This window comes from Oncorhynchus mykiss, chromosome 23 (genome assembly GCF_013265735.2).
Source record: "Oncorhynchus mykiss isolate Arlee chromosome 23, USDA_OmykA_1.1, whole genome shotgun sequence".
Lineage (NCBI taxonomy): Eukaryota > Metazoa > Chordata > Actinopteri > Salmoniformes > Salmonidae > Oncorhynchus > Oncorhynchus mykiss.
In genome coordinates, this window is record NC_048587.1 from 14240193 (window position 1) to 14496538 (window position 256346).

General features: G+C 42.0%; 2 protein-coding genes and 2 long non-coding RNA genes across 4 annotated transcripts; 3 read left to right on the plus strand and 1 right to left on the minus strand.

Moving 5' to 3' along the window:
• The first annotated feature begins 9945 nt into the window (after nt 1-9945).
• Nucleotides 9946-83342, plus strand: LOC110502311 (heparan sulfate glucosamine 3-O-sulfotransferase 1). The gene is made up of 2 exons (XM_021580245.2): nt 9946-10310; nt 81893-83342. The coding sequence occupies exon 2, from the start codon at nt 82087-82089 to the stop codon at nt 82990-82992; it is 906 nt and encodes a 301-aa protein (XP_021435920.1). The 5' UTR covers nt 9946-10310; nt 81893-82086; the 3' UTR covers nt 82993-83342.
• An 18808-nt stretch (nt 83343-102150) lies between these two features.
• Nucleotides 102151-102797, plus strand: LOC118943843. Its single transcript, XR_005039140.1, has 3 exons — nt 102151-102205; nt 102441-102548; nt 102767-102797. It is a non-coding gene; the product is annotated as an uncharacterized LOC118943843 (long non-coding RNA).
• Nucleotides 102798-108524: 5727 nt separating this feature from the next.
• On the plus strand, nt 108525-109668 carry LOC110503052. Its single transcript, XR_002470423.2, has 2 exons — nt 108525-108822; nt 109172-109668. It is a non-coding gene; the product is annotated as an uncharacterized LOC110503052 (long non-coding RNA).
• A 26375-nt stretch (nt 109669-136043) lies between these two features.
• Nucleotides 136044-226871, minus strand: LOC110502312 (kinase non-catalytic C-lobe domain-containing protein 1). Its single transcript, XM_021580246.2, has 30 exons — nt 226376-226871; nt 219657-219855; nt 197442-197500; nt 195667-195813; nt 194988-195105; nt 194111-194892; nt 191795-191909; nt 191453-191524; nt 191179-191240; nt 190918-191076; nt 190385-190462; nt 189362-189449; nt 189038-189230; nt 188124-188863; nt 187689-187827; nt 185842-186113; nt 179447-179799; nt 163287-163380; nt 163089-163186; nt 162331-162530; nt 161850-161966; nt 160368-160515; nt 159965-160135; nt 159404-159619; nt 153860-153942; nt 153515-153668; nt 150657-150779; nt 142221-142280; nt 139966-140123; nt 136044-137344 (listed from the first exon to the last, which is right to left on the minus strand). The coding sequence occupies exons 1-30, from the start codon at nt 226469-226471 to the stop codon at nt 137113-137115; spliced, it is 5526 nt and encodes a 1841-aa protein (XP_021435921.2). The 5' UTR covers nt 226472-226871; the 3' UTR covers nt 136044-137112.
• Between the last annotated feature and the right edge of the window lie 29475 nt (nt 226872-256346).

Here is a 256346-nt window from a genome sequence, read left to right on the forward strand (position 1 = left end):
CAAAAAGTATGTTTAGTTGGCACCATTGATTTGAGTAATCCACTTGTTCAACATGCAATCCGAAAATCTACCCCTAAACTTTGTTTCAACAAGTCAAAATACATTTCTATTTACTGCTCAGATACCCTAAAATGTAATCAAACTATAATATTTCTTATGGGAAGAAGTAAGTTCAATTGGAAACCGATTTTAGCAGGTGCGTCCTGTCTTCATCGTGTGCGAAAAAACGCATTTCCAAGACTGTGTCCCTGTACTAAAACTGATATATATACATATATATATATATATATATACACAGTGCCTTGCGAAAGTATTCGGCCCCCTTGAACTTTGCGACCTTTTGCCACATTTCAGGCTTCAAACATAAAGATATAAAACTGTATTTTTTTGTGAAGAATCAACAACAAGTGGGACACAATCATGAAGTGGAACGACATTTATTGGATATTTCAAACTTTTTTAACAAATCAAAAACTGAAAAATTGGGCATGCAAAATTATTATATATTTAAGTTACAAGCCTGAAACCTTGAACATAGACTGCTGACACCATGTGGAAGCCATGGGAATTGCATCCAGGGAGCTAATTATCAGTATGACCTTATTCTTGCCATTCTAAGAGGATGGTCTCTCTCTCAAAAAAAATCTGGTGGTTTTTCATTAGATTTTCTCCTACCATATCTATTGTGTTATACTCTCCTTCATTGTTTTAACATTTCTACAAACTTCAACGTGTTGTCTTTCCAATGGTACCAATTATATGCATATCCTTGCTTCAGGGCCTGAGCAACAGGCAGTTTACTTTGGGCACATCATTCAGACGGAAATTGAGAAAAAAGGGGCCTAGCCCTAAGAATTATTAAAATGAAGGCACTAACTGTAGGTCGATCTGGATAAGAGCGTCTGCTAAATTACTAAAATGTAAAGTATAAAATTATACTCATGGCCACCAACAGTGTAGGTTACAAAAACACAATAGATCAGACTACAGTCATGGCCAAAACTTTTGAGAATGACACAAATATACATTTTCACAAAGTCTGCTGCCTCTATTTCTATGATGGCAATTTGCATATACTCCAGAATGTTATGAAGATTGATCAGATGAATTGCAATTAATTGCAAAGTCCCTCTTTGCTATGCAAATGAACTGAATCCCCCAAAAACATTCCCACTGCATTTCAACCCTGCCACAAAAGGACCAGCTGACATCATGTCAGTGATTATCTCGTTAACACAGGCGTAAGTGTTGACGAGGACAAGGCTGGAGATCACTCTGTCATGCTGATTGAGTTTGAATAACAGACTGGAAGCTTCAAAAAGAGGGTGATGCTTGGAATCATTGTTCTTCCTCTGTCAACCATGGTTACCTGGAAAGAAACACGTGCCGTCATCATTGCTTTGCACAAAAAGGGCTTCACAGGAAAGGATATTGCTGCCAGTAAGATTGTACCTAAATCAACCACTTATCGGATCATCAAGAACTTCAAGGAGAGCGGTTCAATTGTTGTGAAGAAGGCTTCAGGGCGCCCAAGAAAGTCCAGAAAGCGCCAGGACCGTCTCCTAAAGTTGATTCAGCTGCGGGATTGGGGCACCACCAGTACAGAGCTTGCTCAGGAATGACAGCAGGCAGGTGTGAGTGCATCTGCACGCACAGTGAGGCGAAGACTTTTGGAGGATGGCCTGGTTTCAAGAAGGGCAGCAAAAAAGCCACTTCTCTCCAGGAAAAACATCAGGGACAGACTAATATTCTGCAAAAGGTACAGGGATTGGACTGCTAAGGACTGGGGTAAAGTAATTTTCTCTGATGAATCCCCTTTCCGATTGTTTGGGGCATCCAGAAAAAGCTTGTCCGGAAAAGACAAGGTGAGCACTACCACAGACCTGTGTCATGCCAACAGTAAAGCATCCTGAGACCATTCATGTGTGGGGTTGCTTCTCAGCCAAGGGAGTGGGCTCACTCACAATTTTGCCTAAGAACACAGCCATGAATAAAGAATGGTACCAACACATCCTCCGAGAGCAACTTCTCCCAACCATCCAGGAACAGTTTGGTAATGAACAATGCCTTTTCCAGCATGGTGGAGCACCTTGCCATAAGGCAAAAGTGATAACTAAGTAGCTCTGGGAACAAAACATTGATATTCTGGGTGGCCAGGAAACTCCCCAGACCTTAATCCCATTGAGAACTTGTGGTCAATCCTCAAGAGGCGGGTGGACAAACAAAACCCCACAAATTCTGACAAACTCCAAGCATTGATTATGAATGGGCTGCCATCAGTCAGGATGTGGCCCAGAAGTTAATTGACAGCATGCCAGGACGGATTGCAGATGATTTGAAAAAGAAGGGTCAAAACTGCAAATATTGACTCTTTGCATCAACTTCATGTAATTGTCAATAAAAGCCTTTGACACTTATGAAATGCTTGTAATTATACTTTAGAATTCCATAGTAACATCTGACAAACATATCCAAAGACATTTGTCTTTTTTCACAAAACTTTGTGAAAATGTATATTTGTGTCATTCTCAAAACTTTTGGCCACGACTGTATTTTATGTGGGAGGTCCACAACAAGCAGTTGGTAGTGAGATACTTCCTTGGTTCCAATTCGGATTGATAGCGCACACACCGCTATAGTGAGTGTCACCTGGGGAGTTGTTAACTGTGGCAATTTGAGCGTTTACGAAACAAGGAATGGCAGTTAGCCATTTTCGAAATTGAGTTGAACATTTCCAAACTGACTGCAGATTTTTCCGGCCAGGTTGCCAGTATGGCATCCTCAACCATAGTACCGTTTAGATACACACCACTTATCAGAGGAGGGCAGTATGTGTCGGCTGGTGAATCACCCAAGCCAAAGAGGACAACCTCATGTAAGGTTATGTTCTGAGTTGAACTTGTCACCTTGTCATTTGCCACCAATGGCGGACTCATAACGAAGTTCACCGGGTGACGTCAGTTGCTGACGTCGAACCCACGTCATTGCACAATGTATGGCATGTAGCCTTGGAAGAATGCAGTGAAGCCAACGGAGTTGGCATAGTTATTTGTGACCAGACTTGGTTGGTTTTCCAATCCATTAGTGGTACCAAACGGTCCATTAAATCTATCCCAATCGGCATCTGTTTGGTGTCACTGCTAGTCATGTACCGGGTGGATCAGTGATACGCTTTCGAAGGTTAGTTTAATTAGGAGACGCTTGGTTAGAGGCGAGGTAGCTTGAGTAAAACCTCAAAGTTTTGTGTCGCAACATTCCGTATTCAACCAACGTTTTTCTGGGTCCACTGCTCTTTTGAGTTCATTCAGCAAAGTTTCAGATATGAGGGAAATTGTCAACCCCGAATCTATCAGAGCATCACAGTCCTCCAAGACTGCTTTAAGGTATGGCCTGTTCAAGTTGTTTTTTCTCGTCATATCCCCAACAGAGTAGAGTGGGGTTGGAAGAACGGAGTGGTTAATTATCTGTGTTGATTTTCAAAACAGATAACCCACCTTCGTGGCCCAGTGTGTCCTCTATCGGAACGGGAGAGGAATATTCTGCTGCAACACTGCTTACCTTCTGCGTATCCACATCCGTATCAAAGTCTTTAGACAAAACCTGCGGGCTTCTGTCTAGAACGAGCGGTCCCTGGACAGGGATTTGAGTGAGGGCGGGGGTAATGGGAATGTTGATGATATTTAGATATTTGTAGAACACTTTGTTGCCCTTGGAACCACCCATCCCGTATCCGGGATAATTGTCATCAACTACGCTAAATAGCATAGCGCAACGGTCAAATAATCTTACTAGAAAATATTCATATTCATGAAATCACAAGTGAAATATAGCGAAACACAGCTTAGCCTTTTGTTAATCACCCTGTCATCTCAGATTTTGAAATAATGCTTTACAGCAAAAACAATACAAGCGTTTGTGTAAGTTTATCGATATTTTCTAGCAAAACATTATGTATACCAAGCGGCAGGTAACTTGGTCACGAAAATGAGAAAAGCAATCAAATTAATTGTTTACCTTTGATGAGATTCGGATGTTTTCACTCACGAGACTCCCAGTTAGACAGCGAATGTTCCTTTTGTTCCATAAAGATATTTTTTATATCCAAATACCTCCGTTAGTTTGATGTGTTATGGCTAGGAATCCACCGGAAATAGCGGTCACGACAACGCAGACAAAAATTCAAAATTATATCCATAATATCGACAGAAACATGGCAAACGTTTTTTATAATCAATGCTCAAGGTGTTTTTCAAATATCTATTCGATAATATATCAACCGGGACAGTTGGCTTTTCACTAGGACCGGGAGGAAAAATGGCTACCTCTCTGTTTTGCGCAAAAATCACACTGAGAGCCAACAACTGACCACTTACGCAATGTGGAAGTTTACGCTCATTCTTCAAAATAAAGGCCTGAAACTATGTCTAAAGGCTGTAGACACCTTAGCGAAGCCACAGAAAAAGGAATCTGGTTGATATTCCTTTCAATGGGCAATAGGGATGCATAGAAAGACAGGGGCTTCAAAATAAGAGTCACTTCCTGATTGGATTTTTCTCAGGCTTTTTCCTGCAATATCAGTTCTGTTATACTCACAGACAATATTTTTACAGTTTTGGAAACTTTTGAGTGTTTTCTATCCTAAGCTGTCAATTATATGCATATTCTAGCATCTGGTCCTGAGAAATAGGCAGTTTACTTTGGGAACGTTATTTTTCCAAAAATAAAAATAGTGCCCCTAGCTTCAAGAGGTTTGCTTGTTACCCTTGTGTCCTAACCCTTTGTATGGGTTAGGTGCAGGGACGTAGCGGCCAGGTTGATCTCTACGGGACCTGTTAGGTTGGAGACGTTCATCATAGCTATTGTTATTGCGATGGGTAGCCACCCCCTTTGTGCATCATCTTTTACTGCACCTTTCCCTGATGCCGCACCTTCCAATTGGAGTGATTGTTCCCTCCCAAGTTCGAAAACTGAGCTGTCTTTGCTAAGAGCCCAGCTTGCTTGCGATGCTTCAAAGGTTGTGCTCGCAAGCTCTCGGAGTGTCAAGATCGGCAAACCAACGTGGGCAGTAAGGCCCAAGTAGTTCATGAAGTTGGGAGAAATGTTTGACAGAATGGTTTCTGTTTCAGTGAGCATGCCAAAGTAAGCTGAACAAAGCCTATGATAGTGGACTTGTGGGTGTTCATTTCGAGCTTGTTTGATATTGTTAGCCAACGAGCTGTTGTGTTTGCGAGTTGCAGAACGACTGAATTCTATTTTCAAACCATTGCGGAAGTTTTTGACGATTTTGTCAAGTTGATCCCTGCCAAGTGCGTGGGGAGCATCTGCACCCTCCTGTGGGGACTTTTCGGCCGAAAGGCCAAGAGGAAGAGACTGAGGAAACCCTAAGAGATACAGATACAGGTACTCGACCGTAGCATGGATTGTTAAGAGGTTCCTTTGTCTTCTTCAACCTCGTGTTGCGTTTTGGGGTTGCGACTAATTGTAGACCTATGCTGCAGCACATGGTCATCTAGTCTGAATTGTAAATTCTTAACTCGCATGTTTTATACCCCAGGGTAGAAATGGGTGTTTCCATCTTCATGGCATAGTCTCTGGGGCGTATCTAGTAACGAGGCAAGGCGTCAAGAGTTTAGACAACTAAATTCACAGTTCACTTTAACAAAAACATTCTCTTTGATCTGGACTGTTACAATGTTTTCGTTATAATGTTGTCATTTAACTTTTAATAACATAACAAAAACATAAATTTTCATATTCCATCTATTGTTATTACCACCATTTTGGCTGATGAAATATATTGTCCCAAAGTCCATTTATTGCATGTTACTGATCTGAGGTAGATTCTCCATAGGCCCACACAAACATTCCAATCCTTCACAACTGAGAGGACTAAGGATTTTGTCTGCTGCCTTAAGATTTACAATGGGCGTGAGGTGTCATAAACCCCCCCCCCCCCCCTCCCCCCAATCAATCCTCTATACCTCTCCCTCTCTGGTGGGAGTAAGAGATGTCTCTGTAGGACAATGATCCACAGTAACCTGACCCAAACAGGCCAGTCATGACAGGGGTCAGTGGTCAAGTTGTTGTAGTGTGTCTGCAGACTGTCAATGGACCCAGATTAATTCACAGCCATTGCTATGAAACTGATAATCCTCATCACCATATACCCACTTGTTGACATTTACGGATGTGTGACAATGTAACGTTTGCCATGGTGTCAGTAGCGTTATGCAGCCATGTCACAACCAAAATCACTGTTCAGGGAGTCCACCTAAAAGCCTGAACACTGACCTAAAGAGGTTCCTTCAGCCGTAAGGACACCTTTTCATATTTTGATGGAACCGTATTAATACAAGCGGATGTATTCCTACAAGTATTCTGAAACTCTGGCTGACTTTGTCTGCTTAATGAAAAATGTATCAGCTGGTGTCTTCACCAGCCCAGGACAATGCTCCTGTTGTCGCCCTCCTAGGGAAGGAGATGACAGAAGCACCAGCACACAACAGAGACACTTACAGCCTCATCCAATCAGATAACACAATGATTAGACTACAGACAACTTTGATAAATTCCATGACTACAAGTGATTCCTCAAAATAATATATCATTATTCATATCAAGATATTATTGATGCAATTTTGGTAATCACTCAAAGATGACATATTTGGAAATCAATATTATTCCTTTGATGGTCACTTAGAAATATGTCACTATTGGACTGAGCAGGAATGAAAGATTGCAATAAATATTTTTCAAAGTGCCACCTCTTTAAATCATACACTTAGAACAAAAGGTGCTATCTAGAACCTTAAAGGGTTCTTTGGCTGTCCCCATAGGAGAACCCTTTGAAGAAATGTTTTTGGTTGCAGCGAGAACCCTTTTGGTTCCAGCTAGAACCCTTTTGGGTTCTATGTACAACCCTTTCTGCAGAGGGTTCTACATGGAACTCAAAATGGTTCTACCTGGAACCAAAAAGGGTTCTACTTGGAACTAAAAATTGTTATCCTATGGGTACAGCCAAATAACCCTTTTGGAAGCCATATTTTCAGCTGAATGAATCCCCTGGACCCAGAGAGGTGTCTGTGCAAATCAACACTGCTCAAAATAACATTTCACTTGATGTCTTTATCATAGTCTGCACATAGCTTTTACAGCTCTCACTATCAACCAGTGTCAGAGCTGAGAGAAGTCTGTCTGGCGCTCCTGTCTTTAGCATTACAAACATCATGCAATTTTAAAAAATCAAATACTTACGTGGATGTTTTTTCTGTCGGCACAGAGCTGCTGAAATATAGATGTGCCCCCTGTTTGCGCTCTCTTTGACTCTCAGAAGAGGCAGCAGGGCTAGCCAAGTATTATGACACATATGTTTTAGTAGGTTCAAGTTAGTAGGCCTATAGTGAAAGTAGATGTGCCCCCTGTTTGCCCTCTCTTTGTCTCTCAGAGGAGGCTGCAGGGCTAGCCAAGTATTGTGACACATTTTTTACTAGGTTCAAGTTAGTAGGCCGATATTGAATGTGAATGTAGTAGGCCGTGTCTGTGGTGAATGTGTCGTCAAGCTGGAAGTCGTTGTTACACTTGAGGAGAGGACAGCATAACCGCAGGCGATAGAGTCCAGGCGTGTTTGACTCCCTCTATTGAAATAGCTTACAGATGTTTTCAAAGGAGACACTTTCACTATCAACTGACAAGGGATAAATCATTCCTTACCATCTCAGCACTTCAATGTATGCTTGATGACTCGTTCAACATTTTTTCACAGAGTCACATTTTGCACAAACACTTGACTCGAACAACAAACACCCGAGATGAACGGGAAGACAGACCAAAACATCCGTCACTTCCGGATGTTTTAATAGACAGCACTATATGAAGTTAACAAAAAAAAAGCTACAATAATCATAGGCTACTCTGAATGAAACAGACGCATCACGTTAGAGTTGAAATAACTGACACCTTACATACATCTTGCCCGTAGTGTAAAATCTGTTTATCAGAGACGCAACTCGATCAATGAAGCTCCGGGCACAGGCCTACTAGCCTGCAATGTATACTGTAAAATATCCAATATGCATATTCACTTCATTAAATTGTAATGCCAATGACTTCTATCATGGCTTTGGCTAGCCCTTGATCATGACTGTCAGTTCCATTACGTTACACATAAGAGTCATTGGACGAAGGCGTCTTCTGTACGGGAGAGTTTATTTTAGAGCCCTGACGCTTGGTCTGAACATTGACATGCGTCACTTGCGGTAAGGTTTTACAAGCATAAGGACCTTATCTTTCGTATCAGCCAGAAACAATTAAAACAATTTCAAAACGTTAAATTGATACGCACCTTCATGGGGTTAGGTTTAGAGTTCCCACACGGCCATATCTACATGTTACAGCACATGTTTACGGGAGACAGGCGGAAAACAGGGACCACTTGTGCTAATTAGCACGCTCTGAACCCCTATGTGTAACGGAAGAAGACAGCCAGAAACGTGTAGTCACTGAAAAATACTGTCTGCTGCAACTGTGATAAATCCGGTTAAAATGATGTACAGTAAGTGTGTATTTTGCGTTTGAGAAATGATTTACACTGAACAAAAATATAAAAGCAACATGTAAAGTGTTGGTCTCATGTTTCATGAGCTAAAATAAACAATCACAGAAATGTTCCATACGCACAAAAAGCTTATTTCTCCAAGATAATCCATCCATCTGACAGATGTAGCATAGCAAGGAGCTGATTAAACAACATTATCATTACACAGGTGCACCTTGTGCTGCGGACAATAAAAGGCCACTCTAAAATGTGCAGTTTTGTCACACAGTACAATACCACAGATTTCAAAAGATTTGATGGAGCGTGTAATTCGCATATTGACTGCAGGAATGTCCACCAGAGCTATGAGACGCCTCCAGTGTCGTTTTAGAGAATTTGGCAGTACGTCCAACCGGCCTCACAACCGCAGACCACGTGTATGGCATCATATGGGCAAGCGGTTTGCTGATGTTAACGTTGTGAACAGAGCGTCCCTGGGGTTTTTGGTATGGGCAGGCATAAACTACGGACAACAAACACAATAGCATTTTATCGATGGCAATTTGAATGCAAAGAGGTATTGTGACGAGATCCTGAGACCCATTGTTGTGCCATTCATCCGCCGCCATCACCTCATGTTGCAGCATGATAATGCACGGCCCCATGTCGCAAGGATTTGTACACGATTTCTGGAAGCTGAAAATGTCCCAGTTCTTCCACCCACTGAGCATGTTTGGTATGCTCTGGATGGAAGTGTACGGCAGCGTGTTCCAGTTCCCGCCAATATCCAGCAACTTCGCACAACCATTGAAGAGGAGTGGGACAACATTACACAGGCCACAATCAACAGCATGATCAACTCTATGTGAAGGAGATGTGTCGTGCTTCACGAGGAAAATTGTGGTCACACCAGATACTGACTGGTTTTATGATCCACACCCCTACCTTTTTTAGTATTTGGCTGTTTTGGCTGCCAGCGCCAGTCTACCTCTGAAAATACCATACTGTATAAGGTCCTGAGTAATGGTAACATTAGGCTCCTTAAGAGTACATATTAGGCTACACTTTGGCTAGAGTGAAAAATGTAGCCTAAAATCTGTATATTCCCATTATTAAGTAGCCTACAATAATATATGAGTTCAACTTCAGAGCTCCTAATAGTAGACTAAATGGTTTACATTTATGAAGATAGAGGGATGGCTGTTGGAAGGAGCTATAGGAGGACCGGCTCATTGTAATGGCTGGAATGGAGTTAATGGAATGCATCAAACATATGGAAATGACACGTTTGACTCCATTCCAACATTACATTCCAGCCATTACAATGAGCCCGTCCTCCTATAGCTCACCATACCAGCCTCCTCTGAAAGATAGCAACTTTGAATTGGTAGGCTACAACAGCGATTCACCTGGTCACCTGACAAGACTCCTCCTTCCACAGTGCTACTCAAGGCAGCGCTAGGCACAAATCTTAGCACGTTCCGATAGAGTGGTGTGTTTGTGGCTGCTAAGCAGAGGGGCTGGAGTCAAACCAAGCTCTTTGAAAAATAAAATCAGGGCTCTGTTTGCACCATGTCTGGCTTCAAATCAATTAGTGATGAGAGTGGCTGATGCTCCGGGTGTGCGCTTCAATGAGAGCGAAAGGGTGACAGACAGTTATTTCTTCTAGATTCGACTGCTGGGCTTAAAAGTGCGATCCTTTGGTTCATCTGCGACTGAACTCAAGACAGACCGATGACTCCCGGAGATTCCAAAACTATCACCGACCTCATGCAAGGTAACCAGATTTTGTCTCCCAGGACGTAGTCTACTTCTCCGTACATTCTAGTCGAATATCTCTCTCTTTCTCTTCATTTGCGACGCAGGCTTATTGCTCTGTGATTGCATTCTGAAATAGTGTTCTTTCTGGTTTTTGGATCAGCCAGGAGAAGTTCCAGCTCAATGTATGTCCGAGTTTTTTGTTAAATATGTAAAATCATATTCTGGTAATCTACCATTGTTCCTCGTTGGACAATTCGAATGGCTTTCGATCCATTACCAATCTAACATTTATATGTTTTCAATATAACGTTATCTTCTATCATGTTCAAAGATAAGAACATGTTTGCACACTTAATATTCCATATTTACATATTAATAGGAAAGCTCTACATCATTTATGCACATCAACTATTTTAAATCCATGCCTAATTCTCTATTTATTTAATCCCAGCCATTCTGGAGTGCACATAGCCTATGACACAGTGTAACTTTAATCACAGACAGTGGATTTAATGATTTAATACATGTTGACGTAAACTGAGGCTTTTTGTCATTTGCGTCTTAAAAAACAATGGAGTTCAACTTTGAAGATCTGATTTTGCACTGCCGCTGATTTTTCACTTACATCGATAATGGGGCATTAAGTGATAAATAGTCGTGTCTGTGTCAGCGATTTGAGCCTTGAATCACAGAAATCCATCAGCAGTTTTTCTGGGGCAGTGGTATTTCTCTTTCCCCCTTTAGGGGGGCCTCTTGGGTTCTCAATTGCAACCTGGGCTCAGGGGTCAATGTAACATATTCAAATTGCATTCATATCCCTCCATTGTTTATGATATAGTTATGCTTCTTTTGATATGTATTTATTGTCCTGAAATTCGTGTGATACATTACACGGCCAAAAGTATGGGGACAACTGCTCGTCGAACATCTCATTACAAAAATCATGGGCATTAATATGGAGTTGGTCCCCTCACCCCCTTTGCTCCTATAACAGGAACCACTAGATAATGGAACATTGCTGCGGGGACTTGCTTCCATTCAGCCACAAGCATTAGTGAGGTCGGGCGCTGATGTTGGTCGATTAGACCTGGCTCGCAGTCTGCGTTCCAATTGATACCTAAAGTTTTAGATGGGGTGGAAGTCAGGGCTCTGTGCAGGCCAGTCAAGTTCTTCCACACCAATCTCAACAAACCATTTCTGTTTGGACCTCGCTTTGTGCAGGGGGGCATTGTCATGCTGAAACAGGAAAGGGCCTTCCCTAAAAGTTGGAAACACAGAATTGTCTAGAATTTCATTGTATGCTGTAGCATTATTTCTTGTCACTGGAACTAAGTGGCCTAGCCCAAACCATGAAAAACAGCCCCAGACCATTATTTATCCTCCACCAAACTTTACAGTTGGCACTATGCATTCGGGCAGGTAGCATTCTCCTGACATCTGTCAAACCCAGATTTGTCCAGACAGATTGTGGAGTGTGATTCATCACACCAGAGGACCAGTTTCCATTGCTCCGGAGTCCAATGACAGTGAGCTTTACACTTGGCATTGCGCGTGGTAATCTTAGGCTTATGTGCAGCCATGTAGTGCATGTTACGAATTCCAATTCATAAAATATGTTAAACATTTGCAATAATGTATGATATGTTACGAATTTGTTGTAGCTAACGTTAGCTAGGTGGCTATCATTAGCTAAGCTAGGGTTTAGGGTTAGTGGCAGTGTAAGCCGGTCTGTGAAAGTAAGCTGGTCCGGTACGGCATACTGACAAAATAAATAGTGGGGGTACAACATACTGGTTCAAACATGAGCCAACAATATATTAAACAAAATGCCAAGAAAACTGTATGCTATTACACTATTATTTGTCATTACTGCATGTCAGTTGCATGAAAAATGAGCGAATGGACTTGAAAACGGGTGGTTTAAACTCCAAAATTGTGTGTGGATCAATGAAAACATTGACGTTTTTTTACCAGAGATGAGTGGCTGAGACCGATGTGCGTAGACACAGGCTACACTTGCTGAATGTCATTAGACTTTTTGGTGTTTTGTAACCATTGGCAATTTTAGCATATAAAACTTGGTGGGGCAAACTCAAATGTTTTGGATGAATGCCACCGAAGCCACTACACAACACTAAACAATACATTAACTGCACTTATAATAGTGCCGGAGGAGATGGCTGCCGTTTTACAGTCTCGTAACCAATTGTGCTATTGTGTGGTTTTTTTCACGTTATTTGTAACTTACTTTCCACGTAATGTTTCTGCCACCATCTCTTATGACCCGAAAAGAGCTTCTAGATATCAGGACAGCGATTACTCACCCTGTACTGGAAAAATATTTTTGCTTTAATGAGTCGGATGCGAAGGATTTACTCCAGACACCTGACAAGGCCCACATTACCGTCAGTCGCAGGAGAAAGAGACAGAGAAATAGGGAACGTATGTCTGGGTGCCTTGTAAGGATCCGACGGCGAATGGGTAATCTGTCTTTACCATCGGTCCTATTAGCCAACGTAAAATCATTGGATAATAAAATAGACAAACTACCAGAACGTATATCCTACCATTGGGACATTAAACTGTAATATCTTATGTTTCACCAAGTAATGGCTGAACAATGAAACGAATAACATACAGTTTGCGGGTTTTACACTTTTTTTGCTTTTTCAAAAAGAACACCAGTCTCTGGTAAGACAGCTGGTGCACAACATTTAAGGAAGTCTTGAGGTTTTGCTCACCCGAGGTAGAGTATCTCATGATAAGCTGTAGACTACACTATTAACCAAGAGTCTTCATCTATATTCTTCGTAGCTGTCTCTTTACCACAACAAACCGATGCTGGCACTAAGACCAAACTCAACGAGCTCTATACGCCCATAAGAAAACAGTAAAACGCTCATCCAGAAGCAGGCGCTCCTAGTGGCCGGGAACTTTAATGCAGGGAAACTTAAATCCGTTTTACCTAATTTCTACCAGCATGTTAAATGTGCAATTAGCGGGGAAAAAAACTCTAGACCACCTTTACTCCACACACAGAGACGCTTACAAAGATCTCCCTCCATTTGGCAAATCTGATCATAACGCTATCTTCCTGCTTACAAGCAAAAACTAAAGCAGGAAGCACCAGTGTTTCGGGCAATAAAAAGTGGTCAGATGAAGCAGGTGCTAAGCTACAGGACTGTTTTGCTATCACAGACTGGAATATGGTCCGGAATTCTTCCGATTTCATTGAGTACACCACATCAGTCACAGGCTTCGTCAATAAATTCATCGATGATGTCGTCCCCACAGTGACTGTACGTACATACCCCAATCAGAAGCCCTGGATTACAAGCAGCATCCTCACTGAGCTAAAGGCTTGAGCTGCAGCTTTCAAGAAGTGGGACACTAAGCCGGAAGCTTATAAGGGCTTGCAAACCATTACAGACTCAAATCAAATCAAATGTATTTATATAGCCCTTCGTACATCAGTTGATATCTCAAAGTGCTGTACAGAAACCCAGCCTAAAACTCCAAACAGCAAGCGATGCAGGTGTAGAAGCACGGTGGCTAGGAAAAACTCTCTAGAAAGGCCAAAACCTAGGAAGAAACCTAGAGAGGAACCAGGCTATGTGGGGTGGCCAGTCCTCTCCTGGCTGTGCCGGGTGGAGGTTATAACAGAACATGGCCAAGATGTTCAAATGTTCATAAATGACCAGCATGGTCCAATAATAATAAGGCAGAACAGTTGAAACTGGAGCAGCAGCACGGCCATTTAGGCGCCAACCCAGACAGGATGACCACATCAGTGACTCAAACCACTCAGGTGACGCACCACTCCCAAGGACGGTATGAGAGAGCCCCAGTAAGCCAGTGACTCAGCCCCTGTAATAGGGTTAGAGGCAGAGAATCCCAGTGGAAAGAGGGGAACCGGCCAGGCAGAGAAAGCAAGGGCGGTTCGTTGCTCCAGAGCCTTTCCGTTCATCTTCCCACTCCTGGGCCAGACTACACTCGATCAGATCAGTCTTCAGTAAAGACTTAAAGGTTGAGACCGAGTTTGCGTCTCTGACATGGGTAGGCAGACCGTTCCATAAAAATTGAGCTCTATAGGAGAAAGCCCTGCCTCCAGCTGTTTGCTTAGAAATTCTAGGGACAATTAGGAGGTCTGCGTCTTGTGACCGTAGCGAACGTGTACGTATGTACGGCAGGACCAAATCAGAGAGATAGGTAGGAGCAAGCCCATGTAATGCTTTGTAGGTTAGCAGTAAAATCTTGAAATCAGCCCTTGCTTTGACAGGAAGCCAGTGTAGGGAGCACTGGAGTAATATGATCAATTTTTTGGGGTTCTAGTCAGGATTCTAGCAGCCGTATTTAGCACTAACTGAAGTTTATTTAGTGCTTTATCCGGGTAGCCGGAAAGTAGAGCATTGCAGTAGTCTAACCTAGAAGTGACAAAAGCATGGATTAATTTTTCTGCATAATTTTTGGACAAAGTTTCTGATTTTTGCAATTTTACGTAGATGGAAAAAAGCTGTCTTTGAAATGGTCTTGATATGTTCTTCAAAAGAGAGATCAGGGTCCAGAGTAACGCCGAGGTCCTTCAGTTTTATTTGAGACGACTGTACAACCATTAAGATTAATTGTCAGATTCAACAGAAGATCTCTTTTTTTCTTGGGACCTAGAACAAGCATCTCTGTTTTGTCCGAATTTAAAAGTAGAAAGTTTGCAGCCATCCACTTCCTTATGTCTGAAACACATGCTTCTAGCGAGGGCAATTTTGGGGCTTCACCATGTTTCATTGAAATGTACAGCTGTGTGTCATCCGCATAGCAGTGCAAGTTAACATTATGTTTTCAAATGACATCCCCAAGAGGTAAAATATATAGTGAAAACAATAGTGGTCCTAAAACGGAACCTTGAGGAACACCTAAATTTACAGTTGATTTGTCAGAGGACAAACCATTCACAGAGACAAACTGATATCTTTCCGACAGATAAGATCTAAACCAGGCCAGAACTTTGGAGAGGAATGGAAGATTCGATATAGGCCGATTTTAAAATTTGTAAAAAATAAAATAAATAAATACATTATTTAAAATTTTTTTTTTTTTATTTATGTGTGAGATCTTGCGTGGAGCCCCAGATCGAGGGAGATTTTCAGTGGTCTTGTATGTCTTCCATTTCCTAGTAATTCCTCCCACAGTTGATTTCTTCAAACCAAGCTGCTTACCTATTGCAGATTGTCTTCCCAGCCTGGTGCAGGTCTACAATTTTGTTTCTGGTTTCCTTTGACAGCTCTTTGGTCTTGGCCATAGTGGAGTTTGGAGTGTGACTGTTTGAGGTTGTGGACAGGTGTCTTTAATACTGATAACAAGTTCAAACAGGTGCCATTAATACAGGTAACGAGTGGAGGACAGAGGAGCCTCTTAAAGAAGAAGTTACAGGTCTGTGAGAGCCATAAATCTTGCTTGTTTGTAGGTGACCAAATACTTATTTTCCACCATAATTTGCAAATAAATTCATAAGAAATCCTACAATGTGATTTTTCTGGATTTTTTTCCCTCATTTTGTCTGTCATATTTGAAGTGTACCTATGATGAAAATTACATGCCTCTCTCATCTTTTTAAGTAGGAGAACTTGCACAATTGGTGGCTGACTGTACCAGCTGTACATAGCCTCGCTATTGTTATTTTATTTGTATTCCTATTGTTATTTTACTTCTGCTCTGTAATTATAATTTTATAAAGTGTTTAACTTAACCAACAATGCAGTTAAGAAAAATAAGTGTTAAGTGCTTGTAAGTAATCACCTGTTGTATTTGGTGCATGTGACAAATAAAATTTGATTTGACTATAACTTGGACACACGTTGCCCCAAACTGTTAGGGCCTACATAAAGCTGTCCCAATAGCAGAGCTTTCCTTTCAGCACCATGGAGGGTTTCCTTACCAATGCTGACTTGTGGCTTTGTTTACAGTAAGTCAATTAGAACCTCATTCTCTTGAAATAATAACGAATGCCAAAATATGAGAGAGAGTGACTCTGTTAGCCCACCATTTGAAGTATTTTATTAGGCCTATGTGGTCTAAAAAGGAAAATACAATCGTGAGGATCCACTTTTATATACACTACTGTTCAAAAGTTTGGGGTCACTTAAAAATGTCCTTGTTTTTGAAAGAAAAGCAAAAACATTTGTCCCTTTAAAATAACATGAAATGTATCAGAAATACAGTGTAGACATTGACTGTTGTAGCTGGAAACGGCAGATTTATGGAATACCTACATAATCGTAGAGGCCCAATCTCAGCAACCATCAACCTTCTATGTTCCTATGGCACATTGTGTTAGCTAATCCAAGTTTATTATTTTGAAAGGCTAATTTATCATTAGAAAACCCTTTTGCAATTATGTTAGCACAGCTGAAAAATGTTGTTCTGATTAAAGAAGCAATACAACTGGCCTTATTAGACTTATTAATTATCTGGAGCATCAGCATTTGTGGATTTGATTACAGGTTAAAACATGTCCAGAAACAAAACTGTCTTATGAAACTCATCAGTCTATTCTTGTTCAGAGAAATGAAGACTATTCTATGCGAGAAATTGCCAAGAAACTGAAGATCTCGTACAACGCTGTGTTCAACTCCCTTCACAGCACAGGGCAAACTGGCTCTAAGCAGAATAGAAAGAGGAGTGGGAGACCCCGGTGCACAACTGAGCAAGAGGACAAGTACATTAGATTGTTTCTCAAAATAGCCAGACGCCTCACAAGTCCTCAACTGGCAGCTTCATTAAATAGTACTTGCAAAATACGAGTCTCAACGTCAACAGTGAAGCAGCGACTCCGGGATGCTGGCCTTCTAGGCCGAGTTCCTCTGTCCAGTGTGTGTGTTCTTTTGAACATCTCAATCTTTTCTTCTTATTGGCCAGTCTGATATATGGATTTTCTTTTCAACTCTGCCTAGAAGGTCAGCATCCCGGAGTCGCCTCTTCACTGTTGACGTTGAGACTAGTGTATTGCGGGTACTATTTAATGATGCTGCCAGACAGCGCATTGCGCAAACAAAACAACCCTCGCTATATTAACCGGAATCACGTGGGTCTATTAATTGACTTTTTGTCGACAACAAATATTTGGGAAGAGACTTGTCTCTGGCAATCATGTTTACAAAACATAATATAGTATCTCCTCCTCTTAACAACAAAATCATTCCAAGATTGTGTCAGATGATGAATAAGATACTGAGATACCTACAGTAGTATATAAGCAATAGGCCTATAACAATTGATGTACAAACTATGGCATAAGGGAACGATTAGCGGATAAGAGGCAATCCGTAATTTCGATTAAGACATTAATGAGCGAGCTAAGATGGACTTAGTCAATATAACTATTAGTTCAGCACCTTTGAAATATACAGTGGCGGAATTCAGAACATGGGCCTTCTTACAGTATTATCCCTGTACACCAAGTCAGGACCATAGGATAAATAAAAGGAGTATAAGCAGACAGAGAGCTTTTACAATATTCAATGATGACATTTCTATAAAACAGGCTATAGGCTACATGTGCACCACCAAGTCAGAACAGTAGGCTAAGTTCTGAGGGAGAAAGGGACCAACTTTTTAGGGTGAGACACATTGGCTACTAACAGCTTACTACACAACATACACATAGTATTACTTTCTTAGCGACAGTATACATATCTCCCTGGTATATTACATAATTCATGCAGCAGCATACTAGACGTTTTTGGACTCACCTTGTTGTGCTGTGCTCAATTGAACAGGAATGTGGTGTGGCGGGGGGCCTCCCAAGTGGTGCAGTGGCCTAAGTCACTGTGCAACTAGAGATCCTGGTTCGAGTCTAGGCTCTGTCGCAGCCTGCCACGACTGTAAGACTCATGGGGCAGTGCACAATTGGCCCAGCGTCCTCAATGATTAGGGGTTTGGCCAGCAGGCATGTTCTTCTCCCATCGCGCACTCTTGTGGATGGGCCTGGCGCAATGCACACTGACACGGTCGCCAGGTGTAGGGTGTTTCCTCCGACACAATGGTGCAGCTGGCTTCCGGGTTAAGCGGGCATTGTGGCTGGGTACTGTTTCGGAGGACGAACGGCTCTCGACCTTCGCCTCTCCCGAGTCCGTACGGGGAGTTGCAGCGATGGGACAAGACTGCAACTACCAATTGGATACCACAGAAATCGTTGAGAAAAAGGGGTAAAAAAATACTATTTGGTTATCAGAATCTGGCATTCTCTGTATTTATGGTGCTTTCAAGACAACTGGGAACTTGGGAAAAACAAAGTCGAATCATGACGTCAGTGATCTTCAGGTCGGAGCTATAGAAAGAGGTCTGAGTTCCCAACTTGGAATTTCGAGTTGGATGACTGTTCAAAACGTATTTTCCAATTCTGAGCTTGTCCCCCCCCCCCCCCCCCCCCAGAGTTCCCAGTTGTCTTGAACTCACTGAAGTCTGAGATTCCCCAGTTTCCAGTTGTATTGAACACGGCAGAAATCATGCTGGATTGACAACATGGCCAGTATATTCAACCTTTTCTGGCCCAGGGTGACTGTGTGTGAGAGAGAATGTTTATCATTTTAAGCTTGGAAAAGAGACCTTTTCTGACCGATGTTTTAAATCCTTAAACCCAGACTTCACACCCTTTCCTCCGAATAGCAGGCAGGGGAAGCAAAATAGTGATTGCTTTGCAACGCTTGCAGTTCGCCACAGATTCCTTCCATACTACTCATCGTTGAATTTGCGATTTCCAACTTGCTGTGCAATGTTAATGTCCAATCGCCGATGAGCACCGATACTGTTTATCTATAATTTCTCTTAATATGACAAGGATTGAAAAGGATTTGCCAGTAGATTGTCGACTTGATTCACAATGATGACTGCTTGTCGAGCTTGATGGCTAAGATTTAAAAAATATGATGTTGACATGATCAGTCCAATCAAAGCTACGGTAGATATGTGATTTGACATAATTTATCTGTGGCCAATGACCTTGAACCTTCTTGGATGGGCACTTGTAATGTAAATCTATGACAGCACCCAAGGGAGCTTGAACTGCCTTGCTCTCCCTGGTGATTCTGTGGTGACGTAGTGTCCCCATGAGTGATGGAACCCTGTTTTTACATTGTTTGCAAACTGATATGTGACTGGAATTAATGCCAAAATAACATGCAAAACAGGCAACAACAAAATAATTACGCGTCGCCACCATTCATAACAGATGTATCTTTACATTAATCAAATGGCAGGTGCACAGTGCATTGTTTGGATAATGGAATTATTTTTGGTTGACGAATGTGCAAAAGTAGCCTTTTGATTGGCCTTGTCTGAAATCTTTCTTGCCTACTACTTACTAAAACTGTGTACTAATCGTACTACATACTACACACTAAGTCGGAAGTTTACATACACTTAGGTTGGAGTCATTTAAAAGTCTTTTTTTCAACCACTCCACAAAATTCTTGTTAACAAAATATAGTTTTGACAAGTCGGTTAGGACATCTACTTTGTGCATGACAAGTTATTTTTCCAGCAATTGTTTACAGACAGACTATTTCACATATAATTCACTGTATCACAATTCCAGTGGATCAGAAGTTTACATACACTAACTTGACTGTGCCTTTAAACAGCTTGGAAAATTCCAGAACATGATGTCTTGTCTTTAGAAGCTTCCGATAGGCTAATTGACATCATTTGAGTCAATTGGAGGTGTACCTGTGGATGTATTTCAAGTCCTACCTTCAAACTCAGTGCCTCTTTGCTTGACATCATGGGAAAATCACAATAAATCAGCCAAGACCTCAGAAAAACAATTATAGACCTTCACAAGTTTGGTTCATCCTTGGGAGCAATTTCCAAATGCCTGAAGGTACCACACATACTATTGTTTGTACAGATAAACAAGTATAAACTCCATGGGACGACTCAGCCGTCATACCGCTCAGGAAGGAGTCGCGTTCTGTCTGAAAAGTGCTAGTCAATCCCAGAACCACTGAAAAGCACCTTGTGAAGATGCTGGAGGAAACGGGTACAAAAGTGTCTATATCCACAGTAAAATGAGTCCTATATCGACACAACCTGAAAGGCCACCCAGAAAGGAAGAAGCCACTGCTCCAACACCGCCATAAAAAAATCCAGACTACAGTTTGCAACTGCACATGGGGGCACTTTTTGGAGAAATGTCCTCTGGTCTGATGACACTAAAATAGAACCGTTTGGCCATAATGACCATCGTTATGTTTGGCTGTAAAAGGGGGATGCTTGCAAGCCGAGGAACACCATCCCAAATGTGAAGCACGGGGGTGGCAGCATCATCTTGTGGGGGTGCTTTGCTGCAGGAGGGATTGGTGCACTTCACAAAATAGATGGCATCATGAGGGAGAAAAATTGTAGATATATTGAAGCAACATCTCAAGACATCAGTCAGGATGTTAAAGCTTGGTCGCAAATGGGTTTTCCAAATGGACAATGACCCCAAGCATACTTCCAAAGTTGTGGCAAAATGGCTTAAGGACAACAAAGACAATGTATTGGAATGGCCATCACAAAGCCCTGACCTCAATCCTATAGAATAGTTGTGGGCAGAACTGAAAAAGTGTGTGCGAGCAAGGAGGGCTACAAACCAGCTCTGTCAGGAGGAATGGGCCAAAATTCATCCAACTTACTGTGGGAAGCTGGTAGAAGGCTACCTGAAACGTTTGACCCAAGTTAAACAATATAAAGGCAATGCTACCAAATACTAATTGAGTGTATGTACACTTCTGACCCACTGGGAATGTGATGAAAGAAATCTTTCTCTCTACTATTATCCTGACATTTCACATTCTTAAAATAAAGTGGTGATTCTAACTGACGTAAAACAGAGAATTGTTATTAGGATTAAATGTCAGGAATTTTGAAACTGAGTTTAAATGTATTTGGCTATGTAAACTTCTGACTTCAACTGTATGTAGAAACCTGCTTCTCCAATAGGAATCGATGATCACGCTTGTAAACGATGTCATGCGCAGAAATAAAACATCAGTTCTAACCGTCTTGTGCCGAACTGAGCATGTGTAGGCCATCAAATCAAAGACAGTCCTTCAATATGAAGTTGTTTTTGACAAAAATGACTTTGTCACAAGGTTGGATTAAGTAACATGTTCAGCTACTTAACATTGGCTTGAATCTAGGTTGTACCTTTAGACTTAGGGAAAATTTAACAACTAATTTGTTTACTTCTCTCATTTACTTTTCATACCCCACTCCCTGGTCTGGTGTGCAGAGTCTGATTCATAGGCATTCCCGGAAGTCTCGTAATGTTGGGTCTCTGGGTTTAGAAACTCTCTCTGATGATTCTCTTCCTCAATAATGTGCAGCGAATTCTACTAAATTAAAAGTCGAAATGAGTATGACATCCTGGAATTTAAAGCCCACATGCAGTGTTTTCAATTGTATTTTTAAATCATCACTCTAAACACTTTATTTTTTATTTTTATGAAAAATAATTTATTTCCCTGAGCCTGCTTTTGTCATTGAAATGCTCAGTCTCATCGTGTGGGTATGTTGATGCAAATGTTTGTATTTGCATACACAGCCCTGATTGCTGGATATGATTGTCTAGACTCTAGAGCCTCTTCCATTTTTACTGGATCATGTACTGGTGGAGGAGAGGCAGGTTTGCTGAAAGACAAATTCCAGAAAAATAGGTTAACATTTATTCATTCGTATCCTATAGCTTGTTGTTGACTGTGTTCATGCAGCACAATTCAGATTAAAAGGTCATATATTTTAACTTAGATGACAAATCTTTACTACTACACCTCTAGAGATGTAAATTAATAGGAATTCTATATGTAATTCTATGATTAGGCCCATAAAATGTTTTCATGCAAGTATGTGCACACAAGGTCCCATACCCAGAAGAAATCTACTTTCACCCCTGGTTAGAGGTTAAAGTTAGGTTTCGGGAAACAGGTTAGGTTTAGGGTCAAGGCCGATTTATACCCTACCTAAGGGGACCCTACAGAGCATAGTGCGTGATGTAATATAGTTTTTAGTCACAAGTGGCGTGCGTCTCCTTGTAATACGTTCCAGCATTTGAATTAGATGTTCTTTTTCTACCTAGAAAGTGGGGCTTCTGTTGCAAAACTCACATCTATGTTTACATCACATTTTCCAGTATCTCTTCTGGTATAAACACGCAAACAATGTGGGACATGCTACTACTTGCAATATTTATTTCAAGATTTGCTATGAGCGCAATTGTCGATGTCCAGTTTTGAGGAGCGTCTGCGCGAGCTAGTAGGATTAAACAATACCTTAGATGTGGTTGTATTCGGCCAAGCACGCAAAAGACGACAGCTGGAGAGGATATGAAATTTGAACACCCATAGTGAGATCAAGGAAGTATGGAGAAAGATTCGGGACTGATATGTTCGCATTCTGAAAAGGGTGAAGGAGATGATACGGAATGCCGCTGGTGTTTGAGTCCCACAGATTTTTTTTTCGACAACTTGATTGGCTTCGTGTTTACCTGAAACATCGTCAGACACCAATATGCCAGATACGGTATGTACTCTTGTCATGCAGCCAAGTTCTTTTGTTGTGTGTGTGTGATAAGTAGACCTAATTAGAACATGTGAAATCAGTTGTTTTCTGGATGGAAGAAATTGTGAGTGGGAAATATTCAGTGCTTATATTATCATAATGATTAGCAGGGCTAGTTCAAACATTTGGAGGCTGCTGAGGGGAGGACGGCTCATAATAATAGCTGGAACGGAGCAAATGGAATGGCATTAAACCATGTGTTTGCTGTATTTGATACTATTCCGCTCCAGCCATTAACACAAGCCCAAATTAAGGTGACACCTGTGGTGTGTGCTAATTAGATTGTGATGTTTACGAAATCAGTTCTTTTGAGTAAGCATTTTAACTTAAAGGAGCCCATGCATATGGTGTAAGATTGCTCGCAATGTATTCGCCATCTGCAGGTGGGGGGGGGGGGGGGGGGGGGGGGGGTTGTGTTTTTGGACAGCCCAGAGACAGAGCTGAGCGGTGAGTGCCTGTCTACTGGTGGTTCATTATTTTCCCCGGCCTGGTTCATCACCTCCCCGGCCCCTCTCCCCAATGCCCAAGCCCTTCTCACCAACGCACCGTCCAGGCTTGCTCTCTGCCCTGCAACTTCATCAACCTCCGCCCCATCTCCCAGACCCAGCTCCAGTGGCTGAAGGAGGAAGACGGTTGAGAATCCTTTGGTGTGACTGTAATTATGGTAGTCTTGTGATTTTGTAAAGTGTGAATAAGAAAAACGGCAAAAGCAAGTGTGTAGCTCACATGACATATAAACAGTCATCAACCAGAGGAAGAGAACATATGTGCGCACATGCTTTACAAACCACACTCCAACATTTAAACATGTAGTGTGCCACACGTTATAGCAGCATCCTGAAAAGACACTCGACCAGCTGGTGTGAGGAAGTAGACCTTGAGGTTGTTGCGTATGTCTAGGGCAACCAGAGTTGCCGACATGTTTCTTGGGTCCAGGAAGCTGGTGTCCCCTTGTACCACCTGTCTCCACTGTCCTGGACGCAGGTCGCAAAATTGAGATGGTTTGGGATGAGTCGGACCAAAGCGTGAAAGAAAAGAAGCCAATAAGTGCTCTGCTTATTTGAGAACTCCTTTTAAGACTGATGGAAAAGCATTCCAGGTGAAGCTGGTTGAGAGAATGCCAAGAGTGTGCAAAGCTGTCATCAAGGCAAAAGGTGGCTATTTGAAATAGATATTATTTATATAACTTTTTTGGTTACTACATGATTCCCATATGTGTTATTTCATAGATTTAGATGTCTTCACTATTATTCTACGATGTAGAAAATAGTAAAAATAAAGAAACCCTTGATTGAGAAGGTGTTCTAAATCTTTTGACTGGTAATGTATATAAAAAATATTGATCCACGGGCATACAAAAGGGAGCTTATCAGTTGCTCATCCCTGGTGTAGACTTATTTTAATGCAGCTTTATTTTGGAAAGGTAAAATACACACTTCTGTTTTGATAAAAGCAAGTCTTCATTAAGATCCAACGCTTCAGCCAGATGATATAAAACTACAATCCAGTCCTGTATGACTTAAAAAGACAGTGTCCATTTCCATTGACAGTTTATTACACACAAGGTATTGTAATATAACTACTATGAGAGGATTGTTAGTAGCTCCCTGAAACTCTAGCAGGTCAGAGAAGATGAGGCATTACCACATGGACAATCACTCAGGATGGAGGGTCGACGGGGCCGTAGGGGGAGGGCTCAGATCATTATCTTCATACTTCACTGATTTACCACGAATGGTTCATTGTTGAATCATTGTTGTCACGTTTATTTGTTTGCTTTCTTTTTTCTATAGTAGCCAAGGACAGGGTAGGCAGAGGGAATGGTAAGTGGGGTGAATAGCTGGAGGGTGACTGATTCAGATGCTGAATTCCAAATCGGATGGGCTAGGGTCTATTTGGAATTCAGTTATTACCAACAGTATGTTACTGTGATCTGGCCTACAACACACAAGGGACAGCCTAAAGCCCACTGTGTCAGGATGTCACATTAACACATGGTTGGCCAAATGCAGTCTACAGAGACTTGGCTAATGCACAAGCAAGCAATGCCAAAATAGGTCATTGGAGAAAATACTCCTACCAAATAACCAGCAATGCAGAGAGGGGGATATTGAGAGTGAAGGCATCTCTGGTGTACTAAAAGTAATCTCAGGGTTTGAGTGTTTTCCATGTTACTGTATTTTGTTTCACTAGATCTAAAGTATGGTAATTTCCATGTAAAAGGACCCATGATCACCAAATTGTGAAGTTAATAGGAGCATGTCAAATTGGGTATCAAATGAAATCTGAGTCCATATTTTTTTTAAATATATATATATATATATATATTTATTTTTTTTTTCAACCATTTTCCATCCCAAAAATTTGGAATAAGCAAATGCTTTGATTTCTTGTCAAACAGATAGAAAAAGGGTCTTAGAAAATATCTGAATTTTTAAATGTGTTAAAAATACATAAACACAATAATGTTAAAGATCCCTGCCAACTGATCAACACTTAAATGTAGTTAGATACTTTTCTGCCTTCTAAGATTTTAATCAACCTTGCCTTGTGCCTTGCCTTGTGCCTTCAAATTATAAAAAAAACATGTACATTATATATACAAAAGTATGTGGACACCGCTTCAAATTAGTGGATTTGGCTATTTCAGCCTCACCTGTTCCTGAAAGGTGTCATGCAATCTCCATAGACAAACTTTGGCAGTAGAATGGCTTTACCGACGGGCTCTGTGACTTTCCACAAACAATAGCATGGTATTATTTCACTGTAATAGCTAATGTAATTTGGACAGTGCAGTTAGATTTAACAAGAATTTAAGCTTTCTACCCATATCAGATGAATGTGTGAATTTTTTTTTTTGTACTTACAACCTCATGCTAATCACATTAGCCTACGTTAGCTCAAACGTCCCGTGGGGGGGACACAGATCCTGTAGAGGTTTTAAATGGGTTTCCGTGGCCATGCAGCTGCACACAAGCCTAAGAATGCCATGTGCAATGCCAAGTGTCGGCAGGAGTGGTGTAAAGCTCGCCGCCATTGGACTCTGGAGCAGTGGAAATGCAATCCGACAGACACAACTGGGTTCGGTGGATGCCAGCAGAACGCTACCTGCCCAAATGCATAGTCCCACCTGTAAAGTTTGGTGGAAGAGGAATAATGGCCAAGGGCTGTTTTTCCATGGTTCGGTCTGTGTCCCTTTAATATTTCCCATCACTGGAACTAACGCTACAGCATACAATGACATTCTGTGCTTCCAACTTTGTGGCAACTGTTTTGGGAAGGCCCTTTCCTGTTTTCAACACGACAATGCCCCTGTGCACAAAGTGAGGTCCATACAGAAATGGTTTGTGGAGATCGGTGTGGAAGAACTTGACTGAAACTAGAGTTTTATACATGGGACGGCCAGGGGGTGGTCAAGACTGCTTCAGGGGGTCCATAGCCCTTGACAGAAAATTGGTGTGTAACCTTAACCTGGCATCTAAGGAGCATGAATGAATCCTATGATTGCTGATTAGAGGTAGAAGTGATAATTCACTTAACCCAGAGTTCTTCAATGTGGCAGATGGTGTGGTCCAAAAGGGTTACTTCACTAGAATTCTTTACCGTACTAGTTATAGTCAGTGTCTCTTCCTCGGAACTGCAGCTCAATTTCTCTCTCACTCTCACATACTGGAGAGACTTGGGTCACTCTGTTTTCATGAATATATAATCTGGGTCTTTTAGTGTTGAACATCCAAAACATTTTCAGAAAATAAAGCTCATGCACCAAGGAGATAAATTGCATAGTTTATTTACAAAAAAGTAAATTGACAATTTAACATGCCAGGTATCAAGCAAAAATAGACTTAAAAATAATTTTGGTGTCAATCAATATTACAAACGTGTGTGTTTGTGTGTGTGTGTGTGTGTGTGTGTGTGTGTGTGTGTGTGTTAGCTAATAGCAAAGAAAATATTTAGAATTGACCTAATCAAGACCAAATTAAATCTGTGTGACATGTTACCCTTTGGATTTATCATTTTAGAATGTCAGTGTACTAGCTAGTACACAGTGCAGGTTTTTGGCAGTCCCTCTGGTCATGATTAGGTGCCAAATTATCCTAGGTAGATTTAAAACAGCATAATTCTGCGGTTCTGGTGACAACTGGCAAAATGTTTCACAACCTCATCCATGTTGAGAGAGCGTTCCCTCCTCGACTCAACACTGAGAATTCCTAGGTGACCTAACCTAACCTCAGTTTTAAAGCTGAGAAGTGTCTCTCGCAAGAAGCACTGCTGACTGGTGTAACAACACCTCTTACAAAGTCGAAATAGCTCATGGAAGACCTCCTTTTATAAGGTTCTAGAAACACAACGGAGTCCAGGAAAGTAGACTGTCCCTTTCCACTTTTCTTTCTCCAATCAAGAAGCCGCTTGGTTTGATGAACCTCATGTTTGAGGTCCTCAATCTTACTCAAAGGTCTGAGTAAAGGCAAACGGAGGATTCTCATTCAAGAATGTTGTACGCCTTGGGTTGAGAGACTGGACCCCTTGCGTTCTCGCAGTTCTTCTTTGAAAAATGCCTCTGCAGCTCAGCTGAGACTGTCAAGCACCTGATGTTCACCATTTCTGTCCTACAGTGCTTATCAATGAGTCGTGAAATCTTGCGCTTTTTTTAGGTTATCTTTTACACACTGTTTGCAGAGCACTACAAAATAAGTGTACAATCTCTTCATCCTCTTTCCATAGTTATCCAAAATAACCCTCACTTCTGTAGTCCTGTAATGTCTGTAAGGGCACCTACTAGAGCCACAACCCTTGCTAGGTCAAGAGAGCTTGATTGGAGCATATCAGAAAGACATTTGCCATCACTAAGCACTTTACAAAAGGTAACCAAAAGCCCTAACATTTACATTTCGATCTGAGAAAGAACGCCCCTTGCCTCCACTGATCTATCACCAATATTTTCAAGTGTGATATCCTGTAGCACTCTCAGAACTGCTGGAAGCCTGTCCCTCAGATTACGGCATGCCATGTACAGTTGAAGTCAGACGTTTACATACACCTTAGCCAAATACATTTAAACTCAGTTTTTCACAATTCCTGACATTTAATCCTAGTAAAAATGCCCTGTTTTACGTCAGTTAGGATCACCACTTTATTGTGAAAGAATGTGAAATGTCAGAAAAATAGTAAAGATTTCAGATTTGATTTCTTTCATCACATTCCCAGTGGGTCAGAAATTTACATCCTACCAAATACTAATTGGGTGTATATCCTTTAAATTGTTTAACGTCAAACGTTTCAGGTAGCCTTCCACAAGCTTCCCACAATGAGTTGGGTGAATTTTGGCCTCCTGACAGAGCTGGTGTAACTGAGTCAGGTTTGTAGGCCTCCTTGCTCGCACACGCTTTTTCAGTTTTGCCCACACATTTTCCATAGGATTGAGGTCAGGGCTTTGTGATGGCCATTCCAATACCTTGACATTGTTGTCCTTAAGCCATTTTCCACAACTTCGGAAGTATGCTTGGGGTCATTGTCCATTTGGAAGACCCATATGTGACCAAGCTTTAACTTCCTGACTGATGTCTTGAGATGTTGCTTCAATATATCCACGTAATTTTTCTCCCGATGATGCCATCTATTTTGTGAAGTGCACCAGTCCCTCCTGCAGCAAAGCACCCCCACAACATGATGCTGCCACCCCCTTGCTTGACGGTTGGGATGGTGTTCTTTGGCTTGCAAGCCTCCCCCTTTTCAGCCAAACATAACGATGGTCATTATGGCAAAACGGTTCTATTTTAGTTTCATCAGACCAGAGGACATTTCTCCAAAAAGTACGATCTTTGTCCCCATGTGCAGTTGCAAACCGTAGTCTGGCTTTTTATGGTGGTTTTGGAGAAGTTCCTTCTTCCTTGCTGAGCGGCCTTTCAGGTTATGTCGATATAGGACTCGTTTTACTGTGGATACAGATACTTTTGTACCTGTGTCCTCCAGCATCTTCACAAGGTCATTTGCTGTTGTTCTAGGATTGTTTTGCACGTTTCGCACCAAAGTACGTTCATCTCTAGGAGACAGAACGCGTCTCCTTCCTGATCGGTATGACGGCTGCGTGTTCCCATGGTGTTTATACTTGCGTACTATTGTTTGTACAGATGAGCGTGGTACCTTTAGGCATTTGGAATTTGCTCCCAAGGATAAACTAGACTTGTGGAGGTCTACAAATTTTTTTTTTTTGAGGTCTTGGCTGATATCTGTTGATTTTTCCCATGATGTCAAGCCAGGAGGCACTGAGTTTGAAGGTAGGCCTTGAAATACATCCACAGATACACCTCCAATTGACTCAAATTATGTCAATTAGCCTCGGTAGCTTCGGTAGCTTCTAAAGCCATGACATTTTCGGAAAATTTCCAAGCTGTTTAAAGGCTCAGTCAACTTAATGTATGTAAACTTTTGACCCACTGGAATTGTGATACAGTGAAATAATCTCTGTAAACAATTGTTGGAAAAATTGCTTGTCATGCACAAAGTAGATGTCCTAACCGACTAGCCAAAACTATAGTTTGTTAACAAGAAATTTGTGGAGTTGTTGAAAAACGAGTGCCTTGCAAAAGTATTCATCCCCCTTGCCGTTTTTCCTATTTTGTTGCATTACAACCTGTAATTTATATAGAGTTTTATTTGGATTTAATGTAATGAACATACACAAAGTTGTTTAAATAAAAAGTGGTGGGTGCATATGTATTCACTATCTTTGCTATGAAGCTCCTAAATTAAGATCTGGTGCAACCAATTGCCTTCAGAAGTCACATAATTAGTTAGATTGCACACAGGTGGACTTTATTTAAGTGTGTGTGTTCTGAAAGGCCCCAGTGTCTGCAACACCACTAAGAAAGGGGTACCACCAAGCAAACGACACCATGAAGACCAAGGAGCTCTCAAACAGGTCAGGGAAAAAGTTGTGGAGAAGCACAGATCAGGGCTGGGTTATAAAAAAATATCTGAAACTTTGAACATCCCACGGAGCACCGCTAAATCCATTATTAAAAAAATGGAACGAATATGGCACCACAACAAACCTGCCAAGAGAGGGCTGCCCACCAAAACACACAGACCAGGCAAGGAGGGCATTAATCAGAGGCAACAAAGATACCAAAGATAACCCTGAAGGAGATGGACTGGGAAACTGGTCAGAATTGAAGGAATGATTGATGGCGCTATATACAGGGAAATTCTTGAAGGAAACCTGTTTCAGTCTTCCAGAGATTTGAGACTGGGATGGAGGTTCACCTTCCAGCAGGACAATAATCCTGAGCATTGTGGTGGCATATTTCTGTTTCTCCAAATGAGGAGAGTTACAAACTACACAACAGTCAGAGTTATACTTAAACTACATATTTTTAATAATAATAAGCTTTAGCATTTGACTTTCAACAATTCACTATTTCTAATGAACCGTTGAGAAGTACCAACAGGAAAGTACAAAGATATTTTATATTCAAGACAGATCTTAGGAACTGTTTACAAATAAATACTTTTTCTTGAGAAAGGAGTATCCCTTAGCCAGATAATTTATATAGTGAATGTTATCGTTCCGTTTGGTCCCTCAGACGAGGTTCTAATCTTGTTCCTGGTACTTCATAGTACAAAAACACCAACTCATCCAATGGCATATATCAATTATCAACTCTAGATGCTCCCATCTCAAGTAAACCAAATCTTGACCCCACTCCTGGACAAGCTCACTGAGGGTAGTGAGCCTCTAGGTCATACACTGTCCCAGCATAAGTGTAAGATCAAAGAGGACATACAATGTTTCCAGACACTGCCATACACCTCCCCCAATGGGAAAAGGAGGGAGTGACTGGTGCACAGACATTGTGGAGACAAGTAATTGGTTCCCCAATAATCACGCCATCCCTTCACATGGTTTAAGAATAGGTAAAGACACATTCACATATGAAGACAATGTTTAATTCTGTTCTCTTTCCTTTCTGATATTCTGCATAGCACCAGGGACATGTGAAAGACAAGCCTGACCTCTCCCCTCTCTGGGCCCCAAGTGACTGAGCCCCAGCTGAGGGAAAAGTGCAACTGCCAACACACTAGTCCAAAAGGATACATTCTTATGACAAGTATCTCACATAAGCATATTATGCAAATAAAACATCTTAATTATCTGTTACCAAACTAATTCTGATTCATCCGCCACAGCATACTGCTAAAGCAACACTCAAGTGGTTTTAAGGGGAAACATTTAAATGTCTTGGAATGGCCTAGTCAAAGCCCAGACCTCAATCCAATTTAGAATCTGTGGTATGACTTAAATATTGCTGTACAATGGAATGGAACTCATCCAACTTGAAGGAGCTGGAGCAGTTATGCCATGAAGAATGGGCAAAAATCCCAGTGACCAGATGTGCCACACCAAGAGACTACTTGCAGCTGTAATTTCTGCAATATGTGGCTCTACAAACTATTGACTTTGTGGGGATAAATAGTAATGCACGCTCAAGTTTATTGTTCTATCTTATTTCTTGTTTCACAATAAAAAATATTTTGCATCTTCATAGTGCTAGGCATGTTGTGTAAATCAAATGATGCAAGCCCCCCCCCCCAAAATATATTTTAATCCCAGGTTGTAAGGCAACAAAATAGAAAAAAGCCAAGGGGGGTGAATACTTTTGCAAGCCACTGTAGCATTGCCACATGCATTCATCCTTTTCTCTATAAGAGGGTCATGCTTTGCTATTTCTTCTAATATTGTCAAAAGATGACCCTCATGAGAGTCATCAGACTCTCGATGACCTCTGCGCCAAATGTTGAGTGACTGTTAATAGGAGCACATCTGCAATTGTTTTAATGTAAGTACAGTTTTCCTCCTTTTTCCGGTCCTCATTTATGACATCTAACATTGAGTTGCTGTCAATAGCCCTTTTATGGTGATTCCGAGCATATCTAGCATTGATGTGATGCTCTGCCTTCAAATGGAACTAAAACCCAGAATCTTTAAACGGCACCTTTTTCCAGTTACAAAAACCTGACTGTGATGTGAAGGCAGATTCAGGTGTATTGGGCAGAGAAATGCCTACAGGCGAAACAATACGTTGAATCTTGACTTACAGAATATTCAAGCCTTGAATTGTCATCATACATCATACAGGAGCTGTTGAAAGCCCATTTTAAAAAATAAATTATTATTTCACCTTTATTTAACCAGTTAGGCCAGTTGAGAACAAGTTCTCATTTTACAACTGCGACCTGGCCAAGATAAAGCAAAGCAGTGCGACAAAAACAACAGTTACACATGGGATAATCAAACGTACAGTCAATAACACAATAGAAAAATCTATGTACAGTGTGTGCAAATGTAGAAGAGTATGGAGGTAATAAATAGGCCATAGAGGCAAAATAATTACAATTTAGCATTTGATACTGGAGTGATAGATGATGATGTGCAAGTAGAGATACTGGGCTGCAAAAGAGAGAGGATAAATAACAATATGGGAATGAGGTAGCTGGGTGTGCTATTTCCAGATTGGCTGTGTACAGGTACAGTGATCGGTAAGCTGCTCTGACAGCTCATGTGTAAAGTTCGATAAGCCGATAAGAATGAGGTGATTGACAGAGTCGAAAGCCTTGGCCAGGTCGATGAAGGCTGCACAGTACTGTCTTTTATCGATGGTGGCTATGATATCGTTTAGGACCTGGGCGTGGCTGAGGTGCACCCATGACCAGCTCGGAAACCAGATTGTTTATGTGAAGAAGGTGCAGTGGGATTCGAAATGGTCGGATATCTGTTTGTTAACTTGGCTTTTGAAGATTTTAGAAAGGCAGGATGGATATAGGTCTATTACAGTTTGGGTCTAGAATGTCTCCCCTTTTGAAGCTGGGGATGACCGTGGCAGCTTTCCAATCTTTTGGGATCTCAGACAATACGAAAGAGGTTGAACAGGCTAGTAATAGTGATTGCAAAAAGTTTGGCGCATAATTTTAGAAAGAAAGGATGCAGATTGTCTAGCCCAGCTGATTTGTAGGGATCCAGATCTTGCAGCTCTTTCAGAATATCAGCTGTCTTTTTTTAAAATTTTCTGTCTGGGGCATAGGCAAGTTGCTGCAGGGGGTGCTGAGCTGTTGGCCGGGCGGGGTAGGGGTATCCAGGTGAAAAGCATGGCCTGCCGTAGAAAAATGCCTATTGAAATGATCGATTATCGTGGATTTTTGTCTCTGGGCTGTCCAACCCCCTGCACCAAAACTTTTTGGAATTAGTGATACAGGAATCCATTTCTGTTTAAAAAAGCTAGCCCTAGGAAAGCTAACTGACTGAGTATATTGGTTCCTGACTTCCGTGAAAAGTTGCATATCGCGGTGGCTATTCGATGCTAATGCAGAATGCCACAGGATGTTTTTGTGCTGGTCAAGGGCAGTCAAGTCGGGAGTGAACCAAGGGCTATATCTGTTCTTAGTTCTACATTTTTTTTAAAATTAAGCATGCTTATTTAAGATTGCAAGGAAAGCACTTTTAAAGAGCAAGCAAGCATCCTCTACTGACAGGATGCGGTCAATATCCTTCCAGGATACCCGGGCCAGGTCGATTTAGAAAGGCCTGCTCACTGAAGTGTTTTAGGGAGCTTTTGACAGTGATGAGGGGTGGTTGTTTGACCGCGGACCCATCACGCATGCAGGCAATGAGGCGGTGATAGCTTAGATCAAGGGTTGTAGACAGCAGAGGTGTATGTAGAGGGCAAGTTGATCAGGATGATATCTAAGAGGGTGCCCATGGTTACAGATTTAGGGTTGTACCTGGTTAGTTCCTTTTTAATATTTTTTGTGCGATTGCCTGCTTCTAGCTTAGATTGTAGGACAGCCGGGGTGTTAAGCATATCCCAGTTTTGGTCCCCTAACAGAATGAACGCTGAAGATAGATGGGGGGCAAACAATTCACATACAGTGGGGGCTGAAGGGGGTCTATAACAAGTGGCAACGGTGAGAGACTTGTTTCTGTAAAGGTGGATTTTTAATAGTAGAAGCTTGAATTGTTTGGGCACAGACCTGGATAGCCTGCAGAGTTCTGTCATACTATCTCTGCAGTAGATTGCAACTCCGCCCCCTTTGGCAGTTCTATCTTGTCAGAAGAAGATGCCATGAAAAAAATCCATGAATCAGACGTGGCTAGGACATCAGGGTTGGCGGAATGTGCTAAAGCAGTGAATACAACTTAGGGAGGAGCCTTCTAATGTTAACATCCATGAAACCAAGGCTTTTGCGGTTACAGAAGTCAAAAAATTAGAGTGCCTGGGTAATGGGAGCGGTGCTGGTGGCTGCAGGGCCTGGGTTAAACTCTACAGAGTAGGATAAGGGTATGGCTAAAGGCTATAAGAACTGGTGGTCTAGTGCGTTCGGAACAAAGAGTAAAAGGAGCAGATTTCTGGGCGTAGAAGAATAGATTCAAGGCATAATATACAGACAAGGGCAGAGTAGGATGTGAGTACATTGGCGGTAAACCTAGGCATTGAGTGACGATGAGAGGTTTTTGTCTCTAGGGGCACCAGTTAAGCCAGATGAGGTCACCGCATGTGTAGGGGGTGGAACAAAAGGGCTATCTAAGGCATATTGGGCAGGGCTAGGGGCTCTACAGTGAAATAAGACAATCACTAACCAAAACGGCAATAGACAAGGCATATTGACATTAGGGAGAGGCATGTGTAGCCGAGTGATCATAGGGTCCAACGAGTAGCACTAGATGAGTCAGGGAGCCAATTCCGTATTCGCTGCTATGCTAGGCGAGCTGGAGACACGGCGATTCAGACAGCTAGAGGGCTGGGGCTAGCAGATGGGCATCTGGCGACGTCGCATCGGTAGAGCCTGTTGAAACCACCTCGGACGGTTATGTCGGCAGACCAGTCGTGATGGATTGACGGGGCTCCATGTCAGCAGTAAAGGGTCCAGGCCAATTGGCAAAAGAGGTATTGTAGCCCAAGAATTGGATGGTGGACCTCTTTGGCTAGCTGGGAGATGGGCCTAGCTCCAGGCTAACTGGTGCTTGCTTCGGGACCGAGACGTTAGCCAGGAGTACGCACTCGGATAGCAGCTAGCTAGCTGCAATGATCCGATGTAAAGGTTCAGAGTTTGCGATAGGAATACGGAGATGTGGTAGAGAAAAAGCAGTCCTACATGCTCTGGGTTGATGTCTCGCTGTGCAGACTGGCAGGAATTGACCGGGTTGAGGTTGGCTGATGTCAGTGTTAACGGTGAGGACTGCTAGCAGTGACTAACTGACTAGTAACTAGTTAGCTGGCTAGCTCCTGATCGGGTTTCCGGTTCTAAAGTAAAAAAATGGCAGATCTGTACCACATTGGGTAAGGCGGGTTGCAGAAGAGTGTATTCCGTCCATAGATGGAAAGTGAGATTAAAATATTAACGGAGAAAACGATATATACACAGGATGGGACAAGACAAAGAAAACACACGTCCGACAGCTACGCCATCTTGGATCTGACTTTTCCTAGTACCATGCTGAGTTTTGGGAAATGTTTTCACACGGCTGTACAGGACCCTCTTCTCTGTATCTTGATATGTCTGAAATACACGTTAAATAATGTGTCATATCTCTATGGAAATATATCATTAAGGGATTCAGAAGATTAGATACTAACAGCTGCTAACTAAAATGTGTAGTTTAAAGTATAGGCCTGGCCTTCCATTGGGTCCGTTTAGAACAGAAGTCTATCTCTCCCTTTTCATGTTTAAACTGTCTTATTTTTGCATTTAAGCATCCAATTACCCACATTTTAGTCTAATCTCAATCTTAATTACAAATGCCCAATATTTATGTCCAACGTTTCGACAGACAAGCTGTCTACATCAGGCTCTCCTTTATTTTTGTGTATTCTACTCCGCTAGCCAGCACCTCGCCTACATAGGTGTGCATTTCTTTCGACACAAGTCATTTTTCCAACAATTGTTTTACTGACAGATAATTTAACTTAATTATTTAATATAATAACAATTCCAGTGGGTCAGAAGTTTACATACACTAAATTGACTGTGCTTTTTAAACAGCTTGGGAATATCCAGAAAAACTCATGGCTTTAGAAGCTTCTGATAGGCGAATTGACATCATTTGAGTCAATTGGAGGTGCACCTGTGGATGTATTTCAAGGCCTACATTCAAACTCAGTGCCTCTTTGCTTGACATCATGGGAAAATCTAAAGAAATCAGCCAAGACTTCAGAAACATACATTATAGACCTCCACAAGTCTGATTCATCCTTGGGAGCAATTTTCAAATGCCTGAAGGTACCACGTCCATCTGTACAAGCAATAGTACGCAAGTATAAACACCACAGGACCACGTAGCTGTCACACCACTCAGGAAGGAGACGCGTTCTGTCTCCTAGAGATTAACGTACTTTGGTGCGAAAAGTGAAAATCAATCCCAGAACAACAGCAAAGGACCTTGTGAAGACGCTGGTGGAAACAGGTACAAAAGTATCTATATCCACAGTAAAACAAGTCTTATACAGACATATCCTGAAAGGCCACTCAGCAAGGAAGAAGCCACTGCTCCAAAACCGCCATTAAAAAAGCCAGACTACGGTTTGCAACTGCACATGGGGATGAAGATCGTACTTTTTGGAGAAATGTCCTCTGGTCTAATGAAACTAAAATAGACTGTTTGGCCATAATGACCATCGTTATGTTTGGCTGAAAAAGGGGGAGGCTTGCAAGCCGAGGAACACTATCCCAACTGTGACGCACGGGGGTGGCAGCATCATGTTGTGGGGGTGCTTTGCTGCAGGAGGGACTGGTGCACTTCACAAAATAGATGGCATCATGAGGGAGAAAAATTGTGGATATATTGAAGCAACATCTCAAGACATCAGTCAGGAAGTTAAAGCTTGGTCACATATGGGTCTTCCAAATGGACAATGACCCCAAGCATACTTCCAAAGTTGTGGCAAAATGGCTTAAGGACAACAAAGTCAAGGTATTGGAGTGGCCATCACAAAGCCCTGACCTCAACCCTATAGAAAATGTGTGGGCAGAACTGAAAACGCGTGTGCGAGCAAGAAGGCCTACCAACCTGACTCATTTACAGCAGCTCTGTCAGGAGGAATGGGCCAAAATTCACCCAACATATTGTGGGAAGCTTGTGGAAGGCTACCCAAAATGTGTGACCTAAGTTAAACAATTTTAAATGCAATGCTACCAAATACTAATTGTGTGTATGTAAACTTCTGACCCACTGGGAATGTGATTAAAAAAAACTCACTCGTCTAATAAATGAAATCTGAAATAAGTCATTCTTTCTACTATAATTTCTACTATCATTCTGACATTTCACATTCTTAAAATAAAGTGGTGATCCTAACTAACCTAAAACTGAATTTCTAGTATTAAAATGTCAGGAATTGTGAGAAACTGATTTTAAATGTATTTGGCTAAGGTGTATGTAAACTTCTGACTTCAACTGTACCTGAATGTGTTCAATATAAACTTTTGGAGTAATGATTACACCCTAGACCAGCTAGATGCAGGCAAGAGTGTGTCACCTTTTTATTAAGCACATTTTTCTCTCACCTATGTTATAGTCTAATTCATTTGCTAGGTTGTAGCGACCTCATGAAGGGTATAGGGAAAATTTATGTAATAGCCTAAACTTCTCGATGTTACATTGGGCTGGGTGAATGGAATATGAATAACGGTCATTCAGTATGCTGTGATAGAAATAAGGCCATGCTCATAGCAAAAAGTGCCCCCACCGACTGCCCACAATAGAATTGAGGGCAAAGTGTACACTGCCCTAACCCGACTGTTTACGACATTTTCTCATTTCTCTTCATGAGTTTACAGAAGTAATAAGTAAAGGTAGATCAATTTAGTTTATGAATTAAGTGATTAAAACTCAAAAATATGTTTCCAAATCGTCCGGACCAAATCTGAACCAATCATAGACGTTTATGTTTAACAAGTTTGGACAGTACATTACGGTAGAGTCCAATACAGTGGAAGTAAGAAGCTATAGGCTATATAGGGTCAGTTCCAATACCATATTTACAATGTGCAGGGATACTGGCGTGCGAGGTAGATGTGTAATGGGGTAAGGTGACTAGGCATCAGGATATATGATCAACAGAGTAGCAGCAGTGTATATGATGATAATGTGTGTGCATTAGTGATGCGTGGGTTGACTCATAACCTGTGGTTATATCCACGGGGCTTAGGGTAAATAAATATTGTGTGGATGAAGGGCGGCTTGAATAAAGAGAAAACAATACCTTGCATTCATGGATTTATCATTTGTGTGCAATTTATAATTTCTATCTGTTGGCTACATTGAGGTTTTTCTTCCATTACTTGAGGTTTTTCTTCCATTATTTTAGGCTATCTGGCATTAGTGCATAAGCCTAAGCTTTAGGGCATAACTGTGCGCTTGCCAAATAGCCTACACGGCAATCGCCAAATGCTTTTGGGAACGGGCAGAAAGTTACCCTAGTCAAAAAAATCTAATATAAAAATCCTGTCAGATTTCGGAACTTATCCTATAAGATTTTTATCCTATAGGAGTCCAATAGGACTGGTTCCAAAATGTGATAGGATTTTATATTAACCATACTGCAAATTAGGTTGAAAACCTCAGGGAGTTTTCCTCAGTTTACTGGTCTTTACGTTTGAACATAAATGTTCAGGTTTCTGTGCCATATTTAGCTGTGAGATTTAGTGTCCATATTTATTTCGAATTCAAGGCACACGTAACCAGCATGGCTACCACAGCATTCTTCAGAGAGATATCATCCCATCTGGCTGGTGCTTAGTCCCACTATCAGTTGTTTTTCAACAGAACAATGACCCAACTCCCCTCCAGGCTGTGTAAGGGCTATTTGACATAGAAGGAGAGTGATGGAATGCTGCATGAGATGACATGGCCTCCACAATCACCCAACAACCCAATTGAGATGGTTTGGGTTGAGTTGGGCCGCAGAGTGAAAGAAAATAAGCCAATAAGTGCTCAGCATATGTGGGAACTCCTTCAAGACAGTTGGAAAAGCATTCCATGTGAGCTGGTTGAGAGAATTCCAAGAGTGTGCAAAGCTGTCAAGGCAAATATGTTTTGATTTGTGTAAAACTTTTTTTGGTTACTGCATGATTCCATATGTGTTTTTTCATAGTTTTGATGTCTTCACTATTATTGTACAATGTAGATAATAGTACAAATAAAGAAAAACCCTTGAATGAGTAGGTGTGTCCAAACTTTTGACTGGTACTGTATGTGTACTTTATCAGCCTAAATTGAAATGTTGATTTGATTTTTACTTATTAAATTTTATATTGCAGTAATTTCCTGTACGTCGACAGTATGTGTTACTACATTACACATCTTCATGATTTGACCACATCAAATTGAGGGTAATTGCACATGCTTTTTACCTCAGATTAGTGATGTTACTTTAAATGTTTTATAGTAATTACAAAATCGATTGCTTAAATCAGATCAATATCATTGGTGGTGTACTGTTGGTTTTGTCACACTTGCTGTCGGACTTAGAATTCTACTATCATTTTCAAACTCAAATGGCAGGGGTGTTCTCTGTATAGAAGTCGCTGACCTCACCTATAGTCGAACTATCACTCAAATAACAGCCATCCTTTGTCACTTGATATCCTATAGCAGGTTGTGATTTGTTGGCGTTAAATATCAAAGCAACTGATTTTGTTTCCTTTCCCGTTTCGGCAGCGCCTCAACTTCCATCCGACATTCTAGAACTTATATGAATGTCTTCAGCAAATTGTCTTTTTAACCATGGATGTAAAAAAATAGCAGATTCAGTGTTGCCTTTGATTAGCGTTAGTTTAAACAGTGCATACACCCCAAATGTTTGCCCCTGCTCAGATTTCAAATGTACATCTATGAGTAAATAACAAAAGTGTTGCGTTTTTAACTTTCCGCGACGGTGACCCACTTGAAGCACAATGCAACAATCCAAAGTGTACCTGGCTGTCTGCTACAAGTTGTCAACTAACCAGTGATATCCATTGAGTATTACCAAACATTAGGAACACCTTCCTAATATTCAGAAAATTTGCCCTCAACAGCCTCAATTTGTTGGGGCATGGACTCTAGGTGTCAAGCATTCCACATGGATGATGGCCCATGTTGACTCCAATGCTTCCCACCGTTGTCAAGTTGGCTGAATATCCTTTGGGTGGTGGACCATTCTTGATACTCAGGAAACTGTTGAACATGAAAAACCTGGCAGCATTGCAGTTCTTAACAAACTACCATGCCCCATTCAAAGGCACATACAGATTTTGTCTTGCCCATGGCACGCACAAACAATCCTTGTCTCAAGGCTTAACAATCATTCTTCAACTAGTGTTGAAGGGGAGGAGACAGGTTCAAGTGGATTTAACAAGTGACATCAATAAGGGAGAATAGCTTTCACCTGGTTAGTCTGTCATGGAAAGTGCAGGTTTTCTTAATGTTTTGGATACTCAGTGTATATTAAGCAATAACAAAGAATAAACACATATTTATAAACTGCTATAACAATACAGTGATTCAAAGGACATACAAAAGACTACAACTTAGTCAGCTGACAGGAAAAATGTGGCTAACAATAGTCATAAAAACGTAATGTAATGATGAAAATATTACTGAAACATTAACAATTTTGTCAGCAAACATAAGGAAACAAATACTGTTCTTGAGTTCACAAGCAGTGAAGGATAAAACAGTTTGAATAATAATGTTTGAAAACCGGAGATTCTCTGCACAGCCCCAGGTGGCGAGGTGAATAAAACAGAAATAAATATTGAATGGTTTCTGATCAAGTTAATTGTTTTATTGGACTGGAACTAATGACGATTAACTATCATTTAATGGATTCAAATTGGGGTGTCAAAATCCTACGAAACGGATTACAATCAAATTACTTTTGATTTCCAATAAGGGAAAAAAGTAGTCCAAAATGATTCTGATAAGTGACACAAAATCCTATAGAACTACGAGAATCCTATATGATTACTTTCGATTTCCAATAGGAAAAAAAGTATTCTAATAGGATTCTGTAGAGATTACACAAAATCCTATAGGATTGTGAGAATCCTATACAATTCTATTGGAAAAATTGCTAATCCTATAGGAGTTTTTGACTAGGGTAATGTCAATCCACGTAGGCAAAAAGGACAATGTTGGAGTTTAATACAATAAGAGAAAAGCAGTGAAAGGTCAGTTGAAAATAAAGAGAATGGAGGGCCAGAAATGTAATGTTTGGGAAAGATTTGGTGAAGTGATAAGAGGATGGTAGCAGGCTATATGCTATGAAGTGCGTGCTCTGAGAAGCACAGGGCAAAATTATATTTCTAAGATGGCTGCTGGGATGGTGTAAATAAAACTAGGCTGTACTACACACGGCAATGAATATTCCAACCCTGAGCCTCGGCCAGCTTTGCTCTTGCAGATCAAATCAGTTTTTGTTTGCTGCCAAACCAATGGCTGTGCTGTGTAGGCCTACTGTGGGAGTTCAGGTGGAGTTAGGCTTCTTCCCAAAATAATTGTTGATTACGCCTAGTACAAAAAATGCTGAAATCTTGCGCACAGACCAGTGGCGTGTATTCATGGATGCCGAGGGAAGACATGCTTCCCAAAAAAAACATAATTTTCCTTCAATTCGCAAGAGGCTGAATGTATCTCACAGGAGAAAGCATCCAAGCGAGCGAAACGGCGCCCCTTTCGCTGTGTAGGCCATCCTATCTGATGCTGTCTGGTCCAAACGAGTCTGACATTTTTGCCACCACTAACATTGAAGGCAACGGAAGCCATCTGGCCTGCCTTGACGACAAAAATAAGTATAGAACATTAGCCAATCAGCGTTGAGCTAAAGTGAGTGGTCCTTGCGCACCAAAAAAAAGTGTCAAGGGAAGCTGTCTTGGATTTGGCGTCGCTCCTATCAAATCCCATTGAGAGTATACGTCATTGACAGAAACTTGAATTGTTACATCTCGTTGTGTTGTCCGCCGGTGGTTAGCTAGCTAAAATTGTGTGTGTGTGTAGGAGGGGCTTGGCTTCCCCAGTAATTTTACCCACGCACCGCTACTGGCGCAGACTAACCTATGTTCAGTTTGAAAAGGGCCACACAAAGATGAGAAGGAGGACCGGAGGTCAACTTTCATAGCTTACTACTACTATTATTGATTATATTAAAAACAATGTGTTTCTTGCCCATGATGTATTTGAGTTATTGGTCTTACTTTAAGCCAGATTTTAGTAACTCACATTGTGCCGTAGGTGCTGCCTTAAGTTTCAGCAACACAATCAATTGGAAATGGACAGCTGATGGTGCTGATAGGCATAATTCATTTAAACCGTCTTCATTTTTATTAGACTTTATTAACAACTAGAGGGCTTTGTTGAAGCCTATTTCTTCCTATTTAAGAAATAAGAGAGGCCTTCCTGTTTGACAGACAAAATTAGGCTATTGGCTGCTATAGCCTTAGATTTGTTGGTCAATTCCTCTACCTACCACAGCCTACCTCTGTGTCAGTGAAGGGTTAAGTTGAAACCAAGACTCGAATTGAGCAACCTGGTCTCAGAACATTTCAAATTATTCTGTACTTAAATCTGAGACACTCTTTTTAGTATGATTCTATATGGTATTTATTAATGTCATCACCCATTTCATATATGTTACGAATTACAAATCGTATTAGTGTTACTTATATCAGCAAAACTTATATCTTCCTAATCTGCAAAACATATGTGTTACAAGTACTAGTTAATGTTAGTTAGGCTAGGGGTTAGGGTTTAGTTTAGGATATAGGTTAAAGGGTTAGTGTTAGGGGAAGGGTTAACTAACATGCTAAGTAGTTGTAAAGTTGCTAAAATGCTAAAGTTGTCCGTGATGAGATTCAAACTCACAACCTTTTGGGTTGCTAGATGTTCACGTTATCCGCCCATTCTCAGATTTTATTATTTGCAAATGGGGACAATTTCATTGCAATACACACTAATTTGGCATTGGATAAATATATAAGATGAAAACACAGGCCTGTAATTTGTATGGTCTAATTAAAATTTTTTAAGTGACATACAATTGCATGAAATGTTTATGAAAGGCAATTTTTTTTCTTGGACCTGCAAATATGATCGGTTCATGCAATGCTTTTACTATAAAGGAGATCTTTCCACCCCTACTCTTGTCCTGCGAACCTACAACCTTCTGGCCCGCAGCCCTATCAAAATTCCATGTATACCATGAATATCATGTAATGCTTACAGGACAAAGAACAGTTTCTAAAACTGCATATCAGAAGCGCTAGTCTGTCCAAGAAGTGCAGCTTAACAGTAGACATGTTCTCTGCTTTAAAAAATAAAGCTTTTATGGAGGAGTTAGGTAAAATATATATATTTTGCTGAAAGGAGGGTCAACCATTTGTATTTCAGAGGTCCTATTTTTCTTTTTATAATTTTTTTCTCTCCATGTAACCATTTATTATCAATAACGTTCACTCTCTAAGAGTGTAACATCGGGCCTCCCTGGGTTAAGTCCCTGGGCTCGCGCCCAGGCTCTGTCGTAACCGGCCGCGACCGGGAGGTCTGTGGGGCAACGCACAATTGGCCTAGCGTGGTCGGTAGGGATCTCCTTGTCTCATCGCGCACCAGCGACTCCTGTGGCGGGCCGGGCGCAGTGCGCGCTAGCCAAGGTTGCCAGGTGCACGGTGTAGCCTCCGACACATTGGTGCGGCTGGCTTCCGGGTTGGATGCGCGCTGTGTTAAGAAGCAGTACGGCTGGTTGGGTTGTGTATCGGAGGACGCATGACATTCAGCCTTCGTCTTTCCCGAGCCCGTACGGGAGTTGTAGCAATGAGACAAGATAGTAGCTACTACAACAATTGGATACCACGAAATTGGGGAGAAAAAGGGGTAAAAAATAAATAAATAAAAAATAAAAAAAGTGTAACATCAGACAATCATGGGCAGCTGAATAGCATGTCTCTAGGGAAATCCAGTCTCAGTGAGAACTCATGATGAGAAAAAACGGTAAATGGTCATCGGCAAAGCTAGTACAAACCTAGCTCTTACAAAGCTGGCCAGTTGGAATCAATACACATTGAAAGATCAGAGTATCAAACAGGAACAAAAACAATTTGCACACAACTTGACTATGGATTTAAGGAGTGTTGATTCTGCTCTCTCACTGGTAACTGAGTGGGTGGCCAAGCATTGATGTAGAGACCATGCATCAGGTCATTGACATGTTTCAGGAACTGTATAGACAGAGACGACTCATGATTAACCATTACCTAAGGTCTTCACTGAGTTGAACTTAGCCTAGCAAGTACATTTGACTATGTTGCCCCTCAGCAATCTGGCAGTCAGGCAGACATACGGAGAGGGATGGAGAGAGAGCCTATGTTTTGCTGTCTATTTACATTTCTTAGTCAGCAGGCTGGATAACTTGTGTACTCCTTCCCTTTGTTCCCTACTCCTTCCTTCCTTCCTTCCTTCCTTCCTTCCTTCCTTCCTTCCTTCCTTCCTTCCTTCCTTCCTTCCAAGGTGGAAGATTCCTGCAAAAAATAATTAAGATTTGAAAAAGGCAGCTGAGAGTTGTAACATTAGAATGATTGTTGAGGGATAGGCAACATGTATAGTCAAATACAAAATACAATTATCCCTGAGGACTCAAGGAACACTTCACATCCATATTGGGGTGTACACGTTTCAAGTATTAGGCTAGCTTAAGATGTCACACACACAGACACAGCATGACACAATGTTGACATGATGACAATCTTTTCTACAAATTATTGTGATTTATCATCTCTCACACAGAACACATGCACAGCTAGCATGACAGTGTTGAAATGACAGTGTTTTCACAAAGTTATTGCGATCATCTCTCGGTCTCTCTGTCTCAAACACACAGCATAGATTGGTGTCTATTAATTGAGTAGCATTTAGACAACCGGTAAGTAGATTTCAACCATAAACCAGATTTCAACCAAAATAAGAGGTATTTTTCATGATGTCAAAAAGACGTCTTAATCTGGTTGTATAACGTCCCGGCCAGACATCAACTGGGAAGCTGCAAATATATATACCTAATTATAGACATGTTGACAAACAAAAATGTTGGAAATTATAAGAAGAAACATATTTAAATCAGGCCCCCAAAAATAATGCACACCTGTCAAAGAATCTCCTGGTCATAGCCGTCTGCGACACAGCCTGGGATGGAACCTGGGTCTGTAGTGACGATGCACCACTCTGGAGGCCCTAGTTCCGCCATCTTTGACTGAAGACTATAGCGCATTTTCTGTGTTTGAAGGTTAGGGTCGGGGTGCGGGCCTTTCACTTTTTCACATATAGTCGTGAAGTTTCTGATGGGTTATTAGCAACTGCGGGTGCGTGTGAACAAACAGCTGACCCGCGCACCACTAGTGTGCATGTTGTGTGTGTCGGTGTGCATGAGTGTTGTGAGTGTGCAAAAATAAAGGGTCAACTCAGATAGTCCATATACAGTGCCTTGCGAAAGTATTCAGCCCCCTTGAACTTTGCGACCTTTTGCCACATTTCAGGCTTCAAACATAAAGATATAAAACTGTATTTTTTTGTGAAGAATCAACAACAAGTGGGACACAATCATGAAGTGGAACAACATTTATTGGATATTTCAAACTTTTTTAACAAATCAAAAACTGAAAAATTGGGCGTGCAAGATTATTCAGCCCCCTTAAGTTAATACTTTGTAGCGCCACCTTTTGCTGCGATTACAGCTGTAAGTCGCTTGGGGTATGTCTCTATCAGTTTTGCACATCGAGAGACTGACATTTTTTCCCATTCCTCCTTGCAAAACAGCTCGAGCTCAGTGAGGTTGGATGGAGAGCATTTGTGAACAGCAGTTTTCAGTTCTTTCCACAGATTCTCGATTGGATTCAGGTTTGGACTTTGACTTGGCCATTCTAACACCTGGATATGTTTATTTTTGAACCATTCCATTGTAGATTTTGCTTTATGTTTTGGATCATTGTCTTGTTGGAAGACAAATCTCCGTCCCAGTCTCAGGTCTTTTGCAGACTCCATCAGGTTTTCTTCCAGAATGGTCCTGTATTTGGCTCCATCCATCTTCCCATCAATTTTAACCATCTTCCCTGTCCCTGCTGAAGAAAAGCAGGCCCAAACCATGATGCTGCCACCACCATGTTTGACAGTGGGGATGGTGTGTTCAGCTGTGTTGCTTTTACGCCAAACATAACGTTTTGCATTGTTGCCAAAAAGTTCAATTTTGGTTTCATCTGACCAGAGCACCTTCTTCCACATGTTTGGTGTGTCTCCCAGGTGGCTTGTGGCAAACTTTAAACAACACTTTTTATGGATATCTTTAAGAAATGGCTTTCTTCTTGCCACTCTTCCATAAAGGCCAGATTTGTGCAATATACGACTGATTGTTGTCCTATGGACAGAGTCTCCCACCTCAGCTGTAGATCTCTGCAGTTCATCCAGAGTGATCATGGTCAACATTGGATCATTCAGAGATCCTCACTGAACTTCTGGAGAGAGTTTGCTGCACTGAAAGTAAAGGGGCTGAATAATTTTGCACGCCCAATTTTTCAGTTTTTGATTTGTTAAAAAAGTTTGAAATATCCAATAAATGTCGTTCCACTTCATGATTGTGTCCCACTTGTTGTTGATTTTTCACAAAAAAATACAGTTTTATATCTTTGTTTGAAGCCTGAAATGTGGCAAAAGATCGCAAAGTTCAAGGGGGCCGAATACTTTCGCAAGGCACTGTAGCTATTTAGCAGTTTATGGCTTGGGGATAGAAGCTGTTCTGGAGCCTGTTGATGTCTGACTTTATGCAGCGGTACCACTTGTCGTGTGGAAGCAGAGAAAACGGTATAGTTCTATGAGATATATATATATATTTTTTTTAAAGATTTGGTCCGGTCCAGACAACCAAATTTTGTCTTGTTCGGTGGCGGAGCTCATTAAAATAATAATCAGTGTGTAGAATGATACAGAAATTTGCAATGGAGGATATTGCATTTGTCTACCTTTTTGTGTACCCATTTAGAATACATCACCATGAAGAGAATGACATTCGTATCCATAATTAATAAACATGGTCACAAAATGTTACCAAAATTCGGTTACCAAACTTTGCATCTGCACTGTTCTTCCAGTAAATGTGTTTTAGTAAAATGTTCAGTGTAAACTGTTAAACGTAGTACTTGTGCATAGAGTTGTATGGTTTGTTAAACTTTGAAATCAATGTTGTTTTTTGGCATACATTTTAAGTACAAAATCGGCGTCATAACGTAATTCCGTTACCGTGGAATTGCCAGTATCTTTTTCAAGTTTTCTTCATCAACACCAATAAGACAGCACAAGAATGATATTAATATTAGATGAGGTTATGTTTGCTCAATTAAAAGAAGAAGCATACCAGCGGAGGGAACATTTTTAAACATGTAAATGTATTCCACATTTCTTTTATGGGAAAACATTTTTGGATTCTCCCTCAGGAGGTGGAGTAGCTATCATGAAAGCAGCAGCGTTTTCAGTAGTAATGTGTGCCAGATTCAATTTCCAAACCCTAATATCTTGAGTTAATTCATATTCTCCAGTTAGAAGCAGGCCTATTGTCCTAATTTGGCCATTTAGAGATAGCTGGAGTGGGGGCGTGGCCTGTTCTGTTGCCATGGCAAGAGGACAGGTATCCTATGTCAGGTTTCCTCTCAAATCTAAGCTGTCATATGTCTTCAACGATTTATTTTGATTGAAGCTAATGATTGTGTTGCTCATCACAGGGCCATGGTGACTCATTCATTGTGCTTTTGGCCTGTGCTGCATATGGCAGTAGCCGCATGTGGTCTGTGATTTCAACCTCTCGTAGACCAAGTAACATCCTGTACTACTGGTGGGACCTTGTTGTGCTGATTGTGGCTCTACATACAGTACATACTGTACCAATCATTATAGGACTATTAGTCAACAGGAAGCTTTGATCACCGGCCTACATTATGATGGTCTTATGCAGTACAGAGACCTATTTTCTGCATGCATATAGAATCTTAATTTCTGTCCCCCGTGGACTGATTACTGATCACACGAATACTTTATATTAGCCATTGGGGAGAATCAGGGGGTTAGCAACTACTTCATGCTCATTCCCGCTATCATATAGGCTTCCAAATCCTACCGATGCCATTGTTATTTTAAGTAGCTAGAGGTTTTGGGCTCCCGAGTGGCGCAGCGGTCTAAGGCACTGCATCTCAGTGCTAGAGGCGTCACTAGAGACCCTGGTTCGATTCCAGGCTCTATCACAACTGGCCATGATTTGGAGCCCTAAAGGGCGGTGCACAATTGGCCCAGCGTCATCCAGGTTAGGGTAGGCCGTTGAAAATAAGAATTTGTTCTAAACTGACTTGCCTAGTTACATTTTAAGGTTAAATAAATATATAAAATGTAAAGCTTGGCAATTGAGCATGGTGGTGGAACCCAATGCTAATTCCGCACGTCTTCAGCGATCTAGTGCGGTGTAACCCCCTTCCATGACGCGAGTTAGCTAGTGACTGTGTGGAGACTACTGTATGAAGTTAGCTGCCAGGCCTTCTTTCTTCCTATCGGGGGCTCATAAATAATAGATACGTTACAGTACAGGGGCATAACTAGGCTAATTTCATATTTGCATATTTGTAACATAATTCATTATTCATGAGTACGGCAGGGTTTTGTGGATCATAAAGCTACCTAGCCTACTGTAAATCTCACTGGCTGATCCCAATCTGCCTCCCTGCCTGCCTTTGCATCAGTAACCGGGAAACATCCATATGAAAAAGCAGTATTTAAGCTGCGATGCTATGGCATCGAAAGCGCAGAGTCTAAACTCTTGCCTGAGCAAAGCCTTATTAAAGGCACGGGAATTTGATGAGGTTTCCTAGATACATTCTACCATCCATGCTACCAGACAATGAGCTTTGTTCTGCTCAATTTGCTGTCATTTTAGAATAATGGGATAGAGGGAGTGGGTGGGAGCGCAGTAGACAGGAAGAGGCTCTGACACCTAATTCAGAATAGATTTTATGGGGCATTTTTTAATCGGGTTCAGAGGAGAGAGGCAGGCGCCATAATTTCCATGTGTTATGAAGTAGATTTATCCTTCCCCTTCTTGATGACTGGCATCTTTTTATTCATTACCTTTTGTTCCCTCCCTACCTTCCTCTGTCAGGTGAGTATGCACATGTTAACAGATCCCTCATTAATGGGTATTGTGTCGCATACATACCTATTTATGTTGCAGCCATATTGTGATTTCTGTCACATTAAATGGGAGGGATCCAGTTTTGAGCCATCTTAGCCCTGTTATGTGGAGAGGGGGGCTGTCTGGATGTCAGCAGGGTTCTGGTCTTCTGTTTCAATGTTATTTGTTAATGTGCATTTTTGTTGTGTGTTTGGAGTGGTGGTAGTTTGTGTGTGTGTCTCATATGGAAAAAGTATATATATTGGAATATATTTCAATTAAATATACAGTACCAGTCAATAGTTTGCTATGAGTTGGACCACAGAGTGAAGGAAAAGCAGCCAACAACTGCTCAACATATGTGGGAACTGCTTCAAAACTGTTGGAAAAGCATTCCAGTTGAAGCTGGTTGAGAGAATGCCAAGAGTGTGCAAAGCTGTCATCAAGCCAAAGGGTGGCTACTTTGAATAATCTTTTTTTATGTTCCTATATTTTTGTAGATATTTTTTAATATAAGTACATGTAAGGCTTAAACATACATTTTGTCATTTACATATGTGAATACATGATAAAATATACACTCACAGACCAGTTTATTAGGTACACCCATCTAGGTACTGGGTCGGACCCCCTTTCCCTCCAGGACAGCCTGAATTCTTCAGGGCATTCTGCAAGGTGTCAAAGGTTCCACAGGGATGTTGGTACCTGCTGATGCGATGGCATCACGCATCAGGTCTGGGGACTACGCAAGCCACTCAAGTAAACTGAACTCGCTGTCATTTTCAAGCAATGTTTTTCCAATCCTCAACTGTCAATTGTTGTTGATCGTGTGCCCTCTGGAGCTGCTTCATCTTGTTTTAATCCTTTAGGAGTGGAAGCCGGTGTGGTCGTCTGCTGCAATTACCCATCCGTGACAAGGATTGACGTGTTGTGCCTTCCGAGATGCCGTTCTGCACACCACAATTTTACTGCTCTGTTTGTGGCCAGCCTGTTAGCTTGCACAATTCTCCTTCGACCTCTTATCAACTAGCTGTTTTCGCCCACAGGACTGCCGCTGACTAGATGTTTTTTATTTTTTTGTCATGCCATTCTAAACACTGTCGTGCGTGAAAAGCCCAGGAGGGCGCCCATTTCTGAGATACCGGATCCGCCCCTGGCACCGACGATCATGTCACACAAAGTCACATAGGTCGCTAGTTTTGCTAGTTCCAACATTCAATCATCAAACAGTAGCTGAATGCCTTCGATGCCTGTCTCCCTGCTTTATATACAAGCCACGGCCACATGGCCTAATAAACTGTTTATATATATTTATATATATATATATATATATATATATATATATATATATATATATATATATATATATATATATATATATATATTATTTTTTTGAGCAGTATATATATATATATATATATATATATATATATATATATATATATATATATATATATATATATATATATATATATATATATATATATATATATATATATATATATATATATATATATATATATACTGCTCAAAAAAATAAAGGGAACACTTAAACAACACAATGTAACTCCAAGTCAATCACACTTCTGAGAACTGTCCACTTAGGAAGCAACATTGATTGACAATAAATGTCACATGCTGTTGTGCAAATGGAATAGACAACAGGTGGAAATTATAGGCAATTAGCAAGACACCCCCAATAAAGGAGTGGTTCTGCAGGTGGTGAACACAGACCACTTCTCAGTTCCTATGCTTCCTGGCTGATGTTTTGGTCATTTTTGAATGCTGGCGGTGCTTTCACTCTAGTGGTAGCATGAGACGGAGTCTACATACCACACAAGTGGCTCAGGTAGTGCAGCTCATCCAGGATGGCACATCAATGTGAGCTGTGGCAAGAAGGTTTGCTGTGTCTGTCAGCGTAGAGTCCAGAGCATGGAGGTGCTACCAGGAGACAGGCCAGTACATCAGGAGACATGGAGGAGGCCGTAGGAGGGCAACAACTCAGCAGCAGGACCGCTACCTCCGCCTTTGTGCAAGGAGGAGCAGGAGGAGCACTGCCAGAGCCCTGCAAAATGACCTCCAGCAGGCCACAAATGTGCATGTGTCTGCTCAAACGGTCAGAAACAGACTCCATGAGGGTGGTATGAGTGCCCGACGTCCATAGGTGGAGGTTGTGCTTACAGCCCGACACCGTGCAGGACTTTTGGCATTTGCCAGAGAACACCAAGATTGACAAATTCGCCACTGGGGTCCTGTGCTCTTCACAGATGAAAGCAGGTTCACACTGAGCGCAGAGTCTGGAGACGCCGTGGAGAACGTTCTGCTGCCTGCAACATCCTCCAGCATGACCGGTTTGGCGGTGGGTCAGTCATGGTGTGGGGTGGCATTTCTTTGGGGGGCCGCACAGCCCTCCATGTGCTCACCAGAGGTAGCCTGACTGCCATCAGGTACCGAGATGAGATCCTCAGACCCCTTGTGAGACCATATGCTGGTGCGGTTGGCCCTGGATTCCTCCTAATGCAAGACAATGCTAGACCTCATGTGGCTGGAGTGTGTCAGCAGTTCCTGCAAGAGGAAGGCATTGATGCTATGGACTGGCCCGCCCATTCCCCAGACCTGAATCCAATTGAGTACATCTGGGACATCATGTCTCTCTCCATCCACCAACGCCATGCTGCACCACAGACTGTCCAGGAGTTGGCGGATGCTTTAGTCCAGGTCTGGGAGGAAATCCCTCAGGAGACCATCCGCCACCTCATCAGGAGCATGCCCAGGCGTTGTAGGGAGGTCATACAGGCACGTGGCGGCCACACACACTACTGAGCCTCATTTTGACTTGTTTTAAGGACGTAATGTCCTTAAAACAGTTGGATCAGCCTGTAGTGTGGTTTTCCACTTTAATTTTGAGTATGACTCCAAATCCAGACCTCCATGGGTTGATACATTTGATTTCCATTGATCATTTTTGTTTGATTTTGTTGTCGGCACATTCAACTGTGTAAAGAAAAAAGTATTTAATAAGAATATTTCATTCATTCAGATCTAGGATGTGTTATTGTAGTGTTCCCTTTATTTTTTTGAGCAGTGTATATATCTTTTTCCATATGGAGTGTGTGTGTGTGTGTGTGTTAGTAGATTCTAGACATATACACTCTACCCTTGTACTGGAGGCTGTAAGATAATATTTTTTATTCAGTGATCTGACTGTTCTCGTGTTTATAAAATATGCCCCTATTTTGTGTCTCTGCCTCAGAGTAGAATATTTTAAGAAATAATTTAGCGAAGTTATTTTAATTTAAATATGTAAATGGGCTCGGCACAGAGGCGTTTTTTTTTTTTTTACTCTAAGGAGATTTTAAGATGAGTGCATTCATTTGTCTTGGCGCTTTGACAAGGGGACAAGGAGGGTCACTTTATGCACATATTATGCATTTTGTTAGACAGCGTCATAGCAACTGTTGGTTTAGTGCCTCAAGCTGTTGTCAATCATTTCTTCTGTTTCACACGAGCGCCATTTGACACTTGAATAAAATATTTGAGTTTGACTGAAAATGTCGATTTCTAGGCATTTATTGAGGTTGATGTAGGTGAAAAGGTCAGTCAACTAAAGGGCAATCAAGACCACATGCATGCAGTGCTCTTATGAATGGCTTGTAGTTGTGTGCGCCCTGTCATTGAAGTCCGAATTGTGGCACAGTAGTGACCGAGCAATTGGGATAGGGGCAGAAAAAAAATCAGGACAATGACATTGCTGAAGCCATATTGGGCAATCCTTCTGTATATAAAGGCCCCAAATTAAAATGAATGGATAATTGAAACTTGTATGGAGAGTGTGTTGGAAGAATCGCTTTTACACAGCTTACGAGAGATACCAGTTGATAGGGGTGCACAGGGTGAGAAAGTATCCTGTAAAGTATCTTACTGTAGGCTTTGTGGCTTCAAACTGTTTACCCTTTGCCAGAGTGACAGTCTAAAAATACTACTGACTTGGTGCTCTCCCTGGTCCTGAAAGATTTGTCACTTGCTGTGGTTCTGTATGGACAGCTCCATCTTAGCCTTAGGCTATGCCTTTCTCTCCCCACCACTTGTGCTCCCGACATCACTGCTATATTTGATCATTGCACATTCAATGCCAGGGCTGTGCCTTGTTGACGCAGACTTCAATATGTTGTGTCCTGTGGTTGAGAGAAGTGTATACAGCATGTAGTCCAGTACGTTGTATACAAGAGGCTGCAGATTGTAGCTGTGGCAGGCAAAGCAAACGCCACAGGGGGAGACTCATTGCCCAGCAAATGAAACCATCACCTTCCCAATCTGAGTTACAGTAAATACGGAGAAATGAGATGGGCGATGTTTAGTCACTGATGTAGCCGTATAAACAATGGCAGGCATTCATTCCCTGATGTTAATCATGCTCCTTGGTGAGACGAGGGGTGCAATTTTTGTCAGGGGATGTAGTAGAAGTTTTATTAAAAGATACACAATGCTAGACAAAAAAAAAAAAAAAAATTATGTTCTTAATTAATCATTATGAGAGGATCTCATAATCTCATCTCCATTCTGAAGATTCGTCTTCATTATCCATTGGAGCGGCATTTACAGATAACGCTGCTGCGTCATTTGCTTGCTGAGCCTCCATTTTCCCAGAACGATCATGCAGCTCCTTTAGTGAGGCTCTTGTAAACGACAAGTGGAGCTATTCTCCATGTGCCCACAGGATTACTAAAGGTTAATCATCAATGTAAAGCTAATCTTTGTTAAATACCGATATAGATTTGGTGCCTGCTTGTGATGGATATAATCAGGCGAACCAGGAAGAATCCCCCTGAGCCTAAAGTAACTGCAGAATGGCTCATTTGGGGGTTTATAAGAGAGTCTGTGAAGAAGAGAACCGCATTAAAAATCCTTTCCCCAGTTCCCACCAGGCTATTGTTGTCTTTCCTATTGTTTTTAGACCTGTGGCATCTGAACTTGTTTGAACGTTACGCAGTTCTATGGGGCATAGGCCTATTGATACTTTTTCTTGCCACTGTGTATGAGTAAATTATGTGAACCCTTTGGAATTCTGGATTTACGCAAAAATGTGTCACAACAACAGACAGTCTGCTTAAACTAAAACCACAAATGATTGTGTTTTTTCTTGTCTATATTGAATACATCATTTAAACATTCACAGTGTTGGTTGGACTGTGATTTTTTTCAAAAGCTAATTGGAGTCAGGAGTCAGCTAACCTGGAGTACAATCAATGAGACGAGATTGGAGATGTTGGTTAGAGCTGCCCTGCCCTATAAAAACACACACACACAAATTGAGTTTGCTATTCACAAGATGCGTTGCCTGATGTGAACCATGCCTCGAACAAAAGATCTCAGAAGACCCAAGATTAAGAATTGTTGACTTGCATAAAGCTGGAAAGGGTTATAAAAGTATCTCTAAAAGCCTTGTATATAAATGGAGAAAGTTCAGCACTGTTGCTACTCTCCCTAGGAGTGGCTGTCCTGAAAATATGACTGCAAGAGCACAGCACCGAATTGCTCAATGAGGTTAAGAAGAATCCTAGTGTTAGCTAAAGACTTACAAAAATCTCTGGAACATGCTAACATCTCTGACTAGTCTACGATACATAAAACACTAAACAAGAATGATGTTCATGGGAGGACACCACGGAAGAAACCACTGCTGTCAAAAGAAAACATTGCTGCACGTCTGAAGTTCGCAAAAGAGCATCTGGATGTTCCACAGCGCTACTGGCAAAATATTCTGTGGACAGATGAAACTACAGTTGAGTTGTTTGGAAGGAACTCAACACTGTGTTTAGAAACAAAGGCACAGCACACCAAACCTCATCCCAACTGTAAAGTATGGTGGAGGGAGCATCATGGTTTGGAGCTGCTTTGCTGCCTCAGAGCCTGGACAGCTTGCTATCATTGACGGAAAAATGAATTCCCAAGTTTATCAAGACATTTTGCAGGAGAATGTAAGGCTATCTATACGCCAATTGAAGTAAATCAGAACAGAATGGCTTCAACAGAAATAAATACGTCTTCTGGAGTGTCAGAGTCCTGACCTCAACCCGATTTGAGATGCTGTGGCATGACCTTGAGCAGTTCATACCAGACATCCCAAGAATACTGCTGAACTGGAACAGTTTTGTATTTCAATAAAGACACATGAAAATGTACCATTGTTTGTGTGTTTAAGTTTAAGCAGACTGTGTATGTCTTGTTGTGACCTAGATGAAGATCAGATCAAATTTTATGACCAATTATTGCAGAATTCCAGGTTATTCCAAAGAGTTCACATACTTTTTCTTGCCACTGTAGGTGTTCAAAAAGAACATTGGGATGGTTGTGATAATATCAAAGGCAATTAGTCCTTTATTACAGGTTTATTTTTTGTCATGAAGTCTTCTATAGATGATGATCATGCTTTGAACAGTCATAGGGACGAACACACACCATAAGTCCCCTTGACTACTACATATTCACTGTGGAGTGGAGATAATTATGGAGTTTGGTAAATTATGCAATCAAGGCCACAATCGCTCTTCCTCAGTCGGGTAGAGTAAGTAATTCATTCAATTTTTTTCGCCAGTGATTATTCAGACACCTGGCAATAGGAGCGCCAGTCATTATTTTAGTGGTGAAACTTGTGCTTTGCTAATTATAACTTTTAACTAACTCCTAGTCAGATATCTGAAAGGTAACATTTGTATGGAGTTGCAATAGAATGGCCTATGATTCCAACCATTTTTTTAAAATTCTGTCGAATATCATCAAACGTTGAGTATTATAGGATGTCAAGAGGGACGACTTGGTGCAGCGTGGCTAGAAGTCGAGGATGTTTGTGCCAGATGTTTTGGAGTCTGTCTGTCTGGTCATGTATGGTGGTGACATTTTTTTTATGGAATCCTAGGCTTGGCTGTTATGTTGGTGGTGATCCAAGGCTTGGTAAATGTTTTTTTTTGTTTGCATGAAATCTGAGTAGTTGTCATGGCATTTGTTGTCATCTCATCTGTGTCCTCAGTATGATCGTCATGACCAACAAGGCACATTCATGTCAAGAGTAACCTTAAAATATACAGTTCATGTTTTTTCCTCCATTCGTAAGCCTTTTCTGCTCTCTGGGTAGTGTTAGACATGCGGGAAATGAGAGCAGACTAAATGAATGCCATTGTCACTCATTTGACAGACATGTAGAATGACTTGAGCAGATAAAGAAAATTTGATTAACTGAACTCATTCCGATACGATTCTGAAGTCTAGACAATCATGACATTCAAGCGTTGCAGAAAAGCTTACCATGCTTCTCCCCAAAAAATATTTTTTACAGATATTGTTGTGAGGTTACAGAGCTCCTCTCTCTCCATTGAGGCTGGCTGACACAGCACAGCGCCAGACCAGGCCAACGAGATCCTTCAGATGCTGCCCTTTTCAATGGCTTTTTTTATTCGCCTGCTATGCCTCTTATGTTGGGTCCAGAAACTTCTCTAATTAAAGATTCATCTTCAGTGTGGGCTCTCAAGTAAAATGTCTCGCAGTAGAACGTGGGGTGATAAAAAGGTGTTATTGGGCGTGCGACCTTCATCGCCTCTTATCTCCCATAAACACTTCAGTTGGTTTTACAGGGCCACGGAGGCGGCGGAACGATGAGCAATAAGCCAAAGGCCCTGATGACTTATTCATGGGCAGAGCAGAACAAGAGGCACAGATGAAAGTGACAGAGAAGTTAGGACGATAAGTCATTACAGTTATGATAAGGCATCTCAAAAATACTTGTGTGCTGATTATTTAACTTTGACTCCGGGCCAACTATTGTGTCTTCACATGTACTTTATGGTAAAGTTTACCAATGATGAGCTTTTGCACTGTTCTTAAGCAATATTATTATGGACATGTTTGCAAATGTATTGCGTTGGGTTGCTCAAATAGCATAGAGAGGAAAGTGCGAGTTCTGGGGCTTGGATAACTATAACATGGACTTGTAGCTCTGGCATAATAGACAACCAGCAACAGAAGGCCGTTGATATTGTAAAAGATATCCTGCCCCAAGCAATTCCTGATTACACAGTTATAACGTGATTCTGTCAGACAGTATATTATACAAACAGAATCACTGTAATTTCCTCTACGACAGCCTTTTATGTTTTTAAATCACATCAGATAGCTAATTCCCTCTTGTGTATAAAGTTTACTTTGAGTCAGAAATAATTACCATGAGTTTTCACACCTTCAGATGTTTTCTGCTGTTCACCCTGCACTGATTTCAACTGATGACATGGCCACCTCTAGATAGATACCCTCTAAGTAAAGTGCTAGATTGTTTTTCACACTCCCAAAACCTCCCTTAAAACAGTGTCCCAACGGAGAACGAAAGAGGAAGTATTAGGAGCTGAGAAAGTGAGAGAACCAATAGATCTGCCATGCATCTTTGCCAATGTCTCGCTGAGGTTAAACGCTGGTCGAGCGCTCTGCTGAAGGCAGATTCTGGAGCAATGTTGCCATTCGGTGGAGATGGGCACTGGGGTGCAGCATAGTGGGCATCGCAGGGGGAGGACATGCTGGGAATAATCTAGCCCAGCTCACTACCAAGAATACTAAGCTCAGATGCTGTTTACATCTGCCCAATCAGATATATCTAGCACTCCTCTCCTCTCTGCTGTAGAGCCAGAGCTGTGATGTAGGGAAATGGAGCTAGAGATTGTCATTATAGATAAACATTTCCCCTCCGATCTATTCCGTTTACGAGTGGGGAAATTACAAGGATACTGCAGAAAGTTTAGCTTCCGAAGGGATACAAAGTGTGTTCAGACAGCAGCTGAACAAACGCATACACTACCAGTCAAAAGTTTGGACACACTGGCTCATCCAAGGCTTTTTATTTATTTTGACAATTTTCTACATTGTAGAATAATAGTGAACATCAAAACTATGAAATAACACATATGGAATCATATAGGAACCAAAAAAGTGTTAAACAAATCAAAATATAATTTACATTTTAAAGTAGCCAACCTTTGCCTTGATCCAGCTTTGCACACTTTTGGCAGCTTCACATGGAATGCTTTTCCAACTGTCTTAAAGGAGTTCCCACATACTCTGGGCACTTGTTGGCTGCTTTTCCTTCACTCTGTGGTTCAACTAATCCCAAACCATCTCAATTGGGTTGAGGTCAGGTGATTGTGGAGGCCAGGTTATCTGATTCAGCCCTGCATCACTCCTTCTTGGTCAAATAGCCCTTACACTGCCTGGAGGTGAGTTTGGTCATTGTCCTGTTGAAAAACAAATGATAGTCCCACTAAGCACAAATCAGATGGGATGGCGTATCGCTGTGGTAGCAATGCTGGTTAAGTGTGCCTTGAATTCTAAATAAATCCCTGGCAGTGTCACCAGCAAAGCACCAACACACCACCACCTCTCTGCTTCACGGTGGGAACAACACATGCGGAGATCATCCATAAACCTACTCTACGTCTCAGAGACACATCAGTTGGAACAAACAATCTCAAATTTAGACTAATCCGACCAAATGACCGATTTCCACCAGTCTAATGTCCATTGCTCGTATTTCCTGGCCCAAGCAAGTCGCTTCTTATTATTGATGTCCTTTAGTAGTGGTTTCTTTGCAGAAATTCGACCATGGCCTGATTCACGCAGTCTCCTCTGAACAGTTGATGTTGAGATGTGTCTGTTACTTGAACTCTGAAGCAATTTCTGAGGCTGGTAACTCTAATGAACTTGGGTCTTCCTTTCCTGAGGCGGTCCTCATGAGAGCCAGTTTCATCATAGCGCTTCATGTTTTTTTACCCTACCCTGTCAAAACACAACTGATTGGCTCAAACTCATCAAGAAGGACATAAATTCCACAAATTAACAAGGCACACCTGTTAATTGAAATGGATTCCAGGTGACTACCTCATGAAGCTGGTTGAGAGAATGCCAATGTGCAAAGCTGTCAAGGCAAAGGGTGGCTACTTTGAAGAATTTCAAATATAACATTTTGATTTTGTTTAACACTTTTTTTTGGTTACTCGGTGTTTCCATGTGTTATTTCATAGTTTTGATGTCTTCACCATTATTCTACAGTGTAGAAAATAGAAAAATAAAGAAAAACCCTGCAGTGAGTTGGTGTCCAAACTTTTGACTGGTACTGTACATTCTGCACAGACTAGCCTCTGCCGTGTCCCCAACAACTGGATGTTCTGGTTTAAGGGAAATGGAAAGAGAGACGCTTTTAAACGTTAACAAGGTGACACTCCATCTTAACTCCTCCTCCACATTTCCTGTATGAACTGAACAGTGCTAAAAAGAACCTCCCCCGACCAGTTTTTCTCATTTTAAGACCAATAGCCGAGGATCTAGTTTCATGCATTTATTTTACGCCTGCTACGTTAGGTTATGCACAGACAGACTTGACCTTATCCACCTTGACCTACATAAGAGCTGAGTAATTAGGTTACAATCAATATTTTATTTATGTTTATTTAACCTTAACTGACTTACCAAGTTAAATTTAAGAACAAATTCTTACTTACAATGACGGCCTAGCCAAAGGCCTACTGCGGGGACGAGGGCCTGGGATAAAATATATATAATACAATATAAATATAGGACAAAAGGCAGCATGCATGTAGTAGTGGGATCGTCTTGTGAACATTTTGTTTTTGCATGAGATCAAGGTCACGCGCTATGTGCAAATGAGCTTCCAGTGCCGATGTCCATACCAATCCATAGCACTTTTGATCTGCATATCTCACAGTCTAGGCTAGAATGGTTTACAGATAGGTATCTAGTGCAGTGTGTCCTAACACTCTGTGGAAAACTGGAAAATGCTTTGGATCCAATGGAGATCCCAGCTGCAGCAGCAGTCGAAGTGCTTTAGTGCTTGGCATTCGGCATCAGATCACAGAAGGGCCAACTCCAAACCCAAGAAATGTTTGTCTGCATTGCCTGCTATGTACATATTTGTCATGACGCAAACTCTGGCGGGGCTGCACTGTGCATGTTGTCCAATAGAACTCTATTGTGCCAGAGCAGGGAACGGAGTCTAATATGTGGAGAACACAGACGTATACCAGCTGTAAAGTTGTAGACGATCAGAAGTTATGGCTGTCTGTGGTTACTGGTTACCCCTCTAGAGAATTTGGTAGGCCTATTTTCCAGAATGGTACATGCAAGCTGTGTTGAGGAAGAAGCAACTCCAGAACATATACGGAGTTGGAGAGTCCAGGGCCTGTATTCATAAAGCTTGTCAGGAGTGCTGATCTAGGATCAGTAATTAATTTAAATCCTAATGAACAGTACAGTATATGGACAGGAGAGAAGGGCCCTTGTCACAGAGTAGGAGTGCTACATGTCCATATAATCTTAGGCATTATGATCCCCAAGGCAAAACATATTCTAGATCAGCACTCCTACTCGAAGAGCATTTATAGATACTGGCACAGATCCTACATCAGCACTCCTACTCTGAGATCGACACAGAATGGCTCCACATACTCCTGCTCTGTGCAGCTTATGAACAGAGTCCGTTGGATGGAGGATAAACAAAAAACTAAACGCATTCGCTAAATGATTCTTACTCTTTTTTTTTTTTTTCTGTGATTTCCTGCTGCTTTGAAATCTTTGTCAGCACTAAACGGGCCCTGCTATAGTCCTCTCATTAAACTATTCACCAAAGATGAAGAGTATCCCCGAAGTTCATCACAAGATGCCCTGCTTTTTATTTGATGAAGTAATTCATCCAGAATGAATGTGCGTATTGCAGCTTGTGGGAGGCCTGGAGCACAGGAGATTGGTGGCACCTTAATTGGGGAGGACGGGCTCGTGGTAATGGCTGGGGCGGAGTAAGTGGAATGGTATCAAATACAGCAAACGCATGGTTTGACGCCATTCCATTCGCTTCGTTCCAGCCATTATTATGAGGCGTCCTCCCCTCAGCAGCCTCCAGTGGTCTGGAGAGAAAGCCTGGCTCAGCCTTCCAGAGAATGAACAAGGGAAGGAGCGATTAAGCTGAAATGTGTGTTTTTAATTAAGTAAGTTTTAAATGAACTTTTAGAGAACTTTGGACCAATTTACGATATGAGAACCTCAAATTGGAGATCAGACTATTTCGAAAAGACCTAAAGATGCATGGTGCGATACTGTGTGTTTGTGTTTAAATGCTTGTGTCTTTGTCTCTGTCTGCCTTTTCTTGTATCTTTGTCTATGCTTGCGTCTTCGTCTTACCAGAATGTTTTATCAGAACTGTCTGGTAGAATGAAGCTCATCTGGCCACTCTTATTGGAGCCTTTCCTCAGCGTCACTATTATGTCTGACTGACTGTAGACAGATTCCATGAGTGCGTCTGCGTGGGTTCTGATAGCTGCATCTACCAATCCAGGGGTGTTGAGTAAATCGGCCTGTTTTGACTGCCAGAATGCCTCCAGGGAATTTAAACAATAGCTAGGTTTCCATCCAATAGGCAACATATTTTTCATGCAAATATGCTAATTCTAAATGTACTTTTTCACTTACACATTTGCAATTGTACCCAATAAAAGTCTAAAGTTCAAAGTATTTTCAACTCAACCAATAGTTTTGTCACAAACCGCTGTGTTCAATTGCAAATGTGCCGACTCTGGTCTTGGCATGGATGCTCTAGCCAACAGCTCACAGATACAAGTGGGGGTAGGCTAATCTACATAATGAGATTATTATGGATAAAGTGAGATTTAAAAAAAATAATAATAATAATTCCTCAAACTGCAGTCAAGCATCGATCATCATGTCACCAGAATAAGATCCTCATCACCAGAATGACGTTCACCACCCTGTGAAGTTCATCATAATTTATTTAATCTGTAGCCTAATAAACTGCATGGTTTCAAGACTTGTAGTGGGAGGACCACACACCATATCATAGCATGACTCCAAGTTGTCTTTGATATGATGATTATTATATCATTATTTACGCATAAAGATTTTTCCACTGCCATGTCTCGCATAATTAATTTTACCGATCCAACAAGATCCCATCGTGTAGAACGAACAAATTGAGTCGCATTTTATAAAATTGTACTGAAACTTCCTGTTTCCATCACAGCGGTCGGGATTTGTTTTTTTTTTATATGGTATGACGTGACTCGCATAAAATCTGTGGATGGAAATGTGGTTTGTCAGTTGATGTTAAATGTAAATCGTTTAGACATTTGACAAATGTCAAAGCAACTTTGGGAGTATATGGTACAGCATGCATATTCAATGTGATGCAGGGTAGACCGATCATCCATTTCCATGTCTGTCCATCCATTGTTTTAGAGTAAGGGACAGTGGTGGAAAGTACCCAATTTTCCTACTTGAGTAAAAGTAAAACGTTAATAGAAAATGACTCAAGTGAAAGTCACCCAGTAAAATACTTGAGTGAAGTTTAAAAGTATTTGGTTTTAAATATACTTCAGTATCAAAACTAGAAGTATAAATCATTTCAGATTTATTTATTTATTTATTTATTTATTTATTTTACCTTTATTTAACCAGGTAGGCAAGTTGAGAACAAGTTCTCATTTACAATTGCGACCTGGCCAAGATAAAGCAAAGCAGTTCGACAGATACAACAACACAGAGTTACACATGGAGTAAAACAAACATACAGTCAATAATAAAGTATAAACAAGTCTATATACAATGTGAGCAAATGAGGTGAGAAGGGAGGTAAAGGCAAAAAAAGGCCTTGGTGGCAAGGTAAATACAATATAGCAAGTAAAACACTGGAATGGTAGTTTTGCAATGGAAGAATGTGCAAAGTAGAAATAAAAATAATGGGGTGCAAAGGAGCAAAATAAATAAATAAATTAAATACAGTTGGGAAAGAGGTAGTTGATAGGGCTAAATTATAGGTGGGCTATGTACAGGTGCAGTAATCTGTGAGCTGCAGCATACCGGTGGTACGGTTTTCTTGTTTTTTAAATTTACAGATAGCCAGGGGTTTACTCCAACACTCAGACATCATTTACAAACAAAGCATTTGTGTTTAGTGAGTCCGCCAAATCAGATTCAGTAGGGATGACCATGTTTTTTTTCTCTTGATAAGTGCGTGAATTGGGCCAGTTTCTTGTCCTGCTAAGCATTCAAAATGTAACAAGTACATTAGGGTGTCAGGGAAAATGTATGGAGTAGAAATTACATTTATTTTCTTTAGGAATGTAATAGAGTAAAAGTTGTAAAAAATATAAATAGTAAAATACCCCCAAAAATCTACTAATTTATAGTACTACTTATGTACTTTACACCACTAGTAAGGGATGATTCGATGGCATAGATATGTTGGGTCATATTGGCTGCCAGGGTATCTAGTCAGTTTCCAAACCCACAAAAGGTTAGTGCTCGCTGGGGGCATGCTCATTGGGAATACTGTGCACCTTAATGTGCTGTAGACTATCCCTACAACTGCCTTCTGGCATTTAGATGGATCATCATGGATCTATATTGTGGGCAAACGCATGTACACACACACACACACACACACACACACACACACACACACACACACACACATTGAGAACCAGCCAAGTGCTGCTATCTACAGATGGTGGTGGGTAGACAGGTGTCTAATTGTGAGATGTTGCTCTCAACAGTAAAGTCCATTGCAGTGAACCGAACAAAGAGCAGAGCAAAAGATTAGAGTTAAAACGCCACAATTAATGTCTGCGCTGAGGACGTGTATCTGAGTGTACCAGTTAATGGCAGATTACCCACTCTCGGCATCCCATAATGAATGCCTCGGCTGACAAGTGGGTTTGGATTAGGTCATTGCCTTACTCACACGCTCCAGAAATAGCCAAATCGTTTTTTCCAAGCTAGCGCTGCCAACAGCTCGCCAATTTCAGCCCAAACCAGATTTTCTACCATCGCCATTATCATTCACAATTCAGCATATGGTGTGGGAAGTCTGATGTATGTGGTGCCATAGAAATATAATCTATTCATTCTATTTGTGTGTGTTCTGTGTTCATCAAGAGAAGGACATCTTAAGATACCGGTTGCTTCAGAGGGGTGAAACTTGAAGACTGGGATCAAGTTAGTTGTTTGTGGGTTTGAGTTGTTGGGTCTTTCTGAATTAGTGCTAGTCTGATAAGCCAGGTTTCACATAATGGTGAATGACAGGGGTGGGTATAAATGACCAAAGGTTTATTTGTTGACCACCGGGGGGCCCTGTAGGTATATATTGTCCAACTCCAATGTGATGATGTTGATGAGAGAGCAGCAGTCTCCTACCTACCTCCCTCCCTTATCTCTTAAGCGCCTTGTGTGACCTTTTGAATATATGCTGCTTGCAAAAAAAAATATTCAAGGAATGTCTCAAGTACCTGGCCTGTTGAACAGGTCTGTACTTCCTATGAAAATGTACTCTTTCTCTGACGCTTAATAATTTTCTTAAAAATAGAGCGCTATTATGGGAGGAATGGTGGAGTGACACAAAGCCTTTTTAAACATTTGAAATGAATGTGGCCTTGTTTACACAGAACTCCTGTTAATTGGGTTTTACTGTATTCTTAAACATGCATCATTACTGGCAAATGTCAATGTGGCAATATCAAGTAAACAGAGTTGTGGACTCGAGTCTGACTCAAGTCACACGTTTAATGACCTGGGACTCGACTTGACAGAATATAAATTCACTTGACTTGGAGACTCGGGACTTGACTTTGACTTGAGACGGATGACTTGAAATTATCTGGCCAGGTTTTGTAATGTTTTGTCACTAATTTTGTGGCACTGAGTCTACTTGGATTACCTTACATGCCTGCCGCCAGAGACCGTAGCCACAGCATCACCCAAACCTGCAATAGATTGCCTAGTGAAACACACACTGCACTCTGATTGGACAAGCAAACTGTCAATCAACACAGGTCAGGTGAGCTAGCGAACAGATTGCTGATTTGCTGTACAGCTATAGGATGGTGTGCCGCGCAAACATCACATTTTAGAGGGAGAGGATTGCCATGCTAAATAAATGTGCGTCTCCAAAATTGGTGCTCAAGAATATGAACTGTTTACTTTGCAAGCTCACCAGCAATGGGGTAACAGTTACTAGCATAGGCCTACTGGTCTTTTGGTATGTAACAATTTCTTGAAATGAATAATTTACTTTAATTTGTTAAAATTAATTATTACTGTGGTGAAGACGCACCATAGGGGCGGAGAGTACATTTTTTTTTTCTCTTGTTGAAATGTTTGCTGTTGCTTTCACACATCTAAATGCATAGGCCATACTCGGTAAATCTATATTCCATCTATTACTACAATAATTGTTAGCATTTTGTCATTCCATCCCGTACCGCTTATCGGAACACGTAGACATTTCCATTTTAGTGTTTGATAGGCCTACGATACATTTTAATTTTTATAGCAAACCATTTCTTAAATGCTGACTAGACCGGGTGTGCGCATGCGTCTGCATGCAATATCGCATGCATGTTGATTTTTGTCCTTCCAGACGTGATCAGGACACGCAGATTGAAATATCAAAACTAACTCTGAACCAACTATATTAATTTGGGGACAGGTCAAAAAGTATTAAATATTTAAGGCAATTTAGCTAGCTAGCTTGCTGTTGCTAGCTAATTTGTTCTGGGATATAAACATTGCGTTTTTATTTTACCTGAAATTTGCATGGTCCTCTACTTTGACAATTCATCCACAGATAAAAGGGTAAACCAAGTTAGTTTCTAGTCATCTCTCCTCCTTCAGTCTTACTTTGAACTTTTATATGGTGGTTTGCAACCAACTTTAAGGTGCATTACCACCACCAACTGGACTGGAGTGTGGTCCTCAGTTCATCTTTCATTCACCCATGTGGGTATATGCTCCTAAAAACCAATGAGGAGATGGGAGAGGCGGGACTTGCAACGCGTCAAATAGAACTAAGTTCTATTTTACCGCCTGGCTACGCAGACACTCATTGATGCAGTTTGGATTAAATTGTGGAATAACATCTGTGTACATTTTATTTTGCAGCGCACGTAATGCGAACGGTGTGGTCACTATGTTACCCTCTGAGTGGGCACGATATTTATAGTGCACATGAACGTTCACAAAGACTAATGAGGTAGAAGTTCTGTTTATTTAATTCAATGTATGGTTTCCTTCATATTTCCCTTTCCTGGGTTATGTCGTAGTTCACTGTCTGTTGCCGTGTTCAAAACATCTGAAAACAGGGAACTCAGAAATCTCTGACTTTAGTGTGTTCGTAACAACCGGGAACTTGGGAAAAATCGCTTTTGAAAGGTCATCCAACTCGAAATTCCAACTCAGGCCACTTTCTAATGCTACGACCTGAAGATCACTGACGTCATGATTTGACCTCGTGTTTTTCAGAGTTCCCAGTTGTTTTGAATGCTGCGTAATTCCTGTCTGTCATTTTTGTTGTGCATAATAGGAGCGTGCGCGCATCCAGCACACATAGAAATAGGCTACGTGGCCTACGCTCCATGCTTTGGAGTCAGAATGTTGAATAACAGAAAATGATAGTTCTACTTTAATATTTTGTATGATATGGCGCTTTCACCTTTTGGATCACCAAGACCTGTGAATAAATCCACTCTGAGTACATCAACCTGCCTTGCCTTCTGCTGATTTCATGGCATTTTAAACGCTACCATATTTTAGAATTACAAAGAATAACAAAGATACAGTGCATTCGGAAAGTATTGAGACCCCTCGTCTTTTTCCACATTTTGTTAAGTTACAGCCTTATTCTAAAAAAATCAATTCATCAATCTACACGAAATACCCCATAATGACAAAGCAAAAACAGGCTTTTGGAAATGTTTGCAAATGTTTTAAAAATAAACTGAAATATCACATTTACATAAGTATTCAGACCCTTTACTCAGTACTTTGTTGAAGCACCTTTGGCAGCGATTACATTCTCGAGTCTTCTTGGGTATGACGCTCCAAGCTTGGCACACCTGTATTTGGGGAGGTTCTCACATTCTTATCTGCAGATCCTCTCAAGCTCTGTCAGGTTGGATGGGATTTTCAGATCTCTCCAGAAATTTTGGGGTTCAAGTCCGGACTCTGGCTGGGCCACTCAAGGACATTCAGAGACTTGTCCCCGAAGCCACTCCTGCGTTTTCTTGGCTGTGTGCTTAGCGTCGTTGTCCTGTTGGAAGGGGAACCTTTGCCCCAGTCTGAGGTCCTGAGCTCTCTGGAGCAGGTTTTCATCAAGGATCTCTCTGTACTTCGCTCAGTTAATCTTTCCCTAAATCCTGACTAGTGTCCCAGTCGCTGCCACTGAAAAACATCCCCACAACATGATGCTGCAGCCACCACCATGCTTCACCACAGGGATGGTGCCAGGTTTCTTCCAGACATGACACTTGGCATTCAATCTTGTATTCATCAGACCAGCGAGTCCTTAAGGTGCCTTTTTGGCAAACTCCAAGCGGTCTCTCATGTGCATTTACTGAGGAGTAGCTTCCGTCTGGCCACTCTGCCATAAAGGTCTGATTGGTGGAGTGCTGCAGAGATGGTTGCCGTTCTGGAAGGTTCTCCCATCTCCTCAGAGGAACTCTGGAGCTCTGTCAGAATGACCATCAGGTTCTTGGTCACCTCCCTGACCAAGGCCCTTCTCCCCCAATTTCTCAGTTTGGCCGGGTGGCCAAATTTGGGAAGAGTCTTGGTGGTTCCAAACTTCTTCCATTTAAGAATTATGGAGACCACTGTGTTCATGGGGACCTTCAATGCTGCAGAAATGTTTTGGTACCCTTCCCCAGATCTGTGCCTCGATACAATCCTGTCTCAGAGCTCTACAGACAATTCCTTCGACCTCATGGCTTGGTTTTTGCACTGACATGCACTGTAAACTGTGGGACCTTGTAGACAGGCCTGTGCCTTTCCAAATCATGTCCCATCAATTGAATTTACCAGAGGTGGACTCCAAGTTGTAGAAACATCTTAGTATGATCAATGGAAACGGGATGCACCGGAGCTCAATTTCGAGTTTCATAGCAAAGGGTCTGAATACTTATGCAAGTAAGTTATTTCTGTTTTATTTTTATTACATTTGCAAAAATGTAAAAAAAAATATGTTTTCTCATGGAGTACTGTGTGTAGGTTGAGGATTTTTTAAAAAAACATTTAATTCATTTTAGAATGATGTAACGTAACAAAATGTGGGAAAAGGTAAGGGGTCTGAATACTTTCCGAATGCACTGCACTGTTCATTAGGAACCAAACGGAAGAAAACAGAGCTGTTTACATTCTTCTACTCTTAGGGGGGTAGATCTGGAGGTAGGCTATTCTCGTACGCTACCTACGCACAGTAGGTGCTATGAGAAAGTGGTACGAGACGTGTGAAATTTGCAGCTTAACACTTTGGTAATATCCCATTTGGGCACACACTGGTTGAATCAATATTGTCATTTCAATAAAATTGCGTTGAACCAATGTTGAATTGATGTCTGTGCTCAGTGAGATTTGTATCCGCATGTATTTTTTTGATAACTCTCCTTAAATGTTTTGTAGTGTTAACTCTTAGTGTGGAGACGAGGGACCTACATAGGAGTAAGTCCTATGTTTCATGAAGTGCTTTTTAAGTCCTTCCTTACAATACCATATCCAAATGAAAATGTGTCATAAACCTGGAAAATAAAACAACTGAATTATTCATTGTGCTTTGAATAATGTTTTGTACCCAGTTTAGGAGGAATTTGTTACATCACTGGCAGAACAAAGTAGATTTGCCTGCCAATGTAAGTGTTTTTTTTTATATATATATTTTAAGATATGATTCATATAATGGAACACATTCTGTGTGTGTGAGAAATAATATATGATTTGTTCTACATCATACAATTTAAGCTAGGGAAGTCATAGAGAATTTGTTTATTATACCCAGTGATCGCTCTGGAAATAATGTATCCATTATTTAAAAGCCATACTGTTGATATGGTCTCACAGAGTTTGTGAAAGAGTGTGGGGAGGATAACTGGAGTGGAGTCAAATTTGTTCCACCCTGTTTATGCAGTTAAAGTATGGGATAGACGGACCGAAGAGGGGAGACAGAGGGAGCGACAGCAATTGAAAATAGACAGTTGGGGTCAAGGACTGCATTTTATCGCTCAGATAAAGGCATTGTGTGTGTGGGATGTGTTTGAACCCGGCCATCAGGCATTTGAGAGGGAGGAAAAGAGGGTGTTTGAAATATAGAGAAAGCTGAGGATGTCTTTCTTCTTTTACTCTACGTAAAGGGGCAGTGGGTTTGAGGTCTAATACTCCCGAATACAAATACTCCCTATGCAGGTGACAGAGTGACGACAAAATAAACGAGATAAAGAGGGGGAGAAAGATGGAGTTATGAAGAAGGATAGCTCCATGGCCTTACCTCACTGTGGTGCGCTTGATTGGACTTCAGTCCCACCTATCTATAATCAGCTGGGGTCCACTCCGCTAGGCCACTGCTCAACACTGTAACAAGCCCCCGTGGAACCAGGCCGAGGGCTAGTAAAGTAAAATGTACTGTGTAAGTCAGTCTAGCAGTGTGTTACAGAGCGTTTCCCCATATCACTCTCTGTTCAGCCACTGTATGTCCAACACAGGATGCTCTGCCCTAATAAGACTTTGCTTTGCTGCGGACTTAACAATAAAGTCCACAAACTTTACTATTCAGGGAAGCTATCCATATCTCTGCTCCAAGATGGCTCCGGAACCACAACAATGAGACCCTTGATCCCATTCCAGTCAGATTCCACTGTTCGATTAGTCTTTGCATTGAAAAGGGTATATCTGCATACCTACATATGAATAGTAATACCCCAGAGATACTTCGGGGATTTTGATGGAGGTTTCTAACTAGCGTTAGTGCAATTGCTAACTAGCATTAGCACAATGACGAAGTCTATGGGTATTTGCTAGCATGCTAGTAGATACCTATAGACTTCCAGTCATTGCGCTAGTTAGCATTGGCTCACGAAACTACCTCTAACATCCATCATACTGGACACAGACATACAAATTGTATCCACTAGTTAATCTGACTCTAGAGAAGTAGATAAAGGTTCTCTGCCAAAATCTCAAAGTATCCCTTTAAAGGTGCAATATGCAGAAATCGCTCCATTTCCTGGTTGCTAAAATTCTAATTTATATTGCCTAATTTATATTGACATTGTGTCTAGCTAGCTAAGCAGACTAGTATCATAGATTTCTGGCTAGCCTGTATCTAGTGGTTCTTATGTTGTGTTACAGCGCAATAGGTCCAGCTATGTACATGTAATTTGGTTGAGACAAATGAGTTTAGAAAATAATTGTTTGCTCTGTGTATATGTGGTGTGTAGTTGGTTGACTTCGCTATTTAGCAAGCTGAGATCTGCGCTCAAGATGGCTAATGTTAGCTATGTTGCTAATAATGTTTTTGAGGAGAACAGGCTAGCTCCCTGTAGCATCAAGACAAGAGGGGATGGGGAAGAACATTAAATGTGCAGTTGCTTCATCTGGCTGACGCAGTGCCCAGACGAGATGAGCTACCTGCTACAGAGAGAATCTGAGAGATCTCACTATTTTATTTTTTATTTTTTTATCTTGATTAACCTCCGAGATGTCAATGTCGAACCAATGCAATGCTATTCATTTTATTGGCTTGCTATATGAGCTGCTTTTGAAAATGTCTGTCTGATATAGCTAGCTAGTTGTTTTTCTTGTGTATGTTAAATGCTACAGCCACAACATCATGATCATGTAGTCATGCATCTGCAGACCAGCAAGGAGGAGAATGGCCTGCATTGGGTGAGCTAGCTAGAACAACATCAACCAACTAGCTAGCTATAATATAGAAACATTTTTAGGTAAAGCGTGGATAGAGCTACAGTGGTTATTCCTCTAAAAGTTACGAGCTTATGCCGCAACCATTTGTGGTAGATGGTGGCATTCTTCTGTTATTGCACCACACTATCACAAGGGACAGTTAGAATGCTGATCTATCGGTAGTCTAAACTGTGGCAATTATTGGAGGAGTTTTCAGTCTGAGTCTCTCCTCTGGCGCTAGAGTCCTGCATCAGGCAACAACAACAAAAACTGTTGGTTAGTTCTGAAGTTAACGAGAGAACTTGGGTAAATACAAAGTACTGACAAATATGATTATTTTTATTATATATAGGCACAGAGGGCTTTTGGTTTCTCTCCCTCTAAAAACATTAATTATAAATAACCAACTGGCTCTATTTACAAATTAGTAAGAATGTCTCACTCCATTTTCAAGAATGGCCTTTTTCCCTTTATTCAGATTACATTCGCTCACTTTCGGTTATTTGAAACTATCTTCTCCGAAATATAGTTATTTTTTATCACGTTAATCTGCTCATGTTGTGTGTTCAATTATTTGTGATATTGTGGCATTTAAAGCATATTGAAGAGTTCCCGAGGGCCAATCTGTTATCCAGCGATTAGTTTAATAGCCCGGCTCCTGTAGGTGTGAAAATCCCCCCCCAACTTGCAATGTATTCGATGCTTAAATATCTGTTCATCAACTTCTTTATGCTTTAGTTAATAAAATAACGATAAATACTTTCAAAATGCAGATGTTTATTTCAACTACTGTACAGCACATCTCAGCTACATTTTAGTTGCACTTTCCCTCAGCTTGCTGAGATCAATGAATGTGTTGTTGTGTTGTATCGTCAGTTTCTCAAGGTACAGATGAATTTTTCAGAATAAAGTAGGCTAATGAAGGCAACAAATTGTTGCTTACTGGGAACACCCAAAGTCATCCAATTGTTATTATAGGATTTGAAGCAATAGCCTACCCTCGTGTGGTCAACTATTTCAGCACCGTTTCGAACTGGTCTTGATAAATCAATTACATTTTTATTTTCAATTCATCTCTGTTTGGGTATTGGTTAGCCTACAATTAGGGTGTGGAAATGTTAGTATTATTTTGCTCTTAGTAGCCTACTCCCGAACGGTCACGTTGTACAGCGCCTGACTGTTTACTTTTTTTTGGAATAGAAACACCAAATTAATTAAGCTACGTTTCTTAAAATCAATCCCATGTACTATGTTCTTACAATAAAGGTTTTAAATTCTCTAGTACAGCCAATATAATAAATTGTCAAATGGTTCTCAAAGATGCCCTCTGGTGGTCAAACTAGCATTAATGGCAACAATGGCTGACACTTAAATAACGTGAAGCAACTTTTAAAGTAAGAACCACTGTAACTATCTGTAATAATTGTATTATTTTAAACCACCTAATGCACATCTGTATCTGTGTTACATTGCAAAGTATGTTTTAATGTATTTGTACTGCATTGTTTTCTCTCTCAAATTTTACAAATCATCAGCATGAAGGATACTGAATTATGTTTGAATTGTCATTCAAATAATGCTGTGTCTCTCTCAGATCTGCTAAGCACATGTTTGGCTCTGCTTGCCGCACAGCCACTGCCTCAGTGGTTGAGTAAGCTCCTTCATGGCTGGCCCTGTCCAGGGGTGACATTGGACAGGGCCACAGTGTCTCCCAACTCCCCTGTTTCAGTCCCCAGTAATTATTCTGCAATAGCTTGTGCCAGGGGTCTAGGGTCAACTTGTCTCATCTGGACCAGTATTCAAAAAGTGTTCACAGAGTGCTAAACTAGGATCAGTTTTTAATTTTAGATCCTAAAATAATTTTGCCTGGTGCAACCTGACCCTAGATCAGCACTTCTACTTATGTGGCCTATTTCCATATATGATTTACCTCAGTGTGTTACCTAAAAGGCTCAGACTTTTCTCTTTCCATCTACGTGGTCTGGCACCCGTGTCTCACTAAACCATGGTGTCTCACTAAACCATGGCTCTAGCGGACCTGCTCTCACTTGCAGTCAAAGTCAGGCCGCTGGTACTTTTCAGCCTGCATTTACCTAACAATGGCTAACTGTGAACTTGAACACCTTCCCACAAAGCAGCTGTTTTGATTTATGCAGAGTTTGATGATTCTGCTCTTCACAAGTCCTCACTGCCAGCACTAGCTATGGAAACAATTTCCCTAGTATAACACAAGGGTGTATACGCTGGTGTAACACTGTTAGTCAAAAAGCTGCATTGGATGCTTTGTGAATATTGGCCCTGGTGTAATGTGATATCTTAGGCATGCTCCCATTGACATGGAGGGGGGCATCCTGCCCTTCGGTTACATCGTCATCCAGTTCTTCTTAATTCTCAACAGCATCTGGTAAGAACAAGGGTCCAGTGCTGCTTTTCGACTCATACACTAGTGTAACACTGATGTTTAGACCCATATGTTATACTAGGGAAATAGTTTCCGTAGCCAAGGCTGGCACCGAGGACTTGTGAAGAGCAGAATCAACAACCTCGGCATAATCAAGATTGATTTAAGCAGCTGTTTTGTGAGAAGGTATTAAAGTTCACTTTTAGCCATTGTTATGTAAACGCCAGCTGAAAAGTACCACTGGCTTGACTTTGGCCCAAGTGACAGCAGGTCTGCTGGAGCCATAGCCCAGTGACACAGGGGTGCCAGCCTGCGTAGATGGAAACAAAAGTCTGAGCCTCTTGGGTAGAACTCGAGTTAAATCCTGGATGGAAATGTGCCACGAGTAGGAGTGCTGATCTAGGGTCAGGTTCCACCAGTCAATATGATCTACAATTAAACACTGATCCTAGATCAGCACTCCTACTCTAAGACACTTTGTGAATACGGGTCTGGATAAGAGAAGTTGACCCTATTTCCCCCCCCCCCCCCCCCCCCGGCACAAACTATTGCAGAATAATTACTGGGAATTGAGACAGAGGGGTTGGGAGACAGCATGGCCCTGTCCAATGTCACCTCTGGACACAGCCAGCCAGGAAGGAGCTTACCCAACCACTCTGAGGCAGTGGCTGTATGGCTAGCAGAGGTGTGCTTAGCAGATATGAAACAGAGGCACAACATTATTTGAGTGACAATTCAGTCCACATGACAGAATTCAGTGTTCTTCATGCTGATGATTTGAGACAGATAGTAATGTAGTACAAATATATTTAAACATACTATGGAATGAAACACGGATACAGATGATGTGCATGAGTTTGTCAAACGGGTAGGCCTACCACGTTTTTGAATAGGAAGAATTAGGCTCTGATTCTATGATTAGGCCCATACAAGATGTTCATGCGTGTATGCACATAGAGTACCCGTCAAAAGTTTGTACACACCTACTCATTCAAGGGTTTTTCTTAAGTTTTACTATTTGCTACATTGTGGATTGATAGTGAAGACATCAAAACTATGAAATAACACATATGGAATAATGTAGTAACCAATGTTAAACAAATCAAAATATATTTAAGATTCTTCAAAGTAGCCACCCTTTTCCTTGATGACTGCTTTGCACACTCTTGGAGTTCTCTCAACCAGCTTCGTGAGGAATGCATTTCAATTAACAAGTGTGCCTTGTGAAGTTGTGGAATTTATATCGTTCTTAATGCGTTTGAGCCAATCAGTTGTGTTGTGACAAGGTAGTGGTGGTATACAGAAGATAACCCTATTTGGTAAAAGACCACGTCCATAGTATGGCAAAAGCAGATAAGCAGAGAAACGTCAGTCCATCATTACTTTAAGACATGAAAGTCAGTCAATGTGGAAAATTTCAAGGACTTGAAAGTTTCTTCAAGTGCAGTCGCAAAAACCGTGAAGCCACAGCTCTCATGAGGACCGCCATAGGAAATGAAGACTCAGTTGCGTCTGCTGCAGAGGATAAGTCCATTAGAGTTACCAGCCTCAGAAATTGCAGCCAAAATAAATGCTTCAGAGTTCAAGTAACAGATGCATCGACTGTTCAGAGGAGACTGTGTGAATCAGGCCTTCATGGTTGAATTGCTGCAAAGAAACCACCACTAAAGGACACCAATAAAAATACTAAACACTATCAGTGGACATTAAACTGGTGGAAATCTGTCCTTTGGTCTGATTAGTCCAAATTTGAGATTTTTGGTTCCAACCTCCTGGTCTTTGTGAAACACAGAGTAGGTGAATGGATGATCTCCGCATGTGTGGTTCCTACTGTGAAGCATGGAGGAGGTGTGATTGTGTGGGGGTGCTTTGCTGGTGACATTGTCTGTGATTTATTTAGAATTCAAGGCACACTTAACCAGCATGGCTACCACAGCATTCTGCAGCGACACACAGTCCCACTAAGCACAAACCAGATGGGATGATCATTTGTTTTTCAACGGGACAATGACACAACACACCTCCAGGCTGTGTAAGGGCTGTTTGACCAAGGAGAGTGATGGAGTGCTTTAAGAGTCATCTTAAAAATTACTCTGATAGAATTAATGCGAATTGACTTGCCTGGCCTTCCTGGCAGCAAAAGCATGCACTGCTTCTTGGAAGTTGATTTTGTAATGCACGGCTCTCCCATCTTGTGGTGCTAAAGGATTTCACTGTGAAATTGTTTCATGCTATCTTTCACGTTCCCTTTCAGCACATCCCAGCGGTGTGTAGGTCTGGATAAAAAATGTGGTAACTCAGCCACCGCCAAGGTGTTTAAGGTGTTCAAGCAACACGATGCTGCATCAGAGAGAACCAGGTTCAGCGAGTGCGCGCTGCATTGGCTGAAAAAAGGCCCTCGGATTGATATCCTGCAGCAGCAGCACCAATGTCATCGGGACGTGGAGCGACAAATCTGAGTCTGAGTCCCAGATAGTAGGTTTTCTGCTGGCATTGTTTGGATGTGTGGCTTGGCCTGGTGCGACCAACTGTTCTTGTCCACCCAGAGAGCTGTCATCATCAGTGGAAGTGGATGGCTAGGACTCCTCCGGTTTGCTGCGAGAACCATTGAACGGTGGCTCGTCCGTCTTGGAGATTGAACGGCCTGTCCTCGGAGTCATGTTGTTCTCCACACTGGCTGAGGAACATTACTGCATGCAGCGAATCACTTTGGTTTAAAGAGTGTGCCTCTTTTCTCATTAGTTAAAAAGTATATATATTCGCTTCCTGATTTAGTTTTTGTCTCTTAGACATGGTAGCTAATTTGGTTGCAAATCTCTATAGCTTACTATTAACAGATATTATTTCCACTAGTAGCTAGCTAACGTTAACAGGCTATGCTAGGCTACTGCCTTAATCAATAATCATCTTCCTCACACACAAACATTAAAAGACAATACAATACAATAGTTTAATTGGTAGATTTATTTTTATTAATGTTTCATAATAGGATAATCTCATTAAAACACACAACCATAGCTACCAAGGATAATGGGAAGGAACATCGAGGGAAGCGGGAATGGGGTGATGGCGAGAACTGCAGCAACGGCTATGAGCAGGCGGTGTAGTAGCCAATCAGAAGCGCCGGAGGGCGGCAGCCAATTTCCAAAATGCCGCCCCAAATTCAAATGCCGCCATAAGCAATTGCCTAGTCTTGCCTAATGGGAGGGCCGGCCCTGAGATGGACATTTTCAGAAAAAGCAGTTCACATAGCAAGCCGATATTAATGAATATCATTGCATTGGTTCGACATTGAAATCTCACTAGCTAATCAAGATAGAATCTGAGAGATCTCACCTTTTTATCTCTGTAGCAGGTAACTCTGTCTCATCTCGTCTGGGCACTGCCTCAGCCAGATGAAGCAACTGCACATCTCACGTTCTTGCCATCCCCTCTTGTCTTGATTCTACAGGGAGCTAGCCTGTTCTCCTCAGAACATTATTAGCAAGCTAGCTAACATTGATCTCAGCTTGCTAACTAGACACTTTTCTAAATTAATGTTAGACTCAACCAAATGACAAGTACATAGCTAGACCTATTGCTCTGTTCCACAACATAAGAACCAATAGATAGACTAACCTGAAAGCTCTAATGCTAGCCAGCCGTGTAACGGTCATGCTATGTGGAAACGCTCACTTTAATTCTTCCCTTCGTCTTCCTCACTAATGCCTTGTTGTAGCTTTCAAATTCTGTCAATATCATTGAGCTAGCTAGTCATTTTTACAAATTCTATCCATATTTAGCACAGCGTGCTTCCAGACTGGAACCCTATGAAACGTAAAAACACCTCACTTGATTGGTCAGAAGAAAATGCCCTGTCCACTAGAGCTCGCATATTTCTCTGCTCCTTTCTTGCAGAATTTTTTTTTTTAAATGTGGACTCGCGTGTATTGTGTTGGGAAGAAAATTACAATCATCACTTTGAAATGAAAATTAGGGGCTAAATTCAATCCATACCACATTGCTGTATTGACGCAGTAGCTATTTTTCCACTGGTCAAATTAACTCAGATTGGTTTTGGGAACTGTATAAAAACCTCCAACTACTACCACTGTAACCCCTCTCACAGGTATGCTTTCACTTTTAAGAATCAGAAGTGTGTGGGCACGGGATGAATATTGTGAATAAAGGGTTAAAAAAAATCCCCTTGTGGGATTAGAACTCACAACCAACTATAACCCAATTTGTTTAGTGGATTGGGCCACCATCAGTCATAGCAGTGAAGGGGGGGGGGGAGAATAAGGCCTGTTGCAATGATCACCATTGTCATCTATTTATTGTTATGTTGCAACGAATATAAATGTATATAATCAACATATCCTGCATGTTTTTTGTTGTTGTTGCGTAAAACACAAACAGTAAGCAAAAATGTTGAACTTGGTGATGTGGAAATGTGCCTTAATGCCTTTTTAAATTGTATGTAACGTCAGTAAGGCGTTAAGGCGCGCTGTCACCTGCTTTCATAGTAAGTCTTGAGGCGGTACCACCCAGCACATCTAGAAGTGTATTACCAAACCCCTCCCTTGAAATAACGTAGAGGCGCCTCTTACATCCCAATTTCAATGGTAGAGTTGAACCACTATGGGCAAAAAGAGCAAGATTTACTACTAACGCGGAGCGTTGGTAAAATCACTGGGGAAGCCAAGCCAGAAAAAAAGCCATAGTACAAGCTATGTGTTCATATGCCTTGACACTGTGATATACAGGCCTAAGGTGGAGACAATAAGAAGACACAGTGGCAGAATAAATTCAACCACACATTTGTTTCATTACAAAACTGGAGAGAAACATCTGTCTGGTGAAGCCCACAAAACATTTTGCATGTAACAAACAGTTGCTTGACCATGCTGGAGGTCAAGTAAGGTAATGTTTCCAACACTTTTGGACTACTAAACAACTATTGCTTAGTCTAATACAGTGACAACTAAAAGATACCCAAAACAATTTAGTCCAATCAACATAAGTTCAAGTACGGAGAATTATGCTAGAACCACAAGTCCAAATCCGTATCTCCATCCATGGCTAATTTAGGAAAGGGACAATTTTTTTCTAGCTAGCCACCGGTAGACAAAGACACAACGAGATGCAACAATTCACGTTTTTTTCTGTTAATGACTTTTGACTTCTGATATGATGTCATTGGTTTGAATCCAAACTGGCTTCCCTTGACAGTTTCTTTTTTTTGTGCGCCAGGACCATTCACAGCTGAATTCACACTCCGTTTGCCCCAACGCTGATTGGCTGTTATTTTCTTTATTTTTTTATCAAGGGAGGTCAAATGCTCGCTGGCTTCCCTTGAATTCAATGCTATGGATGGCAACAATGTCATACTCTTTTTGGCCCGACAGCATCAGATAGATATGCTACACATACTGAGCCAGAGGGGTGCTGTTTCGTTAGCCTGGATGCTTTCTCCAGTGGGGTACATTCAGCCTCTTGCAAATTGAAAGAAATGTATGAAACACAGATAGACGAAATACATTATTTTGTATGTTTCTTTTGTTTTTCTTGGTCAATTTTTTTTGGAGAAGCCTGGCTTCCCTTGGCATTCATGAATACACGCCACTGTGTTTACATGACCTTTGGCTGTTTTGAAAACTGTAGGAGATCTACTCAAGGCAAATGCTGACACCTGTTATGAACGCCATGTTACTGCATTTCCATGCTTATGCTTATTTGTGAGCAGTGTAGATTTACTTTGAGACAAAGTTTAATTCATTCAGCCAACCAACCCTTGTGGTGATTTAGCACAAATACTTTTGGATACTTCTTATACACTACCACAGAAAGACATCTTTAAGTTGTACCTAAGAAGGTGCACTAAACTTTTACTGTCATTTATAGAGGATGTAGTTTATTTTGGGTGTATATACTGTAAACCACAAATGTTCTTAAATAATGATATTATTGAAATCATCATTTAGAGTACACTATACTGTATATGCAAAAGTATGTGGACACGCCTTCAAATTAGTGACATTCTAGACGGTTCTGTGCTTCCAACTTTGTGGCAGCTGTTTGGGGAAGGCCCTTTCCTGTTTCAGCTTGGGAGTGCCCCTGTGCACGGAGGTCCATACAGAAATGTTTTGTAGAGATCGGTGTGTAAGAACTTGACTGGCTTGCAGAGCCCTGACCTCAACACCTTTGGGATGAACTGGAATGCTGACTGTGAGCCAGGCCTAATCATGTATATGTATTTTAATCCTTTGGAGCTCAATTTATGTAAAAATAGAGGTGACTTTTGACTCCCTAAAATTGGTATTGAACCCAAAAATCACATATCGGTCGGGATCTATTCTAGACCATGCATTAGATATAGCTGGCTGGCTGGTTTGAGTAATTAGTGGGAGTTGGGTTCCTGTGGAACAGGAAACCTGTGGCTTCTCCCTCTGTGCCACCTAGGATGATGAATAATAGGATCGAACCATGAGCTACACTGGCTCAGGCTCTCCGTGATAATGCTATGAGGTAATAAGCCACAGTCTCTGCAGCCACTGACAAACTGTAAAATGAGATCACAGAAGATCAGAGCAACGCCACGTGTGTGATAGTCGTAGGTAGGCATAGCTAAATGATTGCAGATGTAAAGCATGCAGGTGTTAATGGGCATTCTGATTTCATGTCTTTGTCAAAATAAAAAATAAATGGTAAGTGTATTCAATATCTTGTTTTATTCAGCCAACTGCAATGTGACCTCTTACTTAGTTCTGGACTAAATATATTGCCAGTCTCTTGTCTGTAATCTGTCGGTATTCCGTTTCTATCTCCAATAGTCCAATATTTTTAGTTAAAGGCTCTGCCAGATGCTGAGATACTGTGCCGGGCTGGCTGTGTGATGAATGAAAACCTGAAGATATGCATCAAGCCTTGAATAAAGCAATGCGGCTCAGCGGGATGTGAAACAATGGCTCATTCCAGGTGGCGGTGTGCTGAGGGAAGTGAGGGGAATTGGATAAGACAGGAAGGTCGCCTGGCTGCCTGGCTGTTAGCATTGGACTTGGCAGCTCTCTGCCATGGAAGCGCTGACAGGCAGGCGTGCCTGTCACAGCGCGTAAGTGGCTCCCTGCGCAGACATTCACAGTAGAGCACCTTTTCTTTATCCACAGTGCTTCTGGGATGGTCCAGCCCCCAGGGCTGCATCCCCTATAGCCCTAGCCCCCATACCTAGTCCATGCCCCAGCCCTCATACTTGACCCCGGCCCCAGACCTTATACCAAGCCCTCAACTTCACATCTTGGCCGAGCCCCCAGCCTTATTCCCATACCCACAGCTACCTAGCCCCTGCTCTATCCCCATCCTTAGCCCCATACCCAGCCCCATACTTAACATCCACAGCCCCCTGGACCCCCTGGCCAGAGATTAGAGCTTTATGGCGGTCCAGGTATCACTCCCTTCAGTCTGCAATGGGAAGACCTGATTAGAGAGCGGGGGAGGCTGGTAGTGGCACCGTGGGAACAGACAACCCTCTGGGAAGTGGGGAACAGATTTGTCCTCTGCTGTTTAGGGAGTGGGAGGCTTCATCCAGAGTGAGCTGTGACTACTGTTGTTCCTTAGCAATAGATTTATGTTTATTCAATCATGGTAGTGGTTGATTTAATATTGGGAAACAGCAAAGTGGAAATAATAAAGTAATATTTATAGAGCCTTACCATGACCTTTTTGTTTTTTGTTGGATGTTTATGCAGCAGAGCAGTTATTTTGACTGTCATGGAGAAATGTTTTCCTCGTAACTATTTGAGATGACTTTTAAGGTCAGAAGGATTCAACTGTTCAGTATATCCAGTATTTTAAATCCTAGTCCTACCTTTAGTTGTATCTTGACTCTTCAGATTAACTTTAGACTCATGCGGGGATGGAGAAATCGTTTTAGATTCAACGAGGGTATGTACTGGAGTTGTGCATCTTACATTACTTCAGGAAGTCTACTCTCAACAACCCACTTCAATGCCCAGGGTACTTAGCGTTAGAACTAAGGCTACGGAAACCCACTAGAACATAAATACTTTGTCCCAATACATAACGTCCTTCACTTGGCCTTGCTTTTGATCTTGCTTCACGTGTATGGAAAATCTAAGTTATCCAGAACTGAAAACTCCTCTTATTTCTACAGCCACACTGTCCTTAAAACCTACCTCTGCTGTTTGGATTGAAATGTTCCAGGGCGGATATTAACTGTATTGATTTGAGTGAGGATTATGACCCGGTAAAACAAGATGAAGTAGTGTGACCTCTGTTTTGTCCCCGAGTCACGCTCTCACATATCTGGCACACATTTTGTAATGAGCAAAAAAAGTATATTCCTGTGAAATGACAGCATAGAATTAAACGTAAGTGATTCTTAATATGGGAAGGAGAGATCTGAGAGGGAGATAGAAGGACAAAATGAGAGACGAATAATGATAACCGAAGGAGACGAAACACTTGAGTCAGACATACATTCTATGAATTACTAGAAAGCTTTGTCAGGTAAAATAAGAAAGTGCTTTGGGCCTATGCTAGCTATTCAGATGGGAAAATCTAAGTCCATTTCTTTTCTTTTCTTGTCTTCTGTCTCTCCAGATGTGCTTCGGACTGGCTGTGGTTTCTCCTCCTCATCCTCCTTCTGATGTTCAATGGCAGATGAAAACCGCTCCCTTCTCCTTTGCTGTCATCTTTTGATCTCCGAGAGATGGCTCTGATCCACAGCTAAACAACAGGACATCTCTCTCTGATCTCCTCCCTCTCTGACCATCTTCTCATCACCCTCCCTCACCATGGCCTGCTTGCTGGTAGCAGTGTTCCTCCTGGTTCTCCAGGCATATGCTGCCCCACCAGATTTTGTTCAGAGTTTGGATCTAGGCCCTGGACTCACAGCTAATGACACTCTGTCTCCACCCCTGGGGACTAGTAAATGTGCCCCCCACAGCATCATCATTGGGGTGCGTAAAGGCGGCACACGAGCCCTGCTGGAAATGCTAGACATCCACCCTGAGGTCGCTGCCGCTGCCACAGAGGTGCACTTTTTCGACTGGGACGAGAACTACGCTAAGGGATTTGACTGGTACCGTGAGCTGATGCCATATTCCTACCCACACCAGATCACAGTGGAGAAGACACCAGGCTACTTCACCTCTGCCTTGGCGCCAAAACGCATCCGTGCCATGAACTCCTCCATCAAGCTGCTGCTGATCTTGCGGGACCCAACTGAACGTGTCATCTCAGACTACACCCAGGTCTACTTCAACCGCCTGGAGAACCACAAGCCAGTGCAGGCCATTGAGAACCTGCTGGTGCGCAGCGGAGCCCTCAATACCCGCTATAAGGCCATCCAGCGGAGCCTCTACGACATGCACATGAGCAACTGGTTGCGCTATTTCCCCCTAGAGCAGATCCACATCGTGGATGGGGATACTTTGATCCGGGACCCGTTGCCTGAGCTACAGAAGGTGGAGCGTTTTCTCAACCTGCCCCCCAGGATAATGTCCTCCAACTTCTACTTCAACCAGACCAAGGGGTTCTACTGCATCCGGAGTGAAGGGCGAGAGCGCTGCCTGCACGAGTCCAAAGGGCGTCCCCACCCTGCCGTCAACGGTACCGTGCTGCAGCAGCTACGCTCCTACCTCCGGGAGCACAACCATAACTTCTACCGGCTGGTGAAGCGCTCCTTTGACTGGCAGTAAGGCAGTTCACCCCTCTACCTATGAGGACTAGTTCCCCCTGGCCCACATATGACTGTTCAATGACTGACTGACCAGTGTTATAGGGGGAGAAGCACTTTACGAACTCTGACACCCAAACACCCCTGTCGCCTTTTACTCTGCTCTGGTGTCAGCAGAGCAGTTCCACATTTACGAAGCAAGAACTTACAAACTAACATGGAAAAATCCCCAAGATTGAAGTCATTCTCTGTACTGTACCTGCCAAAAGTGAAGTGATGCGGATTGTGGAAAAACTCATTTGTGAACCTGATTTTAACTTTTGTTTGATATTACTGTACTTGATAATAAATAGTTTTGCTTTAAAAATGTAACGCTGGAATGGAATCTTTTTCTCCCTTGGTTCTTTGTGCTGCTCTCCAGCTCCTAACCTGAGTTATTTAGAGAGCATGCTAAGGTAGACTGAGGCATTAGGCTAAGAGTTTGATTCGCTGCGGTGGAAGAAGGACATTAATGCAGGGAAATGGTTTCCCTCGAGCGACGCTTTAGTAGTACAGAAATCACTAATGGATTTTGACGTTGAAGGTAGTGCCTGCAGCAAAAGGGGCCGAATCACAAGAGTCAGCAAGCTGAAGTCAAAGAGCTCTTCCTGTATTTTACCACTGTTCAGTGTTCAACGGTTTGATTAGGCTGTAGAAGCAGCCAGTAAATCATATGCTTATTGTAGCAGTTCTCACAGGAGTTGTGCTGTATGTAAGATGCCGTTTCACCAGTGTGATTATTCAACATAAACAGCAGAGAAACACATTACTATTTTCATCATGATTATCTCTGGTTATTATGGATGGATACTTTGTGTTTTCTTAGAACCTTTCTGTCAGATCACTTGCCATTCCATGCCACAGAGAATCGGCACATTTCAGATTGCCACAGGTCATGTTTCCTCATTGATTAGGCTTTAAACAGCAGCCAAGGCTGCCTGTCTGGAGAGACGACTGGTGCTTATGTGATCTCCCTTCTGTCTGGTGGCTCTGTCAGATGCTAAAAGAGTGCTCCCGTTCTCCAGGGGGGGACAGACATCAATGCTGCCGGCTTTATCCCTTGCCAGCAGTAGGGGTGTGTTGGTCTGTCCATACTAAAATATGAAGTTCGATACAAGCAATGTTTTTCACACTCTGTCTTACCGTATCCTATTTACTGATACTGTATTATGTTTTATTGATGTCTCATAGTAGTTTATTCAACCATACTTTTGTTCTACGGCTCCATCCAGCACAGGCTATCAGAATACTCTATACACTCAGAGGTAGCACTTTACTTTAATTATAGTGTCATAACATCTAATAAGGTCATAACCATGTCATAAGAGCTGACATAACTTGTCATAACACTGTCATACCACGTACATTTAGACCTGTTACATGTATTGAGTTATTTTATGGCTAGTTACATACACCTACATAAGGGTGTCAAAACCCACCACTCAAGGCAAACCATTAGCCATATTATTACCATTGCAGTTGCACACACATTGGTGTCAGAATTGTACCTACCCAATGCTCTGTTGCTGATGATTGGGATGAATGCAGGAGAAGTATTTGGGAGCAGGAAGACACCTTCTTTGTGACTGACAATGACTGACACAATAGTCCAAGGGCCACCTACCAAAACTGTGTTTTTCCATGACCCAAAAAACGGAACTGCAAAATTTTAACCACATTATGTAGATAATGTTATGAACAGTAACACTGTCTGATTCCAAACTTGTAAAAGTTGCACTTTTTTTTTATTTTTTTTATCAAAGTCATGATATTAAGCATCGAAATAACAGCGCATTTTAGGTAGTTTCACCTTGGTTACTTCTGTTGTACGATTTGTGCGTTTTGATTTTCGAAACTACCTAAAAATGCGCTGTAATTTCGATGGTTAATATAAACGTTCCAACGTTGCATGTCGGTTACTTTTTGTTGTACACTGACGTACAGAACACAAAACGATTTGTGCGTTTTGATTTTCGTCCTTGCCTTTTTATCGGTCCTTCATTGATCCAGATGAGCCCCTAAACGAGGAAATATATTTGAACCATTTGCAGTGGTTTTCTCAGTTAATGAATAGAAGATGTTTTGGCAGATGTAATTAGCCTATGCCGTTTCACCAGTGTGATTATTCAACATAAACAGCAGAGAAACACATTACTATTTTCATCATGATTATCTCTGGTATCATCCTTGCTTTTGCCTGCCTGCCAAACTAAAGACAGCACAACGTTGCTAGCTAACACAGCGCTCAAAACATTCCCGACAGCTACAGAAAGCGCTGTTCTGGCATCTGAGAAAAAAACTATTTAGCACGTTTCAATAGCTTCTTATCGTGTATTATTTCAGGATTGGTCCGGTACATACAGTGGGCTCCAAGTATTTGGACAGTGAAAATGTTTTGTTGTTTTGGCGCTGTACTACGTCACTTTGGATTTGAAATCACACAATGATTATGAGGTTAATCTACACGTGAATTTTCACGTCTGTTGGATGCATTTGCTCTTTTGGTTGTTTCAGATTATTTTGTGCCTCATAGAAACTCATGGTAAATAATGTAGTGTGTCATTTGAGTCACTTTTTTTTCTAAAGAAGAATCCAGTATGTTTCTAAAAACCTCTATATTACTGTGGATGCGATCATGATTACGTATAGTCCTGAATGAATCGTGAATAATGATGAGAAAGTTAGACGCACAAATATCATACCCCCAAGACATGTTAACTTCTCACCACTACAATGACAGGGGAGGTTAGCATTTTTGGGGTGTATGATATTTGTGCGTCTAACTTCCTCTCATCATTATTCACAGTTTATTCAGGAGTATCCGTAGTCATGGTAAAATCCACATTAAACGTAGAAGTATTTAGAAACATATTCTACTCTTATTTACAATAAGAATAGAATGGATTTGAAATGACAAAGTGCTGGTGTACAGAGCCAAAACAACAAATATATTTTTGTCACTGCCACTCACTATATGTTGCTTTCTGCACGCATAGAGAATGGAATCTGTGTAAAAATTGTAACCAAGATGTAACCTAGCAACCTCAATGTTGCTAGGGGAATTACCCAAAATGCGGTATGATTTAGAAATGTTACCTTTGATTTATAATATTTAATTAATGTGCAAATTTGACAAGTTTTAAATCAGTGTTCATAAAATGATCTACATAATGATGAAACTTTGTGGATCGGTTTCCTGAAACATCGTTTCGGAAGCCTTTTTTAGTGGGTGGTGTTCATGTGGGTTTTGACCATAGAGATCCTATGAATTTTTTTTATTTATTTAACCTTTACTTAACTAGGCAAGTAAGTTAAGAACAAATTATTAATTAGCCTAGGAACAGTGGGTTAACAACCTTGTTCAGGGGCAGAACGACAGATTTTTAACTTGTCAGCTCAGGGATTCGATCTAGCAACCTTTCGGTTACTGGCCCAACGCACCAACCACTAGGCTACCTCCCAAACTATGTCATCAACAAACCCTCAAAGTTCCAGAATGAAGTGAAAAATGTCAGCCACATTGATCGAAGAGAAATCCAAACAAGTCGAATTGGAATGAATGGCAGTAGAGGCAGAATCCTGATTTGACTTATGCATGAAAATAAAAGGCATGTGATGTATCAGAAATGGTGTAATATAATTATTGTCAACCTAAAATATTGTCATATAATTATAAATACAGTTTATACAGGTTCTATACACGTTCTGTATAAATGGCCTCTAAAATATGTGTAAACAGACCATAAATATCAAAGTGTTTTCTTGTAAAGCTGTAAGTGCTATTATATGATACAATATCAGAACTTGTTGCATTTACAACTTGTTTTAAGTCCTATCAATCATCAACTGATTTCAGCCAGTGTATGGCTGTGGATTGACTGCATTGTTTGAGTGGAATGTTGGCATATTGGCAGTTCACTTGAAAAATGTATGGAGCTGGCTGGCTTGCTAGCTGGCTGGCTAACCAACATACAGTGCAGATAAATTCTTCAAATTCATTACTTTACACAATCTTATCACAGCACGGGCAAACCATGGTTGACCAACTCCCTGACAAAAATGGTTGATCTTTATCCCATAAGAAGGTTCATGTCCATTCTAGAATTCAAATTCCTAATTATATGGTTGTACACTCTTATGTAGGTGCCATAACAGTCAGTAAAATAATGCAATAATGTCACAATTCTAAATATGTGTAATGATAGTGTTATGACGATATTGACAAGTTATGTCAGCTGTTATGACTGTGTTATAAGGTGTTATGACGCATGCTCTTTTGTCTTAGAGGAGATGGTAGTGTTACTAAAGTAATTTATTACAGTAATGAGCCTTAGCTATTTAACTCAACTGATTTTCTACAAAAACAAATAACACAATACGAAATAGATCGTAGCTCGTTAGCGAGCTAAATAAAGAGATTTGGAAAAGTGGTCTTACCTCGCAGTAGTTTGCAGCATGCTCATACTACCTATATCAAGGTTGAGGTAAGACCACTTTTCCAAACATCAATAACCACGCATGGATCATGTTTAGTACTTCATCCAACAGTAATCGGTAAGATTGAAAGCTAAAACAACTCGTAAATAACCTGTAACTTTGATCACATGCATTTTACCGTTGTCTTTTGACTGCATGCGCCTCTCTCTCCATGCACCTCAGAACATGGCAACGAATTTGCCAAATTCTAGCAACGGACGCTAATCTAATCCCATTGTGATGCAGGGGGTGGACACATTTTGGCAAGTGGACACTATTTAGCGTGACAGGCCCAGGGCTGTTAATACCCTTTGTTTTGTATTCACTAGGGGGCATATAGGTCCTTCAATAATAACATGAGGCGACATGCTCTTTCGAGGGTTCTACCTTTATAAGTATGTGCAGGTTAAGAGGCTGTGACAGGGATGTGACCATTGCCAAGTCCTGCCCCATCCTGTGTGTGTCATGTGTCTGGTCACCTGCCAGAAAATCCCCATCCTTCCTTACAGGGATGTGCTGTCCAGGTCACAGAGCCATCTCAGCCGTGTGCACATGCTTCCAGACCATCCAGCACCCGCGCAGCACCCCCATTTCTGACTGTAGACACACACTCACTGTGTCACACTTAGGGAACATACACCGGTTCCAGAGTGTGAAGATCACTTTTAACAGACCATTTTTTTGTGATATCTCTGATGTGGACACCAAGGAACTTAACTCTCGACCCGCTCCACTACAGCCCCGTCGATGTTACTAAACTCAGCAAAAAAAGAAACGTCCCGTCCTCTCACTGTCAACTGCGTTTATTTTCAGCAAACTTAACATGTGGAAATATTTATGAACATACGATTCAACAACAAACATAAACTGAACAAGTTCCACAGATGTGACTAAAATAAATGGAATAATGTGTCCCTGAACAAGGGAGGGGGGGGGGGGGTCAAAATCAAAAGTAACAGTCAGTATCTGGTGTGGCCACCAGCTGCGTTAAGTACTGCAGTGCATCTCCTACTCATGGACTGCACCAAATTTGCAGGTTCTTTCTGTGAGATGTTACCCCACTCTTCCACCAAGGCACCTGCAAGTTCCTGGACATTTCTGGGGGGAATGGCCCTGGCCCTAGCCTTCACCCTCCGATCCAACAGGTCCCAGACGTGCTCAATGGGATTGAGTTCCGGGCTCTTCGCTGGCCATAGCAGAACATAAAATGTTTTGTCTTGCAGGAAATAATGCACAGAACGAGCAGTATGGCAGAACGAGCCAGTCTGGACTACACCAAAAAAAACTGCTGGTCCTGACAGTACCAAAACAATATGTCCAAAATACGTCGGCGTCATTCAGTGCATGCTTACTGGGGTGTTGCCTACCATGTCTGCCTACATACCATGTCTGCCTGAATTCCCATCCATGTTAGGCCCACTGTTTGTAAAACAAGCTGTTGCATTGGCTTTATTAGTCCTGATTCCTGTGACTAATCAATTTGGCTATTTAAGCTCTGAATAACAGCAACCCAACTTTATCAGGAGTTGTCCTGAGCCTATTTGCGACGTTTTTACACAGCGGGAAATGCATAAGTATTTTATTTTTAGCTCGTCAAACACTTATGGATTCAAACTTGAAACTATTCATGTCAGTTTAGCCCATGGGGTGAAACTCCTGGACAGCAGTTGTGAGTAGCCTGATTATCCATTCCATATTGTCCATTTTGCCCTGTCCTGCTTTTTGGATATGTTGTTGTTTAACATGTCAGCATATTTTTTATTTGATTATGCGCCATTTATGTTTGGCCATTTGATCGGAGAAACCTGCGTGATGTAAAGTGTCTCATTACATTGTCATGCATTTTATCTCCAGCCTGTAGGCTACAGAAAAGGCCACAGTCTTTCTACCATATACTATATCTGCTACATGATTTCTGTTAGATGATTCTTTGACGGAACTTTGGAGCGTGGCAGCAATGTCTCTCCAACAGCACCCTTGTAAGGCACGCTGGGAATGGACAAGTGAAATACACTACATGAGCATTCGTGAAGTCGGGCACTGATCTGGGCTATTAGGCCTGGCTCAAAGTCAGCGTTCCAATTCATCCCAAAGCTGTTCGATGGGGTTGAGGTCAGTGCAGGCCAGTCAAGTTCTTCCACACCGATCTGGACAAACCATTTCTGTATGGACCTTGCTTTGTCCACGTGGGCATTGTCATGCTGAAATAGGAAAGGGCCTTCCCCAAACTGTTGCCACAAAGTTGGAAGCCCAGAATCATCTAGAATGTCATTGTATGCTGTAGCGTTATTTCCCTTCACTGGAACTAACGGGCCTAGCCCAAACCATGAAAAACAGCCACAGAATCATTATTCTTCTTCCTTACAGTTGGCACTATGAATTCAGCAAGGTAGCGTTTTCCTGGCATCCGCCAAAACCCGATTTGTCAGTTGGACTGCCAGATAGTGAAACATGATTCATCACTCCAGAGAATGCGTTTCCACTACTCCAGCGTCCAATGGTGGTGAGCTTTACACCACTCCAGCCAACGCTTGGCATTGTGCATGGTGATCTTACTACTTGGCCATGGAAACCCATTTAATTGAAGCTCCCGACGAACAGTTATTGTGCTCAAGTTGCTTCTAGAGGCAGTATGGAACTCGGGAGTGAGCTTTGTAACCAAGGACAGATGATTTTAATGCGCTACGCACTTCAGCACACACCGGTCCAATTCTGTGAGGTTGTGTGGCCTACCACTTTATGGCTAAGCTTCTTGGCCATGGAAACCCATTTAATTGAAGCTCCTGACGAACAGTTATTGTGCTGAAGTTGCTTCCAGAGGCAGTATGGAACTCGGGAGTGAGCTTTGTAACCAAGGACAGATGATTTTAATGCGCTACGCACTTCAGCACACACCGGTCCAATTCTGTGAGGTTGTGAGGCCTACCACTTTATGGCTAAGCTGTTGTTGCTCCTAGAAGTTTCCACTTCACAATAACAGCACTCACAGTTCACCGGGGCAGCTCTAGCAGGGCAGAAATTTGACAAACAGACTTACTGGAAAGGTGACATCCTATGACCGTGCCACGTTGAAAGTCACTCAGCTCTTCACTAAGGCCATTCTACTGCCAATGTTTGTCTATGGAGATTTCATGGCTGTGTGCCTCTAATTGTATACACCTGTCAGCAGCGGGTGTGGCTGAAATAGATGAATCCACTAATTTGAAAGGGTGTCCACATACCTTTTGTGTGTGTATATATACTGTATTTTTTGCGGCCGTGCCTTTGACGAGTTGGGCACTGCTTATCACAGGACGGCATCAGCGCTCACCTTAAGCCCATATGTCACTGGTTGAGAGAAATTCTCATTGTTTTTGGGGTAGAATTATGAGGTTTTTTATGTTGTTGGAGGTGCATCTTTGTCATTTTAGCTAAGAAAATGCCACCATCTTCAATGTTGCCCAACATGAGCTCATGGGCTCTTGCTCAGTTGTGCACCAGGGCCTCCCACTCTTCCTATTCTGGTTATAGCCAGTTTGCGCTGTTGTGTGAAGGGAGTAGTACACAGCGTTGTACGAGATCTTCAGTTTCTTGGGAGTTTCTTCATTTCTCAGAACAAGAATAGACTGACGAGTTTCAGAAGAAAGTTATTTGTTTCTGGCCATTTTGAGCCTGCAATCGAATTCAAAGGCTTATACTCCAGATACTCAACTAGTCTAAATAAGGCCAGTTTTATTGCTTCTTTAATCAGGACAACAGTTTTCAGCTGTGCTAACAACCTTTTTGCAATGTTCTAATGATAAATTAGCCTCTAAAAGTGATAAACTTGGATTGGTTAACACATTGTGCCATTGGAACACAGGAGTGATGGTTGCTGATGATGGGCCTCTGTACGCCAATGTAGATATTCCAGCTACAACAGTCATTTACAACATTAACAATGTCTACACTGTATTTTTTATCAATTTGATGTTATTTTAATGGACAAAAAATTTGCTTTTCTTTAAAAAACAAGGATATTTCAGTGACCCCAAACTTTTGACTGGTAGTGTATGTAAGTAAAGCGCACACCGGATACAGGCCATGCAACCTCAGTTGTAAAGGAAATGGAGGTGTGAAAGGGGAACAGCTCAGAAGCCAGGGACCTGTAAGACAGGCATAAACTTTGGGAGCAACATCTGCATTAGGACATAACCGGAGCGAACTCCAAACAGGAAGGGTGTACTGATAGCGTGTGGAGATCTGGTTGAGAGAATGCCAAGAGTGTGCATATGTGTTATTTCATAGTTGTTGATGTCTTCACTATTATTCTACAATGTAGAAAATAGTAAAAATAAAGAAAAACCTTTGAGTATGTCAACTTTTGACTGGTACTGTAAGTCCAATTTTAAAGTATGTGAAATGGAGGGCACTTCTCGAATGTGTACTCGTTTTGTTCATATTTTGAAGCATGCATCGATGCAAGCTTCAACGGAAAGTATGCAAACAAATATGATGCAACCACATTTAAAAAAATCATAGGCGCCCATTATTTTTCGCTGAAGAGAGAAAAAACACTGACTTCGAAATGTTTCCTATTCACATCTGTTGCCTGACTGCAATATTTTGTTCTGATACATTAATAAAAATATGCTGTTTATTTTGGCATATTTACCTGCCTACGTACCATAGATCGCAAGCCCATAAGTCAGTCAATAGGGCTAACTGGCTAGCTGCGGGTACTGTTAGCTAGCCAGATAGCCACAAAGATTTGTAAGAAGAACGAAGAATTGACATCTATCTTGCATAATATCAGTTTTAGGTCATTTTTGCATGTTAAATTGTCTGGTTAGCTACATTGTTACGATTCACATATAGCTAGCTGATAGTTATGAAGTAAAATGGTTGCTTTGTGTATATCTTGCTTTGTTGTCCTGGCTGGAAGACGGTTCAATGAATGGGTAAGTCCATAGTAAGTCAATAGGGCTAACTGGCTAGCTAGCCACGAATAATTGGTAGCTATCCCATGAAAATGTACATTTCATTTAAGGTGCTCCAAAGCTTTTTATTATCATTCTTTGTTTCATAGTGTAGTTTCTTCCTCTTTTTATTCAGTTTAGTCACATGATTTCTCAATTTGCAGTATGTTTGCCAATCGGTTGTGCAGCCAGACTTATTTGCTATTTATTTTGTCTCATCCCTATCAACCATAAAAATAAAAAAAATCCTCATCAATCCATGGGGATTTAACGTTTTTTATAGTCATATTCTTAATGGGTGCATGCTTATTAGTAACTGGGATAAGCAATTTTGTAAATGTGTCAAGAGCAGTGTCTGGTTGATCTCATGACACACCACGGACCAGCAAATTATTCTTTGCATCGACAACATAGGAATCATTCTCCACACTCGTCCTGACAAGAACGTGCTCAAGAGAATGTGGCTGGAGAATGCACTTGGAGCATGAGAGTGTGGAGCACGGTTGTGTGCATATTGAGAAACACCCTCTGTTTTTTGAGCTGGTAGGGGAAGTGAGTTCTAGGGGAATGATGGGTTTAGGGGTAGGGAAGAACAAGGGTCCTATGAATCAAGTATCTCAGAGTAGGAGTGCTGATTTAGAATCAGTTTTTCCTTTAAGATCACAATTAATAAGGTTACATGGACAAGGGGGACCTGATCCTATTTCAGCACTGAGACAGTTCTACCTCCCTTTCTGTCAATATATATATTTTCTATCTCTTTCTTACTCTCCTTTTTCTTTAGGTTCTTTGGCTGAAGCCTGTGAGGGTTAGGTTGTGATTTTCATCCTTATGACATTTAGTTAGTCACTGTCTGGATATTACACCGTCTTGGTGTAAACAGGGTCAGATGTGGTCGGCTTTCTATTTATATCTGATTCTGTATGGTTGTTTTTCCAATTACTAAGCTTTTCCAGAAACTTGGACCCCTGTATGTTCAAAAGGAAACATCAATGCTTTTTGGATGATTTGATAACATTTTTGGCTCCATGTAGTCTTATTTTATTTTTTTAAGTGAACTGTCAGTGTTTTTCCTAGGCTGGTCACTTATCCACTGGACTAGTTGGCATGGCGCTACGTTTTGAGACAGGAAATTGGCAAGTGAACAAAAGGTTATACTCTCACAGAAAGGGAGGGAAATAAAAGGTGTTACACAGGCATAAAGAACACTAATACTGACACCTGGCTGTAGACTCCATGGACGCTCCTGTTAGAAGCCATGGGAGTCTACAGCCATGTATCAGGGTTAAAATGACGAGGGTGTCCTAGCATTAACCTAGCAATGATCAGCGTAGAATAGTTCAGTACAGAAGACTACTGTATTACACAACCACTAAAGTACATGAGACCCTAAACATCTAGATATTCATGGCCTTACATCAGACAAACAAACCCCCACTAGTTTGGTCTCATACACATCAAACATACATGTTTTCTACCAACAATGAATCTCAGTGTGGGTTTCACTGTCAACACAACCCAGCATTGATTGACCTCATTGGTCATCTAAAAGATGAACATGTTGAACTTGATGGGAGGAAAGGAACTCAGTTTGCTTTTATAACTGGGCCAGTAGCCATCAAAGCCACCCATTGTTGTTCCTATGACAAAATAACAGTTTCAATGTTCAGTCATTTAGCAGACACTCTTATCCAGAGTGACTTACATTAGCGGGTTGAAAATCCTTGAGTTAGACCTACAAGTAAAAGGGATTCTGGGGATACTTTTTTACTTTGCTGGACTAAGTATCTATTCCTATGGAGTGAGGCATTAATTATGCAGTAGTAGATGCAATTACAGTCAGGACAGGAGGGCCCTCTAACTTTTTTTATTTTTATTTTTTATTTCACCTTTTATTAAACCAGGTAGGCCAGTTGACAACAAGTTCTCATTTACGCGACCTTTTGGTATTGGACTAGAAATCAAGGGAGTTCTGAGCTGGCTTCGTTATTAGAATGGAGTCACTTGATTAAGTTGAAACATTCTCATGCGAGAGGTATGATTTCCTTTTTTTCCACTGCATTTCAGATTACTACCCTGCTGCTCTCAGATCTCCACTCATGCATAGCTTTTTCATATACTATTTTGTACCGTTTCCCCGTGGGAATCAAAACCACAACCATAGCATTGCAAGCACCATGCTCCACCAACTGACCCACACAGGACCAAAATAAATTGCCCAAAATGTGTCCAGTGACATGAGTGTTGTCAAAGCAAACTGATTTGCCCTGTTGTTTTGTCAGACCATGGAGAAGGAGGCTGTCATTTTATGCTACTAAACGTAGTGTGCGCACACACACACACACACACACACACACACATACACATTTTGAGAATATTACAAAAGATAATTTTCTGCATTGGCTCATCAGAATGAAAAGTAACAGTTCGATGATGCTGTGACACACCGCCCCAGACCATGACAGACCCTCCACCTCCAAATCGATCCCGCTCCAGAGTACAGGCCTCGGTGTAACGCTCATTCCTTCGAAGATAAACGCGAATCCAACCATCACCCATGGTGAGACAAAAACGCAATTCGTCAGTAAAGACCACTTTTTGCCAGTCCTGTCTGGTCCAGCAATGGTAGGTTTCTTCACATAGGCAACGTTGTGGACAGTCTGAGCACTGATTGAGAGATTCTGCGTTCCTGGTTTAACTTGGGCAGTTGTTGTTACCATCGAGTACCTGTCCCGCAGGTGTGATGTTCGGATGTACCGATTCTGTGCAGGTGTTGTTACACGTGGTCTGCCACTACGAGTACGATCAGCTGTCCGCTGTGTCTCCCTGTAGCGCTGTCTTAGGCGTCTCACAGTACGGACATTGCAATTCGTTGCCCTGGCCACATCTGCAGTTCCCATGCCTCCTTGCAGCATGGCTAAGGCACATTCATGCAGATGAGCAGGGACCCTTGGCATCTTTCTTTTGGTGTTTTTCAGAGTCAGTAGAAAGGCCTCTTTAGTGTCCTAAATTTTCATAATTGTCACCTTAATTGCCTACAGTCTGTAAGCTGTTAGTGTCTTAATGACCGTTCCACAGGTACATACATGGCAAACAGTGTTTAAACCCTTTAGAATGAAGATCTGTGAAGTTATTTGGATTTTACGAATTCTTTGAAAGATAGTGTCCTGAAAAAGGGACGTTTTCTTTTTTTGCTGAGGTTATTTCCCTCATATTACACAGATCCACAAAGAATTTGAAAAAAACCCTCATTTTTATAAACTCCCATATCTATTGTGAAATTCCAGTGTGCTATCGCTTCAGCAATATTTGTGACCTGCTGCCACAAGAAAAGGGCAACCAGTGAAGCACTGTCCTTTATTTTACCTAAAAACTAAACTAACAACTCAAAGTTATCTATTCAAATGTACATATATTGATAAACCACTTCTCCAATCTTTTTGGCCCTATAACAAAGAATAAACAGCAAACACATATGCATGATCAAATACAATTCTTAGAATTAAATATTACATTGAATGAACTACATGACAAAATACTAACCCTCCAACCCAAGAAGGCCTGTGGTGTTGATGGTATCCTAAATTAAATGATAAAATATACAGACCATAAATTCCAATTGGCTATACTTAAACTCTTTAACATCGTCCTTAGCTCTGGCATTTCCCAATATTTGGAATCAATGGCTTCTTTGACCCCAATAACTAATATCTTTGACCCAATATGGGTCAACGGCATCCTTGGGAAGATCGCCTGTTTATCATTAAAAGCAGACTCATACATTTCCTCAGTGAAAACAATGTACTGAGCAAATGTCAATTGGGCTTTTTACCAAATTACTGTACGACAGACCACGTACTGTATTCACCCTGCACACCCTAATTGACAAAGGCAAAGTCTTCCCATGCTTACATACAACATTCTAAAATCCATGTACACAAACAAGTGTGCGGTTAAAATTGGCAAAAAAAAACAGTTATTTTCACTTGGCTGTGGTGAGACAGGAACAGAGTTTAAGCCCCACCCTCTTCAACATATACAGTACCAGTCAAAGAAAAACCCTGCAATGAGTAGGTGTGTCAAATTTTGACAGGTACAGTATATCAACGAATTGGCAAAGGCACTAGAACAGTCTACAGAGCCCGGGCCTCACCCTACTAGAATCTGAAGTCAAATGTCCACTGTTTCCTGCTGATCTGGTGCTTCTGTCCCCAGCCAAAGAGGGCCTACAGCAGCACCTAAATCTTCTGCACATATTCTGTCAGACCTAGGCCCTGATTAAGTCAATCTCAGTTAGACAAAAAATAATGGTGTTCCAAAAAAGGTCCAGTGGCCAGGACCACAAATACAAATTTAATCTAGACACTGTTGCCCTAGAGCACACACAAAATGATACATAAACAGCAGCACCTCAGGTTCCACAAAGCTGAACGATCTGAGAGACAAGCCAAGAAGGGCCTTTATATGCCATAGAAAGGAACATAACATTCAACATACCAATCAGGATCTGGCTAAAAGTACTTGAATCTGTTGTAGAACCCATGGCCCGATATGGTTGTGAGGTCTGGGGTTCGCTCACCAACCAGGAATACACAAAATGGGACAAACACCAAATTGAGACTTTGCAAGCCGATCTCTGCAAATGTATGTTCTGTGTACAACGTAAAACACCAAATGATGCATGCAGAGCAGAATTAGGCGATACCCGTTAATTATCCAAATCCAGAAAAGAGACGTTAATTTCTACAACCACCTAAAAGGAAGTGAGTCCCAATCCTTCCATAACAAAGCCATCACCTACAGAGAGATGAACTTGAAGACTAAACACACAGAGGCCCCAAAGAGCCCCAGGATAGCAACACAATTAGACCCAACCACATGAGGAAGCCAAAAGATCAGTGCCTTGCGAAAGTATTCGGCCCCCTTGAACATTGCGACCTTTTGCCACATTTCAGGCTTCAAACATAAAGATATAAAACTGTCTTTTTTTGTGAAGAATCAACAACAAGTGGGACACAATCATGAAGTGGAACGACATTTATTGGATATTTCAAACTTTTTTAACAAATCAAAAACTGAAAAATTGGGCGGGCAAAATTATTCATCCCCTTTAAGTTAATACTTTGTAGCGCCACCTTTTGCTGCGATTACAGCTGTAAGTCGCTTGGGGTATGTCTCTATCAGTTTTGCACATCGAGAGACTGACAATTTTCTCATTCCTCCTTGCAAAACACCGCAGTTTTCAGTTCTTTCCACAGATTCTCGATTGGATTCAGGTCTGGACTTTGACTTGGCCATTATAACACCTGGATATGTTTATTTTTGAACCATTCCATTGTAGATGTTGCTTTATGTTTTGGATCATTGTCTTGTTGGAAGACAAATCTCCGTCCCAGTCTCAGGTCTTTTGCAGACTCCATCAGGTTTTCTTCCAGAATGGTCCTGTATTTGGCTCCATCCATCTTCCCATCAATTTTAACCATCTTCCCTGTCCCTGCTGAAGAAAAGCAGGCCCAAACCATGATGCTGCCACCACCATGTTTGACAGTGGGGATGGTGTGTTCAGCTGTGTTGCTTTTACGCCAAACATAAAGTTTTGCATTGTTGCCAAAAAGTTCAATTTTGGTTTCATCTGACCAGAGCACCTTCTTCCACATGTTTGGTGTGTCTCCCAGGTGGCTTGTGGCAAACTTTAAACAACACTTTTTATGGATATCTTTAAGAAATGGCTTTCTTCTTGCCACTCTTCCATAAAGGCCAGATTTGTGCAATATACGACTGATTGTTGTCCTATGGACAGAGTCTCCCACCTCAGCTGTAGATCTCTGCAGTTCATCCAGAGTGATCATGGGCCTCTTGGCTGCATCTCTGATCAGTCTTCTCCTTGTATGAGCTGAAAGTTTAGAGGGACGGCCAGGTCTTGGTAGATTTGCAGTGGTCTGATACTCCTTCCATTTCAATATTATCGCTTGCACAGTGCTCCTTGGGATGTTTAAAGCTTGGGAAATCTTTTTGTATCCAAATCCGGCTTTAAACTTCTTCACAACAGTATCTCGGACCTGCCTGGTGTGTTCCTTGTTCTTCATGATGCTCTCTGCACTTTTAACGGACCTCTGAGACTATCACAGTGCAGGTGCATTTATACGGAGACTTGATTACACACATGTGGATTGTATTTATCATCATTAGTCATTTAGGTCAACATTGGATCATTCAGAGATCCTCACTGAACTTCTGGAGAGAGTTTGCTGCACTGAAAGTGAAGGGGCTGAATAATTTTGCACGCCCAATTTTTCAGTTTTTGATTTGTTAAAAAAGTTTTAAATATCCAATAAATGTTGTTCCACTTCATGATTGTGTCCTACTTGTTGTTGATTCTTCACAAAAAAATACAGTTTTATATCTTTGTTTGAAGCCTGAAATGTGGCAAAAGGTTGCAAAGTTCAAGGGGGCCGAATACTTTCGCAAGGCACTGTAATTACTGGACACATTGGAAGAAATTAACAAAAAAACTAAGCAAACTAGAATGATATTTGGCCCTAAACACTATGACTAACCGAAAATTAAGGAAAGATTTGACTATGTACAGACTCAGTGAGCATAGCCTTGCTATTGAGAAAGGCTGCTGTAGGCAGACCTGGCTCTTAAGAGAAGACAGACTGTGCACACTGCCCACAAAATGAGGTGGAAACTGAGCTGCATTTACTAACCTCCTGCCAAATGTATGACCATATTAGGGACACAATATTTCCCTCCGATTACACAGACCCACAAAGAATTCGGGAAAACAATTCCAATTTTGATAAACTCCCATATCATTTGGGTGAAATATCAGTGTGCAATCATAGCAGCAAGATTTGTGACCGGTTGCCACAAGAAAAGGGCAAACCATGAAGAACAAACACCATTGTAATTACAACCCATATTCATGTTTATTTATTTTCCCTTAACAAGAGAGAGCGAGAATACGATACCCGCTAATGATCAAAATCCAGAAAAGAGAGCTCAGACAGAAAAACAGCTCACTGCCTGACTTTACTGTTTATTGCTGAGCTGTGGTTAAACAGGCTGTTCCCCTTCTTTATGAGCTGAGAAGAGGAGAGAATTTTGCTTATCACACCACTGATCCAGGGCCCTATCCCATCTGACAGCCAGGGAGTTTGAAGTTAGCCTCTGTTTTACTCTCCTCTGATTAATAGATATGCTTGGCAGGCTGCTGACTTCTCAACCTGATCCAGCCAGGTTGAGAAGTTACACACGCTCACACATATGTGCACGTCTGCATGTACACATGCATGCACGCTCATGCACGCACGCACACACAGAAAAATAGTATTATCTGTGGTCCTATTTTAGGATGTGCTGGTTGAAGACTGCATTTTTTCCAACCAAGGGAACCGATGGAATAAGTAAGATATGGCAGCTGTCCTTACCAGCACCTCATACTATTACTGTGTGTGTGTGTGTGTGTGTGTGTGTGTGTGTGTGTGATGAGGGTACCTATGTTTGATGTGTCTCTGTGACAGCCCTAGTAACACCTGGCCTCCCCAGCAGGAGGCCTTGTATGTAATAATGAGAGGATGTGTCAGAGAGAGGAAGCCTCCAACGGAGGGTGTTAATTCCACCAAGCCTTCCACCTACACTGTGAATGCCCTCCCACCTACACTGTGAATGCCCTCCCACCTACAGTACACTGGATATGATATACGAGATCAACTAAACAGACAGGCACACATTTGTTGGTTTTCATGAACAAAGCAAGAAGTCATTCCAGTTGCAGGTTTTGGTAGACATATGTGACCGTATACAAATGTAAGCAAGGTTTGAAGTGATTATGTTTTAGTCAGATATTAAATCATTTTAGGGCTTCTTGGGGTGAATTTGCAGTCAACTAATTATTTGTAATTATGTTTCGCCCCCCTGACAATCCGCTCAAGACAAAATTAGCACGCGGCTCAATTTACTAGATTATCCCAGTAGTAGAGCAACAACACACACATGCCTGAAACTGTAGCCTGTGGATCAAACTTGGTAATTTGACAGCTCATTAACAACATTGGAAAGGGAGAAAGCATCTGAAATCAAAGTAATGTTTTTTGACAGGTTTTCAGATGCCTTACAGGTGGTGGACACAGTGAAGGACTAAACATTATCCCCATGTATACCTGCTTCTAACATGCATCGTGATTTAGTCCACAATCTAATTGTGCCCAAATATTTGGACAGGTGTAGACAATTAAATTCAAATATTTTTCCATCAATAGTTTTTTGACAAATCAGATCAGCTCTTTTGCCAATGATTGGGCAAAAAAACTGAATTGGGCTGCCTGTGTAAATGCAGCCGTTGTGTTGGGATATCTTACGTGTAGATGGATTTGGACAGTGAAACCATTTTATCCCGTCCTACAAAATCATTGACAGGTAGCATTACTGACTTATGGCATCAATATGTGTCTTAGAATATCTGTCAAATCATTTGCAAAATCACAATGTGGACAAGATCAAGACACAGTACATATGTTAGTGCCAGGTATAAACGAGGCTATTGAGAAAGACGAAAAGAGAACATCACACTGAGGCCGGCCTCGAGAGGTTGCTCTGTGCAGGGTCTTCCTGACCTATGCTTTGACTAGCCTTGATTGGTTATGTAAGTTCACAAGTTGCTGCCAGTTGTGTATTTTCAAGGATATGGGACTGAATTTCTCAATCCAAAAGCAGATTTGAAGGGCAATGTCAAGTCTGTGCAGCGCCGCAGAAAGCGGAGGGAATCATGTTATGAACTGAACTGCAAGAGTGATCTCTCTTATTTTGTGAAACAGCCCTGATAATGTTATGTACCCACACGCATAGACACAGACAGACACACAGACAGACACACAGACACACACACTTGGGAATGGTATCACCACCCATCCGGGCCTGCCTACCTCTATGCACCACCAGTATCAGAGTCCCAGGATGCCCTGTTCCCTGGAGACCACCCAGCCGCACCACCTTATCTCTGCCACCTCCAGGTTCCCACCAATGAAGGAAGCATTTTCATTTCTACAGTCCTCGCCATGTGTATTTGGACAATGAAGTTAACATTACAATTTGACTCTATGCTCCAGCATTTTCAGAGAGGCAGAGAGAGAAAAAAAAAGTCAAAACAGCCAGCGACCTTCACATCTCCCCTCTTCAACCCCAGCGCAGGAGGGAAGAGAGAGGGATACACTCCGAGAGATAAATATTTCCAACAACCACTTGATTGTTCTGTTGTCTTAATTCACATACATTTAGTGCACTGAACACATCTGAAACGGAACACATTTAAATAATGTACTATTAAAATGATGTTGGAGAGGGAAATGAGCGCCCAAAGGACAGGGGTGTTTGCAATATGATGTCGCTTAGTCAAAGGCTTACAGGCAGAAAGAGAAAGCTTAACTGTAGGATTTATGAACACTCTATTTCATTAATCAGTGTTTTAGCTTTAATTGTAGCATTACAGTGCTACTAGCAAAGATCAACCCCCATTTCGTCTAGTTGAACAGGAAGGAACACAGGCCGCACAGGTGTCATGGTGAATCTGATGTAATAGGATACCTTCACAAACTATCTATCGTTCAGTTAGATAGTACGCCAATGTAGCATGTTGAACCATGAGAGGTTTACCAGCGGTGGCACTGTTTCAGGTATTGGGCCAGCCTTTATAAGGGAAGTGGAAGTAAGCCTTTTCATATGGGAGCCTCCTGTGGTGCCATGTGCCGGAATTGTTTGTTGAATGAATGTGTCTTCTTGAAGGTAGGCTTACAATTTCCCACAGATGAATTTATATCATTGAGAGGGTAAAGAAAAGGCTTTTAATTAGTCCTTTCCTAGGTGTTAAGAAATATCTTGTGACTGGTGTAAACTGTAAAAAAAAATACACATTTTTTAAAACTATCTAATAGTTCTTACAAAACATGTGCATGCTTGAATGGTGTCAATGGTCAAATGTATTGATGTTTGTTTTGTTGTCATGTCATTCATTTCGTAGGCCTGTGTTGGGAACCTTATGGATTAGCATTAGCGTCAAGGCTGTATCACATCCGGCTGTGATTGGGAGTTCCATAGGGCGGTGCACAATTGGCCCAGCGTCGTACAGGTTTGGCCCGGGTAGACCGCCATTGTAAATAGGAAGTTGTTCTTAATTGACTTGCCTAGTTAAATAAAAATGTATAAGCATTTTGGAGTTTCCCTTTGCTCTTGTGTAAACCAAGGGATGGTGTAGACCGGCTACTGTCTATCATTTTACACCAAGTAGTCACATGTTCACACTTCACTACACTCATGACAAGGTTGTTCCCATCTCTCACCCTATAGCATAGGAGGCTCTTGTTCAATCGCAAAAAGGCATGTTGGATTTTATCTCCTCAAAAATACGTCTACTGTGTGAAGCAAAGACTGTCATGTAATTTAAAAAATATTCTTTCTCACTGCACAGGAAGGACGATGCTATTGAGTTCTTCCAGAACTCTGGTTACAAGTTTTGATTGAATAATACATTAGATAAGAGACTAAAACCTCACATGTACTTCATGGTCAACATGTGACTTTTATACAGCAATCACCGCTATCAATCCCATAATAAAGATGTTGACTATTCAAATTGTCTCCACATTTTATTTATTGCTGTAAAACGTCAGAAATGTTCCATGCGGAACAGTACAATTGAGATGTTATTCAAGTCATACAGAACAATTCGGTGTGCTCCTGTTTCCATCTGAGAGTCTTTTGTTTTGGATGGGGACCGATTGATGTGCCACAGGGGTGCCAAGGCACTCCTCAGCATTGTTGAACAGTGGGAGGAGATAGACAGTGTACCGAGCCTTGTGCTCCAGGTGAAACCTGGGGACCCACTGCCTTTTGAAGAATTAATTTGCCCGGGAGGGAGGTGGCTAAATTTAAATGTCTGACTGGTGACTGACAAGTGTTGTCTGTCTGAACCACCTTTGGGCAGGAAGTATGAGAAAGGCAAGCCACCGAGCTGCTTTCACAACATCCTCCACCAAATTGAACACAGTTGGACCGGTAGGCTACAGACAGGGAATTGGTTTAGTCTGGTAGTGGTGGTGAGGACCAAGGTCAAGTGAATGAGCCAGAAACCAAACTTGACCATGACATATCTAAATGAGGGCCTGCAAATATTTTGCCTTCAGGCAAGGCCTTTGGTTAAATTAATATTACATGTAATGTGTCTTACAGCCTTGGGTAACAATGTTTTGTTAACTAAAGAAAGAGAGGAACGGAGGAGGAGGAGAAGGAAAAAGGAATAGGGGTATTGTGGGCGAGAAGTAGTAACATTAACTCAGCCAGGGAGAAAGAATGTCTTGTCTGCAATGTTAGCAAGGGGAGTATACAGTATCACAGTGTTGCTGATATCATGAACACAGCCAGGGGTTAGACATTGCCTTATTTTGACTTCATGAAGTGAACTAATGTGGCTCTGTTGGTAAGAGCATGGCCTAGTAAGGTTGTCGGTTCAATTCCCACAGGGATCACATAACAAAATTAAAAATGTACTTTCCTGGAAGTAGCTTTGGATAAAAGCTTCTGCTAACGGCATAAATTCTATGAACTACAATGAGGCCAACAGAGAAGGGACATGAAAAAGGACAATTATTTATAAGAAAGCAGCTACATTATTAATATATTAAGTCAGTGACCCATTCATCAGACTCTATAATGAGTTTAAGAACGGTTCACTCGAAAGGCCGAGCTATGAGAACACTGTGCTATAACCCATTACCACCCCTAATTTACTTAATTTCATGAGGTCATGAGTTTCAGCTTAATCACAGAAGCTTAGCCTAAAGTTAGAGGTTGAAATGTTCTCCTGTTGATCTTTCACCTGAGTACAATTTCTCTCTCTCTGAACAAGACTTCAAGAAGAACAATGTTTGACTCTAAACGTTACTGCAGGTGCCTCCTTGCCCCCTACCCCACCGGGGGGCCTACCTTGTGGCTCACTCCCCAGAGCAGGCAGGGTAAGGTGTGTACCTCTTCTCCTGCCCCCCACCACATTCTGGCCATCATCAGCTGTCAGACAGGGAAGGAAGCAGAGGGAGAAGTTAAAACACACACAACCTGGTGAAGAGAGGAAGGAAGAGGGGAAGAAACTCTGACAGGGATACAGGAGATAAGAGGTGTGCTATAGAAGAGAGCTGCAACACTCTGAGATTATAAACCAATAAACTCTTACAAACACTGTGGTATATCTCCAATATCACAGATGAATTGTATTCTTCAGTCGAGATGGCCTTGGGCTTGCCTGAGTCATTGTTTGCGATATAATTTGCTGTTAGGAATTAAAGGAGAAATAGTTCACATTGGAATTGGAAAAGGTAAACTGTAAAAACTCAATGCAACCAAGAAAACATATACAGTGAACGTGTCAAAGTGTCAGCCATAAACCAAATTATTTGTAAAGCCCAAAGTCAACATAAATTGAAGAAATGGCAGATATATTGTCTGTGGTCCAGTCAAAAGATGTGTACCAGGCAGAAAAACACTTTTCTAATCATCGTTCATTTGAGCACAGCAAACACTTTGAAAGGGCTATTCAAATGCAGAGAAACTTGTTTACGCTGTGTAGCAAGTAAGGTAATGTCTCCAACCTAATGATCTCAAACTGTTACTTCCTTCAAAATATGCCTCTGAATTGCCGCAAATAGTTCATGATATATGGCAGGTCTATTTCGATGAACAAGCAGCTTTTGTTGCACGCTTCTGAGACGGGAGACCGTTTCTATTACAGTTTTTTACAACCGCTAGGACCCATTTCTCAAAACTTAGGTCACTTTTTCAAAACTCTTCAAACTATTCTCCTAACCAACTTTCAGCTTGGCACAGGAATTAATTTCACATCCAAAATGCACTAAAACTACCAAAACACTTCATACATGTCTCAAATCAACACACTCTTCCATAACACTAGCAGAGGTTGTCACCCAACAGGCACACTTTGTCACTCATAAAACAATGACCTAAAAAACACTAACAAGTAGCAATACACAATATTTTCTTTTGTCAAATTTCTTTACAAAACAAGAATGAAACTCTCTACTGTTTAGAATTCACTGCAGTATATGTTACAGGAATGAATCAGACATGATGCAATATGCTTCAATATGTTTTATGTCTTTTTTTGGCATTGAGGGATTCCAAAATACAATAATTTGTATATACACCATCTACCGATACAGATACAGTAGCAATGCTAGTCAACCCTGTCTTCTGCATATGGCCACAAGTTCTCATCCACATCACGTCATCTTGGGCAATACACCTAGGAAATAATATTTTGGCATGCCTGGTCCTTCCCTGGCAATCTTTTGCAGATATGTCCATGCATCCAGCATTCATTGTGCCCAGGAGTACATTTGATCATGTGGATGGTGGCCATAAACCTTTCACCTCCATGAGGAAAAGTGACACCATCCTGGGATGGGCTGCATACCATTCTGTGACTGCACGGGAGTGGTGAAATGCCACATTGTCCCATACAATTACAAACATTGGCCGATTTCGCCTCACAGCAACCCTTTCCTCACCTGGCACAACCCTTCCATAGAGGTCAACCAGGAATGAAATGAGACACTCGGTGGCCCAATTAGCGGTTTGTGTAACAGCAATCCATCAGAGAATATTACTGCACACATTGTGATGTTGGCACCCTTCTGGCCCGGGACATCCACTGTGGCTCTTTTCCCAGTCACATTCATTCCTCGCCACCATGTTTTGGCCAAGTTGAAACCAGCCTCATCCACAATGATGAATATGTGGGGTGTTTGCCTGGCTTCAATCTCCATGACTCTCTAAAATAAATCCACATGGCATCATAAGAGTTAGGCTATTATAGTAGTTTACATTATACCTCAATTCATGCCATTGTGTGTCTCTGCCCTGTTTGGTTTTGTTCAAAACCAGTTCTGTATTTTATAGTCATCTTACCTGGACATATTGGTTCCTGAGTTGCTTGACTCGTTCAGAGTTCCTGTCAAAGGGGACAGTGTACAACTGCTTCATCCTGACCTGATTTTGTTTCAGGACTTTAGAAATAGTTATGCTTACATTGTGAATATTTCCAAATGTAATGTTGTCTGCCATCACTCTGTCCCGAATCTCTGTGAGTTTTATGCCACTGTTTCTGATGACCATATCAACGATTGCAGTTTCCTGCACAGCAGTGAAGATCCTACCTCTCCCACCTATGGGAGGTAACCGTTGGGTCCTAAGCCTAAATGTAAAAACAATTACACACAAGTGTGTTTGGAGGCTTTGCTCAATTTACTTCTGTACTGTGCAGTTCAGTCAGATGCCCTTGCAAAATCTTACCTGTTGTTTTGCTGGAATATTCTCACAAGATGCCACTGTTGAGCTTTACAGATTTGGATTGCATTCTCAGACCAGCCTCTCTCATTGATAGACCATGATTTATTACATGATCAATTATAGTAGCCCTAATATCACCTGAGACTACAGCTCTTGATCTTCCTCTCTGTCTTCTTCCACCACGGATACATACTCCTCTCCCTCTCCCACTCCCAGTCACTCTTCTTCCTCTGTCAGCCACTTCTCTATCTCTGGCTGGGTCCATGTTTACATTACAGTACAGCATTATTCCTAAGATATCCCCTTTTGTATAGATGGTAACGAAATTGAAAGACTAACACCTGGGTAGGTTTTCAGCTACAATGGGAATCAGCCGTGGTTAGTCTAATTGTTTTGGTAGTATTTCATTTTTTAGATTTGGATATATTTCAATACGGGTTTACTGTAGAAATGTAGCAGATTGCTGTCTTATTCAATGTTGTGTTACGTTAGGTTCTGAACTTAAGTTTAACAGTTTTGAAAATAGAATGTAAACATGTACAAATTAGCATGTAGGTACATAGAGTTTTGGTGGTGGTTGTGTCTGAGTGAGAGAAGAATTCATGAAATTTGAAAGATGTAGTCATGAATGCATTTTGTGCAAAGCAATGAAAAAGGATCCACAGTTTAGCTCAGATAGACTGCTGTTGTGCTCGCTGTGTGAAGAGTTTTGAAAAAGTGACATAAGTATTGAGAAATGGGTCCTAGCGATTAAAAAAAAAAAAAAAAAAATGGAATGCTGCAGTTTTTCCAGAGAATTTAACACTCGGCATAAGAGCAATGCTGTTATCCAGGGCTTGAAACTGCTGCCCCCCAGTGGTGATTGTGGAAAGCTGTGTCAAAGGTTGAACATTGCGGATGGTGGAGATTGAGTTCAGCCAAGTGGTTTTCACAACATGGTATATGTGTCTTTTCATGGGTCTTATTAAGTAGACTGACACATTCATATCTGACACATTCAGATACAATGTAGGTGTATTATTCTATATGGGGATATTTTCCCAGCTTGTCATGATACACACAAATGTCCACCGTGAAATCAAATAAATCACTACAATAGGCCTTAATATATTGACTTCAAGTCATGATATGCCCATAACTGTTTAAACCCTGTTCTTAGTCTGACAGAGTTCATTCTAAAGAGTTCCCCACACTGCGATTCAGAAGCTAAACTTGGACATACTTTACTGGACTGGTTAGGCCAGGTCATGTAAGGATATGGTCATGTATGACAGGACTTCCTTTACTTACTCCTATGATACGTGACCACCTCCCTTAGTGGAAAATCAGAAGAGGAGTGTGGTTTCATTACAGTTTAATTTCTAGCTGGTAAGAGGGTTTGTACTGGCCTCTGGCCTTGGCGTGCCAGAACATCCCACTTTTACAGTGTGTGCGTGAGAGCCTCAGTGCATGTGCAATGCATGTGTGTCTGTGTATGCTGGAGTGTACATTTGTCTGTGTGTGTCTGTGTACGCTTGTGTGTACTAAGTTGGTGCATGAATGTCTCACTTCAGCACACCCTGAGAGTCCTTGTCTGAAGACCTTGAGGAGGCTAAAGCATGGGGCCCCTCCTGGGAGAGAAAGAGACCCTGAACCGATAAGAAACTTTTCCGTGGTAGGAACTAGGTGTTCTAACTTTTTCCCTCTTTCCACGCTGTGCTGTTGACATCTGAGAAGAAGATGGCAGCTTATTATGTAGCAAGTTCACCCTACGCTACAATAGTGAGCAACGACAGCCAATCAACCTTAGCCAAGACACTGAGGCTTTGTCATGCTTGTTGCTGGTTACTTTAATGTTTTTTGGGGGTTTTTTTTTAGAGGGTTGCGCCGGACCCTGCAAGTGCATGTTATGCCATGGCCTGAAACCAAGGAGGTGGGCTGAGTGCTGACAGAGAACGAAAAAACAGATACTCTGTCTTTCTCAAACATCTTCAAGGTCTCTGGGGAGGAATAAATGCCCCTGAGTAGGTGATGGCTTTAGGGAGACAACTCTGGAGCTGTACAGGGTAAGTCCGTTTTTTTTTATAGGATCTTCACCTGATACATTTTATAGAACTAAAACCTCAAACAGGCTCACGCAGAATATAAAGTCTCTTTAATGTTTTTCACAGTTTCTGTTTAGCAAATCATTTTTTAAGTAAGAATTTGTCAATTGCAGTTATTGTCTTAGCCAAATGATTGAAGTCCTGAAAATATTGTTTTGTGTATTCTAAAGTATAAGTTACTTGTGCAAAATCAGCTATACATGATAAAATAGGAATCACTTGTTTTTATGTTTTTCTTTAAATACCATTGTGTAAGGTTTAATATTCAAAGTGTTCATTCTGTGAGGTTGTCTGTGTCTCTCCCTTCCAGGTCCACAGAGCAGTGCACTCGAGAGGGGTATCTGCACTCGCTGTTCCTTTTTCCTATGCATATACCGCTTTGAGATCTAGCTTTAAAGAGGCATAGGGCATGGGAAAATGGGGCTGCAGAGGTATTTCACCGACCAAACTACCCCTGGTTGTTCAACTACCACAGCCCTGAGTTCTCCCTGTTTCCCCATTTTGGACCTCGATCGACCTCAACAAGACCACACCCTGAACTCAGTGGAGAGACCATACCTCGTAAGGAGAGACTGGATTTTACAATGTCCTGATGGCTCCTTATTTTATTTATGATAATGCATAATGCATGATGATAATGTACATTTTGTAGCTGTCCAAGCTGTTGCTGTATTGCTGACTTTTGATATTGATTCATGTTTTGCAGTGTTTGTTGTCCACCTAGTGGGTGGAATTGTCTGTCTGTTGTTGTTCAGTAACAAAGTGTGTAAAACATTTTTTTTTAAATAAACATTAATGATCTTCAAATGTTTGTCTTATTTTCTATTATAGGACAAATGTATCCCTTAAACTGAATGACAGTGAATAGTTGGTGATAATAACATCTTTAAAAGATTTACATTGAAGTTATTCTATGACTTAAAATTAAATACCACCATACGACCTTGTATTTAAAGCATACAGGAATTACGATATGAGGTTTTTAAGAGAACATTTCACCGAACAAGATTTCAAAGAATGGCAACCCTTTTAAGGTCAAGGGCTTGGCAAAAGATGGTTTAGATCCCAGTAAAGTCCCCCATTAGCTTAGCTATGGAAAGGTTACACTTGACAAATTAAAACATTTTCCTCAATCCTATGAGATTTTAGGAAGCATATCCACATAAAGAGGTAATGGTAAAGAGACACGTTTGAAATAGTGTGGTTCTGATCTTATCAGTCACATTTCCCACAAATCAGGAATTTCAGTGATTTGCCAAAATGATGTGAAGTTCTAAAAACTATGCGAGGCCCTAAGAACTATGCATGGGTTCTAAAAATCTTGCCTTTTGATTCTGATCATTCCGATGGAACTAGTTGATTGTACTTGAAGAATGTCTCCTGTATCAGAGCATCTGTAGCCTAGGATAAGATGGAAGAGTGAATGATGGGAAAAGGACAAAAGTGCACATTATGCAGCAAATAGCCATTGGGCCTTTTATTTTGCCCCTCCTCAGTCTTGTCCGCTCCACTCTGTCTGCAGCCACTCAGCCACAGAGCTCTTAGCAGGGCAGTTAGCACATCCTCACCTGATTGCCACTCACATGCCGTTCACTGAAGAAAAAAAAGGCACAGTAATCCTTATTTCCCGTCCACATGTATGAAGGCATGCATTAGGCATGTTTGAATAACAACTGGGGGACTTTACTGGGCTCTAAACCATATTTTGCCAAGCCCTTGACCTTAAAAGGCTTGCCATTCCTCGAAATCCCAAATAAAATGTCAATGTTAAAAACCTTAAGGTCATTTCTGCATGCTTTAAGTATGCTTTAGGTAGTTTAACTACAATGTATTGTCTGATTACTCCCTAACTATGGATCCCTGAAATAGTTGTTATTCGAACATGCCCAATGCACGCCTTCATACATGTGGATGGGAAGTACGGACTACCATATATTTTATTCAGTGTATGGCTGTGCGCTAATCTGTCAATGAGTTATGTAAAATGGTGGTCAACATGTCCCTGCTTGGGGGGGTGGAGGGCAGTTTGTAGTATCTGTCATTTACTTCACTATATTGTAACGTGTGTGCAGGGTTTGGGAGTAATGGAGGATGTTTAAGGGATTATTTATTCTGCAATAGTTTGTGTCGGGGGGGGGGGGCTAGAGTCAGTCTGTTATATCTGGAGTATTTCTCCAGTCTTATCCGGTGTCGTGTGTGAATTTAAGTATGCTTCCTCTACTTTTCTCTCTCTTTCTCTTTCTGATTCTTTCTCTTGGAGGACCTGAGCCCTAGGACCATGCCTCGGGAGTACCTGGCCTGATGACTCTTTGCCGTCCCCAGTCCACCTGGTCATGCTGCTGCTCCAGTTTCAACTGTTCTGCCTGCGGCTATGGAACCCTGACCTGTTCACTGGACGTGCTACCTTGTCCCGGAACTGCTGTTTTGGATTCTCTCTCTACTACAGCTGCTGTCTCTAGCTCTGAATGATCGGCTATGAAAAGCCAACTGACATTTACTCCTGACGTGCTGACATGTTGCACCCTCTACATCCACTGTGATTATTATTATTTGACCCTGCTGGCATCTATTTTGAACGTTTGAACATCTTGGCCATGTTCTGTTATAATCTCTACCTGGCACAGCCAGAAGAGGACTGGCCACCCCTCAGAGCCTAGTTCCTCTCTAGGTTTCTTCCTAGGTTCCGGACTTTCTAGGGAGTTATTCCTAGCCAACGTGCTTCTACATCTGCACTGCTTGCGGTTTTAGGCTGGGTTTCTGTACAGCACTTCTGTACAGTGACTTTGTGACATCGGCTGATGTAAAAGGGCTTTATAAATAAATTTGATTGATTGATTGATAGAAAAATACGGTAACTGTATCCATTACGTTACCAGCATAATGTTGTAATCAGATTACAGATACTTTAGAAAAACTAGATTATTTCGAGGATTACTTTTAACTTCAGAAAGGATGTTTGGGGGAAAAAATCTTTGACACTTCTCTGTTTTCTCAGTGACATTCAAATCAGCATTGAAAAAAATCCAGAAGTTTAGATTAGTTTCACCTGAGCGAGTCTTACCACAAGGCAGAGACCACTATGATGACACACCAAATGTGTTTGATGGATCACGGGAAAAGAGCAGGAATAGACTTTTGTAAGGTACAGTCCAAGCTATGTCTTCCAATGGTGCGACTGCTGTCGGCCTCCAAAGATTATCCAACTTGAATTAACGCTTGGAGGCGAGGATGACAGCAGTGGTGTGGTCTACGTCGATACGGAAATCACTTATTATTGATGTCTACATAGCACATTGATGTGAATCACACGGCTGCTCTCTCATTTAGCTATTTGCGCTTTACGGATTGTGGTTGTTGTGGACGGCTATTCACAAATCTTAATGTGTATTTGAACCCAATGATGGTTGAATTCAGGTAGTTTAAGCTGCCTATCAATCGTTGTTTTTGAAACCAGTGGACAGCCAGTGAAAAATGCGCTCTTGCAACAGCTGCATAGTGCGGATCCCAGCATATGGAATAAAAGTGGGGATTTTATTGCTCAATCTAATTAATGCTGATAAAATAAAAAATCCATAGGCCTAATGGACAATGCTCAAACTCACACACTTTTCATAGACTTAAAAGGGGCAATCTGCAATTATAAGTCCATTATTGGATGGATATATATATATATACACACACACACACACACTCACAGTTGAAGTCGGAAGTTTACATACTCCTTAGTCAAATAAATGTAAACTCCGTTTTTCACAATTCCTGACATTTAATCCTAGTAAATTTTCCCTGTTTTAGGTCAGTTAAGATCACCACTTTATTTTAAGAATGTGAAATGTCAGAATAATAGTAGAGTATGTTTTATTTCAGCTATTATTTCTTTCATCACATTCCCACTGGGTCAGAAGTTTACATACGCTCAATTAGTATTTGGTAGCATTTGGTAGCATAAATTGTTTAACTGAGGTCAAAAACAGACTTACCCCCATCGCGAAATCCCCCATAGGCTAACTTGCTAGCCCTGTTCTACTAACTGCTAGCTTGCCTGCCCTGGTCTGCTAACTGCTAGCCCCTGCTAACTGCTTGCTTGCTAACCCAGTCTGCTAACTGCTAGCTTGTTTAGCCCCGGCCTACTAACTGTTAGCATCGGCCTGCTAACCGTCTGAATCACCGTGTTCCCAGTCAGCCCAACCACTCACTGGACCCATATGTTCACTTGGCTACGCATGCTTCTCTCTAATATCAATATCCCTCGTCCATTACTGTCCTGGTTAGTGATTACGGTCTTATTTCACTGTAGAGCCTCTAGCCCTGCTCAATATGCCTTAATTAACCAACCATGTTGTCCCATCTCCTACATATGCGATGACATCACCCTGTTTAAAAACTTCTTAAGGTATAGGGGGCAGCATTTTCACTTTTGGATAAATAGCGTGCCAAATTTCAACTTCCTGCTACTCATGAATATAAGATATGTGTTTTATTAGTATATTTGGATAGAAAACACTCTGTAGTTTCTAAAACTGTTTGAATCGTGTTTATGAGTATAACAGAACCTATGTAGCAGGCAAAACCCTGAGGACTAACCGTTCATATTTTTTTTTTTGAGGTCTCTGTCTGTTCAGGGAGTTCTCATTGGGAAACAATATTTCTTGGGCACTTGTTTGCAGTTCCTACCGCTTCCACTGGATGTCACCAGTCTTTGGAATTTGGTTGAGGTTATTCCTCTGTGCAATGAAGAAGTACGGCCATCTAGGAACTGGGTAACACTGTTGAGAGTTGTGCAAGACTTGAAAAGTAGCATTGGTTTGTTGTCTTCCTGTATTGAACACAGATAGACCCGTCTTCAATTTGATCGATTATTAACGCTTAAAAATACCTAAAGTTGTATTACAAAAGTTGTTTGAAATGTTTGGGCAAAGTTTACAGGCAACTTTTGAGATATTTTGTAGTGACGTTGTGCAAATTGGAAGCAGTTTTTTTCTGGATCAAACGAGCCAAATAAATGGACATTTTGGATATATATGGACAGAATTAATCTAACAAAAGGACCAATTGTGATGTTTATGGGACATATTGGAGTGCCAACAAAAGAAGCTCGTCAAAGGTAAGGCATGTTTTATATTTTCTTTCTGCGTTTTGTGTAGCGCCTGCAGGGTTGAAATATGCTACTCTCTTTGTTTACTGTTGTGCTATCATCATAAAATAGCTTCTTATGCTTTCGCCGAAAAGCCTTTTTAAAATCTGATATGTCGGCTGGATTCACAACGAGTGTAGCTTTAATTTAGTATCTTACATGTGTGATTTAATGAAAGTTTGATTTTTATATCATTTTATTTGAATTTGCCGCGCTGCATTTTCCCTGGCTTTTGGCCAAGTGGGACGCAAGGGTCCCCTATCCTAGAGAGGTTAAACGTCTCTAGAGACTATATCTCTCTCATCATTACTCAATGCCTAGGTTTACCACCAATGTAATCACATCCTACCTTACCTTTGTCTGTACACTATGCCTTGAATCTACGCTGTGGTGCCCAAAAACCTGCTCCTTTTTACTCTGTTCCGAACGTGCTAAACGGCCAGTTCATATAGCATTTAGCCATACCCTTATCCTACTTCTCCTCTGGTGATGTAGAGGTTAATCCAGGTCCTGCAGTGCCTAGCTCCCCTCCCCCAGGTGCTCTCATTTGTTGACTTCTGTAACCCTAAAAGCCTTGGTTTCATGCATGTTAACATTAGAAGCCTACTCCCTAGGTTTGTTTTACTCACTGCTTTAGCACACTCTGTCAACCCAGATGTCGTGTCTGAATCTGGCTTAGGAAAACCACCAAAAACCTTGAAATCTCCATCGCTAACTATAACATTTTCAGCCAAGATAGAACTGCCAAAGGGGGCGGTGTTGCAATCTACTGCAAAGATAGCCTGCAGAGTTCTGTATTACTATTCAAGTCTGTACCCAAACAATTCAAGCTTCTACTTCTAAAAATTCACCTTTCCAGAAACAAGTCTCTCACCGTTGCCACTTGCTATAGACCTCCCTCTAGCCCCAGCTGTGCCCTCGATACCATATGTGAATTGTTTGCCCCCCCATCTATCTTCTGAGATGCTACTAGGTGACAAAATAGAAAAAATGCCAAGGGTGTGAATACTTTTGCAAGCCACTGTACACTTGGTATTACTTTCTTAGCTACAGTATCCATATCTCACTGGCATCCTACATAATTTATGAACCAGCATAAGACATTTTTGGACTCACGTTGTTGTGATGTGCTTGAACAGTAAAGTGGTGCGACGGTCCTTCGTGGGCAAATTTTGTCATCAAAGAATGAACGTTCAAAACCTATTTTCTCAGTCGTAGCTTGTTTTTCCCGAGTTCCCAGTTGTCTTGAACTCACAATTAGCCACTGATTCCTTCCTTGTTGTCTAATGTATATGGCCGATGAGCACCAAAACGTTTTATCTCTAATTTCTATTCATATGACAAGGTTTGAAAATTATTTTCCAGTCGATTGTCGACTTGATTCATGGTGACGACTGCTAGCTTGCTAGCTAAGATATTGAAAGTATGATGTTGAAATGTCCAGTCCAATCAAAGCTACTGTAGATATAACGTGATTTGATGTCATTCTGTGGCCAATGACCTTGAGCCTTCTTGGATGGGCACTTCTAATTTAACTATTTGAGCTCCAACCTAAGACAATGGGGTGACAGAAAACAGAGCCAATCATGACAAAAAAAACTGACCCAATCATGACAAAAAACAACGCTCTGTATTTTCTGCTGGCCAGCCCCACCACAGAAAACACTGAGCTAGGCTGAAAAACCTGCCTTACTCAAGAAAGCAAAAAAAAAGAGACCATGTTTGTATGAGGCTTTATTAACTCAATGGCATTTTTTTTTACATTGTTTGCATACTGATATGTGACATATATTAAAAATAATATATTTTTTGTATAATCTTTACCTACAATTGTGGGGCTCAAAATAGGTGGGGCCCTGAATGACGGGTCGCCACTGGGCCTATAGCAAATGCAGCATATAGCATTCATTTTTCACATGTAAATAGCACTTTTCATGCCATTCCATGAGCACAGCATTTATTTTTCAACTCAAATCAATGAGCCTAATTAGTCCTTCATGACAACAAAATCATAAACAACAAAGTAGGGCTGGGTAATAAGCCCTTAGTTTAGGGGTTATGCTCAGGTAAAACAATTTGGCTAATCTATACTTCCATATTTCCAAGTCCTATTCTTGAAGGTCAAGGGGTATAACATTTATTGGGATGTCGGGAATTCTGGTTTTTAATGTAAATATATAATTGAATCGTATTATTATATTTAGTAGAAAGCGATGAGTTAGAAGAAGCCTACATAACCAGCCCAAAAAGTAAAATTGTACATCCATATATGGCCAGCTATGTGAACTTTAACATTGATTTATCCTGCAAAAGATGTCGGTCAATTGATAACAGACATTTTTGTCTTCTAATTCCTCTTAAGGTTAAAGTAATCTAAAAGTAACTGAATGTAATCAGATTATGTTACTGAGTTTGGGTAATCTGAAAGTTAGGTTACTGATTACAATTTTGGACAGGTAACTAGTACTGTAACGAATTACATTTAGAAAGTAACCTACCCAACCCTGCATGTGTGCGTAACAGAATTTTATCTAAACAATTTTATCAAAACTAACAATACAAATACAGTCACTTTTATTTTAACATAAAGGCCTACACTTTCCATTTAGCCTATACAATATTATCATATTTTGTGGCTGAGAATGAATGTCAATCAAAGTTACTTTCAGTAACTAGCCATTCCTTGAGTGCCGCAACACCACTCTCATCTGCAGATCACAATTGCCATTTTAGTCATGTACAAAAATAGTTACTCTGTCGACAGACGAGGGAAAAGGAACAAAAGTTTGACTCATTGGTTGTTATCTGTGCCAGTCCAAACGAATGCAAGAAGCTGAACTATAGAAAACTGTTTCTGAGATTTTTTTGCAGAGCCCAATACCAGTCTTGTCTTTAATGGCCCAATATCCAACAGCAATAGGTGTCAGTATCCCTCAGATCCATCAATGTTTTATGCAAAAAATATAATTTAGGCCTATTGTTTGGAAACATGAAACTCAACGTGTCTTTGTTTAACTGAGTGCACAGTCACGGACTCAATACCAGACCTGTGATTTTGCAGGACTGCCCACTTGTCCATACCATCATATGTAGACTACAATATGCACAGTGCATTCGGAAAGTATTCTACCACTTCCTTTTTTCCACATTTCACTACATTACAGCCATATTCCAAAATATATATTTTTAAATCCTCATCAATCTACACATAATACCCCATAACGTCAAAGCGAAAACAGATTTTTAGAAATGTTTGCACAGTTATTAAATAAAAATAAAAAACTTAAATATATTATTTACAAAAGTACTCAGACCCTTTGTTGTGAGACTCGAAATTGAGCTCAGGTGCATCCCGTTTCCATTGATCATCCTTAAGATGTTTCTACAACTGGATTGGAGTCCACCTGTGGTAAATTCCATTGATGGGACATGATTTGGAAAGGCACACACCTGTCTATGTAAGGTCCCACAGTTGACAGTGCATGTCAGTGCAAAAACCAAGCCATGAGGTCGAAGGAATTGTCGGTAGAGCTCCGAGACAGGATTGTGTCGAGACACAGATCTGGGGAAGGGTACCAAAAAATCTCTGAAGCATTGAAGGTCTCCAAGAGCACTGTGGCCTCCATCAGTCTTGAATGAATGAAGTTTGGAACCACCAAGACTCTTCCCAGAAGTAGCCACCTGGCCAAATTTAGCAATCAGGGGAGAAGGCCTTGGTCAGGCAGGTCACCAAGAACCCAATGGTCACTCTGACAGAGCACCAGAATTCCTCTGTGGAGAATCTTCCAGAAGGACAACCATCTACGCAGCACTCCACCAATCAGACCTTTATGGTAGAGTGGCCAGACGGAAGCCACTGCTAGTAAACGGCATATGACTGCTCACTTGGAGTTTGCCAAAGGGCACATAAATAACTCTCAGACCATGAGAAACAAGATTGTTTGTTCTGATGAAACCAAGATTGAACTCCTTGGCCTGAATGCCAACCGTCACGTCTGGAGGAAACCTGGCACCATCCCTACAGTGAGGCATGGGGGTGGCAGCATAATGCTGTGGGGATGTTTTTCAGTGCCAGGGACTGGGAGACTAGTAGGGATTGAGTGAATGATGAACGGAGCAAAGTAAGAGAGATCCTTGATGAAAACCTGCTCCGGAACGCTCAGGACCTCAGACCGGGGCAAAGGTTCACCTCTCAACAGGACAACGACCCTAACCACACAGCCAAGACAATGCAGGCTTCAGGGCAAGTATCAATGTCCTTGAGTGGCGCAGCCATAGTCAGACTTGATTCCCAATCGAACATCTCTGGAGAGACCTGTAAATAGCTGTGCAACACCGCTCCCCATCCAACCTGACAAAGCTTGAGTGGAACTGCAGAGAAAAATGGGATAAACTCCCCAAATACAGGTGTGCCAAGCTTGTAGCGTTATACCCAATAAGACTCAAAGCTGTAATCGCTGCCAAAGGTGCTTCAAAGTACTGAGTAAAGGGTATGAATACTTATACTCTACGGGATTGGTGTCCCTAACCTGGGACAGTTGTTGCTCAATATGTGATAATGAGACTAGAATGATATTGTAAACAATAGCCAACTTTACGGGAAATAGACATTATTTTATGGGCAGAAAGCATAAATCCTTGCTAATTTAACTGCAGTGTCTAATTTACATTAGCTATTACAGCAAAGAAATACCAAGCTATTGTATGAGGATAATGCAGAACAACAAATCACTTTTATCATGGAAACTGGTTTGATATATTCACCTCTGAAGGTAAATAATGTACTTGAATATGTAATTCAGTAATCTTGCTCTGAGGGTATCAAGGCACAAGGCGAGACCCAAATGGAGACACAGGAGGCAGATGGCTGAAGTCTTACAATGTTTATTAATCCAAAGGGGTAGGCAAGAGAATGGTCGTGAACAGGCAAAAAAAGGTCAAAACCAGATAAGAGTCCAGGAGGTACAGAGTGGCAGACAGGCTCATGGTCAAGGCAGGCAGAATGGTCAGGCAGGCAGGTACAAAGTCCAGAAACAGGAGAATGCAAAAAGCAGGAGAAAGGGAAAAACGCTGGTTGACTTGGAAACATACAGGACGAACTGGCACAGAGAGACAGGAAACACAGGGATAAAATACACTGGGGGAAATAAGTGACACCTGGAGGAGGTGGAGACAATCACAAGGACAGGTGATACAGACCAGGGCATGACAGAGGGTCCCAGAGATAAAATGTAGTGTAGTTCTGTTTTTTTGTTTTATCCATTTGTATATTAAAATGTAGGAACTGTGTTCTACAGTTTGACCCCACTGCTGTCTCTGGCTCCACACCCACCCTGCCCTGCCATCTAGATGTGTGAAGGTTAGTGTCTTTTCTGTGGGGAAGCTAATGAAGCTGTCTCTTCAAGACAGCCCAGATGTATGCAGGATGGCATCGGAGAACAAGGTTGACATTTTGCCTATTCCTAACCATTTGTGTGTTTTTTTGTTAGTTTCTTTGCGTTGTTTGTAACTTTTTAACTTATTTTGTACATCAGAACTGTGATTATTCACCACGGACTGGAAGAATCCTTTTTTCCTTTAATGAGTCCGACAAGCCCGACGTGAATGATTTACTACTCTCTCGGGAACAGGACCAGATCCCCGTCATTTGCGTGAAGAGAAGGCAGAGAAGAAGGGGGGCTGCCTTCTGAGAATTCGTAGGCGATCGAATAAACCCCCACTTCCTTCCATTCTGCTAGCAAACGTGCAATTGATGACATACGCAGCAGATTAAACTACCAACGGGACAATCAACTGTATTATAGTATGCTTCACGGAGTCATGGCTGAACGATCACATTATCAACACACAGCTGGCTGGTTATACGCTATGTCGGCAGGATAGAACAGTGGAATCTGGTAAGACAAGGGGTGACGGACTATATATTTTTGTAAATAACAGCTGGTGCACAATACCTAAGGAAGTCTCGAGGTTTTACCTGACCTGAGTTAGAATATCTCATGATAAGCTGTACACCACACTTTCTACCTAGAGAGTTTATCTGTATTTTTCGTAACTGTCTACATACCACCACAGACTGATGCTGACACTAAGACCACACTGAATGAGCTGTATTATGCTATAAGCAAACCAGAAAACGTTCACGCAGAGGCAGCACTTCTAGTAGCCGGAGACTTTAATGCAGGGAAATTAAATCCGTCTTTCTATCAACATGTTAAATGTCAAATCAAATAAAATGTTATTGGTCACATACACGTGGTTAGCAGACGTTAATGCGAGTGTAGCAAAATGCTTGTGCTTCTAAGACTGTGTGATCACGCTCTCCACAGCCCATGTGAGTAAGAATGTCACGCTGGTATAAAGGATTTTGGAGAAATGCGCAGGAATACACAATAGGAGTTTTTAATACACCCCAAAACAAACATTTCTCCTGTTTAACATATAGATCATGCTCCAATAGTATTCTCAGCACAGACCCGACTAACGAGACATGCTAGATGCAGAATAGACCAAAATGTTGTCTATATAGACCAATACGCCCAGTCCCAACATGTCCCGAAACACTTTGTTGATGAAGGCCTCAAAGACTGAAAGAGCATTAGACAGACCAAAGGGCATTACAAGATACTCGTAATGACCCGTGGTCGTGGAAAAAAGCAGTCTTCCATTCATCGCCTGCACGAATGCGCACCAGATTGTAGGCGCTCCTCAAGTCCAGCTTCGTGAAGTACTGCGCCCCGTGCATTTGTTCGATGATGGTTGGGATGAGGGGTAAAGGATAGCTGAAGTTGACGGTGGCCTTGTTCAGTGTTCGATAATCAATGCATGGGCACAGTCCCCCATCTTTCTTCTTGACAAAAAAGAAGCTTGAGGAGGCTGATGACTTAGAGGGGCGGATAAAACTCTGTTGTAGACTCTCCTGTACATAGTTCTCCATGGCCTCAGTCTTCGCATAGGAGAGGGGATAGACATGTCCTCTCGGGAGGGCTGCGTCAGACAACAGGTCAATGACCAGTCCCAGGGGCAATGGGGAGGCAGGCGTGTAGCCTGGGTCTTTGAGAAAAACCGATGCAGATCCTGGTAGTCCTCCGGTAAATCCACTTGAGGAGCACAGTCCGGACTTTCCACCATAGTGGTATTCACAGACTCTGCGAGACATCTCCCCTGACACTCCTGCGACCAACCCAGCAGTCTCCTCTCGGAGCAGGAAATAACCGTGTAATGCGAACTCAACCAGGGGATACCTAAAACAATGGTGTGCGTGGGGGTGTCTATAGTCAAGAAAGTGATCTGTTCTGAAGGATAGTCATGGGTCAGCAAAGAAACAGGAACAGTAATGTGATGTACGAACCCTGATTATCCAGGGCTCGAACTGGAATGGGTGACTGTAGGGGAACCAAAGGAATGCAGTAGCCAGTGCGCTATCTAAGAGATTCCCGGCAGCTCCGGAATCAATCAGCGCTAACAGAAGTGAAGGGCTAGGGTTTTCAGGGAATTTAACAGGAAAACACACTGGTCGATTTGACAGACAAGGAGAGGAAACCGGCCTTCTACCTGGGTTGGCGCAGGAGAATTCCCTGGCTTGTCACCTCCTCGCCTCCTTGTGGATAAATAGCAGGTTAGGGAGAAATGACTCATTTTCTCCACAACAGAAGCAGAGGCCCAGATTCCTCCTTCTCCTATGCTCTGTCAGAATCTGTCAGAATCAGAATCTCCCCTGACACTCCTGCGACCAACCCAGCAGTCTCCTCTCGGAGCAGGAAATAACCGTGTAATGCGAACTCAACCAGGGGATACCTAAAACAATGGTGTGCGTGGGGGTGTCTATAGTCAAGAAAGCGATCTGTTCTGAAGGATAGTCATGGGTCAGCAAAGAAACAGGAACAGTAATGTGATGTACGAACCCTGATTATCCAGGGCTCGAACTAGAATGGGTGACTTTAGGGGAACCAAAGGAATGCAGTAGCCAGTGCGCTATCTAAGAGATTCCCAGCAGCTCCGGAATCAATCAGCGCTAACGGAAGTGAAGGGCTAGGGTTTTCAGGGAATTTAACAGGAAAACACACTGGTCGATTTGACAGACAAGGAGAGGAAACCGGCCTTCTACCTGGGTTGGCGCAGGAGAATTCCCTGGCTTGTCACCTCCTCGCCTCCTTGTGGATAAATAGCAGGTTGGGGAGAAATTACTCCTTTTCCCCACAACAGAAGCAGAGGCCCAGATTCCTCCTTCTCCTATGCTCTGTCTATGTGAAATGTGCCAAGCCCACCTCCATCGGCTCTGGCCACAGAGCAGGGGTAGCCATGGGTTCTGAATTCCGCGCAGGTCTTCTTCGGGACCACAGGAGGTTGTCCAACCGCATCGCCATGCTGATGAGCTGGTCGAATGACAGTTTGTCATCACGGCAGGCTAACTACAGCTGTACCTCCTCCCTCAGTCCGCTGCGGAAAACAGTAACCAGAGCCAACTCGTTCCATCCGGTGGAGGCCGCGAGGGTCCGGAACTCCAGGCTGAACACCGAGGTGGTCCTAGATCCCTGGCGTTGTCGAAGTAGACGCTCACCCTCCTCTCGGACCTTCACAGGACGATCAAACACAGAGTGGAAGAGGAGGGTGAACGCTCGTAGGACTCGACCTCGGGTCCGCCTGTCTCCCAGACCAGGACACTCCAGTCCAGAGCCCGTCCGGTCTGTCCGTCAGTGCTGAGATGAATGAGATGACTGTGGTAACCCTGTTTCTTACGGAAACAGTCCCGGTGTAGCGAGCGAGGTACAGGTCACACAGGTCAAAATGTCGAAGGAACCGCTTGCATCTTGGTGGTGTGCCGTCGAAGCGCTCCGGGAGGGACAAGGGTATTCCACGGACTGGCTCCGATGGAACGGAGGTAGGTCGTGTTGTAGGAGCTGGTACCGGAATCGGTGCTGGAGACTGGAGGGACTGCACACTCCCCTCCAAGCGCAGGATGGTTGCCAGCACACTGTCCGATACCGAGTCTGGAGAGACAGTCCTCGTGGTGCTGTACTGTCCCTACAATGGTCGCCAGCTCGGTCTTTCCTGCTGTCTCCATTTTCGAGTCGGTTATTCTGTCACGCTGGTATAAAGGATTTTGGAGACAGGCGCAGGAATACACAATAGGGGTTTTTAATACACCCAAAACAAATATGTATACAAGAACACTGGGCTGTAGTCAAACGAAAGAGCAAGGGTAAGCCTTGTTGACCGACACGGGACGATACCCGTAATACACAATATATATATAGCACATCACAGCTGCTCAATCGCATAGGTACTCACACCACCAACGGACATGGGAACAATAACTGACAAAGACAGGGGGAACAGAGGGCACAAAAATGTAATGTACTAATCAGAGGAAATGGGAACCAGGTGTGTGTAACCAGACAAGACAATCCGGGGTTGATGGTAATGAATCCCGTTCAGTGAAGCCTAGACATCCGGTGACGTAGACCTCCGGAACTGGTGAACAGAATGAGCATCGTGTAGCCACAGCTATCTGGAAAGGTTTTTACAAAACATTGTCAATAATCCAGAAATCACAAGTGCCTATTTTGTCACGCCCTGGTCTTAGTATTTTGTGTTTTCTTTATTATTTTGGTCAGGCCAGGGTGTGACATGGGTTTTTGTATGTGGTGTGTTTTGTCCTGGGGTTTTGTTAGGTATTGGGTTTGTGGCTTAGTGGGGTTTTCTAGGTAAGTCTATGGCTGTCTGGAGTGGTTCTCAATCAGAGGCAGGTGTTTATCGTTGTCTCTGATTGGGAACCATATTTAGGCAGCCATATTCTTTGAGTGTTTCGTGGGTGATTGTTCCTGTCTTTGTGTTTGTTATTTCATCTGTAGTGTCTTTATAAATTAAAGAACATGAATAACCACCACGCTGCATTTTGGTCCGCCTCTACTTCACCTAAAGAAAGCCGTTACACTATTGGAACACACTCCAACATGAAATGCTCAAATGGATTGTTTTGACAAGGAAAGTGTACACTTACTGTTTGGAGATGATGGAGTGTAGTCTTTAGTCGACTCTTTAGCAAGTTCTTCCATGTTGACAAGAAGTATCACTTCAGTAGGTACTTTCGGCTCAACTAAAACCTTTTTAAAGGTTGACGGAGGCCGAGGAACAACTACACAAGGCATTCGAGACCTTGTTATGCCATGTCTGCCATATTGTCTGCCTTCTTCGATGACCACTCGTTCCGTTGAAGTGTTGTAAAAACTTTGAGATAGCCATTCCACTGAGAATTTCGCCATGGTGTGCGGCGTGCGCTCTAGTTAGCTCGCAGGTGGTCTGTTGTAGGCCTCTAGACTCGGCACTTCGCTCTATATAGGAGACACCCCACTGTATTTGCATATGTAAAGGGGCCTCAACGGAACGATACAAACTTAGTCGGTGTAATTGAAATGAATAGATGTTGCAGTTGTGTTTTTTCACATGTTCAATAGCCTCGTTGATATATACAAACTCCGTCGTGCAGGTATGGCCTCTTAGTTGCCAATCCGATAATTACATTATTTGTGTATGCCAATCATTTATTTAAGAGTATGACTTCATTATAGGTCTATACGAGATTAGAGTAGACTGGGGTGAACAAAGCTATATGTGATTATAATACATTGTTTCATTTGGAAAAGTAAATAAAATTGTTTTTATAGGGAAGGGTATACCCATGCCATGCAAATATCACCTAAAAATGCATTGATTCATGTGACATACCCTTATGCTGCCATATTGCCTTTTTTTCTATACGTTAAATTCTCTGTTGCGACTATTCTATGGGAGCAGGCCACTGTAACTATAATTTGTGAGACCATTGTTCCAGATGTAGACAGAAGCGCTCAGCGGTATGCTCGCCAACATGAGGCTGATTGCTGATGAAGACCAATTGACAAAGTCTGACAAAGGGGGTGTGATTGCTAGCAGCACGCCTAAACGGAAAGTGAGAGAACCACATTTGATCTCTGTTTACTTGTGAACTTGAATAGGCATTTGCTAAAAGCCCCTGGCACATTGTGAAACTGGTGACCATGTTCCATAGCAGGTTTTAATGCAGTTCCTAAATTTAGTTCATCGCCGGTCTCATCAGGAGAAGAAAATCACTATAATGTTTCATAATTGCATGATATAGCCTACTGTATTTGCCCTCCACATTTTAGCTATATGTCAGTATTTATCTGTATGGGTGGTTTTGTGATCCTAGCCTATCTCCTTAAAATGAACACACTTTAATTGATCCATTCATGGTCAACTAGACAATGACTGGTTTTCACATTTATTTATATAGACAAAGGTGTCCTATCAATTCCCCATTTCAAGGCACAGGGGCTCAGCAATCATATCACATAATCAAAGTGTGTCCTCAGGCTGAACATCAAACCCGAGATCTGGCTCTGCAGCACACAAACCCCCAGACTCTATGGATCATGTCCCTATGGCTCATGTAGTAGGTGTACACTCATCAATGACCGGCTCAATTAGAACTAATTGTTGAGCATGATCTTCCCGTTAGCTAACCTTTGAAGTACCGCATTGGAGACAAACAGACAAGCACATTAAAGCGCAGTACGGTGCCACTGCTGTGGTGGACGAGAGGGAGGTGACGTCTGTCTGCGCATGTGTCAGGAAGGCACAAATGTAGCATATATAATTGGGTGCTTTCATCACTAGGCTATTGCATTGGATTGCGAATGATTGCTAACAATATAGTTATAGAATAAACGTACGTAAAGCATATTGTAACTATCCTCGCTGTATTTGTCACTTTAACAATGTTTATATATCTTGCATTACTCATCTCATATGTATATACTGTATTCTAGGCTATTCTCGGGATCCTAGTCACTTAATATTTACATATCTGGCATGACTCATCTCATAAACTCAGCAAAACTCATCTCATAAACCTCTCACTGTCAACTGCGTTTATTTTCAGCAAACTTAAAGTGTAAATATTTGTATGACCATAACAAGATTCAACAACTGAGACATAAACTGAACAAGTTCCACAGATATGTGATGAACATACATTTAATCATGTGTCCCTGAACAAAGGGGGGGGGGGGGGGGGGGGGGTGTCAAAATCAAAAGTAAAAGTCAGTATCTGGTGTGGCCACCATCTGCATTAAGTACTGCAGTGCATCTCCACCTCATGGACTACACCAGATTTGCCAGTTATTGCCGTGAGATGCTACCCCACTCTTCCACCAAGGCACCTGCAAGTTCCCGGACATCTCTGGGGGAATGGCCCTAGCCCTCACCCTCCGATCCAAGGGGTCCCAGACGTGCTCAATGGGATTGAGACCTGGGCTCTTTGCTGGCCATGGCAGAACACTGACATTCCTGTCTTGCAGGAAATCATGCACAGAATGAGCAGTATAGCTGGTGGCATTGTCATGCTGGAGGGTCATGTCAGGATGAGCCTGCAGGAAGGGTACCACACGAGGGAGGAGTATGTCTTCCCTGTAACGCACAGTGTTGAGATTGCCTGCAATGACAACAAGATCAGTCCGATGATGCTGTGACACACCGCCCCAGACCATTTATTTCCCTGGCCACATCTGCAGTCCTCATGCCTCCTTGCAGCATGCCTAAGGCACGTTCATGCAGATGAGCAGGGACCCTGGGCATCTTTATTTTGGTGTTTTTCAGAGTCAGTAGAAAGGTCTCTTTAGTGTTCAAAGTTTTCATAACTGTGACCTTAATTGCCTACCATCTGTAAGCTGTTAGTGTCTTAACGATGTTCCACAGGTGCATGTTCATTAAATGTTTATGGTTCATTGAACAAGCATGGCAAACAGTGTTTAAACCATTTACAATGTAGTTATTTGGATTTTTACGAATTATCTTTGAAAGATTGGGTCCTGTTTCTTTTTTTGCTGAGTTTATGTATATACTGTTTTCTATACTATTCTACGGTATCTCATTCACTTAATAATGTTGACATACCTCGCATTACTATTCTACTGTATCTTAGTCTTGTGTGTATTGGGTATATGTTGTGTAATTTGTTAGATAGTACTTCTAGATATTACTGCACTGTCGGAGCTAGAAGCACAAGCATTTCGCTACACCCGTAATAACATCTGCTAATCATTTGTATGTGATTTATAAAATTTGATTTGATTTGATGAGCCACGTTACAATGTTACAAGTGGGATTTTTTTTTCTTCAGTTTTATTAATTCAGGGAAACCCATTGAGACCAGGGTTTCATTTAAAATGGTGCCATGAAGACAACAATGCAAACATAATCTAAACGATCAATACAAATAAAAAAAACTACAAATTACAGATTCAACCATACAGATTCAAACACCACAAATACAATTATTTACATTAAATTCCAAACATTTGCGATTCTCATTCATTGAATTCAACATTTGAGTACTAAACTGCCCTAAAGGCACCAACGAGTCAAGATGTAGTGAGTTTTGTAGGCTATTCCAAAAATGGGGGGCACTAAAACTGAAGGCCGATTACCTATATCGATATGTACTGTACTAGTGGAAACTCGAGGTGTCTCATGTTTAAGAAAATTAAAAGTGAAGTGAGGTTGGTCGGAAGCTTGCAAAGCTCTGCTTTGGTGCGTAATAGGGCTTTGCCGGTGCTTTGCAGGCATGGTTTCCTTGAGCGCACTTAATACGTTTAATTAATTCAACAGCTGAAAACCCTCCCACTTGCTGGCTAACAGATTATCTCGTGGAGTTTTCATTCTGTAGGGGTTTCAGTACATTTATCTTAAGCCATCCTTTTAAACATGGTCCACCTTTTAATTAGAATTTTGTCAACAGACTCACTAGAATACATTGAGAGAAGGGGTTCAGAATGTAGGGATCAATGATATAAAGCCATCTAAATATTTGCATATTCGTCTCCGTTTCAGCACCAACTGGTAGATTTAAAAAATACTTGGATCTTGTATATTATTATTTAGGCACATTTTTGGGTTAGGAAAGTATGTATTGAATCATAAGGAAAAAATGGTTTGAAGAGTCGTTACACAATAAATATATTGAGGAATCAAAACTACAGTGGTTTGATTTATCCTGAAAGTTGTCACATTCAAGTTCCATGCATGAACTATTGGAACATGGAAAAAAGTGTACAATAAGGTTTGAACAATTGTCCTATAAGTCTACTCGAATCCTTTCTAATCATCAGTTGTATGACAACGGTCCAGTCATCATGAAACGTGTTACATATGGTATGAGTTCCATGATTCAAATAAGGCGACAAATTATTGCACAACATTAGCCTAATACGATCCACTAATGCTAGCGACCCTCAGGAACAACTACACAGACTTGACAGAGGAAAGAAAGGTTAACGGAATGGAATGGAATGATGCCGAATGTAAGCTACAAATGGAAGAATACTAACACTAAAGTGACAGCTATAAGTGTGTGTGGGTACTACTGACGGTGGTTCCCGATAATGGTTAATACTGAACATTATACAAATGGTAAAAAGATATAATTAAAAGGTTCTAAAGCACAAACATCAATTTGGCAGGTTCAGCTCTAAAGAAGCCTATAGCTTGGGTCTCCAATTTTCATCAGACAATTAATATTCGGGAATAATGGCATGACTATTTATAGCCTACCTCACTGTGTAAAATGGGCAGCAATGAACATATCACGTTGATATATGATTTTCAGTTTGCGTCCATATGGCTGGTTTCACATTCCTCACCAGTGATCACAAGGAAAAAGTATCTACAACCATTGCTATGTGTATTTATAAACGCCTTCCCCAAATGGATTACTAATTTACCTAGCTCTTATCAATAGTTCTTATCAACATATAATTTACAGTTCATGAAGAATACTATTATTTCTATCATAAAAAATAAAGTAGATGCTTTTCCCACTTAGAACAGGCATGTCTGCTCGACCTTATTCATGGTCCCTCCATGTCTAAAGGTGGTGGAGTTATGAGGGAATTAAGTCAAGGTCACATGACTGGGAGTACAGATATGCAACAGATACCTGAAATCAAAGGTAGGGGCGTGGATCAGAAAATCAGTTAGTATCTGGTATGACCACCATTTGTCTCATGCAGCGCAACACATCTCCTTCCATAGAATTTGTCAGGCTTTTAAATGTGGCTTGTGGAATGTTGTCCCACTCCTCTTCAATGGCTGTGCGAAATTGCTGGATATTTGCGGGAACTGGAACACGCTGTCATACACATCGATCCAGAGCATCCCAAACATGCTCAATGGGTGACATGTCTGGTGAGTATGCAGGCCATGGAAGAACTGGGACATTTTCAGCTTTCAGGAATTGTGAACAGATCCTTGCGACATGGGGGCCGTACATTATCATAAAGTGATGATGGCGGATGAATGGCATGATAATGGGCCTCAGGATCTCGTCACGGTATCTCTGTGCATTCAAATTGCCATCAATAAAATGCAATTGTGTTCGTTGTCCATAGCTTATGTCTGCCCCACCGCCACCGCCACCAAAATGATATATCCCTTCTTACATCAGCTGATATCAAAGTGCTATACAGAAACCCAGCCTAAAACCCCAAACTGCAAGCAATGCAGGTGTAGAAGCACGGTGGCTAGGAAAAACTCCCTAGAAAGGCCAAAACCTAGGAAGAAACCTAGAGAGGAACCAGGCTATGAGGGGTGGCCAGTCCTCTTCTGGCTGTGCCGGGTGGAGATTATAACAGAACATGGCCAAGATGTTCAAATGTTCATAAATTACCAGCATGGTCAAATAATAATAATCACAGTAGTTGTCGAGGGTGCAACAGGTCAGCACCTCAGGAGTAAATGTCAGTTGGCTTTTCATAGCCGATCATTGAGAGTATCTCTACCTGCTGTCTCTTGAGAGTTGAAACAGCAGGTCTGTGACAGGTAGCACGTCCGGTGAACAGGTCAGGGTTCCATAGCCCCAGGCAGAACAGTTGAAACTGGAGCAGCAGCACGGCCAGGGGGCAGTCTATTCACAACATTGACATCAGCAAACCGCTCTCCCACACGACGCCATACATGCTGTCTGCCACCTGCCCGGTACAGTTGAAACCCGGGATACATCTGTGAAGAGTACACTTCTACAGCTTGCTAGTGACCATCGAAGGTGAGTATTTGCCCACTGAAGTCAGTTACAACGCCAAACTGCATTTAGGCTAAGACCCTGTTGAGCATGCAGCTTTCCTTGAAAAGGTTTCTGCGGAAATGTTTCAGTTGTGCAAACCCACAGTTTCATCAACTGTCCGGGTGGCTGGTCTCAGACGATCCAGTAGGTGAAGAAGCCCGATGTGGTGTGGTTACACATGGTCTGCGGTTGTGAGGCCGCTTGGATGTACTACCAAATTCTCTAAAATGACGGCGGCTTATGGTAGAAAAATTAACATTAAATTGTCTGGAAACAGCTCTGGTGGACATTCCTGCAGTCAGCATTTGTTTAGTGTAATTCTACTACTTTACATTGTATTTTAGTTCAACTGTATTGTACACACAGCATATGTATTTATACACCTGGATTGTTGACTTAGCTCACTCTAATCGCTCTTGCACTGGCTCTATGCACACTCACTAGACTCTACACACTCACACATACTACACATACTACACTGGCACTCCAACACACACTACATACGCTCAAACACACAATACACACTCACACATGCATATCGACCCCACACACACTTTTCACATATGCTGCTGCTACTTGTTTATTATTATATCCTGATTGCCTAGTAATTTTTACCCCTACCAACATGTACATACAGTATTACCTCAATTACCTGAACTGCCTCCTACCCCTGAAATATCAACTTGGTACTGGTACTCATTGTACATAGCCTCGTTACTGTTATAGTACGCCGATGTACATACTGACAAGCAATAGGTTACATCTAAACCACACCATTTGTGTGCATAAGCTAATTGTTCAGCTGGAAGTTGTTATGCAGTGTTGTAACATTACATACGAATAAGACTAAATAGAAAAGAATGGTTGTGATATAAGATATACTTGAATGATAAAATTGACTTTAATCTCTGCACATCTTTAAATAAATGATTTACAAACCCAAGATATAAAAAAAAAACTGGATTGCACTTTGGATTTGTAAGTGTTTGAGTCGAAAGTTCAGTCTGTAGTATATAGTCTTTAGTATGTGCGTTGGACATCATTGGGTGGGGGTGCTGATGATAAGAAACCATCTGTTGCTGGGGGAACTGTTGCACCATGTGCGGGTACATCGCGTGGTTGGCAGCGGTGTATGATAGGTGCTTTCCACCGGAGCCGTGGTACTGAAATGGGCGTATGGGCTGGAATATCATCGGTGACTGGGCGGGAGCGAGGTACTCAGCGCGCGAGTCTTGGACTTCCCGTTTCTGTTTCATCCTCCTGTTTTGAAACCAAGTTCTCACCTGAAACACGAAACACACGTTTTTAACACAAGATAAAAACCATTAGAACCAAACCAGCACTAGTATAATCGAATTAAATAGTCCTGCAGCACAATGTATAATGTGTATAAATTACATTTTGTAATCAGTTTTGTATTCTAGTCTTACCTGAGTTTCAAAGAGGTTTATCATACCCCGAGGACTACTCACTGTTTTCGGAAACTGTGGAAAAAAAATCAGTCAATAAAATGCTCTTCAATAAAAAAAAACACAATTTAAATGTGTTGCAACACCACGTTTTAACATGTAATATTAATAGAATTGTTAAAGTATAGTAGCCTACATTTAACTTACGATTTGGGGAAGGGCAGCTTGACGGATGCAGAGGTGATCTCAATCTGGATTCCAGATTTGTGGGTTTCTCAGTGGAATTCGTGAATTCAAACCTTGTGATCTTTGGCTTTGGCTGGAGGTAGACCTTGTTATAAGAGGTTGGCGGTCGAGGCTGGACCATGCAAGGGACATGGGGTTTGAAGTGGGTTAGCATAGTATCCACAGGTCCAGTGTCCACAGGTCCTTCTTTCTTGATGGTGTTGTGATGGCTCTTCGCCAACCAGTCTACAGTGAAGTAATTGAATATGTTTGCTTCCATGAGCTCAGCAAACTATCCGAGGATGGTCAGAGAATTTTGTGAGATGGCCCGCCTGGCCCTCTCCAAGATTAGCATTTGCAAAAGCGCGTTAACGCCTGATCGATTCCCAATGATTAGGTCCTAATGGGTCCTTATTGAAGTCTTCACATACTGTGAGTGTGTGAAAGCCTGGCGCCACCAAGTCTGTGAGAACCAGTAGAGCTCATCTCATTGGGCGAAGACGTCAGTTCAACGACTAGTTTTGATTTATATTTGGTTGTGTAGTCAACTAATGTGAAATCAACTAGTAAAACAACGTTGATTCAACCTGTTTTTGCCCAGATGGGTTACATTTGTCCACCCCAGCTGAAAATATACAGAAACGTCACATTAAGAGTCCACCACTGCTTCAGAGTTCTTAGGTTATGATATGTTGAGGCATATAGGCCTACAATGACTTGACGTTTAAATTGTAGCCTATTCCATAACGAAGAAGATCACACTGAAAACAGCAGACCAATTAAAGCCACTTTCTAATCAAGATAACAGGCTTTGCCACAGACCTACTAAAAAAGAAACCTAAATATGACTAAACGTGTAACATCATGCTGCAGCATGTCGGTGTCTATATCTGTTCACTCATATCTGTACACCTAAAAAAAAAAGTGCCATCTAGAACCTAAAACGGTTCTTAGGCTGTGCCAATAGGAGAACCCTTTGAAGAAACCTTTTTTGGTTTAAGGTAGAACCATTTTGTTTCCAGGAAAAAAAAACGTTGTATTCCATATAGAACCCTTTTCACAGAGGGTTCTACCTGGAAACAAAAAGGGTTCTAACTTTGAACCAAATAGGCTTCTCTTAAATCCAAATAACCCTTCTTTTATAGCCAAATAACCCTTTTGGAACCATTTTTTTCTAAGTGTACCTTGTGATAATTGGCCTAAACTTAATTTCCAGGCAATGACTGTCTGTAGCCTCTATTTACCATTGATTTAGGATTGGAAGGGAATACTATTTTTTTTGTAGTTGACCGTCCTGATATAATAATCAACATTGCCAAACTTGTATAACCCCATTGTATGGAGTCTGGTCATCTGCATAATGCCTTTTTAAATGTCAGACCTTTCCTCGACATTAAAATCAAATGTAAAATAAAGGCAAGTACCACACTGCTCTTATGGTTTAGTATTAACACCTCTTTGATACCCCGGTGAGCACTGGCGCCACTGGCCCAACAACCAGCATTTGGCGCAGTGGGTTGAAACATAACAGATCAAAGGTATTACAGTAGCAACACCATTGTTTGCAGGTTGAAATGTAAATCGTGGAGCGCAAGCTATAAATAAGTCTGAAAAACGGCTATAATTGCCACATGTTTGGTTATGCATACTACTGAGTAAAGCATCCCCAAATAGGCCTATCCAAAATGGCATGTTCTGGAAAAAGAATGTGCCAAAAAAAATCAAGAAAGGGGACGTTGAAGAAAGTTGGTCAACCCAAATGATCCAACCAGGCCAACGTTGCCGGGTGTCCTTTCTCTGTACGTGAAACCTTTCAAGTGTTTCAGCCTGTTCAGATGGAATTCCCCCAGCAGCTGTCGGACAATAACCCTAAAAGCATCGCTTAGCTATGACAATGCAGATAAGGATATATTGAATGTCTCCTTTGTCGATGATCTGACTGTTCCTGTGAAGGCTTGGGTTCTCAGCCTCCCAATTACGGCCCTATATTTATAATATTTTTTGTATTTCTATAAATGCATACAACAACATAAGAGCAACACTTCTACAATACATCATTTTAATAGATTGAGTTTGCAACACATTTTGAGCATGGTAGGCCACATCCTTGTCCTTGGTTGATTATTGATATAACATTGTGAAAAACAAATTTACGTCAGAAAATATATGAACATATGTGGAAAAATTTAACAAATAGGCATAATCATACGAACATATTTAACACATTGACATCTTATTAAGTTACATTGATTGCCATTAAAATGGTGTATTTAACCCATATGGTAATTAGGTAAGTGCAGTAGTTACAAATGCACAATGTCAAGGATTACATTTTTTAAAGTAATCTTTGATGTTTCAGACAATTAATTTCAATTTGTTTACAAATCACACAAACGTCATCTTTGCAAGCGTGCCTATTCAGCAGTTTGTAGCTTATACTGTAGTTTCATTCCAACATGAACACAGTTCATTTTAGAAAAACTATAGCAACTATTCAGGCATTTGTATTCATTTAGTCCAGGGATGGGCAACTTTGATGGGGGTGGGGGCCACAAATAATCTGAACTCGTGGCTTGAGCACCCACATCCATACCCACACATGTAGTCAGAGCTGTCTTTAGTCGTCTTCTACACGTTTTGCTATAGGGTGGAGAGAAATGTTTGCAGTTTTTAATATATTTCAGTTAGAGTGAATACAAAAATCAATAGCTGGCCACTTAACTAATTTACCAATCACATTTTTGGGGGGCTGACATGGGTTAATTGAGTGACTGTCAGTGAATGAGAAAAACTGCTGATGCACAACCAATTTTTGAAATTGAACTTATCTATTCTACTATTCTAACTCTCAACAGTAAGCAGAGACCCCGTCTGAGTTCCAATATAGTATTCCAGGGTTTTTCTTGATTTTTGATTATTTTCTACATTGTAGAATAATAGTGAAGACATAAAAACTATGAAAGAACACATATGGAATCATGTAGTAACCAAAAAAGTATTAAGCAAATCAAAATATAAGACTTTTCAAAGTAGCCAACCTTTGCCTTGATAACAGCTTTGCACATTCTTGGTATTCTCTCAAGAAGCTTCATGAGGTAGTCACCTGGAATGCATTCCAATTAACAAGGTGTGCCTTGTTAAAAGGTAATTTGTGGAATTTCTTTCCTTCTTAATGCGTTTGAACCAATCAGTTGTGTTGTGACAAGGTACGGGTGGTATATAGAAGAAAGCCCTATTTGGTAAAATACCAAGTCCATATTATGGAAAGAACAGCTCAAATAAGCAAAGAGAAACGGCAGTCTGTCATTACTTAAAGACATGAAGGTCAGTCAATCAGGAAAATTTAAACAACTTTTAACGTTTATTCAAGTGCAGTCACAAAAACCATCAAACACTATGATGAAACTGGCTCTCATGAGGACCGCCACAGGAAAGGAAGACCCAGAGTTACCTCTGCTGCAGACGATGAGTTACCAGTCACAGAAATTGCAGCCCAAATAAATGCTTCACAGAGTTCAAGTAACAGACACATCTCAACATCAACTGTTCAGAGGAGACTGTGTGAATCAGGCCTTCATGGTTGAATTGCTGCAAGGACACCAATAAGAAGAAGAGACTTGCTTGGGCCAAGAAACACGAGCAATGGACATTAGACCGGTGGAAATCTGTCGTTTGGTCCGATGTGTCCAAATTTGATATTTTTGGTTTCAACCTCTGTGTCTTTGTGGGATGTAGAGTAGGTGAACGGACGATCTCTGCATGTGTGGTTCCTACCGTGAAGCATGAAAGAGGAGGTGTGATGGTGCTTTGCTGGTGACACGGTTAGTGATTTATTTAGAATTCAAGGCACACTTAACCAGCATGGCTACCACAACATTCGGCAGCGATATGCCATCCAATCTGGTTTGTGCTTAGTGGGACTGTCATTTGTTTTTCAACAGGACAATGACCCAACACACCTCCAGGCTGTGTAAGTGCTATTTGACCAAGAAGGAGAGTGATGGAGTGCTGCGTCAGATAACCTGGCCACAATCACCCAACCTCAATCCAATTGAGATGGTTTGGGTTGAGTTGGACTGCAGAGTGAAGGAAAAGCAGTCAACAAGAGCTCAGCATATGTGGGAACTCCTTCAAGACTGTTGGAAAAGAGTTCCAGGTAAAGCTGTCATCAAGGCAAAGGGTGGCTTCTTTGAAGAATCTAAAAATCTAAAATATATTTTGATTTGTTTAACACTTTTTTGGTTACTGCTTGATTCTATATGTGTTATTTCATAGTTTTGATATCTTCACTGTTATTGTACAATGTAGATAATAGTAAAAATAAAGAAAAACCCTTGAATGAGTTGGCGTGTCCAAATGTTTGACTAGTACTGTATATATACTTAGAAATTGATCCCGGAACTACAAAAGGGGTGCGGCACGCGACCCGCCAGTTTGCCCATCCCTGATTTAGCCGTAATAGCATATTACATCATCAGTTTGATCCATTTTTAATATCTTGAAATACTGTAATTATCATGTCAAGTAGCTATTGGCAATGCCAATAGATGGTCATTTAGACCATTTAGATGGTGCTTCGGAGAGTTGAAAATGGTAATCACCTATCTGTGGTTATATCAAAATATCTCACTTTTCAAATCTAATTGAGCTATAATACACGACGCTCAGTGAATTAAAGACATGATGTCATCTCTTTATGAAACATTATCATTATTATGTTGTCTTAGAGACTAGCAATCAAAATGGTGTACATGAGAGAGAAATGTGATCCATATGCCTCCACCAGTGCTAGATAAAGATGTTGTGAATTATTAAAAATCATTCAGTCTGTTGTTGACATTTTTCACAAGTAAAAAAGCATATCTGTTCTTCCCCTTAAAAAGTCCATTACTGTTTTCTCCTCTTCTCACTCTAATAACAAAATAAACAATTATATTTTTCAGATGACTTTGTACTCTACTTTGGATAATCAAGGAGTTAGAGGTGTGCAGTGCGTTGTCAGGCTATGGGGTGCAATGTGGGGGATTGAGCTGGACTGCTCACTGTATAAAATCAGAGTGAAGTCAAAATGAACCACCTTGGATGCCTTCATATGGCTCTGTCATTGTGTTCAAATAAGACCGCCCTCATGATGTCTAATCAAAGTTATTACCAATAAATAGAGACACCCACCCAGTCTCTGCCAACAAAGTAACTCAGTGGGGTATGGGGGGTTTGGGGTCTGTTGACTAGTTGTCTGACCAGGGCCCAATTTCATAAAGCATTATGAGTACTGATCTTTGACCAGTTCCCCTTTGTCCATATCATCGTATTCATTATGATCTAAAAGGCAAATCTGATCCTAGATCAGGCAAGGCTGTAGCTCATTGGAAGGTGGCCTTCACCCTCTTTAGTGTGTCCTGGATCCTGCGGGTGTGTCGCTCAGTGGGGGTGTGGTGGAAGTTGGCCTCGTTGTCTGCAGCCAGCAGGGGGATATCACAGCCGCTGAGGTGGGCGATGCGTAGTCTTAGGTAGGCCTGCAGCTCCAGGTCAGGAGTGAAGGAGTACACTGTATCCTGGAACGCATGTACCTGACTCACCACCTTCGCTATGGTCCTGGCGAGTGAGGAAGGAGAGAGCAGGAGAGAGATAAAGATATAGGGGGGAGCAGATAGAGCGGTAAAGAAGGGAGACAAGAAAGTACATAAAATTAGGACAAAAGCAGAGATTGAAGTTGCAGCCACCATGGAGTTGGAGGACAAGACAGAGAGAGTGAAAATGAGAAATAGGAGTTTGCTATTGTTAATCTGCGGCAGGAACATACTCATAATTTGGCACCACGTTACTAAACACTTGCATCATATACAGTACAATAAGTGACCTGATTTCCACAATAGTGGGGGAACCTAGGGTCTGTCATAACCAGCTGTGACGCTGCCTCTCACCGTGACCCTTTATGACCCCCAGCATCTGCCAACATCAATGCATCTCAGAACACCTGGCGTGCCACATCTCCACACCATATGGCTGTGTGCTAGCTTTAGTAGAGGGACCCAAATCCTACACGACTGCCATGGAATGAGCAGCTGTGTCATTACAGTCCACCACAACTTTCTGTGAACCCAGCATCTGGCCGCCATATTTGAGTGGGTAGAAGGACACAGGGAATCTCATTTGGTGGCAACTTGGCCCACTTCATTACATCAAGGGAGAAAGTTAATATCAAGTTTACAACATTAAAGAATGAGTGTCAGGTTGATATCCATGTCATTGCAAAAGGCGACCAGAGTAGATTCATTAAATCTCAATTGCAGATAAGTGCAAATGAATGCTATAGGCCAGTAGTTGGATGAGTGCATAAGCCTAGTGTAGGCTATAAGATTTTCCAGACCCAAATCACACTGCATCTCAGAGTAGGAGTGCTGATCTAGGATCAGGTTCTCTCTGTCCATATAATTGACTTTGGTTCATTGAAAAGAGCTACATACACTTCATGACCAAAAATATGTGGACACTTGCTCGTTCAAGATCTCATTGCAAAATCATGGGCATTAATATGGAGTTGGTCCCCCCTTTGCTGCTATATCAGCCTCCACTCTTCTGGGTAGGCTTTCCACTAGATGTTGGAGCATTTCTGTGGGGACTTGCTTCCATTCAGCCACAAGAGCATTAGGGCTCCCGAGTGGCGCAGCGGTCTAAGGCACTGTGTCTCAGTGCTAGAGGCGTCGCTACAGACCCTGGTTTGATTCCAGGCTGTATCACAACCAGCCGCAAAATTGGCACAGTGTCATAGTAAATAAGGGACAGGTAGGTAGCCTAGTGGTTAGAGTGTTGGACTAGTATCCGAAAGGTTACAAGATCAAATCCCCGAGCTGACAAGGTAAAAATCTGCTGTTCTGCCCCTGAACAACGCATCTAACTGACTTGCCTAGTTAAATAAAATTTAAAAATAAGAATTTGTTCTTAACTGACTTACCTAGATAAATAAAAGTGAGGTTGGGCACTGATTGGGCGATAAGGGCTGGCTCGCAGTCGGCGTTCCAATTCATTCAAAACAGTGTTCAATGGGGATGAGGTCATGGCTCTGTGTAGGCCAGTTAAGTTCTTCCACACTGATCTTGACAAACCATTTCTGTATGTATCTTGCTTTGTGCACTGGGGCATTGCATTGCTGAAACAGGAAAGGGCCATAACCAAACTGTTGCCCCAAATTTGGAAGCTCAGAATTGTCTAGAATTGCTGTAGAGTTAAGATTGTCCTTCACTGGAACTAAGGGGCCTAGCCCAAATAATGAAAAACACCCCCAGACCAATTTTTCCTCCTCCACCGAACTTTATAGTTGGGACTATGCATTGTGGCAGCTAACATTCTCTTGGCATCCGCCAAACCCAGATTTGTCCGGTGGACTGCCAGATGGTGAAGCGTGATTCACCATTCCAGAGAACGTGTTCCCACCGCTCCAGAGTCCAATGGCGGCGAGCTTTACACCACTCCAGCCGAAGTCTTGTGTGCGGCTGCTCGGCCACGGAAAACCACTTCATGAAGCATCCGATGAACAATTCTTGTGCTGACATTGCTTCCAGAGGCAGTTTGGAATTCGGTAGTGAGTGTTGCAACCGAGGACAGACTATTTTTGCGCTTCAACACTAGGTGGTCCCGTTCTGTAAGCGTGTGTAGCCTACCACTTCGCGGCTTAGCCATTGTTGCTCCTATACGTTTCCACTTACAGTTGACCGGGACAGCGCTAGCAGTACAGAAATTTTACGAACTGACTGACTTGTTGGAAAGGTGGCATCCTATGACGGTGCCACATTGAAAGTCACGGAGCGCATCACTAAGGCCATTCTACTGCCAATGTTTGTCAATGGAGCTTGCATGGCGGTGTGCTCGATTTTATACACCTGTCAGCAATGGGTGTGGCTGAAATAGCCAAATCCACTATTTTGAAGGGTTGTCCACGTACTTTTGTATATATAGTGTAAGTCACATTTTTTTAATATTATTCATTATGATCTAAAAGGCTACATTTATCCTAGAACCACTCCTACTCTGAGATGGTTTGTGAATACAGGCCCAGGAATGTATGTGCTGGTTTCCGCGGACTCTGAATAAGCCTAGTCCTGGACTTAATTCAATTCTCCATTCAAATTCTCCATAGAATATCCTTTTGACTCCAGGACTAGACCTAATCTCTTTACAGACAACTGGCCCTGAGATGTTGCATTACGCTCATTCACCTAAGTTTTGGCCACTTATAGGCACCGCTGGTCAGAGTGAAGGCTCCTATCTCCAGCTGCTGGATGTGCATGGCCAGGATGTGGGCAGCAGGGAGGGTGGGTCTCCTCCTCACATGATCTCCTCCCATCAGGCACAGGTTATCACTCTTCAGAAAGACCTGACAAAGAGGGAGGGAGAGGTGAGAGATAAAAAAAGAGGGATAGAAAGAGAAAGTGGGGGAGAGATAGAGAGATGTCTTACTCTTCCCTTGATTTATAACATCTTGAAAGTTTCATCAAAAAACAAGCTCTGAAGTTTGGCAAATTACTTTTCCTCATCTTTGCAAAGTCGGCATGTGTGTTCTTTGAGAATATATTGCATCAAGTTTGGTTCTACAGTTGAAGTCGGAAGTTTACATACACCTTAGCCAAATACATTTAAACTCAGTTTTTCAAAATTCCTGACATTTAATCCTAGTAAAAATGCCCTGTTCTAGGTCAGTTAGGATCACCTCTTTATTTTAAGAATGTGAAATGTCAGAATTATAGTAGAGAGAATTACTTATTTTAGCTTTTATTTCTTTCAACACATTCCCAGTGGGTCAGAAGTTTACACACACTCAATTAGTATTTGGTAGCATTGCCTTTGTTAAATTGTTAAACTTCAGTCAAATGTTTCAGGTAGCCTTCCACACGCTTCCCACAATAAGTAGGGTACATTTTGGCCCATTCCTCCTGACAGAGATGGTGTAACTGAGTCAGGTTTGTAGGCCTCCTTGCTCGCACACGCTTTTTCAGTTCTGCCCGCACATTTTCTATAGGATTGAGGTCAGGACTTTGTGATGGCCACTCCAATATCTTGATTTTGTTGTCCTTAAGCCATTTTGCTACAACTTTGGAAGTATGCTTGGGGTCATTGTCCATTTGGAAGACCCATTTGCGACCAAGCTTTAACTTCCTGACTGATGTCTTCAGATGTTGCTTCAATATATCCACATAATTGATCTTCCTCATGATGCCATCTATTTTGTGAAGTGCACCAGTCCCTCCTGCAACAAAGCATCCTCAGAACATGATGCTGCCACCCCCGTGCTTCACGGTTGGGATGGTGTTCTTCGGCTCGCAAGCCTCTCCCTTTTTCCTCCAAACATAACGATGGTCATTATGGCCGAACAGCTCTATTGTTGTTTCATCAGACCAGAGGACATTTCTCCAAAAAGTATGCTCTGTGTCCCCATGTGCAGTTGCAAACCGTAGTCTGGCTTTTTTATGGCGGTTTTGGAGCAGTGGCTTCTTCCTTGCTGAGTAGCCTTTCAGCTTATGTTGATATAGTACTCATTTCGCTGTGGATATAGATACTTTTGTACCTGTTTCCTCCAGCATCTTCACAAGGTCCTTTGCTGTTGTTCTGGGATTGATTTGCACTTTTCACACCAAAGTATGTTCATCTATACGAGACAGAACGCATCTCCTTTGTGTGTGGTATGACGGCTGCGTGGTCCCATGGTGTTTATACTTGCGTACTATTGTTTGTACAGATGAACGTGGTACCTTCAGGCGTTTGGAAATTGCTCCCAATGATGAACTAGACTTGTGGAGGTCAACATTTTATTTTTCTGAGGTCTTGGCTGATTTCTTTTGATTTTCCCATGATGTCAAGCAAAGAGGCACAGTTTGAAGGTAGGTAGGCCTTGAAATACATCCACAGGTACACCTCCAATTGACTGAAACGATGTCAATTATCCTCTCAGATTCTTCTAAAGCAATTACATAATTTTCTGGAATTTTCCAAGCTGTTTAAAGGCACAGTCAACTTAGTGTATGTAAACTTCTGACCCACTGGAATTGTGATACAGTAAGATATAAGTGAAATAATCCGTCTGTAAACAATTGTTGGAAAAATGACTTGTGTCATGCAAAAAGTAGATGTCCTAACCGACTTGCCAAAACTATAGTTTGTTAATTAACAAGAAATTTGTGGAGTGGTTGAAAAATCGAGTTTTAATGACTCCAACCTCAGTGTTTGTAAACTTCTGACTTCAACTGTATATAGCCTCCAGCCGTTCTCAAAAGAGAATACGGTGTGTTGCCTGGCAGCATAATTTAAAAAAAGCATATAACAAAATGCTGGCCAGCTGTGAGTGTGTCACAGAATTTCACACACAGATGTGCTGCTTGAAGGTGTTTTTCTTTTGGCATATTTTCCTGAAGCCCCACACGTGTCTCTGGTACAGAAGGCACTCACACACACACACACACACACACACACACCTTACCTGCACGGCTCGCAGCTCCTCTAGGACCTCACACACCTTGGTAGACAGATGTTTCCAAGCCTATCAGCAAGAGAGGAGGTGTTTTAATTTAGCAAGAACCAATACATCTGTCTCACGCTTACGGAAGCTTTACTCCCGTTAAGAGTTTTTTAGTATCAATTTGGTGCAACTTTCACAGCTCTTAGTACACAACTCAAAACAGATCATCAAAAATGCAGTTGTTTCAAAGCACATTTTTAACCCTTGTGTGGTGTTCATGTTTTTGTTATTCATCCAATGTTTGCAGCTCTGATGGACCCACAACATTATTGGGTTTTTAAAACAATACAGCCATAACAATGTATGTAAAAATACCAAACGTATTTTTGCGTGGATTCCGCGAGTGCTAGCTGGCTGTACTACATACACCTGTCGTCATCCTGGGAAAGACTCATTGTTATCTTTTCGTAAAACAGGAGATCCTGAGGGAAATCGACGAGTACCAACAGCTTTACGCTATGGAGGAACAACATATTTCATCATGGAAAGATCCGACTACCTCACAAAATAACTTTAACCCAACAAAAAAAAGAAAAACGAATTAATCTACAGACACGGACAATTTACTTACCGTTGAAGTAGAGGCTAGTGCTCTGGCTGGAATACATGCAACACTAGAAAACTTGTGTGAGGAGGTAGCAGGGCTGAGGGGGAGTTTGGAGTTTAGCCAGAGTGAAATTCTCACACTCCAAGGAGAGAACAAGGCACTCACAGCCAAGGTCAAAATCCACGATTCCAACATGGATTGTCTACTCAGGGAAAACAGGGTGAGGATTCCTGAAGACGCATCCAATAATCCAGAGGGCGCGATCAGAGAATTCATGCCATCTGCCTTGAAACTTCCTATAGAGACTGTAAACAAGGTGGCTTTCCACCGAGTACACAGACTTAGAGCTCAGAGCGACAAGACCAAGGGTCCCCAACTGATCATCACAAAATTTGAACACTACCAACAAAAGTAGCTGATCAAAAGCAGGGTAACAGAGCTAAAAGGGACCAAATTCGGTCTCAATGACCAATTTCCAAGGGAGATACACAAACGTCGTAAGAGACTGTATCCGGTACAAAGGCAAAAGAGGGAGAAGGGTAAGCGTGCCTTTCTCATTGTGGACAAACTCTTTATAGATGGACAGCTATTCCGAGACAGCTCCATAAACCCATGGCTGTACTAAATTCTACAGGGACTTCAGGTTAAGAAAGTATGGGAACTGTAAAAATATCTGAACACTATGAAGTGGATATGAACACACACATACTCAATTACATGCTCGCTTACACATGGATTTATACATACACACACACCTAATCTTGCCCTATTCTCTCACTCTCTCTCCCTCTCTTCTCTTCCTCTATTGTCGAGAAATGTTTTATAATTGAATATGTTTCTTGTTTGTCTATATTTTTTATGCATTTGTCTACAAGTTTATATATGTTTACAACAAGCAAGGGGAAGATATCAGAATAGGGACATTGGGGAATAATAACATATTGTACGGAATACATTTGTACTGTGGTAAAGCCGTCTAAAGTAATGCAAGGCCTCTTTCATGGTCATGTGAAACACCAATTGCTATGGAAATGCTGGGATAATGTAATTATCATGCAACTTTGACGGTGATACGATATGGATACAATTATCATCATGAATATTAAGCCTATACGCACTACATGTTACACACATAGACACTCAACCATGCAAATTGGCAGAGTTATTATTTATTTGGACAGCACACATTACTCTTATACAGCCATCGTACAAACTCTCACTAAATCACATCCAGTATCATAGACATCAACCTAATCAGATTTCCTACACACATAATACCTTGTCTCAATTTGCTAACATCTGTGGAACTGGCTCACAGGCAAACAGGCAAGGGAATAAAACAAATATTGCTAGAACCTATTTGTTGAATTCTAAATGTCAGACATTTGATAGCTCAAATTTTGACCGTCAAAATACCTCTGATGGCAGTAACTTTACAAGCACTAATTATGGTCAATTTAGGCTGAGAATAGTATCTAGTTAAGGCAAGGGGTGAAATAAGTATAGCCAGTTATAATTGTAACGGATTAGAAGGTTATAAAAAAAGACGATCAGTCTTTACATGGCTAAAAGAAAAGGAATATAACATATACTGTTTACAGGAAACTCACTCTACATCCTTAGATGAAGTTGTGTGGAAAAAGGAATGGGGTGGTGAAATAATTTTCTATCATGGACAAAGGAACTCAAAAGGTATGATGATATTAATTAACAAAAATGTTGATCTGAATGTGCAAATAGTCAGGAATGATTCGCAAGGAAGGTGGATCCTTTTGAATATGAAAGTGGACGGAAAAGAGATTAGGCTCATCAATCTATATGGTCCAAATCAGGATGATCCACACTTCTTCAACAATATTTACACCAATTTATTAAACTTACAGGCAACAAATGATCAAATCATTATGGTAGGAGACTATAACACAGTGTTAAGTACCTTAATGGACCGTAAAGATAATCACTCTACAAACTATCATCACTGCGCCCTTAAGGAAATCACAAATATTATGGACACATTAGAAATAGTGGATATTTGGAGACTAAAAAACCCTGACCTAGTGAGATATAAATGGAGGAGACTTAATCAAGCTAGTCGTCTTGACTACATTCTTGTCTCTTTCATCAAAGGTTTAAAAAGTTTTAATAGGAGACAAAATGCGATCGGATCATCATCTAATTGGCATTCACATAACTCTTATAGAATTTCCACATGGACCGGGATATTGGAAATTTAATCGAAGTTTACTGGAGAACAACTTATTTTTAACAAAGACAAAATCATTTATAACTGAATTTTTCCAGTATAATATACAGTTGAAGTCGGAGGTTTACATACAACATAGCCAAATACATTTAAACACAGATTTTCACAATTCTTGACATTTAATCCTAGTAATTGATTTATTTCAGCTTTTATTTCTTTCATCACATTCCCAGTGGGTCAGAAGTTTACCTACACTCAATTAGTATTTGGTAGCATTGCCTTTAAATTGTTTAACTTGGGTAAAATGTTTCAGGTAGCCTTCCACACGCTGGTGTAACCGAGTCAGGTTTGTAGGCCTCCTTGCTCGCACACGCTTTTTCAGTTCTGCCCGCACATTTTCTATAGGATTGAGGTCAGGGCTTTGTAATGGCCACTCCAATACCTTGACATTGTTGTCCTTAAGCCATTTTGCCACAACTTTGGAAATATGCTTGGGGTCATTGTCAATTTGGAAGACCCATTTGCGACCAAGCTTTAACTTCCTGACTGATGTCTTCAGATGTTGCTTCAATATATCCACATTTTCCATCCTTATGATGCCATCTATTTTGTGAAGTGCACCAGTCCCTCCTCGAGCAAAGCACCCCCACAACATGATGCTGCCACCCCCGTGCTTCACGGTTGGGATGGTGTTCTTCGGCGTGCAAGCCTCCCCCCTTTTCCTCCAAACATAACGATGGTCATTATAGCCAAAAAGTTATATTTTTGTTTTGACAGACCAGAGGACATTTCTCCAAAAAGTATAATCTTTGTCCCCATGTGCAGTTGCAAACCGTAGTCTGGCTTTTTTATGGCGGTTTTGGAGCAGTGGCTTCTTTCTTGCTGAGTAGCCTTTCAGGTTATGTTGATATAGGACTCATTTTACTGTGGATATAGATATTTTTGTTTCCTCCAGCATCTTCACAAGGTCCTTTGTTGTTGTTCTGGGATTGATTTGCACTTTTCACACCAAAGTATGTTCATCTCTAGGAGACAGAACGCATCTCCTTTCTTAGCAGTGTGACGGCTGCGTGGTCCCATGGTGTTTATACTTGCGTACTATTGTTTGTACAAATGAATGTGGTACATTCAGGCGTTTGGAAATTGATCCCAATGATGAACCAAAATTGTGGAGGTCGACAATTTTTTTTCTGAGGTCTTGGCTGATTTCTTTTGATTTTCCCATGATGTCAAGCAAAGAGGCACTGAGTTTGAAGGTAGTGTCACGGTTTTCTTCCTCCTCTTCCTCTGAAGAGGTGAAACAGGGATCGGACCAATATACAGCGTCGTAAGTGTCCATGGTTTTAATAGGAAAACTCAAACATGAACACAACTACAAAACAAGGAACATGAAAACCCGAAACAGTCCCGTGTGGCACAAACACTGACACAGGAAACAATCACCCACAAAATACCCAAAGAATATGGCTGCCTAAATATGGTCCCCAATCAGAGACAACAATAAACACTTGCCTCTGATTGAGAACCAATCTAGGCAACCATAGACTTACCTAGACACCTAAACTGAACACAACACCACGAATCTACAAAAAACCCTAGACAACACAAAACACATAAATGACCCATATCACACCCTGGCCTAACCAAAATAATAAAGAAAACAAAGATAAATAAAGAACTAAATAAAGAAAACTAAGGCCAGGGCGTGACAGGTAGGCCTTGAAATACATCCACAGGTACACCTCCAATTGACTCAAATTATGTCAATTAGCCTCTCAGAAGCTTCTAAAGCCATGACATCATTTTCTGGAATTTTCCAAGCTGTTTAAAGGCAGAGTCAACTTAGTGTATGTAAACTTCAGACCCACTGAAATTGTGATACAGTGAATTATAAGGCAAATAATCTGTCTGTAAACAATTGTTGGAAAAATTACCTGTGTCATGCACAAAGTAGATGTCCTAACCGACTTGCCAAAACTATAGTTTGTTAAAAAAAAAAAATTGTGGAGTGGTTGAAAAACTAGTTTTAGTGACTCCAACCTAAGTGTATGTAAACCACCACAGTCAGAGGCTGGCATTAAGACAGCATTGAATGAGTTGTATCCGCCATAAGCAAACAAGAAAATGCTCACCCAGAGGCGGTGCTCCAAGAAGCCAGAGACTTTAATGCAGGGAAACTTAAATTCGTTGTACCACATTTCTATCAGCATGTTAAATGTGCAACCAGAGGGGAAAAAAACCTCTGGACCATCTTTACTCCATATACAGAGATGCATACAAAGTTCTCCCTCGCACTCCATTTAGCAAATCTGACCATAATTCTATCCTCCTGATTCCTGCTAACAAGCACAAATTAAAGCAGGAAGCACCAGTGACTAGATCAATAAAAAAATGGTCAGATGAAGCAGATGCTAAGCTACAGGACTGTTTTGCTAGCACAGACTGGAATATGTTCCGGGATTCCTCCGATGGCATTGAGGAGCACACCACATCAGTCATTGGCTTCATCAATAAGTGCATCGATGATGTCGTCCCCACTGTGACCGCATGTGCATACCCCAACCTGAAGCTATGTATTACAGGCAACATCTGCACTGAGCAAAAGGCTAGAGCTGCCGCTTTCAAGGAGCGGGATTCGAACCCGGAAGCTTATAAGAAATCCCGCTATGCCCTCCGACAACCATCAAACAGTCAAAGCATCAATACAGGACTACGACCAAATGGTACTACACCGGCTCTGATGCTCATCGGATGTGGCAGTGCTTGCAAACCATTACAGACTACAAAGGGAAGCACAGCCGAGAGCTGCCCAGTGACACGAGCCTACCAGCCGAGCTAAACTACTTCTATGCTTGCTTCAAGGCAAAGATCACTGAAACATGCATGAGAGCACCAGCTGTTTCAGAAGACTGTGTGATCACGCTTACCGATGGCCGATGTGAGTAAGACCATTAAATAGGTCAACATTCACAAGGCCGAAGGGCTAGACGGATTACCAGGACGTGTACTGCGAACATGCGTTGACCAACTGGCAAGTGTCTTCACTGACATTTTCAACTTCTCCCTGTCCGAGTCTGTAATACCAACATGTTTTAAGCAGACCCCCATAGTGCCTGTGCCCAAGAACACTAAGGTAACCTGCCTAAATGACTACCGACGCATAGCACTCATGTCTGTAGCCATGAAGTGCTTTGAAAGGCTGGTCATGGCTCACATCAACACCATTATCCCAGAAACCCTAGACCACTCCAATTTGCATACCGCCCCAACAGATCCACAGATGGTGCCCTTTCCCACCTGGACAAAAGGAAAACCTATGTGAGAATGCTTTTCATTGACTACAGCTCAGCGTTCAACACCATAGTGCCCTCAAAGCTCATCAATAAGCTAAGGACGCTGGGACTAAACATCTCCCTCTGCAACTGGATCCTGGATTTCCTGACGGGCCGCCCCCAGGTGGTAAGGGTAGGTAACAACACATCCGCCACACTCATCCTCAAAACAGGGGCCCCTCAGGGGTACATGCTCAGCCCCCTCCTGTACTCCCTTTTCACTCATTACTGCACGGCCAGGCATGATTCCAACACCATCATTAAGTTTCCCAATGACAAAACAGTGGAAGACCTGATCACTGACAACGACGAGACAGCCTATAGGGAGGAGGTCAGAGACCTGGCCGTGTGGTGCCAAGACAACAACCTCTCCCTCAATGTGATCAAGACAAAGGAGATGATTGTGGACAATAGGAAAAAGAGGACCAAGCATGCCCCCATTCTCATCAACGGGGCTGCAGTGGAGCAGGTTGAGAGCTTCAAGTTCCTTGGTGTCCACAGCACCAACAAACTAACATGGTCCAAGCACACCAAGACATTTGTGAAGTGGGCACGACAAAACCTATTCCCCCTCAGGAGACTGAAAAGATTTGCCATGGGTCCTCAGATCCTCAAAAGGTTCTACAGCTGCACCATCGAGAGCATCCTGACGGGTTGCATCACTGTCTGGTATTGCAACTGCTTGGCCTCTGACCGCAAGGCACTACAGAGGTTGTGCGACCGGCCCAGTACATCACTGGGGCCAAGCTTCCTGCCATCCAGGACTTCTATGCCAGGCAGTATCAGAGGAAAAAATCTAATTGTCAAAGACTCCAAGCCACCCTAGTCATAGACTGTTCTCTCTGCTATCACATGGCAAGCGGTACCGGAGCACCAAGTCTATGTCCAAGAGGCTTCTAAACAGCTTCTACCTCCAAGCCATAAGACTCCTGTACACCTAATCAAAGTAGTCATAGTCACTTTAAAAACTCTACCTACATGTACATATTACCTCAACTAACCAGTGCCCCCACACATTGACTACAGCTACCCCGCTGTATATAGTCTCGCTATTGTTATTTTACTATCGCTCTTTAATTATTTTTTACTTTTATTTCTTATTCTTATCCGTATTTTTTAAAACCACATTGTTGGTTAGGGGCTAATAAGTAAGCATTTCACTGTAAGGTCTACACCTTACTTGTATTCGGCACACGTGACTAATAAAATTGTATTTAATATTGCCTCATGTGAAAACAGTGTAATATACTGTAATTTACAGTACTGTAGCATACTACATTCAAGGGGCAATTTTGAAACACGTATCTTACATTTTTTGCTATTGATTTAACTGGTTGTTAAAATTACTAAATTGAGAAGATATCATTTAAATTGTGTTTTGGTGATTAAACCAATCTACTCATTATATTTCACAAGGAACGCACAATTAATAGTTTTTAATGTAAGACTGGCATACTCCTTTAAAAGACCTTTGCTTGAAAAACGAGAAAATAGCAGCAATATTACTGTTTGTCCATTTTGAGACGCCGTAGCCAGTATATACTAATCTCACGAAATAGATGACTCAATATATCTGTCATTAATTTTGACATTTTTGCTGAAGAGATGTTCGTCTCACAATTTTACTAAGATGTTTGGTGCAGTCTCTCGTTGAATTAAAACAAATAATTTATTGAAGAATCCCTACTGTTGACCAATCACTGACAAAGGGGCATAGACTTCGGCTCCGAACTTCTTGTGCCCGAACAGCCCAAAAACCCTTCACCGAAGTCCAAAAATAACAGAAATGTCACAATGTCACATAACATCACATAACATGTCACATAACGAGCTATACCAAACTGTTTTGACTGAGAAGCATGCGAACGCCTTAACAAGTGTTACCAGTTTGGAGTTTTGTACTAATAGTTTAGAAAATTCACCACATACTTGTGAAAATAGTACCAAAGCGATATAAAAAAAACTAAGTTCAGTAATGACAAGAACAGGAAGAGTATTATTAGAACATGGACAAACAACAAGAACACATCATTTCAGTTGTTACACTTTATGACAATTCATAAGGTAAGCACCCATTTTTGGTGCTGTTATGTCCCCCGAAATTTGATTTGAACACAAATTCTGATGTTCATCTAACTCAGAAAGGAATCAAATATCCACTGGTTCCCATAACAGCAGCAAAATACATTTCACTTAAGGGCCTAAGAGTATGTTATTTATTTCATGGGTGCTCCCTACATGACTCTGGTCAAAAGTAGTGCACTACAGTATATAGGACATAGGGTGCCATTTCAGATGCAGGCATGCAGACTTACGGGTAATTGCCTGACAAAAACATTCTCCAGACCTCCAAGGACCTGCATGGCCGTGGCGAAGTCTCTCGATTCATAGCAGTGTTTGGCAATTAACAGAAACTTGGTGAGCAAAGCCGCTTGTATCTGCAGCAAGAAAAGAAGAGGAGAGATTCTATGGTCAAGCATTCACACAAATCATTGAAGAAATCAATTAAAACATCATAGAAGTGCATCTGATGGCTATCACGTAATTCGATTTAACGGACAATGACTGACTTTGAAAATAAATGAATATTAGTGTTTTCAAATCAAATCAAATTTTATTAGTCACATGTGCCGAATACAACCTTACAGTGAAATGCTTACTTACGAGCCACTAACCAACAATGCAGTTAAAAAAAAATACAGACAAGAATAAAATATAAAAAAGTAACAAGTAACTAAAAAGCAGCAGTAAAACAACAATAGTGAGACTATATACAGGGGGGGTATCGGTCAGTTGAGGTAGTATGTAAATGTAGGTAGGGTTATTGAAGTGACTATGCATAGATGGCAAAAACAGAGAGTAGCAGTGGTGGGGGGAGGCAATGCAAATAGTCTGGGTAGCCATTTGATTAGATGTTCAGGAGTCTTTATGGCTTGGGGGTAGAAGCTGTTGAGAAGCCTCTTGGACCTAGACTTGGTGCTCCGGTACCGCTTGAGAGAAAAGTATATGGCAAGGGTGGCTGAAGTCTTTGACAATTTTTAGGGCCTTCCTCTGATACCGCCTGGCATAGAGGTCCTGGATGGCAGGAAGCTTGGCCCCAGTGATGTACTGGGCCGTTCGCACAACCTCTGTAGTGCCTTGCGGTCAGAGGCCAAGCAGTTGCAATACCAGGCAGTGATGCAACCAGTCAGGATGCTCTCGATGGTGCAGCTGTAGAACCTTTTGAAGATCTGAGGGCCCATGGCAAATCTTTTCAGTCTCCTGAGGGGGAAAAGGTTTTGCCGTGCCCTCTTCATGACTGTCTTGGTGTGCTTGGACCATGTTAGTTTGTTGGTGATGTGGACACCAAGGAACTTGAAGCTCCCAACTTGCTCCACTGCAGCCCCGTCGATGAGAATGGGGGCGTGCTCTGTCCTTTTTTTTCCTGTAGTCCACAATCATCTCCTTTGTCTTGATCACGTTGAGGGAGAGGTTGTTGTCCTGGCACCACTCGGCCAGGTGTCTGACCTCCTCCCTATAGGCTGTCTCGTCGTTGTCGTTGATCAAGCCTACCACTGTTGTGTCATTGGCAAACTTAATGATGGTGTTGGAGCTGTGCCTGGTCGTGCAGTAATGAGTGAACAGGGAGTACAGGAGGGTACTGAGCATGCACCCCTGAGGGGGCTCTGTGTTGAGGATCAGTATGGCGGATGTGTTGTTACCTACCCTTACCACCTGGGGGCGGCCCGTCAGGAATCCAGGATCCAGATGCAGAGGCAGGTGTTTAGTCCCAGGGTCCTTAGGTTATTGATGAACTTTGAGGGCACTATGGTGTTGAACGCTGAGGTGTAGTCAATGAATTGCTTTCTCACATAGGTGTTCCTTTTGTCCAGGTGGGAAAGGGCAGTGTGGAGTGCAATAGAGATTGTATCATCTGTGGATCTGTTGGGGCGGTATGCAATTGGAGTGGGTCTAGGGTTTCTGGGATAATGTTCTTGATGTGAGCCATGACCAGTCTTTCAAAGCACTTCATGGCTACAGACGTGAGTGCTACGGGACGGTAGTCATTTATGCAAGATTTCTTTGTGTTCTTCGGCACAGGCACAGGTGGTCTGCTTAAAACATCTTGGTATTACAGACTCGGACATGGAGAGGTTGAAAATGTCAGTGACGACACTTGCCAGTTGGTCAACGCATGTTCACAGTACATGTCCTGGTAATCCATCTGGCCCTGCGGCCTTGTGAATTTTGACCTATTTAAAGGTCTTACTCACATTGGCTGCGGCGAGAAAGATCACAGTCTTCTTAAACAGCTGGTGCTCTCATGCATGTTTCAGTGATATTTGCCTTGAAGCGAGCATAGAAGTAGTTTAGCTCGTCTGGTAGGCTCGTGTTACTGGGCAGCTCTCGGCTGTGCTTCCCTTTGTAGTCTGTAATGGTTTGCAAGCCCTGCCATATCCAACGAGCACCAGAACCGGTGTATTACGATTCAATCATAGACCTGTATTGATGCTTTGCCTGTTTGATGATTCAAAAACAAGGACATTTTTAAGTGACCCCAAACTTTTGAACGGTGGTGTACATACGGTCACTATGGGGACACATCATCGATGCACTTATTGATTGAGCCAATGAATGATGTGGTGTACTCCTCAATGCCACCGGAGGAATCCCAGAACATATTCCATGTCTGTGCTAGCAAAACAGTCCTGTAGCTTAGCATTTGCTTCATCTGACCACTTTTTATTGATCTAGTCACTGGTGCTTCCTGCTTTAATTCCTCCTTGTGAGCAGGAATCAGGAGGATAGAATTATGGTCAGATTTGCCAAATGGAGGGCGAGGGAGAGCTTTGTATGCGTCTCTGTGTGTGAAGTATCGGTGGTCCAGAGTTTTTTTCCTCTGGTTGCACATTTAACATGCTGATAGAAATGTGGTAAAAACGGATTTAAGTTTCCCTGCATTAAAATCCCCGGCTAGTAGGATTGCCGCCTCTGGGTGAGCATTTTCTTGTTTGCTTATGGCGGAATACAGCTCATTCAATGCTGTCTTAGTGCCAGCCTCTGACTGTCTTGTGTGTGTGTGTGTGTGTGTGTGTGTGTGTGTGTGTGTGTTGAATAAATAACATACATATAGATATAGAGATCAAACAGTAATGTCCAACAGAGTTGTATCCCCATTACTAGCAGATCTCACCTTTATCGAATCACAGATGACAATTTCAGCAGAAACCCAGTTGGAGACACTGTCAGCATATCTCAGTAGCTGTTGGAGGTAGCTGTCCTGTGGCATCTCCTCATTAACAAATAAACTGCTGCCCTCTACTGGAGGTATAGAGTGTGACACATGTCTGTGGGATAAGAGAGAGACAATCAGACTCGAGATTGAGCTGCGAACGGTTGATTTTAGGTCAGAGATTGTCAAGGATGCAATGCCTGACTGTCACATACGTCTCATAATCTAGCAAGTGATGCTTGTTTCAGATTATGCATTCTGGTATATGTCACTGAAATATTTGAACCAAAGGGAATATTTACTCACTTGGTGACACTAAAAGCTTTGTCCCCGACTCCTTGAGCTCTAGAGTTGAGGAAATTATTGGGGTGACAGCCTTGAAACATTTCCTGCATTTAAAAAAAACAAGAGCTTATGTTTCACATTTATATATACAGTTGAAGTCAGAAGTTTACATACACTTAAGTTGGAGTCATTAAAACTCGTTTTTCAACCACTCCACAAATTTCTTGTTAACAAACTATAGTTTTGGCAAGTCGGTTAGGACATCTACTTCGTGCATGACACAAGTCATTTTTACAATTGTTTACAGACATATTATTTCACTTATAATTCACTGTATCACAATTTCAGTGGGTCAGAAGTTTACATACACTAAGTTGACTGTGCCTTTAAACAGCTTGGAAAATTCCAGAAAAGTATGTCATGGCTTTAGAAGCTTCTGATAGGCTAGTTGACATCACTTGAGTCAATTGGAGGTGTACCTGTGGATGTATTTCAAGGCCTACCTTCAAACTCAGTGCCTCATTGCTTGACATCATGGGAAAATCAAAAGAAATCAGAATATTTTTTATTTTATTAGACCTCCACAACTCTGGTTCATCCTTGGGAGGAATTTCCAAACACCTGAAGGTACCACATTCATCTGTACAAACAATAGTATGCAAGTATAAACACCATGGGACCACACAGAGTTCATACCGCTCAGTTCATACTGCCCTCCCAAGCAAAAAGGCAGTAACTGCTCATAGAGTGGAACTGAGAAAAATGTCTTCAAAGTTTTTTAATTGTCCAGCCAAATGAATTCTAGGGAGATCATTGGAGATGTAATGATCTGTTGCCTTACTATAAGTACATTTATTTTATTCATGTTGACCCTGTCCTCTGACATGAACTTTGACCCTTAAACGGCAGTTACTGCCTTCCTCCTTGGCATGATATGTTATACATTTTCCTGCCATTTTCATTTGTTAGTTTACTATACTTCTCATTTATGCTATTAATACAAGAGCAGTGTATTTAATGACAGTGTAACAGAGTTGAAACATTACATACATTACATACTGTGTGTGACAAGTAGCCCATGTCTTGTTATAAGAATAAATGTGAAAAGCAGCACTGAAATTGTTTGAATTACATGAAATTATTACCTGTCTTGTATTATACAATGATGGAACATAATAGAAGTATGATGTAGGGTAATACAAAATATAAAAAATGACCATGAGATTGCTAATAAACATTTTTAAAACATATTTACATGTTCATATTCATAAGAGTACCCAAATGACATTTAGCTAAAATTGATAAAATGGTGAGTAGTTACATTTCTTTTTGAGTAAAACTTCTTCAGTGCTCTTCCATATCACTCCTCAAGCAAAGTTGTTCACAGCCAAGGCATTCCAGAACTGCCTTCGATTTGCAGGCGTCAGAGGACACAGCTTGGTGATGATGTCCATCTTCTTGGACTCTTCTATCCTTCTATCATGTGTACGTAGTGTTGAGGGTGTCTCTAGAGTGACTTTCTTCATGATAAAGTCGAGCTCTGTGAAGCCCTTTTCTTCATGGGAGACTTTGTAGAAGAGGCTCTTGGATCCACGCCTCAACTGGATCTCAGCCATCTCTGCCAGCTTTGGTGCTGCTGCCTTCTTCAGCTTGGCGATGGAATGGCCAGCTTTCCATGCCAGGATGTTTTCCTTTTTCATTTCGACCACCTCCACCTTGCCCACATTGGAAGTGGCGACCACATGGAGGAAGTCGTACACCACACCTCCAGGTCGAGCTTTCATTTCCTGTTCCACACCATGGTGGAAACTGTCTGCACTCATGAAGGTGTGTCCTGGCTCAAAGAACTTGAGGGTGATGGCCTCCATCAAAGTTGAGTCAGCATTGACAACACTCACCAGTGATGTTAGGAGGCACCAGTTTTTGTTTTGAGAAGTGCAGTTATCCACCCACTGCATGCTTGACATCTCTCTCATTCTCCAGTGCTGTTACGTAAGATGAAGTAATCTCCTCTGCCTTCCGACCAGCTGTTCCTTCACACCATACCACTGAGATTGTTTTCTTCTTCATTTGAGACTTCTTTCCAATGGTGGTGAATGTCTCGCGATAGGCAACGATTCTTCTTGTGAACAATGCTGTTTTCACACCTTTCATGTGAGGGAGCATGATGACTTTTTGCATATCAATGCTCCTCACAGACCAGTCCTCAGGCCAATCTTTCTGGGCATCAGCCTGGTAATGGCTTCTGCTCTGCTCTGCAGACTTCTTATGTTCCTCATATGTCCTACATTGCATGTAGTCAGGGTTGGGGATGGTGAATTCAGGTTCTGCATGGCTGTTGTCTTGGCAAGCTTGGGTTTCCATGGCCTCATTCTCCCTGTGCCCCATCTTCAGATGATGACCCAACACCAAACAGAACTTACACTCCTCTTCACCAAGCTTCACAAAGCTGATGTTCCTAACCGCAGCTGGCATCTTTGTTCTTCTCCTTGTAGTCATTATGCATGAACCGAATATTGACGATATGGGGCATGCTCTCGTCTGTAGTGGCTGATTTGGGGATGGAAGGACTCAATGTGTTGTAGGATTGGATTCATGTTCAATTTGCTCGCTGAAGCTTTCTTTCCCCTCTGATCCATTGGTGGAATCAGTCTGTTGGTGATTGACTTGCCCATCATGGTGACAATCAGCCTGTCTAAGGAGTCAGAGACCACCCACTGGTTCTCTATTTCTTCAAATAGTGTTGACACTGTGACTTCAGTTAAACGGGGTCGATCAGGAATATTTGTTGGAATTTGGCCAGGGACATGCATCCCAATGATTCTATTCTGTCATGGATGATGATAATTAATACTGACATTTTGTGGTGTACAAACATATGATCATAATTCTTTTCAGTTATTCTATAATATAGGATATAATCAATGTTGATTTTATCTTGTGCAAACATCATCATAATAATTTTCACTGTCATAACTCAGTTCATCTATTAATTTCATAACTAATCCCAAAAAGGCTCTTAAATGTTCATTTTTATTTACAAATACAAAATAATTACATGGATGGACATTAACGTGGGTGTACTGTCCTAATACACCCTCACATGGCAACTTTGATCCACATGGATACTAATCATCTAGACCACAGGGATTGGTGGAAGTCATGCAAAACTGTTTATTCTGCATTCATGTAATGATGGCACTGAAGCAGACACATTGAGCACACATTTGGCATGTCAAAGCTTGTACTAATTACATATGCCACCAACAAAGGTGGTGGATACAATTTGGTATTTTAACTTTCAGTTGGGACAGTCACGCAATACTGGAATATAAAAAAAGAACCAGAAACCCTGAACATGTGAGTAGCAATTCTGTGTGTGCGCTCATCTGGAAAACGAGTGTGCGTGGCATTTGACAATTCAGTATGGGGTGCACGTCCAACTGACCGTCAGCTGCTAAGAAGTCATGTGTGTGGTGTAAAGTTACAGATTCAAATAACCCATGGAATGTCAGAATTCAACTAGGGATTATATTAATTTGTCTCTTATGGGAACATGTAGCACAAATCTATTGCTTCATGCTAATGCTAGCTAGGTAGATTTTGACGTTTTGGTAGGGGCACGTCAGTTTTAGCTAGGTGGCTGTCACTGGCTAGAAATCGTGTGCATGGTGTACTGATTCAAAGAAACCATCAGATGAAATGTCAGAATATAATTAATTCTATGGCTAATAGATTGAAGTTAGTATCAATTGCAGATCTCCTCTCATGAGAGCAGGTAGCATTGTTAGTCTATGCTCGCTAGCTAGTTAGATAGCTTGCTAGCTAGCTAATTAATTTTGATCTGAGATCTACTTGGCTAGCTAGTTCTTACCAGTGTCTGGATGTTGGCATTTCAGAGCAAGTTCAACCATCATTTTCCCCCGGGAATGCTGTGCCATGGTGTTGTATACCTAGATTAGCATTGTATGTGTGTGTGTAGCTGTCAGTCAGTGTCATACAGGTTCGATTGCATCACTATCAGAATAAAATTATATGAAACCAAGGTAAAACGCAGTAACTGCAGCCAAGGGCAGGTTGAAACCAAGCTAAAAGGCAGTTACTGCCACTTACCTTGGATTCACAGTAACTTTTTGCAGATACTGCTAATACGACCCCCATTCTCTCCAAAACACAATACGAGGCAGGATACTTGTCCACATGATTAAGCATGCATTTAATGTAACAAAAATTACATTAACTCATTTTCGACCAAATGAGCAGTTACTGCCTTTTTGCTTGGGAGGGCAGTAAAGATTAACATACTTTGGTGCGAAAGTGCAAATCAATCCCAGAACAACAGCAAATGACCTTGTGAAGATGCTGGAGGAAACAGATACTTTTGTATCTAAATCCACAGTAAAACGAGTCCTATTTCGACATAACCTGAAAGGCCGCTCAGCAAGGAAGAAGCCACCGCTCCAAAACTGCCATAAAAAGCCAGACTACGGTTTGCAACTGCACATTGGGACAAAGATCGTACTTTTTGGACAAAAATAGAACTGTTTGGCCATAATGACCATCGTTATGTTAGGAGGAAAAAGGGGGAGGCTTGCAAGCTGAAGAACACCATACCAACCATGAAGCACGAGGGTGGCAGCATCATGTTGTGGTGGTGCTTTGCTGCAGGTAGGACTGGTGCACTTCACAAAATAGATGGCATCATGAGGCAGGAAAATGATGTGGATATATTGAAGCAGCATCTGAAGACATCAGTCAGGAAGTTAAAGCTTGGTCGCAAATGGGTCTTCCAAATGGACAATGACCCCAAGCATACTTCCAAAGTTGTGGCAAAATGGCTTAAGGACAACAAAGTCAAGGTATTGGAGTGGCCATCACAAAGCCCTGACCTCAATTCTATAGAACATTTGTGGGCAGAACTGAAAATGCGTGTGCGAGTAAGGAGGCCTACAAACCTGACTCAGTTACACCAGCTCTGTCAGGAGGAATGGGCCAAAATTCACCCAACTTATTGTGGGAAGCTTGTGGAAGGCTACCTGAAACGTTTTACTCAAGTTAAACAATTTAAAGGCAATGCTACCAAATACTAATTGAGTGTATGTGAACTTCTGACCCACTGGGAATGTGATGAAAGAAATAAAATCTGAAATAAATCATTCTCTCTACTATTATTCTGACATTTCTTAAAATAAAGTGGTGATCCTAACTGACCTAAAACAGGGAATTTTTACTAGGATTAAATGTCAGGAATTGAGTTTAAATGTATTTGGCTAAGGTGTATGTAAACTTCCACCTTCAACTGTAGGTCTGTGAATTTGTTTTCAGTTCATAAAGTAGTGATTTGTCTCCCCCCCAGTGTCTATGAATAACAATGTGTTTGTTAGTGAGTGTGAATGCATGAGAGAGGGAGAAATTGTGCAAGTCTGTTTATCTGTTGCTGCAGGATGATTTGGTGGGCTGTGTATGCGTGTGCATGTCAATGTGTGTGTGTGTGTGTGTGTGTGTGCACGCGTGCGTGTGTGCATGTCAGTGTGTGTATGCACGTTTGTGCGTGCACATGTTTACCTGCTGCAGTAGAGTGAGTTGCTGTGCCGTGTGTTGGGCGCTGTGTTCACTCTGACTAAAAGGGTGTCTTTCCTCGCTTCTGAGGCAGGCACTGGAGATGTCATCCATAAGGGAGGTGTAGCAGGGCCGCGGCAGGGCTGCTGCTAATGAGTAGGCCTGGTCTTTGGTCTGGGTTGCCTGGGGCTCCACCACCCTAGATATTTTCCACTGGAAACTCTACAGAGATAAATCAACTTAGAAAGGTTCCGTCTATGAATACATATCCTGAACTAAAATATGAACGCAATATGCAACAATTTAAACGATTTCGCTGAGTTACAGTTCATTTAAGGAAATCAGTCAATTGAAATAAATTCAGTAGGCCCTAATCTATGGATGTCACATAACTGGGCAAGGGTGCAGCCATGGTCCCACTCAATCAGAATATATATTTGTGTAAATGGGTTTCTTTTGAGCCAGACAAACTTCCCATACTTTGAACCAATCAGATGATTGTTGGTTCAGGTAAGACAAACAACATCACCAACATAATAGTACATGTATAATAATGCTTATATGGACCTTCTTTCCAGAGTCCTCAACATGTGATTTTCTGCATATGGTATGAGAAGACAATGCATCATCTTCTTCCTGCATGCTGATTGGGCTCCCACAGCTTTGGCTCCACCTCCTCCTGGGAGAGCTCTGAAGAGTGGCCAGAAGCCTCTCTCCTCTGCTGTCTACTGGAGACACCTACATAAGAACCAGACCATTACAAAAACATTGTTTAAGAGTATTGTATTTATAAATACTCTGAAAAATCGACAACAAAAGCAACCACAGTGACATCAACAAAAACAACTATACTGCTACAGATTTAGCTGGTCAGTTGAGACATATATTGAATGATGAATTGACTTGCTTGAGTGATTGGTTTTATCATTCGATTGCTTTGTCATTTAATTGATGATTGATCTTTAATTACTTCATTGGTGAGGAAGTTTTCCAGTGTGATCAGCAGGATGGACTTGGGGCTGAAATCCACCAGTCTGCAGTCAGTCAGCCAGGTTTGCAGCACATCCAGACTCCGATGGTACACCTTAGCACGGTCCCCTGACACATTTGGACCACCTCTGGTAGAAAAAGGATAACCACAAATAACCACAGAAATATAATTATTAGACCTGACATTCAAATTTCACAGATTATGAGGTGAAAAATGAAAATTAGCTATATTCGAGCCTAATATATTTAAATCTTTGGCATACTTTTACTCTCTCGGGCATAGCTCAGCTGTGGTTTTTGAAAGATTAAAAAAGCTGCCATTTTTACAAAAGAGTAAAATAAATTCAGGACAGTTATTTTTCAGAATTCCTCTGGAAGTTTTGATTTTTGATTTTCATCCAGGGTCACGCCTGATATTTTGAGAACTGATTTGGGCCTGGGTTTGGATTATTCGACATCATTGCATGTTTGGGACCAACGCTACTGTAGTAAGAAATAAATGTGTGCCTGTAGCCTATCGCTCTCCCTCTCTGTGCTAGACATGAGCCTGCAACTCTCTCTCCAGCTATCCATCCAGCCCAGAACCCAACTTCTTGTAGAGCAGCGTTTCTCAATTCATTCCAAGGGGTGCACATTTTTTGTTCTTATCTATTCCAGACCAGAACCCCATCTAGCTGGCGTCACTATTGTTCGTTTCCGGAGTTAAAACTATGTAGAATAGACTCCCTCCATGTGTGGTTCCCACTAAGAACAAACCAGATGGGATGGCGTATCGCTGCAGAATGTGTGGGGGGGTTAGGGAGGGTTTGGCCGGTAGGGATATACTTGTCTCATCGCGCACCAGCGACTCCTGTGGCGGGCAGGGCACAGTGCACGCTAACCAAGGTCGCCAGGAGCACGGTGTTTCCTCCGACACATTGGTGCGGCTGGCTTCCGGGTTGGATGGGTGCTGTGTTAAGAAGCAGTGCGGCTTGGTTGGGTTGTGTTTCAGAGGACGCATGGCTTTCGACCTTCGTCTCTCCCGAGCCCGTACGGGAGTTGTAGCGATGAGACAAGATAGTAACTACTAATAATTGGATACAACGAAATTGGGGAGAAAAAGGGGGGTAAAATAAATTTTAAAAAAGGTAGCTTTCAAGCCAATATAATTTTATGTGAACAAAAATGTGATCCTCATTTATACAGGCCCATGTTTACAGTTCTTACTTGACAGTTATAGTCACTTTGTTTTTTTGTACAAGTGGCCATTCATTTTCTTATTGTTTCTGACAAATGCCAATTATATTATCTCAATTAACATTTTACCATAGAACCAGAATTACTTGACCAGACATTATAATTCCACAGAATCAAATAATCATAGAAATAGAATGACTAGAACGGACACCATCCAAAGAGCATGAAATTAATTTGTGGTTTATGTCTGTCTGTCTTTTATTTCTGCTACAGTAGCCTTACATACCCTGCTGCTACAGCACTGGTGAATTTTTCCATCAGGAACTGAAGGAGTTCTTGAGGGGTGCAGAAATAGCGGTATGTGTACAGGAACTGTTGGATGTAGCCCTCCAATAGAGCATTTCTGTCAAAGGAGATAGAACACAGAGTTTAGTTTGGTATCTGTTGAATGTGATCTCACTACACAACATGTCTAGAAGAATTAGGACAAATCACAATGAAACACATTTGGGCACAAATCTAAATAAACAGAAATGTCTCTTTGTGCCATATGTAGGATATCATGTAAAATGTTCTCAGCAATCATAGGCATGATGGTGGACAGTAAAATGTGGTGCTCAGTTTAATAACACATTGTCCACTAGAGGGACACTATTTAAACCATACGTGCTGATACACTGTTAATCACACTCATGGGTTTAATAGTTCATGTTTTACTGTAACCTAAACGTGTTAATGTAAGCTAATATATAGTGCATTAGTGTTACCTGGCATAGAGGTAGGACATGAGACCCAGGGGTGTGGCGGCCTGCAGGCTGCTCTTCCCTCTCTCTGCTCCAGACAAAGATACCAATCCCAGCACGGCAGGCTCCTCTGAGGGCTGGAGATCCAGAGGGCTCCCTGGACCAGATGCTGCCAGGGAGGGGAGGAGGGACATATCCATACCCCACTGATCCACACTCAGAACCTGACCAAACCAACCAGGCAGAGATTCACACTAAAAACAAATGGTTCCATATAGTGCCAAATAAGGGTTATGTGGCTTGCAAACATAGAGTAAAACCTTTTAGTGCTATATGGAACTTTTTTAAAAGTTCTATAAAGAACCATGCTTATAAGGTTCTAAATGGAACCTGTATGTTGCTGTAAAGAACACTTTCCTAAGGTTCTATAAAAAAAACATTAAAAAAGGTTCTATACTCCGCTATGGTCACAACCCTTTTTGGGGCTGTATAGAATATGCTACTTTATAAACATTTAATGGAGAATGGTTCTATAAATCTCAAAGGTTCTTTGTAGAACCATACATGTTTTTTTATTCTGGTTTAATAGCCATATTATATTGTTAAAATTCCATAGGTTTTATTATTGTGTTTATTAACAATCTAATGATGGGTCATTCGCTCCCTGATATGTATACTGCTACTACCGTTTTAATAGCTTAAAACAACGTTTTTCTCCAGATAAGTTACAAAGTAATTCTCTAAAGAGGGGGAATCCTCACTGCAAATCAACCTGTCCGCACCTCAAGATATTTCTTTACACAGTCTAGGAACTCCACTTTGGACCTCAACTCCTCAAACTGGATCTTGAGTTTGGACAGCATCAATCTAGCCTCCGAACCTTCAGAAGAAAAACACATAGAGAAAGAAATGCAATATTTCTATTTATCAACCAATAGTAGACATTGGGAATATAAAAGTGATGAGGGATTGATTTGTACCTTTATTTTTTCTCTCTTGGTGGAGCAGCTTTTGGTAGAAATTCCGGGTCTTTTTCAGATTCTTCATCTCGATCATGCGCTGCTGTTGAAGCTCCTACAAGGAGAAAATGCCATACATAAAATATAAAGTAGACACCAAGCCATTCAGATCACACACTCTATAAGGCGTCACTCGCCCGCCCACTAGTCATTCGCAAAACATGTCTCTCTTCCTTGCGCACTACGAGAACAGAAATGTGGTGATACATCTCACTCATATACTGTATGACCCGATTCAGGAAACTAGGTGTATGTCGCAAGTCACGACTTCACAGGAGAGCCGTTTGAACGTAAAAAATATTTTTGTTTATCAAAATGTGGGTTTTGGCAGAAATACCTTCTCGAACATGTGAACTTTCATGTGCCTTAATAACAAACATGTATGCCATCTGTAAATATGAATAAAATCATTAAATTACAAGCCTTGTTGGTTTAGCCACGGAAAAAGTCAGCAGCCTGCCCACTAGCCATGATTGGCTGAGAAAATGAGTGGGCTGGACATGCCGAGAGAGGAGTGCGGATTGGTCTGCCATATAGACGGCTTCTGTCTATTTGAGTTGGTCAGTCTGTGTTGGTAATCTGTCGAATGTACTGTGTAGTGGAGCTGCAAAAGTGATGCTCTCCACTTTCTGGAGGATCAAGTTTTGAAATAAGTGGAATAGAGTATGATAGCTAAAGAGATGGAGAAAACACCTGTCTCCAGATTACATCTTCAAACTAAGGGCAACGTGGCATGGCATTCGTGACAGTGAGACGTATGTAGATGACATATACAGGTAAGATAGTCTATTGTTAGCTAGCTACATTTTCAGATATTACACATTTCTGATTTTGACAGGAAGTGGTTTCATTTGTAGCTAAAGTGTACTGTTAGCTAGCTAGCTAACATTAGCTGTCTGGCTTCCTAGCTGACGCTATTATTTGTATCCTAGAGCAATTTGCTTTTCTAGCTAGAGCCTAATGTTAGCTAGCTAACATTGAACCTGGTTGGTTAGCTCCCAGAATATTCATGCAGGGTAGTAACGACATGATTTAGCATTGTTGTTTAACTAGTTAACGTTAGCTGGATGGCTCGTTAGCCAACGTTACGCAACGTGTGTAATCTTACACAATGTTTACCTAGCTAGGTTCATTGTTTAGCTAGCTAGCTACATGTCTTAACCTGTTGGATCTCTAGGGGCGCTATTTCATTTTTGGATAAAAAACGTTCCCGTTTTAAGCGCAATATTTTGTCACGAAAAGATGCTCGACTATGCATATTCTTGACAGTTTTTGAAAGAAAACACTCAAGTTTCAGAATCTGCAAAGATATTGTCTGTAAGTGCCCCAGAACTCATTATACAGGCGAAACCAAGATGAAACGTCAAACAGGAAATGAGCAGAATTTCTGAAGCTCTGTTTTCTAATGTCTCCTTATATGGCTGTGAATGCGACAGGAATAAGCTTAGACCTTCTGCCGTTTCCCCAAGATGTCGGCAGCATTGTGACGTATTTGTAGGCATATCATTGGAAGATTGACCATAAGAGACTACATTTTCCAAGTGTCCGCCTGGTGTCCTGCGTCGAAATTGGTGCGCAAAGCCAGGTGCAAGTATTTTTCCATTTGATTGAGAGGAGAAACCATGCTTCCACGAACGATATATCATCGAAGAGATATGTGAAAAACACCTTGAGGATTGATTCTAAACCACGTTTGCCATGTTTTCAGTCGATATTATGGAGTTAATTTGGAAAAAAGTTCGCGTTTTGAGGACTGAATTTTCTGGGTTTTTTTGTAGCCAAATGTGATGTACAAAACGGAGCTATTTCTAATACACAAAGAATCTTTTTGGAAAAAACTGAGCATTTGCTATCTAACTGAGAGTCTCCTCATTGAAAACATCCGAAGTTCTTCAAAGGTAAATTATTTTATTTGAAGGCTTTTATGTTTTTGTTGAAATGTTGCGTGCTGGATGCTAACGCTAATGCTAACGCTAAATGCTACGCTAGCTAGCTACTTTTACACAAATGATTGTTTTCCTATGGTTGAGAAGCATATTTTGAAAATCTGAGATGACAGTGTTGTTTACAAAAGGCTAAGCTTGAGAGATGGCATATTTATTTCATTTCATTTGCGATTTTCATGAATAGTTAACGTTGCGTTATGGTAATGAGCTTGAGTCTGTAGTCACGATACCGGATCCGGGATGGGGAGATCAGAGAGGTTAATCTAAAGTGTACAACACAAATTGAATATGACCGGTGTTAGTAAACATCTGCAAAAAAGCATAATGAAATTGTTGCCAACAGAGCTGGTTAGGCTGTTTTCATGTTGTCCATAGGTAAACAAATCATCGGCCAGAGCGTCAAGTGTGCACTCTGAACGCTCTAAGGGCAAAATGAGATGGGTGGGGCTAAAGCTTAAGAGGGTGTGAACAATGTTGAATGGGTGTAGACAAAGAGCTCCTCACTAGATACCAACACATTCAAAGGCCATTTTCTCAAAAGTGAGTTTACAAGTTTATCAACTTTCAAAGCAGAATTACTTTCCCATTGTTCCTTAAAAATGCAGTGTATGATATACCATTTTGTAGCTCTGAGTCTCTACTTTTATCCAATGTATGAAACAACATTTCAAATTTTGCTACCTAAGACCGAATCCAAGTGATGAGTAACATATCATATAACTGGGGTTAAGAAATTAACCTTGTGTTCTATTTCAAATATTTGTTGAGATGTATCACTACTGGTATATGGCCAACTCTCGTATCATAGACATGCCTTTCGAACACAGCTAGTCATCCAACACATTCCTCCCTCAGAGACTCTGACACTGAGGACATCATGCACCAACGAAGGTGCAGTAACATCCAGTCGGTAAAACTTAATAAAAGTATGAGGGGTAGCCCAACAAGCCATATCCCATATGCCTTTAAACAGTGCCAAAGAGGTAGCCACGCCTCTGATGGAATGAGCACTCAGGCCCTCCAGGGGCTGTAAACCTTTGCTATTATAAGACAATATAATAGCCTCCACTATCCAATGGGATAGTCATTGAGCCTTGAGGAGGGAACCCAGGAAACAAAGAGCCGGTCGCTCTATATCTATCCAAGTAAATGCACAACGCGAGTACTGGACACAAATGGTGTGAAGGGCGACGGGTGGAAAACCATAAGCTCTAAGGCGAGACAATTCCATTTTGCAACGTAAGGGAAATCAGTAAAGCAGTTTATACAAAATATATTTAATCTCCATGATTTCCAGCGGTTGCTGTGAAATAGCCTCAAACACAATAAACAGGTCCCAAGACGGGGCTAAAGGTATGGAGACTGGGCGTAAGCAACTTGTCCCCCTCATAAAACGACATAAGAGGGTCATTAAAATTAGTTTTTCAACCACTCCACAAATGTCTTGTTAACAAACTATAGTTTTTGCAAGTCGGTTAGGACATCTACTTTGTGCATGACCAGTAATTTTTACAACAATTGTTTACAGACAGATTATTTCACTTAAAATTCACTGTGGGTGAGAAGTGTACATACACTAAGTTAACTGTGCCTTTAAACAGCTTGGACAATTCCAGAAAATGATGGCATGGCTTTAGAAGCTTGACATAATTTGAGTCAAGTGGAGGTGTACCTGTGGATGTACTTCAAGGCCTGCCTTCAAACTCAGTGCCTCTTTACTTGACATCATGGGAAAATAAAAAGAAATCAGCCAAGACAGAAAAATACATTGTAGACCTCCACAAGTCTGGTTCATCCTTCGGAGCAATTTCCAAACACCTGAAGGTACCACGTTCACCTGTACAAACAATAGTATGCAAGTATTAACACCATGGGACCACGCAGCAGTCATACCGCTCAGAAAGGAGATGAGTTCTGTCTCCTAGAGATGAATGTACTTTGGTGCAAAAAGTGCAAATCAATCCTAGAACAACAGCAAAGGACCTTGTGAAGAAGCTGGAGGAAACGGATACAAAAGTATCTATATCTACAACGAGTCCTATATCAACATAACCTGAAAGGCCGCTCAGCAAGGAAGAAGCCACTGCTCCAAAACCGCCATAAAAAAGCCAGACAACGGTTTGCAACTGCACATGGGGACAAAGATTGTACTTTTTGGAGGAATGTCCTCTGGTCTGATGAAACAAAAATAGAACTGTTTGGCCATAATGACCATCGTTATGTTTGGAGGAAAAAGGGAGAGGCTTGCAAGCTGAAGAACACCATCCCAACCGTGAAGCACGGGGGTGGCAGCATCTTGTTGTTGGGGGTGCTTTGCTGCAGGAGGGACTGGTGCAGTTAATAAAATAGATGGCATCATGGGGCAGGGAAATTATGTGGATATATTGAAGCAACATCTCAAGACATCAGTCAGGAAGTTAAAGCTTGGTCGTAAATGGTTCTTCCAAATGGACAATGACCCCAAGCATACTTCCAAAGTTGTGGCAAAATGGCTTAAGGACAACAAAGTCAAGGTATTAGAGTGACCATCAGAAAGCACTGACCTCAAGCCTATATAACATTTGTGGGCAGAACTGAAAAAGCATGTGAGAGCAAGGAGGAATACAAACCTGACTTCGTTACACCAGCTCTGTCAGGAGGAATGGGCCAAAATTCGCCCAACTTATTGTGGGAAGCTTGTGGAAGCCTACCTGAAACATTTCACCCAAGTTAAATAATTTAAAGGCAATGCTACCAAATACTAATTGAGTGTGTAAACTTCTGACCCACTGGGAATGTGATGAAAGAAATAAAAGCTGAAATAAATCACTCTACTAATATTCTGACATTTCACATTCTTAAAATAAAGTGGTGATTCTAACTTACCTATAACAGGGAGTTTTTATGAGGATTAAATGTCAGGAATTGTGAAAAACTGAGTTTAAATGTACTTGGCTAAGTGTATTTAAACTTCCGACTTCAACTGTATCTGTCTCTGGTCACACCACTTCTCAAAAACACACCACACGCCCTCTGGATAGCCTCAAAGCCTGTGCATTCAGATTCATCCTTTCTCAGGCCAGACCCGGAGGAACATGTTTACTGGGTGAGGATGGAAAATCTTTCCATTTGCTTGGGTCATCAGGACTCTGCGTAACATTCGTTTCTCTGACTCTAGAGTGGCTACCAGAATGAGGGATAAGCCTTGGTCACTCACTCTGACCAAATGCCGACCGTATTATCTCTTTGGTTATTGTCACAGCTGCGTATATCCCCCCCTCAAGCTGATACCACGACGGCTCTCAAGGAACTTCACTGGACATTATGAAATCTTGAAACCATATATCCTGAGGCTGCATTTATTGTAACTGGGGATTTTAACAAAGCAAATGTGAGGAAAAGGCTACCTAAATTCTATCAGCATATCGACTGTAGTAATCTCGCTGGAAAAACACTCAACCATTGTTATTCCAACTTCCGGGATGCATACAAGGTCCTCCCCAACCCTCCTTTCAGCAAATATGACCACAACTAGATTTTGCTCCATCCTTCCTATAGGCAGAAACTCAAACAAGAAGTACCCGTGCTCTTTAATGCTGGTCTGACCAATCGGAATCCACGCTTCAAGATTGTTTTGATCATGCGGACTGGGATATGTTCCGGGTAGCTTCCGAGATTAATATTGACATGTACACTGAAACGGTGACTGATTTCATCAAGAAGTGTATGGGAGATGTTGTACCCACTGTGACTATTAAAACCTACCCTAACCAGAAACTGTGGATAGATGGCAGTATTAGCACAAAACTGAAAGCTTAAAACACAGCATTTACCCATGGCAAAGTGACTGGGAATATGGCAGAATACAAAGAGAGTAGTCATTCCCTCCACAAGGCAATCAAACAGGCAAAACGTCAGTATAGAGACAAAGTGGAGTCGTAATTCAATGGCTCAGACACAAGACATATGTGGCAGGGTCTACAGAAAATCCCGGACTACAAAAGGAAATCCAGCCATGTCGTGGACACCGTCGTCTTGCTTCCAGACAAGCTAAACAAGTTCTTTGCCCGCTTTGAGAATAACGTTTACATATCTTACAACAAAACAAAGGAGATGATTGTGGACTACAAGAAACAGCAGAGAGAGCACCCCCCCATCCACATCGATGGGACAGCACTGGAGAAGGTGGAAAGTTTTAAGTTCCTTGGCGTACATATCACTGACAAACTGAAATGGTCCTCCCACACAGACAGTGTGGTGAAGAAGGCGCAACGGCGCCTCTTCAACCTCAGGAGGCTGAATAAATTTGTTGTCACCTAACACCCTCACAAACTTTTACAGATGCACAATTGAAAGCATCATGTCGGGCTGTATCACCGCCTGGTACAGCAACCACACCGCCCACAACCGCAGGGCTCTCCAGAGGGTGGTGCAGTCTGCACAACACATCACTGGGGGCTAACTACCTACCCTCAGGACACATACAGCACCCGATGTCACAGGAAGGCCAAAAAGATCATCAAGGACAACAACCACCCGAGCCACTGCCTGTTCACCCCACTTTAATTATGTCACTTTAATAATGTTTACATATCTTGCATTACCATTCAAATGTTTGGGGTCACTTAGAAATGTCCTTGTTTTTGAAAGAATAGCATTTGTTTTGTCGATTAAAATAACATCAAATTGATCAGAAATACAGTGTAGACATTGTTAATGTTGTAAATGACTATTGTAGCTGGAAAGGACAGATTTTTTATGGAATATCTACATTGGCGTACAGAGGCCATTATCAGCAACCATCACTCCTGTGTTGCAATGGCACGTTGTGTTAGCTAATCCAAGTTTATCATTTAAAAGGTGAATTGATCATTAGAAAACCCTTTTGCAATTATGTTAGCAGAGCTGAAAACTGTTGTCCTGATTAAAGAAGCAATACAACTGGCCTTCTTTAGACTAGTGGAGTCTCTGGAACATTAGCATGTTGTGGGTTTGATTACAGGCTCAAAATGGCTAGAAACAAAGCACTTTCTTCTGAAACTCGTCAGTCTATTGCTGTTTTGAGAAATGAAGGCTATTCCATGCGAGAAATTGCCATGAAACTGAAGATCTCGTATAATGCTCTGCACAACACATCACTGGGGGCTAACTCCCTTCACAGAACAGCGGAAACTGGCCCTAACCAGAATAGAAAGAGGAGTGGGAGGCCCCGGTGCACAAGTGACCCCAAACTTTTGAACGGTATATACTGTATTCTATACTATCTACTTCATCTTAGTCTATGTCGCTGTAACATTGTTCATCCATATATTTATATATTCTTAATTCCATTCCTTTACTTAGATTTGTGTGTATTAGGTATTTGTTGTGAAATTGTTACATATTACTTGTTAGATATTACTGCACTGTCGGAACTAAAAGCACGAGCATTTCGCTACACCCGCAATAACATCGGCTAAACACGTGTATGTTACCAACAAAATTATATTTGATTTGAGTGGGGAGTATTGGACATAGGGGAGGGAAAACGCAGAGTCGCACCCCTAGTCGAGGTGTGTTTTTACCAGCGCAGAAAACCACACTGTGTTGTGATGCAAAGAGATCTATGGTGGCTTGACTGTGATCCTCCCAGATCTGGTTCTCCTCTTAAGGAGTCTCCGGTCCCCGTATAGAGCATTCCCTCTGTACATCAAGTCCATTTCCACAGTTAGTAGGCCTGGGACCTGAGTTGCGCGTAGGAAGAGTAGGTGTGCTCTGCTCCACAGAATAGTCTTGACAGCTAGTCTGTGTAGATGCACAGCGAGTGCCACTTTGGCAGTTGATGTATGCTACCACGGTTGTATTGTCTGTCCTGATCAGGATATGACAATCTCGAAGGAAGGACTGAAAGTGTTTCACTGAGTGGAACACTATCAGCAGCTCAAGGTGGTTTGACTGAGCGAGAAGGGGCTGTGGGAACCACAACCTGTCTAAAGCTCTTTCCTCGTAGGCTGCGCCCCCTCCTGTGAGTGGTGCACCTGTCATTACCACCTTCCTCGTTGACACTGCCCCCAGGCGAGTGCCAGGAACAAATATCAAGGGGCTCCTCCCATGATAGAGTGCCCAGAGACAAACTGAGGTTGTTGTTGTGTAAAGATAGAGTTGATGTCATTTTCACAGACCCAATGCTGGAGGTCTCTCATCCTCAGTAGACCCATCTGTGCTACTGATATGGTGGATGCCATCAATCCCCACACTTAGGGACTGAGCGTGACCGAGCACCTCCTGTGGAACAGGGAGAGGCACTGTCGGAACAACATGATGCGGTCGTCGGATAATATAGTACGATAGGAGAGAAAAACCAGCTTGACTTCTGGATATTCTATTCTCTATCTCGGCATTAAAAACCTTTATATGTGGTTGATCTTGAACCCTTACTTGATGAGGGGGGTTACAAGGGAGGCTGTGTCTTGTACCGCTTGCTCTTGTGTCATGGAGCAACGCAGGTATGATGACAGATTGCTTATGTTATGACAGAAAGCATGTGTGAAAATAAGTGTTCAGTAGGTCGACTGAGGTGAATTAGTCACCTTGACAAGTGAAGTGAGACTTCACATTGGGCGAAGCAAGACCCCCCCCACCCAGGAACCAGGAACTGCCGGAAATAGAAGCCGACAAAGTATTCTGACACTGGTATTACTCTGATTGACCTGTTGCTTAATAGAGAGCTTTTCTCCTCTCCTATGCGAACTGAGTCGCCACTTGCTGTTGAAGTTAAAGTCCAGTTAAAAACGGGTGTGTTCAGGACTCCCGAGTGACACAGTGGTCAAGGCACTGGTTTGAGTCCAGGTTCTGTCGCAGCGGCCACAACCAGGAGACCCATGGGGTGGCGCACAATTGGCCCAGCGTCGTCTGGGTTAAAGGGAGGGTTTGGTCGGCAGGGATGTTCTTGTCCCATTGCGCACTAGCAACTCGTGGCGGGCCGGGCGCCATGCACGCTGACATGGTCGCCAGATGTACAGTGTTTCCTCTGACAAATCGGTGCGGCTGGCTTCCAGGTTAAGCGGGCATTGTGTCAAGAAGCAGTTCCCGACCTTCGCCTCTCCCAAGTCCGTATGGGAGTTGCAGCGATGGGACAAGACTAACTACCAATTGAATACCACGAAAATTGGGGAGAAAAAGGGCTAAATTTTTTTTAAATGGATGGGTTCATGGTCAGCTGAAGTCGTCTGTACCCCTTTATAACTGTGGTCAATGCTCAGGGCTGGGCTGCGCATGCGTGTCAGTGCCCTGCTCTTGCGACAAGTTGCACACAAGTTAGATGACTCTCACTCACTAGTGCTGCCCTTTTGTTACATTTTCTTGCCCTTGGCTAGACGCTGGGATTGGAGACACTGTTTGGTGGCGACTGACAAATTGTCTTCCTACCTCAGCTACTTACCTCAGCTACACGGAGGGCACATGGAGGAAGAGTGAGCCCCCTCCATACGCATAGGAATGAGTCGCTGCACAAGGGGAGCACATATGTGCCTCTCCCCCGTTGTGATGGGGGGGGGGGTCTGTGCTCAACCAGAGAGAGGACAGGCCAGGACATTGTGTGAGCTGTGCACTGTCCATCTCTGCTGCTGGGGACTTACTCCTATGTCGGGCACCCTTTCTCCCCTCCAGGGGAAGGACTTGGCAGGAATTGCAGGAAGTCTGTCTTCTCCTTGTCTGACAAGCTGGACAAGTTGCTCCTGGAGTGCACGCAGCCTTAAATGGCACTTCTGGGGGTTGAGATGTGTAACCACACACATCTCATCTCAAAGTCTGTGGTCGGCTGTGTTTTTGACCAAGAGTTTGCCCATCTCTTGTAGCAAGTCAACCTGGTAAGCCAGCAGCAGGGATGTTACGTTTAAAGGCCTTTACTGAATGTGCTGCAGACACTAAGACCTTCTGGAATAAGGAGAAGGTGAAGCGCTCCATCTTTCCTGGGAGAGTAGTGCTGGCTGTAGCGAGGCATTGGGGTTGAGGTGGCTAGCCAATGACAGCTCGACCACCGGCGGCTTGCCGAAGCCGGTCTCCTCCATGCCCTGAAAATCCATGCTTACAAAGTGTCAGGTTAGGACTTTACTGGACAGGGGCTTGTCCCAAGCTGGGACCGCTGGGAGTAGTTGCTTCCCCAGGATGGTGCGAGAGGGGAGCTTCCTCCCATCGATCCAATCCCGCTATGTGCTGCCACCCCCCATGGTTGCAGGCCAGTCAATACAGAGCCTGGACGCTGCCCGTTTGCAAACATCGACAATCCCGAATCTTTTCATTGAATGCAGATGCTCCGCTAAGTGAGGAAGAGGGCCTTGTGCTATGGGGTTGGGCTTCCTCTTTTTCCTCGTTGGCTTTGAGGAGTTCGTATTCCTCCTCCATTGCGAATATCCAAGACCCCGCCTACGCTGCTTCTGTCTGAAACGGAGGACAGAGATAATCCAAAACCTCGTCCCAGGAGTACAAGCCCGGAGGCTGTACTGGCAACGAGTCTGGTTTAGGGGCTGCTCTGCGCGCTCGCCGTTTGAGGACACTCATAAGGCTGTGCCCTAAAATGCACACATTACTCTGGGATAGCGAGAGATGCTTCTGCGTCCTCAAGCCCCATGAAGGCGACACACAAAGAGTGTGTATCCTTGCCGGAAATAGTTGCCTTGCATGGACACAGGCGTGCCGGTGCTGGGGAAGGAGTCCTGCTCTTTGTAGCAGGCTCCATGGCTACGAGATTAACTTTTGCCATAGTTCTCGTGCAAAGCTAGCTAGCGTTCACCTCATGAGCTAATAGCCTAGCTAGTTAGCACAATGCTAGCCGGAGAAAGCTCATGCTTTCTTTGTCTCTCGATGAACAAAGTGTTTCTCTCGGTTGTCAAGCTGTGAAGCTAAGGACGGGCAGTCAAGTCAACACGACACATGGGGACATGGGTCGAACTAAACGAGAGAGAGGAGAGCTAGCGATTCTACCTCGCCAGGAGAAAAGCCAGTTGTAGAGGTATAGCAAGCTAGCTGGGTTAGCCAAGCCTTCTGGCGAGAGCTAGCCAAGTTTCAGCAACTAGCCGTGTGACGATAGCTACCACTGGTGACAGAGTAGAAAAATCTGAGAATTCTACACGAAGCAAAATAACTTTCCTTACAGTCAGTCTTTCAACACAATAATAATAGAGCTGAAGTCGAACGTTCAACAGCGTTAACTCTTGTAACTACCCATCCCGGATCCGGGAGAATTGTCATCAACTGACACTAAGTAGCATAACGCCAAGGACAAAACATCTTATTAGAAAATATTCATATTCATGAAATCACAAAGTGAAAAATATATTCAAACACAGCTTAGCCTTTTGTTAATCACCCTGTCATCTCAGATTTTGAAAATATGCTTTACAGCCAAAGCAAGACATGCATTTGTGTAAGTTTATCGATAGCCTAGCATAGCATTATGCCTGGCTAGCAGCAGGCAATCTGGTCACAAAAATCAGAAAAGCAATCAAATTAAATAGTTTACCTTTGATGAGCTTCGGATGTTTCCTCTCACGAGACTCCCAGTTAGATAGCAATGTTCCTTTTTTCCAGAAAAATAATTTTTGTAGCCAAAAATAGCTCCGTTAGTTCTTCACGTTTGGCTGAGAAAACTACCGGAAATTGCGGTCAGAAAAATATTCAAAATTAGCTCCATATTATCGACAGAAACATGGCAAACATTGTTTATAATCAATCCTCAAGGTGTTTTTCAAATATCAATTCGATAATATATAAACCGGGACAGAGCTTTTTTCAGTAAGACCGGGTGGAAAAATAGCTACCTCTGTCTTTTGCTCGAGAAAAGAGCCATCAGGTGGACACTGACCCAATGTTGTCGCTCAGGCTCTTTTTTCAAAATAAAAGTCTGAAACTATGTCTTGTGATACTAGACACATTAAGGAAGCCATAGAAAAAGGAATCTCGTTGATATCGCATTCACTGCTCAATAGGGAAGCATAGGAAGGGACTCTTATTTAGAAACCGCTGCGTTCCTGATTGGATTTTTCTCATTCTTTTGCCTGCAATATCAGTTCTGTTATACTCACAGACAATATCTTTACAGTTTTGGAAACTTTAGAGTGTTTTCTATCCTAAGCTGTCAATTATATGCATATTCTATTTTCTGTTTACTTTGGGAACGTTTTTTTCCAAAAATAAAATAAATGACCCCTAGATTCAACAAGTTAACCTCACGGTTCGACTAGGAACTGTTTAGCAGGAAGACAGGTTCAGGTCGTGCTGAGGAGAGCTTCAGGAGCATAATGACTATTTTCAAGGAAGAGAGCGCGAATGACTAGTCGGTGGGCAAGTGACGCCCTATTCACTACTCGACCTGTCTCCGACAGACACTATGTGATTGGTTTCTAACATTGTGGATCGCTGCTCTTAATCCCATAAGTGATACATCGAAAAAAGTATTTGAAATATAACTCTTTTTGGTTCCAGGTAGAATCTTTTCTCCAAAGGGTTCTTAAGCGTTTTTTGTTGGGTGAAAATGTTGTCCTAGTAGGGATAGCCGAAGAACCCATTAGGGTGTAGATGCAGTACACACATAGCCTTTTAGAGTGTCTCCAATGTATGTACAGGGCTGGCTCTCTGCTTGCATCGCTCACTATGGTAACAGAAATCAATAGATCTTTTGAAGTGAGAAACGGGGCACATCTAATACTGATATGGAGCCATGGCTCTTAATGTGTGAGAGTGGGGCGGTCAGACTGTTCCATTGAAGGAGCAGATAAAAGCCCACATCATTACCATCAAAGCATACACAGACAAAGACAGCTCATTTGTTATTCTATTACACATGATAATGACCTTTCTGTCAAAGGTCGGAAATATATCATATTAATATTCAATAACAGTTTGGAGAACATAATGTGTCAATTACCCTAAAACCCCCAACTCCTTTCTTTCTATCCACCTCAAATCATGATCATACCATGATTTGCTTTAGCCATTAATGCTGTTTTGCTTGGTTTTTAAACAAATAATCTCATAGACCTTTCATGAAATCCATGCACTTATCCAGTTTGACTGAAAGTGTAATTACTATATAATTATAAATATATAGTAATTTATTAAAACAATGTTATTTGATGCATGCTGACAATAAAAAATAATACTATAACATAACTCAAACGGAAGGAGTTGCAAGGCAGTGGTACATTCTCTATTATAGGTCATTACTCAATCCAATCATTTTAAATAAAGGCAGAGGCTGCGGATCTGAAGGTAACCGCCCCATTCCGCCTGTCCCACCCCCCGGGAAGCCTCTTCCCCAGAGTCGAGGATCCGAAATCACATTCCGCGCATGTGTTTCTTTACCTCTACTTTACGCACTATTTTTTATGGTCACCCTCCCTTCACATTTCTCACTGTCAATCGTGAATAATAATTCTTTAAGTTTTACCAGTGAAACGTCCATGCAGCATCCACATGCCAACCATTTGATCTCAATCAGTGTCATGGGAATATGCATCGTCTTGATTTATGTACAATGTTGTTTTGAAGTACAGTGTTGTTTTGAATTATGTACAGTGAGCGATGGTGTTAAACTGTAGCATTTTGTTTCAAACAAAGCACATATTTTCACTAATGGCTCGTATGATGTTGAGTGTTGGCTGCTTGAGAGAAAAATGCAACCATTCGCACAATGATCCCAAATTCTCATAAGAAATTAAGTGGTGTTTTTGTCTTACATTAATGTTATATTGTTGTCTTACATTAATACTATGCTATTATAATTGATTATGTTATGGAGAATATTATCCTTATGTGATTTTGCAGACAATGATTCAGCTTTAATATAACTTTTCTAAACAAATAACTGACTTTATTTGAATGAACTTTATTGGGTGTCTTGAAAAGTGCATAAATTACAATGTATTATTATTAAAAAAGCCCCATTCTCCATTCATCACTGAAATTTGCCAGAGTAGCCTGTTTTCCGGGTAGCCGAAACGAGTAGGACCCATTTCTCACGAATTAGGTCACTTCTTCCGCGACAGAAGTCTATCTATTTTTCATTGCTTTGGCACAAAATGCATTTCAATGACTACATATTTCAAATTTCATGAATTATTTTCTCAGACACTTTTTGGGCCACCGAGTGTCTCATTTCATTCCTGGATGACCTCTATGGAAGGGTTGTGCCAGGTGAGGAAAGGGTTGCAGTGAGGCGAAATCGGCCAACGTTTGTAATTGTATGGGACAATGTGGCATTTCACCACTCCCGTGCAGTCACAGAATGGTATGCAGCTCATCCCAGGATGGTGACACTTTTCTTCACGGAGGTGAAAGGTTTATGATCACCATCAACATGATCAAATGTCGCACCTGGATGCAGTGAATGCCGGATGCCTGGACATATCTGCAGAAGATTGCCAGGGATGGACCAGGCATGCCAACAGATTATTTCCTAGGTGTATTGCCCAAGATTACGTAAGATGTGATGTGGATGAGAACCTGTGGCCAAATGCAGAAGACAGGGTTGACTAGCATTGCTACTATATCTGTAGATGGTGTATATACAAATTATTGTATTTTGGAATCCCTCAATGCCAAAAAATGACATAAAACATATTGAAGCATATTGTATCATGTATAATTCATTCCTGTAACATATACTGCAATGCATTCTAAGCAGTAGAGAGGTTCCATTCTTGTTTTGTAAAGGAATTTGACAAAAGAAAACATTGTGTAATGCTAACTGTTTTTAGTGTTTTTTAGGTCATTGTTTTATGAATGACAAAGTGTGCTTGTTGGGTGACAACCTTTGCTAGTGTTATGGAAGAGTGTGTTGATTTGAGACATATATGAAGTGTTTTGGTAGTTTTAGTGCATTTTGGAGGTTAAATTAACTTCACTAGGGTAGGGGGCACTATTTTCACCTCTGAATGAAAAGTGTGCCCAAAGTAAACTGCCTGCTACTCAGGCCCAGAAGCTAGGATATGCATATAATTGGTAGATTTGGATAGAAACACTCTAACGTTTCCAGAACTGTTAGAATAGTGTCTGTGAGTATAACATAACTGATTTGGCAGGCAAAAACCTGAGAAAACCAATCCAGGATGTGGGATTTTTTTTATATGTTTGTAGTTTTCTGACTGAAACCTACAGAGACCCAGAGATTTTTCATGCGCACGACCGAGAGCGCGTCTTTCTTGTTTACCTTTTATATTGACAACGTTATTGTCCGGTTGAAATATTATCGATTACTTAAGCTAAAAACAACCTGAGGATTGATTATAAACATCGTTTACATGTTTCTTGAAATTTACAGATACTATTTGGATTTTTCGTCTGCCTGTTGGGACTGCGTTTGAGCCTGTGGATTACTGAACAAAACGTACAAACAAAACTGAGGTTTTTGGATATAAAGAGGGGCTTTATCGAACAAAACAAACATTTATTGAGTAAATGGGAGTCTTGTGAGTGCAACCATATGAAGATCATCAAAGGTAAGTGATTCATTTTATTGCTATTTCTGACTTGTGTAACTCCTCTACTTGGCTGGTAACTGTTTGTAATGATTTGTCTGCTGGGCGCTGTTCTTGAATAATCGCATGGTATGCTTTTGCCGTAAAGCCTTTTTGAAATCTGACACAGTGGTTGGATTAACAAGAAGTTAATCTTTAAACCCATGTATAACACTTGTATGTTTTCAGAATTTTTATAATGAATATTTCTGGTTTTGATTTTGGCGCTCTGGAATTTCACTGGATGTTGGCCAGGTGGGGCGCTACCGTCCCACGTCCCCTAGTGAGGTTAACTTCTGTGCCAAGCTGAAAGTTGGTTAGGAGAAAAGTGTGAAGAGTTTTGAAAAAGTGACCTAACTATTGAGAAATGGGACCTAGCGATTGTAAAAAAAAACTAAAACTGTAAGACAAACCTGATTATGTCAAATGAATGTAATCAAACATCATTATGTACCTTTTTCATTACATACCATTTGGTAGAAAGTAGTAACTAATTATGTTGTAATCTTTGAAGCATCAGACAGTATTCATTGTTGCCATATAATGTCTTCTAAAATGAGCTAAAATGAGAGTATAATATAAACACATTTACAATAAAGTACTATTCCAAACATTGAGACCATGGTATGCTATATGGTCAGTCATGACTCACAGCTGGTCTATTCTATTTAAGCTCAATAGCTTTTCCTCCCAGTTTACCCACCTGTGTTTTCAGCTCCAGGCACGGTGACTCACTGTGCTGTCCCAGGGTTATAGCATATTCCACCACATCATGACTAAAACAGTCTTCTCCATAGAAGGCCAGGCCCCAGGCTGGGCTGAGGCGGTGGCTAGACTCCTCTGCTCTGGAGCAGGGGGAGAGGAGACGCTCAAACACCAGCGATTCTGTTTCCTCCATGTCCTTGGAGCAGCTCATCTGGCCTAGGTGGCCCACCCTCAGTGGCTCGTCCATCCCACACAGAGAGTCAGCTTCAGGGGGGCTTTCATCACTGACCCCCACTGGATGCTCGGCACTCTCCATGGCCCCTTTACCCAAACACTCGGCAGCTCTCAATCCTGGACCAGGAAACGGGCAGATCAAGAAGAGAGAGAGAAAAAGGGATGGGTCAGGCAGTGTGCGTGTGTGTGTGTGTGTGTGTGTGTGTGTGTGTGCGCAGGCAGAGATTTTGAGAAGGGTGAAATTCTCTCATGGCTGAAGTTTTCTTTCGTTAAAAGGCTCTTTTAAATTTGTTTGTTGGCAAGAGGTTAAATGTTAATCTTGCTATATTATTAGATTCTGCATCACAGGCACCAATGTGAGCAGCCTATTTTTGCTCTGATTAATCATCTAAAACATAACGTATTTTGTGTGAAACTGAAGAGGTATGTTTGTGTGTATGTGAGTGTGCAGTGCTTGTTACCAACGTGTCGTTGGTGTGCATGTATTGGTGTGTGTGGATGGAGAGGAAGTAACTGTTTCCACAACAACCCTCTCCAGCTGAGGAGATCATTGTGACATCGCAACATGATTTGGGCTGTCTTGAATAAACTGTGCTCTTAACAATTTAATCCAACAGCCAGTCATTCCTCTAACAACTTTATCCAACTGCCATTCAAAGTTGGATTTGTCACAACATCTCGCTACAGTAGGCCTATACAACTTAATCTAACTACGTCATCTCACAGACGTTTATCATGATAACGGTAAAAGTGATGACAGTTGTGAAGTAATGCTAACAGCCCAGCTAGCACATAACGTTCTGCAACAATATGTTTCTTAGAGCTTGGTAAGAACGTGATTGTCCTATGGTTATTTTGCATGCAACCTTCAAACAATATTCTGGGAATGCTGCAGGATACCCAGCTAGCACATAAGGTTCTGAGAACCATATGTTTCTTAGGTGGGAATTTCAGTACTTCAGCATAACGTTTCCTACAGGTTTCCTCATCGTTCTATTTAAAGTAATGATCTCAAATTCTTCCGAAAACATTAAGAAACAACGTACTTATGTGGGAATTTCAGTACTTCAGCGTAATGTTTTTTGCAGGTTTTGTCATGGTTCTATTTAAAGTCATGTTCTCAGAACATTAGGAAAACTTTCCATAAAAACCACAAGAAAACATTAGTAATGTTCAAATAACCTTCTAAGAATGTTATTTAAAAACATACATTCCGTTCTCAGCATCAACAAAACCCTCTCTATTGTTAAAGGAAAAATCCACCTAAAACCAATCATTCCTATAACTTACAGTATTGCATAACACTAACATGTGGGAACAATATGTTTTAACACATTTTTCCTTTTTGCGTTATAATAAGGTTGGTGGCAAAATGTGAAAATCATTGTTGAAATCTGTTGCAGCTCAAGTTGACTACAAAAGGAAGCTAGCTACCAAACATAGCTACACACAATAATACCAAAGTCAATATCAGTATGTGAAGTAGCTAGTTAGCTGTAAAATTGCCTAAACAAAATGCACTATACATTTAGCAGTCTACAATTTCACCATGTTCAACCTGCAGATCGATGTGCCTCAGTGTGTGACATTCGCAACGGCACCATGCAATGCACCCTGGACTGCAGAGGCAGACAAATAGGAGAAATGTGTTAGACCCTCCGTTAAATTAAGACGTTTCTCAAAGTAGGAATATCGCAAAAAATACTATTAATGGCTCATTCGAGAGAGAGAAGGCAACCTTATGACATCAGCCAGTATTGAAATCTGACATGTATGACAGACGTTTTTGCGATCTAAAAGTCATATTCTTATTAACTTCCAGTAGTGAGAGCAGCTTTATTGCAAATCTACGTCATCTCAGCCAAATTTCTATCTGCTCGAATGGCAATAGCTCAGATATACAGTACCAGTCAAAGGTTTGGACACAAATACTAATTCTGGGGTTTTTCATTACTTTTACTATTTTCAACATTATATAATAATAGTGAAGTCATCAAAACTATGAGATAACACATATGGAATCATGTAGTACCACGAGGAAGTCACCTGGAATGCATTTCAATTAACAGGTCTGCCTTGTTAATTTGTGGAATTCCTTTCCTTCCTAATACGTTGGAGCCAATCAGTTGTGTTGTGACAATGTAGGGGTGGTATACAGGAGATAGCCCTATTTGGTAAATGACCACGTCCATATTATGGCAAGGACAGCTCAAATAAGCAAAGAGAAATGACAGTCCATCATTACCTTAAGACATGAAGGTCAGTCAATGTGGAAAATGTCAAGAAGTTAGACATTTTCTTAATGTGGAGTCGCAAAAACCATCAAGCGCTATGATGAAACTGGCTCTCATGAGGACCGCCACAGGAATAGAAGACCCAGAGTTACCTCTGCTGCAAAGGATAAATTCATTAGAGTTACCAGCCTCAGATTGCAGCTTCAGTTCAAGTAACAGACACATCTCAACATCAACTGTTGTGGAGACTGTGTGAAGCAGGCCTTCATGGTCGAAATGCTGCAAAGAAACCAATACTAAAGGAAACCAATAAGAAGAAGAGACTTGCTTGGTCCAAGAATGGACAATGGACATTAGACCGGTGGAAATCTGTACTTTGGTCTGATGAGTCCAAAAGGTGAGATTTTTGGTTCCAACAGCCATGTCTTTGTGGGACACAGAGTAGGTGAACGGATGATCTCCCCATGTGTGGTTCCCACCATGAAGCATGGAGGAGGTGTGAGGGTGTGGGGGTGCTTTGCTAGTGACACTGTCAGTGATTTATTTAGAATTCAAGGCACACTTAACCAGCATGGCTACCACAGCATTCTGCAGTGATACACCATCCTATCTGGTATGCACTTAGTGGGACTATCATTTATTTTTTTCAGCAGGACAATGAAACATAACACCTCCAGGCTGTGTAAGGGCTATTTGACCAATAAGGAGAGTGATGGAGTGCTGCATCAGATGACCTGGCCTCCACAATCACCCAACCTCAACCCAATTGGTTTGGGATGAGTTGGACCGCAGAGTGAAGGAAAAGCAGCCAACAAGTGCTCACCATTTGTGGGAACTCCTTCAAGACTGTTACTCCATGATTCCATATGTTCTATTTCATAGTTTTTGATGTCTTCACTATTATTCTATAATGTAGATAGTCAAAAATAAAGAAAAATCCTTGAATGAGTATGTGTGTCTGTCATGATCGTTAAATGATTGTCGGACCAAGGCATAGCGTGCATAGAGTTCCACATGTTTAATAAATGAAACTCACCAAAACAATACAGAACAAAACTAACGTGAAACTATGCAGTGCTCACAAGCAACAATACATAAACAAGATCCCACAAAGCACAATGGGGAAATGGCGGCCTAAATAAGATCCCCAATCAGAGACAACGATAAACAGCTGCCTCTGATTGGGAACAATACCAGGCCAACATGGATATATAATAACCTAGATAACCCACCCTAGTCACACCCCGACCTAACCAACATAGAGACTAAAAAGCTGTCTATGGTCAGGGAGTGACAGTGTCTAAACATTTGACTGGTATTGTACATGAAAAAACATTAAATGAACCAGGGAATCAATAGAACATCACTCAGAGATGCAAAAAAACAATATAACATTCAAAATGGGTGATTATTTTCTTTCAATGTGTTCAGGTGTGTTGGCCGTGCCTACTAATTGGCCGTACTTGATCTTAATGAGCGCTTGTATCCTTTGAAACAGTGTCTGTTTGAATAGACTCAAATTAACAGCTTTTTATTAGTTAAAAGAACACGGCAAGCTAGCTCCATACTGGTGGCGCAGTGGACTAATTCCATGGATGGAAAACAGAAGATCCTAGGTTTGAATCTCGCTGAAGCCGTGCCACAAAGAAAATGACTGTGTTTGCATGATTAATGCCTACGCAAATGACAGTAAACACAAACTAAGCTATCCGTGTTATTAAAATATTTATTGAAAAATTGTTTCAGAACATTATTTAATTAGCATCAAATAACCTATCATTTCTGTTCTCAGAAGGTTAATAAAACCTCCCGGGAAAACTTTCAGGGAACCATAATAAAATGTTCTCAGAACCTCCCTGCAACCTAAATATGAACGTTCCCAGAACAGGCTAAATCTTCAACTTTTAAACTCAGACAAAACAGATGCTTGTTCTAGGTCCCAAGAAACAAAGAGATCTTCCGTTGAATCTGACAATGAATCCAATTAATCCTACAGTCGTCTCAAATAAAATTGTGAAGGACCTCGGCGTTACTCTGGACTCTCTCTCTTTTGATGAACAAATCAAGACTGTTTCAAGGACAGCTTTTTTTCCATCTACGTAACATTGCGAAAATCTTTTTGCCCAAAAATAACGCAGAAAAATGTATCCATGCTTTTGTCACTTCTAGGTTAGACTACTGCAATGCTCTACTTTCCGGCTATCCGACTACTGCAATGCTCTAAAGCACTAAATAAACTTCAGTTAGTGCTAAACACAGCTGCTAGTCGGAACCAAAACATTTGATCATATTACTCTAGTGCTAGTCTCGCTACACTGGCTTCCTGTTAAGGCTAGAGAGGATTTCAAGGTTTTACTGCTAACCTACAAAGCATTACATAGGCTTGCTCCTAGCTATCTTTCCGATTTGGTCCTGCCGTTCATACCTACACGTACGCTACAGTCACAAGATGCAGGCCTTCTTACTGTCCCTAGAATTTCTAAGCAAACTGCTGGAGGCAGGGCTTCCTCCTATAGAGCTCCATTTTTATGGAATGATCTGCCTACCCATGTGAGAGACGTCTTGGGTAGGTCTTCAGTAGGTCCTATGATTGAGTGTAGTCTGGCCCAGAAGTGTGAAGGTGAACGGAAAGGCACTGGAGTAATGAACTGCCCTTGCTGTCTCTGCCTGGCCGGTTCCCCTCTCTCCATTGGGATTCTCTGCCTCAAACCCTATTACAGGGGCTGAGTCACTGGCTTACTGGTGCTCTTCCATGCCGTCCCTGGGAGGGGTGCGTCACTTGAGTGGGTTGAGTCACTGATGTGATCTTCCTGTCCGGGTTGGTGCCCTCCCCTTGGGTTCGTGCCGTGGGGAGATCTTCTAGGGCTATACTCGGCTATGTCTCAGGATATTAAGTTGGGGGTTGAAGATATCCCTCTAGTGGTGTGGGGGCTGTGCTTTGGCAAAGTGGTTGGGGTTATATCCTGCCTGTTTGGCCCTGTCCAGGGGTATTGTCAGACAGGGCCACAGTGTCTCCCGACCCCTCCTGTCTCAGCCTCCAGTATTTATGCTGTAATAGTTTATGTGTCAAGGGGCTAGGGTCAGTCTGTTATATCTGGAGTATTTCTCCTGCCTTATCCGGTGTCATGTGTGAATTTAAGTATGCGCTCTCTAATTTTCTCTCTCTTTCTTTCTCTCGGAGGACCTGAGCCCTAGGACCATGCCTCAGGACTACCTGGCCTGATGACTCTTTGCCGTCCCCAGTCTACCTTCTCATGCTGCTGCTCCAGTTTCAACTGTTCTGCCTGTGGCTATGGAACCTTGACCTGTTCACCGGACGTGCTACCTGTCCCAGACCTGCTGTTTCAACTCTCTAGAGACAGCAGGAGCGGTAGAGATACTCTGAATGATCGGCTATGAAAAGCCAACTGATATTTACTCCTGAGGTGCTGACCTGTTGCACTCTCTACAACCACTGCGATTATTATTATTTGACCCTGCTGGTCATCTAGGAACATTTGAACATCTTGGCCATGTTCTGTTTTAATCTCCACCCGGCCACCCCTCATAGCCTGGTTCCTCTCTAAGTTTCTTCCTAGGTGACGGCCTTTCTAGGGAGTTTTTCCTAGCCACCATGCTTCTACACCTGCATTGCTTGCTGTTTGAAGTTTAAAGGCTGGGTTTCTGTACAGCACTTTGTGACATCAGCTGACGTAAGAAGGGCTTTATAAATGCATTTGATTGATTGATATTCTTGTCCGTCCTTTAAAAAACATTGTTTTACCAGTCAAGAAACGTATGGCTTTGTTCCCAGAACCAATGGGAAACCACAAAGGTACGTTGCCACAATTTCCAAGGAACCAAATCTGCTTGCTGGGAGTGATGACAGTTGTGAAGTAAGGTAACAGTGATGCCAGTTGTGAAGTTAATATATTTTCTTTCCTACCTGGGCAGCCATTATGTTGAACTTCCTCTGATACGGCATCTCTATGTTCAGGTCTAGTCTTTGTTACTCTGTATGTAGACAGGGGTCTCTGGTCTCTCTGACATTTCTCCCATGCATCTGAAGCTACAGGTCCACTGTGGTGCAGGTTGCCATTCAGGTCGACATGACCATGCCGGGGTGCGTCCCTCTCCTCCCCTCTCCAGCCAGCAGCACTCAGAGGTGAGATGGGTGCCCTTTGCCAAGGCTTTGATGGTGACTCTTCATTAGAGCCTCTGCATGTGGCACATCAGCAGCCAGAGAGAGAAAGAGATGGAGACAGAGATCACAACACAACAGTCAGCCAGTCACAGGTAGCCACAACCATCACAGCCACACACAGACAACTAGACAGAAACATAACAAACACAGACAAAAGCACAAAGAACTCAGACAACTTAGGCAACTTTCTTAGACAAAACACACTAATTCAATAAAACAGAAGGCAGACTACAAGAGCTCAGACTGAAAAGTCATTGAAGCATCAAAGACAGTAATTAGACACAACATAAACAATGCAGACAAACTAGTGAGAATAACAACTCAGTCAATATGAAAACACAGACAAATAATCATATTATGAGAAATCTAGACATACAATTGAGACTAGCACACTCCCCACAGGCATAATCAAAATAGTTAATTAGGCCAACACATATGAATGAATCAAAACAAACCAATCAATAATTAGCTTATCAAAACAAACAAATCAATCCTTATTGTCTCGTTTAGCAGCTTCCTGACAACTGAGGTTGAGTTGTCCAAGACTGTTTGTATCCAAAGCAGTGTTCCAGCAGCATCAGGACTTCGCCAATGAGCTACCCTAGTGGTGACAGTCTTCTCCAGCTTACAGTCTAGAAGTCCCACTCAGAGGAGAGTATCTGTCTATTCGTCTGTCTGTCTGTCTCATTACCACAGAAGATTAAAGGTTCTCTCAACACACTGCCCCATGTGTTAAGAGCATGGCAACCATGGGACAAGCTGCACATCTCCTCAACACACTCTCATGTGCCCCTCCATCTGTCTGCAGATTAATTAACAAAAAGGGGCAAGTCCTTATTTCACCTTTTCCTTCATTTAGGGTACACTCCTCCAGGATCTTTAAGATTGTTTCAGAGACAAGGCAGGAAGAACCATAAGTAGCTCAACAATGGTGCCAAGCCAATATTCTTGAGACAAACAAAAAACACGAGATAAGCTATTACCATAGGGACCTTTCCTGCTGGAAAAAAAAAGGAGCATCCGGAAGTGTGTCTGAAGTGAATCTTCTGTGAATGCTGATTATGAGTGGAGTGTCTGTGTGTCTGTGTGTGTGTGTGTGTCTGTGTGTGTGTGTGTGTGTGCGCGTGTGTGTGTGTGTAAGGGGAGGAGGGGTGGTATAATCTAAATGGTTTATTGTTGTTGAGGACTCACATGAGAGAAATTAAAATTCTAAACCAAAACACTGCCAATTTTGCGCTTCTCCCCTGCTCATAGAGACAAACTAAGCTTGTTGGCTGGATAAGCTTGTTGACAGAGAATACTTTTGAGGAGAGCAAAAATCCTTCTGATACTATTGACAGTCAGCTAAAGACAGTTTTATAACACAGGTATTATTGCTTGTTTAACCAAGAGTGTAACTGCAAAGTGTTACTAGAGATAAAGTGTTGAGCGAAATAACAAAATCAGTGGTTGCTAATGCTTTCTGTCTATATAAATGAAAGTGTGACTTTCTTTTTTCACTTGTATCGTTTACCTTGTTAGGCTTCTGTTATTGAGAGAAGACCTGTGCTTGTATCACCAATAAAACAGGGAAACATTGACACACTCACAGAGAGAATTGGCTGTAGTTGACCACACAGTGGAGCACTCCCAATAAGTCCTCATCCCAGGAAAGGTCACAGAACTTCTCTTTCACAACATTGCAGAACGTCTGGTACTGTAGGTCCTTCAGAGACAGGATATACTCCCCTTTGAACAACACATAAACATGAGAGACAGAAAGCTTGTCATACAAGTTCACAGCAGTGATCATACATTTAATGGCACAACTGTAGTATCTCTCTACAAACCAATTAACCAAACCAAATCCACCAGGGGGAAAAACAGAGATACTAGCCTGATGCCATATCTGTTTGTTCCGTCTTACCAACTGGCGTGACAAGAACCATAGGAATTGGCAAAACAGCCTAAGCAGATCTGGGACCATAGGCTAAATGTGATGTTTGAGAGAGTGAACATTCTAACATTCTAACTATGTTACTAACCCATTGATAGATCCTCCAAACCATTCTCCAGATAGCCATCAATGGCAAACTCTGCCCTGAGCAGGCCAATAACTTCCTGTAGGGAAGGGTGCATCAGATGGGAGTCTCCCTGAGGAGGTCCATGGGACTCTGATAGGGCTTCATCCTCACGTTCTCCTGACCTTCGACTTTCCTCTCCATTATGGGGCTGGGACATTGACACTAAGGAGTCCAAGGGTTTGCTGCAAGTGCTTCCATTAAGGCAAGACAGCAGGGGTTCAGCTCCCTGACCAGGGGTCAGATGGTCTCTAGGGCCCCCAGGATGTGTAGGTTGACCCTGAAAGAAGCTGGAGCTTGAGGTCAGGGGCAGATTGAGCTCCAGTCCATGGAGGGACTCAGCGACTGTTATCTGCACCGGCACCAGGGTTAGGTCCCCTGTTAGTGGGTCATGGCGCAAGAGGAAGTTGTTGAAAACACCACCACCAGTCAGATGAGAGCAAGATGACAATTGGCAAGAGGAAGACAAAGACAATTGGGTGGTCAGTTCGGGGGAGGCGGGAGGTGGAGAGTTGACCAATGTCCTGCTGCTGGAGGCAGTGGAGGAGGAATGACGTGTGACCACATTCTTTTGATTTACAGGGCTGTCCTGTCCGCTGTCCTGTAGGTCTCTATCTGACTGAGGTAGGGGTAGGTCTTCAAGGTGTAAAGGTGTTTCTGGGTGCTTGGCCTCTTGCACAGGCTGGATCTCACTGCCTCTAGTCCTGTAACACAACGTGTGATAATTAAAAATGCATTCTTGAAATCGGTGAACAAATGGAATTTCAATAATCAATAAATAAACTATGGTTAGATCCACCTTTCAAAAACATTAATGGTGCTTTAAATAATGCCATGACTGGTACCTTATCTCCATAGAAAGGAAGCAAACTGCTTACCCCTCAATGTCTGAAGCAGACAGGGGAGTTTCTTCCTCAGTGTCCCCCTCCCTGGTCAGGACGATGGGGGTGAAGTGTGTGGCAGAGGAGGTGAAGGCCTCTGGAAGCTGGGGGGCTCCACTGATTGGATAGCTATGGGGAACAGGGCCAGGTACAGGAGCCAATCGGCTCTCAGTAGCCATGGGCACAAACCCTACACACAGTTACAACAACCATAGTTGAAACATCAATACAATTTGATCACAAATCTGTATGTAGATGTACTGATAGTAAGGTCAACAAAATCGCTTGAGCATAATGTCTGAAAAGATTAATGAATCATACCACTCATGATATGTGTTGATTCCTGACTTGAGCTTCCTCTACTGTCCAATCCATTCTGATCCTCTGCATCAATGTCCTTTGTGAGTGGCTGAAAGGTAAGGAAGGGAGTTATCCTCGACAGACAAGAATGGAATAGCAATGTGTCCTCCCTTTCACTTTCAAAGGGCATTATGTGTCTCACTACCCCTTTCAAACAGTAGCTACAGTCCCAGCTAGCACATTGTGTTCCTTGGAAGTTGTGGGAACGTACATGTTTGGTTTCCCATTGGTTCTGGGAACGAAGCTATAAGTTTCCTGACAGGTAAAATGTTTCCTGACCAGTCTCAACGTGAACAGTGAAACGGCGACTCCGGGATGCTGGCCTTCTAGGCAGACTTCCTCTGTCCAGTGTCTGTGTTCTTTTTCCCATCTTATTATTTTATTTTTATTGGTCAGTCTGAGAGATGTATTTTCCCTTGCAACTCTGCCTAGAAGGCCAGCATCCCGGAGTCGCCTCTCCACTGTTGAAGTTGAGATCGGTGTTTTGAGGGTACTATTTAATGAAGCTGCCAGTTGAGGACTTGTGAGGCATCTGTTTCTCAAACTAGACACTCTAATGTACTTGTCCTCTTGCTCAATTGTGCACTGGGGCATCCCACTCCTCTTTCTATTCTGGTTAGAGGTGGTTTGCGCTGTTCTGTGAAGGGAGTAGTATACAGCATCCAACCAAATGGAGGTTTTTTGGATATAAAAATAATCTTTATGGAACAAAAGGAACATTTAATGTGTAACTGGGAGTCTCGTGAGTGCAAACATCCGAAGATCATCAAAGGTAAGCGATTAATTTTATTGCTTTTTTGACTTTCCTGACCAATCTATTTGGCTGCTAGCTGTTTGTAATGTTTTGTCTGCTGAGAGAGATCTCCTTACATAAACGCTTGGTATGCTTTCCTTGAAATCTGACACGCCAGGTGGATTAACAACAAGCTAAGCTGTGTTTTCAGAACATTATGTGCTATCTGGGGTAGTACAATGGAGCGGTACCGGGTGGACTCTGTTGATCAGCTTCGTCCACACTGTCTCAGCGTTCTTTCCTTGGCATGATAGATAATCACGACAGCTCTGTAACAGCAGAAACATAATGAAACACATGAACATCTGTTTCCTCAGCACCTGAGCTACTTCATTCATTCATTTGCTTATTTATGAATTCCTTTGTTCATCAAACTTGATTTAAAGTACATTTAAAATCGCAACACACTTTACAGTAAAGACATTTTGCTAATTTGTTCATTCATTCACTTGATTTCATTCACCAGGATAGTCCATTCAGTAACAATTGCCACTGCTTTCCTACAAATACTTTCATTTCAATGTGAGATAATTGAATTATTAGTAGTTTCAGTACAATCACTTTTACAAATTAAAAGGTGAACAGTACAATATTTTGTCAGGATTGCTGTCCATTAAAATGCAAAGATGTTACATACATAAATAGTGTTACTAACATATTGATCAAAAGAAGAATAGATAGATGTGCTTTCAATAGAGTGGTTGACAGCTGAAACTATCAATACCTTTTTAGCTATGACAATGGAAGGTCTCTCGAAGGGCGTCTTCTTGGCCATCTCCAGCAGCAGCCTCTTCAACTTCCTGGGCATAGCCAGTTTTTGGTTGGCTGACAGATTGAACTTGGCAGTGGCCCATAAGATGGCAGCCACCCCATAGACACAGGCCTGAACATACAGACAGATGAAACCCACTTAATCAGTATTCAGAAACATCTACTTGATGGAAATAAACATTTATTTTTTTAAAAGTCAGAAGTTGAGGCAAACCTTTTCAGTTACGATTCCATGCTCCTGGAATTCAGGCGCCAGATAAAATGCATCACAGGATCCTACAATAACATTCATGTTTAATTGTTGAATGAAATAACATTTCAAATAAGTATTTCCTCAGACACTTTGCGCAAGAGCACTTTTGAATATTTTAACTCAAAACAGTTGTAAATAAACAGAGACAAAGAATATATGGAAAGTGCTGAAGTAACTTTATCATTCCAGACAGAGACAATTGCTGACTACTGTGGATAAGCAAAAAGAGCCATACCTGTGTTTTTAGGTTTCAAGAAGAGAACTTCTCCCTCACAACCCACGTACACTGTGTCCAAGCATAAGTATGCTTTCAGAGAGGAAATAAAGAAAATGAAGAATAAAGAACAGTAGGCCTTAGAGGTTAATACATTTGTAAAATGTATGTCAAACTAAACAAAGTTTTGAATGATTTATTGCCACTGCAATTTTGACGTTTCTCATAATAATTTTATCAACAGAAAAGTGGTTTACAGAGACCAGAGAAGGTGATGGATTGGATGCTTACTGCTTAGTAAATAATGTAATTGGTTTACACAGAGCAGAGTATCAGTGGCTGGTAGACAGATGTGTCACTAACCTGGGTAGTCTATGTACGTCTGCAGTGTGGAGAGGCAGGTATGACACAGGGCCCATAGCTCATTAACAGACCATCTCTGCCCACTCCGTGTGAGTAGATCCCTCAGAGAGATCCACTATGTCACAATCAATCACAAACACTGTTAACATCTCCCTCCCTCCCAAAGGGCACACTACAGTAGAAAAATAAGTGCCGGTTTCCTTGACCCAGATTGAGCCTATTCCTGGACTAAAAAGCATGCTCAATGGAAAATCACCACTGAAAATTATTTTTAGTCCAGAAATAGGCTTAATCTGGGCTGGTAAAATCAGCCTGAAAAGTTTAAACAAGGCATTTTCTGAAACAAAGGCATTTAAAACTATGTACAGTGTATTCGGAATGTATTCCGACCCCTTTACTTTTTCCACATTTTGTTACCTTACAGCCTATTCTAAAATATCCCTCATCAATCTACATACAATAAGCCATAACGGCAAAGCAAAAGCAGGTTTTTAGACATTTCTGCAAATGTATTATTAAAAAAAAACTTAAATACCACATTTACAGAAGTATTCACACTCTTTACTTGCTGAAGAACCTTTGACAGCAATCACAGCCTCGAGCCTTCTTGGGTATGACACTAGAAGCTTGGCACACCTGTATTTGGGGAGTTTCTCTCATTCTTATCTGTAGATCCTCTCAAACTCTGTCAGGTCGGATGGGGAGTATCGCTGCACAGCTATTTTCAGGTCTCTCCAGAGATGTTTAATCAGGTTCAAGATCAGGCTCTGGCTGGGCCACGAAGCCACTCCTGTCCCGAAGCCACTCCTGTGTTGTCTTGATTATGTGCTTAGGGTCATTGTCCTGTTGGAAGGGGAACCTTCCCCCCAGTCTGCGGTCCAGAGTGCTCTAGAGCAGGTTTTCAACAAGGATCTCTCTGTACTTTGCTCAGTTCATCTTTGCCTTGATCCTGACTAGTTTCCCAGTCCCTGCTGCTGAAAAACATCCCCACAGCATGATGCTGCCACAACCATACTTCCCCGTAGGGATGGTGCCAGGTTTCCTATTTTGGCAAACTCCAAGCGGTCTGTCATGTGCCTTTTACGGAGGAGTGGCTTCCATCTGGCCACACGACCATAAAGGCCTGAATGGTGGAGTACTGCAGAGATGGTTGTCCTTCTAGAAGGTTTTCCCATCTCCACAGAGGAACTCTGGAGCTCTGTCAGAGTGACCATCGAGATCTTGTTCACCTGCCTGACCAAGCCCCCTTACCCCAGATCTGTGCCTCACCACAATCCTGTCTCAGAGCTCTACGGACAATTCCTTCAACCTCATGGCTTGGTTTTTGCACTGACATGCACTGTCAACTGTGGGACCTTTTATAGACAGGTGTGTGCCTTTCCAAATCATGTCCAATTAATTTAATTTACCACAGGTGGACTCCAATCAAGCTGTAGAAACATCTCAAGGATGATCAATGGAAACAGGGTGCACCTGAGCTCAATTTCGAGTCTCGAGGCGAAGGGTCTGAATGCCTATGTAAATAAGGTATTTATGTTTTTAATTTGTAATACATTTGCAAAGAACGTCTAGATTGATGAGGATTTTTTTTTAAATTAAATACATTTTAGAATAAGGCAGCAACATAACAAAATGTGGAAATAGTCAAGGGGCCTGAATACTTTCCGAATGCACTGTTGTCACGCCCTGACCTCGGAGGGTCCCCAGTCCGGGGCCCGCGACGAGGGTCCCCAGTCCGGGGTCGGGGACGAGGGTTCCCGCACCAGAGGTGCCACCAAAGTGGGGTGAGCCAGTGGTGGAGCGGGATCTGCGTCCCGCATCTGAGCCGCCACCGCGGGCGGATAAATGCCCACCCAGACCCTCCCCTATAGGTTCAGGTTTTGCGTATGGAGTCCGCACCTTTGAGGTGGGGTACTGTCCCGCCCTGACCTTAGAGATCCTTTTTATATCTCTATTTGGTTTGGACAGGGTGTGATTTGGGGTGGGTATTCTATGTTCTATTATTTGTATATTTTGGCCGGGTAGGGTTCTCAATCATGGACAGCTGTCTATCGTTGTCTCTGATTGAGAACCATACTTAGGTAGCCCTTTCCCACCTGTCTTTGTGGGAAGTTGACTTTGTTTATGGCACATAGCCTTTAGCTTCACAGTTTGTTTTGTAGTGTTTATTGTTTTGTTCGGCGTCTTTTCAAATAAAGAAGAAAATGTAAGCTCACCAGGCTGCGCCTTGGTCCAGTTCATTCAACAGCCGTGACAACTGTAGATGCTCAAAGCAGATCAATTAAATAATTTAGTGGAATTTAGACTTGAACTCACCTCATCTTGTGATTCTTCATTGAGGCACAGCATGCTTTTAGTCATGTGATTATTTGGAGTGTAAAGGTTTGAGTTTAAAGTCATGTTGCAGGCAGAGTCAACCGACACTTCTGGGTCTTGAGCTGGGCGGGCCAAAGTGGGATCATCACGTGTTCCACTTTGACCGTCTGAATCTGTTTTATCGCCACATCTGGGCATGTGAGAATGTCTGTCCCCTTCTGACATCTCATTGTCTCTCACTGAGCCCCATTGCTTGGAGTCACTGCACTCATAAGGGGCTGTCTCTCTATCCCCTCTCTTGCTCCAAACAGACCCGTGCCCCATGCATTCCTCAGCTCCTATCTCCGTGAGGTCCGATACATTGACACTGATATCCTCGTGGGGCGTTGGCGGGTGTGTGGGTGGATTATTGGAGTCTGGGACAGAGCAGGAACGATTCAGAACCCCCCTCACCCTCCCAGCCCTCTCCTGAGCCCTCCTTCGTACAGGGGAACTGTTCTGAGATCTGCTATCCAACTGCGAACCAAACACGTCCTCCTCTATGACACATCCATCCTCTTCCACATCCCCCATACCATCAGCCCACAGGGTGGAGTCCCAGGACCCACATACGTGATGTCGGAGAGTTCCATTGGGATCGTTTGGGTCTGGATTCTCAGCCGTGGTGTCTGAGACAATGCACTGGTCTTTGAAGCTACTGTCCTCAGAGCTGATGCTCTTGTGGAGCTGCCAGTTGGGTTGGGGCTGCTGCCATCGAGCCTCCCAAGAGCCATCCCACCCATCTGTGGATGGTGGATGGATACACAGTTAGTATGGTTATGGCCACAGCGGACTACAATAGAAATTGATGTTTAAATAGAAATACACAAAGGCAAACCTTGAAATGTTGCAACGGATTCGATTGACAGGACTCTTCTTCCTATAGAAGAGAGTTTCCGGCACAGGACTGTGGAAGAGGTATGTTCTAGCTTTTCCTCTGCAAGGGATAGGATGTCCTGAGGGTGAGATACATATAATATTGTAGCGATATTAGCTAACACAAACATACGTATTCTATGAAGCAACTTGTCTTTATTACGTTTCGTTTCATCGTTGATGCTTCAATGTTGAGGACTCAGTGTTGAAACAGTTTAATTTGTTTCCCAAAAGAAAATACATCCTGTAACTGGTATACACTTAATGTTAAAGTTTTATCCCCTGTGTAGAGTTCTGGTTTCATGCATGACTGTGACATCATCCATTCTTTATGCTTTTCCCTATCTGCATTGCACTGTCATTGCTCTTCCACACGGTGCTGCTCATGTTCACTGTCTGTGCACATCTACAGTATTACAGTTGCATATCAGTTTGTCATGTCTCTTGTATCTGTTTGCCAAAGGGTCTATAGTAGGCTTGTTACTATTCATACTACTACTACTACTATTGATAGTGCTATCATTACTACTTGAGAGAAAATCCATTCGGATATTTCTTACACCATATTACCTGTAATAATTTGTATAATAAGAGTGTAAAGGCAGCACTCCATTAAAGGTCATCCATGATGGTGACCTTACCTGGGGGTGTGGCCTGTCCTCTGGCCCCTTCTCCTGCATCTGCTCCAGCAGTCTCTGAATCTCCTCCCCCAGCTCTGCCTCCAGTTCTGGCTCAATGACAAAGTCCAGCGCAGCAGAGAGGGTGGAACCTAGAGAGTACATGTGTCCCTGGAGGAGACACAGAACAGAACAGAACTGACCCCTAGAACCAGACACATGCAATTGTTTATCATAAAATATAACGACTAGACACTGCTTAGACATGTTGACACTGCTTGGACATGTTTGCCTTCAACCATATGGGATTTAGAACATCAAATATGTGTAATTTATGATCTCGTGTCAGCACCTTGTGTACCAAACAAACGGCCATAAAGCACTACTGTATCCCGTGATCACTGTAACCTCACATTATTAGTATAGGTAGCACAAGTCCTTCGGGCAACTCTGTGGGGTCTTACTGGAAACCGAGCCTAGTTGGCATGCGGTTGGTTGAGGAAGTAATTCACCGGGCCATTAAGAAGTAAATAAAGCTGCGGCAGGCCAAGGCCAAGTTGCTCCCTCATTTGACCACCCTCAGATTAATCATGTCTGGCAGGCAATGTATTCTGGGGCCTTAACTAACAAACACATAATCATCCCTCTATATTGCCTTGGATCTCATCTCATTGGATGAAAGGCTGCAATACCAGGAGTCAGTGGAGATGAAATTACAGCACGTAAATGGGGAATTTCACCAGAGCCTGTCTCTTTGTATGCCGTGAGAGTTCCCTTTTCTTGTGCTTTACTTGGGGGAATGGAGCTCTTTGTTGCAATTATGGCTTACTTGTTGGCTCCTGAAAGAATCCGAACTAGGTGTTTTTTAGGCCAAATCTCAGACAAGATACAAGATTCCAAACAAATAAAAGGAATGCGACCCGTACTTATGTGTTGGATATGGGAAAGGCAGAAGATCCAGATCTCAAAGTGTGACACATAACAAAAATAGTTAGCTGAAGCCTCTCTAAGTCAAAATGTCTGTCTCACATAAACAGAGCCAACATGTTAAATCCACCAGCTGGGGTGTGTCCAAGCAGGTCCCAGCGATCCCAGCGATAGAAATAGAATTACTATAATTAATGACATTTCTAATGCCTCAGCTGCTCCCACTTGGAGCACATACATTGGAAGACCAGATAAATTAGACAAACATAGACACACAATGGTTTATTTAGTACTCAATGACACACACATTAAAGCTGCAAAATTGATCAACTGATAAATGTAGACTAGGCAGGAAATCAATTTATAGGGTTACATGGTTACAATGAGTGACAACGCAGAGGGAGAAATTACAGAGAATTACAGAGAAGATTGAGGGAGATCTGAATTAAAATAAGTGAACGCGAGACGAGAGCGAGAAAGAGATTATTATTTATTTATTAGCACTGACTTTGCTTATAGCTACAGTACTTTATTGAGGGAAACAATGTACTTACTATGACTGCGATATGTGGTTGTCCCACCTAGCTATCTTAAGATGAACACACTAACTGTAAGTCACTCCGGATAAGAGCGTCTGCTAAATGACTCACATGTAAAAGTAAATGTAACGAGTTAATGAGACAGAATGTGAGCGATACTAAGAGAGTGAAATCCTTTCTTAGTGAGACATATTGTTATCTTCTGTATTTGCTGCTAAACATAGAGAGGATATAGATTTCTTTGATTTCTCCCATGTTTGTTTTGAGCATCTGCTACAGTGAGAGGCAATACAGACTGGGAAGTAGCCTTTCATAGTGAAATAATCCACTTACCTCAAAGGTACTGCCAGTCTTGTCAAACTCTGGAGGTATAAACGATCCCTCAGGATCATCTGCAAGACAAGCATTCAAAAGTATATCTAAAAATGTTTTTAATTAGGCAAGCCAATTAAGAACAAATTCTTATTTACAATGATGGCCTACCGGGGAACAGTGGGTTAACTGTCTTGTTCGGGGGTCGAAGGACAGATTTTTACCTTGTCAGCTCTGATTTCGATCGAGCAACTTTTCAGTTACTGGCACAATGCTCTAACCACTCGGCTACCCGTCGAGTGTGTAATAAACAATTTATTATATGAGGTAGGCCTACTGCCCCCCCAAAATATGATGGTGCTAAGCCAACGAAACCACTTGTAACCAGTCATCGACATAATTCAGTCCAGCAGAATTAGCACACAACAACACAGCTCGTATTTTTTTTAAATAAATGTGTTATTACATGTGGTGTTGGTATCGGTCGGTCGGACAATATGTTGCCTATTATAAAACCATGTGCTAAGCCACAACACATTAAGAACACCTGCTCTTTCTATGACATAGGGTTTTTCACGCTCAACAGTTCCCTGTGTGTATCAAGAATGGTCCACCACCCAAAGGACATCCAGCCAACATGACACAACTGTGGGAAGCATTGGAGTCAACATGGGCCAGCATCCCTGTCAAACTATTTGGAAACAACTCAATATTTGGAAAGGTGTTCCTAATGTTTGAAATGTCCTCTCACCGTCAACACCGTTTATTGTCAGCAAACTTAACACTTGTAAATATTTGTATGAACATAACAAGATTCAACAACTGGAGACATACACTGAACAAGTTCCACAGACATGTGACTAACAGAAATTGAATAATGTGTCCCTGAACCAAGGGGGGGTCAAAATCAAAAGTAACAGTCAGTATCTGGTGAGGCCACCAGCTGCATTAAGTACTGCAGTCCATCTCCTCGTCATGGACTGCACCAGATTTGTCCATTCTTGCTATGAGATGTTACCCCACTCTTCCACCAAGGCACCTGCAAGTTCTGGGTGGAATTTCTGGGGGAGAATGGCCCTAGTCCTCACCCTCCGATCCAACAGGTGGGATTGAGATCTGGGCTCTTCGCCGGCAATGACAGAATACTGACATTCCTGTCTTGCAGGAAATCACGCACAGAATGAGAAGTATGGCTGGTGGCATTGTCATGCTGGAGGGTCATGTCAGGATGAGCCTGCAGGAAGGGTACCACAAGAGGGTGGAGGATGTTTTCCCTGTAATGCACAGCGTTGAGATTGCCTGCAATGACAAGCTCAGTCCGATGATCCTGTGACACACCGCCCCAGAAGATGATGGACCCTCCACCTCCAAATCAATCCACTCCAGAGTACAGGCCTCGGTGTAACGCTCATTCCTTCGACGATAAACGCAAATCCGACCATCAACCCTGGAGAGACAAAACCGTGACTTGTCAGTGAAGAGCACTTTTTGCCAGTCCTGTCTGGTCCAGCAACGGTGGGTTTGTGCCCATAAGCGACGTTGTTGCCGGTGATGTGTGGTGAGGACCTGCCTTACAACAGGCCTACAAGCCCTCAGTCCAGCCTCTCTCAGCCTATTGTGAACATTCTGCGCACTGATGGAGTGATTGTGGGTTCCTGATGTAACTCGGGCAGTTGTTGTTGCCATCCTGCACCTGTCCCGCAGGTGTGATGTTCGGATGTACCGATCCTGTGCAGGTGTTGATACACGTGGTCTGCCACTGCGAGGACGATCAGCTGTCTGTCCTGTCTCCCTGTAGCGCTGTCTTAGGCGTCTCACAGTACGGACATTGAAATGTATTGCCCTGGCCACATCTGCAGTCCTCATGCCTCCTTGTAGCATGCCTAAGGCACGTTCACGCAGATGAGCAGGAACCCTGGACATCTTTCTTTGGTGTTTTTCCAGAGTCAGTAGAAAAGCCTCTTTATAGTGTCCTAAGTTTTCATAACTGTGACCTTAATTGCCTACCGTCAGTAAGCTGTTAGTGTCTTAACGTCCGTTCCACAGGTTCATTAATTGTTTATGGTTCATTGAACAAGCATGGGAAACAGTGTTTAAACCCTTTACGATGAAGATCTGTGAAGTTATATGGATTTTTACGAATTATTTTTTATTGCTGAGTTTATATTATTCAATAGCTCAGAGACAAACCCAGACTAATGAGACTGCAGCTAACTCCTGATCAAAGCCTTGGTGTCACGATGCGGAGCCTTTTCAGTCTTAAGTAGGCCATTGTTTGTGCTGGGTTGAAAGTAGGGATAATGCCTCTTCCCACAGCTAGAGACTGTTTAGTAGGTCAGGTCTAGATTTGGGGCTTGTGAAGTTGACCATGCGGTTGAATTTTAACAGTGAGGAGGCAACAATGCAGATCTGGTTCTTTATGCCCAGAGTGAGACTTTTTATTAGCAAAGTGAGGATTAGACTTAGCATAGCCGACGAGACTGTACAAGTACAGTGGCAAGAAAAGGTATGTGAACCCTTTGGAAATACCTGGATTTCTGCATAAATTGGTCGTAAAATTTGATATGATCTTCATCTACGTCACAACAATAGGCAAACACAGTCTGCTTAAACTAATAACACACAAACAATTCCACATTTTCATGTCTTTATTGAACACACCATTCACAGTGCAGGGTGGAAAAAAGTATGTGAACCCTTGGATTTAATAACCGGTTGACCCTCCTTTGGCAGCAATAACCTCAACCTCAACGTTTTCTGTAGTTGCGGATCAGACCGGCCCAATGGTCAGGAGGAATTTTGGACCATTCCTCCTTACAAAACTGTTTCAGTTCAGCTTCAATTGGCAGACAGATAGCCTTACATTCTCCTGCAAAATGTCTTGAAAAACTTGGGAATTCCTTTTTCCGTTTATGATAGCAAGCTGTCCAGGCCCTGAGGCAGCAAAGCAGCCCCAAACCACGATTCTCTCTCCGCCATACTTTACAGTTGGGATGAGGTTTTGATGTTGGTGTGCTGTGCCTTTTTTTTCTCCACAGATAGTGTTGTGTGTTCCTTCCAAACAACTCAGCTGTAGTATCATCTGTCCACATAATATTTTGCCAGTAGCCCAGTGGAACATTCAGGTGCACTTTTGCAAACTTCAGATGTGCAGCAATGTTTTTTTAGAGAGCGGTGGCATCTTCCGTGGTGTCCTCCCATTCTTGTTGAGTGTTTTACGTATCGTAGGCTCGTCAACAGAGATGTTAGTATGTTCCAGAGATTTCTGTAAGTCTTTAGCTGACACTCTAGGATTCTTCTTAACCTCATTGAGCATTCTGAACTGTGTTCTTGCAGTCATCTTTGCAGGATGGCCACCCCTATGGAGAGTAGCAACAGTGCTGAACTGTTCTCCATTTACAGGCAATTTGTCTTACCGTGGACTGATGAAGATCAAGGCTTTTAGAGATACTTTTGTAACCCTTTCCAGCTTTATGCAAGTCAACAATTCTTAATCTTAGGTCTTCTGAGATCTCTTTTGTTGGAGGCATGGTTCACATCAGGCAATGATTCTTGTGAATAGCAAACTCAAATTTGGTGAGTGTTTTTATAGGGCAAGGCAGCTCTAACCAACATCTCCAATCTCGTCTCATTGATTGGACTCCAGTTTAGCAGTCTCCTGACTCCAATTAGCTTTTGGAGAAGTCATTAGCCTAAGGGTTCTCATACTTTTTCCAACCTACACTGTGAATGTTTAAATTATGTATTCAATATAGACAATAAAAATACAATAATTTGTGTGTTATTAGTTTAAGCACACTATGTTTGTCTATTGTTGTGACTTAGATGAAGATCAGATCAAATTGTATGACCAATTTATGCAGAAATCTTGGACATCTTTAGTTACACATTAACAGGTTAGGGGTGAGATAGAAATCTGGGTTGTTTTCCTGGTAAGCTACAACTGGGGGCGTGGCAATCTTTACGTGGGTACTGTCGCGCCAAAATCCTACATTGAGAACTGTTTTCAATCTGTAGACATTCTCCAGTTCAACAACCGGCAACGTCAGTAACAATCCCACTTCATTATGACCAACATCAACGTGTATTGGGATGGCTGACCCCAGACTATAGTCCAAATGTGACTGTAATGGCCTTATCGTGGTTGAAGTAGCTGAGGTCAATATGTTGTGCACCATTGAGAGGGGCACTAGATATGAGGGGATTCTATTCATGGCCAAGTGGTCCATAGAAGAGCTAACTTCACGGAGAAAATCCTCCAGTAACAATCGAACCAATTGGACATGGGCATAGTCATGGTTCATGACCTCTGCTAGCTTTCCTACAGACAGGATAGTTTTGTTCAGGAGAGTAGCGTGTGTGTTGACCACCAGAATAGTGTCCTGGAGAGACTTTCCCACATGTTGCAACCTGAGGGCCTGTGCCTTCATCTGCTGCTGGATAAGTGGCATTCAGTAATCTCCCTAACATTCCTCTTGACTGTGGCTAGACTGACTGCGTTGACGGCAGTGGTACCTAGGGCAAATAGTGACCCTACGGCTGCCCCTATCGATAGTAGCACCCAGACTAATCGTTTCTCTCGCCTGGGCTCAGCTAGTTCTGACTGGGTTACTGTGAACTTTTGGAGTTGGGCCAACATATGGGCAGTGTCTAGCTTAATTGCCTGGCTGGTCCAGTCAGCCCCGGCCCAACTCATATGCGCCGCAGGTGGAATGTGTTGGCGGTACACATTCTCTGCATCTAGGCGGACATACACCCTCTGCGTGTGTACTCTGCAGTTAGTTATAAGGAGTCCTGGGTCGCGGAGAACGATTCCCGTAGGGGGTCAGTTCGTGATTACGTCTGCTGGGTTGGTTTTGACCAGGGCGCAGAGTATCAGGATCAGCCAAAGGAACTCCATCATACAGAAATGCATAATCAGAGATTGTTGGATTATTTAAGTTATTTGTTTTTGTAAACAATGTTTTGACAACTATTTTTCTGGTTTTCTTATTTTGAAACAGTACAGCGCAGGACGATATCAATAGTGTCAACAGATGTATATCTGGTAGCTGGGAAGCAAATAAGAGATGTTAGGTGCAACGTACTGATCTCCTGGAAGGGATCAGCTGAGGGAACTTAAGAATTTTCTCAGTGCCTTTGACTTTGCTAAGTTATTATCTATTCGGCTAGCACCTCTTCTATTTCCATGGGGGGAGGGGGGGGGGGGGGGTGTACAACTTGATTAGGTTCCAGTGTACCCACTTTAATGTGGCGTTTTGTCAACCCTTGCTGATTCTGATCTGGTAAGCTACAGGTGATAGCTTCACCACAATCTCGTGTGGCCGCGGTTTTGCGTATATGTAGTACCACACCTTATCCACGACCTCGAACACCTGGTGTGAGGCCTTTTTGTCGTAATAGGTCTTGTCACCTTCTGCACTTCTTTCCAACTGTCCTTAAGCATACGCAAAGGTAGTCTGGAGATGGTTCCGCAGGTCGGTCCCGTATTGATGAGCCGTGTGGCGGTGGCTGCAGCGACATCTCCCGGTTGGTACAGGAGATGCAGTGGAAGCGTCATTTGCCGGCCCGTCATCATCTCGAAGGGTGTTATTCCTGTAGACCTGTTGCATGTGGCTCTGATCTCCATCAGTACCAATGGGAGTTTGAGGTCCCAACCTTTGTGGTTGGCTGCCACATACTTCCTCAAGATTCTGACGATTGTTTGGTTGCTCCTTTCTACCCTGCCCGAGCTCCTAGGGTGGTATGCGATGTGGAGTTTAGCTTTGACTCCCAGAAGCCTCCGCAGTTCGGTCATTACAGCTGCCGAAAAGTGGGTTCCTCTGTCGCTGTCCACGGTTTCTCCTGGCAGGCCGAAACAACTGAAAACATGGTTTAGCAAAATAACTGCCGTGGTTTCCGCTGTGTTATTGGTCGCCGGCAGGCACTCCACCCACTTTGTGAATGTGCAAGTCACTGTGAGGAGATACTTGTTGCCTCTGGCTGACTTGGCAACTGGTCGAGCTCCAGGGGTAAGACACACCCTTGCGTTGTAGGGGTGCTCTGCAAAGTGGCTTGGAGGGTTGAAACTGGCAGCAAACTAGACACCCCCTCAAGTATTGTGCCTCGTCTTGTTCCATGTGAGGCCAGTAGGCCACCTGTCACAATGTTTGACATGTAGCCTTGACCCCCCTATGACCTCCACGTGGATCGTCGTGGGCATGGGCTATCATTATTCTCCTCTGTGTTTTAGGAACCACCCACCTTCGAGCGGTGTCGGTTTCTGAAACATACACCAGTAGGTAATCTACAAGTGTGAGGTGCTGTTTAGTTGCGTACAGCGAACGCAAGTCGTGTGAACCTGAAAAAGCCAGTTCGGACACTGGGTGGTTGACAGGATCCGACAGGAACGCCATCAAAATGGCGAGGGACTCATCTTGGTGTTGCATTGCTACCAGATCGCTATTCAGGAATGAATGCATTAGCAACACATTATGTTTGTGTGAAGCAGTTTTCTGTGGTGCTACATGGCTATGCGTTACCGCAGACACCATAGCTTCCTCAGTGTTTTTTTTCATCTCGAGCACCAAACACACAAGGGGTGCCGTGAATTGCACCGGATTTCGCCATGCTGTCGGCATGGTCGTTGCCAAGTTTGTCACGAACAGGTGATTTGGAGTGTCCCTTGACTTTCTTCCAATACACCTGTATGCCGTGTTTGGTGAGGAGGTCATCACAAGCTAGGATGAGCTCTTTGTTTTTTACCTCTTTACCACTTGAAGAAGTCATGTGCTTTTGTTTCCAAAATGGCAAGTGGCATAAGAAGGTGAGTCTCGTGTAGTTTGAATCAGTGCAGATCGCCAGTTCTGACAATTTGTGTTTCACTGCCGTTTGCAGGGTGATCAGCACGCCAGCCACTTCTGCAAACTGGCTGGTCTTGTTGCCAAGCTGAAATTGAAGTGGTTTGCACGGAATGTCGTTGTGCCATACCAATCCCACCCCAGCTTGCAAGTGGTCTAGATGGCGGTAAGAACAGCCATCTACAAATGCCATCGGCATTTCAAGACACACGTTCTCTTCGAAGTAGTGATGGTTCGAAGGCAATGGCAGAGCGATGTCACGCGGGGGTGGTGGAGAGTCGGATTCATCATCACCACAGCGTTGACACACCGCCAAAGCACTGCCCAAAGGCAGGTTTTTCGCTTTTGCGTAGTTGATTACTACATCATGGCTCTGCAGCATCACAAGCCAAGCCGCTATTCTGCTGTTGTGTACAGCACTCTCGTGGATTTGTTGGCTTTTCAGAAAAGTCACAGGCTGGTGACTAGTTTCTATGATCACCTTTTGTCTGCCGACATAACTGGTGAAGTGTTTGATTGCCCAGACTGTCGACAGCAGGGCTTTTTCGCAGAGTATTTGTGTTCAGCAGGGTTGAGTGTTTTGCTCACGTAAGCAACCACACGTTTGTCTTGGTCATATTTTTGGTACAACTGCTAAGGCAGTGCTCTGAGAAACCGACTGAGAAACCGACTTCCAAAAAGAATGTCTTGTCTTTGTTGGGGTATACCAGGCAGGGTGCCTTGCAAAGCTGGTTTTTCAAGGAAGCCACAGCTTCGTTGTGAGTGACATCCCAAACGAATGGGGTGTCAACGGTTTTGACAAGTCGGCGTAGTTTTCAATGAATTGACGGGAGTAATTACATACTCCCATGAACCTGCTCACCTCGTGAAGGTTCGTAGGTGTTTTGATGTTGCGGACTGCCTGGATTCGGTTAGACTGTGGCAGGATGCCCTCGGCACCCACCAGAAGCCCAACATAGTTTACCTTGGTCCTGAACCATTGTCCTTTCATGATGGCCAAGTCTCACTTCTCATGAGAACGTCGTCCACTTAGATTATCGTCCCCCTAGAGGCTGCGTCTGGCATTGCCTTGTGCAGGAAGATGTTGAACTCTGAGGGGGAGTTCGCATACCCGCATGGGCAACAATTGAACCTGAAGAGCTTGTTCGAGAAAGAGAAAACCAACTTGTGTTGGTCACTAGGGTCCACTGTCATGGTCCAGAAACCATTAGCCATGTCGATGGTGGAGAAGTACTTGGCGTTTGCCACCTTTGGCAACTCTTGGTCTAGCTGTGTCATTGGCCAACGAGACAGCAGAACCAGTTGGTTGAGTTCTCTATAGTCAACGGTAAGACGCCATTTATCTGTTGGTTTTAGAACGGGCCACACGGGAGCGCTGTACGTACTGTTACATTCCCCGATTATCCGTTTAGCTAATAAGGACTCGATAATCTCTTGTACCGCTGCGTATGCTGCGAGTGGGATTTTGTATTGTCTAACAAACGTAGGAGTTGCTCCGGTTGGCGTAGGAATACGCACCACATGGATACCCGTAACCCCGCAATCCAGTGAGTCTGTTGACCAGATCTCACTGTGGTTGTTAATTCTCTCAACTGATGACGTTAAGTGTCATTGACAAGAGCATCAGCCTCCGACAGTAGTTGTATTACCTGTGCATGGAAACCAGGATATGGTTCGGTGACATTGTACAGGTCTTCATCGGGTGGTGATGGCATGTCACTTTTGGGAGAGTCATCGGTTGTTACCTCACAAGAGTGTACTTTGCATGCAGGAGGAGATGCGATATCATCCTGGAGTATATTAACAGGTTGCTGTCAGAATCGACATCCAGTCTGAACGTTGATGTGTCGTCAAGTGGCAATACGGGAGTGAGTGCGATTGCGTTTGACTGACAAGTAAACAGCGTACCTCCCTCTACATCTAGGTCAAGGGAGGACGGAAGAGGCCCAATCACGGGACCAACCAGTTCAAAATCATGGAAGGAGTAATCGATCAATGTTCCTAGCTGAGTGTGCCGAGAAATGGAAATATCTGCTTGAGTCAGATTTTGTACCAGGAGGTAAGTGGATCTAGCGGTTAGTTCCAACAGCGGGTTGCCATTGATAGTTAGCCCCAAGTCGAATAGTTGCGGAGAGGGTTGGAAGAATGCAGTGTTACCTTCCATCCAGTATCCGGGCGCCAGGTTCAGTCTTACAGAAACCTCAGTGGTTCTTGCCGGAATCAACATAGCGGACTCAGTTATCACCTTGCAAGCTTCAGGAATAGTCTGCCCGGATGCCATTCGCACTGGGTCAAAAGACAAGGCATGTTGGTTTGGCTGCGCCAATGACCAAAGAACTTGGTGTATGGTATCGAGTTTCACACCCAATCTTAACAAAATGTCCGCTCCCACATAGACTGTATGTAGGAGGTCCGCGACAACCAGTAGGTAGTGAGATACTTCCTTGGTTCCAATGCGGATCGATAGCGCACACACCCCTATTGCGTTGAGCGTCGTCTGGGGAGTCGTTCCCAGTGGAAATCTAAACATTTTTGGCACAAGGGAATGGCAGTTAGCCGTTTTTGAAATTTCGTTGAACATTTCCAAGCTGATCGCGGATTTTTCTGACAAGGTTGCCAGTCTGGCATGCTCAACCATAGTGCTGTTTAGGCACACGCCACCTATCAGAGGAGGGCGGTAAGTGTCGGCTGGTGAGTCACCCAAGCCACACAGGAAAACCTCATGTTCGGTTAAGTTCCTAGTTGAACTCGCCTTGTCATTTGGCACCAATGGCGGGCTCATGGACAAGTTCACCGGTTTTGCATCAGATGCTGACGTCGAACCCACGTCGTTGCACAATGTATGGCAGGTAGCCTTGGAAGAGTGCGGTGAAGTCAACGGAGTTGGCATAGGTATTTGTGACCAGATTTGATTGGTTTTCTAATGGATTGGAAAACCAATCAAATCTGGTCACAAATACCTATGCCAAACGGTCAATTAAATCAATCCCAATCAGCATCCGTTCAATTTCGATGCTAGTCACATACACGGGGTGGATCAGTGACACACTTTCGAAGTTGAGTTTAAGTATGAGACGTTTCGTTAGGGGCGAGCAGAGCTTGAGTGAAGCCTCGAAGATTTGTATCGCAATGTTCCGTTTTCAACCAACGTTTTACAGGGTCCACTGCCCTTTTTAGTTCATCCAGCAAGGTTTCGGATATGAGGGAAATTGTCGAACCCGAATCTATCAGAGCGTGACAGGTCAAACCGTCCTCCAGGACTGTTCTAAGGAATGGCCTATTCGAGTTGTTTTTTCTCGTCATATCCCCAACAAAATGAAGTAGGTTGGGAGAACGGAGCGGTTTGTAATCTGTGTCGATTTCCAAGACAGATAAGTCACCTATGTGACCCAGTGGGTCCTCTATTGGAATGGGAGAGGAATCATCTGTTGCAAAGCTGCTTATCTTGTGCATCTCCACATCCGTATCCAAGTCTGTAGACAAAACCTGCGGGCTTGTGTCTAGAACGAGTTGTTTCTGGACAGGGATTTGAGTGGGGGCGGGGGTCATGGAAATGTTTGCGTCCTCTCGAATTGCATGAGTTTCGGCGGACTTGGTTTCCAACAATTTTACGCCTAGTCATGATGACTTACCCTTGTCCTCCTCAGATTTTTTACGATGCAGTACATCTCTTATCAGAGCTTCTAGATAATTTCGGTTAGCGTTTAGATCATTGTTGAACACTTTGTTGCCCTTGTTACTCTTGTTACGCTTAGGTCCTGACCCTTTTTGAGAATTAGGCGCAGGGGCATGTCGGCTAGGTTGATCTCTATGGGACCTGTTAAATTGGGGACATTTCATCGTAACTATTGTTACGGCGGTGGTTGTCGGGATGGTGGTTACGTGGTAGCCACCCCCTTTGATCATCATCTTTTACCCCACATGTCCCCGATGCAGCACCTTCTAATTCGAGTGATGGTTCCCACCTAAGCTCGACAGTCGAGGTGTCCGGGCTCTTGGCCCGGCTTGCTTTTGATGCTTCAAAAGTGGTGCTTGCAAGTTCTCGGAACGTCGAGATGGGCAGTACTGCCCACGTTGGGTTGCCAAAGTAGTTAATGAAGTTGGGATACATGTTTGACAGGAACAGTTGTTGAAATGGTAACAGTTCTTCCATTCCGGTTTCAGTGAGCATACCAAAGTAAGCTGAACGAAGCCGGTGATAGTAGGCTTGTGGATGTTCATTTCGAGCTTGTCTGATATTGAGCTTGTCTGATATTGTTAGCCAACGAGCTATTGTGTTTGCGAGTCGTTTTGCACGTGTTGCTCTTGTAGACGGATGAACCTTGTCACGTGTCTGTTCGCTTCAAAAGGTAGAGCCTGTCTGCATTCGTAGCATTTGGGTAGCCATCCAAGGCGTCCTCTATGTCTGCTAAGAATGTCTCAGTGTCGTTTGGCTTTCCCGGGATGGGGTCGTTTTTGACGATTTTGTCAAGGCCATTCTCCCGTGGGGAATTGTGGGCCGAAAGGCCAAGAGGAAAAGTCATGCTGTAGTTCTGTTGGCGAGGAGGCCCCAATTCACTGTGGGCTGAATGGCCAATAGAAAGAGGTTGAAATCTCCTGTCATCTACCTTCCCTCGGTCTCTGAGCTCCGGATGTGAGCTAGGTTGCTTGGTTTGGTTGTCTCGCGATAGCGCGTGACTGTTCTGGAGTCCCTCCAGATGATACCTAAGGGTGGTGTTCTGCTGCATTGCAGATTCCACCTGGGAGTTGAGGGTGTTTATTTTAGTTACGTAGGTGTCGCCCTTGCTCCGCTCGGCCTCATACTTATCTATCATGGTTTGCAGTGAGAGGTCTCGAGTGTGGAGTGAGAGATCCAGTGATGCGATGTCCTCCTTTTGTTTAGAGGTCCCCTTTTCCAACTTTCTCACTTGGTCTTTCTCATCCTTCATTAACCTCTCTAGGGTAGGGGGCAGCATTCGGAATTTTGGATGAAAAGCATGCCCAAATTAAAACGGCCTGCTACTCGGGCCCAGAAGATATGATATGCATATAATTGGTAGATTTGGATAGAAAACACTCTAAAGTTTACAAAACTGTTAAAATAGTGTCTGTGAGTATAACAGAAAACATGAGAAAAATCCATTCAGGAAGTAGTTTTTTTTTGTGGTTTTGTAGTTTTTTATTCAATGCCATTACTGTATCCATTGATTTAGGACTCCATTTGCAGTTCCTATGCCTACCACTAGATGTCAACAGTCTTTAGAAATCGTTTCAGGCTTGTATTCTTATGAGGGAGTAAGACCAGTCTGAACGAGTGGACCCTACCGTGTCGCAGAGCTTTTTCATGCGCATGTGCATTTATTGTTTACCTTTATATTGACGACGTTATTGTCCGGTTGAAATATTATAGATCATTTAGATCAACCTGAGGATTGAATATAAACATCATTTGACATGTTTCTATGAACTTTACGGATATCATTTTGATGTTTGGCGGATTGTTTTAACTGCGTTTGAGCCTGTGGATTACTGAAGAAAACGCGCTAACAAAACTAAGGTTTTTGGATATAAAGAGACTTCATCGAACAAAACAAACATTTATTGAGTAAATGAATGTCTTCTGATTGCCACCATATGAAGATCATCAAAGGTAAGGGATTAATTTGATCTCTACTTCTGAGTTTTGTAACACTTCTGCTTGGCTGGTTACGGTTTGTAATAATTTGTCAACTGGGCTATGTTCTGGGTTAGGTATGTTCTTGGCTAGGTATGCTTTCGCCAAAAAGCTATTTATAAATATGACACTGTGGTTGGTTTAACAAGAAGTTCATCTTTAAACCTATTTAAAATATGTTTTGTTTTCTGAATTTTTATAATGAGCATTTCTGTAATTGAATTTGGCGCTCTGCAATCTCACTGGATGTTGGCCAGATGGGACGCTAGCGTCCCACGTACCCTAGAGAGGTTAAATCGGCGACTTCAATGAGTTCTGCTGTTTTGTCCTCCAACTTGGTCATTGTGTTCATTAACTGATTGTCTTTGGTCTGCAGCTGTTGGAATAGAGCATTATTACTTTGAGTGGGTTCATTCACAACCGCTTGCAGGGCATCAAGTTGCTCACCCCGGTTTCTAGCTAGCTCGTTAGATTCATCTACTTTCTAGCTAGCTCGTTAGATTCATCGTATATAGTTTTAGCTAAAACGAGTTGTTCCTTTAGAATAGGGACTTGGTCAAGAGTTTGTTCGCGTTCTTTGTTATAAGTGTTAGCTAGATCTTCCAATTTATCTGTCCTCACACACAGTTCCTTGGCTAGCAGTAGCTTATCCTTTTCAGATTTCGATGCCAGCTCCCTGGTTCTCTCCACCTGTGCCTTGAACTCCCCAGCTTCCTGCTCGTGCCTCTGCTGGGCACTGAAAAACTGGTGCATTGTCAATCTCTGCTGGTGGACATAGTTGAGGGCTAAACTGGACAGAACCTTTACCAGGCCTCCTCCTGATGGTCTATTTTGAAGAGCATCTGTCGCAATGTCTGTATTTTTCTCGCTTATGGCATCGAAATCTAACATTTCCAGCCCCTTGGCATAGTTAGGATTTGCATCGTTGCTGACGTCACCTATCATTCTTTCCGTGGGTGAAGGTCCACTGATTAGAGGGGAAATTGGTGGAAACCCATTTGATGGATTGCTCATTGTTATGGTCATCAGTTATTATTTCAATTTACGTAATGTTTGGATTTTGAGTTGGAGGCTGCAAACACGATTTAACTCAGTTTGTAAACGTCAGTGAATCATCAAGACTTGTAAGACTCTCAGTAATGAGAGTTGGTTATTACTGACTTGCCAAAACAGATTTAATTGATTAAATCAATTTTAATGATAAATCTAACCTGTATAAGCTATTTGGGAATTTTAACTTTAATTCACCTGAAAGAGTTGCTATCTCTAAGTTAACGTTGAAAAGTTCAACTATGTCTCATTTGTTAGAACACATTAGTTTGCGTATTATTCCAATAATCAACCTGGAAAGGTAGTGTAGCAATTTAATGTACAGTGCCTTGCAAAAGTATTCAGCCCCCTTGAACTTTGCGACCTTTTGCCACATTTCAGGCTTCAAACATAAAGATATAAAACTGTATTTTTGTGTGAAGAATCAACAACAAGTGGGACACAATCATGAAGTGGAACGACATTTATTGGATATTTCAAACTTTTTTAACAAATCAAAAACTGAAAAATTGGGCGTGCAAAATTATTCAGCCCCCTTAAGTTAATACTTTGTAGCGCCACCTTTTGCTGCGATTACAGCTGTAAGTCGATTGGGGTATGTCTCTATCAGTTTTGCACATCGAGAGACTGACATTTTTTCCCATTCCTCCTTGCAAAACAGCTCGAGCTCAGTGAGGTTGGATGGAGAGCATTTGTGAACAGCAGTTCTCTCACAAATTCTCGATTGGATTCAGGTCTGGACTTTGACTTGGCCATTCTAACACCTGGATATGTTTATTTTTGAACCATTCCATTGTAGATTTTGCCTTATGTTTTGGACCATTGTCTTGTTAGAAGACAAATCTCCGTCCCAGTCTCAGGTCTTTTGCAGACTCCATCAGGTTTTCTTCCAGAATGGTCCTGTATTTGGCTCCATCCATCTTCCCATCAATTTTAACCATCTTCCCTGTCCCTGCTGAAGAAAAGCAGGCCCAAACCATGATGCTGCCACCACCATGTTTGACAGTGTGGATGGTCTGTTCAGGGTGATGAGCTGTGTTGCTTTTACGCCAAACATAACGTTTTGCATTGTTGCCAAAAAGTTCAATTTTGGTTTCATCTGACCAGAGCACCTTCTTCCACATGTTTGGTGTGTCTCCCAGGTGGCTTGTGGCAAACTTTAAACTACGCTTTTTATGAATATCTTTAAGAAATGGCATTCTTCTTGCCACTCTTCCATAAAGGCCAGATTTGTGCAATATACGACTGATTGTTGTCCTATGGACAGAGTCTCCCACCTCAGCTGTAGATCTCTGCAGTTCATCCAGAGTGATCATGGGCCTCTTGGCTGCATCTCTGATCAGTCTTCTCCTTGTATGAGCTGAAAGTTTAGAGGGACGGCCAGGTCTTGGTAGATTTGCAGTGGTCTGATACTCCTTCCATTTCAATATTATCGCTTGCACAGTGCTTCTTGGGATGTTTAAAGCTTGGGAAATCTTTTTGTATCCAAATCCGGCTTTAAACTTCTTCACAACAGTATCTCGGACCTGCCTGGTGTGTTCCTTGTTCTTCATGATGCTCTCTGCGCTCTTAACGGACCTCAGACTATCACAGTGCAGGTGCATTTATACGGAGACTTGATTACACACAGGTGGATTGTATTTATCATCATTAGTCATTTAGGTCAACATTGGATCATTCAGAGATCCTCACTGAACTTCTGGAGAGAGTTTGCTGCACTGAAAGTAAAGGGGCTGAATAATTTTGCACGCCCAATTTTTCAGTTTTTGATTTGTTAAAAAAGTTTGAAATATCCAATAAATGTCGTTCCACTTCATGATTGTGTCCCACTTGTTGTTGATTCTTCACAAAAAAATACAGTTTTATATCTTTATGTTTGAAGCCTGAAATGTGGCAAAAGGTCGCAAAGTTCAAGGGGGCCGAATACTTTCGCAAGGCACTGTATGTATTAAATTGAATGAGCCAATGATATCCAATCAGTTGAGACCGGTTAGATATCGTACAGCATCACCTGAAATATTTAAAATAAGCTTCACAAGCTAAATATCAACCAGGTGCCAGTGAAGGTAGACTTTCACAATGCTGTACAAATGTATTTCTAAACACCATTAAGCTGTTAAAACAGATTTAATTTATGAATCAATTTGAATGATCAGTCAACCCGTATAGGCTACAGGGATTAGCTTTAATTAACCTGAAATAGTTGCTCTCTCTAAGTTAATGTGGAACAGTTTAAACATGTCTCATTGGTTAGAACACATTAGTTTGTGTATTATTCCAATAACCAACCTGGAAAGGTAGTGTATCAATTTAATGTATGTATAAAATTGAAAGACACTATTATCCAATCAGTTGAGACTGGTTTGATATCCTACAGCGTAACCTGAATTATTTCACGAAAAATGACTGGCGATTCGTAGCCAGAGGTTACTGAGAGCGCAAGCTGAGATCTCACAGGATTCTCGCCTGGCACGAGAATTCACTATGAACAAAGGGAAAAACAAAAATGTCTGCTCCCCTTTATTAGCTTAGCATCTGGCGCAATGCTTAGCTTTCCTTGTGCGGGGTTTCCACCTCGCCGCACAAGGGAAGTTCCCTCCAACAAGGGATCGGGTTTATTAGGTGACGTCTCACGTTCAACCCTTATACTCTTCACGTTACCTAACGCGAGAGGTGGAGAGATAATAACTCCGCTTCGGTCGAACAAATATATATACTCCAATTTCCGTAATGGCTGGCTCATATATCCTCTGCTCTAGGAATTGCTTATGAACGAGTCAGGTCGCTCCTGAAAGCGATCGACAGAAATAACACTAAATTGGGCCAGACTAGTATTATTTTTATAATACCTGCATCGGCCGGTACATTTGCCTTGGCTCGTAGCATTCAGTAGACCCCCCCCCCCCCTACACACTGGCTTTCGTCAGAAATACCACAGGGGTGGTTCTCTCCAGACCAGTATCTGGGTGCAATTGAACGTCGCACACACACGCTTCTCTCCCGCACTAGTCCTGCCTATAGCTATTAATGGTATATATGTATCTTGTTACACAATTGGTATGAAATTAACCTAACAGTGCAGCCTATATTAGATTCCTCCCAGGGGGCGCCAATATGTCGTGACGTTGTATTTAGTAAATGTGACGACTGTTGTTAATCGAATTATTAAAAGTTTATAATTGCGTGATTATCTGAATCAATAAATTATTAACTCATTAACCTGGGGCACCATGGGAAAACTAGTTTTTATTGAGTTTCTATTTCCCAAATTAACTCAAAGAATATCAGAATATCGATTTTACAACAGTCGCTAATTAACCAGTTACCTCAACCAATCTCGTTCTGAACGTCGTATAGCCTGTGAATCTGCACGGACCCGGGTCTCACCAATGAGTTAGTACCACACCAATCTCAGTTGAATATTTATTTACTAAAAAATTAAAACTGATGATAAAAAGATACATATAGACAAAACACATTATAGGCTATTGATTAGAACTTAGTATATCGGGCCAACACACTATGGAGCGTTTTACCCAAAATTGTGATTTCAAATAGAGAGAGAAAAAAGAAAGTATACAAGAGAAATATACATTTGGGTGAATTTGCCAGCTATGCTTATTCTAACCCTAACCTTGCCCCAAACTACCGCTCTTATGGGTCAGAATATAATGATGTAATTACGTGGGGATGATCTCAGAAGATTCTCTGCGTGGACCGTACAGGGGACCGTTCAGCTGCTCGATGACGCACTTCTCCTGCGCACCTCTCTGATCGTCCTCCCGATGTCAGTGTCCTTTTGGCTTAGGAATCTGTTCCCTCACCCTTGCTATGGAAGGGGTCTTCTGAGGACAGACAGCTCTGTAGCTCAGAGCTCACAGCATAGGAATGAAACCTTTTAGATACCACGATTCGCTGGGATTGGATGCTAAGGGGGTCCGGCTTGAATTCACTCGCTTAGACACAGCTACTCATCCGTAGCTTGGGTAGAAAGGGATTTCTTTGTCTTCAAACTTGTTCTGGGTTCGTTTACTAATTAGACCTTGGCTGACGGAAACCATTGTTCATGTTTATTTTATGTTTAATGTTCTGAGGCTGGTTCTCCATAGTAACAGGACAAAGGAATTTGTCTGTGGCCTGAGATTTACCAGGGGCGTGAGGGGTCATAAAACCCCACATCTTCAGACCCCTAGATCTCTCCTCCTCTGTTGGGGTTGAGAGATAATCTGTAGGGTTGTGGTCTCCTGTAACCTGACCTGATCAGGACAGTCATGACACTGCTAATAATATGATTGCAAAAAACAAACTACATTAATGCTCTCATATTCTCTCAGACGGGACTGGAGAGAGCTAATATTAAAATGTATGACATTGTGTAATGACATTGTGAAATGCCATTTTCTACCAAATCTGACCATAATTCCTGCTTAATAACAAAAACTAAAGCAGGAAATACCAATGACTCACTCAATACGGAAGTGGTCAGATGACGTGGATGCTACGCTACAGGACTGTTTTGCTAGCACAGACTGGAATATGTTCCGTGATTCATCCAATGGTATTGAGGAGTATACCACCTCAGTCACCGGCTTCATCATTAAGTGAATGGACAACGTCGTCCCCACATTGACCGTAAGTACATATCCCAACCAGAAGCCATGGATTACAGGCAACATCTGCACCGAGCTAAAGGCTACAGCTTTCAAGGAGCGGGACACTAATCCAGAAATCCCGCCATGCCATCAGACAAACCATCAAACAGGCAAAGAGCCAATACAGGACTAAGATTGAATCCTACTACACCAGCTCTGACGCTCGTCGGATGTGGCAGGGCTTGCAAACTATTATGGACTACAAAGGGGAACAAAGCTGCGAGCTTCCCAGTGACGCGAGCCTACCAGACAACCAAATGCCTTTTATGCTCACTTTGAGGAAAGCAACACTGACGCATGCATAAGAGCACCAGCAGTGTATTCAGAGCATGTACGGACCAACTGGCAAGTGTCTTCACTGACATTTTCAACCTCTCCCTGGCAGAGTCTATAATACCTACATGTTTCAAGCAGACCACCATAGTCCCTGTGCCCAGGAATGTGAAAGGGAACCTGCCTAAATGACTCCCGCCCCATAGCACTCACATCGGTAGCCATGAAGTGCTTTGAAAGGCTGGTCATGGCTCACATCAACACCATCATTTCAGAAACCCTAGACCCACTCCAATTCGCATACCACCCCAACAGATCCACAGATGTCTAAATCACACTACACACTGCCCTTTCCCACCTGGACAAAAGGCACAATTACATAGAGTGGGGCAAAAAAGTATTTAGTCAGCCTCCAATTGTGCAAGTTCTACGACTTAAAAAGATGAGTGAGGCCTGTAATTTTCATCATAGGTACACTTCAACTATGACAGACAAAATGAGAAGAAAAAAAAATCCAGAAAATCACATTGTTGGATTTTTTATGAATTTATTTGCAAATTATGGTGGAAAATAAGTATTTGGTCAATAACAAAAGTTTCGCAATACTTTGTCATTGCCAACAAAGGGTATACAACAGAGGTCAAACGTTTTCTGTAAGTCTTCACAAGGTTTTCACACACTGTTGCTGGTATTTTGGCCCATTCCTCCATGCAGATCTCCTCTAGAGCAGTGATGTTTTGGGGCTGTTGCTGGGCAACACGGACTTTCAACTCCCTACAAAGATTTTCTATGGGGTTGAGATCTGGAGACTGGCTAGGCCACTCCAGGACCTTGAAATGCTTCTTACGAAGCCACTCCTTCGTTGCCGGGCAGTGTGTTTGGGATCATTGTCATGCTGAAAGACCCAGCCACGTTTCATCTTCAATGCCCTTGCTGATGGAAGAAGGTTTTCACTCAAAATCTCACAATACATGGCCCCATTCATTCTTTCCTTTACACGGATCAGTCGTCCTGGTCCCTTTGCAGAAAAACAGCCCCAAAGCATGATGTTTCCACCCCCATGCTTCACAGTAGGGATGGTGTTCTTTGGATGCAACTCAGTATTATTTCTCCTCCAAACACGACGAGTTGAGTTTTTACCAAAAAGTTATATTTTGGTTTCATCTGACATTCTCCCAATATTCTTCTGGATCATCGAAATGCTCTCTAGCAAACTTCAGACGGCCTGGACATGTACTGGCTTAAGCAGGGGGACACGTCTGGCACTGCAGGATTTGAGTCCCTGGCACTCACAAACTTCTACAGATGCACAATCGAGAGCATCCTGTCGGGCTGTATCACCGCCTGGTAAGGCAACTGCTTCGCCCACAACAGTAAGGCACAACAGTAAGGCTCTCCGGAGGGTAGTGAGGTCTGCATAACGCATCACCGAGGTCAAACTACCTGCCCTCCAGGACACCTACACCACCCGATGTCGCAGGAAGGCCATAAAGATCATAAAGGACAACAACCACACGCTAACATCCAGAAGGCGAGGTCAGTACAGGTGCATCAAAGCAGGGACCGAGAGACTGAAAAACAGCTTCTATCTCAAGGCTATCAGACTGTTAAACAGCCACCACTAACATTGAGTGGCTGTTGCCAACATACTGACTCAACTCCAGCCACTTTAATAATGGAAATTGATGGAAATTGATGTAAAAATGTATCACTAGCCACTTTAAACAATGCCACTTAATATAATGTTTACATACCCTACATTACTCATCTCATATGTATATGTATATACTGTACTCTATATCATCTACTGCATCTTGCAATCTTTATGTAATACATGTATCACTAGCCACTTTAAACTATGCCACTTTATGTTTATATACCCTATATTACTCATCTCATATGTATATACTGTACTCGATACCATCTACTGCATCTTGCCTATGCTGTGCTGTACCATCACTCATTCATATATCTTTATGTACATATTCTTTATCCCTTTACACTTGTGTGTATAAGGTAGTAGTTGTGGAATTGTTAGGTTAGATTACTCGTTGGTTATTACAGCATTGTCGGAACTAGAAGCACAAGCATTTCGCTACACTCGCATTAACATCTGATAACCATGTGTATGTGACAAATAAAATTTTATTTGGTACCGGTACCCCCTGTATATAGCCTCTTTATTGTTATGTAATCTTATTGTGTTACTTTTTATAAAACATTTGACAAATTTATTTAGCAAATATTTTCTTAACTCTATGTCTTGAACTGCATTGTTGGTTAAGGGCTTGTAAGTAAGCATTTCACAGTAAGGTCTACGAATACCTGTTGTATTCGGCGCATGTGACAAATAAAATTTGATTTGATTTGAATGGATACTGCTCCATGAGTAATAACACTGCTGCATACTGAGCATTAATTGGTCACGTAAGGTCACTCTGAATGCTCAATTCCTAAAGAAACACGTGATGATGTCCCACACACATCAGTATTCAAAAAAACGCTCGATTAAACCTAATCAGTGCAGGGGAGAAAAGTAGTAGTATAAGTGCTGGTTAGTATTCCAACATGTGCAAAACAAAGGACATCTGACAGCACATCTTATTGTGTCTTAACTAAATTATCTCAATTAGCAAATAGCAATAGATTCTAATGTGAATCCAGGGTGAGTCAAAGGCACTGATAGCCAGCTGACCGCCAGAATATTGGTTACCAGGGAAACAATCCCCTTGGCAACACGGACACTGTTGATCTCATCAATGCTTATCAATTACTGATGTTGCCAGGGAGAAAACGGGAGGCTATCCCTGAACTGATATGTGTGTGCGTGCGTATGTGTGTGAGCGTCCGGTGTGCATGTACGTCTGTGGATCCATGCATACGTGTGTGTATGTGTTGACGTGCCTGCCTACCTGCCTGTGTATGTTTGTGTGGAAGGGACAACAGGGGTGAGTATGACAGGCGGTGACGCAACCTTGTTTGGTAAAAGACAGATGATTGCAGTTCCCTGAGAGGAGAAGAAGCTAGCCTGTTGGCAGAGTGGATTTCTCAGTATGTCTGAGGGACACGGTGAGACAGAGGCATACTATCCTGAACATGAAGGATATGACTGTTTCACCAACCTTTTCCATCCAAATGAGATGAGGAGCTGCAGACGACTGCAAAATCACATCACACAGATGTAATCACACAATAGCTCAACATTATTATTATTTTGGGAACAGGTGGAACTTTCTAGTTTGAAACGTATACTGCTGACCAAAAGAGAATATGATGAGGTTTGTAAACAAACTTTTCAAGAGGAGAATCTGAAGCCCTAATCATTAAGCATCTCAGAGTGGGAGTGCTGATCTAAGATCAGTTTGACCTTTGAAGTCATAATAAATAGAAGGGCCCTGATCTTCAGATTGATCTGTGACCTCAGGATGCCAGGGTTTATCAGATCAGACTGATTGATCAGTAGAGAGAGTGCTGCCTCAGTCGTTTACAATAGCAGACAGCATTGACTAACAGATTAACTGTAACTGAAACGAAACACCATAGAATCCACTGAATAACTGATAGACCTAGGTTGTGTTCAATATGCACTAAATGGAAGAAAATAAAGTGAAGCAGGGAGGGAGTACTTGGACTACTGCAAAAAGGATAACAATTTTTTGTTTCTTGTTACAAAACTTTTTAAAAAGTTTTTGTGTGCCCTAATGAACATGACCCTGAATGGACAGGGAGACTGGATCATCTCTGAGGTGAGAGAGCTGTGTTGACTCACCACTGAGTTGCTCCATAAAGCACACATTGCCATGGGCGTTGAAGGCCAGGGTGTCGGGTGTGATGCACAGGGTGTGGAAGAGGGTCGATGGGGCGATACTCTGCAAGGCTAGGACACACTCCACACACACCGCCCACACCTCCTGCTCCGTCAGACAGGTGTCCCGCAACGACAGGATATCTGCCAGGGACACGTTCTCCTGCGGACACACGCATGCACGCACACACACACAGACATATGCACACACAAGAGTAACACACATGCACACACAGGCACAATTAATACAGTATGTGTCATGCAGCAATACACACATTTACACCCACACCCTTGTATGTCATGCTGCAAACTGTGCAAAGCCAAGCGGGCACATTTTGTCTTATGAAGAAGCCTTATTACATCAATGAATACGAAACAACTCATGGCATGTTTGACATTTTCAGTGCTGGACTTGTGTGTGAAGAAGAGAGGATCTTTTGTTGGCTTTGCACATGAGCACAAAAGCCAGTTTTTGATGGCTCTGAGATAGAGAGACTCCATTGTGATGACGTGTCCAGTACTCTGCATTTCCATTACATGCATGTGACTGAACAGTGGAACAGACCACTGTCTTTTCTCAAAAGTCTCATGGAAGTCTTATGGAACATGGGCATTCAGTTGTTGTAATTTTAAACACTTAGCACTTTTTTTTCTATCTAGAACCTAAAAGGGTTCTTCAGCTGTCCCCAGGTAGAACCCTTTTGGGTTCCATGTAGAACCCCTTCCACAGAGAGTTTTACACGGAACCCAAAAGGGTTCTACCTGGAACCAAAAAGGGTTCTCCTATGGTACGGCCGAAGAACCCTTTTTTTGGAACCCTTTTCTTCTAAGATTTAAAAAGATGGAACTGGGGTGAAGACAGAATATTCCTCTTTAAAGTACATCTTCAATTTATCTGAGAGAGATCTAAAAGATGGTTGCCTGTCAGTTACAAAATATTTGTTTCGGAATGTGAATAAAGTGCACCTACAATGCTGTAGAATATGGCACAATAATAGGGCAGAAAACTGTCACTTTAAGCAGCAGCAAAAGGCCATAAATAGACTGTTTCCCTTGAGAACAGTGCAGAGAAACATTGAGTCTCTCCCACTCTCCTCAAGTTAAATGTGCAGGTCCGCATAACTTCCCCTCTCACTCCAAGAGCTCTAAATGAGACCAAATCTGCACTGGTGGAACTCCTCAAAGGTTTAGCGACGGAGAGAGAATAAGAGGGAAAGAAAAGAGTGAAGTAGTGAGTGATTTATTTTCTGGTTGGGCTTCTAAATGGATGACTAAGTAATCGCGGGAAATCATGAGTTGTTAATGGTTTAATTCATCCCATAGTACTCAAAAGGTCAAATGTGACTAAGTTTACACTTGTTCCCCTTGTGTGTAGACTACAGCTGAATGCATCTGGCAGGCTGACCCCACACATACCGCCTTCCACTCAAGATTACCCTGCAGTGTCTCTGCGGATTCGCCACACTTGCAAAAGCCCCTGCAGCTCAAAACTTCCAAAGTGAATAACTGTGTCACGCCCTGACCGTAGAGATCTTTTTATTCTCTATGTTTGGTTGGTCAGGGTGTGACTCGGGTGGGAAACTCTATGTTCTGTGTTTCTATGTTTTGGCCGGGTATGGTTCTCAATCAGGGACAGCTGTCCATTGTTGTCTCTGATTGGGAATCATACTTTTTGTATTTTGTGGGTAGTTGTCTTTGTTAGTGGCCCATTTAGCCCTAGTAAGCTTCACGTTCATTTTAGTTGTTTCTTGTTTTATTGGCTACATTTATAATAATGAAAAATGTACCCTCACCACGCTGCACCTTGGTCCGGTCATTTCCGGACGGCGATCGTGACAAACTTTGAATAACTCTTCTGCACTGAATCCTATTGCACACTGCACATGGTTAAACATTGGAACTATAACTACTTACAATACGAGTGAAATAGTTTTTCTTCCAAAAAAATGCTAGTGAAGTATGTTAAAAGGTAGCTTTTCTGTGTTGGAATGGTGTATGCGTACGCTGGGGCGGCAGGTATCCTAGTGGTTAGAGCGTTGGACTTTTGCAAGATTGAATCCCCAAGCTGACAAAATCTGTCGTTCTGCCCCTGAACAAGGCAGTTAACCCACTGTTCCTCAGTAGGCCGTAATTGAAAATAAGAATTTGTTCTTAACTGACTTGCCTAGTTAAATAAAGGTAAAAAAAAAAACAATTTAAACAATAGAATGGTGTGGACATACAGTACCAGTCTGAAGCTTGGACACACCTACTCATGCAAGGGTTTTTCTTTATTTTTACTATTTTCAACATTGTAGAATAATAGTGAAGACATCAAAACCATGAAATAACACATATGGCATCATGTGTCAACCCAAAAAAAGCGTTAAACAAATCAAAATATATTTTAGATTTTAGATTCTTCAAAGTAGCCACCATTTGCCTTGACGACAGCTTTACACACTCTTGGCATTTTCTCAAACAGCTACACCTGGAATGCTTTTCCAACTGTCTTGAAGGAGTTCCCACATATGCTGAGCACTTGTTGGCTGCTTTTCCTTTACTCTGCAGTCCAACTCATCCCAAACCTTCTCAATTGGGTTGAGGTCGGGTGATTGTGAAGGCCAGGTCATCTGATGCAGCACTCCATCACTCTCCTTCTTGGTCAAATAGCCCTTACACAGCCTGGAGGTGTGTTGGGTCATTGTCCTGTTGAAAAACAAATGAAAGCTCCACTAAGCGCAAACAAGGTGGGATGGCGTATCGCTGCAAAAAGCTGTGGTAGCCATGCTGGTTAAGTGTGACTCTAATTCTAAATGAATCACTGACAGTGTCACCAGCAAAGCACCCCCACACTATCACACCTCCTCCTCCATTCTTCACGGTGGGAAACACACATGCGGAGAGCATCTGTTCATCTACTCTGCATCTCACAGAGACACGGCAGTTCGAACCAAAAACCTTAATTTGGACCCCCTCACACAAAAGGACATACTTCCATTGGACTAATGTCCATTGCTAGTGTTTCTTGGCCCAAACAAGTCTCTTTGTCAGGCGGTGGGTGTAGCTGGTGCATGAAGTCAGGCACAGGAGAGCAGAGATGAGTGAACAATGCACTTTACTTAAGAAATAGCACAAAGTAACAATACCAATGTGCGAAAAATAACGGTTGCCACAAAGCACGGGTGAAAACAGCACCCGGGAAAAAACAGCCGGAAACATACCGACCTGAACAACAAACAATCACACACAAAGACATGGGGGAAACAGAGGGTTAAATACATGACCAGTAATAGGGAAATGAAAACCACGTGTGTGGGAAACAAAGACAAAACCAATGGAAAATGAAAAGTGGATTGGTGATGGCTAGAAGACCGGTGACGTCGACCGCCGAGTGCCGCCCGAACAAGGCGGTGGTTTCTTTGCAGCAATTCGACCATCAAGGCCTGATTCATGCACTCTGTGAATAACTTATTTGGGCTGCAGTTTCTGAGGCTGGTAACTCTAATGAACTTATCCTCTGCAGCAGAGGTAACTCTGGGTCTTCCTTTCAAATCAAATCAAATTTTATTTGTCACATACACATGGTTAGCAGATGTTAATGCGAGTGTAGCGAAATGCTTGTGCTTCTAGTTCCTACCATGCAGTAATATCTGACAAGTAATCTAACCTAACAATTTCACAACAACTACCTTACACACACACAAGTGTAAAGGAATGAATAAAAATATGTACACGAAAATATATGAATGAACGATGGCCGAACGGCATAGGCAAAATGCAGTAGATGGTATAGAGTACAGTATATACATATGAGATGAGTAATGTAGGGTATGTACACAATATATAAAGTGGCATTGTTTAAGGTGGCTAGTGAATACATTTATTACATCAATTTGTATTATTAAAGTGGCTGGAGTTGAGTCAGTATGTTGGCAGCAGCCACTCAATGTTAGTGATGGCTGTTTAACATTCTGTTGGCCTTGAGATAGAAACTGTTTTCAGTCTCTCGGTCCCCGCTTGATGCACCTGTACTGACCTCGCCTTCTGGATGATAGCGAGGTGAACAGGCAGTGGCTCGGGTGGTTGTTGTCCCTGGTGATCTTTTTGGCCTTCCTATGACATCGGGTGGTTTAGGTGTCCTGAAGGGCAGGTAGTTTGCCCCCGGTGATGCGTTGTGCAGACCTCACTACCCTCTGGAGAGCCTTACGGTTGTGGGTGGAGCAGTTGCCGTAGCAGGCGATGATACAGCCCGGCAGGATGCTCTCGATTGTGCATCTGTAAAAGTGAGTGTTTTTGGTGACAAGCTGAATTTCTTCAGCCTCCTGAGGTTTAAGAGGCGCTGCTGCTGCGCTGTGACTTCTTCACCACACTGTCTGTATGGGTGGACCATTTTAGTTTGTCCGTGATGTGTACGCAGAGGAACTTAAAACTTTCCACCTTCTCCACTACTGTCCCGTCAGTGGATAAGGGGCTGCTCCCTCTGTTTCCTGAAGTCCACGATCATCTCCTTTGTTTTGTTGACATTGAGTGTGAGGTTATTTTCCTGACACCACACTCCGAGGGCCCTCACCTCCTCCCTGTAGGTCGCCTCGTCGTTGTGGGTAATCAAGCCTACCACTATAGTGTCGTCTGCAAACTTGATGATTGAGTTGGAGGCGTGTGTGAACAGGGAGTACAGGAGAGGACTGAGAACGCACCATTGTGGGGCCCCAGTGTTGAGGATCAGCGGGGTGGAGATGGTGTTACCTACCCTCACCACCTGGGGGCGGCCAATCAAGAAGTCCAGGATCCAGTTGCACAGGGCGGGGTCGAGACCCAGGGTCTCGAGCTTAATGACGAGTTTGGAGGGTACTATGGTGTTAAATGCTGAGCTGTAGTCGATGAACAGCATTCCTACATAGGTATTCCTCTTGACCAGATGGGTTATGGCAGTGTGCAGATGGGAATTGATGTAAAATATATCACTAGCCACTTTAAACAATGCTACTTAATATAATGTTTACATACCCCACATTATTTATCTCATATGTATACGTATATACTGTACTCTATATCATCTACTGCATCTTTATGTAATACATGTATCACTAGCCACTTTAAACTATGCCACTTTGTTTACATACTCATCTCATATGTATATACTGTACTCGATACCATCTACTGCATCTTGCCTATGCCGCTCTGTACCATCACTCATTCATATATCTTTATGTACATATTCTTTATCCCTTTACACTTGTGTGTATAAGGTAGTAGTTTTGGAATTGTTAGCTAGATTACTCGTTGGTTATTACTGCATTGTCGGAACTAGAAGCACAAGCATTTCGCTACACTCGCATTAACATCTGCTAACCATGTGTATGTGACAAATAAAATTGGATTTGATTTGATTTGATTCCTGTGGCGGTCCTCATGAGAGCCAGTTTCATCATAGTGCTTGATGGTTTTTGTGACTGCACTTGAAGAAACTTTCAAAGTTCTTGAAATTTTCCGCATTGACTGACCTTCATGTCTTAAAGTAATGATGGACTGTCGTTTCTCTTTGCTTATTTGAGCTGTTCTTGCCATAATATGGACTTGGTCTTTATCTTCTATATACCTTGTCACAACACAACTGATTGGCTCAAACGCATTAAGGAAAGAAATTCCACAAATGAACTTTTAACAAGTAACACCTGTTAATTGAAATGCATTCCAGGTGACTACCTCATGAAGCTGGTTGAGAAAACGCCAAGAGGTTGCAAAGCTGTCATCAAGGCAAAGGGTGGCTACTTCGAAGAATCTAAAATATATTTTGATTTGTTTAACACTTTTTGGGTTACTTCATGATTCTATGTTCATTATTTCATAGTTTTGATGTCTTCACTATTATTCTACAATTTAGAAAATAGTACAAATAAAGAAAAACCCTGGAATGAGTAGGTGTGTCCAAACTTTTGACTGGTACTGTATATCAGTCATAAAAAATATTTGTGAGAGTAGACCGCTGATTGGCCTGCTCATCCTCTTCAGGGAGATGACATCATGATCTATGAGGAAATAGCAAGCATTTTTTTAAATGGTTGGTTTGAGATACAAGGTAAAGGTAGGGTTTTTGTGGGGGGGTTTTCTCAAATTTATGCTTTGGCCACAAATACGAGTATAGGACGAGTCAACAACATTATTTGGATATGAGTTAACATAATATGAACTTTTAAAAGTTAGATTTTCACTGGGCAGTTACTTTAAAACTCAAACTGGGAGATGAAAACAGGACAGGGTAGTATTTTAATGTTGTAATGAATCTCCAGATGATCAATTTAAAGCCATGAGGGGACACAGCAGGGGTCATTATTTATGCCCCACATTATAAGTATGGTCCTTGATCACCTTGAGAGTTATAAGGAAAGATCACAGACATTAATCTGATGTCCTGAGACAGAGAGCATGATGTTGATTTGATAGACCTTATAAAACAACCTGTCTTCTTCAATCATTAAATCCCTTGGTGAATAGCATATAGGTTAGCCTATCTATTGGGACTGCACAAGTAACATAGCCCAGGTGCATATATTTCACAGACAATAAAGTCAGTCCCTTGGGGACCCTCAGTACACAATATTGTTGGTAGCCTACAATATTCAAGCTTGGTTAATATATGCCAATGAGAGAACAATAATATTAATGACGATAATAATGTAAACATAAATATTCACTCTCACCTCATCTTCAAGGAGTGCAGGTAGATGCTCAAATTCATAGTATTCCTCCTCTTCTTCCCCTGAGAATTCGACTGCATCAGTTCCAGATGTCCCCATTGTATTTAGTTTTGAACAAGACTGTGGATATTTGTAGAATTGGGTGCGTGCAGTTTCATACTCATAGCCCTTAGCCTAAAGCTTTTCCTCCATTGGTGTCCTGGCAAAACTGTATTGAGTCAGGAAAGATTACATGCCTGAATACGTGGTCCAAACACGAACAGTGCGGGCTACTTTTTAGAATGATCCCCGTCCTTCCACTACCACCAGCAACATGATGCGTCATTCAACAAAACGGTCGGTGTCACTGCAGTTCTTTTCAATCCAAAACCAGCGAAAAACAGCGTTTGAATGTGTACTTCCTATAATCAATGGCAACAACGGAGTTTGCCAACTATATGCTGTCATGGCAACGACTGCCACACCTCCACAAAAATAACCGACATTGCGATAATGAACTGCAGTTCCCAAGTCCTCCTAGTAAAGGCTACGAAGCTACACTATGTACCATAATTTGTTTTGAAGAAGGGTAGCCTATTTACAAGATTCCATTCCCGTACAGCGCCGCGATCTGCATCAAAGCAATTCTGGAATAGCGTGCCATTGAGGGACTTAGAACGGTGTAGCCTTTGCTGCAAATTCTGTCCTACATTTTTTTGCACTCATTCTCATGAGTGACATTAATTGCAAACTGCGTTGTTAAGATTTTACTCATGTATTACCAAGTGCAAAATCACACCTGCTTGCACTAGTTACTTATGCTGCACTAGTATATGCTGCACATATGTTATCATTATAATTCATCTATTTACATCAGGCCTTATTTTGAGCCCTAGCTTTACCCTAATATGGTGGCCTGAAACTCGCGGTTTACATGCCACATCAGGCCTGTAAGTGGGGTTGCAAAATTCCCACATTTTCAGAAAATCGTGGTTCCAAATCAAATTAAATGTTCAAATCACATTTTATTGTTCACATACACATATTTAGCAGATGTTACTGCAGGTATAGCGAAATGCTTGGGTTCCTAGCTCCAACAGTGCAGTATATATATACAGTGGGGCAAAAAAGTTTTTAGTCAGCCACCAATTGTGCAAGTTCTCCCACTTAAAAAGATGAGAGGCCTGTAATTTTCATCATAGGTACACTTCAACTATGACAGACAAAATGAGAAGAAAAAAAATCCAGAAAATCACATTGTAGGATTTTTAATGAATTTATTTGCAAATTATGGTGGAAAAAAAGTATTTGGTCACCTACAAACAAGCAAGATTTCTGGCTCTCACAGACCTGTAACTTCTTCTTTAAGAGGCTCCTCTGTCCTCTACTCGTTACCTGTATTAATGGCACCTGTTTGAACTTATCAGTATAAAAGACACCTGTCCACAACCTCAAACAGTCACACTACAAAGTCCACTATGGCCAAGACCAAAGAGCTGTCAAAGGACACCAGAAACAAAATTGTAGACCTGCACCCGGCTGGGAAGACTGAATCTGCAATAGGTAAGCAGCTTGGTTTGAAGAAATCAACTATGGGAGCAATTATTAGGAAATGGAAGATATACAAGACCACTGATAATCTCCCTCGATCTGGGGCTCCACGCAAGATCTCACCCCGTGGGGTCAAAATGATCACAAGAATGGTGGGCAAAAATCCCAGAACCACACGGGGGGACCTAGTGAATGACCTGCAGAGAGCTGGGACCAAAGTAACAAAGCCTAGGGCATTGAAGATGAAATGTGGCTGGGTCTTTCAGCGTGACAATGATGCCAAACACACCGCTCGGGCAACGAAGGAGTGGCTTCGTAAGAAGCATTTCAAGGTCCTGGAGTGGCCTAGCCAGTCTCCAGATCTCAACCCCATAGAAAATCTTTGGAAGTTGAAGGTCCGTGTTGCCCAGCAACAGCCCCAAAACATCACTGCTCTAGAGGAGATCTGCATGGAGGAATGGGCCAAAATACCAGCAACAGTGTGTGAAAACCTTCTGAAAACGTTTGACCTCTGTCATTGCCAACAAAGGGTACATAACAAAGTATTGAGATAAACTTTTGTTTTTGACCAAATACTTATTTTCCACCATGGCTGACTAAATATTTTTTTGCCCCACTGTATATATGCAGTACCAGTAAAAAGTTTGGACACACCTACTCATTCCAGGGCTTTCTTTATCTTTACTATTTTCTACATAATAGTGAAGACATCAAAACTATGAAATAACACATATAGAATAAAAAAAGTGTTAAACAAATCAAAATACATTTTATATTTGAGATTCTTCAAAATAGCCACCCTTTGCCTTGATGACATCTTCGATGTCTCACTAAGCACAACCTGGATGGGATGGTATATTGCTGAAGAATGCTGTGGTAGCCATGCTGGTTAAGTGTACCTTGAATTCTAAATAAATCACCAACAGTGTCACCAGCAATGCACCCCCACACCATCACACCTCTTCCTCCATACTTCACGGTTGGAACCACACATGCGGAAATCATCCGTTCACCTACTCTGCGTCTCAGAGAGACACGGCGGTTGCAACCAAAAATCTCAAATTTGGACGCATCAGACTAAAGGACAGATTTCCACCAGTCTAATGTCCATTGCTCTTGTTTCTTGGCCCAAGCAAGTCTCTTCTTAATATTGGCGTCCTTAAGTAGCATGTTCCATTGCAGCAATTCGACCATGAAGGCCTGATTCACGCAGTCTCCTCTGAACAGTTGATGTTAAGGTGTGTCTGTTACTTGAACTCTGTGAAGCACTTATTTGGGCTGCAATCTGAGGTGCCGTTAATTCTAATGAATTTATCCTTTGCAGCAGAGGTAACTCTGGGTGTTCTTTTCCTGTGGCGGTCCTCATGAGAGCCAGTTTCATCATAGTGCTTGATCGTTTTTGCGACTGCACTTGAAGAAACTTTCAAAGTTCTTAAAATTGACTGACCTTCATGCCTTAAAGTAATGATGGACTGTCGCTTTGGTTATTTGAGCTGTTCTTGCCATAATATGGACTTGGTCTTTTACCAAATAGGGTATCTTCTGTATACCACACCTACCTTGACATAACATGTCTGATTAGCTCAAACACATTATTAAGGAAAGAAATTCCACAAATTAACTTTTAAAAAGGAACACCTGTTAATTGAAATGCATTCTAGGTGACTACCTCATGAAGCTAGTTGGGAGAATGCCAAGGGTGTGCAAAGCTGTCATCAAGGCAAAGGGTGGCTACTTTGAAGAATCTAAAATGTAACATACATTTTGATATGTTTAACAGTTTTTTGGTTACTACATGATTCCATGTGTTATTTCATAGTTTTGATGTTTTCACTATTATTCTATAATGTAGAAAATTGTACAATTAAAGAAAAACCCTGGAATGAGTAGATGTGTCAAATCTTTTGACTGGTACTGTATATATACACTTAAGAAAAATATAAACGCAACATGTAAAGTGTTGGTCCCATGTTTTATGGGCTGAAATAAAAGATCCCAGAAAAGTTCCACACGCACAAAAAAAACGTATTTCTCTGAAATTGTGTGCACAAATTTGTTTTCATCCCTGTTAGTGAGCATTTCTCCTTTGCCAATATAATCCAGCCACCTGGAGCCATCCAGGTGTGGCATATAAAGAAGATGATTAAACAGCAGGATCATTACACAGGTGCACTTTGTGCTGGGGATAAGAAAAGGTCACTATAAAAAGTGCAGTTTTGTCACACAACACAATGCCACAGATGTCTCAAGTTTTGAGGGAGCATGCAATCGGCATGCTGACTGCAGGAATGTTCACAAGAGCTGCTGCCAGAGAATTTAAATGTTAATTTCTCAACCATAAGACGTCATTTTAGAGAATTTGGCAGTACGGACACCGGCCTCACAACCACAGACCACATGTATACCACATGTATTACACCAGATACTAAAAGGTTACATTTTTTTTAAGGTATCTGTGACCAACAGATGCATATCTACATTCCCAGTCATGTGAAATCCATAGATTAGGGCCTACATTTCCTTATATGAACTGTAACTCAGTAAAATCTTTGAAATTGTTGCATGTTGCGTTTATATTTTTGTTCACTACAGAAACTAGTAATGTTACGTTTGATACCGGGAGCTCAGAGGCATGTGTCGAAATCGCTAAGCAGTTTACTTCAAAGCAGTGTGCCAATGCCTGTATCACTTTATCAGAATCACGTGATCAATGATGTCCTTATTGGTTTTGTATTGGTATGGTAGAAGATAATAAGGCAACAATGTTCACCTGCTACGGTGTCAACTATAATAATTTGGTTGCTCTAAATTATTTTGACCAGCAGGTGCCACTAGTGTACGTTATGTTGATCAACTCCTCGAGTAATGAACCTATTAGACACAATTGTCTGGAAAGCCTCAAAGCTTCAGAAAGCTTCATTTCCCCGTTACTGTTTTCAACCCTACCTGCAAATCACATTATGATGGCTTGCAAAATGTTGTGTAATTCCTATTGGTATCCAGACAGTTCCAACAGTGTAAAAAAAATCACCCACAACCTGCGTTCTTAATTACTGCCAGAGTTAGGAAGAGTGTGTGTCACGTTCTGACCTCTATTTCCTTTGTTTTTGTATTTATTTAGTATGGTCAGGGCGTGAGTTGGGTGGGCAGTCTATGTTTGTTTTTCTATGTTTTGGTCTAGTTCTATGTTCGGCCTGATATGGTTCTCAATCAGAGGCAGGTGTTCGTCATTGTCTCTGATTGGGAACCATATTTAGGTAGCCTGGGTTTCACTGTGTGTTTGTGGGTGATTGTTCCTGTCACTGTGTTTGTTTGTCACAGGAGAGGACTGTTTTGCGTTTGCACATTTCTTGTTTTTGTTAGTTTGTTCATGTGTATTGAGTTATTAAAACATGAATAACCACCACGCTGCGCTTTGGTCCGCTTCTCTTCCTCCTACAGACGAACGCCCTTACAGTGTGAGGAGACTTCCTAAGCCATTTAAACTGGAACAACCATTTCAGTAACAGGTGCAAAGAATCGAACAAAAATATTGGATTTGTTCAGAAAATGGTAGGTTATTTATCTTTGTGTAGCATAAGATTAATGAATCAATCACTCAATGTACATGCAAAAACACAGTTATTAAAAACAATACAAAATTATTTACCTGCAGTAGAACATGCTGCGAAAAAAGTTCATTTGTTATCATAAAAATAGAGTTGATGTGACTTCTCATTTAGTTTTGAGTTAGTACCACATTGAAGTAAAAAATGACTTTTCATTAACTTTTTGTTGCTGTTTTTATTTTATACCCCTTTTCTCCCCAATTTTTCTCCCCAATTTTGTGGTATCCAATTGTTAGTAGCAATTGTCTCATCGCTATAACTCCCGTACGGGCTCGGGAGAGACGAAGGTTGAAAGTCATGCAATTGTGCGTCGCCCCACAGGACAAGGCCGGTTACAACAGAGCCTGGGCGGAAACCCAGAGTCTCTGGTGGTAACCACTGCGCCACCCGGGAGGCCCTTCTTTTCATTAACTTTGAGTTCAACTCACTAGAAGTATTTGAGTAAAACATGCATTGGTGTTTACAGCGTATATTGACTTGCACTTGTGTGCAAATGCATGCCCTGTAGGATATGTGAATAGTACACTGCAATGTTTAGAAGATGCATTTCAACATGACTCATGGTGACATTTTCCCTCTCCAACTCAATTATTTTAATAATGAACTGGTAACACTTTCCTTGACACCCAGTGTCATAACACATTATGACATGGTCATAACCATGTCATAATATGTCATAACAGCTGACATAACTTGCCATAACCTGTCATAATATGGTGATAACACTGTCATGACCCATATACAGTGGGGAGAATAAGTATTTGATACACTGCTGATTTTGCAGGTTTTCCTACTTACAAAGCATGTAGACGTCTGTAATTTGTATCATAGGTACACTTCAACTGTGAGAGACGGAATCTAAAATCCAGAAAATCACATTGTATGACTTTTAAGTAATTAATTTGCATTTTTTTTTGCAGACAAGTACATTAGAGTGTCTAGTTTGAGAAACAGACGCCTCACAAGTCCTCAACTGGCAGCTTTATCAAATAGTACCCACAAAACACCAGTCTCAACATCAACAGTGAAGAGGGGACTCCGGGATGCTGGTTCATCGGTGGGAGCAATTTCCAAACATCTGAAGGTACCACGTTAATCTGTACAAACAATAATATGCAAGTATAAACACCATGGGACCACGCAGCCGTCACACCGCTCAGGAAGGATACGCGGTCTGTCTCCTAGAGATTAACATACTTTGGTGTGAAAAGTGCAAATCAATCCCAGAACAACAGCAAAGGACCTTGTGAAGATGCTTGAGGAAACAGGCACAAAAGTATCTATATCCACAGTAAAACTAGTCCTATATCGACATAACCTGAAAGGCTGTCAGCAAGGAAGAAGCCACTGCTCCAAAACCACAATAAAAAAGCCAGACTACGGTTTGCAACTGCACATGGCGACAAAGATCGTACTTTTTAGAGAAATGTCCTCTGGTCTGATGAAACAAAAATATAATTATTTGGCTATAATGACCATCGTTGTGTTCGGAGGAAAAAGGGGGAGGCTTGCAGCCGAAGAATACCATCCCAACCATGGAGCACGGGGGTGGCAGCATCATGTTGTTGTGGGGGTGCTTTGCTGCAGGAGGGACTGGTGCACATCACAAAATAGATGGCATCATGAGGGAGGAAAACCATGTGGATATATTGAAGCAACATCTCAAGACATCAGTCAGGAAGTTAAAGCTTGGTCGCAAATGGATCTTCCAAATGGACAATGACCCCAAGCATACTTCCAAAGTTGTGGCAGAATGGCTTAAGGACAACAAAGTCAAGGTATTGGAGTGGCCATCACAAAGCCCTGACCTCAATCCTATAGAAAATTTGTGGGCATAACTGAAAAAGCGTGTGAGAGCAAGGAGGCCTTTTAAACCTGACTCAGTTACACCAGCTCTGTCAGGAGGAATGGGCCAAAATTCACCCAACTTATTGTGGGAAGCTTGTGGGAGGCTACCCGAAATGTTTGACCCAAGTTAAGCAATTTAAAGGCCATGCTACCAAATACTAATTGAGTGTAGGTGAACTTCTTACCCACTGGGAATGTGATGAAAGAAATAAAAGTTGAAATGAAATAAATCAAATCTATCTCTACTATTATTCTGACATTTCACATTCTTAAAATAAAGTGGTGATCCTAACTGACCTAAGACAGGGAATTTTTACTTGAACTAAATGTCAGGAATTGAAAAACTGAGTTTAAATGTATTTGGCTAAGGTGTATGTAAACTTCCGACTTCACCTGTAAGTGTCAAAATCCACATTTATTCAACAAAAATGTTTCCCTGCTGTCACGACTCTTCTTGTTCGGGTGGCGCTCGGTGTCACCGGCCTACTAGCTGCCACCGATCGCTTTTCCCAAGAAACACCTTTCTTGTTTAGGTTTTAGTTGGGCTATTTAAGCCGGTAGGCTCGCCTGCTCTTTGTGCGGACTTATTTATTTTCCCACTGTGTTATTGTGTGGTAGTGCGTGTTGTTTTGGGGTTTTCCCTCCGGACTGGTTAGGTCCTGGTTTGGGGCATTTGTGTATGTGCGCCCAGTATCTTGGCGAGGACGTTATGTTGGTTATGACTGCGTCATAACGTGTTATGGTGCTGGTGTAACAGTATAACTTTAGACCGTCCCCTCGCCCATACCCGGGCGTGATCCAGGGACCCTCTGCACACATCAACAACAGTCACCCACAAAGCATCGTTACCCATCGCTCCACAAAAACCGCGACCCTTGCAGAGCAAGGGGAACCACTACTTCAAGGTCTCAGAGCAAGTGACGTCACCGATTGAACCGCTATTTAGCGCGCACCGCTAACTACGCTAGCCGTTTCACATCTGTTACACTCACCCCCCTTTTGACCTCCTCCTTTTCCGCAGCAACCAGTGATCCGGGTCAACAGCATCAAATCAAATCAAATCAAATCAAATCAAATTTTATTTGTCACATACACATGGTTAGCAGATGTTAATGCGAGTGTAGCGAAATGCTTGTGCTTCTAGTTCCGACAATGCAGTAATAACAAGTAATCTAACTAACAATTCCAAAACTACTGTCTTGTACACAGTGTAAGGGGATAAAGAATATGTACATAAGGATATATGAATGAGTGATGGTACAGAGCAGCATAGGCAAGATACAGTAGATGGTATCGGGTACAGTATGTACAAATGAGATGAGTATGTAAACAAAGTGGCATAGTATAGTATAAAGTGGCTAGTGATACATGTATTACATAAGGATACCGTCGATGATATAGAGTACAGTATATACGTATGCATATGAGATGAATAATGTAGGGTAAGTAACATTTATATAAGGTAGCATTGTTTAAAGTGGCTAGTGATATATTTACATAATTTCCCATCAATTCCCATTATTAAAGTGGCTGGAGTTGAGTCAGTGTCAGTGTGTTGGCAGCAGCCACTCAGTGTTAGTGGTGGCTGTTTAACAGTCTGATGGCCTTGAGATAGAAGCTGTTTTTCAGTCTCTCGGTCCCAGCTTTGATGCACCTGTACTGACCTCGCCTTCTGGATGATAGCGGGGTGAACAGGCAGTGGCTCGGGTGGTTGATGTCCTTGATGATCTTTATGGCCTTCCTGTGACATCGGGTGGTGTAGGTGTCCTGGAGGGCAGGTAGTTTGCCCCCGGTGATGCGTTGTGCAGACCTCACTACCCTCTGGAGAGCCTTACGGTTGAGGGCGGTGCAGTTGCCATACCAGGCGGTGATACAGCCCGCCAGGATGCTCTCGATTGTGCATCTGTAGAAGTTTGTGAGTGCTTTTGGTGACAAGCCGAATTTCTTCAGCCTCCTGAGGTTGAAGAGGCGCTGCTGCGCCTTCTTCACGATGCTGTCTGTGTGAGTGGACCAATTCAGTTTGTCTGTGATGTGTATGCCGAGGAACTTAAAACTTGCTACCCTCTCCACTACTGTTCCATCGATGTGGATAGGGGGGTGTTCCCTCTGCTGTTTCCTGAAGTCCACAATCATCTCCTTAGTTTTGTTGACGTTGAGTGTGAGGTTGTTTTCCTGACACCACACTCCGAGGGCCCTCACCTCCTCCCTGTAGGCCGTCTCATCGTTGTTGGTAATCAAGCCTACCACTGTTGTGTCGTCCGCAAACTTGATGATTGAGTTGGAGGCGTGCGTGGCCACGCAGTCGTGGGTGAACAGGGAGTACAGGAGAGGGCTCAGAACGCAACCTTGTGGGGCCCCAGTGTTGAGGATCAGCGGGGAGGAGATGTTGTTGCCTACCCTCACCACCTGGGGGCGGCCCGTCAGGAAGTCCAGTACCCAGTTGCACAGGGCGGGGTCGAGACCCAGGGTCTCGAGCTTGATGACGAGCTTATACTGTTACCATCAATGTAACAGTATAACTTTAGACCGTCCCCTCGCAGAGCAAGGGGAACCACTACTTCAAGGTCTCAGAGCAAGTGACGTCACCGATTGAAATGCTATTTAGTGCGCACCGCTAACTAAGCTAGCCGTTTCACATCCGTTACACTGGGTGTCGAGGAAAGTGTTACCAGTTCACTTGTTTAACTGCTGACACAGCTGTCACCTCACTGATACAAAAGTCTTCATTATGCCATATCATCAGACCCCGTGGTATGATAACTCCCTCCCTCTCTCTCTCTTCCTCTTTATTGTCTCCATCTCTCTCTCTCTCGTCCTCTCTGTCTCCTCTCTCTCTCTCGCACCCTCCTTCTCTCACACATCGTCCCCCTCCATCTAATCAGCTCTGCCAACTGCCTCCCTGAGCAACTCATCCCGTCAGTCACGGCTCACCCTCACGTTGCACTAAACAAACACACCAGTCCCTCTTTAGAACACTGCCTTTTCAATATGGGTCATGGCTCTGAAGCAGATCTGAGCCTGGCTGGGTGTATTCATTACTCACTTATATACTAGTCTTGCGGAACCAGACATCACACCGAATTCTCATTCAAGAAGCAGGGAATACCAATGCTGTAAGCACCTGACACCAGCCACCGGCTGATATGACGAAGTCTACCATGATTCGCCCTTCATATCTAACCAGCGGTACATTGTTTCCCAATCCATTGAGGTGCATGGCATACATTGTAGAGGTAAAATGCCTTTCGCAAGATCATGATAGCCAACGTCATTACAAAATCCATTTGAGCATAATCCCGTGCCTGTTCTAGTGGATTGAAGTCGAGTCCGTGCCTTCCGAGACGGGGGTGGCAGGGCAGGTGGCAGGGAATGAGATTGCTATTATGTTGGCAGTGCCCTGTAGCTGCTCAGCAGTGATGTATAGGTCTGCCCTGGCTGGACCGGGGAAAACACTATTAGATTTGTTGACTGTTCACCACTCTGGCATGTTGAGATATTGGGGCAACACTTTTTATGAGGTTAGCTGCCAGACAATTAATGGGGAACACACACATCCGCACATTACATTAACTGGGTAATTCATATTTTATCATAGCTGGCACCCCTCCGGCAACAAATTCAAGTCTCATATTCACAGGATATTTCCTCATAGGGATTATGGCTGTGAACCTAGGAAATGCTTCAGCTGCTCCCTTTGGGAGCCACAGTATACAAATGAGCCAATACTTGGCAGGCCTGAATTCAACAATGGCAGCTGGAGGCATCTGATAACACTGAGGCAGTCTATGGTGACCTTTCTGATATCCTAACCAGGAATACATACACCACATCCATCCAAACACAAAAGATGAGCGGGTGTAATTGTTATGTTTTTGTGGTTATGCACGGGCAAGCATGCATGTACCCTGCGCGTGTGCGCGCACACAAATCTATTGAACCAAAAGGAGAAGAGCAGATACATTTTAAGTAGGAAAGATGAGTGATTAGCTGACCAGACCTCTCAGGTTTAGTATTTGGAGGAAGAAAAAATAGGAATGACTGCTCATGGCATCCAGACCAAAGCTAACACTATTTTCTATCCTTGAAAATATGTGCTGTGAGTTAGGACAAGTAATCTAGTCCACAAATCAAACCATACAGAAACGTCTGGTTTTCAAACATCTGGTTCATGTAAACAAGGGCAATGTGAATGAAAATCCATTCTGCTTTCTTTACTGCTAGCTCTGTGGTGGGATCTTGCGTTACAGCCAGAGTCTTGAGGCTCCCTAATGTTTTACGCAGTATACTGAGCTGTGACTATAAACTTGTAAGGGCTCCAACTTTCACTCACTGTGATGAGATAGCTCCCGGTAACATCTTGGGTATTACATAATTAAAACTGTTGAAACTAATTAAAACAATTACATCTGCCAGACTTGATCATTCTGGGAGTTGGCTCTCAAATGTGAAATTCAGGTCAAATCATATCTTGCTTCAGGGTTCTGGCTAACATAAGATGGTGAGGATCAATGAACACAGCCCCTCCATCTGTATATCCATCTTATCAGAGTGTCATCGCCAGTTATTTCTACATATTCCCAATTACTCTTGTGTAGCCTCTAATAAACCACACATAATGTATAAGCATGATAGCTTCTCTGTTTAACTGAGTACTACTGATGTTTTGCTCTGTTTAGATCAGCTGTGCCGATGTTAGATGTGTGTGAGTATATTCTGTGTCTGTGTGGGTTTTCCTCTGGGGTGTTTTTACAGCTTTAAAGTCATGCTAGCATGTAGGCAGAAGAAACAGAGAACAAGGCTACATGTTCATCAGGCCTTCCAGAAAAATCTGTCGATGTGCCCTTCAGCAAGGTACTTAACCCTAATTGCTCCTGTAAGTCACTCTATATAAGAGCATCTGCTAAATGACTCCAATGAGATGCAACAACCAACTGCAAACTGCCTTGGGGATATTTTACATGGGGACAAACATGTTGTTTTGCGGAAGGCCCTAGAATGCCCCAGCCACAATGTAACGCTGGAGGAGAGGGAGGGAAGAGGAGAGGGAGAAGGAGGGAAGAGGAGAGGGAGAAGGAGGGAAGAGGAGAGGAGAGGAGAAGGAGGGAAGAGGAGAGGGAGAAGGAGGGAAGGGGGGAGGGGGTGTATGAGTCTCAGCAGCAGCCCCTGGAGGTGGTTCGGGTCCCAAATTGTTCACATTCATGTGAACACTTAATTACTTCAGCTAGCTAATCTTTCACTTAATAAATCTATTAAATTAGGCTGTCAGCGTCGTTAGTGGGCAGTAATTTAGAGAACTGGAGCACTGCCCTGGTTTTTCTGCCACACTTGGCCAAGACATATTTAATGTGTTCTAGTAGCTGCTGCATTTGCCACTGGAGTCGTTTTACCTCAAAAAGCACAAGAGGATTTTGACAGCCACCATCTCAAATCCGACGAGATTAGCATTCCTGAAACATTACTTTGTTGAAATATTATTTGATCTATTAGAAATTAAGCTAATTGTTTGCACCCAAATTGGCCATTTAATTTAAAGGATTCATTTCATATTCAATAAATATAGTACCTAACATCCAATTTGGAAGATAATTCTTCCTAACAATGAGTAAGACAATCAAAATAATAAAATATCAAAAGCCACCCAGGTGCACCCCACATCCCACGCCTATCCCACCCTAACAACCAGTATACAGTATCTGTTCTCAATGTCTGACAAGTAGTATGGAGCTGCTGCTAGGAGTATTTCTTATTTTTTCTTATTTTAATTTTATTTTATTTAACCTTTTTTTAACTAGGCAAGTCAGTTAAGAAGAAATTCTCATTTACAATGACGGCCTACCAAAAGCCTCCTGCTGGGACGGGGCCTGGGATTAAAAAATAAAGAAATAAATACCATACTAATATAGGACAAAACACACATCACAACAAGAGACACACAACACTACATAAAGAGAGACCCAAGACAACAGAACAAGGCAGCAACACATGACAACACAGCATGGTAGCAACACAACATGACAACAACATGGTAGCAACACAACATGGTACAAACATTATTGTTTTTTTCCCCCTGTTCAGAGAAATTAGCCATTGAAGTAGCTTGCATTATTTACTGCACAGCACACAACCGCAGGGCTCTCCAGAGGGTGGTGCGGTCATCACCGGGGGCAAACTACATGCCCACCAGGACACCTACAGCACCTGATGTCAAAGGAAGGCCAAAAAGATCATCATGGACAACAACCACCCAAGCCACTGCCTGTTCACCCCGCTACCATCCAGAAGGCGAGGTCAGTACAGGTGCATCAAAGCTGGGACTGAGAGACTGAAAAATTGCTTCTATCTCAAGGCCATCAGACTTTAAACCGCCATCACAAACACAGTGAGGCTGCTGCCTACATACAGAATTGAAATCATTGGCCACTCGAGCAAATGGATCACTAGTCACTTTGTTAATGCCACTTTAATAATGATGTTTACATATCTTGCACTACATATCCCAGATGTATATACTGTATTTTATACCATCTACTGCATCTCGTCTATGCATGTCGGTCATGGCCCATCCATGTATTTATATGTACATATTATTTTTCCATCCTTTTACTTAGATTTGTGTGTATTGGGTAGTTCTTTTGTGGAATTGTTAGATTACTTGTTAGATATTGCTGCACTGTCGGAGCTAGAAGCACAAGCATTTAATTTCGCTACACTCGCAATAACATCTGCTAACCATGTGTATGTGACCAATCAAATTTGATTCACCATAAATGAATGTGAAAGTACCACACTTCCTGCTACTGCCACCACACCCTTATATCCATGTTGCTGGTCTCTTGGCTGTAGCAGAATAGCAGTGTCAAAATGGCATGGTGGCAGTAGCAGGAACAGCGGCATCTAGTGGGCAAAACCTGGTACTTTCACAGTAATGTATAGTAAATAAAGTCACTTAAATGGGTCATTTCTCTGAACAGAGGAAAAAAACATCTCCAGATTTACAGGGAAGACATTACAAAGGGTGATGAAGCCCTACTCCAACCACAACTCCATTACTACTTTTTTTTTTTAGGGGTTAGCGCCATACTACTTGTCAAACATAGAGAACTGATACTGTAAACTGGTTGTTGGGGTGGGATAGTTTTGTGGTGTGGTGTGGTGTGGGGTGTCCGTGGGTGTCTTTTGACGATTTTATTTGAATCCTCATGTCTTACTCAATGATCGGAAGATTTTTTGGTGCAAATTGGATGTTTGGCACTATTTTGTTGAATAATATGCTTAAGTTCTCAGAGATCAAATTACATTTCCACAAAATGATGCTTGAGGAATTGATCATCTTCCCTGTTTCGAACTACAGAAATGATTTCAGGACAATCTGAGATGGTGTGTGTCATGGCTTGCTGAAATGACATGGAATGACCCATTGTGTATTATGAACAGTGTGTTCACTTTTTACTGTTAATCAAAGCGCTTTGCGGTTACCGGCGCCAAATGTAAATGGAGATATTTCTGATTTATATGACTATTGCATACACATATAGAACAAGAAAACAAATGTATTATTTCATTGCTGTGGCTGGTCATTTACTATTGTAAGCTGACCCGAGTCCCACCACAAGTTATACCCAACCCTGGTCTTGTGCCCTGCCTGTTAACCTCAAGTCAAACCCACTGCTGCTGATGTATAAGTGACGAAAGATACTGTAAAAAATAATTGACAATACTGTACTGTACCAGCATGTTATTGTGCCGCTTCACCACCAGAGGGAAGCACATCCCAGCTTTTACTTTAACATACTTGTTTTACCAAATATGCAGGGTTTTTATGCAATGTGTTTTATGCAATGTGTTTTATTTGAACTATTCAAAACCCATCTTTGCCTACTGATATCATTGGTAATTTCATAATTTTTACTGATAATATGAATCAAAGATTGTGTTTGTTCTATGATTCCTATGAAGGAACAAAAGGATATCAGTTTATTTAGCCATCCCTGTCTCCAAGAATGCACTTAAAGAGTAAAATAATACTTCTGTATGAAACTCTCTGAGACTGACTTGTCTCCTTACAGCCGTGTTGACATGGCCTCTATACATCCTTTAAACCCACCAGTAAGAGCAAGAGTTATGGAAAGAGAGATGGAAAAAGAACAAGCGAGAGAAATGGGTAGAGAGAATGAGAGAGAGAGAGCAACAGCAGCACAATTAGAGCCAATCAAATCATGAGAAAACGTAAAGATAATTGCTTGACACATTGGAAAGAATGAACAAAAAACAGAGCAAAAAAAAATAGAGAATTCTATTTGGCCCTAAACAGAGAGTACACAGTGGCAGAATACCTAACCACTGTGACTGACCCAAACTTAAGGAAAGCTTTGACTATGTACAGACTCAGTGAGCATAGCCTTGCCATTGAGCAGATTTGGTCCGATACCTGCTAATTATCAAAATCCAGAAAAGAGCAGTTAAATTCTACAACCACCGAAAAGGAAGCGATTCCCAAACCTTCCATAACAAAGCCATCACCTACAGAGAGATTGACCTGGAGAAGAGTCCCCTAAGCAAGCTGGTTCAGGACAGCAAAACAATCATGAGAAAACAAAAAATTATTACTTGACACATTGGAAAGAATTAAAAACAGAGCAAACTAGAATGCTATTTGACCACTGTGACTGACCCAAACTTAAGGAAAGCTTTGACTATGTACAGACTCAGTGAGCATAGCCTTGCTATTTAGAAAGGCCACCGTAAGCAGACCTGGCTCTCAAGAGAAGACAGGCTATGTGCACACTGCCCACAAAATGAGGTTGAAACTGAGCTGCAATTCCTAACCTCCTGACAAATGTATGACCATATTAGAGACACATATTTCCTTCAGATTACACAGATCCACAAAGAATTCAAAAACAAACCCAATTCTGATAAACTCCCATATCTACTGTGTGAAATACCACAGTGTGCAATCACAGCAGCAAGATTTGTGACCTGTTGCCACAAGAAAAGGTCAACCAGTGAAGAACAAACACCATTGTAAATACAACCCATATTTAGGTTGATTTATTTTCCCTTTTGTGCTTTAACCACTTGTGAAGAATCAACAACAAGTGGGACACAATCATGAAGTGGAACGACATTTATTGGATATTTCAAACTTTTTTAACAAATCAAAAACTGAAAAATTGGGCGTGCAAAATTATTCAGCCCCCTTAAGTTAATACTTTGTAGCGCCACCTTTTGCTGCGATTACAGCTGTAAGTCGTTTGGGGTATGTCTCTATCAGTTTTGCACATCGAGAGACTGACATTTTTTCCCATTCCTCCTTGCAAAACAGCTCGAGCTCAGTGAGGTTGGATGGAGAGCATTTGTGAACAGCAGTTTTCAGTTCTTTCCACAGATTCTCGATTGGATTCAGGTCTGGACTTTGACTTGGCCATTCTAACACCTGGATATGTTTATTTTTGAACCATTCCATTGTAGATTTTGCTTTATGTTTTGGATCATTGTCTTGTTGGAAGACAAATATCCGTCCCAGTCTCAGGTCTTTTGCAGACTCCATCAGGTTTTCTTCCAGAATGGTCCTGTATTTGGCTCCATCCATCTTCCCATCAATTTTAACCATCTTCCCTGTCCCTGCTGAAGAAAAGCAGGCCCAAACCATGATGCTGCCACCACCATGTTTGACAGTGGGGATGGTCTGTTCAGGGTGATGAGCTGTGTTGCTTTTACGCCAAACATAACGTTTTGCATTGTTGCCAAAAAGTTCAATTTTGGTTTAATCTGACCAGAGCACCTTCTTCCACATGTTTGGTGTGTCTCCCAGGTGGCTTGTGGCAAACTTTAAACAACACTTTTTATGGATATCTTTAAGAAATGGCTTTCTTCTTGCCACTCTTCCATAAAGGCCAGATTTGTGCAATATACGACTGATTGTTGTCCTATGGACAGAGTCTCCCACCTCAGCTGTAGATCTCTGCAGTTCATCCAGAGTGATCATGGGCCTCTTGGCTGCATCTCTGATCAGTCTTCTCCTTGTATGAGCTGAAAGTTTAGAGGGACGGCCAGGTCTTGGTAGATTTGCAGTGGTCTGATACTCCTTCCATTTCAATATTATCGCTTGCACAGTGCTCCTTGGGATGTTTAAAGCTTGGGAAATCTTTTTGTATCCAAATCCGGCTTTAAACTTCTTCACAACAGTATCTCGGACCTGCCTGGTGTGTTCCTTGTTCTTCATGATGCTCTCTGCGCTTTTAACGGACCTCTGAGACTATCACAGTGCAGGTGCATTTATACGGAGACTTGATTACACACAGGTGGATTGTATTTATCATCATTAGTCATTTAGGTCAACATTGGATCATTCAGAGATCCTCACTGAACTTCTGGAGAGAGTTTACCTGCACTGAAAGTAAAGGGGCTGAATAATTTTGCACGCCCAATTTTTCAGTTTTTGATTTGTTAAAAAAGTTTGAAATATCCAATAAATGTCGTTCCATTTCATGATTGTGTCCCGCTTGTTGTTGATTCTTCACAAAAAATACAGTTTTATATCTTTATGTTTGAAGCCTGAAATGTGGCAAAAGGTCGCAAAGTTCAAGGGGGCCGAATACTTTCGCAAGGCACTGTATATATAATAAACTCAGCAAAAAAAGAAACGTCCTCTCACTGTCAACTGCGTTTATTTTCAGCAAACTTAACATGTATAAATATTTGTATGAACATAACAAGACTCAACAACTGAGACATAAACTGAACAAGTTCCACAGACATGTGCCTAACAGAAATTGAATGATGTGTTCCTGAACAAAGGGGGGGGGTCAAAAATCTAAAGTAATAGTCAGTATCTGGTGTGGCCAACAGCTGCATTAAGTACTGCAGTGCATCTCCTCCTCATGGACTGCACCAGATTTCTGGGGGGAATGGCCCTAGCCCTCACCCTCCAATCCAACAGGTCCCAGACGTGCTCAATGGGATTGAGATCGGGGCTCTTCGCTGGCCATGGCAGAACACTGACATTCCTGTCTTGCAGGAAATCACGCACAGAACGAGCAGTATGGCTGGTGGCATTGTCATGCTGGAGGGTCATGTCAGGATGAGCCTGCAGGAAGGGTACCACATGAGGGAGGAGGATGTCTTCTCTGTAACGCACAGCATTGAGATTGCCTGCAATGACAACAAACTCATTCCGATGATGCTGTGACACCGATGATGCTGTGACGGACCCTCCACCTCCAAATCGATCCCACTCCAGAGTACAGGCCTCGGTGTAACACTCATTCCTTCGACGATAAACGCAAATCCGACCATCACCCCTGGTGACACAAAACCACGACTTGCCAGTGAATGGGGCACTTTTTGCAAGTCCTGTTTGGTCCAGTAACGGTGGGTTTGTGCCCACGGACGACGTTGTTGCCAGTGATGTCTGGTGAGGACCTGCCTACAACAGGCCTACAAGCTCTCAGTCCAGCCTATCTCTGCATATTGCAGTCTGATCACTGATGGAGGGATTGTGGGTTCCTGGTGTGACTCGGGCTGTTGTTGTTGCCATCCTGTACCTGTCCCGCAGGTGTGATGTTTGGATGTACTGATCCTGTGCAGGTGTTGTTACACATGGTCTACCACTGCGAGGATGATCAGCTGTCCGTCCTGTCTCCCTGTAGCGCTGTCTTAGGCATCTCACAGTACGTACATTGCAATTTATTGCCCTGGCCACATCTGCAGTCCTCATGCCTCCTTGCAGCATGCCTACGGCACGTTCACACAGATGAGCAGGGACCCTGGGCATATTTCTTTTGGTGTTTTTCAGCATCAGTAGAAAGACCTCTTTAGTGTCCTAAGTTTTCATAACTGTGACCTTAATTGCCTACCATCTGTAAGCTGTTAGTGTCTTAATGACCGTTCCACAGGTGCATGTTCCTTAATTGTTTATGGTTCATTGAACAAGCATGGGAAACAGTGTTTAAACCCTTTACAATTAACATCTGTAAAGTTATTTGGATTTTTACGAATTATCTTTGAAAGATAGGGTTCTGGAAAATTTTGTATTTTTTTGCTGAGTTTATGACATTTGTAATGTCTTTATCCTTTTGGAACTTTTGTGAGTGTAATGTCTACTGTTCATTTGATTGTTTATTTCACTTTTATTATATTATCTACTTCACTTGCTTTGGCAATGTTAACATATGTTTCCCGTGCCAATAAATCCCCTTGAATTGAATTGAATTGAATTGAGAGGAAGGGAGGGAGAGAGAGACAGAGATTGACAGTTTGAGAGAAATTAATAGAGAGTCAGGGAGAAATGGATAGAGAGAGACAGAGGGGATGGACACCCGTCCATGGCAATGCTGTCAGATTGCCTCAGCACTGCTAACACACTAGAGTAGTAATCTCCTGTCCATTCCCCCCACCACCCCACCCAACCACACGGTTCCCAGCTGCCCAGGGTCCCCTCAATGACATAGCCCTGGCTGGCCCTGCTGCTCACTGGACATTATTGTCTTTTAAAACACACTGCATGATTAATACGTTTAAATGATATGTTTACATTAAAAACCAAAGTCTATCAGAATTCCAGTTGTACCATGTGTTGCATCACCACATAGTTATAAATAACATGGGTAGGGATGAGGGAGGGAGGGAGGGAGGAAGGGAAGGAAGGGTGGGGGAGGGAAGGAAGGGGCTAAGGCTCAGACAGTACAGCAGAGACTGAGACTGGCAGACGATTGGTTCAGCGGTAACACTGCTCACAGGCTTTAGGTTAGATAGCAGTATTCACATGTGCATGCATTTGCATAGGTGCACATAGCAGTATTCACATGTGCACATAGGTTTTGGCTTACATAGCAGTTATATAGCAGTATTCACGTGGATTTGATATACTACCTGTCTGTACAAGGTAATACAATAGCACAGTAAGAGCCACCAAGTGCTCTGTCGGGACTACAATGACGAGAGAACCTATTGAGACGCCCTTCATCCGAAGTGAAGTTAGTCACCTTGTTATGTCATATAATAATAGAAAGATAAGGTAATGCGTTGCGAAACAGACACAGTTAAGAAGTCAAATCTGACACAACAGTGAAGGGTAAGTGAGCAATGTAAAATAGGTTGGGTAGAATTATGAATTTGGTTCATTCCTTGTGTTTACTGGGGGAGTATCTCTCTACTGAGGTCCCCTCAGGGTAAGCGGGGCGAGAGACTAACTGGGAGGCAAAGGCTGCCAATAAGAAATACTGGGGAAGAAACCTAACAGAAACCACATTTTATCACAGTTTTTACGCGAGTACAGTAATACTGTATATTTAAAAAAAAGCATAACAGCTGTGGTGGAAACAAATAGAAGCCCTGAAGCCCATGTCCCCCCCCCCCCCAAAAAAAAACAAAACACTTAAAACTCCTGGCATTATCTCGTTTGAACGATTAAGTATCCTGTTTGAATGACTTAGTATAGCTCAAACGAGACACTAAGTCGTCCAAACGAGATAAAAATAAATAAAAAATTGTGTTCGCCTTCTCTCCCACTCCAACTGAACTCTGGTCCTGCTAAGCCACAAACTCTGGGTATTTCCTGCCTAGTATTTTTGTTTCCTTTATCCACAATAGCCTACATCTAGTTTATATTCTACTTTCTAACATTAGGATATTTAGGTTCTATTTACTTTTGTCTTTCTTGGAATAGAAGCACCATAATGTAAATCAATTTAATTAACATAAAAGAGTGGTCAAATGTAGCAGTCAAATGATTTGCTCACAGAAGCAAGCATCAACAAGCTTCACATGTGCATTGAGTGTGGGAAATGCACTCTACAAATTAAATAGTATTAGAAAGACTCCAAAAAACACATGTAAAATCTTAATTACCGGTACATAAAGGAATATTAGTGGGAATATAGCCATAAAATAAACAATAGAAAAGAGAATGGAATATATTTGAAAATCCTTGATTTAGATTTTACTATTCTTTAAGATGGCTCCAACAGATATGGCAGCTCTGCTTCTAGCTCCTAAGAAACTTTGCAGTATTTTTTTTTGTGTGTGTTATTTCTTACATTATAAACCCAGAATTTTGGGGGGGCTATTACATTCATCCGGAAATAACTTTTGGATATCAGAGCGGCGGTAACTCACTAGCATTACAACCAGGAATATGACTTTCCCGAATTGGATCCTTTGTTCATACCCCCCAGGGCAATTTAACTTATTCCAGAGGCTGCTCCAAAACACCGCCTGCGGAGAAAAGGTATTCGGAGTGGACTTCTAGTCTGACTCAGGTGGCGTTCACACCATCCACCGCTTCCGAGTAAATTACTTTCTAATGTTCAGTCTCTGGATAATAAAGTAGATGAGCTCAGGGCGAGGATCTCCTTCCAGAGAAATATCAGGGATTGTAACATACTCTGTTTCACGGAAGCATGGCTCTCTCGGGATATACTGTCCTCGTCCATTCAGCCATCTGGGTTCTCAGTACATCGCGCAGACAGGAATAAAGAACTCTCCGGGAAGAAGAAAGGAGGGGGTGTATGTTTCATGATGAACCACTCATGGAGTGATTGTGATAACCAGGGTTGGGTAGGTTACTTTATAAATGTAATCTGTTACAGTTATTAGATTAGATCCAAATTGTAATCAGTAACGTAACTTTTGGATCACCCAAACTCAGTAATATAATCTGATTACATTCGGTTACTTTTAGATTACTTTCCCCTTCAGACGCATTAGAATAAGACAAAAATGTATGTTACCAATTGAACAACATCTATTGCAGGATAAATCAATGTTAAAGTTTACATGCCTGGCCATATATGAATGTTACATTTTACTTTATGGTTTGGTTATCTAGGCTTCTTCTAGTCCATCGCTTTCTACTATATATAATGATATATTTACATTAAAAAACAAAAGTCTATCAGAATTCCAGTCATTCCAATAAATGTTATACCCCTAGATCTTCAAGAATAAGACTTGGAAGTATAGATTAGCCAAATTAGAAATATGGAAGTACAGATAATCCAAATGATTTTACCTGAGCATAACCCCAAAACTAAGGATTTATTAGCCAGCCCTACTTTGTTGGTTATGATTTTGTTGTTATGGAGGACTGATTGGGCTCATTGATTCGATTTAAAATCTGCACTCATGGAATGGCATGCTTTGAGCACGACTGAAAAGTGTGAAAAGAAATGCAATATGCAGCATTTGCTAAAGGCCTGTTGTTCACGTTTTTGTTTATGACACTTTGTTATCTTGATTAAATGCAGCTGTTTAAAGGGCAAATCCACAGATGAAACAATAACAAAGCGGCTGCCCCGCCTCTGTTTTGGTTAAAAGCTGAGAGATGGGCCTTGAGAAATATAACCACTCTCAGATTAATAGACAGAGCTATGGATGGAAGGACTGAAGCTTGTTTTAACCATGCTATGAGGCTATACAGTGTTTGTTTACATTTGCAATGTTTACAAACATTGGAGAAACACACGTTTATATTTTGGGTTCTCATTGAGTCTGACAGTTGAACTAAGCTAATGAGGCATTTATAAGTTATATTCTTCAAGAATCAAAGGATATACATGACCAGTCAAAAGTTTGGACACACTTACTCATTCCAGGGTTTTTCTTTATTGTTGTTCATTTCTATATTGATGAATAATAGACAATGCCAATAGTGTGCAAAACTGTCATCAAGGCAAAGGGTTGCTACTTGGAAGAATCTCAAATATATATAAATATATTTTTTGGTTACTACATGATTCCATATGTGTTATTTCATCGTTTTGATGTCTTCACTATTATTCTACAATGTAGAAAACAGTAAAAAATAAAGAACAACCTTGGAATGAGTAGGTGTGGTACTGTATATATATATATAAGTCACAAAAATCCATTGCTCCCCAACCCTTGTGATAACATACAGAATCTCAAGTCTTTTTGTTCACCCAACCTAAAATACCTCACAATCAAATGCTGACCGTATTACCTCCCAAGAGAATTATCTTCGGTTATAATCACATCCGTGTATATACCCCCTCAAGCCGATACCAAGACAGCCCTCAAAGACCTACACTGGACTTCATAAAAACTGGAAACCACATATCCTGAGGCCGCATTTATTGTAGCTGGGGATTTTAACAAAGCAAATCTAAAGAAAACACCACCGAAGTCCTACCAAAACTTTGACCGTAGTACTTGTGCTGGGAGAATATTGGACCACTGCTACACAACTTTTCAAAAGGCCTACAAGTACCCTCCAAGCTCATCATTAAGCTCGGGGTCCTGGGTCTGAACCACCCCCTGTGCATCTGGGTCCTGGACTTCCTTACGGGCCACCCCACAGGTGGTGAAGGTAGGGAACAACACCTCCACTTTGCTGATCCTCAGCACAGGGGCCCCACAAAGGTGCGTGCTCAGCTCCCTCATGTACTCCCTGTTCATCCCCTGACTGCGTGTCCACACACGCCTCCAACTCAATCCTCAAGTTTGCAGACGACACAACAGTAGTAGGCTGATTACCAACAATGACGGGACAACCTACAGGGAGGAGGTGAGGGCCCTGGGAGAGAGGTGCAAGGAAAACAACCTCTCGCTCAACATCAACAAAACAAGGAGCTGATCGTGGACTTCAGGAAACAGCAGAGGGAGCATGCCCCTATCCACATGACGGGACAGTAGTGGAGCAGGTGGAAAGCTTCAAGTTCCTCGGTGTACACATCACTGGCGATATGAAATGGTCCACCCATATAGACAGTGTGGTGAAGAAGGCACAAGAGCGCCTCTTCAACCTCAGGAGGCTGAAGAAATTTGGCTTGGCCCCTAAAACACTGACAAACTTTTACAGATGCACAATTGAGAGCATCCTGCCAGGCTGTATCACTGCCTGGTATGGCAACTGCACAGCCCACAACCGCAGGGCTCTCCAGAGGTTGTTGCGGTCTGCCCAACACATCACCGGAGGCAAACTACCTGCACTCCAGGACACCTAAGGCACCCGATGTCACAGGAAGGCCAAACGTATCGTCAAGGACATCAACCACCCGAACCACAGCCTGTTCACCCCGCTATCATCCAGAATCGAGGTCATTACAGGTGCATCAAAGCTGGGAATGAGAGACTGAAAAACAACTTCTATCTCAAGGCCATCAGACTGTTAAATATCCATCACTAGTCGGCTTCCACCCGGTTACATAACCCTGCACCTTAGAGGCTGCTGCCCTATATACATACTGTACAGTGGCAGGAAAAATTATGTGAACCCTTTGGAAATACTTGGATTTCTGCAATAATTGGTCATACAATTTTATCTGATCTTCATCTAGGTCAAAACAATAGACAAACACAGTATGCTTAAGCTAATAACACACAAACAATTATACGTTTTCATGTCTTCATTGAACACACCGTGTAAACATTCACAGTGTAGGTGGAAAAAGTATGTGAACCCTTGGATTTAATAAGTGGTTGACCCTCCTTTGGCAACAATAACCTCAACCAAACATTTTCTGTAGTTGCGGATCAGACCTGCACAACGGTCAGGAGGAATGTTGGACCATTTACAAAACTGTTTCAGTTCAGCAATATTCTTGGGATGTCTGGTGTGAACTACTCTCGAGGTCTTGGCACAGCATATCAATCGGGTTGAGGTCAGGACTCTGACTGGGCCACTCCAGAAGGTGTATTTTCTTCTGTTGAAGCCATTCTGTTGTTGATTTACTTCTGTGTTTTGGGACATTGTCCTATCGCATCACCAAACTTCTGTTGAGCTTCAAGAACTAACATTCTGCTGCAAAATGTATTGAGAAACTTGGGAATACATTTTTCAGTCGATGATAGCAAGCTGTCCAGTCCCTGAGGAATCAAAGCAGCCCCAAACCACGACACTCCCTCCACCATGCTTTACAGTTGGGATGAGGTTTTGATGTTGGTGTGCTGTGCCTTTTTTTCTCCACACATAATGTTGTGTGTTCCTTCCAAACAACTCAGCTGTAGTTTCATCTGTCCGCTGTGGAACATCCAGGTGCACTTTTGCAAACTTCAGACATGCAGCAATGTTTTTTTGGGACAGCAGTGGCTTCTTCTGTGGTGTCCTCCCATGAACACCATTCTTGTTTAGTGTTTTACGTATCGTAGACTCTTCAACAGAGATGTTAGCATGTTCCAGAGATTTCTGTAAGTCTTTAGCTGACATCCGAGGATTCTTCTTAACCTCATTGAGAATTCTGCACTGTGGTGTTGCAGTCATCTTTGCAGGACAGCCACTCCTAGGGAGAGTAGCAACAGTGCTGAACTTTCTCCATTTACAGACAATTTGTCTTATCGTGAACTGATGAACATCAAGGCTTTCACAGATACTTTTGTAACCCTTTCCAGCTTTATGCAAGTCAACAATTCTTAATCTTAGGTCTTCTAAGATCTCTTTTGTTCGAGGCATGGTTCACATCAAGCAATGTTTCTTGTGATTAGCAAACTCAAATTTTGTGAGTGTTTTTTGTAGGCAAGGCAGCTCTAACCAACATCTCTAATCTCGTCTCATTGATTGGACACCAGGTAAGCTGATTCCTGACTCCAATTAGCTTTTGGAGAAGTCATTAGCCTAGGGGTTGCCATACTTTTTCCAACCTACACTGTGAATGTTTAAATTATGTATTCAATATAGACAATAAAAATACAATAATTTGTGTGTTATTAGTTTAAGCACACTACGTTTGTCTATTGTTGTGACTTAGATGAAGATCAGATCAAATTGTGTGACCAATTTATGCAGAAATCTAGGTCATTCCAAAGGGTTCACATACTTTTTCTTGTCACTGTACTGTAGACTTGAAATCACTGGCCACTTTAGAGTGAGCAAATAATTTGTGTCACGCCCTGACCATAGAGAGCCCTTGTTTCTCTATGGTGTAGGAGGTCAGGGCGTGACTAGGGGGTATTCTAGTTTATAATTTCTATGTTGTGTTCTAGTTTATATTTTCTATGTTGGTGTTTTGTATGATTCCCAATTAGAGGCAGCTGGTAATTGTTGTCTCTAATTGGGGATCATATTTAAGTAGCTATTTTTCCCACCTGTGTTTGTGGAATATTGTTTTGTGTTCTTGCATGTGTACCACAGTCACGTTTTGTTGTTCGTTTTTTGATATATTTTGTTTTGCTTTAGTTTCACATTGGAATAAAGATGTGGAACTCTACATCCGCTGCGCCTTGGTCCCGTTCATATGACAACTGTGACAATTTGACAGCTGCAGTTTGAGATGATTTATTCCCTTTTATGTATGAAAATAAGTTGATACTCGCATTTATTATATAAAAAATATATATTTTAAAAAGCTTATTTAAATGTACTTATATTATGGTGTTTCTATTCCAAGAAAAACTATAATACATTTTACAGTACCCTATGTATTGCCTACATAATGTTTTTTTTTTTTAAATAGAAAGACACATCCTAATGTTACAAAGCAGAATATAAACTAGATCTAGACTACTGTGGGTGGGATAGGAAACATGATAAAGGAAAATAAAAATGCTCCGCAGAGCATGCCCAGAGCTTGTGGCAGAGCAGTAACAGAGCGAAATTGGACAATTTTTTTAAAATCTGCTTGAATACTGCTCTGTTCCTCGCTCCACACTCGCCCACTTACATACTCAGGCATTCAAAAGCAGCCCTGCTTTAGGCTATCAAGTTACTGTCATTGAATAATCATATGAATGGATGGGATCAGTGAATGAATGGCGGCAGCACAGATTGGCAAGATACATAACAAATGAGGCCTAATAAGACAAAATAACAAATAAGTCGTTCAAATAACTTAGTATCTTGTTTGAACGACTCTGTATCTCATCGTTTTTATATAGTTTTTTTTGTCACGGAGGCCTCCATCGAATTTTCGACTTTTTGTCTAATTGTCTGTCTTGGGCTTCAGGGCTTCTGTAGGGGATTTTTTTTTGTTCAAACGAGATACTAAGTCGTTCAAACACGATAATTCCAAGAGTTGCGTTTTATTTTTTTGTCTCGTGCTTCAGGGCTTCAGTAGGGGATATTTTTGTGTCTGTAAAAGTAATTATGCGAGAAATGGGGGTGGAGATGCCTTTACGTGTAAATATTGATATAATAATCATCAACCTCATCTCGCACAAATTATTTTGGCATGATATTGATGAGTTGTAAACTTGGAGTCACGCAATGACATGGTGTGTGGTTCTCCCACTATGACTCAGGAAACCATGCAGTTTATTAGCCTACAAATTAAATAAGTGATGAACTTCACAGGGGTGGTGAAAGTGCAGTGATGAGCTTGATGCTCATTTCCAATAAATATTGAGGGTCTTATTCTGGTGACATGATGATTGAAGCCTAATTGCTGTTTGACAAATAAAACAATTCTCGCTCTTATCCATAATAATCTCATCATGTAGAGTAGCGTACTCCCTACCAGTGGAGTTTCCTCAGAGGAGGAAGGAGAGGACCATCCTCCTCATTGAATTTCATAAAATAAAAATAGTGAAACATTAAAAAAGTTATTATTTTTAAATAAAACTATACTAAATATATCCACGTCACCAAATAATTGATTAGAACACAATGTTTTGCAATTACCGTCTACAGTAGCCTCAGAAGCACCCTGTACGGAGGTGTAGCCAGAGGACAGCTACTGTAGCTTTTGTCCTCCTCTGGGTACATTGACTTCAATACAAAACCTAGGAGGCTCATGGTTCTCACCCATTCCATAGACTAACACAGTCATTATGACAACTACCAGAGGACGTCCTCCAACCTGTCAGAGCTCTTGCAGCATGAACTGACATGTTGTCCACCCAATCAAAGGATCAGTGAACTAATCTAGTACTGAAAGCATAAACTAGAGCTTGTTAGCACTGCAGTGCATAAAATGCGGTGAGTCGTTGACTCAAAGAGAGAGAAAGACAATAGTTGAACGGTTTTTAACAAATACATTTATTCCAAAACAAAGTCAGTTTGATGGAAACACACCACTAGTGGGAAAATGTGCATATTTTCTTTTCATCTTTCCTCCAACCGCCACACAGGCTGACAGCTACTGTACTGTACAGCTCAGTGGGGAAAATAAACAACCTGTTCCTCTCAAATCGGTAGGAAGCACGAAAGCAGGAAATAGCAATGTGCCTCGTGCTTATTACCATCATCATTAGCAGTAGCAGAGCAGCAAGAGCATTACAGACGGTCAGATTCTAGCACTAATGATCATTCATATGCACACACATGCAGATACCGTGTGTGAGATGCTACAAACACAAAAGCAGTCACACATGCAGTTTTCTCCCAAGCTTCACTGTTACTCTGTGGAGTTGATGAGCTGTCGTCGTGACAGCAGGGTTATTCCCTTTCTCTCTCTCTCTCATCAACAAAATGAAGTCTTCCCATCACTATTCTCTCTCTCATCCTACTTCAAAATCACTCCTACATTTCCCATCTCTCTCTCTCTCTACATGTTGCCTGCCACCCTCTCTCCCTCCCTTGTGCGTATATTGAGTCAAGGATGACATTAGCATGGTAATCACAGTGTACTGTCAAGAGTCTTTCAGAAACATATCTCTAGTATCATGGAGGTATACCTACAAGCAGAGGAGGCTGGTGAGAGGAGCTACAGGAGAACAGGCTCATTGCAAAGGTTGGAGCGGAATCAATGGAATGGTACCAAACACATGGAAATAACGTGTTTGACTCCATTCCATTGATACCATTCCAGCCTATACAATGAGTACCTCCTCCTATAGAAACTCCCACAAGCCCCCTCTGCTACAAAAATACTCAAAAATTATGCTTTGAGTGTACATGATTGCCATATCACTGTGGAGGGATATGTCAAAAGTAATACAGCAGTTACAGTGAGATATGAACATACATAAAGCATGTAGTCTCTGTAGCAAACCTGGCTGTTGTTGTTGAGCACTTGACAGCATTCATTGGGAGCTGATGCCAAACCAGGAAAACACAACATGCCTTATTGTATCATAAACATCACATTTGTCGTTTCTTTTAATTCAGACGTATTTTTTATTAAACAGAAGCAAATGTCTTGGAGTGGAGGGCTACCACTGCATGTTTTCCTGTGGGTTGAAATGCACCCTCCGTCCTCTGCCTGTTGCTCTCCATCTCAGACAAGGATTAGGGTACTGCAGTCTGAGGTTCCATCAAAAGCAGATTCAAGACAAGATTAATTGACTCAGATAACCCCATCTAATTGAACTGCAGGCTGAAGTCCTACCAGCAAATCCCTCCACCCCATGCCCTGCATTCAGTATCTCCATAATTATCAACACTTGACTCATCTGGCAGTGAACCTTTACCACCCTGTCGTCATCAACGCACGTGTCACGACTTCCGCCGAGCTCTCCTTGTTCGGGCGGCGTTCGGCGGTCGACGTCACTGGTCTTCTAGCCATCGCCAATTTCATTTTCCACTTGTTTTGTCTTGTTTTCCCGCACACCTGGTTTGCAGTCCCTCATTTTTCGTCTTACATATAACCCTCTGATTCCCCTCATGGAATGGTTATGTGTAAATGTATGTGTACTCCAGGCTGGTTTGCGCCGGGTTATTGTACCCGTGTGTGTTTAGTTTTCTGAGTACCGTGTTTTGTTCGCCTCAATAAAGGGCTCCATTTGTTACCCATTTCTGCTTTCTTGCACCTGACTTCCCTGCAGCCAGTTACGCACTCCTTTACAGCACGCACGCGCATGCACACACGCACCACACTGTCATCAACATCGCACAACAAATATTTACAGTACTGTATGTTCCCTGTTGGGTGAATCAGATCACCAATCATCTAGATATGACTCACCAAATACACCAGTGACCGACCTTGAAGGCCTCCCACAAGGTCACACAGACATCTCTGTCAGAGTCTGTCTTCACAGCTGAATATAAAGGAAGGGCCTGAGTTTTAACTTGCTCGAATTTACAGGAATAATCTGATGGTGGGGTGGGGGCTGAGTGGCGTGTGGCCTCCAGCTGCATATTAAATGTGCTC

Coding starts and splice junctions, on each gene's coding strand:
- LOC110502311 (XM_021580245.2), top strand. CDS start 82,087: ATGGCCTGCTTGCTGGTAGCAGTGTTCCTCCTGGTTCTCCAGGCATAT.
- LOC110502312 (XM_021580246.2), bottom strand. CDS start 226,471: ATGGGGACATCTGGAACTGATGCAGTCGAATTCTCAGGGGAAGAAGAG. Junction 159,620..159,964: donor TTGAGGACTCTGGAAAGAAG/GTCCATATAAGC, acceptor TTATCTCTGTAG/AGTTTCCAGTGGAAAATATC. Junction 140,124..142,220: donor AGGAGCTGCGAGCCGTGCAG/GTAAGGTGTGTG, acceptor CCTCTTTGTCAG/GTCTTTCTGAAGAGTGATAA.